Source organism: Schistocerca gregaria, chromosome 1 (assembly GCF_023897955.1).
Source record: "Schistocerca gregaria isolate iqSchGreg1 chromosome 1, iqSchGreg1.2, whole genome shotgun sequence".
Lineage (NCBI taxonomy): Eukaryota > Metazoa > Arthropoda > Insecta > Orthoptera > Acrididae > Schistocerca > Schistocerca gregaria.
In genome coordinates this window covers 1,091,553,133-1,091,819,806 of record NC_064920.1, presented here as the reverse complement: position 1 = coordinate 1,091,819,806, position 266,674 = coordinate 1,091,553,133, and the positions used below count along the sequence as shown (strand labels likewise).

Sequence of the window (266,674 nt, the reverse complement as noted above, 5' to 3'; positions counted from 1 at the left end):
ATATTACGGGGCATGCACTGACACCATATTGACCTAAAAATAAGCTACCACCACACATAAGCCACGCTTCTAAATATTGAGAAAGAAATTTAAAAACAAGATTTTGTGCCACAATAAGCTGCACACGGATTGAGAGGAGAAAAATTACCAAAACTTTTTATGTACTTAAATGAAAGATGTAGGTATGTACTACAAACATTTGTTTTAACATTTGATACAACACATTGGCAACATATTTTGTTTTATTTACTCTCATCAATATCAGTCTGATATTCACTTCATCACTCACTCTCTGACCCTTCTCTTCTGACTGTATGCCATACTCACTGCCACGCAGTGCATTCAATTTGCAGCATTTCTTCAATGCCTTGATAATGGACTTCGATGATATTTAGGACCATGGAATATGAATCTAGTTGCATAAAAGGGTGACTTGTGGCTTCTTATTCCAACCAGCAGACAACCAGTCAATCATCAACTGCATTGTCATCCAGCCCTTTCAGAGGCCGCAAATCACTAAGCCGATAGGAAAGTTTTCTTTCGGCATGATTTTTCTCTTCAGAGTGATTTAACGGGTAACTTTAGCCCTTCAGCTGTAACAGTTAATATCACAGCTATTAAGTTTTTTCATTTCCAGTTCCTCTTAATGAGATACGCTTTGCCCCTTTCATGTCTACTGTTGTACTGCTCAGCATGCAAAAAATATTGGCATTTGGTGAGTACTGTCAAAACTGATGAAAAGAGTATAACTGACACTTTTGTAACTGGATGACGTAATGCAGGGAGCTGACCAGCTTATCCTCAAAATCTGCAGGCATTCTCTGTGCTAGCGTAGTACTCCATCGGACAGCAAAGCCATTTCTCTGCGTAAACTGACAACACCAATCAATACTCGCATGAAATTTTCATTGTGGCACGTTTAAGACTTTTGCGATTTCCCAGGTCTTCAGTTGGATGCTTTCTTGTAAGATAGCCATCCCATCTTAGAGATATGGAATTCAACCTTATCATGTGGTGTCTTCCCACAGCAACTGAAAATCATAAAAGTAATACCACTATACAGAAAAGGTGATCATTAATGTATGGGTAACTATAGGCCTGTGTCTCTACTGTCAGGGTTTTCAAAAATTACTGAAAAAGTGCTCCTTTCACAACTAACTACATTCTTTAACTAGAATAACATCATTTCTGGATGTCAACACAGTTTCCAACCACAGCTGTCAATTGAAACAGCCACTTTCAATGCGATTAACCCTGTCTTAAATCCAGTGGACAACCATACAAAAGTCTCAGGTTTATTCTTGGGCCTAATAAAAGCTTTTGATGTGATTGATCATTCCATGCTCTTGAGAAAGCTTGATGTAAGAGGTGTGCCAAATTAGTGGATTAAATCATATTTGGAATATTGCTCTCAGGTAACCAAAATCTAGTACATGGAAGGAAATGAACTCCAGGTACACCTTTCAGAACCATGTGGACTAAGTCATGGTGTTCCACAGGGCTCTTTCTTTTTTTAGTATACATTAATGATTTCCCATTATGCATTAGGGATTCTGAATCAGCACTGTTTGCAGACAACACCAGTCTATTGACTGAAGCAAATAAAGAAGAAAATGTTACTGCATCTGCAAAAGGTATCACAAAAGAAGTATCTGAATGGTTTACCAAAAACAGGCTTATAGTTGATTCCCAAAAACAGTACTGATAAATTCCCATGCAGATAAAAAAGTAAAAAAAATAAATAAAAATTGTAGCGTAACCAGTAATATGTACAGATACCCAAAACATTAGTGCTCTCACTGAAACTAACTTTTTTGGGATTCATATCCAGGAAAATCTTAAAAGAAGCTCTCACATTACATCCATAAATTCAAAACCAATAGAAATGAGCTATGTAGCTAGAATTCTTTGCAACAATAATAGCACAGAAACAGTATGCTCGTGTACACTCAGTACTGAAGTATGGTATCATTCTCTGGGGAAATGTACACAAGGCCATAACATCTTTCTGGAAACAAAAGGCAATTATAAGAATAATGAAACAAACAAACAACATAAAACCATGCAAACCTTTCTATAAATATCTAAAGGTCTTAGCCCTTCCCTGCATTTATATACTGGAAGTAGTGACGCATGTGAAAAGGAAACCTTTTTCCTCAAAACAAAACTGTCCATGATTGCAGTACCAGGTCAGACAGCAGCATTCACATTAATAATTGTAACATCACATTATCCCAAACATGTGTAAATGATGCAGGAACAAAACTACACAACAGATTACCATGACATATAAAATTTCTCCCTGAACTGCAGAACTTTAAAAGTCTGTGAAACTGTTATTATTCAATCTCTCTTACTATTCAATCTCACACTATTTTATGCAACAAAAAAGGTAATTCTTATCTTTAATTGTAGAAATAAGTTGTCAATATACAGTATTTAATCAAATTTGCAATAATTAACTATATAGATACAATTTTTATAAAAACTAAAATGATGTATGTTTGATGTTTGAAGAACCAATAGCTAAAAAGGCTTTCTGTCCAATATCCCGTGTACAATAAATGTACTGAAAAAGAGATGTATATGGACAAATAAATAAACATCAACTTCAGATTCCTGATACTTACCACATTTCAGTCCCCTGAACAATTTTCTCATTTAACAGCCTTCTTCCAGTTTGCTTCTGAAGCAACCCAATGTCTCACATTGGATTCATCCAGCTTATACTGTCTTCCAGCCTCTCTGTTGTTTGTGATTTTCCAATAAAGCACAACTACAAGGTGTACAATTTTGCTTCCACTGTTTGCCGATAGGTGGCGACAATGGTAAGTAGCGATTGAAAGAAACAGATCACAGATGTCAGGCATTTAGCTTGGACCTCAGTCAACATAACCTCATTCAAACATTAGTCAATTTGTGACTACATTGTAAAGTTGTTCTTGATTGAAAATGTTAGTTTATGAGCCTAATTCTCGTCATTTGCGGGATGTGTTACTGTTTTGTTTCAATATGAAGAAAACAGCAGTTGAGTCTCGTTTAATGCTCTCAAGTACGTATGGTAAGGACGCTATTAGTGAAAGAACATGTCGTGAATGGTTTCAATTCTTCAAGAACAATGGTTTTAGCGTTGTAGTTGTGGAAGAGAGAATGTTTTTGAAGATGCAGTATTGGAGACACAGCTGAGTGAAGACTTGTGTCAAACTCAAGAAGAACTGGCATGATTAGTGTGAGTGACACAGCAAGCCATTTCAAAATGTCTCAAGGCTATGGACATGATTCAGAAGGAAGGAACTTGGATCCCGTGTGAGCAGAGACATTGACAGCATTTCTGTGTTTGTGAACAGTTGCTTCAGAGGCAAAAACAGAAGGGATTCTGCATCGCATTGCAACTGGGGACAAAAACTAGCTTCATTACAATAAGTCTAAATGCAAAAAATCATGGGAATATTCTGGCCATGCTTCCACGTCGACGGCCAAACAGAATATTCACGGCTCCAAGATTATGCTCTGCATTTGGTGGGACCAGCTTGGCATCGTGTACTACAAGGTCTTAAAACCAAGTGAAACAATGACAGGTGCTCATTATCAAATGCAACTAATGTGTCTGAGCAGAGGATTAAAAGACAAATGGATGCAGTACAGTGAGAGGCATGATAAAGTGATTTTGCAGCATGAAAACCCTCAACCCAACATTGCAAAAGAGGTCAAAATGTACTCGGAAACATTAAAATGGGAAGTCCTATCCCACCTGCCATATTTCCAGACTTTGCTCCCTCTGACTATCACCTGTTTAGATCAATGGTGCATGGCCTGGCTGACCAACACTTCCGATCTCATGAAGAAGTCACAAATTGAATCAATTTGTAGATCACTTCCAAAGATGAACAATTTTTCATACACTGCCCGAAAGATGGGAGAAAGTAGTGGCCAGCAATGGAAAATACTTTGAATGATACATGCGTAACCAATTTCTTTCATTAAAGCCTCAAATGTTGGGGAAAAAAGAGTGGAAGCAAAGTTGTACACCATGTATAAGTTTGAAAGTTGCATCATAACAATACCAATTGCCTTGGCTTGATGATGATTTTCACTCTAAATGGTCATTCATATTATCATAAATCAGAATTATTTACCAGGATCCAACTGAAACTGAATTATAGGCTAACAAAAAAATACTGGTAGACGTACACAATGTTAATACCAATAAACCACCAGTAAAGTTTGCATTATTGTGTTATAGAATGCCTTGTTGTCAGGTTCAGCTACAGATGCTAGCTGTATTGTTGTAAATGAGCTTAATTTTTGTATAGCAATAGTTGTAAAAAGAGAAGGTAGAGTGCAGCTTATTCTCCAGGCAATAAGGTACTCTGTTAAACACAAATTCCCCCTGGCATTCTCCAGATCTGATGGATGTGATGGTCGGCGAGAAAAGCTGAGACATCACATCCCGTCACTCAATGGGGAGCAGATGTTTCACAAAGTACACAAGTTGGATAAGCTCTGCAAAAAGAAAGATTGACTTCTCAGTTCATTGAACTTCCTAACAAGATTTTTACATGAACATGTTCCATTGTTGCTATTGTTGTGGTCTTCAGTCCAGGTTTGATGCAGCTCTCCATGCTATTCTATCCTGTGTGATACTCTTCATCTTCGAGTAACTGCTGCAACTTAGTTCCTTCTGAATCTGCTTAGTGTATTCATCTCTTGGTCTCCCTCTACGATTCTTACCACCCACATACATACATTAATCCTTGATCCATAGATCATGAATACTACATTTTGTAATGATGTGGAACATGTCACTTAATTTTTTTTCCAGTTATGACTTAATATCTAAGAATTCATCTATTGAGTAGAAGGAGTTGTCATTCTGAAAGTCTTTTAATTTACTTGTAAATGTTGGATGGCTATCTGTCAGACTTTTAATACTATTTGGCAAATGACCAAAGATTTTGAGGCAGCATAATTCACCCCTTTCTGTGCCAAAGTGAGATTGAATCCAGACTAGTGAATATCATCCTTTCTTCTAGTGTTATAGCTATGCACTTCACTGTTAATTCTGAATTGGGATGGCTTATTAAAGACAAATTCATAAGTGAATATATGTACTGCGAAGGTACTATGAATATCCTGAGTTCCTTAAATAAATGACTGCAAGGTGATCTTCGGTGGGCTCCAACAGTTATTCTGATTACAAGCTTTTGCACAATGACAAATTGCCCCAAAATATGATGCCATATGAAAGCAGTGAATGAAAATAGGCATAGTAGGCTAATTTACTCATATGTTTATCACCAAAATTTGCAATAACCCTAATACCATAAGTAGCTAAACCTATTCGTTTGAGCAGGTCACCGATTTGTTTCTTCCAATTCAGTTTCTCATCAGTGCACACACCCAGACATTTTGAGTATTCTACCTTGACAACAGACTTCCATTCATAGTCTATATTTATCAATGGTGTTAAGCCATTTACTGTACAGAATTATATAAACTGTGTTTTCCCAAAATTTAATGAGAGTCCATTAGCAGAGAACCACTTACTAATTTTCTGAAAGACATTAGTTGCAATTTCTGCAGCTGATTCTTGCTCCTTGAGTGTGATCACTATACTTGTGTCATCAATAAAAAGAACTACCTTCGCATCTTCATGAATACAGAGTGGCAAGTCATTAATATATATCAAGAACAACAAGGGACCCTGTGGGACATCATTCTTGATACCTCCCCAGTTAGAGGACTCTGCTGGTTTTTGTAGACTATCTGTACTGTTAATTTCAACCATCTGCATTCTTCCCTCCAATACTAAATTGGTGATCCCTCGATGTTTCAGAACGTGTTCTACCGACTGATCCCTTCTTCTAGTCAAGTTGTGCACAAATTCATCTTCTCCCCAATTCTATTTAGTACCACCTCATTGGTTGTGTGATCTACTCATCTTATATTCAGCATTATTTTGTAGCACCACATTTCAAATGCTTCTAGTCTGGTCTTGTCTAAACTACTTTCATCCACATTTCACGTCCATACATGGCTACACTCCATATGAATACCTTCAGAAAAGAACTTCCTGACACTTAAATCTATACTTGATGTTAACAAATTTCTCTTCTTAATAAATGCTTTCCTTGCCATTGCGTATTTGTATTTTATATCCTCTCTACTTTGACCATCAACAGTTATTTTGCTTCCCAAATAGCAAAACTCATCTACCACTTTAAGTGTCATTTCCTAATCTAATTCCCTCAGAAACGCCTGATTTAATTTCACTACATTTCATTATTCGCATTTTGCTTTTTTTACATCCTTCTTTAAGACACTGTCCATTCTGTTCAACTGCTCTCTGACAGAATTACGATGTCATCAGCAAACCTCAAAGTTTTTGTTTCTTCTCCATGGATTTTAATTCCTACTCCATACTTTTGTTTCCTTCACTGTTTGCTCAATACACAGATTGAATAACATCAGTGATATGCTACAATCCTGTCTCACTCCCTTCTCAATCATTGGTTTCCTTTCATGCCACTCGACTCTTATAACTGCCATCTGGTTTCTGTACAAATTGTAAATAGCCTATCACTCCCTATATTTACCCCTGCACCTTCAGACTTTGAAAGAGAGTGTTCCAGTCAGCATTGTCAAAAGCTTTCTCTAAGACTACAAATGCTAGAAACATAGGTTTGCCTTTCCGTAATGTGTGTTCTTAGATGAGTTGTAGGATCAGTTTTGCCTCATGTGTTCCAACACTTCCACGGAATACAAACTTATTTTCCCCAAGGTCAGCTTCCAACAGTTTTTCCAATCATCTGTTAACAATTTTGCAACCATGACTTATTAAACTGATAATTCGATAATTTTCACACCTGTCAACACTTGCTTTCTTTGGGATTGAAATTATTATATTCTTCTTGAAGTCTGAGAGTATTTCGCCTGTCTCATACATCTTGCTCACCAGCTTGAAGAGTTTTGTCATGGCTGGCTCTCCCAAGGTTATCAGTAGTTCTAATGGAATGTTGTATACTCCCAGGACCTAGTTTCAACTTAGATCTTTCAGTGCTCTGTCAAATTCTTCAAGCAGTTTCATATCTCTCATTTAATTTTCATCTATGTCCTTTTCCATTTCCATAATGTTGCACTCAAGTTGTGTATATGTTCGCTAAGTCAAACATCATATTAACACGCCAATGGCAAATATAATTATGCACCAAGTTAGCCTGGACCCGGTATGAGAGAGAATTCATGATAGTCGACGGTTGCTAGATGTCACTTCAAAAGAGCTTCTTCATTTCAATCTTTATGTGTATGCTAAATTCTGTGCAGATTCTTTGGAATGGGCTGACGATACATCATGGTCACAAGCAGAATCTATGTGGTTGAAAACATCGGTATGCTAAAAAACAAAATTTGAATGCTTGCACATTGAGCCAAGACAATGTGCAAGGAGTCATCCCTAATTAATAACACTGAGAAGCACCCAGAAATCAGGATGCAGCAAAGAGCCTTGCTAAAGAGCTTAATTGTATGTCTACTCAAAAAATGTTACCTATAGCAGATTTCATCAGCTCCAGGAGCATGTTGCAGCTTCTCTGCTACAGGAAGCAGGAGATGAGGTTTACCATGAAACTTTTAGGGCACTTACCAAGGTGTGAATTCTAAGAACAAACATCTCCAAGACAGAATGAGAAGCACCCAGAAATCTGTGGGAGGTCAAGGAAACTGTAATTCTGACCATCTGACAAGGGCAACATTATTGTCCTAACATCATTTGTGGACTACGATAAGAAGACATTAGATCTTTTGAATGAGGTTGCATACAGGCAGATAGATGTTGATCCTACGAATAAAAATTGAGAGGAAGGCTTGCCAGGTAAGATCATTAAGGGTCTTAAAACACAAGTGTCAGTGGCACTGTGACTATATGGCTACCCTAAGATACACAAGGCAGGAATTCTTACAATATCCATAGCTAGTAATGTTGGCACACTTACATATCAGCTGACAAAACATCTGCAACGAATATTGGATAAGTTCGAAGACCATACCTGCAACTCCACTAATTTTGCATATCATCTCAGTCAACTGCAACTCCAGGATATGGATATTATGGTCAGTTTCGAAGTAATCTCTCTCTTTATGAGATGTCCCTTTCTGAATCCTCCTTGAAACTCATCACAGAAAAGTTCAATGATTGTTTCACAAGAGTTTTTAGGCACATTCTAACATCAACTTATTTCCTATCCAATGGAAAATTTTATGAACAAATCACTGGTGTGGTGATGGGAATTCCATTATCGCCTGTCATGGTGAACCTTTGCATGGAACTTAGAAGCAAATGCACTAAAATCTGCCAAGTTAAAACCCATGTCCTTCTGTTGGTACAGGGACAACACATTTGTAGAGTGGCCATATGGAACAGAAAAGTTTCAAGAGTTACTGGAACATCTAAACTCTGTCGTAATATAAAAACATCTAAACTCTGTCTGTCGTAATATAAAATTCACAATTGAACTTTAAAAAGTGGACCCTCTACCTTTTCACATACATGTTAGATAAGAACAGACTGGATGGATCCGTGAGTCACAATGTACACAGAAAATCTACAAACACTGACCTCTGTCTGCACACCTCAGACCACTGCCATCAGTCAGAAAGAAATTCCATGTTGAAGACTTTGGTCCATGGAGCTAGAACAGTTTCAGGCAATGAGAGAGTCTTGCCAGAGATTTACTATACCTACAGCTGGTACTCTGAAGGAAAGGATATTCAGAGTATCCCAAGGAATGTGCAATGCAATGCAGTTGATATCAAGACCACCTGAAAAAGAAGTTGAAACTGAGATCGAGGAAGAGAAGCCAAAAGACTCATGGAAACATGTCATCCAGTGTAGGTATCTCTCTCTCTTCAGCTAAGATAAAAAGTATTTATAGTAATGTTAAAGATGATCTAGGCCTCCAAAAGCCGGGTGTGTATCGCATTCCATGGGAATTTGGCATATCACATATTGGGCAGACCATCAGAACAGTCGAGGAGAGGTGCAAGGACATCAGCAACACAAGAAAATTGGCTGCTGTCGAGTGTTGCCTCAATAATAATCATAAATAAAATCAGTGTCGTAATGCAAGCACCAAGTTTCTAGGACACCATAACTAAGAAATCTAATGAAATTAAGAAGTCAAAAAACCTAATAAATGGAAATGACAGTCTTAGCTGAAATAACACTTGGCTCGGCACTCAATTTATTAAAATCTCACCGACCATGACATCCATCAGAGTTTGAAAACGCTGAAGGGATCTCTGTTTCATGGAGTATCAGTGCATGCTCTGTAAGACAAAAGAACATCAAAGGGCACAGTGGCCATTGGGAAATGAACTTGGCTTTAAACAAGGGGTGTAACACCAACAATGGTTCACAGCCTGGTTGGAGTGTAGGCAGAAAATACATGTAACAGGGAAACTCAGAGCACCTGAAGAAGATGGATGGGTCAGTCATCAAAACTTTTGAACTAAGAGTGCTGTATAGGTGATGCTGTTGTAGTCCATATTGCTGGGGTATGCAGAAAGAACTAAATTGTCCACTGGTGCTGCATCTGTCTAATGCATCCTTGGCACCCACCAGCGAGTTTGCATCTGTCCTGCCACCTCATACAAACTCCGTTCCACTGTTCCGCACTGTCTCCAACTCATAATGTACGAAGTCACATGTACCACAATAGAATGCCCATCTTTCATTTCCACATGTTGCAACAGAATGCCTAAGCCTTTCCTCAACAGCCTACAGGATCGTGTTGACCCCATCTCTCACCACTTGGCATTCTATTAAGGTGAGATTTCATATTTCCTGTTCTGATGGACATGGAAGGTGTTTCGTGTGACAGAGGTGTTACTCCTTGTTTGATGAGACTCTGTGAAATTATCAGCAATTGGTTTCTGCTTTAAACCTCTGTCTCTGGAGCAATTTGGTGGTGAGTTCCATTACGTCTGCGTCATTTCCCAACAGCGTACAAGAAATTTGCAGTGGCCACTCTAGTCTCTAGAAAACACAGCCAACTATTACACCAAGCAGCCCACTGCTTCACAATTGGGATCTTGAGTCTCCATACCCATGAATTCTTCAATCTGCAGATATTTCTCAGTTGATGTTGAGATACCATTTGCTTCAGCCGTATTAAATCAACAGAGTATGCTTTCTGCACAAGATATTTGACTGAGAAGATCTGAATCACCTTCATCACTTTGGTTGTTTATAGTCAAGACGTATCTAACAGCTTGTAATGCCTCCTCCATAGACCCTCTGAAAGTAGAGGGTGCCAAAGAAAAATAATTTGTAGTATTTATCACTTGGATTTCGAGCACTCATCAGTTGATTGAGAACACAAGCACTGTGATACAATTACACTTGCAATTTTTATTAACACTTTTTGCCACAAAGTTTCATATTTTTATGCCACTATATAGCTGTTTAAGAGCAAAGCAGCTTTCCTATGAAAATCATGCTAGATGAGCTGCAGAGAGAAATTCAGGCATTAAATTGAGAGCAGATCAGGCCACGGCAATGATTGGCTAAAGACCCCGAATAGCAGTCAGGACAGAAGTCTGAACAGAACTGATGCTGGTGCACAGTGTTCAATTTAATGCTTCACACCAACAGCAACAAACTTCACCTTTTGTAAAATGCAAAAGTGATATTTTCTTGTGCAGCGCTAGTGGTGTCAACAATGCCCCTCATGTATCCAAAAAATATGCATCGAGTGCCAATCTTCTGGGTGAATTTGGTTACAATTGCAATTTATTTCCATATTAACAAGCTGCTGTTTAACAAACCCTGCCTACAGTTCATCTGAAATCATTTGCACTGCCATGCAGATCAGATGAAGTTAAGCCACTCATGAATGCTTTCCTGGATTTCCTTCTGTTGTGCAGTTGTCCCATGAGAGCTTTTCTGATAATTGTAAATCTATAGATTCCCTTTAGAAAACTTTCAGCTATTTATAAGAAATCTAGATATATTATTAGCTATCTCTCAGATGAAAAGAAACAGCTGGTAGTGTCTGGAGCTTTCAAAGTAGATTTCTTAAAAGATACAGACAGGAAAAATGATCTAGAATCATTATTTGGGTGTTTCAATGTAATTTCAGTAGTCAGTTTCCAGCATATGCAGTAAACTAGTGGAACACTGATAACATTTTCGCAGACAAGTGCTCAAGGTAAAGCAATTAACGTGCACCCAATTGCTAATGGACTATCTGATCATGATGCACAGTTAATGGTAATAAACAGTATGGCACCTTACAGTCCAGACGCAGGTTCATACAAAACATTGAGGCTTATTAATAACAGCAGAATGTTTTAAGAGTAAGCTAAAAGTGGTGGTATGAGATGAGGTATATGTACGAAGAGATAATGTCAGATTCAATTTATTCCACAGTAAATTTTTGTCAATATTTGAAAGTTGCTCTCCTAAAAAATTATCCAGGAAGTCCATTAAAAACCAAGTAAGCCATGGATAATGAAGGGAATTAAAATCTCAAGTAAGAGGATGAGAGAAATTTATAAAGGCCAAGGTAAGTGAAGAGCAGACTTTACTTGCATACTTTAGTATTTTAAAGAAAGTCATTAAAATGTTTAGAAGTATGCATGTTCATCTGATTTTACTTGCATACTATCCATCAGACTTTACTTCCATACTTTCCATCAGGCATTACTTGCATACTTTGGTATTTTAAGGAAAGTCATTAAAATGTTCAGAAGTATGCATGTCCTGACAGAAATAAATAATGCCTATAATAAGATTAAAACTATATGGGACACTGTCAAATGGAGACAGGGTAGTTAGTCATTGTACAAGATTCCATAACAATGCAATTAAATGACAATTTTGTGACTGATTATTCAAGTTGCAAGTACCTCTAACAATCAATTTCCAAATGTAGAAGCAAATATAGGATTAAATGGTTCAGTTGAAGAGGTAAGAGGATATATTAAAAATATCATTCCACAAAACATTAAGCAAATAGAAGTAGCACAGCATTCCTCTCTGAAATTCACATGATTATGAAAATTCTAAGACACAAAAGCTCATGTCATGTGCATGGTATTTCAAAGAGAATTCTGAAAAGTTGTTTCAACTTAACAAACAATGTCTCACTGGCAAAGGGAAATTTTCCAGACAGGTTACAATGTGCAGTTGTTAAATCACCTCACAAGAAAGGTGACAAGACAGACTTACACTATCATCCAGTTTCCTTACTGATATCTTTCCAAAGACATTTGAAAAAGTAATTTACTCAAGATTAGTCACACACTTAAGTGGAAACAATATACTTAGCAATCATAGTTTGAATTTCAGATGGGTTGCTTGATTTAGAATGCTATTTATATATTCACTCATCAAACAGAAGAAGCCTTAAATAATGAAATATTGCAGGTTTGTATTTTTGTGGCGTTTCCAAGGCAATTGATCAGAAATACTCAGCTTTTGTGGAATTGATGGCTTTACACACAGGTGGTCTGAATTAAACTTGACAAACAAAATGGAAAAGGCTGTGCTGAATAATTTAGACAATGTGGGGAAGCTAGAAAATTTTAGTGACTGGGGTAAAAATCTCAAAAGCAGTCAGGTAGACTCTGATTTTATATCAACTCCTGTTTCCTTATATATGTGAATGACCATTCACTTCACATTCAACAAGCATAATTGATACTTTTTGCAGATGATAGTGTTATAACCAATCCCACAAGAGGAAAAGCAACAGAAGATTTGGTACTGATATTTTCCAAAGAGAAATGGATAGGTTAAAGTTTGTTGTAGTGGGAATTACTGAAGTTCGGTGGCAGGAGGAACAAGACTTCTGGTCATTTGACTACACGGTTATAAATACAAAATCAAATAACGGTAATGCAAGAGTAGGTTTAATAGCGAATAAAAAAATAGGAATGTGGGTAAACTACTACAAACAGCATAATGAATGCATTATTGTGGCCAAGATGGATATGAAGCCCACACCTACCACAGTAGTACAAGTTTATATGCCAACTAGCTCTGCAGAAGACAAAGAGATTGATGAAATGTCGGGTGAGATAAAAGAAATTATTCAGATAGTGAAAGGAGATGAAAATTTAATAGTCATGGGTTAATGGAATTTGATAGCAGGAAAAGGAAGAGAAGGAAACATCGTAGGTGAATAAGGAATAGGGGCAAGGAATGAAAGAGGAAGCAGCCTGGTAGAATTTTGCACAGAGCATAACTTAATCATAGCTAACACTTGATTCAAGAATCATGGAGATACTGGAAGGTTTCAAACAGATTATATAATGGTAAGACAGAGATTTAGAAACCAGGTTTTAAATTGTAAGAAATTTCCAGGGGTAGATGTGGACTCTGACCACAATCTATTAGTTATGAACGGTAGATTAAAACTGAAGAAACTGCAAAATGGTAGGAATTTAAAGAGATGGGACCTGGATAAACTGCCAGAGCCAGAGGTTGTAGAGAGATTCAGGGAGAGTATTAGGGCAAGATTGACAAGAATAAGGGGAAACAAATACAGTAGAAGAAGAATGGGCAGCTTTGAGAGATGAAATAGTAAAGGTGGCAGAGGATCAAGTAGGTAAAAAGATGAGGGCTACTAGAAATCAGAAGAGATATTGAATTTAATTGATCAAAGGAAAAAATCTAATATAAGAATGTAGTAAATAAAGAAGGCAAAAAGGAATACAAACGTCTCAATGAGATTAACGGGAAGTGCAAAATGGCTAAGCAGGGATGGCTAGAGGACAAATGTAAGGATGAGGAGGGGTATATCACTAGGGGCAAGATAGATACTGCCTACAAGAATATTAAAGAGACCTCTGGAGGAAAAAGAACCACGTACATGAATATCAAGAGCTCAGATGGAAACCCAGTTCTAAGCCAAGAAGGGAAAGCAGAAAGGTGGAAGGAGTATGTAGAGTGTCTATACAAGGGCGATGTTCTTGAAGACAATATTATGGAAATGGAAGAGAATTTAGATGAAGATGGAATGGGAGATATGATAGTGCATGAAGAGTTTGACAGAACACTGAAAGATCTAAGTCAAAGTAAGGCCCCGGGAGTAGACAACATTCCATTAGAACTACTGATAACCTTGGGAGAGCCAGCCCTGACAAAACTCTACCATCTGGTGAGCAAGATGTATGAGTCAGGTGATATACCCCCAGACTTCAAGAAGAATATAATAATTCCAATCCCAAAGAAAGCAGGTGTTGACAGATGTGAAAATTACCGAACTATCAGTTTAGTGAGTATTGGCTGCAAAATACTAACATGAATTCTTTACAGATGAATGAAAAAACTATTAGAAGCTGACCTCGGGGAAGATCAGTTTGGAGTCCATAGAAATGTTGGAACACATGAGGCAATACTGACCCTAAGACAGAAAATAGATTAAGGAGAGGCAAACCTAGATATCTAGCATTTGTATACTTAGAGAAAGTTCTTCTCCCCAATTCTATTCAATACCTCCTCATTAGTTATGTGATCTACCCATCTAATCTTCAGCATTCTTCTGTAGCTCAACATTTCAAAAGCTTCTAATCTCTTCTTGTCCAAACTATTTATCATCCAAGTTTCACTTCCATACATGGCTACACTCCATACAAATACTTTCAGAAATGACTTCCTAACACTTAAATCTATACTTGATGTTAACCAATTTCTCTTCTTGAGAAACACTTTCCTTGGCATTGCCATTCTACATTTTATATCCTCTCTACTTTGACCATCATGAGTTATTTTGCTCCCAAAATAGCAAAACTCCTTTACTACTTTAAGTGTCTCATTTCCTAATCTAATTCCCTCAGCATCACCCGACTTAATTCGATCACATTATGCTCATTTTGCTTTTGTTGGTGTTCATATTATATCGTCCATTCAACACACTGTCCATTCCGTTCAGCTGCTCTTCCAGGTCCTTTGTTGTCTCTGACAGAATTACAGTGTCATAAGCGAACCTCAAAGTTTTTATTTCTTCTCATTGATTTTAATTCCTACTCCAAATTTTCCTTTTGTTTCCTTTACTGCTTGCTCAATATACAGATTGAATAACATCGGGGAGAGGCTACAACCCTGTCTCACTCCTTTCCCAACCACTGCTTCCCTTTCATGCCCCTCGACTCTTATTACTGCCATCTGGTTTCTGTAAAAATTGTAAATAGCCTTTCGCTCCCTGTATTTTACCCCTGCCACCTTTATAATTTGAAAAAGAGTATTCCAGTCAACATTGTCAAAAGCTTTCTCTAAGTCTACAAATGCTAGAAACGTAGGTTTGCCTTTTCTTAATCTTTCTTCTAAGATAAGTCGTAAGGTCAGTATTGCCTCACGTGTTCCAACATTTCGACGGAATCCAAACTGATCCTCCCCGAGGTCCACATCTACCAGTTTTTCCATTCGTCTGTAAAGAATTCGCGTTAGTATTTTGCAGCTGTGACTTATTAAACTGATAGTTCGGTAATTTTCACATCTGTCAGCACCTGCCTTCTTTGGGATTGGAATTATTATATTCTTCTTGAAGTCTGAGGGTATTTCGCCTGTCTCATACATCTTGCTCACCAGCTGGTAGAGTTTTGTCATGACTGGCTCTCCCAAGGCCGTCAGTAGTTCTAATGGAATGTTGTCTACTCCGGGGGCCTTGTTTCGACTCAGGTCTTTCAGTGCTCTGTCAAACTCTTCACGCAGTATCGTATCTCCCATTTCGTCTTCATCTACATCCTCTTCCATTTCCATAATATTGTCCTCAAGTACATCACCCTTGTATAAACCCTCTATATACTCCTTCCACCTTTCTGCCTTCCCTTCTTTGCTTAGAACTGGGTTGCCATCTGAGCTCTTGATTTTCATACACGTGGTTCTCTTCTCTCCGAAGGTCTCTTTAATTTTCCTGTAGGCAGTATCTATCTTACCCCTAGTGAGATAAGCTTCTACATCCTTACATTTGTCCTCTAGCCATCCCTGTTTAGCCATTTTGCACTTCCTGTCGATCTCATTTTTGAGACGTTTGTATTCCTTTTTGCCTGCTTCATTTACTGCATTTTTATATTTTCTCCTTTCATCAATTAAATTCAATACTTCTTCTGTTACCCAAGGATTTCTAGCAGCCCTCATCTTTTTACCTACTTTATCCTCTGCTGCCTTCACTACTTCATCCCTCAGAGCTACCCATTCTTCTTCTACTGTATTTCTTTCCCCTATTCCTGTCAATTGTTCCCTTATGCTCTCCCTGAAACTCTGTACAACCTCTGGTTCTTTCAGTTTATCCAGGTCCCATCTCCTTAATTTCCCACATTTTTGCAGTTTCTTCAGTTTTAATCTACAGGTCATAACCAATAGATTGTGGTCCGAGTCCACATCTGCCCCTGGAAATGTCTTACAACTTAAAACCTGGTTCCTAAATCTCTGTCTTACCATTATATAATCTATTTGATACCTTTTAGTATCTCCAGGGTTCTTCCACATATACAACCTTCTTTCATGATTCTTAAACCAAGTGTTAGCTATGATTAAGTTGTGCTCTGTGCAAAATTCTGCTAGGCGGCTTCCTCTTTCATTTCTTAGCCCCAATCCATATTCACCTACTATGTTTCCTTCTCTCCCCTTTCCTACACTCGAATTCCAGTCACCCATTACTATTAAATTATCGTCTCCCTTCACTATCTGAATAATTTCTTTTATTTCATCGTACATTTCTTCAATTTCTTCATCATCTGCAGAGCTAGTTGGCATATAAACTTGTACTACTGTAGTAGGTGTGGGCTTCGTATCTATCTTGGCCACAATAATGCGTTCACTATGCTGTTTGTAGTAGCTTACCCGCATTCCTATTTTCCTATTCATTATTAAACCTACTCCTGCATTACCCCTATTTGATTTTGTGTTTATAATCCTGTAGTCACCTGACCAGAAGTCTTGTTCCTCCTGCCACCGAACTTCACTAATTCCCACTATATCTAACTTTAACCTATCCATTTCCCTTTTTAAATTTTCTAACCTACCTGCCCGATTAAGGGATCTGACATTCCACGCTCCGATCCGTAGAATTCCAGTTTTCTTCCTCCTGATAACGACATCCTCCTGAGTAGTCCCCGCCCGGAGATCCGAATGGGGGACTATTTTACCTCCGGAATATTTTACCCAAGAGGACGCCATCATCATTTAATCGTACGGAAAAACGGCATGCACGTCCTCGGGAATAATTACGGCTGTAGTTTCCCCTTGCTTTCAGCCGTTCGCAGTACCAGCACAGCAAGGCCGTTTTGGTTAATGTTGCAAGGCCAGATCAGTCAATCATCCAGACTGTTGCCCCTGCAACTACTGAAAAGGCTGCTGCCCCTCTTCAGGAACCACACGTTTGTCTGGCCTCTCAACAGATACCCCTCCGTTGTGGTTGCACCTACGGTACGGCCATCTGTATCGCTGAGGCACGCAAGCCTCCCCACCAATGGCAAGGTCCATGGTTCATGTGGGGGGTTCTGGGTGGTACGAGGATTAAATTGGGGCAATCCTCCCGGGTTTTCCTTTGTGAACGAACATTTGAAATTGGAGTTAAGCATTTCAGCTTTTGGTTTGCTACCCTCAATTTCAGTTACTGTCTCATCCGCTAGGGACTGGACACTAACTTTGTTGCCACTAACAACATTTACATATGACCAGTATTTCTTTGGGTTCTGCTAAAGATAACTTGACAATATTCTGTTATGGTAGTCACTGAAGGCATCATGCATTGCTCTCTTGACAGCCAAATGCATTTCATTCAGCAACTCTCTACCTATAGCCCTTCACTTATGCAGTAATCTCTGTTTCTTTAGTAGTTTCTTTATAGTGACTGTATATCATAGAGGTTCCCTCCCATTATGAACTGTTCTACTGGGTACACACCTATCCAGTGTTTGGTCAATTATTCTTTTAAACTTGAGCCAGAGTTCCTGTATATCTTTCTCAGCTGTACCAAAAGTTTCAAGTTCCTCATTGAGATATGACACAAATGATTTTTTTATCTGGTTTACTCAAGTTATATATCTTTCTGCTTGTTTTAATTGTCCTTTGTACTCTGGTGATCATTGTTGCCACAACCACATCATGGTCACTGATAACAGTGTCAGTGTGGACATCCTACAAGAGGTCAGGTATATTTGTTGCCATTAGATCCAATATATTTCCATCTTGAGCGGGGTTCTGAAGTATATGCTCTAGGTAGTTTTCAGAGAAGGTATTTAGTAACGTTTCATAAGATGTCTTATCACATCCACCCCTAACAAAACTGGTATTTACCCAATTGATTGTTGGATGATTAAAATCTTCCTGATTATTACAGTAGTAATGACTGGGGAACTTACGTACAAGTGAGCTGATGTTTTCTCTAAAGATTTCAGTTACATCATGAGATGAGTCTGGTGAGTGACAGAAGGATCCAATTATCATTTTATGCTCACCCTTCATATTGAGTCTTGGCCAGATGATCTCACATGTAGATTCAATTTGTATCTCAGTGAATTTAAGTTCCTTTTCCATTGCAACAAATAGACTACCTCCATGCTGAGTTCATTATGAGTTTTTGATCACCATGTGGCATGAAAACACTGTTCTTCATTTTCAATCATCTTGACGTATGTTTATGGTAATTTACTTTAACAGCACATGAGTAGCACACATAGTCTTTGTTGTTTATTTTTTTTAGATACTTTGCACATAATAAACTGGAATTTATATCACTTTTCATGAACTGAAAATTCATTACAATTCCACTCTGCACCATCTTAATCTCTGAATGTCCTTAACTTTGTCTAGATTATACACATTAGTTTGGAATATTTTTGTGTGAGGTCAACATATTATAGACTAGTGTGTGTTTATCTCTTTTCCTTTGATCTTTTACAATATTTACATAACTACATACTTCTGTCTCTGAATGCAATTCACACGATATTTCCATGGAAAATCAATAGATAGCGTTAAGAGAGGAATGCGAATAAAAGCACATGGGTTTTTATCTTCAGTAAATTTGTGATTAGTTATTTTAACTGTTAAAGACTTTGTTCTTACAAAATCAGTCTGTTGCATCTCAGTAACATTAAATCTTCTTCTTCTTCTTTTACTAATATCTTTAATAATCTGTGCCCACTCATTGGGTGTATAAACATATATTCGCTTCTTCTCTTTCTTCTCTGTTAGCCCAAATTTCCCATCACATGGTAGATAACTATGACCTGAAACTAAGTACTTGTGTTCTTTGACATTTTTTTGTGAACAATTTGTAGCCAGAAGAAAACTAAAGGCATATTTTTGTTTTGTGAAAAAGCTTACAGAATACACAGTTAATTTATCAATATCTTGCAGCAATTCAGAGGAATGTGTAACTAAACACAATATTTCATCAGCACCCCACCCAGCAATATTTTCTGACCATACAAAGAGATTTACATTATCTGTAGTACAATTTTGAACACAAAAATTATAGCCCGAGAGCTGTCTTTTGGAAAAAACGAAAGAAACCTCAATAATCTGTATGTGTCAAATTGGCAGCACTTACTAATCATCGTAGCTTTTACAGAACTATATTCCTTAGAATAAACAATATCAGCTTTTAAATTGTCACATGCTGCCTGTGCCTTTAACTAGTGCAAGTTTAACTCTTGCTCACATGTCCAGGGCCAACAAATTATAGTGTTCCTTCACTCTGATTCTTTTTTACTGTCCTAGAAAGTCTCCCATTGCTAACCCCAAGCAAACATATGAATGCTTTTTTACAAATTCTTTTGTCACAACCCTGAACTAAAGTGCAGTACTCTTGTGTGTTCTGTCTCCTGCTTTCGTTATCATTAGCAGCATACCTTTTCCTAACACCTTTTATTTTGACAAATTCATTAAGGAATGCATTTTGCATACTAAAATCACCAATATCCCAGAACTGCTTGGACACTGCTTCATGTTCTTCACCAAAACATTTGTAATATTTATGTTCACAACTACATGGCACACCTTGTTTACATTCCTTGCCTTTCTGGCCAGTTCTACCTATGTACTCTTCTCCTGCATTCCTTTGCTGCTTTTTATTGTTTCTGCCCATGAATTTACATTCCTTGTTTTTTTCCACAACTTCCTGATTTTTTGTTATTTTAGTAATTTTCAACACATGAATTGTCACACTCATCTCGAATGCCATCCATCTTTGTTGTTACACCTTACTTGGCTCTCACCTTTCCTTGGCTGTTTGAGGCTGGGCCAGTGGGCTCACCCACTTAATGGGAAGATAATTCATCCTAATGGCAACAGATGGAAATGAAATTTCAACTTTCACAATGGGAAGCATTAGATTACTGTCTTTTGTTCTTCTGTTTATTTCTCTCTCCCTCCCCCCCCCCCCCCCCCCCCCATCTCCCTCTCCACCCCCTCTAAAACCTGGAGCCCCAGGAATATCAGGGAACTGATGTTCAATCTGCCATCCTGTCATCATCATCATCATCATCATCTGTGGATGCCCATGTAGGTGATTGCGGTGATTACTGTTGCTCAGCTGTCTACTCAACATCCATGCCAGTCAAATTCATAGTCTGTGGTGAAGTGATAACAGGTAGCAGGCATAAGTTAGCTCCTGGCTGCATCTGTACTGGTGATCTCCTCTCCAAGGTGAGGCAGCTTTCACTCCTCGATTGAAACTGTCTCCTCAAACCCGCAGAGGTCTAGTCTCATGGAGTAGCTTCCAAAACTTAGAATGTTCATTGCTGGTGGAATCTGTGTGGGTTTGCCCACAGTAAGCTCAGCACACAGTCTGAAGTTTTTCCTATAGACAAACTGGGCTGCTGTATGCCCTACACCTTGTTTCAGAGCTGTCCTTGACCCAGCAGGACTAAAGACAAGATGTCTGTCCACTTTTCACATCACACATCAACACCATCTTTAAGGTGCAACACAGTTGTTCCACCATCCCATCACTTGCGAGTTGGCAATTTGTGGCGTAAATGTGTGAGCAACTGCACAGTCAAAGTAATTCCTCAAAAAATGATGCACCAAACTGCCTGCCTCAATCTGTGGTAATCTCTTGTGGAGGTACAAATTGTGAAATCCAGCCATAAAACAGCATCTTTGTCACTGTAACAGTTATAATGTCTGCAATGGGATACACCTCAGGCCATCTTGTAAACAATCTACAACTGTCAGCAAGCGACATTATCTGAATATGGCAATGACCCTGCCAAGTTGTAGGCATAAGTGCTGACACATGCCTACCTACCTTGCTTTGCTGTCAACATTGACATGTTCAATCCCCAAGCACTCCTCCTTTACCCTGGACCAAATCACTTTCTTTGTCGGAACTGCACTGTGGCATGCATTCTGGATGAAAGACTGAATGCCAAAATTGTTTGGGGATGAAGACTCAAAATATATTGTGAGCTTGGTCACACCACAAAGATATGTCCAATCCCAGGACATGCACCGGTGCTAATTCCAGGCTAGACTGCCATTGTTTCCGCAGGAAACAAAGTTCAGGGTCCAGTTTTGGACTTAGCAATATCCTACCACTGTACAGCCTTCATGTTTGCACATCGTCTGGACAGAAAATATGTGACCACATTTCTGCTTCCACTGATGTGACACACACCTGTCATAAGATGTGATGTAAACTCTGCATCAGGGAGACCTGTCAGAGGTTTCTCTTGCAAAGAGTGCAGCTAGAGCATCTGTGAAGTGTTTACAAACATGTGTATAAAAATGGGCCTCTTGAATGAAGTGATGTGTATGAAAACAATGGAGAAAAGAATGTATGCTGGTGCTAAAGAGATAAAAACGCTGTTCTTGGTTATTTGTGGAATATGCATTTCACCTCATTCAAGGGAGAAACTAAACCATGTATTAAACAACGGAAAATCCAGGATGGAATGTAACAATACCAGAGAAGGAAAGTTGCTACTCACCATATAGTGGAGATGCTGGGTCGCCATAGGCACAATAAAAAGATTCACACAATCAAAGCTTTCAGCCATTAAGGCCTTTGTTAGCAGTACACACACACACACACACACACACACACACACACACACACACACACACACACACACATGCAAACGCAACTCTGGGACTGCAGACGTGTCAATGGGGATGTAATGATGATGATAAGAACAACATAACATCCAGTCCCTGAGTGGAGAAAATCTCTGACCCAGCCAGGAATCGAACCCAGGCTGTTAGATATGACATTCTGTCGCACTGCCCACTCAGCTACCAGTGGAGGACAGTTCTTAGGTGATGGATTGCAGATCTTTCTGTTGATGTAAGGTTAGCTTGCATGTTGAAGGAAGTGGGGAATGATGGTGAGGCAAGGTTCAAATTAAGAAATTCTGGAGAGTTAATAGTGGGTTACTTGGTGGCAGTGGGGAATCAAACAACCCAACCACAATAAAGGTCGAAAATTAATTATGATTTGTAGTGTTGCTTATGCTGCTAAATATAGCATTTTCGGGCAACAACAAAGTTATATTATGTGGCAGGTGTCATTAGAGCACAGTTAATAAAGTCATTTCATGAAATAATAGATAAACTAGGCACTCATCTTTTCATGTTTCCCATGCTGGTCTCATTGTGAATTCCTGGCTCAATTCTCGAAAATCTAGGTAGTGATGATTCCAAGCTCGGATGCAAAGAGACCTAGGTGTTATTCTGAGATATTCAAAAGTTTTATAGATGTGTTTCATAAACCATTCTTGAAGATTAAACTCTTGCAAGTTAGCACAATGGTGATGTAAAAAAGTAATCAACACTCGGAATTTAAGTTACACTTATTTTTTGTTACTTTTGTTGCAATATCACGTAACACACAAAGCATCACAATATAAACATACTTGAAAATATCTACCTCACTGACTACAGTTTGTGTCTTTTCAACAAGACAACCAACACTTGATTCTCTCTAATAACCGCTTACACGCCCAAAAATCAGAGTTACAAGTACGTCAAAGACCATAGTGACAAAAGAAAGAATACACATAAGAATAATATCATTGCAATATAAACATATCAATGTATCGAAGTACCTCTACATTAATGACATCAAATCTGAATGTTGTCTCAGAAATATGTTAACTACTTTACAGAAACACAGTAGAATATTGCTGGTATCGAGAGGTTGAGGTGAGGTGCCATAATGGTTACATAAATCAAGTACCATTACAGGGTGGATCACAAAATGGTTCAAATGGCTCTAAACACTATGGGACTTAACATCTGAGATCATCAGTCCCATAGACTTAGAACTACACAAACCTAACTAGCCTAAGGACATCACACACATCTATGCCCGAGGCAGGATTCAAACTTGCGACCGTGGCAGCAGCGTGGTTCAGGACTAAAGTACTTAGAACCATTTGGCCACAGTGGCCAGTGAGTGGATCACAGATGGATAGAGCAGTGAACTGAGTCTACAGAGTTCAACATTGGTCTTTGGTTGAATCTGATTGGTAGTGTTGTGGTGAAAAAGTGTCTCCACTGTAGGGGCCGAGAGAAGGAGAGAAAGTCTTTAACAAATCCTGCATGACTGAATTTGGGAGTGGGGTAAGAGATGAGGCCTTTGCAGGGCTAAGGCTTTTGGAGGAATGGTTCGTGATTCTGTGCCAGGTCTGTTCAGGTTCTGGATTCTGTATGGTGGTTGGAGGGAATTTTGGAAGGTGGGGTAAAGGTAGTAGGTCTGCTATGAGGAGATGTGGAGGAGGTTTAGAGGTTGTAGTAGAGATGATGGACAGTGGTGGTCCAAGACAGGAGTGCCAAATGAGCAGGTTGAGGGTTTTTCGAGGTTGATTTTGTGCATGTTGCTCTAGTTCCTGGAGGGCAAGAGTTTCAATGTGTGTTACAGGATCAAGGAATTTGGGACTTAGGCCCCTCCCAGAACTTCTACCCAGAGTCCATCTCTCTCCTCACCCTTACCACTACTCCCTGCACTCCTATGTTCTACATGCAAACCCAACCACCTAGGACGCCCCGTTGTGGCCAGTTACTATGCCCCACTGAGAGAAACTTTGCTCTCATAGACCAACACATTCAGTCTTTTACCTGGCACCTACTCTCCTATACTCCTGGAAATGGAAAAAAGAACACATTGACACCGGTGTGTCAGACCCACCATACTTGCTCCGGACACTGCGAGAGGGCTGTACAAGCAATGATCACAAGCACGGCACAGCGGACACACCAGGAACCGCGGTGTTGGCCGTCAAATGGCGCTAGCTGCGCAGCATTTGTGCACCGCCGCCGTCAGTGTCAGCCAGTTTGCCATGGCATACGGAGCTCCATCGCAGTCTTTAACACTGGTAGCATGCCGCGACAGCGTGGACGTGAACCGTATGTGTAGTTGACGGACTTTGAGCGAGGGCGTATAGTGAGCATGCGGGAGGCCGGGTGGACGTACCGCCAAATTGCTCAACACGTGGGGCGTGAGGTCTCCACAGTACATCGATGTTGTCGCCAGTGGTCGGCGGAAGGTGCACGTGCCCGTCGACCTGTGACCGGACCGCAGCAATGCACGGATGCACGCCAAGACCGTAGGATCCTACGCAGTGCCGTAGGGGACCGCACCGCCACTTCCCAGCAAATTAGGGACACTGTTGCTCCTGGCGTATCAGCGAGGACCAGTCTCCATGAAGCTGGGCTACGGTCCCACACACCGTTAGGCCGTCTTCCGCTCACGCCCCAACATCGTGCAGCCCGCCTCCAGTGGTGTCGCGACAGCCGTGAATGGAGGGTCAAATGGAGACGTGTCGGCTTCAGCGATGAGAGTCGCTTCTGCCTTGGTGCCAATGATGGTCGTATGCGTGTTTGGCGCCGTGCAGGTGAGCGCCACAATCAGGACTGCATATGACCGAGGCACACAGGGCCAACACCCGGCATCATGGTGTGGGGAGCGATCTCCTACACTGGCCGTACACCTCTGGTGATCGTCGAGGGGACACTGAATAGTGCACGGTACATCCAAACCGTCATCGAACCCATCGTTCTACCATTCCTAGACCGGCAAGGGAACTTGCTGTTCCAACAGCACAATGCACGTCCGCATGTATCCCGTGCCACCCAACGTGCTCTAGAAGGTGTAAGTCAACTACCCTGGCCAGCAAGATCTCCGGATCTGTCCCCCATTGAGCATGTTTGGGACTGGATGAAGCGTCGTCTCACGCTGTCCACACGTCCAGCACGAACGCTGGTCCAACTGAGGCGCCAGGTGGAAATGGCATGGCAAGCCATTCCACAGGACTACATCCAGCATCTCTACGATCGTCTCCATGGGAGAATAGCAGCCTACATTGCTGCGAAAGGTGGATATACACTGTACTAGTGCCGACATTGTGCATGCTGTGTTGCCTGTGTCTATGTGCCTGTGGTTCTGTCAGTGTGATCATGTGATGTATCTGACCCCAGGAATGTGTCAATAAAGTTTCCCCTTCCTGGGACAATGAATTCACAGTGTTCTTATTTCAATTTCCTGGAGTGTATATAAAGGATACCAACCATTTCCTCCACAGACTCTCCACAGTTCCTGTCCATTTACCACAAGGTGCCCTGCTTGTCACTCCATTTACACTAACATCTGTAATGGCCATGGCCTTACCACTATTGAACACTACCTTTCCCAATGCCCGACAGATTCCAAACCAACTACCTCCTACCTAGTTGCCATGACCAACTATACACTCACCCACAATTACTTCTCCTTTGAAGGCATTACCTACAAACAAATCCAGGGTATGGCTATGGCACCCACATGGCTCCATCGTATTCCAACCTATTCAATGGGCTATCTAGAGGAATCCTTCCTAAACACCCAGAGTCCTAAACCCCTCACCTGGTTAAGATTTATTGATTATATCTTTGTAATCTGGATTGAGAGTACGGACACCCTATCCACATTCCTCCAGAACCTCAACAGCTTCTCCCCCATTCACTTCACCTGGTCTTACTCTACCCAACAAGCCAAATTCCTAGGTGTTGACCTCCACCTCAAAGATTGCTACATCAGTACCTATGTATGATAGGTTTCTATCAGCCAACAGCAATATGTCCACTTTGACAGCTGCCACCCTTTCCATATGAAGAAGTCCGTTCCAAACAGCCTAGCCACATGTGGTTGTCACATCTTCAGTAACGAGCTGTTCCTCTTGAAATATACTGAGGGTCTCACTGAAGCCTTCACAGACCATAATTATCCACCCAACCTTGTACAAAAACAAATCTCCCGTGCCTTAACTTTCCAGTTACCCACCACCTGTCTATGTCTCACCATCTGGCCACAGAGGAGCATTCCCCTCATGACTCAGTACCACCCAGGGCTGGAGCAACTGAAGTACAGTCTCCACCAGGGTTCTGACTACCTCTCATAATGCCCTAAAATGAGTTATGTCCTTCCCATCCCTTCCACAATTGTATTCTACCGTCCACCGAATCTACACAGTATCCTCGTCCATACCTACACAACCACTGCTCCCAACCCCTTGCCTCATGGCTCTTGTCCCTGTAACAGACCTAGATGCAAGATCTTGATCCATACATCCTCCTACCTACACCTACGCCTACACCTACTCCCCTACTCCAGGCTGGTCACAAATATCACCTATCCCATCAAAGGCAGGCCTACATGTGAAACCGATCATGGTATTGGCAAACTACCTGTGAAATCAGTCATGAGATCTACAAGCTAAGGTGAAACCACTGTGATGCATTCTATATGGGCATGACAACCAACAAGACGACTTTCTGCATGAATGCGCACTGACAAACTGTGGCAAAGAAACAACTGGACCACCCTGTTGCTGAGCACGCTGCCCAACATGATGTTCTTCATTTCAATGACTGCTCCATGGCCTACATGGCCTATGCCATCTGGATTCTTCCCACCAAAACCAGCCTTTCTTAAATGTGCAGGTGGGAACTCTCCCTGAAATATATCCTACATTCTCGTAACCTTCCTGGCCTCAACCTTCGTCAGTCATTGTCATTACCCATCTAGCTCCTTCCCTGTTCCCATTCCAGCAGTACACAGCACTCTATTCCACCATCCCCGTGTTTTTAATTCTCTCTGTTTCACTACCTCCCCTCTCTTCCCTGACCTCCATATAACCTCCCAACTACATCTAGCTGCCCTGCTCTCCACCTCATTTTGCATGCTCCCACTAGCAGCACTTTACTGTCCTGCACCTCTACCCTGCTATCCCTTCCCCTCCCTGCCCAGTTTCCCTCTTACCCTTAACCTGTTGCCTCTCCCATCATGCACTGCTGTTTTCAGTCTGGCTCTAGCTGCCAGAGACTGTTATCATGTGAGTGAGAGTTGCGTTCGTGCATGCGCAAGTGCACGCACACATGTGCATTTTCAATAAAGGAGTTGTTGGATGAAAGACAGTCTTTTTTTTGTGCCTATCTGCGATTCATCATCTTTGCTAAATGGTCTGCCTCTTTAGCTGGGAGGCAATGTGCTCGCCTCCCATGCAAGCAGGTTCAATTCCTGGATGTGTTGGGGATTTTCTCCAGTCATGGACTGGGTGTTGTATTGTGCTCATCATTCCATCCTCATCACTGGTGCACAAGTTGCCCAATGTGTGGTTGAATAACATAAGACTTGCACTTGGTGGCCAAACTTCCCCGAATAACGGCCTACTGGCCAATGATGCCATATACTGATTTCCCTTTTTTTTCCTCGATATATGGTGAATATCAGCTTTTCTTTTCCTAATACTGATACAAAAATTGTGTACATAACAGCGTGCTCTTTTGTTTTCTTCCTTGCACTCAGTTTTAACAAAAAATCTGTGTATTAGGAAAGAACACTACCTTCAACATATTCACCTTGCATTTGTACACATTTTCGCCATCATAGAATCCAGGCATCAAAATTAGTTTGGAAAAAATTCAGGGTTTTGCTTCCTGACTCATATTTTAAAATTGTTTTAACCTCGTCCACAGCAAAAGTGTATGGGGATGCTGTAACGGACATCAGCCAAATGCAGCATTGAAGGAGAGTGGTAATGGAGAAGGCACACAGCTGGCAGCTGATAACATTTATCACAGATAACAATTGAGGACATGCAGCTGAACTGATTTGGAGAGACAGATACACTGGAGTTCACAATCAGCAGCTTTAAATCATTCTGGGAATGACTTATCGGCTTATGATTAGAATACGACTACACAGTCTGAATAATCCAAAATTTTTCAATGCAATGCACTCTATTCACAGATATAAACTACAAAGAACAATGTCACTAATGCTACTAAAATCACATATCAAGCAGCTGGAGAGGTCTCTCTCATACCCTGTATAGCAATGATCCCAATCGACTGACTCATTCTATTTAGGGGAATCAAAGTTTCATTTGCAGTAACAGTAAAGAAGGCTCAAGATCTGACATTCAAATACACTGAAATTGACTTATGATCAGAGTGTTTTTACCATGGTCAGTTGCATGTGCCTTTTCACTAACTCTTAATCATACCACACCACAAATACCAAACTGTACTCTATACTAGTCGCGACTGAGATGTCGCAGCGAACAGACGTGGAGAGTGCGCTCGCGCGCTTCGCGAACGATGCGGCAACCGCAACCGCGCCGGCCGGCCGCGGTCCGGCAGGGCCTGCCCTGCCGGCCGCCCCGCCATCAGCCGGCGCATCTATGACGACTCAACCCGCGGGACAGGGAAGAAGTAGTACCTCGACCGCGGAGACATACATGGACGCTGATATGGAATACGGTTCGGATTCGAGTGCCGCTACAGCGGAGGACGACAGAGTGGAAAGGAGGGGGTCCGCGCTGTACAGAAGAAGCCGACGAGACCGATCTTTAGAGCGTCACGCAACGCGCCGTGACACAACTACAGAGGGCTTCAAGAAGCCGCCGCCGAAGAAACAAGCCCGCGCGAAAAACCTTACGGTTGTAGCGCGAGAGCTGGACGTGAGCAACCGCTACCAGCCTCTGCAGCGGGAGGGGGCGACCCTAGAAGAAGCTGGCCGTTCCCTCGCCGAGCAGCAGAATCAGAGGGAAGAGCAACAGCATGCTGCCAACGCATCGCACCAGCAACAGGACGACGCTCCGCCATCGCCGGGCCAGAATGCAGGAAGCCGCGCACCGCCGCCTGGTCCACAGCGACGAATCCCGCCGATTGTGCTAGTCTACAAGGAATCATATACGGACTTCAGAAACTGGCTCCATTCCACGTGTACACAGCCATTCACCGTGCGTCAAGCCGGAAACGGCGACACGCTGAAGTTGCAACTGAACTCAATCGATGACTATGTGAAAGTCCACGACGAGCTTGGGAGGAGGGGCGTCCCGATGTACACGTTCCAAGCTGTTCGCCCTCCAACTTTGAAGACGCTCATCAGACGCATTCCGCCGTCGCTGCCGAATGATGAATTAAAAATCGCCCTTGAAGATGCAGGGTTTGCAGCTTCAGTCGTTGACCACCATCGCATGCCGGGCACTAATGAGAAGACGGGACACAGAGTCGTTGTCCTGCCCGACACGCCAGCTCACAGGAAAATATTTGAGCTGACCAGGCTGTATGACTTGGACATCAAAGTTGAGAAGCTCAGGAAGTCAAGGGGGCCGGTTCAATGTTTCCGGTGTCAGGGATTCCGCCACGTTGCCCGCCTCTGCACCATGCCTTGGCTCTGCGTCAAGTGCGGCGGGAACCACGACAGCCGACAATGCACCAGGAGCCGCGAACAACCCGCTACCTGTGGCCTTTGTGGCGGTAACCACCCAGCTAACTACCGCACCTGTGTTAAACACAAAGAAGAGAGCCGACGTCAGCGAGGTCTTCCACCTGCTCCGCCGAGGCCTCCCAGGAACCACAGACGCTGGCAGCAACTGCCACCACCAGCACCCCCGACGCCTGCTGTGACCAAAGCGTGGCCCTCGCTGATAGAGCGGAGGGCAGCTCGACTTCACTCGCAGCAGACTGCTACGGATGCCATGAAGCAGACACAACCACCCTCGACCACGTCGACTGCCCTACCAGGACCAGCAGCACCGCCACCTTCAAGCCAGCCGACTCATCCAGCACCATCAACATCACAGACTGAGCTGAAGGACCTATTTACACTTTTGACGACCATCGCGGCGTCACTGGCAGAGGTCACCAAGACGCTGGCCCAACTACCAGCCACCATCACCGCCACTGTTGAAGTGTCGGTCAGCAGAGCCATCCAGGCACTCAGAGAAGGCAACGTCCACCATGCCTAGACACCTTCCTCTCGACGACCTTCGTATCCTCGAGTACAATGCAGACAATCTCACTCATGACGTCGCAGAACTCCAGCAATTCCTCAGTGATCATAATATCGACATCTGTCTTGTCAATGAGACTTTTCTTAAACCGGGGATCAGAAGCAACGTGGACAATTACTGCTGCTATCGCACGGACCGCCTTACCCATGGGGATGGCACTGCCATCTACATACGTCGCTCCATCAAACATTACGAAGTGCAGGCGCCTACCACAAGGACCATCGAAGCAACAGCGATCGTAGTGGAAACAAGGACTGGACCTGTGACATTTGTTGCGGTGTACCGCAGCCCTCGTCGCCTACTCGACCTCGACGACGCCAGAACGCTATTACGGATGCCGGGAAAGTTCCTTATAGCTGGGGACCTGAATTCCAAGCACGCTGCATGGAACTCGCTACACACGAACATGAGCGGGCGTCTTCTCCTGCAGGCTGTTGAAGAAGCCCAGGCACACGTCTGTGGCCCTGAAGAGCCAACTTGCTACCCGTCCAATGGCGCACCGGACATCTTAGATGTGGCAATTACTAAGGGAATTCCCCAATACATGACTGCGGAAGTGATCCATGGACTGAACTCCGACCATCTGCCGGTATTATTCCAGCTTCAGGTTGCGCCGGAACTTTCTGCAGGACGCCTCAACTTGAAGCACACGAACTGGGACCAATTTCGTGATTCTGTTGCCTTCTCTCTTGACGTCATCCACGACCCAGACGAAATCGACGAGACCTCCGTAGAACGGTTCGCCACTTCCATCACGGACGCCCTGGAACTGGCCACACCACCTCCAAGGCCACCTCATCGTCCACCACCGGATCTGCCACCGCACATATTGGACTCCATACGCACCAGGAATAGACTCTGCCGTGAGTGGCGCCTCACGCGCGACGCAGCACTGAAACAACGCATCAACCAACTTAGACGAGACATACGGGCAGCCATAATTGAACACCGGAACCAGCGATGGGCTGCGAAGCTGCGATCGTTTACGCCCGACCCGATGAACTTTAACTCCATCAGGTTCTTCACAAATAGACGAAGCCGGATACCGCCGTTGACAAATGATGACCGCACTGTGTACAAGTCGGAAGACAAGGCCAATATGCTGGCGGACGTTTTCGAAACGAACTTTCGACCGCTGGACGACGGAGTTGACCCCCAGCGGGTTGCAGACATTGAAAACGAAGTTACTACCATACTTCGTGCAGCCGACGACGACGCCGACAACGATGACGACCTCATCCCTCCAGTAACGCCTGCTGAAATCGACGCTGGCATCCGGGCCTTACCCGCCAGCAAAGCACCTGGCTGCGACGACATCACGGGAAGGACTTTAAAACAACTCCCGTGGACCGCGATTGTGCACTTGGCAACCATCTTTAATTGGATTTTTGCTACGGGCAAGTACCCAGCAGCGTGGAAACATTCTATAGTGGTGGCTGTCCCGAAACCTGGGAAGAACCGACGACTGCCCACCAGTTACAGACCGATAAGCTTGCTACCACACCTCAGTAAGCTCTTCGAAAGGCTCCTGTTGAAGAGGCTCCACACCATCATGGACCGCCTCCAAGTTCTGCCACCGGAGCAGTTTGGCTTCCGATCTGGTCATTCCACGACACAGCAGATTCTTAGGGCAACAGAATATATTACGTCAGCCTTCAACAATGGAGAGTTCTGTGGTGCTGTTCTTCTGGACGTGATGAAGGCGTTCGATAGTGTATGGCATCAGGGCCTCATTTGGAAGCTTAGCGCCTTCAGATTCCCCAGGGCGTACGTCAAGCTCGTTGCCGCCTACCTCCACCAACGCACCTTTGCGGTCAGAGTAGGGGATGCACTTTCCACGGCTAGACCTATCCGTGCAGGGGTCCCACAGGGCTCAGTCCTCGGACCAGTCCTGTACTCCGTCTTTACATCGGACCTTCCGACACCACCAAGAGTCGACAAAGCCATTTACACCGATGACACCATGATATACACGAGGGAGAAATGGCTTGAAGTCCTTGTCCCACGACTGCAGAGTGCCTGCTATGCCCTGGAGGAATGGGCAGGAAAGTGGCGCATCCGGTTCAACCCACAGAAGACGCAAACCATCATCTTCACCAAGAGGAGACCTGGCCCTCGCCGACTTCGACATCTTCGGAACCTCCGACTTTATGGAACCGAACTGCAGTGGATGGACTCTGTTAAATACCTAGGAGTGACCATGGACAAACAACTTACATGGAAGCGCCACATCGACGACGTCCGCGCTAACGTGTCACGAAGGATAGGGGCACTTTTCCCCTTCATCAACGAAGGCTCGGACTTATCGATAGCCAACGGACTGTTGATATTCAGGATGTACATTCGCCCCATCTTTGACTATGCCTGTGAGGTATGGGGCAATGCAGCAAAGACACATCTTCAGCGCCTTCAATCGCTCCAGAATAAGATACTTCGCCGTGTTTTCCACGTTCCCCCGCAGTTTCCTCACCGATACATTCATGAAGCAGCCGAAGAATTGGAGGTACCACAGAGATATAAGCAGATTGCACGACGATTTTATGCCAGGACTGAAACTTCGACCAACCCACTGATACGACACCTTGGAGCACCGCCTCAGCCAAGGGAACGCTATGCATGACCCATTGCCATGCTTGAAAGGTAAAAATGTAAAAAGAAAACAATCCGAAATACGACGGAATCTGCACCCAAGATGGAAACTGATTCATGCCCGCCCACACCCATGACACACAAACAAATAAAGATGTTCAACACAAACCTGCCCCCCTGAGAGATGTAGGAAATGCTTACAAGTAAACCCTGCACCACCAAGCTGAAGCAGATCAGCCAGAAGAAAAGCGGAAGTAGTACTCTATACTAGGACATAAGCTGTATATTTAAAAAAAAAACACCTGTATATAAAACAATATAAACATAGTGTACTGTGATAGTGTGCCATTTTGTTTTCTTCCTTGCAATCGGATTTAATTAAGACAGCCAGCCATTTAAATAATTACACAAATTTTTTGCATGGTTGTATGTTGTCACACTCTTACAAGTATAAAAAAATGTATTATCTACAGTTTTGTAATTGTACTGCCCACAAAAATTTAAAAAACCTTAAAAATAATAACAACCAAAAATGAAAATAAGTGTCTTGTTCATTACATTACAATTTTGTTAATGTTGTTGTTGTTGTCTTCAGTCCTGAGACTGGTTTGATGCAGCTCTCCATGCTACTCTGTCTTGTGCAAGCTTCTTCATCTCCCAGTACCTCCTGCAACCTACATCCTTCTGAATCTGCTTGGTGTATTCGTCTCTTGGTCTCCCTCTATGATTTTTACCCTCCACACTTCCCTCCAATGCTAAATTTGTGATCGCTTGATGCCTCAGGACATGTCCTACCAACCAATCCCTTCTTCTAGTCAAGTTGTGCCACAAACTTCTCTTCTCCCCAATCCTGTTCAATACCTCCTCATTAGTTATGTGATCTATCCACCTTATCTTCAGCATTCTTCTGTAGCACCACATTTCAAAAGCTTCTGTTCTCTTCTTGTCCAAACTAGTTATCGTCCATGTTTCACTTCCATACATGGCTACACTCCATACAAATACTTTCAGAAACGACTTCCTGATACATAAATCTATATTCGATGTTAACAAATTTCTCTTCTTCAGAAACACTTTCCTTGCCATTGCCAGTCTACATTTTATATCCTCTCTACTTTGACCATCATCAGTTATTTTACTTCCTAAATAGCAAAACTCCTTTACTACTTTAAGTGTCTCATTTCCTAATCTAATTCCCTCAGCATCACCCGATTTAATTTGACTACATTCCATTATCCTCGTTTTGCTTTTGTTGATGTTCATCTTATATCCTCCTTTCAAGACACTGTCCATTCCGTTCAACTGCTCTTCCAGGTCCTTTTCTGTCTCTGACAGAATTACAATGTCATTGTCGAACCTCAAAGTTTTTACTTCTTCTCCATGAATTTTAATACCTACTCTGAATTTTTCTTTTGTTTCCTTTACTGCTTGCTCAGTATACAGATTGAATAACATCGGGGAGAGGCTATAACCCTGTCTCACTCCTTTCCCAACCACTGCTTTTCTTTCATGCCCCTCGACTCTTATGAGTGCCATCTGGTTTCTGTAAAAATTGTAAATAGCCTTTCACTCCCTGTATTTTACCCCTGCCACTTTCAGAATTTGAAAGAGATTATTCCAGTCAACATTGTCAAAAGCTTTCTCCAAGTCTACAAATGCTAGAAATGTAGGTTTGCCTTTTCTTAATCTTTCTTCTAAGATAAGTCATAAGGTCAGTATTGCCTCACGTGTTCCAAAATTTCTACGGAATCCAAGCTGATCCTCCCCGAGGTCTGCATCTACCAGTTTTCCCATTCGTTTGTAAAAAATTCGTGTTAGTATTTTGCAGCTGTGACTTATTAAACTGATAGTTCGGTAATTTTGTTAATATTTTATTATAATCTCAAGTTCCATTCCGTCACAGTGGGTGAAGCTGCAAAGATGAGACAAAATTTTCATCCTGGCACAGTTCCCAGAGATACCCAAGATTAGGGTGTGTGTCAAGTTCCCATAGAAATTTAGTAATTGTGAAGCATTGCCAGTTCACTGGAGTATGATAAAGTATTGTCTAATGAAAACTGCATAAATGTTCAGTCAGAGAATGATAAGATTTCAAAGCAGTGCAAAGATTGGCAACTTCCTTTAAATGTTCAGAAATGTAAAATTATGCACTTCACTCAATGGAAAAACTTAGTAATCTATGACTACAATATCTACGATTCAAAATTTGAATCAGTCAACCAAACAAATACCCAAGTGTAGCAATTTGTAGGGATATGAAATGAAAACAATAAATGTGCAGAACCAGCGGTATGTGACTGCATTAATATGATACTAGATCTGTTAGGTACAAAACATCATACTAAAGGCATTTTCCTAATCTTCCAAAGGGTTTTGACACAGTGGATCACAAGATATTGCTGGAAAAACTGAACATATGGTACTGGATCAGAGGACTTGCAAACAAATGGAATGCATTGTTTCTAGCAATTTCATACAGACAGTCAGCACAAAGCACACTAACAAACAACTCAATCATTAACTGAAATCCTATCTAGCAGTAAAACTGTTAAACAAGGTGTGCCACAGTGCTGAGCATTGGGACCTCTATTTCTCAGGCATATTTATGACTTGAGCCTGAATATAGATGCACACAAAACCATAATAACTGCAGATGATATTCCTCAAAGTGGAGAACATATGGGCAGTTCAGAAAGCTGTGAATTTGGCTACTGAACAACTCAGCAACATAAAATTTTATGTCTTATTTACAAAATAATTCTAATATGAAATACTTTTTGTCAGAGATGTTCTGGTGTAAGAAGAGAAATTAAAAATACAAAAAAGCATGCCAACTGAGTCTCAGTTATTGTGATTACCATTTATTCACATGTCATGTGGGTCCTCCTTTGTCTTTCATTATTGTATGATGTTAACATTCCAGTGGTGAGGTTTGTAAAGTTCTGTGAATGAATCAAGCTGAATGAGAATGAGAAATGAACAACTATCTTTTTTATTCAACTACACAGAAAAAACTATGACCTAATGGACAATGATACCAAAAAAGAAAAGATAAGTATAAAAATCTATTATTTTGTAAATTTTCCTTCTCTCCTGGGGTTAATCAGTATTACAATAGCAGTGTGCGCACTAGAGATGCACTTTCACTGACTGAGAATTATGCAGCTTGGGAAATGAACTGTGTAATTTGTGGGAGTCACCACAGTTCATCATGAGTTTGTTGGAGGTTTGAAATGCTTTAATAGTATTGACATTTAAGAGAAGGGAGTTTTTACTGAGAAAAATTTTCTCATTTAGCATAATGTGAAAATTGAGATATGGGGAATCAACAAGTCAGGTATAACATTGTGTGAAAAAGGTGTATAAATATTTAATATCAGGAAAACTACAATAAAAATTTTCTTCTCCTCAAAGAAAATCATCTTCACCTTACACAAACTGGATGGTATATGTAATTGATAGTAATCATTGACTGCATCATTTATATTGTATTGAACACAATAACATTCTGTGTGTGTACCAGAAGTGAATTATTATTACAAAACAATGAATTAAAAATGTTTCAGAATAACAAGACAGTTTTCATTCCACTGCAAAATATCACAAAGTTGTCCACCCCCTCCATAGTTAACACACAGGTGCACTTCACGTCTGAACCCACTCTTCCAGATCCAAAATTTCTGCAGCACAGTATACCCTAGACTGAAGAGCTAGTTCGAGGGCTGTTCTGTTCTCATTGTCACATAATTTTACATCAGCACCTTCATGTATCAAGAATTCCATCATCCTAGGAGTCCAGGAACCCCAGTCTCCCATGGAACTTAACAACATGAGGGAAGTTTTGCCATTTCTGTCCCTTTGATCAATTGGAATGTGGCCCTCATCCAAGAGGTATTTCACAGTCAGTGCACGGCCAGAAAGAGCTGCACAGTGGAGGGCTGTCTGACCATCATTATTCCATTCATCTGGATTCTTTTGCATGCATAAGACGTGCTTCACCATTTTGAAACTGTTCTTTGCTGCAATATGTAACAAGGTTGTCTTGTGTTCAGGATCCCACCAACAGTCTTCAAGATTAGTTCCCAATGAAATCAAATCTTCTAACATCTGCACAAAGAAAAAATATTTTGCATAAATAAAAAAGAAGTTACGGCAATTTAAGAATGTCATGTGCACAAAATTTTCATCAAAATATCCCCTATGACTTTTCTAGTACAGTGACACAGATATTTTGATTGTATCACCACTCAAATTAATGTGTGCATCTAAACTGTGAGAACAAATCAAGATTTACTTTAAAAATAAAATGTGTAGTATATTCACACACACATCAGAGATGACCACAGAACTTTGTAACTATAGTTAGTCTCCTAGACAGAGAGAAAGCTTCCACAAATAAATATAAACACATTCTTCTAGTTATGTAACAATATTATGAAAAGGATACTTGCCACTCACCATATAGTATAGGCACTGAGTCACAGAGAGGCACACCAAAAAGATTGTCACAAAATAAGCTTTCGGCCAACAGTCTTTGTCAAAAATAGATCTCTCTCTCTCTCTCTCTCTCTCTCTCTCACACACACACACACACACACACACACACACACACACACACGACCACACTCTCTGGCACCTGAAGCCAGACTATGAGCAACAACAGCAGCAGTGCATGATTGGAGAGGCAACTGGGTGGTGCTAAGGAGGAGGCTGGGTTGGGGAGGGGGAGGGATAGCAGGGTAGGGGTCTCATATGCTGTCCCTCTTCTTCACACTTATCCACCCTCAGACCTGCAACCCGCAATAAAATATTTTTTTTTTATTTATATCTTTTCTTTAATCCTATTGTGACTTCACACCAATTTTAGCGAGTTTTGCCTTTCACTATCATTGTACTCACTAAGATTTCATCTTGTTACCTCCTATTTCATCCTTTTTGTGATTTTTTTCCCATTTATTTGGGTGTATTTTTGCAAATTTTTTTGGAAGTAATCCTACATTATTTTACGCATTTCTTCAAGGTTTGTTTCCCCCCACCCTCACAGCCTACCAAACAGACTCATCCACAGACCAATGTTGAACCCTTCCTGACTCAGTTCACTCCTCCATCCACCCATGATCCACCCCCATTGCCCCAAATCATGCCCTGTTAACTTTCCAGAATTTCTTAACCTTGAACCTTGCCTCACCATAATTCCCCAAAGACCTCAACACACAAACCAACCTTAAATCTGCAGAAAAAACCAGTCTACCACCTAAGAACTGATTATGATCTTATTATACTACCTGCAAAGGCTTCAACACTGTTGTTTTGAATCACAATGATTACCTAGCAGAAGGACTCCACCAGCTTGTAACTTCCATCTACTTTATTTATTCACTGACAGTCCTTGGTGTCGACGTACTGCATTGTTATACTGGCTGAAAAATGGGTGGTGGAAGTTCAACACCAACTACTGTAAATCATGCAGATGACAGTTGCACAATTGCATTTCACGGTTCTTTACTTTCATTGTTCACAACCCCCACCGCCCCCAATATTACACAATTATATGGCAAGTTCACTGCAGTTAAATGTTGATAAGCCTCATTAATAGGTTGCAGGCAAACATCAACATACTGCTATGATAGTTTGCTGTTGAACATCTATGAGCAGTAAAAACCTAACCACACAGTTCACAGTTCTCGCAGAATAGCAGGTATGTGTGACCCTATTTCTCAAATAAATTGAACGGACATTGTCATTAAGTGTTTTAACACATGACCTATTTAGTTTACACTTATTCTACTGCTAAAATGATGCAGTTTTGTTATCTTAACCAATAAATGAGTTGCCTCTGAAAATCAGCCATGGCCTGAGCGTCTTGAGACCAAAAGTCAGTCCTTTATACATCCTCATAATAATAGGCACTGAAACTATACATTGTTCCATGTTTAAATTACAGAAATAAAAATTAAAACATAACTCATTCAATTAACAGAATACATCTAAAAATTCTTTCTTTTTAACATTTTCTTCTGCAACAAAGATTAGGCTGAATTATTTGTTTAAATAATGAAATTAATGGTTATAGTTACGCTAACAACTTTTGACAAACCTGGTAATTATTTTGGAATTATTTAGGGGCTGGCTGTGCTAATATGTTTTTGAACAGAGCCAAATAAATACTTCAAGAATTCTAGTAGTTCTTCCAAATGTTTATAATTGGTACATAATTTATATTTGTTTATAAGTCAGTAATAAAATCTGCCATGCAACAATTACTGATTTCAACCTATAACTACAGTATTAACTAGGAATGGTCAAAATAAGTTATGCAATTAATTATATACACAAAACTATGCACAAAATTAGACCTGGTGCTATATTCCTTAAGACTGAGGACCAACCTTTCTCTTTTATGGAAATGCGGCTTATACTCATGCATGTTAATGGTAATTAGGCAAAAATTAAAATAAAAATGAATTTAAGGAGGCATATGGAAAAAGAAGAGAGGAAGTAAAGTGATCCCTGCTTGCTTCGTCACAAACTATCAGATAACATGCACCTACGAACCTTGTCCCAGTGACCCCATGCCAGAAATCCAGCAGGATCTCAAGTCTCCTCATATCCTTAGGCCCATCCCAGAAACTCTCCCTGGAGGGCATCTCTCTGCTCATCCCTACCACTCCCCACACTCCTATCTTCTGCATGCTTCCTGAAGTCTATAAACCCAGCCACCCAGGATGCCCCATTGTGGTTGGTTACTGTGCTCCCACCTTCAATCTATCACCCGGAACCTACCCTCTTATATAGAAGATACCAACCATTTCCTCCACCAACTATTGATGCCATGTTCCTTTACACTAACAACCATGGCCTTACTGCTATTGAACATAACCTTTCCCAATGCCCAATGGATTCCAAACCAACAACCTCATTCCTAGTCACCATGACCATCTATATCCTAACCCGCAATTATTTCTCCTTTGAAGGCAATACCTACAATCAAATCTGGAATACGGCTATGGGCACCTGCATGGCGCCATCCTATGCCAACCTATTCGAAGGCCATTTAAAGCAATGCTTCCTAAACAGCCAGAATCATAAACCCTTTACCTAGTTAAGATTCACAGATGATATCTTTGTGATCTAGATTGAGGGTGGGGACACCCTATCCACGTTCCTCCAAAACCTCAACAGCTTCTCCCCCATTTGCTTCACCTGGTCGTACTCTACCCAATAAGCCACCTTCCTAGATGTTGAATTCCACCTCAAAGACGGCTACAGCAGTACCTCTGTCTATATCAAACCTACTAGCCACCAGCAACACCTTCACTTCGACATCTGCCACCCATTCCATACCAAGAAGTCTCTTCCATACAGCCCAGCCACCTGTGGCTGTCGCATCGGTAGTGACAATCGGTTCCTCTCAAAATATATCGAGAGTCTCATTAAGGCCTTTATGGATTGTAGTTACCCTCCCACCTCTACATAAAAACAGATCTCAGGTGCCTTATCTTTCCAGTGACCCACCACCTCCCAAAGTCACGAGGGGCATTACCCTCATGGCTCAATCTCGTCAAAGGCAGGGCTACCTGTTAAACCAGTCACAAGTGTCACAGAGTCCATTACTTACTTACTCACTCCTTGGTGCTACAGCCCATGTAGGGCCTTGGCCTTCTGGACAATCTGCGCCCACTCTTCTCTGATGGCTGCCTTGGCTCTCCATCTTCTAACTCCTGTTCTTGTCAAGTCCCACTCAATGTTGTCTAGCCATCTGGTCCTCAGCCTGCCCCTCATAAGGTGTCCACCCGGTTTTCCTTGGAAAACATTCTTGAATGTGCTGCTCTCCACCATTCTTTCTACATGTCCCAACCAACATAGTCTATTACTCTTTATTTCTGTCATGATACCTACTTTGTTGTACAACTCTCAGATCTCATTATTATTTCTGATTCACCAAAACTCCCTATCATTCACTGGCCCAAAGATTTTCCTAAGTATCTTCCTTTCCCATCCTTGCAACAACTCCTCATCATTTTGCGTCATTGTCAAAGTCTCTGAACCATACATCACTACAGGTCTCACTACTGTACAATACACTGACAGCTTCAGATTCCAACTAAGGTTTTTTGCTTTAAATACATACTAAAATGTATTTCTTCTCTCATATCATTATTCTCAGTTACCAGTGACCCTAGATATTTAGAGCTCTCACAGCATTGAAATTATTTCCTGTTCAAATCAGGCTCCTTTCTCCTTCACTACACATTTTCCTAGATGTTAATAAACATACATATATACATTAATACTTGTTCCATACATCATAAATATGACAGTTCGTAATGATGCATAAGGCATCACTTTAACATAAGTTTTCTTTACACAAAATAATTAATTAACATTCTTTTTCTGTTACTCCTTCATATCTAAAAATTCATCTATTTAGAAGGAGGAGTCATCATTCAGAAAATCTTTTAATTTGATTTTAAATGTTGGCTGGCTGTCAGACTTTTAATGCTATTTAGTAAATGACCAAAGATTTATGTAGCAGCATAATTCACCCCTTTCTGTGCCAAAGTAAGATTCAATCCAGAATAGTGAAGAACATCCCTCGTTATTTTTGAATTGATATGTGTTATTAATAACAAATTTCATAAGTGAATATATGTATTGTGAAGGTACTGTGAATATCTCAAGTTCCTTAAATAAATGTCTGCAAGGTAATCTTGGGTCGGCTCCAGCTATTATTGTGATTACACACTTTTGTGCAATGAATACTTTTTCTCTTAATGATGAATTGCCCCAAAATATGATGCCATATGAAAGCAGTGAATGAACATAGGCATAGTAGGCTAATTTACTGACATGTTTATCACCAAAAACCAATAACCCTAACAGCATAAGTAGTTGAGCATAACCATTTCAGCAGATCATTGATGTGTTCCTTACAATTCAGTTTCTCATCAATGAACTCACACAGAAATTTTGACTTTTCTGCCTTAGCAGCTGACTTCTGTTCATAGTCTATGTTTCCAATGGTGTTATGTCATTTACTGTACAGAATTGTATAAACTGCGCTTTCTCAGTTTTGTGAGAGTCCATTTGCAGAGAACCGCTTAATAATTTTCTGAAAAGCATTATTTACAATTTCCTCAGCTGTTTCTTGTTTATAGATTGTGATTACTATACTTGCATCCTCAGCAAAAAGAACTAGTTTTTCTCCTTCATGATTCTAGAGTGGCAAGTCTTTAATATATATTAAGAACAATAAGGGACCCAAGACTGAACCCTGTGGGACACCATTCTTGATACCTCCCCAGTTAGAGGACTCTGCTGATCTTTGCTGACTATCCGTACTGTTAATTTCAACCTTCTACTTAAGCTTATCTGGAAGAATTTTGTGATTCACACAATCAACAGCCTTTGAGGTTTCACAAAATATCCCAATGGGTGATGTTTGGTTAGTCAGAGCATTTAATATTTGATTAGTGAAAGCATGTACAGCATTTTCTTTTTCTGAAAACCAAACTGACATTTTATTAGTGCTTCATTTTTAGCAAATTATGAAGCCACTCTTGAATACAGGACTTTTTCAAGAATTTTGGATAAAGCTGTCAGAACTGAGATTGGGTGGAAGTTGTTAGCATCAGACCCATCCCCCTTTTTTATGCAATGGTTTAACAATAGTGTATATCAGTCTATCTGGAAAAATGCCCTGTTTCAGTGAGCTACTACATAAGTGGTTGAGAATCCTATTTATTTGTTGGGAACAAGCTTTTAATGCTGTGTTGGAAATGCCATTAATTCCATGTGGGCTTTTACTTTTGTGTTAATTTATTATTTTCCTAATTTCAGTAGGAGAAGTGGGTTGAATTTCAATTTTATCAGATTGCTTAGGTATTGCCTCTTCCATATACTGCCTTGCATTTTCTAATGAATAGCCAGATCCTATTTTTCCTACAACACTTAAAAATGTTTATTAAAATGTTTTATACTTCTGACTTCTTGTTAACAAACTTTTCACCTAGTTTGATAGAAATGCAGTCTTCTTGTGCTTTCAGTTTCCCTGTTTCCCTTCTAACAATATTCGAAATTGTTTTCATTTTATTATCAGAGTGGCTAATCTCAGACATAATGCACATACCTCTAGACTTTTTAATAACATTTCTTAATACAGTGCAGTAGTTTTTAGTATGTTTCAATGCTTCAGGACCATTGCTCCTCCTAGATATAAGATACATTTTCCTTTTCTGCTTTCAAGACATTTGTATCCCTTCAGTAAACCAAGGTTTCTTAAAATTATATTTCTCAGCTTTCTTATGGAAACTATTTTCAAATATACTCACAAAGGTATCATGAAAGAGGTCAAATTTTGAATTAGTGTCAGGTTCCCTGTACACCTCATATGAGTGTAACTTTTGCAAACTTTCTGTAAAATTTTCAGTTGTTAAATCATTAATTGAATGCACTATTTTGAATTACTGTACAGAGCTATGTCATACACTGTAACTAGCTGTGCATCACAATCAGACAGACCATTCTTAACTGGAGAATTTTTTATTTTATTAAATTTATCTTGGTCTATAAAAACATTATCTCTCAGTATGCTGCTTTCCTGTACCACCTGAGTAGGAAAATCAATAACTGACGTCAAATTGGAAGAACCAAGTAATACTTCAAGGTCAAGCTTTTTATTGGACTCTTTAAGAAAATCTACATTGAAATGCCCCATAACAATAATTTTCTTCCCCCTGCCTGACAGACAGCACAACAAAGAATCCAAGTTTTATAAAAACAGTTGAAAATTTTCCAATGGGGACCTATACATGGCTAAAATTTTAAAAGTGCTATTATTTAGTTTCAGCTCACACACGCATGCTTCTATATGTTGCTCTACACAAAAATTTTTAGTTTCTAAATTTTTCACACTATGACAGATTTTAACATATATGCCAACTCCATAGTATGTCTGCTTGTATGTGCTGAAACCTTATATTCACCAACATTCATCATTTCCGTACTTGTGGCTGTATGATGTTCAGACACCCACAGTACATCTGTTCCACCCTCAGATTCTAAATCTTCTAAAGAAGCAAGAAGCTCATTTACTTTAATTTTTAATCCCTTGATATTCTGATGCAATATACTAACATTATTTTTCATTGCACTTTTATGAGAATCTTGTGACACACTGACATTAGTTTTCACTGTACTGTTATGACACTCTTGTGATATTTTAACATCCCTCATGCCTGCCAGTCTGAGCTTCTCATTAAGCTTCATTTCAATCAATGTTGGATGACTGGACAGTGATCTTAGCCTAAAAAAGAAGGACTCCTATGAGTTTCAGTGCCTCCCCTCCCCCCTTAAAGATTTTGCTATCATCCCAGCAAGTTTACCCTCCCCTTTCCTATTGAGATGCAGCCCATGTCTTGTGAAGTTCGAACTACTAATACCATCAACAAGAACCAAACCTTTCCCTGCTAAAGTAGACACCCGAAGCAGCTGATCTAGCACCATATTGACCCTCCTGACAGAGCTGTTCAATTGGGGCTGATAATATTGCATGAAAACAGGAACCAAGTCAAAGTTTGTATGGTTCATTGCAGATGCTACTTTTACCAGGTCACACTCAATATTGTAGCCTTGATCCCTATCAGTACTGTTTCCCACTCCACCCACTACCACAACATGATCCTGTTTTGTAAAACCCTTGCACGATGATCCTACATCCTCTATCACTTGGCAAAGACATGCACTGGGCTTGAAAATACTTGTAACCTTGTACCTGTCACCTAATTTTTCCTGTAAGATCTGGCTCACACCTCTTCCACAGCTACTACCTAACAATAGAACTTTCCTCCTACTTTCTACTTTTTTTTAAACAGTTTGTTTCCTAGTGAGCTGGTTTCCTAGTCTTTGTCTTTAACTGATTGTCAGCCCCATCTCTGCTCCATATCTTTCTAATTTTTCAAGCTTTTCTTCCAGGTCCTGTTTCCTCCTGGATAACAAATCAATATCATCTGCACATTCAAGAGCCTGTGTCACTATATTAAACAGTGTTCCTCCAGAGTTTCCGCTTTGTGTCTTTCACATTACCCTCTCCAACTGTACATTAAGCAGAGTAGTGGAGAGCACATCACCCTGTCACAACTCTTGGTTAATTTCAAATGCCTTTGATAAAGTGCCCTCAGCCTTCACTTCACATGCTGTTCTTCTCAAAGTCATTTGGACCAGTCTTATTACTGTGTTAGATACTCCTGCACATTGCATTGCCTTCCAGAGTTGATACCTGTTAATACAATCATAAGCTTGTTTGAAATCGATGAACAGCTGGTGGACATAAATGTTATACTCATAACATTTTTCAAGGATCTGTCTGATGGTAAATATCTGATCTGTAATTGTTCTATTAGTTCTGAAACCACACTGGTAGTATCCTACACACTCTTCTACTTATATACTGAGTCGCCCTGCCATGATTTTTCCTTATACTCTATTTACTATACAGACCAGGGCTAATCCTCTATAATTTGCACAGTTGGCTTTGACATGTCTCTTATGAATAGGGCATATTATAGCTATATTCCACTGTTCTGGCATATTTTCTTTTGCACCATATTTCCACTATAATCTCAGGCAAAACCCTTATTAGTTTTCCTCCATCATATTTTATCATTTCTGCTGTAATATTGTCTTCTCCCAGAGCTTTATTGTTTTTAAGAGTCTTGATACTAGCTTTAACTTTTTCCAGTGTAGGTTCCTCAACAGTTTCCTAGTACTCTTCTCTTCCCTGTTTACTTCCTGCTCCACCTTATCTACCATGGCAGCATCTACTTCACCTTTCTTTTCCGATTCTGCATTCAGTAGTTTACAAAATACTCTGCCCACCTGTCTAAAAACTGATCTTTCCTTCCAAACAGATTTTCCTCTTTATCTTTACAGAACACTGTTCTGCATTGGAATGATTTCTTTATATCTTTCAGGCTTCTCTCTTTTAATTAATCAATCCACCATTTTTCAAATCCACTCCTTTTCCTCCTACATCCCTTATTTGCATCCTTTCTCTTCTCCTAGTATTCTTCTGCAGTAATTCTTGTTCTCCTCTGCAGGATTCTTTTTCTTGCCTCATTCCTTTCTTCTGTCTTCCTCCTACAATCTTCATCAAAGCAGAACTGGGTTCTCAATTGCTTTTTTCTACCCAATACAGTTTCAGCTGTCTTCTGTATTATAGCTTCGACTGTTTCCCATCTTTCTTCAATATCCTCTCCTTCCCAATCTTTGACCTCATTAAGTCTATTTGTCAAAATAGTTTTATACTGTTGCACTATATTTTCATCATTTCTTAGCTTAGCATCATCAAACCATAGCACAATAATTTTCTTTGTCTGTCTGTAATTGACTATTCTCTATCTGTATTTAATTCTTACCAAATAGTGATCACTGTCTCCATCGGCACCAGTGCATACACCGCTTGATGGCTAGTGATGTATATATGTAGATGTAGATATAGACACTACCAACTTCTAGTGTATCTGAAGCATGTCATCTATCTATGAGTACGTGATCAAACTGGTTTTTGTGATGCCATCTGGGGAGAACCATGTAATTTTTCCTTCTATCCTTCCTTTGGACCCATATGTTTTAATAATAATATTTTGCTCATGGCAATCAATTAGTCTGATGCCATTGTCATTAGAAGCTTCATGCATGCTGTCCTGCCCAGATGCTTTCCTATATGAAATTTCTCTTCTTACTTGTGCATTAGAGTCCGTCATAACCACCTTAACATCATGCTTTCCCACCGTTACTATTTTCTGTTCCATATGCTCATAGAATATCTTTTTCCATCGGTTCTGCATCTTCTGTTGGAGTATATGAACTTATGAAGCAAATATTGAAAAAGTGGGCTTTCATCCATAATACACAGATTCTTTCACTAACAGGCTTAAATTTCAATATGGCACCCTTATGAGCATTATCAACCAGAAAACCTGTGTCTCCATATCCTCTGCCTCGACAACTGTACCACTATATGTATGTCCCAGATGCTGCTAATATTCCATTTCCTTCCCATTTCACCTCTTGTATAGCTGCCATCATCACATTACATTTCTTCATCTCCCTTTTCAGATTCCGTAGTTCTCCAGTCTTGTTAAGTGTTCTTGCATTTCATGTCGCTAAATACCAATTCATATGTCATTTCCATTGCCAAGGCCATTTATTTGTTACATTCGTCTGGCTTCCTTTGTCCTTTGGTTCCATAACTAGCTCTTTTTTCTGGGATAGGTTTATTAGCCCCGTGCCCAACCTCCTCCTTTATCTATGTTTGGGACTGGTACTGGGATTTCCATGGTATCTCCCAGTGGCAGAGTTCACAGAGGCCTTTACAGACTGTAATTATCCTCCCAACCTTGTACAAAAACAAATCTCCCGTGCCTTAACTTTACAGTCACCCACTACCTCACTAAGTCTCACCATCCAGCCAGAGAGGAGCATTCCCCTTTTAACTCAGTACCACCCAGGACTGGAGCAACTGAATTACATTCTCCATCACGGTTTCAACTATCTCTCATTGTGCCCTGAACATGTTCATAAAGAAATTGTGGAGCCTCTTCCCATATCAGAAGGCTACAGCTGTGGCCTCACAGTCATGGATTGATTTTGAAGATGGCCTGAAGCTTTCCCTGTGAAAGACATTACAACTGAGACAGTAGCACAAATGTTCTTCCATGGGTGGAGCATCCAGATTGACATACCGGTATGCATTACAACAGATCAAGGATGCCAATTTGAGCCCTACCTGTTCGAAGTTTTGGCCAGTTTGTTAGACACTAAGTGCATTCATACTACTGCTTATCACCTGGCAGTGAATGGAATAGCAGACTGTCTGCATTGCCAACTGCTGTCAGCCATTCAGTGTCATGCTACACAAAACTGGGTGGAGACATTACCCATCGTGCTCCTTGGTCTCCATACACCATTTACTGGCAACCTGAAGGCTATGCAGAAGCTGAATTAGTGCTATGGACAAATACTGTGCCTACCACCAGGGGAGTTTATGATTAATGTGACAGATGAGGCAGTTGATGTTTCAGAGTTTGTCACCAAATTACAACTGCACATCTGAAAACTTCAGCCAGTGACACATAGAGAGCAAAGTAGATAGACATCAGATGTGTGTCCACCGCTGTAACCACTGCCTTTTACGATGCACAAGATACAATGAAGATGGCCGGCCCCATGACTGCCAAAGATAAAAATAAAGTATCTGATATTAGACATGTCCAACAGGATGCCAGCAAGATGTGACAGCCAACAGGTGCTGTAAAAAAAAATTTTAAAACATTTTAAATAGTGACACCAAGTGAGGTTCCCCCATGAAATGCTAACACCACTGAATTCGGTAATAAAATACCTGGTTTCCAGAAAACAGCGACAATGCACGCTGGACATTATGTCTGACTCAACCCCAGATACTGCTGTACTGGGGGGCAGGGTGGAGGGGGTATGGAGTCATGTAGAGCATTACTTCACAATGACAAGCACAGTGGCAGTGTGGATAAATACTCCATTACATGTACAATTCTATGAATTGTGTTATTCTTTAATTTTTCAACTAGTTTAGTCTTCCACATGTCATCTATTAAGAAATCGGATTTACCTATAGATGCGAATATCAATACAATGTAATATGTGGAAATAAATCATTAGCCCTTAGAAGTTAACCACACTACAATGATCACTGGGTACAGTAGGGATTTGGCTTACTTCTATTTTTTATTGAGAATTTTTTCAATAATGTTGGAAACTCATTATTTGTGGCTGTTGTTTTTTATTGTATTAAGTTCCCGGGCATAGCCTTCTTGGGACAGAAAGGAGATGGTGAGTCATATGTTGGAATACTGCATGTTTGTAGGCAGTTAGATTTTGAGAGAAAGCTAGGATGAAAGTGTCAATCAAGTAGCCTTCCTGGTAACTTTTAAATTTATGGTTGCTACTTTATGTCTAGGAAACTAATGGTGGAATCTCCTAACTCCACGCTTACCTTCACATTAGTGTGCGACTGCTTCATATTTTCCAAAAACTTCTGGAGTTGTCTGGTGGAGCCTTTCTACATACAGTGAACATCACTGACAGATCTGCCCGAGGCAGGATTCGAACCTGCAACTGTAGCGGTCGCGCAGTTCCAGACTGTAGCACCTAGAACCCCTCGGCCACCCCGGCCAGCCAATGAAGTTAATGGGGGAGGAAGGTGAAGACAAGTGGGAAGTGGTAGCAAGGAACAGGAGTCACAGAAAGAGAACAATATCTGACAGGTTCATCATTGGCACAGAGAATAAATTTGTCATGCTACTTCAGTTAACTAAGGGAGAGGTTTCGGTAGATGTAAGTGCAGTTAATATGCAACAGACTTTCACCAGGAAACCAAATGTTCCTAAAAAGAGTAGAAAAGAGGAGGAAAGTTTTTTTAGGTAGTAACCATGGAAGAGGGGTGGGCCAGATCTTGCAGGAAAAACTAGGTGACAGGTACCAGGTCACGAGGCTTTTCAAGTCCAGTGTATACCTTAGCAAAGTGATAGAGGGTATATGATCATTGTGCAAGAGTTTTACAGAGCAGGATCATGATATGATAATGGGTGGAGCATGAAACAGTATGACAGGGATGAGAGCTACAATATTGAGTGTTACTTGGTAAAGATAGCATCTGCTAAGAACCATACAAATGTTGTCTTCCTTACTGCTTTCATGCAGTACAATCAGCTCCAACTTGACAGCTCTGTCAGAAGGGTCAACATGGAGTTAGATCAGCTGCTTCGGGTGGCTATTTTGTTAGACATACCATAGGTTTGGTTCCCGTTCATACTATTAGTATGTGGGACTTCACATGACATGGCCTGCATCTAAATAGGAAACAGAAGGGACAATTGGCTGGGATAACAGCAGAATCTTTAGGGGCACTGAAACTCAAGTGAGTACTTCTTTTTTAGTCTAAGATCAACGAACAATCTGATTGAACGTAAGCTTAAGGAGAAGTTCAGACAGGCAAGTACTAGAGATGTTAAAGTATCACAAGATTCTGATAAAAGTACAGTGAAAAATAACATCAGTTTATTGCATCAGAATATCAGGGGATTAAAAAACAAAGTAGATGAGATTATTGTTTGTTTAGAAAATTTAGAAACTGAGGTTGGAATCGTTGAACTGTGCCTGTCAAAGACATGGAAAAGGTAAATATAGGCGGATATAAGCTTTCAGTACAAGAAAGCAGATACACTATGAAGAGAGGAGTAGTCATATGTTAAAATTTATCATAGTGTGAAAACATTAGAAACTAAAAAAAAATTGTGGAGAGCAACTTATGGAAGCATTTGCCTGTGGGCTTAGACTAAATAATGGTACTTTTATAATTTTATCTGTGTAGAGGTGTTCCCACTGAGAAATTTTCAGCTATTTCTGAAAATTTGGATTCCTGGTTGTGCCGTCTGTCAGACAAATCGAAACAAATTATTGTTTGTGGGTATTTCAATGTAGATATTCTGAAAGAGTCTGATAGAAAGCATGACCTTGAAGTATTACTTGGTTTATTCAATTTGACATCACTTATTCATTTTCCTATTCAGGTAATACAGGGCAGTAGCACACTGAAAGACAAATTTAATCAAATAAAAACTTTTTCTGCTAAGAATGGTCTTTCTGATCATGGTGCAACAGCTAGTTACAGCATATGATGTAGCTCCATGCAGTAATGCAAAACAGTCCTCCAAAATACTGTGTTCAATTAATGCTTTAACAATCACAATTTCTATGGAAAGCTTGCAAAAGTTACACTGGGATGAGGTGCACAGGGAACCTGATGCTAATTTAAATTTTAATCTGTTTCATGGTACCTTTGAGAATATATCTGAAAACAAGTTTCCCTAAGGAAACAGTTATATGTAATTGTAAGAAACCATCTAAAAAGCCATGGCTTACTAAAGCCATAAAAATATCTTGTGAACAGAAAAGGAAAATGTGTCTTATAGCTAGAAGGAGTAATGATCCAGAAACACTCACACATTATAAAAACAACTGATCAGTATTAAGAAAAGTTATCAAAAAGTCCAGAAGTATGGGCATTGTGTCTGAGATTAACACCTCTGATAATAAAATTAAAACAATCTGAAACATTGTTAACAGGGAAGCAGGGCAACCGAGAGCACAGGAAGACCATATTTGTATCAAATTCAATTAAAAGTTTTTTAACAAAAAGTTTGAAGTAGAAAATACTTATAATAATTATTTTTAAGTGTTGCTGAGAAAATACAATTCAGCTATTAATTAGAAAATACAGCACTATATGTGGAAGAGGCAACAGCTATTGGTAAAACTGAATACCTATTGATAAAACTGAAATTCAACCCACCTCTCCTACTGAAATTAGGAAAATAATAAATTCACTCAAAAGTAAAAGCTCACATGGAATTGATGGCATTTCCAACAGCATTCTAAAAGCATATTCCCAACAGAAGAGTAGGATTCCCAGCCACATATGTAATATTGTATTGTATTGTAAATTTATTGGTCCTGTGAATCATACACTGTACAGGGGTACATAATGATATGTTGTTGTTGTGGTCTTCAGTCCTGGAACTGGTTTGATGCAGCTCTCCATGCTACTCTACCCTGTACAAGCTTCATCACCTCCCAGTACCTACTGCAACCTATATCCTTCTGAATCTGCTTAGTGTATTCATCTCTCGGTCTCCCTCTACGATTTTTACCCTCCACGCTGCCCTCCAATACTAAATTGGTGATCCCTTGATGCCTCAGAACATGTCCTACCAACCAATCCCTTCTTCTGGTCAAGTTGTGCCACAAACTTCTATTCTCCCCAATACTATTCAACACTTCCTCATTAGTTATGTGATCTACCCATCTAATCTTCAGCATTCTTCTGTAGCACCACATTTCAAAAGCTTCTATTCTCTTCTTGTCCAAACTAGTTATCATCCATGTTTCACTTCCATACATGGCTACACTCCATACAAATACTTTCAGAAATGACTTCCTGACACTTAAATCTATACTAGATGTTAACAAATTTCTCTTATTCAGAAACGCTTTCCTTGCCATTGCCAGTCTACATTTTAAATCCTCTCTACTTCGACTATCATCAGTTATTTTGCTCCCCAAATAGCAAAACTCCTTTACTACTTTAAGTGTCTGATTTCCTAATCTAATTCCCTTAGCATCACCCGACGTAATTCGACTACATTCCATTATCCTCGTTTTGCTTTTGTTGATGCTCATCTTATATCCTCCTTTCAAGACCCTATCCATTCTGTTCAACTGCTCTTCCAAGTCCTTTACTGTCTCTGACATAATTACAATGTCATCGGCGAACCTTAAAGTTTTTATTTCTTCTCCATGGATTTTAATACCTACTCCAAATTTTTCTTTTGTTTCCTTCACTGCTTGCTCAGTATACAGATTGAATAACATTGGAGAGAGACTACAACCTTGTCTCACTCCCTTCCCAACCACTGCTTCCCTTTCATGTCCCTCGACTCTTATAACTGCCATTTGGTTTCTGTACAAATTGTAAATAGCCTTTCGCTCCCTGTATTTTACCCCCGCCACCTTCAGAATTTGAAAAAGAGTATTCCAGTCAACATTGTCAAAAGCTTTCTCTAAGTCGACAAATGCTAGAAACATAGGTTTGCATTTCCTTAATCTAGCTTCTAAGATAAGTCATAGGGTCAGTATTGCCTCACGTGTTCGAATATTTCTACGGAATCTGAACTGATCTTCCCCGATCGGCTTCTACTAGTTTTTCCATTCGTCTGTAAAGAATTTGCATTAGTATTTTGCAGCTGTTACTTATTAAACTGATAGTTCGGTAATTTTCACATCTGTCAACACCTGCTTTCTTTGGGATTGGAATTATTATATTCTTCTTGAAGTCTGCGGGTATTTAGCCTGTTTCATACATCTTGCTCACCAGATAGTAGAGTTTTGTCAGGACTAGCTCTCCCAAGGCCGTCAGTAGTTCCAATGGAATGTTGTCTACTCCGGGGGCCTTGTTTCGACTCAGGTCTTTCAGTGCTCTGTCAAACTCTTCACGCAGTATCGTTTCTTCCATTTCATCTTTATCTACATCCTCTTCCATTTCCATAATATTGTCCTCAAGTACTTCGCCCTTGTATAGACCCTCTATATATCCTTCCACCTTTCTGCTTTCCCTTCTTTGCTTAGAACTGGGTTTCCATCTGAGCTCTTGATGTTCATACAAGTGGTTCTCTTATCCCCAAAGGTCTCTTTAATTTTCCTGTAGGCAGTATCTATCTTACCCCTAGTGAGATAAGCCTCTACATCCTTACATTTGTCCTCTAGCCATTCCTGCTTAGCTATTTTGCACTTCCTGTCGATCTCATTTTTGAGACGTTTGTATTCCTGTTTGCCTGCTTCATTTACTGCATTTTTATACTTTCTCCTTTCGTCAATTAAATTCAATATTTCTTCTATTACCCAAGGATTTCTACTAGCCCTCGTCTTTTTACCTACTTGATCCTCTGCTGCCTTCACTACTTCATCCCTCAAATCTTCCTATTCTTCTTCTACTGTATGTTGTATGGTTTTCAGTATATAGCAATGTAACATATGGGAATAACATTTCACAAATACACAAATAAATTTTACACGCTCACATTTCATACTTTTGGCCTTGATTATACAGATACACACATATAATACACTGATAAATCTACATGTACACATTTCTTATTTTGGTCTTAGTTGTATAAACTAATTTTTTTCACATATTTACATTGGAGATAAAAATTCATCAACACTATAGTAGCAATTCTGCAGCAAGTAGTCACTCACTGCAGTTTTGAATTTATGCATGCCAGTTATTGCCTTAATTTATTTAGGTAGTTTGTTATACAGTTTTTTTTTGTTTTTTTTTTTTTTTTCCTGCTTGCAAGGGTCCTTTTTGTTTTAGTGTTGCATGCGAAAACTGAATATGTAAATCTTGATTATTCCTTGCGTTGTATGAATGGATATTTTGGTTTTTTGGAGCAATCTTGCTATTTTCATCTACGATTTTCGTTATAAACATTATTGTTTCTAGGATATATAGGCATGGTAATGAAAGAATATGAAGCTTTTTAAACGAGGGTTTGCATGAAGATCAAGGTGCTGAGCCTTCCATGGCTATTATTTTTTTATTTTTATTTTTAATACAACAGCTTTTGCTGGATGGGGGAAGATAACTTCCCTCCTGCATAATTCAGAAAAGCTGGTGTTGGTTGGGCAGGATCCATATAGCACAGGATGTGCAGCAGTCATTGAAATGAAGGATGGTGTGATGGGCAGCATGCTCAGCAACAGGGTGGTCCACTTGTTTCTTGGCCACAGTTTGTCAGTGGCCATTCATGCAGACAGATAGCTTGTTGGTTATCATGCCCACCTAGAATGCAACACAGTGGTTGCAGCTTAGCTTCTAAATTACATGACTTGTTTCACAGGTAGACCTGCCTTTGATTCAATAGGTAGCATTTGTGGCCGGACTGGAGTAGGTGATGGTGGGAGGATGTGTGCGACAGGTCTTGCATCTAGGTCTGTTACAGGGATATGAGTCATGAGGTAAGGTGTTAAAAGCCTAATGTAGTTTATAAAATAACAGTTTATTCTTACACCTGTCTTTAAGAAGCTGTACAGCACCCAAAATTAGCAGTTCACAGTTTGACAGCTCATATGTAAGACCTATGTAAGGTGCAGTCCCGGGTGTTGACAAACACCACCGCTATGCATGTTCCATACATAAAAATATATGCACCAATTTCCACAATACTCAATAACATTAATATTTAATAACTTTCAGGTGATTTCTGTGTATCAGATTAATGAAAATTTTAACTGAACTGGAATTAACAAGAAGGTGTGAAATGTCAGTGCCATCTGACTGAGATATTGTTGGACATTGTGATTCTAATTATAGAATGACTTAATTTAGCTACCACAGTATATTTTCCTCTGACAAATTGCTACAGCACAATGCTAAGTGTGAATGGTAACCTTTTCTTGTATATGTGAATTGTGTTTTTACGTTTGCCACTGAGCTGTTTATAGGTAAATGTGGGTGTTGATCTAGTTCTATGAGCTAAAAGTTTTTCATAGCAAATAAACTAGTCTTAATATCTAATAACTGAAATTTGCATGGGGTTAATGTGTATGTTAGTGCAATTCAAATTATGGTGTTGCATACTTTCTTGAGAAACACACCATCCTACATACAATTAGACTTTCAGCTTCAGCTGACCAGATGTTTGTACTACTGAAGAGAGACTATGAAAGCTATGTCAGTAGCACTACATATGGTGTACTACAGGTGAGGAATTTTCCCACTCTGGCCCAACTAGAACTCATGTGTGAGGATTATTACACCCTAGAAATATTAAAAAGAGATTAAGGACAGAGAACTATTTATTTACAGTGGTGAAGTGACTGTTGAATAGTGAATATATTTTCATTTCGTGCAAAGGCACTAAAACAGGGACACCATCAATGCCTGCAGAGTTGGAAATTTTTAGTCTTATTATTGCTTTTGCTACTTCATGTTGTGAGACAGTGCTGATGTACAATGTGCTTATTTTCACATCACTGGATAGGTATTCTTATTTAGGTTTGATTTTATTGTATTATCAGCAACACCTGTGGTAAAGCTGTTAAATATGTGACTGTTATATTTTTGCATGATGCTCTGTCTTCATCAGATTCTTTTTTATGACACTCCGCACGGCCTTCACTTTATTTACTGAATTCTAAATGAATTCATCATTATGCATCAGTTTTGACACTCTTTTGTACTTTTCTTACCATTTTGGAATACATTTTATAAATATTTGTAACTCAGCAAGCAATTATTCATGTTCCACATTTTATGACATCGTCTCTTCTTCTGGTAAGAAACACTTTTTGTGCTAGAAATACAACTGTTTGTTCTAAAATTGCAGCTTATGGTTACCATTTTCTGTGGGAAAGCAACTTAAAAGAAATGGGTTAATGTGTCAATAAAGGAGTTAATTTTTATGTCATTAATTTATTTAAACTTGTGATGTCTGAATTTTGGTTCAGCTCACACCTTAAACTGTTAGCATTCCCCAGTGTATCCTTTCTCCCACCAATATTTGTCCTACGAGGTATATTAGATCACCTGTGTATAATGTGGAGTGTAAGAGAATAGTAAAGGTAAATGGCAGATGGACTCTGAACACATCTGGATAACTCTCTAAGTAAGAATATAATGTAATATAAATCATCCTTGGACTTCTTGGCACGTCACTTCAGGGTAAAACATTGAGCCTTTGACGATTACCTCCACTGTATTCATCAGGAGCAATTGGCCATCAAAACTGCTGCTGTAGTGCCCTTGCACAGCTCATATATGACTTCTGATTTGTCATTAATTACATAATGTTGTTGCACCGGGTGTCAACATCTGGATGGGTGGCATAACGTAAACATTGCAATGAATATTTCTGGCTCTTCTCTGCATCAAGAGCTCACCTCCATGCACTGTTAAGATTACACCTGTTGTCATGATTGAAGATCTCACATATTCTTATTTCTACAGCCTCTTTAATTACAGAATCCCAGTATGCAGAAGCCTGGGACAAAACTTTTGTTTTGTCACATGGTACTTTTATGTTTGTTTGTGAGGTAGCACTTACCAGCTGCAGACTTCTCCAGTTCTTGATTTTTAATCTGTCACTGATGTTGTTCACAGTAATCAGAAATGCTGCAGAGGGACAGACAGATGTAACTGCTTCCACACTCACAAGGAATATTGTAAATCCCAGGGAGCCTGAGGCTGAGACTGTCCTTAACAGGTTGCAGCATCTCCTTTATCTTCTTAGAAAGTCAGAAAACAGATCTTTTACCTCATCTTTCCATGACTCTCCCTGCTTTGCTGGATGTAGCAACATGTAAAGGAAGGAATACAATAGGTGACTCATCACAGGGATGTTCAACAATTCCATGTTTCCTTGTCTTGGAAAACGATGACTTTATACCACATAAACCATGGCCATTCTTAGGGAAAACATACTTCAAATGATTATTTTCAGAATCCGGGTGGTTCTCATCAGAAATAGTTTTTGCTCTGTATACCAGTGTATTTATAAGTGCTCTTTTTTGGGCTGAAGAGAGAAAACCCTGGGCACTATGTGCAGAATGTGTAGAATGTACTTTTTCATGTCATACTGTATTGTTACCGTTCAAATATTTTTGTACTGGAGACACATCAAATTACTTTAAAAAATAAGGTTATAATAATTAACATATTTAAGCATGCATTTCTGAATTTTTTAGGCATGAACAATTAACAAGAACATATATAACACTTATGGTCATTTTGCAATTTGCAAAATAATTTATACGATATTAACAATTTATTATAGAATAAATAATCTTTATTGTTTCTTTTATTTTCAAATTTCCAAACTGCCCTGCATGATTTCTTCAATTGAATAATAACATTTTTACAATAGTGTATTAAATAACAATCTTCTTAGTTGGTGAAACTCCATTTTGACAGATTTGTGTTATTTAATTTATTGTAATTTTTTAATCTCATGTACAATGGTTTTTCGGGTAAAGTTTTAAATTATGAGAGGGAAGTTTGAAACAGTACTCTATTCACCAAGCAATGACAGCAGAAGTAATCAGTAAGTAAGAAAGTAAGAGAATTGTTTTCAAAAGCGAAAGGTTTCGGTTTATATCCTGGTGTGGCATATATTTTCAGTTGTGTATATGGTACAAAATTTAAATACATGAGCCAGATTCAGTGAAAGTTGTTGATATGAAAATTGCTTTAACAACATTTCATGACTCTCCAGTTTGCTTGTAATTCTCTTTAAATGGTAATTAGAGAAGTCATTTTCTCATTATACCTCTGTGTGATCAAAACTTGTGGCTTGCATGCTTGATGGTGGTAAGTTCCTAAGGGACCAAACTGCTGAGGTCATTGGTCCCTAAGTTTACACACTACTTAATCTAACTTAAACTAACTTACACTAAGGACAACACACAGACCCATGCATGAGGGAGGACTCGAACCTCTGTCAGGGGGAGTTGCACAAACTGTGGCAAGGCACCTCAGACCGCGCGGCTACCCAATGAAAGATGCTTGATGGTATACACTCTAACACAAAAGAAAATTGCACCAAAAAAGAAGTATCCTAATGGAATGGAAATTGGTATGTGTGGTATACTGATACAGACAAACAATTGATTACAGTTTCAGAGAATTATGATGATTTATTCCATAGGAAGGGCTTCACAAATTGAGCAAGTCAATAATGTGTTGGTTCACCTTTAGCACTTATGCAAGCAGTTATTCTGCTTGACACTGACTGACAGAGTTTTCAAATGTTGTCCTGAGCAATATCGTGCCAAATTCTGTCCAGTTGGTTGGTTAGATCACCAAAATCCTGAGGTAGTTGTAAGGCTCTGCGCACAATGTTCCAAATTTTCTCAGTTGGGGAGAGATCTGGTGATGTTGCTGGCCAAAGCAGGCTTTGAGAAGAATGAAGACAAGTAGTAGAAATGCTCGCTGAATGTGGGTGAACATTATCTTGATGAATGTAAGTCCACGATGGCTTGCCATTAGGAGAACAAAATGAGGCAGAGTATCATTGACATACCATTGCACTGTGTGGGTGCTGTGGATGACAACCAAATGTGTCCTGCTATGAAAAGAAATAGCACCCCAAGCCATCTCTCCTGATTGTCAGGCTGTATTGCAGGCAACAATCACGTTGATATCCCACTGATGCCTGGGGTATCTCCAGACATGTCTTCAGCCTGGATTCTCATTGAATGGAGTAGAACTGTCTTCAGTGATGGGCCCCACTTCGAATGGAGCCCAGATGACCAGCCAAGACCTGACTGAAGATACCCCAGACAGCAGTGGGATACCAACCTGACAGTCGCCCACCATACAGCTCAACAGCCGGGAGTGATGGTCTGGGGTGCCTCTTCTTTTCACAGCAGGACACCTTTCATTTTCATCCACAGCACCCTTATAGTACAGTGGCCTGTTGACAATATTCTAGGTCCCATTTTTTTGCCCTTCGTCGCAAGGTATCCTGGGCTTACAGTTCAGCAAGATAATGTCCACCCACACTGGCAAGAACTTCTACTGCTTGGCATTGTGCTTGCCAAACCCTACCTTGGCCAGTAAGACCACCACCTCTCTCCCCAATTGAGAATGATTGGAACATTATGGGGAGGGCCCTCCAATCACCTCAGGATTTTGATGATCTAATGTGCCAATTGGACAGAATTTGACACAATATCCCTCGGGAGGATATCCAACAATTCTATCAGTCAATGCCAAGCCGAATAACTGCCTGAATAAGGGAAAGAGGTAGACCAACACATTATTGACTTGCTCAGTTCATGAGTCTTCCATTCTTGAATTAATCTTCCACTTTTTCTGAAATTGTAATCATTTGTTTGTCCGTACATGTACATTACATTGAGATAATTTGTTCATGGCATGTCATTTTTTTGTTTTAAAGTATATTTTTATGTATGACAGCAACTCTGAGACTGCATGAACACTTACATTGGATTGCCTAATGACACAATATGTATCTGTAAATGATCCTGTAAATATAATGTGGCTCGATAAAAAAATCTACTTACATTGAGGCAGCAGAAAAAAACATAGAAATCATGTGTTTTCTCCTGCCACTGCTTCTTGAGTACATATTTATCTACCCATATTACATTTTCAAACAATGATAATTTTCTAAGTGATTCTGGTTGTACGAGAAGTATGGAACATACCATAGATATGAACATAAGTAACTTTCTCATTAAGATACATAAGTAAAATGGTATGCTGGAGCCCAGTCTACAATACATCACTTTCCCTCACCATTGGACTTAATCTCATATTACTTGCTGAATGAAGTGGAGTCACTCCACATTTATCTGCAACATTTGGGTCAGCACCAGCATTCAGCAACATTTCCAGGACCTGCAAAATAAAATTTTCTAAAATTGAGGGATAATGTGTGAATAATAAACAAATAAAAATAACACAAAAAAATAAAAAATGGCATTACATGATAACACAGTCCTTGTTACTCCTGCCTCACAATCCTTGTTATTCCTGATGCCTTTTCTGCAACATCAATTTCTTATAAGTCATAGTTTTCAATTTCTGTTCCCTCCCCTGTCATGTCTATACCTATTGTTCATTTTCTTTACCTTTTCACCACTTATCATATTTACAGTATAACAGCTTGTGTTATAGAAACCCTGTAATTCATTGTTGGTTCTTTGCTATCTCTCTTATTGTAAATCTCAGAGAGACAGATTCAGTTGCGTTTCACAACCAGTCTCTGAGAATAAGTTGTGGAGGAATTTATAGAATATTTAGAGCTTAGGGTTTCTTCGTTTGCAACATAAACCAGATTGTTATCTTATGTGGAGGTTTGTGGTATCACATGGGATTGCTGCACTGAGCTGTTTGGTCACTTGACCTGTTGGAGTGAAATGAGAATAATGACAGATGTGAATCAATGAAGACAGAGAATACAAAGCTTTACTTCTTCTCTGCCACTTTTTACCAGTATTACAGCAGCATTTAACATGACACACTACCTTATATGGGCATAAAATCACAAACCTCCATGTAAGATAACAACCATATTTATGTTCAGCTTGGAAAATGTTAAGCTCCAAATATTGCAGTTTCTCCAGAACTATTTATCAAATTGAGATAGTAAAAAGCCATGAAATCTGTGTCTTCCACACTTGTAATAACAGCAGCAGAAATGACTATAGCTCCACTTGAAAAAAATTGTTACTGGTACTAAAGTCTGTAGTCAATTTTGCTAAGAGGTAGCTAAGAAGGACATTTTTTTACTATTCATTTGAGTAGAGACAAAATTACAGCACCTTTTATAGGCTACCAGGACTAACACGTGTATCTAAAAACCAGATTAGTTAAAATGCAATTGAATACTGCACTTGATAGAAGTATATTAAGAAAACAAAAAATAAATTATTTTACACTAGGCTGTGAGGGCACCAATGTTGACATTCCACATCTTGCTTGTACCTTTGGCAAGTTTCTATGGCAAGATACATACTGCACAAGCCACTGTATGGTGTGTGGCAGAGGGTACCTTGAACCACTACTACTCATTTGCTTTCTGTTCCACTAGCAAATGGAGAGAGGTGAAAAGAATTGTCTATGTTTCTCTATACGTTCTCTTATCCTGTTTACATGGTCCTTAAACAAAATGTACACTGATAGCAGCAGAACCATTCTGTAGTCAGCTGCAAATGAAAGTTCTCTAAATTTTTTCAGTAATGTTTCACAAAAACAACTTCATCTTCCCTCCAGGCATTCTCACTTGAGTTCATGAGCATTTCTGTAATACTCAAGTCTTGATCAAACCTTCTGGTAAAAAATCTAGAATCATGTCTCCAAATTGCTTTGCTGTCCTCCTTAATTGACCCTGGTGGAGATCCTAAACATTCAGGCAGTACTCAAGAAGAGGTTGCAGCAGTATTCTATGTGCAATCTCCTGGAGACGTGAGCTACACTTTCCTAAAATTCTCCCAATAATACAAAGCTGACCATTTGTCTTCCATCATATCAGTCTTAAGTGCTCGTTCATGTTGCACAGGAGTATTGTCTTCCACTGATGACAATCCATATTTTTCGAGGTTGCACAGGGCCTTTGCTTTAGGCACTGCATCAGGTGCCAGTTGTGTGTAAAAATGTTATGTTGATCAGATGTAATGTGCTTCGCAAGATATTATGCAAATGTTGAAAGATTCTAGCTATTCATTCTGTGGAGAAATTAATTATTCAATGTCAAATTGATGTGTGGTTGTGTAACATCTGTGACTCAGTACACAGAGGATTGCTGCCCCGTAAGACAGTGAGAGTTAGTATGCTCCGTATGCTCATAGTGCTTAAACGTGTTACTTATATGTGCTTACTAATAATTAGTGTAGAAAACTGTGTCACTATTCTGCTATCACACTGCCAGTACCCCATTTCCCACAGTGGCAACCCCAAATTTCCGCTTTGCACCGCGATTTTGCTGTTAAGTCGATAATCTGTCATGCCGGTTACACCATCAAGAATGGTACTGTTACAAATGGTACAGCCTCACCTTTCTTTTTTTTTTGGCAATGTCAAGAACATCTAACAACAAGTTTTTGTGCATTCCACACACATCCCATATGCAAAATATCTAAATATTGGACAAGGCTTCGGCAATCCAACAGTGCCAAACAAAATAGCAACAATGCCTTCACTGTTCACCACATCTTCAGATCAACCTCCCATTGCTGCCAGTGGCAAACAGCACACTATATCCATAATAATTGTCAAATTCACAATAAACATTCCATATTTGACACGAGTGAATCTATTCCTGGCATTTTTGACAAAAGTGCAGCTGAGGGTCACAGTAAAGAACGGCCAGCCGCCTCCATATCAAATATTAATTTACATACTTTTAATTTTTACACAAGATGAAACATGACATGTTCCAATGTTAGTGATTTTGAGCATTATGATACTCGCATTAATGACCTGAACCCTACAGCGCCACAGTGCTGTTACAGTTGAACAACAATGGCCCGTACCATGCCACTCCATCAATCCATTCTGTCTTCCATCTGTCTACAGACTGTGAGATCGAGGTTTACATTACCTTTCAGTACTCGTGCATTCTGATTTTTCAAATCGTGTTCCAACTGTTGTGACTGTGTGCAAGTGCCACGAGGAAGGCTATGATGTTACTCATATCCCAGCTGTGTCAGCCATGCCAGACATCACAATCAATTCACTTCCAATCCAGCACAGTGCTTCTCATTTGCATCACCTGCACCCGGCACCAAAACCAACTATGGATGCTGAGAACATATTTTTCACAATCTTGCCTCAGCAAGTTCAGATATCACTGCCTCCTGCTTCGAGTGATGTCACACTTGGGTCACATGTGCCATGAACGACTGCACAATCACACAAACTCCATGAAAGACGAACAGTGGTGCTGGATACTAAATGGACTACGCCTTCCTTCCTTATAGCACCAGGACCTCATATACACTCTCACATGCATTTTCTGGTATCTCAGACACCTGGCATTGGGAAAGTCATACCTACTGCATTGGACCCAAAACTTCTCACACACGCGGCCATTCTTCAAACAGCCACCTAAGTTCTACACACATCGCTACATGATGCCGATGCCAGCCATACTGTTGTTCTGCATGGATTCTCCCATGATGTGGTTTGCCCTCAGCAAGTAATTGATGTCAGCCAGTGGCATCGTTGGGGACAACAAGAAGCTTGCCACTCTTCTTAACCACCTCAGAGACAATGCGCACTTTATTAGCAACTTACTTTAGTATGTTCCAGCCTTTCATAAATGCGAACCTGCCAACACACTTCTGCTACAACTGAGCAGCAGCTGCATCCCAACATCAATGAGAGTACTTTGGGCAACAGAATGAGATCTTCGTTCTGCTTCCACCTGCGAGTTCTAATTGACTCAATGTTCCCGCCTTAGGGTATGCTATGGACACTTTGGCTCCTAAAACTGCCACGTAACATACAAACAGTGATGCTAGTGCGTGAAAAGGCACCGCTGGAGTTTACACTTGGACTCCCAGACAGAATGCCATATTACAACACCACATTCTAATCAACAACCAAGAGTGTTATGCTGCAATTGATGTCCTGTACACCAGGTCCTGATTTTGCATGATCCCAACTGAGCTGCCTCGAAACTCTCTGCAACTGCAGACCTCCCAACGATGGTCGGACCAACCTGAACCAGACTGTGCACCTCGACTCTTCCATCTCGAGCACCTTTCACAGCTCTGGCGGACAACAGTCACCTACCACAACAGCTGAGGTTGTCACCCTCCCAGCTGCCCCCGTCCGACTCAGTATATAAACAAAAGCTGCACGAGCGAATTGACTCACATGTTTCCATGTCCAACACACAACACTGATACTTATAGTTCCACTCCAGATTTGGGCAGAATGCACATTGCTGCAGATAACTGTGCGCCTACACAAACTAGCTCGATGACTTCATATAAGCATATCAGGCCACTCTGCATTAACAAGATGCCTCTGCACACCACAACAAAACAATTCCAATGCAGTGCTTCAATGGACAGATGGTCCTCTACTATTCACCTATGACAGTTGCCCGAACACGCACTTCCTCACTGATACCGGGTCCAATGGGAGCACTCTACTACCTTCTCTCACACCTGCTACACTGACACTGTCTCCGCTGCAACTGCACACAAGCAATTAAGCTGTAATTGCAGTTGCTGGAACTGCACACATCCCTCTTTAATTTGGCACAGATACACAAATATCTTGGACGTTCCCAGTGTCAGAGACAGTTGAACCAGTTCTGGGAGCCAACTTGCTCTGGCACTACCAGCTACTGCCAGATTTATATCACTTTCTCATACTACAAAGTGACGGACTCCATCACACTGCCACCTCTTGACACACCACTCGACCAGGAGCTACAAAGCAAAGCACTTTTCAAACAGCTATGCTTAAAGGCAACTGAGTACTCACCATTAAATTATGATAATGAGGTCATGTGCCTCACAAATGAGCAGCTATGGAGACAAATTGTGGATGCCACCACATCACTAGATGCAGCACAATGGCATCTCAATTAACTTTGTCATCTTGACACAGATCTCTAGCATGGTGCTGCTATTACAGACACTTCTAGGTTATTGAAGTGCTGCAACCCCTATTCGACTCCAATCCTGAGACAATGCTGTCTGATATTAACAGCGATAGCAAATCATGTCATGCTCCACTTCCTGGAATCATTTCATGCTCCCCCATTAGACCACATACAATCTGTTTCGTGCACGATAGCACAGTCCAGCACATTATAACCACATCAGTCCCCCTGTCTGTCACCCCCCTGTCCCCTAGTTCCAACAAGCTCAAAATAGCTAATTTTGCGGTGGGGAAACTTTTGTGAGCTGGCATATTCAGTCCATGAGGCAGTGCTTGGGCCTCCCCAATTAAACTAATTTCTACTGGGTACCTACACAGTGACTATCGCTACCTCAGTGCCATAGAATCATCAACAGTGGCCCTGTTCTGAACTAGCATGATTTTTAGCATGTCTAGGCTGGGGCAAAAATTTTCTACATCGTCACTTGCAAAACACTGTACCTGCAAATTCCAATTGCAGACAAAGATGTACCAAAAACTGTAATAATCATGCCATTCGGTCTCTTTGAGTTCCTCTACATCTGTACAGACTATAAAACAAGGCACAGACATGGCAAAGATTTATTCATAGCATACTGTTCAATTTGCCTTTTTGTTATGCCTATCTAGATGATGTCATAATCTTTTCACAAAATGAGCAAGATCTGAATGACCACCAGCATATCGTCTTCAATAAGTGGCCTTTCATAAAGTCATATAAATGATGACAAGTGCCAACATTGGAAACCCTCTTGGACACCACGTAACTCATCTGGGGTGCAACCTGCTCCTCAGAAAACTGACCAGATACACCTTCTCCCACCTCCCAACAACCACCAAGAGCTGCTTAGGTTTTTAAGGTTCATAAATTTCTACAGGAACCAATTACCACATGCCGCTGAGACATTGCTACCACTCACCCAAGAATTGCACAGCAAGAATACATCCGGTGAATGTCGCCTCAATTAGAAACTACAAATGCAGGCTGCCTCTGACAAAATAAAAGATTACATGCCACAATGCTCTCTCACCCATCACTCAAGGTACATCTAATTATTGCATTTGATGCTAACAATTACACTATCAGTGCTGATTTACAGCAAGTGGTTGGTGGAATCACTCAAGCTTCTCATGATTTTCTCAAGCAAACTTAACATCACCCAGAAAAATTGGTCCACATTTGAACATGAACTACTAGCCATACATAAAGCAGTTTGTCACTTTCAATATGATGTTGAGGGAAGACCACTTATGATATATAAAGACCTTTTCCCATTGGCAGATGCATTTCGCAATCGTTTGATGGATTCTGCACCCGGGAGATTACATCACCTAGATTTTGTAGCACAGTTCACTGCCTATTTGCAGTATGTTAAACGTGCTGGTATTGAGGCTGACTACCTTCCCCGTATTGCAGTTACCTCTGCCAAGTTGGACTTTAAAAGAGTCGCAGATGCACAGGCGACAGATGCCGATCCCCACAGCTTGTTTAACAAACCGGACACTGTACCCAGCATGACCAAACAAGTTTTGTGTGATGTTTTGTATGGAAGGATCTGACCAGTCATCCCAGAACCATTGTAGGACAATTTTTGACCTTCCCCACAACATTGCACATCCCGACAAGCATGCTACCATATGCCTCATCGTAGAATGGTTTGTCTGTGCTGAGATTATAAATGATTGTACCATGTTGACCAGTACTTGCAATGTAGCAGGCAAAAACTGGCCACCACACACAGCTCCCCTTTGACCATTCCAAAGGGGCCATTCCAGCATGTCCTCACTGACATCGTGGGGTCACTCCCCAAATCACAAGGTTACCTTTACATTTTGTTGATCACAGATCATGTAACATGATGTCTGGAGGCCACGTCTATTTCGGATTTACCAGCAGAGCAAAAACTTTCACCAACAACTGGATTTCCAGATTCAGCTGCCTGGCTTCCTTAATGTCAAATCAGGTTTCACAGTTCGAATCCTGACAGTTCAATAACCTATGGCACATATATGGATGCCACTGGTTCCACACAACTGCTTACCACCCCCAACTCAATGGCCTCATGGAACGGTAGCTTCGGACAGTGAAAGCTGCTATCATGTGCTACTCAGAATCATGGGTGGGGGCCCTTCCATGGGTTCTCTTAGGTTGGTTGGCAACACTGCACCGACGCGGACTCTTCGAGTATTTGCTGCGCTAAATAACTATAAAAAGTGTTGTTATTAAGCTATTTTTAAACATGTACAGGTGTTATAAACATAAGTGTTGTTAAATTGGTGGAAGTGTTAGTGAAGTATAAAATAAGATTAAATGGGGTAAGAAGCGTATTTTTCTTCTCCCACCTGTAGCACGAATCCTAATTTCAAGCACGCGAATCATAAGTAAGCACTGAATTAAACTTATAGGTAAACTTTTCCAGTTGGTATCAATATAAGTGTTGTTACATTAGTGGATGTGTTAGTGAAGAGTTAAAGAAGATTAAATGGGGTAAGAAGTTTATTTTCCTTGTCGCACCTATATCACAGATTTTAGGCTTAATTTCATGCATGTATATTGTAAGTAAACAGTGACTTAAACTTATATGTAATCACCAGTTTTTTTATTCAGTACTCTTTCAATTTATTTATATCTGCCTGAATAGTTTCTAGGGTCCTTTGTTTACATTTTAGTCAGTACTTAAATCAGTTTATACGATTTCTGTTTTTACCATGAATGAGTAGTGTGTGACATGCCGTAGGATTTTTAGTTTGGTGCTGTAGTTTCTTTCATTGGGGCAAATGTAGTGGCATGGGAAATGAGGACATAAATGAGGCTCACCAGTGGTATTGTAGGATCTGCAGTAGAGATAGGAAAATACTGGAACAGGAAGGGAAAATTGCAGCTCTTCAAACTGACCTAGACAAGGCAAGGGAGGATCTGGACAGGTTAAAGAGGGAGAAGGGTGAACAGAGGTGGGAAGTGGCAACAGGTAATAGGGGGAACAGGTAAAGGAGAACATCAGACAGCATCGTCATAAATCTTAAAAATTGATTTGACCTGTTGCCTCAGTCAGAATTGGATGAGCCTCATGTAGCTGAAGCTGTAGAAAGGGCACGACAAGCTTTCAAGGACTTCAAAAAGGTAGGGAAATTTGTAAAGAGAAAGAAAGTTCTGTTGTTAGGTAGTTCCCATGGTAGAGGTGTTGGCCAACTACTGCAGGAAAATCTAGGTCCAGAGTACCAGGTCACAAAACTTTTTCAAGCCTAGTGCAGATCTGGGTCAGGTAACAGAGGATGTAGGTTCTTTATGCAAGGATTTCACAAAGGAGGATGATGTGGTTATAGTGGGTGGCCCGCAAAATAGCATTGACAGAGACTCTGAATATTCCATAGAGAGTGACCTGGTGAAGATAGCATCAGCAACGAAGCATACGAGTGTGGGATTTGTGTCTGTGTTTAGATTCCATGATTGGTCTCATTTGAACTCTTCCATATGGAGGGTGAGCTTGGAGTTGGAGTAGCTGCTTAGGATGAATATAGGGTCCCATATTGGTTTGATTCCTGTGGATGCTATCGATAGGTGGGACTACACTAGGCATGGCCTTCTCCTCAATAGGAAAGGGAAGGGAAAACTGTCTGGGATGATTGCAGAAAACTTAAGGGTGGACACTGTCACAAGTGGTAAAATACCAGTGGTCACAGGTGTCAGAGGGATGCCTTTTTTAGGATAGGGAAGGGGGAAAGAAAACGAGTTTTAAGCGAGATTGGCAGACACACTCAGTTTGAAAAAACAGAAGAACAGGAGTCAGATTTTAGCATATAGCCTCCATTTGAACAGTGTTTAACAGAAAGTAATCAGAAACTGCCAGTTCATCTTCACCAAAGCAGTTATAATCCCATTAGTATGCAGTATCAGTTATCTTTATTACAACAGAACATTCCGGGACTCAGAAATAAAGTTGATGAACTACTCATTTGTATCGATGAAATGAATTCATCTAACCAAATTGACATAATCTGCCTCTCTAAACATCAAGTGACCACTGGTGTAGATATGTTAGACATTTCAGAATTTAAGCTAGCTTCCTACTTCTACAGAGTAGATATGGATGGAGGAGGAGTTGCCACATTTATTACAAATTGCCATAAATTCAAGAACATTGACATTAATAATTTCTGTTTAAAGCAGCATCCAGAAGCATGTGCAACAGAAAGGAGGAGTTGCCACATTTATCGCAAACTGCCATAAATTCAAGAACACTGACATTAATAAATTCTGTTTAAAGCAGATCCTATATAATAGTAACTATTTACTGAGCACCTGCAGGAAATTATAATCTATTCATAAATCATCTAGAAGCTCTTTTGGGTTATTTAACAGGAAGAAACAAAGAAATTTTGATTGCTAGTGACTTTAATACAGATTTTCTAGTGCAATCTTTGAGTAAACATTCACTGCAGTTAGTAATATCTTTCAATCTAACTCACACTGTAAACTTTCCAACTAGGATCATTAAATCCACAAGGACAGCCATTGATAACATTTTTATAGACAAATCAAAGGAACAAAATCATATCATAAAACCTGTTATAAATGGACTATCAGATCATGACATGCAGCTCCTTGTTTTAGATGTAAATTCTAAGCAGATTTTCAAGACTGCTAAATCTGAGTACAGGAGAGTAGTCAATCAACCAAAAATTGAGTGTTTTAGAAAACTGCTCAAAGATATGAACTGGAAAGATGTTTATAATGCTCATGACATGAATGAAAAATATAACATATTCATGAACAATGTCAGTACCATGTTTGAAAACTGTTTTCCTCTAAAAGTTACTCAAATTAAACAGAAGTCTATAATAAAACCATGGATTACACAAGGAATGAAGATTTCCTGTAAGACAAAAAGGAAAATGTATCTGTCAACCAAGAATGGCTCCAATGCTGATGAATTAGCTAAATACAAAGAATACTGTAAAATATTAAAAAAAAGTAATTCAGACATCTAAACAAATGCACTATGAGAAGAAGAGAGCAATGTCAGGGAACAAAATAAAAACAATATGGGATATAATGAAAGAGGAGACTGGTAGAACCAGAAAGGAACAGGAGCAAATAGCACTAAGGATAGATGACACATTAGTAACCGATGGGCATAGTGTGGCAAATCTATTTAACAAGTACTTTATATCCGTTACTAATAGACTGGGACTCTCACGATCAGTAAATAATGAACTTGAATATTTGAAACTAGCCTTTACAAATAGCTTCAGGTACATGAATATGTCACTCACTTCACCAAAAGAAATAACTTCCATAATAAAACCTTTAAAAACAAAGCATTCTAGTGGTTACAATGAAATATCAACAAAGTTAATTAAGGCATGTTCTTGTGAGTTTAGTACAATTCTAAGTTACTTTGTAACCAGTCAATTATAACTGGGACATTTCTTGACTGGCTAAAATATGCAGATGTTAAGCCTCTATTCAAGAAAGGGGATAAAAACTACAGACCAATTTCACTTTTGCCAGCATTCTCAAAAATTTTAGAAAAAGTAATGTACAGGCAGCTGCTCAACCATCTGACCACAAATAACATATTATCAAGAACACATGGATTTCTGAAGGTTTCTGTTATTGATAAGGCTATCTACGCCTACAGTGAAAATGTACTAAATTCATTAAATAACAAGTTACAAGCATCATGTATTTTCTGTGATTTGTCAAAGGCATTCGATTGTGTGAACCACAACATCCATTTACATAAATTAGAATTCTATGGTTCAAGTCATACCTCGCTAACAGGAAACAATGGGTGTCAGTGCGTGGGACTAGTGAATTAAGTCATCAGTCATCATCAGAATGGGAAGAAATTACATGTGGTGTCCCACAAGGATCCATCTTAGGGCCGTTGCTTTTTCTTGTGCACATTAATGATCTCTCATCAGTTACACTGCCAGAAGCAGAGTTTGCAATAAGTATTGCAATAAATATGTCGAGTGTAGTTCTAGAAAGATCTGCTAATGATATTTTCATGGATATTAATAAATGGTTTAAAGCCAAGTCACTGACATTAAACTTCAAAAAGACTCACTATATGCAATTCAGAATCTGTAAGAGGTTTCCACCCAGCATATGCATAAAGTATGAAGAAGAGCAGGTAGAAGAGGTTGACAGTCTTGGATTCCTGGGATTACAACTTGATAATAAATTCAATTGGGAGGAACACACCACATAACTGCAGAAAAGCCTTAACAAATCTGTATTTGCAATTCGAGTGTTAGCAGACATAGGCGACATAAAAATGGAAAAGCTTGCATAGTGTGCCTACTTTCATTCCATAATGTCTCTTCAAGTCAAACAAAAGTTTTCAGACTCCAAAAGCGTGTAACACGTATTATTTGTGGAGTAAATTCACAGATGTCCTGTAGAAACCTTTTCAAAGAACTGTATACTAACTACTGCCTCTCAGTATATTTACTCCTTAATGAAATTTGTCCTAAATAATATATCTCTTTTTCCAACAAACAGCTCAGTTCATACATACAATACCAGGAACGAAAATGATCAGCACAAGGACTTAACAGCACTTACTTTAGTTCAAAAAGGGGTCCACTACTTGGGGAACACTCATCTTCAATAATTTGCCAACAAACATAAAAAAATTAATTACAAATAAAGATCAGTTTAAAAGGAGCCTGAAAGACTTACTAGTGGCCAATGCCTTCTACTCCACTGACGAATTTTTTAATAGAAACAATTGATGTATTGTATATATTCATACTATTAGTATTAATATTTCGGTTTATATAAAAATAAAAATTGACATGTTCCACATCTACAAGGATCTCCTCAGCACGGATCTATGGAACAAAAAACTAATCAAATCTAATCTAATTCACATGGCACATAAAGATAAAATACTATACGGCAAGCCCCACACCCTACTTGCTGAATTCGTAGTAAATGAAACATTCTCCACAGACAAGGCGTTACCAGGCTTACTTGCACGCATGCACACATGTATATAAAACATCCACACCGCCCATCATATGAAACAACGAAGTTTTATTCATAAGGACCTGGTCATGTGTTCTCATCTGATGCTACATACAGATGCAATGAAACCCACCCAACACCCTACAATGACCATTTGCAGGTCCTTATCGAGTACTGAAATGGCTTAAACCAGTGTGGACTTTAGTGGACCTGCCACAACAGACAGTCCATACTTCACCACTTCCTATGCACCTGCTAGTCGATTTTCATGATTTTCTGTCTGAGAACATATCTGAAGTTACATGACACTGATCTCATGATTACCACTACCTACACAGATAGGCAGTCAGGTGGAAGCACTATCACACACAGTTTCATGCACACCACTCCTGTTCCAGTAGAAGTTGACCCTGCGGGGACTCATTTCCAATTTTTCAGCAGACGGTACACTCACTGTCACCGCTATGACTTACACCACCACTGGCCCTGTGACATCTCCTGTGTATGCAACAATACAAGGCAATCCCATCAACATGCCTCTCTCTTCAAACGCCACCATTGATCCAGAAACAATTAAACACACCACCAAGACTACTTACTTATTCCTAACGCCACTAGTGGCAACCTGTTAGTCATACTGCCAACGTCGTGCTTTGGGCATGCCCTTCATCCCCTGGTGCACCTTGTTGACTATGGCATTTCTTCCATTACATCCACCATCACACAGCTGGCTACATCACTTCAGACAGACAATGCCCCACTGCAGCTTGCAGCCTCCCCTCATGTGCTCTGCATTATGGAGGGGGGCAAAGGGATGGTCCACTCTGTGGCGGTGTAACGCCTCTGACTTGGTAAATGGATGTTTGCTGTCCCATGAGGTAATGAGAGTTAGTATCCACTGCATGCTCATAACACTTACATGATATGTATATGTGCTTACTAGTAAATAGTGTGGAAATCGAATCTCTATACTAGGTCAGTATTCTGCTAACACTACCAGCAGCCCATTTCCCACACATGTCTGAAGCATGTCTGAAGCTTTCTGACTTGGGTTCAGTCGTGTGTGTGTGTGTGTGTGTGTGTGTGTGTGTGTGTGTGTGTGTGTGTGTGTTTGGGTTTGGATTTGTGTGTGTGTGTGTGTGTTTTATGAATGAATGGATGTTAATCAATGGGAAACAATAACTGTTACGTGCAAGTACATCAAACCAGCCACTGCAGATATTTCCGTAATCTACATATACTGATATTGCTGTTGTTGTTGTTGTTGTTGTTACCTACATCCTTCTGAATCTGCTTAGTATATTCATCTCTTGGTATCCCTCTATAATTTTTACTCTCCACACTTCCCTCCAGTACTAAACTGGGGATCCCTCGATGCCTCAGAACATGTCCTACCAACCAATTACTTTTTCTAATCAAGTTGTGCCACAAATTCCTCTTTTCCCCAATTCTATTCAGTGCCTTCTCATTAATTATGTGATCTACCCATTCAATCTTCAGCATTCTTTGGCAGCACCATATTTTGAAAGCTTCTGTTCTCTTCTTATCTAAACTGTTTGTCATCCATATTTCACTTACATACATGGTGCCACACCATAAAATACTTTCAGAAAGGACTTCCACACACTTAAATCTATGCTCGATATTAAGAAATTCCTCTTCTCCAGAAATGCTTCCCTTGGCATTGCCAGTCACATTTTATATCCTCTCCACTTTGACCTTCCTTAGTTATTTTTTCGCCCAAATAGCAAAACTCCTTTACTACTTTAAGTGTCCCAATTCCTAATATAATTCCTTCGGCATCACCTGCTTTAATTTGACTACATTCCATTATCCTCATTTTGCTTTTGTTGATGTTCATCTTATAGCCTCCTTTCAAGACACTGTCCATTCTGTCCAACTGTTCTTCCAAGTCCTTTGCTGTCTCCGACAGGATTACAAAGTAATCGGCAAACCTCAAGGTTTTTATTTATTCTCCTTGGATTTTAATTCCTACTCCCAATTTTTCTTTGGTTTCCTTTACTGTTTGTTCAATGTACAGATTGAATAGGCTACAACCCTGGCTCACTCCCTTCTCAACCACTGTTTCCCTTTCACGTTCCTCAACTCTTAGAACTGCCATCTGGTTCATGTACAAATTGTAAATAGCACTTCGTTCCCCGTATTTTACCCCTACCACCTTCAGAATTTGAAAGAGTATATTCCAGTCAATATTGTCAAATACCATAAATGTAGTTTTGCCTTTCCTTAAACTAGCTTCTAAGATAAGTCATAGGGTCAGTAATGCCTCACATGTCCCTACATTTCTTGCCCTGAGGTCTGCTTCTACCAGTTTTTTCCATTCATCTGTAAAGAATTCATGCTTATGTAGGTTCGATGCATGATGGAAAACCACGTTAGGAGGGATGGGAAGGACCTTGGGTAGGATGTCTCTCATATAAGGGCAGGATGAGAGATAATCATAATCGAAGCACTGGCAAAGGACATGGTTCACCAGTTCCAGTCCAGGGTGATGAGGGGGAAGGGGGCGGGGGACAGAGCACTCCTTTTTTAGCTGATTTTTGGTAGTGATGGTTGGAAAATTGAGGCAGGGGAGGTGACAATACAGTGTAGGAAATCTGCTTGTGGACTAAGTTTTGGAGGTATTGCCTGTCTTTGAAGGCCTTCATGAAGCTTTCAGCATACTGGGCAATGGAGTAATGAAATGCAAGTGCTGTTGGTGGTTGCTAGGCTTCATGTGGACAGAGCTGTAGATGGAACCATCAGAGACATTGTGCGACAGGCGTTGTGCATCACAGATAGATTTACTATTGAAATTTTGGGACAGCACTTTTCAGGAGGAGTCAGACAACATATTACTTCCCCCCACACACATCTCGTGTTTTGACTACGAGTAGAAGATTCAAGAAATTACAGCCAATACATAGGCTTACTGATGATCATTCATTCCACTATTCGTGACTGGAACAGGCTTGGTGGGATCAGATAGTGGTAAAATGGAGGTCAAAGTTCAGGAAGGTGGCATGTATGATAGAGGAGGACCAGGTGAAATGGTGGGAGAGAAGGTGTTGAGGTTGTGAAGCAGTGTGGGTAGACTGTTTCAGCCCTGATTCCAAAACATGAAGATATCTTCAATGAACCTCAACCACACTAGGGTTGGGAGCTTTGGGAGGCTGGGAAGTTTTCTTCTAGATGGCCTGTATACAGATTTGCATAGGAAGATGCAATCCTACTACAACAAACAATGTGTCTATGAGACATCTTTATACGTATCATAGGACTGTATTGGTCTGTGATGGTAGACTTACTGAAATGATTCACATATTTAAATGAGAGGTCAAAAAGTGGGTTTCACACAATTATAAATATCTTTTCTTATTAAATAAATAGATAAAAATTGAAAGTAGTGTCAGTACTGTAAATATAGGAAATTATTTAATGTATAATTTAAATTGTTTGCTAATATTTACACTTATAACCTGAAAACAGGGGAAAACCATAGAAAATACTGTTTATAAATAAACTGTGGTAGATAAAAGAAAAGTGATAACAGCACAATATTTATCTTCTTTGTGATCTGATGTATCATATGTGTATAAAACGTTAAAATTAAGGATTTCAGCAATTTTCACGTTCAATAGCTTAACTGACTTCATTGGCAGTAGTGGTTGACTGAGGTTTCCTGGGTGAACAGCTTCAGTCTGGAGGGGAATCTAGGTTCAGACATTGCTGGAGGCGGTCAGGCTGTGTTAGTCTGTGTTAAGACAAAGTTATGTCTGATGAGTAGTAAAATAGCCACTAGTTCACATGTGTGAATTATTCAAAATTCCTACTTTTGGACTTCAATAGTATCAGAAGGAAAGTTGCTACTCACCATATAGTGGAGATGCTGAGTCACAGATAGGCACAACAAAAAGATTTTGACACTTTTGGACATATACATTTGTCAGCATCTGATGAACTTGTTATGTTTCGGGTTGCATATGACACAAGCCACACTTATAAGGTTTCAGTGTGTAGCTATTGTGGAATTTATAGTTCGATATACTGTGGTTCTTTTAACTGTTTTCTAAGATAACTCATGCAATTCATCATGGTTTATTCAACCGCCCCCAAGATCTTACAAAACGCAGTCATGCTCTGAAATTAATTTATTGTGAACTGTGACTTGATTTTTCTATGTTCTTATTCAGAAATAAACTCGAATTTGTGAAAGTTTAAAAAATACATGAGTGCATATGTGATTTTTGCATAGCAAATCATGCCTTCATTTATGTTAAATAGTTTTTTGGAACTTTGGGTGCATTGCGATGAATGTGAATTGGCACCCCATAGATGAAGCATAGTCAAACTTGTAAGTCCAGCCAGGAGTCAATTGAAGAGTTTGTGCTGTGAAAGTGCGAGTAAATATTATCATGGAGTAACATGTGGGGGCTCTGAGCTGATACAGAACTAGTGAACAGTTTAGAACTTCGATTTTTAGCAATCTGATGAGAGAGATTGTATTTTATTTTATCATCCACATCACGTGCACATTCCTATACAACTCATACAGTCACACAGCTCAATGCTTCTGCTATTCAGTGGGTGGTACCCATTAATACAAAAGAACATTCGTGTAATTGTACCTTTCTGCAGATGCCCTCTAAAAAAAACTTTGAGCTATTGACGAGAAATCTAGATGCAATACCCTGTGAGGGGTTCCGGCCCCCATCACGTGCCTCCCCAGGTGGCGGATAGGGAAATGCTCACCAGATATGGTGGGTACAGTCGAAATAAAATACCCAAAAATACCCGGAGTGGACTAAAATGCCTCTGAGCACTATGGGACTCAACTGCTGTGGTCATCAGTCCAGAGAGAGAGAGAGAGAGAGAGAGAGAGAGAGAGAGAGAGAGAGAGAGAGAGACAGAGAGAGAGAGAGAGAGAGAGGACGCTTAAAGGCTAAGGGAGAGAACCCTGACAGAAAACTCCTGCGAGCTTGATTGCAGTCAAGAGAGCAGCCCTCCCATTGAGCTAGGGTGTATGGGCTGATGACCCATGAATCTGAAACCAGCATATCACAGAAACTACTGCAGAGAATAATAACAATCACATGGATTTAAAGATGGCAACCTTGGTAATGAAAAAAGTGACACAAATAGGGTCCTCAGATATGAGAACAATGTGGCAAACAGGTAAACAAACAGAAGTGGTAAGAGAAATGGAATGATACAGATTAGAAATTTTAGGATTACACGAAACAAGAATAACTGGATTTGGAGAAAGAAGGACATATCCTCCTGTATTCTGGAAGAAAGGATGAAACCCATAGTGGAGGAGTGGTGTTAATACTAGACCAGAGAGCAAAGCAGTCTTTGGTAGAGTGGCATCCAATTACAGAGAGAATCATAGTCGCTGACTTTGCAATGAGAGTAAAACCAGTGACCACCGTTACACACCAACAGAAGTGTCTGAGGATGAAGAGAAAGATAAGTATTGTAGCAAACTCCAAGAAACACTGCAAAAGTGTCAAAAAAGAGATATCCTCCTACTGATGGGTGACTTTAATGCAAAAACTAGAAATTACAACCATGGGATATAGCAGGTTATTGGGCAACATGGATTGGGCACCAGAAATGGCAATGGAGAACATCTCATAGACTTGTGTGGCATGGTTAACCTGATCATTGGAGATCCCATATACCCTCATAAACGGTGTCACAAAGTGCCATGGGTTTCACCAGTTGGCAGCACAGAGAACTATACAGACCACTTGGTAATTAGCAGGACTTGGCACAAATCACTCCTAGATGCGAGGAACAAATGAGGCACAGATGTCAGTAGCAACCACTACATTACGCTAGTAACAGCCCATCTAACAATAGCTGTACACAAGAGACATTTTGGGCAGAAGAGGATTAAATATAATTTTGGACAGTTGGACAATACAAAAGTCTGAGAGGAGTTCTCAATCCAACTGAGAAATCATTTTGAGATGCTTATCAGAGGAATTGAAGAGAATGACATTGAGTGTCAAAGGGGTAAGTGAAAATGACCTATGCGACTGCTGAGGGAAGTCTCGGAACAAAGGACCCCAGCACAAAAGATGTGATCTCTGACCATACTTGGGATGCAATACAGCAGAGGAGAAAGACAAAACTCTGCTTAAATTATGCACACACAAGAGAAGTAGAAGAAGAAATCCAACAGAAACTCTGCATATTAAACAGGATGGTGAAGAGGAGTTTCAGAAAAGATAAGAGAACCTTCATCAATAATCTCACAGCTAAGATGGAGGCAGCAGCTAACAGAGGCAATAACAAGACACTATATAAAATCCCAAGGAAACTGCCAAATAAGATATTTGGGGGTGATATGTCAATTGAGGACAACAAGGAAAACTACTCACAAAATGAGAAAGTCAAGTGCAGAGGTGGAAACAACATTTTGAGAACATTCTGAGCTGTGAAAGTACAGATGACAGTGTAACTCAGCTGAATGTGGATGGGGAAGAACTCCCACAAGACATGTCAATTAACTTAGAACCTCCATCAAAGAAGAAATCGCTAAAGCAGTCCAACAAATAAAGAAAGGAAAAGCTGCAGGCCTGGACAACATCAGTCCAGAGTTACTTAAAATAGATCCTTCTACAGCAGCAGAAATTTTACATCCACTCCTGACAGGCATATGGATGAATGAAAAAGTACCATATGATTGAAACAGAGGCAAGCTCGTCAGCTCTCCAAGAAAGGAGACCTATCAGTTTGTGATAATTTGAGAGGCATCGCCCTGCAGTCAATCCCAAACAAGATCCTCCCATGAATAATCCTAAATAGGATAAAAGGATATGTAGTCAAGAAAATAAGAGGGGAAGAAGCAGGATTCAGAAAAGGTCACTCTTGCATTGACCAGATAACACCTTGAGAACAATGGCTGAACATTCTTATGAATACCAGTCACTGCTTTACATGCTGTTTGTAGACATTGAAAAGGCCTTCAACAGTATAATTGGAACAAGAATACAGAGATCACTGAAAACTTTTGGAATTCCCAATAAAATAATTGCACTTGTCAAGTGCTTGTATGAAAACTACAAGGCCAGGTTCAACATCAATGTCTACTTTCAGTTCCATTAGTAGTAAAATCAGGAGTTAAGCAAGGCTACATGCTCTCGCTGGTACTATTTAATATAGTAGTGAATCTTGTAATGGCACAAGCAATGGATAAAGGAAGAGGAATAAAATGGAGCAATGGAACACATCTAGAAGACCTAGAGTTTTCAGATGACCTTTGCCTTCTGTCCCATAGCCTCAACAAAGTGAAAGAGAAACTAGAAGGTCTAAAATCTGTGATGAAGAAAGTTGGTTTGAAAATTAATGCCCAAAAAACATAAGACATGCAGGCAAATGATAACAACACCACACAGAGCTTAAGCTTGGGAGCCAAATAATGAAAAGGGTGGATAAGTTTTGCTACCTTGGAGGCATGATTACACCATATGATGGTGCAACATAGGGCAGTAACAGCTTCATCAACAAAGTCAAAGGCACTTTTACAACTCTCTGATCTATTGAGGGATTGAAGGAAATAAACACTGAGAACCAAATTGTGGATATTTGAAAATAATGTAGAATCGATGCTTCTATATGGATGTGAAACATGGGAAGTGACAAAGCAACTACTAAGCTGCAGACCTTTAACAACATATGTCTGAGGAACATATTGGGGATACAATGACCAAATGTCATTAGTAATAAAACACTCTGGGAAAGACTCAGCCAGAAGCGAATTGAGCTGCAAATAAACAGCAGGAAGTGGAGATGGTTAGGACATACACTTTGGACACCAAATGGACATATTGTGAAGGAAGCACTTTATTGGATCCCACAGGGATGACAGCGAAAAGGCAGGCCAAAAATGACACGGAGATGACCAGTTGAAGCAGAAGGTCAGCACAAGGAATAGGATGGGAAGAAGTGAAAATACTAGCAGAAGACAGAACAAGATGGTGATCCTTCATTGCAGCCCTATGCTCCACATAAGCAGTTAAAGGAATTAATAAATAAATCTAGGGCTACTCGTCAGACAAGAAGAAACAGTATTAGTTTCTGGTGATTTTAGTGTAGATTCCTGAATGATTTTGGCAGGAAATATAAGCTGGAAACATTATTTGGCTGTTACAATCCCATTTCTGGGTAAATTTCAAAATTCAAAAGCAGCAAGAGAGCAGGACCTGATTGTTAACCATTTTATATATAGTGCTCAGGCTGAAACAAATAATGTGCATCAAATTTGTGATGGACTATCTGATGCACAATTAATGGGAATAAACAATACAGAACCTTAGAGCTGTGAGCCTTGTTCATACAACAGTGAGACTTATTAATGCGAACAAGGTACAGTGTTTTAAGAATAAGCTGAAAGAGGTAATACTGCCTCAGGTTTACAGAAAAAGATGCTAATGTGAAATTCAATCTATTCCATAATAAATTTGTCTCAATATTTGAAAGCAGCTTTCCTAAAAAGTTACCCAGGAAGACAATTAAGAAAACTAGTAAACCATGGATAACTAAAGAAATTAAAATTTCATGTACTAGACAAAATGAAATTTACATAGAGGCCAGCATAAGTCAACACCTAACATTACCCGCATTCTACAAAAAATAATTTAATACTCAAAGGAAAGTCATAAAAAATAAAAATAAAAAGGAGTATTGCTCTAACATATTTGTTGTACCACTGAAAAGAAAATGAGTGATTAGTGGCATTGAGAAACAGCTGAAATCGTTAAAACTGAACAAAGTTCCAGGGTCCATGGAAACCTGTCTGATTCTATATCCAATTCAAGACTGAGTTAGCCCCTCTGTTCACTATAATCTATCACAGATCCCTCAAACAAAGAACTGTGCACAGTAGTTGGAAGTAAGCACAGGTCTTACCCGTCTACAGGAAGAGTAGCAGAAGCGATTCACAAAACTACCATCCAATATCCTTGACATCCTTATGTTGTAGAATCTTAGATCATATTGTGAGCTGAAACACAATGAGGTATCTTGAACAGAATGACCTTCTCCATGCCAATCAGCATGGATTTCAAAAATTTAGGTCATGAGAAACCCAACTCTTACTTTTCCCTGTATGAGTTTCCATTGTTTGATTATGATGATTTTCATAAGGGATATATGTATTGTCGTGGTACAGGTTAAAATGACTAACTTCTTGAAAAGGTACCTACATGATGACCGCAGCTCAACACCACATATTATTCGTACTGCTTGCTTATGTGCAATCAGTAGTTTCATTGTAAGTGATGAGTTACATCAAAAAATTACTCCAAAATACACTATTGAATGGAAATAAGTGGAATTATATTAAGAGCAAAAACAGATGTGGTGTTAAGCTGCAGTCATCATGTAGGTACCTTTTCAAGAAGTTAGTCATTTTAACCTGTACCATGATGATACATATATCCCTTATGAAAATCATCATAATCAAACAATGGAAACTCATCCAGGATAGAATATCAGCAATATTATAGAAAGGATGGATTGCTACTCACCATAAAGATCACACACGTTGAATTGTAGACAGTCACAATGAAAAGAGTGTTACACATTTAGCTTTCAGCCAAAGCTTTCTTCACACAAAAAGCACGCACATGTTCACACAAGCAAGCAAACCTCACACACACATGACCGCCATATCCGGCAGCTCGGATTACGCACATGGCAGTCATGTGCACTTGAGGTCTGCTTGCTTGTGTGAACATGTGTGTGTGTTCCCTTTTCTGAAGAAAGCTTTGACTGAAAGCTTAATGTGTAACAGTCTTTTTGTTATGCCTGGCTACAACTAGATGTGTCATCTTTCCTGAAATTTGCTTTAGATAATTCCTCAAAAATTGAGAAGAATAGTGATTCCATACCTACAAAACTAAAGGAAAAAATGACCTTTATTATGCATCATTAAAGCTGTCAGTGATTCGGAAAGGATTTCAATAGGTAGCAACAAAAAGTTTTGTTCAATTGCTTAGTTGCTACCTAAGTCTGACAGGTAGCAAGCATGTTCTGAATCAACCTAAAAATCATTTCTCAAACAATGGAAGCTCGAGACTGGAATAACAACAATATAAGGAATAGGGTAGATTGCTACTCACAGTAAAGTTGACCTGCTGAGTTACAGTCGGGCACAATAAAAAGTCTCTTACACATACAGCTAGTGTAACAGTTATTGGCCAAATCCTTCCTCAGCAAAGGAAACATGCACACATTCACATAAGCAAACACACTTCATGACCATCACTGGCTGCTCTCACTGGAATGCAAGTGTCATGCGAATAACAATCTGGAGTGGGCTGGAAAAGGAAGAGGGACTGCAGGATATGGGTCGGGGGAGAGAAGAGTGCTGTCTGGAAGAGTGTACAGGGACTAGAAACTGCCAGGCACAGCATCAGGAGGTGGAGTGTGAGGGGGATAAAACGGGAAGTGAGGAAGGAAGACAACGGAAAAGAAGAGGGGAGAGAACAGAAAAAGAGAGGTGTGGAAAAGGAGGGGAGCACGGAAGAGGAAAGGACAGACAGGTACATTGGAAGAGGACGGCACACAAAGAGGCTGATGGAGTGTTAGAGGGGAGGAGGTGATAGGATGAGGGACCAGAAACTGTTGGGTGGAGAGTGTGGGGGCAGTAGGTTACCGTAGGTTGAGTCCAACATTATTTCAGGAATGGAGAATTTACTGTAAGAATAACTCCCATCTGTGGAGTTGAGGAAAGCAGGTGGTGGAGGGCAGGATATAAATGGCCTGAGTCATGAAGCAGCTACTGAAATCAAGTACATTATGTTCCACTGCATGTTTTGCCATGGGGTGGTCTACTTTCCTTTTGGCCACAGTTGGTGGTGGCTGTTCATCCTGGCAGACAGCTGTTTAATAGTCACACCAATATAAAGACCTGTGCAATGGTTGCAGCAGAGCTGGTACACAAAATGGCTGCTTTCACAGGTGGCTCGGCCTTTGATGGGGTGAGCCTGTGACAGAATTGGAATAGGATGTGCTGGGTTCATGGATTGGAAAGGTCATCATTTCTCCTGGACAACTACTTCTATTCCAAGTACAAAGTTTTAATTCATAGCTGTAGGCTTCACAGAAGAATGGAAAAACTGGTAGAAGTCGACCTCGGGGAAGATCAGTTTGGATTCCAGAGAAATGTAGAAACAAGCGAGGCGATACTGACCCAACAACTTCTCGTAAGAAGAAAGGATAAGGAAAGGCAAACCTACATTTAGAGCATTTGTAGACTTAGAGAAATCTTTTGACTATGTTGACTGAAATACTGTCTTTCTAATTCTAAAGGTGGCAGGGATAAAATACAGGGAGCTAAAGGCTATTTACAATTTGTACATGGACCAGATGGCAGTTCTAACAGACGAGTGGCAGGACAGGGAAGCATGGGTTAATAAGGGAGTGAGCACCTTATTCAATCTGTATATCGAGCAAGCAGTAAAGGCAACCAAAGAAAAATTTGGAGTAGGAATTAAAGTCCAGGGAAAATAAATAAAAACTTTGAGGTTTGCCGATGACATTGTAATTCTGTCAGAGACAGCAAATGACTTAGAAGAGCAGCTGAACGGAATGGACAGTGTCTTGAAAGGAGGATATATGATGAACATCAAGAAAAGCCAAATGAGGACACTTAAAGTAGTAGATGAGTTTTGCTATTGGATATTTGGGAAGCAATGATGGTTGAAGTAGGGAGGATATAAAATGTAGACTAGGGGGCAATGGCAAGAAAAGTGTTTCTGGACAAGAGAAATTTCTTAACATCGAGTACAGATTTAAGAGCCAGGAAGTCCTTTCTGAAAGTATTTGTGTGGGCTGGAGCCATGTATGGAAGTGAAACATGAATGATAAACAGTTTAGACAAAAAGATAATAGAAGCTTTTGAAATGTGATGCTACAGAAGAATGCTGAAGATTAGATGGGTAGATCTAGTAACAAATGAGGAGGCACTGGGGAGAAAAGAAGTTTGTGGTACAACCAGACTAAAAGAAGGGATCATTTGGTAGGACAAGTTCTAAGGTATCAAGGGATCACCAATTTAGTACTGGAGGGAAGTACAGGTGGTAAAAATCATAGAGGAAGACCAAGAGATGAATATAGTAAGCAGGTTCAGATGGATGTAGGTTTCAGTAGTTATTCAGAGATGAAGAGGCTTGCACAGAATAGAGTAGCATGGAGAGCAGCATCCAAGCAGTCTTTGGACTGAAGACCACCTGAAGACCACAACAACAACAACAGAAACTGTAGGTTGCATCCCTGTGCAATGGTGCTCGACTTGGAGGTAAGCTGAATGGAATCCTGGTGGTGGATGAAATTTTCACTGCCGGCAAGACGAGTAGAGATGGTGGTGTAAAGTTTTGCTTTTTGAGAGGAGTAGGCTATGTGCTGGGTTTCATCCTCTCCCTTCAATTCACCCACATCACCACTAATGCAGCACTACACTGTAGAAACACTCGTCACAGTCATGGACATACAGCAGATACACACTTGAAACTTCATAACATATAGGAGGAAGGTAACAACAAATCACTTCCTAGGAGCTTGACATAAGCAGCAGTGTCCTCCAGATTGACTCATCCCACAGCACTTCAATAAAAAAATTGCTCAAATTATCTACAGAACATGTGAAATCAGTTTTTCTCTCAAATTTTTAAAATGGAACTCTTTTTCTATATTTTTTCAGTTGTAGTCACACACTAGAAATCTTTATATTTGTAGGAAATAGCAATAGTTTCAGCATTGTTGCATATTGTGGTGTTTAAGTCTTCAGCAGGTTAACACAAGCATTCTGGAGAGTAATTAGAACCCCCAACCATCACAACTTCAAAATTAAATTACAATCATGCTTTTATGCACACCATCTTAACAATTTACCTGAGTACAATTGTTTGACAGCATTGTGAGGGATAATACAAGCATATACATCAAAAATCTTCTGATCACACAGAACAATTAATACTGTTTGCAGTCAATAACAATCAATGTATTTATACGAATGACACAAACATGCTGGTATCTGAGAATGTGAAAGATAAATATTAATGGGATTTTTTAAAACAAGATTCAGTAAATTATTCAATATTTTTATATGAAAATTAAAGAACTGTAAATTGAATTGCCAGGTAAAAAAAAAAAAAAGAAAGAAAGAAAGAAAGAAAGAAAGAACCATGTAACCACTAGGTAGTCGTTTATTTTCCATAAGAATAGATAGTATACCTTATAATGCCCACAGGAAGAGTAGCAACTGTTACAGCTGTACACAGCTTGTTGCAGTGGTGTACAGCCATTATCATCTTTGAAATTTACGTCTGCTCCAGCATCCAGTAACAATTTGGTAGCCTGCATTAACATGAAATGTTACAAGTAGACATTAAAAACAAAATATGCTTGTGTGATTGGAATAAATGCAACAGAACAAACAATTCTCTCGCAGAGCACTGTGAAGTTAATAAAAATGGACATATCACATTTCAGTACTAGATAAATTAGGAAAGATATTACATACAAACAAACAATAGCTCAATATTATGAAAGAGTCCTAAATAACAGGTCATATTTATTTCAATATACGAAGTTTTTACATACGAGGGTCGGTCAAAAAGTAATGCCTCCCATTTTTTTTTCTACTTAAAAAAATTAAGTTAAGTGAAAAATTTGAATTTGGCGCCATTCCTCAAACCTTCTTCTGCAATCCACTGCAGTAGTAACTTTCTGTGTCAACAGGTGGCAGCACAGCAGAAGTTTGTAAGATGGCCGACATCGATGTTCGTTTGAGACAATGTTGTGTGATTGAATTCTTGAATGCAGAAGGTGAAACGCCCATACGCATTCATGAAAGACTGAAGAAGGTGTATGGTGTTGTGACAGTGGATGTCAGCACTGTTAGACGATGGGTTCGTCGTTGTAAGGAAGCTGAAGGGCAAACACCGTTGACTGACGAAAAGCGGAGCGGCAGGCCGGTGAGTGCAGTGACTCCACACAACATTCAGCAAGTTGATGACATCATTCGTGGTGACCGTCAGGTGACTGCAGATGAAGTGTGTCGCATTATTTCTCTTAGTAAAGGCAGTGTGATCACGATTATTAAACAATTGGGGTACTCAAAAGTTTGTGCACGGTGGGTTCCAAGAATGTTAACCGATCAGAATAAAGAGGCAAGGAAAACAATAGCCTCCCAACACTTGCAGCGCTTCCGTTTGGAGGGAGATGAGTTTCTGAAAAAAATTGTGACCGGGGACGAAACATGGGTGCATTTTTTTGAACCCGAATCAAAGAGGCAGTCAATGGAGTGGCGTCACACAAGCTCGCCGAGGAAGAAAAAATTCAAAACTGTGCGATCGGCAGGAAAAGTTATGGCAACAGTTTTCTGGGATACAGAGGGTGTGATTCTGGTTGATTTTTTGGAGCAGGGATGCACAATAAATTCTGTTCAATACGTCACAACCCTCAAAAAACTTAAAGCACGTCTTCAGCGAGTTCGCCCAACAAAATCAATGGCAGATGTTCTTCTTTTGCATGACAATGCAAGACCACACACCAGTCGTCACACCTCTGACGAGATTGTCAAAATTGGATGGGAAGTTTTGCCTCATCCCCCATACAGCCCTGACCTGGCACCATCAGACTTCCATCTGTTCGGGCCACTAAAAGAAGCTCATCGTGGGATTCATTTTGAAGATGAGGAGGCCGTCAGAACATCCGTGCGTCAATGGCTTAGGAAGCAGAGCTGTGATTTTTACCGTGCTGGGATACATGCCCTTGTTCAAAGATGGACCAAAACTGTAGAGATGGGCGGAGATTACATTGAAAAATGACAAAATGATCCTCAATGTTGTGGTTTTCAACCTATGTAATTGCATTTAAATTTCCTGACAATCAAACGTAGAAAAAAAAATAGGAGGCATTACTTTTTGACTGACCCTCGTATAACTGTAATTTCAAAACTAAAAGCTTAAACACTGCAAACTAAGAACAGAAACACAAAGTTGCTTTTTATCTGGATTCTGCTTGTGTACTACCGCACATTGTTATCATTAGCTCTTTCAGATGACAACACATTCATCTCATGTATAAATTCTTCTATGCCCAAATTAATAAAATACAGGTGGAAATATAATAAACACTTCTGCACAGAAAATGTAAATATTTTTATTCATATGTTAACAAAAGAAACCTGGGAAAATGTATTTTCAAAAACAACAACCTATGAGTCATACAACACTTTCTCTAGTACTTTCATGTCCATATTTGAGACGTGTTTTCCAAAAAAGCTTACAAAAATCAGTGTCATGCCAAGGAACAACAGACAGTGGATATCACCTGCTACCAGAGTATTAGTCAAACTCTAAAACATCTCAGTCAAATCAAAAAACACAATAAAGATCAACACTTCACAGACTATGTTAAGACATATAAGAACATTTGCAGAAAGGTGATTAAAAAGCTAACACCATGAACAACAACAAAGTAATTTTAGGTTCAGAAAACACATCAAAAGCAATATGGAGTGTAGTAAAAAAAAGAAATAAGCAAAAATATTAAAAGTTAAGAGAACCTTGTTTTCAAAAATGATCATAGCATGTTCCTTAGAAATCTTGTCCTAGCAAATTACATAAATGACTGCTTCATATATACTCCAGTCAGCCTGAATAAAAATTGGCTTAAGAATAGTGGAACCTCTGTTACAAGAGAACAAATTGTCAATTCAATATTTCTAAGCCCTATAAATAAATCTGAAGTTCTACGAATAATAAAAACATTGAAGAATAAAATTTCTTCAGTGACATATGAAGTTCTGGTTCAATCACAATAAAATGTGATAGTGCCATATCAGAATCACTCTCATACATCATAAATATATTATTATCAGAAGGAGTGTTCCCACAAAGATTAAAAATTTCAAAAATAAAACCACTGGAGAAAAAGAGCAACATATATTGTAGACCAACAGCTTTGTTGTCTATATTTTCAAAAGTAATAGAGACAGTCATTAAACATAGAATTACAAATTTCCATGAAAAATTCAATCTCTTGTCTGTAAACGAGCATGGTTTTTGCAAAGGATTGAGTACAGAATCAGATATTTCCTATTTCATTGAAAGTATCATAATGGGACTAGACACACACAACAGTACAACAGGAATAAATTTTGATTTGTGTAAGGCTTTTGATACTGGCCAACACAATATCTTACTGGATAAATTAGAAGCTATTGGTATACAAGGAATTATGAAAAAATGGTTCCAATCTTATCTCCATAATAAAAGACGGGTAGTAGAAATTACCTGAGCCAACTTTAAAAACCAAAGTATTGCTTACAGATCTGATTTTCAGACTGTACCAACAGAAGGACCACAGTTAATTTTAAATATTTCAAAAACTAATTACATCCATTACTGGAAAGCAGAGTCACAAAATGACCTGGACCTCAGAATACAAAATAAAGAAGTTAAGAGAGCAGCTATCACAAAATCTTTAAATGTTCATATAGATGAAAATTTAGATTCAAAAACCCATATTAGTAACATGTACAGTAGATACTATAGCAAAATTGTCTGCTTTGCTTACATTCACACAGCTATTATCTATGGCCTCACTTTCTAGGGTCAAACTATGACAAATCTGAAAACCATCTTCATATTACAAAAACAAGCTGTTAATATAATTACCAAAAGTTCACAGCCAACACCCTCCAAGCAGCTATTTTAACAACTAAATATTCTACCTTTAGATGCCCGACATACAAAAAAGGGTAATTAACATAAAAATGTGCACTCAAAGTTTCAAACGAACCCATATCTGCATTCGTATAATTCAAGAATGGTATCCAGATAGAAGGAGTAAACAAGGCTACTGCACAGAAACAAACAAATGTTCAAGGTACAAAATCGTCTAACAAACTTCCAGCACATATACAAAAATAAAAGACTTGTCTATTTATGGAAGCAGTATTCAAGATTTTAATGACCAGCTACTATTACAGTGTAAATGAATATCTTCAACAACCTAGTAGCAAGTAATTATATTCACGTATAATTTTGATACTAATGCCATACCCAATGCCAATAGCATTTTCAGTCAAATGTTTGCTATGATCTGAATTAGTATTTGAATAGAAGAGTTACAACTATTATGTGTTTTTATTTAAATCTCAATTACGTGTTCCATGAAAAGTTTCATTTATGTAATTAATCAAAGTTGTGTGTACAGTTTTAATGTAAGATTGTGTGGGGCACCAATTTTATGAAAAGGAAAGTTGCCACTCACCATATAGTGGAGATGCTGAGTCACAGATAGGATCAACAAAAAGTCTGTCACAAATAAAGCTTTCCAGCCAGTAAGGCCTTCGAAGAAAACACACACACACACACACACATACACACATGTGTGTGCAAATGCAACTCAACACACAACTGCAGTCTCAGGCAACTGAAACCACACTCAATGCTAAGTGTGTGTGTGTGTGTGTGTGTGTGTGTGTGTGTGTGTGTGTGCGCGCTCGCGCGTGTGTGTGTGAGTGAGTGTACCGCAATGCAAACCCAGAACCTTTCCTCTAGGTGGCCATGCTCTCAGTGAGTAAGCTACCCAGGCATGGTTGATCACCCACCCCGACTGTTTCAGTTTTGCTATTAACTCTCTCCTTCCTTCCAAACTTTGCAGAAGCTCTCCTGTATACTCTTCTAGAGTACCACACCTGGAAGAAAGGAGTAATATCCCAACAGACTGAGACTTATGTTTTTGTGGATGCTGTTAACTGGTTTTCACAAATGGGCTTACTTTAACATTCATGACATGCAGCTCATTCAGTTTTCTATAGTAACAACAAGGCAACTCTGGTTTTCAAAACAATGTAATTGGAAAGACTTGTAAGTGGAAAACATGGTGAATTGAGTTCCTTGACTAGTTTACCTCCCTTAGACTCAATGTTAGCTTGTTATCCATCTGAAACTCAAGAAATTTACACATGTTGTTTCAATTAATTTGTGATTATTAATGTCTATTTGTAGTACCCATAGATAATTTTTACTTCTTTGAAACTGCACAATATAAGTCTTGGAGAGAGTAAGAGTCTTAAAATGTTTGCTGCACATGACCTGTAGAACTGTTTACCTATGGTTGAGTTTGGGACCTTGATTAGTCTGTAACTTAATGAGTCTCAGGGGAAACCATTGGTGGGACCAAACGTAGCAAGCAGTAACATGCGCTTACAGTAGAAGACTGTGATTTAACAAATCTTAGGAGAATCCTGAGACTGAAGTGAAACATAACAGAGAGTTAAGTGGGTTTTGAGTTGAACAGAAAGCTAGAAGTTTGGAAATGGTCTGCTAAGCAGATATGGCCTGTGGAAAATGACAATATTAGCATGAGCGTTTGACTGCTTTTTACAGGCAGGGCGACTGTAGGTGGCTGCAGGACAGCCACAATGGACCATAGGTAGTACACAGCTGGCTAATAACAGATATAATACACACTTTAATAACATGAAACGAGGCTACGAAGACTGGTACAGTAAATGCAAAAGCATCAAATAAATCAATAGAGTGAAATACATTGTATAAAAAATTGTGAACTGCAACCATAAACAGATTTACAATTAAATAATTCATTCCACCTCAAAAGTTTACACTTTCCAAGTGACAAATAATTTTATGATATACAGTAAACCATACGGCCACTAGCAGCATCATCAAGACAAACGATGAATATTACACTGCTGCTATTAGATATTCTATAACATTAAGTTTCTGTGTCTAAGCATTCCAGACCAGATCATTCTCCACAGTTAAGCTGATAAAATGAAGCAGTGTGTAGTTGTAATTATTAGTGAAAATATTTATTAATCTATTATCAATATTGATTATAAAGTGGATCAAGGTGCACAAGAAGCACAAATGTGTTAATGTTAATGAGGTATGCAATTACAAATGATTCGAACTGTTGTCAACAGACATCTCATGACATACTATGTCAATTAGAATTTCTTTTCCATCTTTTCAGTTGTAGACTACCTAGTAAATGAATCATGGTCTATTTGCATAAATCTCGAAGTGTTGTACGACGCATGTAACTTGGTGAGGAGCTGTTCCATCTCTCACTGGCTGAAGTGACATAATAGTGGAAGATATAGGTGGTGCAAGAGGTGCTCTTGGGAGCAGAAAGAATGAAAGGAAGGGAGAACAGTTTGGGAAGTAGAGACTCTTGTTTTCTGCCATCAAAGAGTATGGCAGAGTGATGCGATTTTTATTGATGTAAGAAACACATCAGAACACTTGTCAGATCTTGGTTCTGAACATCTAAGAATTTAGGTGAAGAAAAGTTTGTACTGAGTGCACAATGTGGCTTGATCTTAATGGGGATTCTATCATCTTTCGTATCACATTAGATAGTTCAAGGGCAGTTGAGATATTTTAATAATTAAATTTATTTATGTGTAAACTGCATGTAGGACCACCATTCACTACGAGTTTGGGCCTTACTGAATAAACCACCTGCTCTTAAAAGTATAACTGCAGTGTTGCCTATGTTTATTACAAATGTTTCCCTGTTTCATTAATTTATAATTTGCACAACTTGTCTACTCTCAATTACTCAACTGCAGGATTACATTTTAATAAAATATTTAGCTACTATAGCAACAGGACATAATCCAGACAGTGTCCAGCTCACCCTTGGACATTTATGAGGCAAGCTTTACTCAGAGGCGAGCATTTGCACCTCTGTCTCAGTAAGGCAGGGCAGTAACATCACAAGCCCTCTTATCATCATAAAAATATTAGTTTTTGAACTGTCCTCTAAATTCATTTGAACGTTATTTATGTATGTTAATGACAGAAGAGGACAAAGTGCGGAACTGTATGAGTCATTACATTCTTTCCTCTGATTTGTGTTAAGTTATACACCTGTGTTGCAGTTTGTCAGTGTGGCCCATTTTCAGTTTAAATTAGATTAGACATTGCACAGGGCCATAATGAGAAGATTCTCAATGGTGTGTGAAAACTGTCAGAATATATCATATAATATATATTTAGAAAAGAACTTAAATGCTAATACTCCTTCCACAGGTCATCAGATCATACTAGGGGCTGTGTTACAATGGTAAGATTCTGTCCATTCACGAGGGATGCCACTGATATCATAATGAAGAAGCTCCTGAAGTACTATGTTACAGTCAACTCAATCAAAGGTCTTGCTAAGATCAGAACAATACCAACAATATAGCTCTCTTGTCTCATCTGTCAGAACTTCTTTTGTAAGATGGCCCAACTGCAAGCAGTTAGTAAGTTATGCTGGAAATTTGAATCAGTATTCTACTATGGCCACTTTTTCCAAAGGAATGTTTCAGAAGGTTGGAATGTCTGAAATAGATCTGTAATTAGAAAGGTGTCACTATGATGTACTAGTATCTATCACTGAACTGCCCAATGTGTATTTATCATTGCATGGAAACTAGTGAAGTACATAAAAGTAAAACTTTTAGACAGTCTGCCTATGGAAGTAAAATATCTGACAGACAGCAGCAATGATTTCAAATAAAGATTTTATTTCCTAGACAACTTTTATAGTTTGTTAAATACAAAAAATAAATGATAATATAGTTGACTGGTTAGTAATTAATTCCACAAAAAATTAATGTTATGATGTAGATTGTAGAATGTGTCATTTGACCTGAATATTCATGTCCTCATAAAGAGTCTGCACCACTCTCATGTCTCACAAACTTTTTATTTTGTTTGTCAGAAACTTACTCCATTCTCAGTGAAGTCCAGTAGTGTGTGTCGAATTGTGAAGGGAACAATGCATCTTGTTTACAAAGTTGAGTCCATCAAAATCCCTTGCCGGCCGCGGTGGTCTCACGGTTCTAGGCGCGCAGTCCGGAACCGGGCGACTACTACGGTCGCAGGTTCGAATCTTGCCTCGGGCATGGATGTGTGTGATGTCCTTAGGTTAGTTAGGTTTAAGTAGTTCTAAGTTCTAGGGGAATAATGACCACAGCAGTTGAGTCCCATAGTGCTCAGAGCCATTTGAACCTTTTTTTTTTTTTTCAAAATCCCCTGAAACATGGCAAGGGAACACCTCCAATGAACCCCAGATCAATGGCATCAAGCTCTCTAAGCTGACGAGAGCAGGTTTTGTCTGACACATAATGGTGGTCAAAAAAAGTGTGAAGGTGGGTGAATACCACTGATTGTATCAGGCATGCAGTATCACACAGTCAACCGGGAGGTTAGTCAGTCATGTTGTGTACTCTATACTAATCACATGTTACATCCCTCTCATTGCTACCAAGGGTAATTTGAGGTCTGTGAATTATTGGCATGGGAATTTTCAACATACTGTCCAGCCTGAAAAACAGCAAATTGAGATTTACCAATCTGTTATGTTTTCTGCTCACAAGAATAATTAATTCTTTAGCTTTTTTGTGATGTACATATACATAATACAGGTGCACATGTAATATACTATCACTACAGGAATACTAAGGACCATTATTTATGCAAAATCTCATTTAAACTTACAGCGCATTTGTTTACAGTTATGTTCATGATTACAGTAATGCAATTACTTTTTTCAAAAATCCTTAATAATTAGAAGATATAGTTAATCAGAGTTCCACCAATATCAGGTAATGGATTAACTCTGTGATCTAATCAGCAGCTCAGGAAGTATTGTTACGTTTCACTCAAAAGCCGGAATTTCCAACTTTTTGAGAATGTATTCACAATTATCTAAAAGTAATTAAGTTATGAAACTCCAGGTAGGAATATCAACAATGTAGGAAAGACAAGGTTGATACTTATCATAAAGAAGACATGTCAAGTTGCAGATAGGCACAATTAAAAGACACCTACATAAAGCTTTCGACCACAGCTTTCATCAGTAAAAGAGACACACATGATTCACTCATGCACACCTCATGCACACATGACCACGAACTCCAGCATTCCAGCCCTAGATGCTGGAGTTGGTGGTTGCGTGTGCATGAGGCATTCTTGCTTGTGTGTGAATGATGTGTGTCTCTCTTTTACTGATAATTTGTGTGGCTGAAACCTTTATGTAAGCATCTTTTAATTTTGACTGTGTGCAACTTGACGTGTCTTCTTTATAGTAAGTAGCAATATGTCTTTTCCTACATTGTTAAGTTATGAAATAAGTGATACAAAAAGCTCAGACACGCCAAATTTCAATCACCTATTTTGATTTAATGACTGCAATATTCTGAACTTTTGCTGCAGTATTTTTTTCCAAATCAAACAACATATCCCACTAATTATTTCAGTCAGTAATGAAGATTTTGAATAATTTAGAATCAAAAATATTTATTTCAATGTGGATGCCTAACTTGTAAACACAGGATTCCAAAAATAGCATAACTAATGTTCCATGCACTTTTGTGAATTACTAACCTGAAACATTTTTCATAAACCAGACAACAGTAGAGTCCTAGAATCCATCTTACCTACCCAAATTTCAAAGCGCAGTATAACTTCTGAATTCACATTATGTTGTTAAACCTGTCTTTAATTAATCATCCTCCTAGAAAAAGCAGCCGTTCACAACCAGTCAAACTACAATCAACATCTCTATGCCAGACTGCATTAGCATCAGTGATATGCCATCATACATGTAACATCTAAGTGTCAGGTCATGTTAGGAATAACCCACTAAATTACAGGTTCATATCATTAACATCAATTTGCTGCAGCATTTTGAAACATATATTGTTTTTTAACATTATGAATTACCTCGAAGAGAATGGTCTGTTGACATATAGTCAACATGAGTTTAGGAAACATTGCCCTTGTGAAACATAACTAGCTCTTTAAACACATGAAGCACAGAGTGTTATTGACAATAGATTTCAAATTGATTCCATATTTCTAGATCTCCAAAAGGCTTTTGACACTGTTCGACACAAGTGGCTTGAAGTGAAATTGTGTGCTTATGGAATATCATCTAGTTATGCGACTGGATTCATCTGTCAGAGAGGTCACAGGTCATTGTAACTGATGGAAAGTCACCGAGCAAAACATAAGTGATTTCTGGTGTTCCCCATGGTAGTGTTATAGTTGCTCTGCTGTTCGTCATCTACATAAATGATTTAAGAGCCACTCTGAGCAGCCGTCTTAGGTTGTTTGCAGATGATGCTGTCATTTTTCGTCTAGTAAACTCATAAGATCACAACAAATTGCAAAACAATTCAGAAAAGATATTCGAATGCTGCTTAAATTGGCAACTGACCATAAATAATGAAAAGTGTGAGGTCAGCCACATGATAGCTACCAGGAATCCATTAAACTTTGTTTATGTAATAAATCAGTCAAATCTGAAGGTCACAAATTCAACTAAACACTTAGGAATTACAATTACAAACAATTTAAATTGGGAAGAACACATAGAAAATGTTTTGGGGAAGGTGTTTTGCTGGCAGAACACTTACAAAATGTAACAGATCTATTAAAGAGACTGCCTACACTATGCTTGTCCATCGTCTTCTGGTGTACTGCTGCACAGTCCGGAATCCTTACCAGATAGGATTAACAGAGTACTTCGAGAAAGTTCAATGAAGAGCAGCATGTTTCTTACTATGGCAAAATAGGGGAGAGTGTCACTGACAATCATTTATTTGCTCCTGATGTGCAGGCTGCCATGCAAAGCATGTTGATAAAGCAGGCCGATACTACCCTTGCTTTAGCAGACCGATATGTTCCCACAGAACATGCCTGTCATACAGGGCAGCCTATGCACCAGGATCTAGAAAAAATACGTTTTTGCCCACATTTCTGCTTGCATTGGAGCTAAAAGGTTATAAGCCCCACAGTGCTGATACTCATGAGGCCTGCTGTTTATGTGCCAAATTTGGTTGAAATTGATCCAGGGGTTTGAGAGGAGACTGCGGGGACACATACATACTCTCTGCTTTATATATTATAAAACAGATTCTATAAAGTGACACTTTTTTTGTTTTTTTATTTAGTTTGTATTTTAATGTTGATCAGTGTCTTTCTATGTGGCCTACATCTATTCACTCTGTAAAATGAGTGGTTTATCTAATATAGCATGTTACTAGCAAATATAGAATCCGTACAACTATTTTTCCAAAATATCCTTTGTTTTTCCTTCCACCACGTGTTTGTGTAAGATCATGGCTGCAACATATCATACTATGAGCCCATGTCCAATTTAACTGTAACACCAAATATTACGAGTATTATCATATTTTATGTGACTTTCAGCTTTTTTCAGGAAAGTAATCATACAGGAGACTGATGATAAATGCAGAAATGCAGCCAACACTCACTCTAGACCATTTTGTTCATTCTGTGCCCAGAGATTATTGTTCATGTAATTAAGTAACGTTAGAGAATATGCAAATCATACAGACAAGTGCATGGCATGGATGCTTTCCTATAAAGAGTACTCCATTCCACTAAGAATTCAAATAATCTGTACCCTGTGAAATTCACATATATAGGACTAAATAATTATTACAACAATCTGAATCATTTCCTTCTGGCATTCAGTAATCTGTTTTATATTGCAATTGTGAAGTTTAACTGTTGCCACCATATAGGTAACAGGTGGGTATTAACATGAGCCTGCCAGAAAATGGGTGTAAAAGAACTTGTGAATAATACTATCTGAAGTTCATTTATTAGATTTTGAAGATGGCCACTGGCTTTCAATAGTAAAGTTATTTTTTTAGGTTATAAACCTCAGTCTTTCACTGCCCACTCCCTTTCAACCCAAGCCACACACATATTTGCAGTTATGCAGATGATGCAAAACCCACTGTGCCCGTAGGTGTGTGGCATCTCTGGTGCAGAGTGACTTTTGCTTCTTTGGACCACTTAGTTCTTGTTTTCACTTTCAGCATGTGACTTGTTCTACTGCCATGTTTGTAATGTGTCAGTGATTAATAAATGCATATTCGATACTGTGTGTGTGTGTGTGTTATCTCCAACCAATCCTATGTGATAACCACAGTGGTGACCCCGACAACGTCATCATCTCATCGCAATTTACTTTGTGCTTGTTGTTGCCATTTATGAATTTCGTGTGCCAGCCAACATTGTTTCCGCAACAATGGATCTACCAGCGTCTTTCAGTGCAAGTGTAACGGACCCCGTTAACTATGTTTGTGACCATGAGTGGACAACTATACCTACTTTGAATTTGGTTAAAAGTGAACAATTATTTATGCCTGGCTACGCCAGAGGCCACCTAAACTTACCGAGGGCCACAGGGCCACCACCTAGTGTGGCAACACAACAGCCACAACATGACAGTACACACTGCCTAACGGCTATGTGGATGACCTTCCAGTTAAAGACATTGTGGTTTATCCTTCATGTACACCATTACCTATGGGATGGCTTGACTTGCCGCCAAAGTTCCAGAACTGTGAATCGAACTTTACTATGCACAGGGGTAGCACATTCTAATTTACATAGTGTCATAGCAGCAGAGCCCCCACACACCGTTACGGCGATGCTTGTTGCCTTGACCATGCCAGTTTCCAAGACCACCTTCTCCCCACTTTCATATTGGTGCCAGCCATTCCACCCATGCCGGTTACTGCATCAGCTCCCCCATGGCTTCAACGCAACTGCCTTCCATCCACTGTCGCATCAGCTTTGGCAATTACAACAGCACTGCGTTCTCCATTGGGCTTGCAGACTGGATGCACTGTGCCCACTTTAATATGCCTGCTCTCTCCACACTGTGTGCTGCATGTGGCCACCACCCCACACAGACCTTAAGCAACGTATTCACCACTACCACACTTCTGGCATTGAAGGCGTCTTGCTCTGACTACAACAATCTCCATCTGCCGATGCTGCCTCAACAAGCGTTACCAGCCAGGTTCCCTAAGCTACCTGCATTGCAAAAAGGCAATCCAAAAACTTGGTTCGCCTTAGTGGGCCACCTCCTGGACATCCATGGCATTTCCAAAGATGGAGCCCATTTTGTCTGCCTGATGAGCCATCTCCACACACATATGGACTTCATCAGTGACTTGCTGCTCCCACCGCCCCCTTCAAACAAATATATGATGGCCAAATCAGTGCTTATTGAGCACCTTTCCTGCCCGCCAGCGGAGGTTATCCACCACATTATTTACAAGGACCATCTCGACGACCATACCCCTTCATAGCTTTGGCGGCACCTACATGCATTCATCGACGATCAAGCTTTACCTGATGCTGCACTTTTGACGTTGTGGAGGGTCAAAATGTCTTTGGATCTGCAACTTCATCTATTGTCCCACATTGCCAACCCACCAACACCGCCTGTCACGAACGACCTCTCCACCATACTCAGTTGGCATACCTGCACCTCTGGTTCTGTGCCCTGCTGGCAGAGGCCAGCACACTTGCCTCAGTTGTCAGTCAGAAGCTGCCTACAGGAAGTACTGCCAGCGGGCTCCCGACAGCTGCCGACCTTGCCTGAGCAGCAACCCGATCGGATACTGGGACCAACACAGTCAGCTGCGGCCCTCACCCGCATCTCACCGCCCTACCAACTGGCCCTCCCACTGTGCTGGTTCCCAACTACTTAAAGGGATGCCACCTGCAATTGCCATGCACCTTGCGCCTACCCAAACGAGACCGACGAGTGGCACGTTTAGGCGTCATGTCCCAGCACGTTCCGTCACTGCACCTAACGTCCAACGCTGCACCACTCGCTTCAGCGGCACAACGCCTCTATGACACAGACATGTCAACAGGCATCCGCTTTCTCATTGGCACTGGCACTGACATTATGTAACCCCAGCTAAGCATGTTGCCGACCCACTATCACCTTCAACCCTTACCTTGATCGCCACCATTCATTCTCCTATTGCAGTTCATGGCTCCATCAAGATGTCACTTCACCTATCACCGGTTCACACTTACCCTTGAACCTTCCATGTTGCCGATGTGGATGAACCTGTGATTGGGTTGGATTTTCTACAGCATTATGAACCTTCACCAGACCTGCAGGCCGCTGCACTGCGCCATGCATCTGGCTCTACAGTTCCGTGCTCACACAAGTTCAGGACAACTTTGCTCTCTGCCTCCTCAGATATGCTTTCCACATGTGCATCCCTGGTCAAGCACATTACTACATGGCTCCCTGACCTGTCAGTCGTGTGTTTACAAACTGATGAACTCCACAGCCAGAACAATGGCATATGCACCTGCATCACCTCTACCGCAGCTGAATTGTCACATGCACAGCGTACCATACATCGCTTATCTGCAGATCCACAACAAGGTGGTCTGTCACAACCCTCTACAGCATCTTCTCACTAATCTGCTCCTGTGTTGAGCATTCCACCACTTTCTATTGTTTTCTCACTGAAGCAGACAAATCTACAAGACAAATCTGCATGCTCCGTTCCTACATTATGACTTCCATCGCCAACTTCAGACTACGCCACCCCGGTTCACCAAGGTTAGTAAACCGATGTTGCCTGTGGAGAGCTTCTTGACTCCTATTGCCAACTCTCCTACGCGAGTACCAGCCATCAGTAACGGCACTTGTCAAAGGATTCATCCCCCCAACAGCCCACCTGTTTATTATAAACCCAGGCGACTTAACGCTTCCAAACTTCTGTGCGCAAAGGAGATCATTGTGGATTTGTTAGCTTTGGGTGTCCTCCACCCCTCCGATAGCAAATGGTCTTCACCTATCCATCTTGTTCCCAAAAAGGACGTCACTTTACATATGTGCAGGGACAACAGGTCCCTTAATGCTCATGCCATTATTGATAACTACATATTCTCACATATCCAGGATTTCACGGAATTACTCCATGGTTCAAACTTTTTCTCCACTTTAGATTGTTCCAAGGCATATCATCAGACACTATGCATCCACCAGATATTCCGAAGACGGCCATCATCACACCCTTCAGCCTATTTGAGTACGGTTACATGCCTTATGGATTGAAAAATGCTGCGCAGTCATGGCAGCGGTTCATTGATTCCAATTTGCTCCCTCTACCATTTGCTTATGCTTACTTAGATGATATACTGATCTTTTCCTCCTCCGCTGAGCAACATCAAGTTCACAAATATGCACTCCATTCGGCCCTCACTGCCAATAGTGTGGTGATGAACCATGATAAATCTCAACAATGCTCCACAATAGTTACCTTCCTAGGCCATACTGTCTCTGCCTAAGGCCTCTAACTGACGAGTTCTCATGTCAACACCATACATCTTCCTCTCCCTGAGGATTATGCTCAGCTCTGTCATTTTCTGGGTATGGCAAATTTTTACCGCCATCATATTCGTCAAGCTTACCTCCAGTCAAATGGCTCTCTACTATGCTCTCTCCGTCAAAAACACCATTGTAAAATGGAAGTTGGAGTGGGCAAAACCCATACTTGACGCTTTTGGTAACCCAAAAACTGCCCTCACCAAAACCATCACTCTCACCCACCCTGACCCTGAGGCCCATGTTTCGATCATGACTGATGCCAGTGACTCAGCTGCGGGTACTGTTTTACAACAGCTCACTGCCAACTCCACCCAAACCCTCCGCTTCCTTTCCAAGAAACTGACTCAGACCCAGTACCAGTGGTTGGCTTTAAACCGTGAGCTTCTCACTGTGCACGAGGTGATTAAACATTTCCATAGTGACCTTGAGGGGCAGCCTATCATGATCTACACAGACCAAAAGCCACTCGAGGATGCTATTCATAATCCAGCTAAGGACCTTCCGCCAAGGCATTTCCGCCTTATGGACTATATCTGTCAGCATTCTTCTGATATATGCTATATCTGAGGCATGGAGAACATTGTGGCAGACTACCTTTCCCATATCTGCGTGCTAACTGCACCGCTGAATCTGTAGGAGCTCGCATGACTACGAGGGTAATCCCAAAAGCAAGGTTTCCTATTTTTGATAAGTATAGAAGTCTGTTTGTGGAGCATTTGGTCATACTGTTATGAAGAGTACTTCATGCACTGTGTGTAAACTGGTGCAAGCCATGCTGAGGCACTCAGTCTTGGTTTGGCAGCCATTGAGGTTGGAGCTTCCATTGGATGTTACAGCTACATGCGAAAGGTGTGCAGTTATTCAGTTTTTGAACGCAAAGGGCACTGCGCCAACTGAAATCCATCGCCAATTGATGGAAGTGTATGGTGAGTCATGCATGGATGTCAAAAATGTTCATAAGTGGTGTATAGAGTTTGCAGCTGGTCGGACAGAAATTCACGACAAACAAAGGAGCGGGAGACAGTGTTGAAGGTTGAGCAAAACATGCGTGAAGATCAGCGGATCACCCTGGATGATCTCTGCACATTGGTTCCTGAGGTTTCCCTAAACACCGATCACAGAATTTTTACGGAAACACTGAACTACTGAAAGGTGTGTGCAAGATGGGTGCCACGCAAGGCTGACTGAAGATCATGCGGCAATGAATTGATCCTTCCCGCGCATTTCTTCACCGCCTTGCAGCCAAACAGGACAACTTTCTAGACTCAATCATTATGGGTGATGAAACCTGGGCATACTTTGCACCTGAGACAACGCAACAGTCACACTATCTGAACAGCATGAAGATGAGCTGGTATGACATGAGCATACAAAAACTGCCACAGCATCTACAAACATGCATCCAGAGAAATGGCGATTATGTCAAAAAATAGCTAAATGTTCAAGCTGTAAACTGATGTAAACCATTGTAGAAATAAACAGGTCTATGTACTAATAAAAATATAGGAGACGTCACTTTTGGGATTACACTCATACATGCTGACAATGATGGTATACAGTAAATAATATCAGACAATGAATCATTGCTCTCTATCCAGCCCCGTATACTACCTGGGTCGACGATCCCTGTCCTTTGTGACACCTCTATGGGCACACCCCGCCCCCTCGTCCCTACCGCTCTTTGTCATAAGGTCTTTACTGCCTCGCACGGTTTAGCCCACCCTGGGAAGCAAGCCACGTGACAGCTGGTTATGGAGTGCTATGTCTGGCATGGCGTGAAGCCTGACTGTCACTGTTGGAGCTGTACATGCGTCCTGTGCCAGTGCAGCAAAGTTGGCAGGCATGCTCAACCTCCATTGGGAAAGCTTGACATTCAAAAGGGGCATTACTGACACATCCATATCGACGTCATTGGTCCCCTCCCACCTTCCGAGGGTTACAGATACACCACATACATCTTTTCGATCATTGACAGCGTGACCCACTGGGTCGAGGCAGTCCCATTTATTGACATCACGGCCAAAACCATCGCCGGTTCTTTCATCTCGGCGTGGGTTGCTCGCTTTTGCTGTCCCCCGTCTCTCACTCACTTTGCTGTCCTCTGTCTCTCATGACCATCCAGGGATTCCAGTTTGAGTCTGCCCTCTTTGCATGACTCTGCGAACTTTGCAGCATAACCAAATTTCACACTACAGCTTATCACCCACAGGCAAACAGCCTGGTCAAGCAGTGGCACCTCACACTCAAGGCCAGGCTAATGTGTCATGGTGGCCTATGGTTGGAGGCCCTCCCATGGGTCCTGCAGAGTATTCACCTGGCCAATAAAGAAGATTTGAATGCATTACTCGCTGAGATTCTATATGGTGAACTCCTCCTTTTTCCCGCTGAGTTCGTTCAAGGATTCACCGTCAGCTGCAACCGAGGATCTTCTCACCCTGGTTGAGCAGGTTAATATGAACGTCGCACAGCCTCACACCCCCACTTCCTCACCCCCACACCACTTCACATGTGTTCATCCACAAGGACCTTGCTCCATGCAACTTTGTGATGTTGTGGGATGACACTGTGCAAGAAGCCCTGCAGCTTCCTTATTCAGGCCCTCATCACATGCTACGTCATGGTACAAACACGTTTGTCATCCACCTACATGGACGGCCACAGATTTTTTTCTGTTAATCAACTGAAACTGGCATGGTCATTCATCAATCTGCCTCCCAATGCTACCAACCTGCCTTCGGCTGACTCCACCTATGCAGCCGTTGGAATCATGGGACTCCTGCACCACCAACACTGACGCCCCTACTTCCCGCACCAGCTGCCACCTACAATCATTGCACTGGGACAAGATTATGAATTTGGGTAATGTAGCTTCCCTCTGCCGTACTCTGCACTACCGGGAGGGGGGGGGGGGGGGGGTGTCTCCATGGCATGACTTTTGCTTCTTTGAACTACTTTGTTCTAGTTTTCACTTTTGGAGTGTGACTTGTTATACTGCCATGTTTGTTATCAGTGATTAATAAATGCATATTCAATACTTGGTTTGTGTGCTACTCCAATTGATCCTATGTGGTAACCACAAGTTTGTAGTTGACAAGTTCTTTTATTTCTATCAATGGCCACAAAAACATTTGGTCCTTAGACTACCAGCTTTGATCAGCAATGACCATCATCAAATCTTCGTGCTGATCTGCTTCTTCAGTTTACAGCAACTGGTAGTCTGAGGACCACAAGGTTTTTGGTCGTTGACAGAAATAAAAGAAATGTATTCTATACTTCCTGGATCACTGTTTTAATCCACCATCAGTCATATCTTGTGATTGTCATGATTGGCTTATGACAGAATCAAATGGCTCTGTAAACTGAAGCAGTAAATCAACATCAGGGCCTGAAGATGCTCATTGCCGACCAAAACATAAATCTATATTTGTAAACACTGTTTATCAGACACAGAAGGTCACAGTTTTCCATCTATGTATTTCCCTCCTTTTCCAGTCAAAATTACATTGACTTCAGTATGTATAGAATAGTTGTCTGTTTGATGAACTCCACTTTGTGGTACTCATCATGAATGTTGTATATACAAGTAACTAATCACCTTGTTACAAGCTAGATCATATTGTTTAGTAGATTATCAAAGTAACTGCTCCCGTTTTAGTTCATTACCTGCTAAACACTGAAATAAAAAGGCACAAAAGATTGGGAGAAAGTATTTCTGAAGTTATCACAATTAACATATGTTATTACTAATCAATAGAAGTCTGAGTTTTTGTATTTGTTGATGACTCTTCTCCTTTAAAAAGTTCTTGATAGTTGCCATTATGACCATAAAGCAGATGCTTACCTTTGGACAACAAAGGTTTTCAAATATTGGAGAATGTCCTGACAAGTCTGTTGTTAATGGGCCTGTGTCTGAATTACAGTCTGACGCTGCCCATTCCTGCAAAAAAAAAGTCTATTGTGAATATACATAATAGATTAGAAGAGAACTCATTATACAATAAACAGAATCTAAACTCACCAAACATCTTCTCGTGTGGCCATTTATTGTTGACTTCCTGTGTTTAGGCCTATATCTGCCATTTATATCTGCACCTTGAGCAAGCAACCTATGTACTAGCTGTTGAAAATGGAAGACAAAATATGAGGCAACCACAGAAATCAACCATGAATACATGTATCAAGAAAGATTTATACCAGCATGGGTACTGTGCACCCATGACACATTGTAGATTTTAACATTTACTAGGATATTTTAAGTCAATATTTATTTCTCTGTAGCTGTTGACACTGCATCACTTTATCTGATTTACAGCTTCTTTATGATTTCAGTGTAGCTACTTAAACTTGAAAAAAATTTCTCTGAGAATTCCTGGTACAGGAAACAACATGCCATCATAGGATGTTTTCAGAATCCATGCTAGTTGGCATGGTGAATGTCATTCTGTTTGAGATACCTCATTATGTTTGAGCTCAGAATATGTTCTAAGATTATAAAGCAAATTGATGTCAAGGATATTAAACAGTAGTTTTGTGGGTCATATCTAGTACTCCCCTTGTAGACGGGTGTGACCTGTGCTTTTTTCCAAGAACTGGGCAAAGGTTTTTGTTTAAGGGATCTATGATACATTATAGATAGAACAGGGACTAGCTTGGCCACAAATTCAGTAAGCAATCTGACTAGTATTCCATCAGGCCATACAGCTTTGTTCAGTCTTAATGATTTCAGCAGCTCCTCAACACAGCTGATGCCACTACTGATTTCATTCGTCTTTTCAGTGCTAATTGTAGTCTTCAAAACGGCATCTGTAACAGAGGTATACTCAAAGCAGAGAACTGTCATTGTGTATCTTTTATTGGAAAACCAGAGCATCACAGGTGCTTGCAGAATGTCTACAGAGAACTGGCAGTGAAAAAAAGCACAGTGAGTCATTGGGTGAGGCATCACAACAAGGTTGTGCAAACCTGTCTGATCTCCTGCATGCAGGTCAGCTGCACACAGCTGTGACTCCTGTATTCTTGGAATGTGTAGACACTCTCATTTGAGGTTATTGATGGATCACAATCAAACTCCTTGCTGAACAACTGGACATCCCAGTTGGTAGTGCTGACACACTTGTCTACCAGTTGGAGTACTCAAAGATGTGTGCCCACTGGACTCCTCAAAGGCTAACAGAAGACCATAATGAGCAATGAAGGGCCACCTGTGTGGGGTTGCTTGTGTATTACAGGGCTGGTCATGCCAATTTTTTGTTGAACATCATTACAGGTAATGAAACATAGGTTCATCGTTTCAAACTGATAAAAAACAGCAATCCGTAGATAGGCACCACACCACCCTTCCTCAAGAGAAAAAGTTCAGATCTGCACCCTGAGATGGTAAAGTTAGGGTGATGGTCTTCTGGGACTCTGAACAAGTTATTCTGTTTTATGTTCTTCCTTGTAGTGTAATGATCAACTCTGAAGCATACTGTGGCACCCTCAGGAAACTGAAGAAATGACTTCAGTGTGTTCATCACCACAAAAATGCAAACAAAATTCTCCTCCTCCATGACAACTCAAGGCCCCACACAAGTTTACAACACTCAAGAAGAGCTCACAAAACTTCAATGAACTGTTCTTCCTCATCCACCCTACAGTCTGGATCTTGCACCTCCCAATATACACCTGTTTAGCCCAATGAAGGACGTACTTATTGGGAAGCAATACATGGATGAAGGGGAGACAAGACTTTGGCTCTGACATTGACCAGTAGAGTGGTACCATGCAGGCATACACGCTCCCCAGCAAAGTGGCATAAGGCTGAAAAATATGGTTTTGTAGGTAAGAGAGTGGAGAAAAATATTTTCACTCACATCCTATATAAACCAACCTGCTTTCAGAATAAATGTGTTGCGTTACTTATTGAACGCCCCTTATATATTGCTAGGAAGTAATTTTCTGCCCAAACATGCAGGTGACATCAATTACCAACACAGGTTTATAGATTTAAATGCTGGGACAAATAGCATGTGAGTGAAGTTTAAATGTTCACTTGCTGGTGAAAAAATGGTAACTAGCATACACACAGACAACAGTATTAGTGGCCCAGATGTAACTGACAACATTAGAAATATGGTGAATGATACCAAGGGAGTGATGAAGGAGAACAGGGATTAGTTATTTCAGTTATTAATTATTTAGGAGTAGAGGAGATGACTCACCAAAAGGCAGAAGCACTGTGTCATCGTTAGGACACAAACAAATCATACAGAGCTTTTCTAGGTTTCAGAATGCACATCCTTTCTCAAGCTTGTAGGGAACACATGCACACAAACACACACACACACACACACACACACACACACACACACACACACACATACACAGACTCACTCACATGCACTCATCTGTCTCTCGACGTTGTGTTCAGTCGACTGCCAGCTCTTTCCTGGCTCACGGTGAGAATACTGAGATGGTGTGGGTTGGGGTGGGATGGGGTAGGGTGATGGATGTAGAGAGGTGGAGGGAGGGAGGGAGGGGGTTGGGGAAAGTGTCTGGCAGCTTGTGGGCGTGTGGGGAGTCACCTCTGGGCTAGCTAAGAGTACAGGGAGAGGGGGCAGGTGGCAGACTGTTGGACACATGATTTCACAGTCTAAGGATTAAGATAACAGCACACACATGGCGGATGGATATGTGTGTGTGTGTGTGTGCGAGTGTACACCTGTCCTTTTTTCCCCCTAAGGGAAGTCTTTCCGCTCCCGGGATTGGAATGACTCCTTACCCTCTCCCTTAAAACCCACATCCTTTCGTCTTTCCCTCTCCTTCCTGAAGAAGCAACCATCGGTTGCGAAAGCTAGCATGTTGCACTGGTAGTGAACTAAGCACATTATTGGAGGTTACATTCTTTTTATACTGAAATAAATGGATATATCTTATAATAGCATTTAGTTTCAAATATTTACCATATCTTTCCTTTGCTATACATCCTCTGTATGACCTTGAGTGAAAACTGTGGGAGCTGTCATAAGATAGCAAGAAGTGGGATGAATTATGGGAACTACAGTAAATCATTTCACTACAGTTGAAGGGGGCTGGGGAGGGACATACCAGGGAGAACTTTGGAGAAGTCACCAAAGCACTCTCCTGGAACTGCAAAATATGCAGCAGGAATAGGTCAATAGAGGAGCACAAAAGGAAGATCTGTACTCTTTGGGCACATTTGGATCAAGCTCAGAGAGAGTGTGTGTGAGGATTCAGGAAGGCAGTGGTGAGGAGTGTTGTTGGGAACTGGAAGCTGGTAGGAAGGCCAGCAGGAGGAGGTCATGGTCTGACAGTTTTGCTGTGTCTACCAGCAACAGGTTCCAGCTGCCAGACATGAAGGGAGAGGTGCTTCAAGATGGTGTGCAAGTATGAAATGTGCAGTAGGCTCTGCACATGAGTAGGAAGGATAGGGAAGTAGTAAATCTTAGGCAGAAGTTACTACTCCATATTTGTGTTGTGTCTATTCTGTCAAACATGTCCAACAGAACAGTCACCACATATATATACATTTAAAAAAACCCTGAAGTTACATAGACGATACTGAGACAAGCTATTTAATGTAAGACACATGGGGCTGCAAATGGTGGGAAATACCCCAAAAGCAGATGACAAATTTTGTACGTGTGATGTCACTAGATGACATAGCTTGCCACATTTGCAGCAGTTGGGCTTCTAGATCACACTCTCACTGGTAGGGGGCATTGCTACACATCACTCTTCTATGCTACTCTGTATTTATAAATGTAAACTGATTCATCGTAGTCTTAAATTACCACTACCAAGAACACTATCATATCGCATAGAACACTATCACATCGCATCAGGTAATGCAAGAATGAAAACAGAGTAGCCTAGCAGAGCGATGTGTAGTATTTTCCCATAACAGTGAGGGTAGGATCAACAAGCCTAGATGCTTCATGTATGGGTAGGTACGTTACATAGTGACGTCACAAGTTCGATATTTGTCATCCACTTTTGGGGTATTTCCAAACTTTTAGCCCCCTCTGTCTCGTATTAAATTACTCATCTCAGTATCACCTACATTGCTCTGGGGGGTTTTAGATGTTAATACAAACCACCCTCTGAAGTATATCTGTAGGCATGATTGCCTTCATAATTTCAGTGCAGATGCCCGAATAGAATCTCTGCCTCTAGCAGGAATACAGGTCTAGGTGTGAGCAAGGATGTGAAAGGACTGTGGATGCTACTAGCATTGACAAGTTGAGAATCTGAGTTGGATGGGAAGCATATTCAGATGGCCAAGGCAACTGCTCATGTTCAGCGGGAGATCTGGGTTCGAGTCCCAGTTTGGCACAAATTTTCAACTTTCACTATCGCATTATTTCAGTGCTTCAATGTGGTTGGTGTCGGTCTCTCCTTCGAAGGGTGAGAGCACTGCTGCCAGGTAATAGTCATGGAAGAGGTGTTGGCCCTCAGTTACAGTAGAAGTTAGCGGAGGAGTATCAGATCACCAACATTTTTGAGTGTTGGGCTAGACCAGGTGATTGAGGGTTTAGTACCCTTGTGTAACAATTTCAAAAAAGGTGATCAGGCAGTGACATGGGTGGACCAGGGCACAGTTTGGATGGGTACAAGATATACCACATCAGTGGTGAACTGAATAAGATGCTTCCCTAACTGGTGGCAGCAATGTGAGAATGGTTTAGCTGTTACATCAGCATGACTGGCCTCATTTTGGCAGTGCTTTATGGCAAGTCAGTGAGCAGCTGGAGATGGTGCTGATGACTACTGATCAGAAATACATTACAATGGTGCCAGTGGGGACTATCGGGTGATGGGACTACAACAGGTATGGTCTGCACCTTAACAGGACTGGGATAGGGAGGTTGATGGACTTACTGAGAGTACAGCGGGTGGGTGGGCACCACATATGGTCAAATACTTGTTGTCACAAACATGCTTCCCTCCCTTAAGAGTAACTTTAACAGTTTTTGGGATTTCCTCATCCTGTATGCAGAAGATGGAATGTACCACACGGGTGTGGCCATATTCCATAGAAATTTTCTTGGAATTATCTATTCTTCAACAAAATATGTAGTACATCAAAAATGTTCACCAGCATAGTGGTAAGCTAGAGCAATGGTGTAGAGATACTGAAAAGCAGCCTATTGTGCTACCATCATGTGAATGTGCAAATTCTTACTACAGACCTACCTTAAAGGGCGGAGGATCACATATTTGTATCACCGGTGGCACACATTTTAAAGTTAGATCAGATCTGATCACAATTAGTGCAAACAGACATTTTGAATTTGTGGCTGTTGACCTAACAAAGCTACACATTAATTAATGTTAATACTAATCATGAATGCATATCCTTCAAATTGACTTAATATTATTTTGAGCAAAGAATCGTTCAAATGATCTGTGGAGAATGCAACTAACTAATTACCTTACATGAGATGTAATCATTTGCATATGTGAACATGTAGTATAGTTCATGTCAATGTGATGTTCATTGCAAGCTGCTTTCATGGTGCTGCAGTTTCAGTAAGGCAGATACATACAACAGAGCCATCTCAGATAGATTCCACATGAGCCTATCATCTGTGTTTGAAACATAAGAATTGTCAGAACTGCCAGCCACAAATATCTGCTACAGTTCACAGCCCTCAATACAGCTGGAACTATTGCTGTAAATGTCAACTTGAGAATAGATCACTACTCAACAACAGAAATATAAAAATAGATAATTTGCAGCTGAGATTTCTGATGACATTATTTAGCCAAAGGCTATCAAACACCCCCTCCCTGCCCATCAACCCTCTTCCATATCCAGCCACAAAGTGTTTTTGAGAAGGACTTTGCCTGACACCTCAGATGCTATCTTTCTCTTTTATATAGATGCTTCCTGCTCACTGTGTATTTTTATTATGTGGCTACAGATTGACCCTCATTTTTGTATTTCAACTGTATAACAAATGGAGAAAATCTGATTCAATGATTATTATGAAGCAGTACATTCTGTGTGTACTTGTGAAACATTTGGAAAGCTGTTGAAAATACTCTCTAAACCCCAGATGACATATCATCGAAACTGAAGAGACTTCTTGTCACCTTCAAGAGGGCTGCAGAGAAATATCACAGATTTCATCATGAATAAAGATATAAATTCTGACAATATCAAATGATTATCACTTCAGTATTAATTTTTTAACTGTGTCAGATGCTATTTTGAAAACATAAAAGCTCAAGTTATATATTGTTTTTTTTACAAGTAACTGAAAATAATTAATATATAAAATTATAAACGATACTGAAAACTATGTGGTTATTGCCTTACCTCAGAACAACTTGCGGCCGCATGTAAAATTTGATTAAGCACATCTTTGCTATAATGTGAAAAACTAGCTCCAGCCTCTAACAGCAGCCATGTTTCCTGAAATAAAATGAGAGACTGTAACTAAATAATTTCTTTAATGAGACACATTGAGTTACTGACAGGCACAATTAAAAGACACATACATAAAGCTTTCGGCCACAGCCTTCACCAGCAAAAGAGAAATACATACCATTCATACACACAAGTAACCACACCTCATGTACACATGACTGCCAGCTGCAGTGTCTCAGGCTTCAGCAGCTATCACGTGGGATCCAAGCAGCAATCTGGAGTGTGTGGGGAAGGGGAAGGGGCAGTAGTGTATGAATGGGGAGAGAGACAAATGCTGTCGGGTGGAGTCTGCAGGGACTAGAATGCCAACAAGAACTGCAGCAGGAGGTTGTGAGGCAGGGGGTGGGGAAAAAAGGAGCAATAAAGGAGAGGAGTGGAGAAAGACAGACGGATGAGTTGGCAAGGACAAGAATGGGAAGGAGATGATAGGAAATTGGGGGTGGGGTGGGGACTGTTGGTTGAAGGTTATGGAGACAGTATATTAGTGTAGGTGGAACTCAAGATACATATGGGAGCAGAGGATGTATTCTAAGAATCTATATCTACACCTTTATACATACTTCATAAGCCACCACATGATGCAAGGCAGAGGGTACCCTGTACCATACTAGCCATTTCCTTTCCTGTTCCACTCGATAATAGAGCAGGGGAAATATGACTCTCTACATGTCTCCATATGAGCCATATTTTCTTGTATCTTATCTTCATAGTCCTTATGTGGAACTTGTGTTGGCGGCAACAGAATCATTTGGGAATCAGCGTTAAATGCCAGTTCTCTAAATTTTCTCAATAGTGTTTTTTAAAAGAACATTGGCTTCCCTCCAGGAATTCCCAGCTGAGTTCCTGCAGAATCTTCGTAACACTTTCATGTTTTTCAAACCTAGCAGTAACAAATCTAGCAGCCCCCCTTTGAATTGCTTCGATTTCTTCCTTCAGTCCAACTTGATAAGGATTTGGCAATTTTGGAAAGCTGGCCACACAAAGCTGGTACTATAAAATGCCAAACTTCTAGTCAGGTTTAGGTTCATTGTTGACATCTTCATGATTTATACTCAAGTCCAAAGCAGGCTATCTTCATTCCTTCACAATCTCAACACCTTCTCTCTTATCCACTTCATATGGTCTTCCTCAACCCCACACCCCACCTTCCTAGATGTTGACCTTCTTCTCTCCGACAGCTCCATCTGCACCCCTGTCCACATTAAACCCACCAACCACCAACAGTACATGCATTTTGACAGCTGTCACCACTTTCACACCAAAAAATATCCCCCATACAGCCTGGGCACCTGCAGACAGCTTATCTGTAGTGACAAAAACTCCCTTGCTCAGTATTCCTAGGTCTCACCGAGGCCTTCACAGGCAGCCACTATCCCCCAGACCTAGTCCACAAACAGATCTCCCGTACCATTTCCCCTCACATCCCCAACCCTCCCAACACCCCCAAGAACCATCTACAAAGGAGCATCTCTTCATCAACCAGTTCCACTTTGGAATGGAACAGCTGAACCACATCCTTCGCCAGGGCTTCGATTACGTACCATCGTGCCCTAAAATGAGGGACATCCTGCCAGAGATACTTACCACCCCTCCTAAAGTGATGTACTGTCATCACCCACCCGATCTCCGCAACATCCTATCCACCCCTATGTTGCTCCCGATCCCAAACCCTTGCCACAAGGATCACATTCCTGTGGAAGATCCAGGTGCCAATCCACTCATCCAGCAACTCCTATTGCAGACATGTCACAGATTTATCCTACCCCATCAGGGGCCTGGCCACTTGTGAAAGCAGCCATGTCATTTACCAGCTCTGCTGGAATCATTGCACAGCTTTTTATATTGGTAAGACTATGGTATGAATATGCCCAGCCAGTCATATTTGTTGATGATACTTCAATACTCCTTGAAAAACAAATTGGAGAAATGTCGGATGGTGTTATGCACACTAAACAACCTAGATACATGGTTTCAACAAAATTGCCTTAAATTTAACTTTTCAACAAAATGACCTTAAATTTAACTTTTCACAGACCCTGTTTACTCAATTGAGAACCAAACAATCACAAATCAGCGACATCAGTACTGTACATAAAAACCAAATTACAGACGAAGCTCAGTCTATTAAATTCTTGGGACTAAACGTGGTCAAAAATCTAACCTGGCAAGCACATATAGAAACTTCCTGGCAGATTAAAACTGTGTGCCCACAGTGGATATACTATCTGGTATAACAGACTTAAGCTACAGAAAAGTACTGTACCACAGTTACTTTGAATCCATAATTAGTTATGGTTTAATTTTGGGGGGAAATTCAAGCTACATGTGATGAATTCTGCTAGATCAAAAAGGAATTGCTAGAAAAATGTGTGCTGTCACTCCTAGAACATCTTGGCACCTTATTCAAAAATCTAAAAACATTATCTATCCCTGCATTGTACATATTTGAAATTATCATGGAAATGAGCTAATGGAAGAAAACCATTTCAAACATTTGTACAACAATAAACACAAAGAAAATTTCATGCTTCCACCACATCACTTAAAACTTTACCTACAGACACCCCAGTGCATGGGAACGAAAATTTACAATAAACTCCAGGGTAGAGGTACACTGAGCATAGAGATAGGTTCATTGAAGGGAAAACTATATGATCTCCTGGTGGAAAAATGCTACTACTCAGTTGAGGAATTTATGAATGATGAAACTGTCATTTGATAAGTGTAACTGTTTAATATTATAGTATTGTGTATGATACTGCATACATATATAAAGATATGTACTATTGCATCTTGTGAAAAACAATTTAATAATATTACTATGGCCTTCATTGAAATAGTGTGACTGTTTAATATTATAGCATTGTGTATAATATTGTATACATATATAACGGTAATGTACTATTCATCATAAGAAAACCAATTAAATAACATTACTATGTCCAATAAAAACCTATACTGGTAAGAAGTAGTGTTAAGGAATTATGTAATTATGTATATCATGAGTCTAAAATTGATGTGTCTCCTGTACAGCATGGTCGGATGATCTGTAAATGTATGTTATGAGACAAATAAAATACAAATACAAATACAGATAGAACAACCAGGGATTTTTGGAATCTGATCTGTGGCAGTAAACAAAAGTTCATCAAAACAGTCATCAATTAAGCCAATGCCAGCCATGTCATATGTTACGTGTAGAATTAAGAAAAAATTAATTTAAAAATGTTACTCTTGGAGTATACAAGTCATCTTGCTCTCTCATGCAGTACATAGAAATTAAGATAATGAAACATATGAAGTCCTAACAGTTAGAACCTGTGCTTCGTATGTAAAAATAACACTATCAACATTACAATGTTCCTGCTTGCTATTTATAATACTGTATGCTATTCATATTGACTGTGTTGTAATATGTAATTTTGTGTTGTTTTATCCTATGTAATATGAATTTCTGTATTGACTTATCCCACATCAGTTGTACAAGCTTCTGTATTGATCTGATACACGGGAAAAATAAATAAAAAATAAATAATCTATTTATTTAATCACACCAGTTCCATACACCGGAACCTGCTTTGCCACACATCAACAATGTAACTTTCCTTGCACAACATGAAATTTTTGCTTCATTTAGATCACTTTTTTGCTATACACTTGTTTCAATGCATGATTTTAAAAACATGATATTCTTTAGCTATACTTGTTCCTCTTCCACACTACTGTTATTAATTAACTGGAAAAGTTAGATTTCCTCAAAATTTGCCAGAGTTTTGTGTCATTTCTTCCCTTCTTCAGATACAGGTGATGACAAGATAAGGAAGTGAATTATGCTAATCCAAAAGATACTCCACATATTAAAATGCGTCCCTCACCCGTTGAAGTTCGTCTTCTAATGTTATATCCAAAGCTGTCTTTCCATCTTTGCCACGCATGTCAGGATTTGCACCTCCCTTCAGAAGGAGTTCTAGTATGCAAGGCATATCAGAACTGTACCGAAAAAAGGAGAGTGCGTGTATTATAGCAGGTTGCCCTTTCTTGTCAATGCCATCTCCAAAACTGGGACATCTTTCCCGCAAGCATGTAAAATTATCTGTAGATCCCAATGCTCTGTGGAGTGCTGTTCTGCCAATCACATCAACAGTTGCAGTGTCTGCACCGGCATCAAGAAGGAGCTTGAAGCACTGCAGAAGAAAGAAGAAGAATTAATGCATTTTACAAATACATATTTAAAAATATTCTTAGGGGAAAATAATGTATATTTTTTCAGCTGGTGGAAAAGATAAACTTTCATTGCCTCAAAAATTGCAGCTACCAGTTAGAAAAATCAGCAAAAGCGGAACATTCTCTAGAACTGGTAAATAGGCTGCTGTTTGTAGAATCAGTTCTTGTTCAGTTATACATTTTAACCATTATTTTTTTTATAAATAAAATGTCTAAATAAACACATCCCATGGGCTAAGACTGAGGATGGACATTCATTGTATTTCATCATGCAGTCAGTGTTCTGATACATATTCATTTTGTGGAAAAATCCAGTTTGACTGAAGAGAAGAAATATCTATCTCCATCCATCATAGAGTGAAGCCTTCAATGACTACCAAAGCAGAATACTGTCAAATGATCATTCGCCAAACTCAAACAAATTCTGGCCATATGTAAAGGCTGTTAGTGGCACCATAGTTCAGGAACTGAAATTGAGGATAGCGAAGCAAAAGCTGAAATGTTTAACTATGTTTTCAAATGTTCCTTTACAAAGGCAAACCCAGAAGAAATGCCCCAATTTAAAAGTGAGTAAAATCAGTATTAGTGGTGATGTTGAGAAACAGCTGAAATCAATAAAACTGAACAAAGCTCCAGGGTCTGAAGGAATCCCTCGAACAAGAAACTGTGCCCAGTAGTTGGAAGAAAGCACAGGTAACACCCACCTACAAGAAGAATAGTAGAAGTTATCCACAAAACTACCATTCTGTATCTTGACTTTGATTCATTGTAGGATCTTAGAAGATATTCTGAGCTCAAACATAATGAGGTATCTCAAACAGAGTGACCGAAAACATCAATCATGTGAAACTCAACTCGCACTTTTCTCGCATGACATATTGCGTGTTTTGGATCAAGACAGTTAGGCATACACGGTATTTCTTGATTTCTGAAAAGCATTTGTCTCTGTACCAAACATACGCTTGATCATATTGGGTGTCAAGTGAAATTTCTGACTGGATTTAGGACCTTTTGGTAGGGAGGACACAGCATGTTATCTTGGATGGAGATCTTGATAAGATTTCAAAGCGGTGCAAATATTGGCAACTTATTTTAAATGTTCATAAATGTAAAACTGTGCACATCACAAAATGAAAAAAAATGAAAAAAAAACATAATATTCTAGGACTTTAGTATCAGTGAGTCACAATTGGAATCAGTTAACACATACAAATATCCGTATGTAACGCTTTGTAGGGATATGAAAGTGAATGATCCCATAGGCTTAGTTGTGGTATAGCAGGTTGTGGGCTTAGATTTATTGGTAGTATACTGGGGCAGTGCAATAAATCTACAAGGGAGATTTCTTTTAAATCACTCATGCAATTGGTTGTAGAAAAATTGCTCAAGTGTGTGAGACCTGTACAAAACAGGACTAACAGGGGGTATTGAACATATACCGATAAGGGCAATGCAAATGGTCGCTGGCATGTTTCATCCATGGGTGAAGGTCACAGAGATGCTGAAGACACTGAATTGACAGACTCTTAAAGATAACATGAGCTATCCCAAGAAATTCTAGTAACAAAGTTTGAAGAAGCAGCTTCAAACAATGGTTATATGAATATAATACAACCCCATATGTACTGCTCACATGAAGACAAGATCAGAATAATTACATCATGCTCAAAGGCATTGAAACAATCATTCTTCCCACATTCCATACGTGAATTGAATGGGAAGAAATACTAATAACTGGTACAATGGAATGTATCCCCTTCCATGGACTTCACAGTGGTTCGCAGAGTACAGACATAAATTAGATGCAACCAGAGTCCAGTTGTAAAAAATCCAAGTGTAAGAAGGAATTCAGAGAAAGAGACAAGTATTTTCATATGTGTGTATTCATTGCACAAACTGCTGATCATATTTACAGAAAAATATGACTTCAATAGGAGTTTGGTTCTATTCATTACATCTGCAATTTTTATGCCATGCTATGGGAATGAATTTGAGAGATAAAGTTAGAAGCAATATCTAAACTTAAAACTGCCAATATTAATGGGGAAAAATCAATGGGTTTCATATCCACAAAAGAATAGCTGTGAGTACTTCCCGTGAGAAATTCATTTTCACCAGTTCAAAGAAAGTTCTCTAACTTAGTCTTAGTGTTACAAGGAAAATAACAAAGAAACAGCCATTAAAATATTTAACCACTTCACTTTTAAATTAAAAGGATGGCTAATACTGAAAACTTTCAAACCAATTGGAAACATTTCTACTTGACAAATCCTTGTTCTCCATAGATGAGTTTCTGAGCAGATAATATGTATGTGTTTAGGTTACACTAAACAAGTTTTGTTATAGATTAAAATTAAAAGAAAAAATCCAGTTACGTAAACTGCCATCATGCAGTGATGTGTCTGCAGAAAAAATGTACCTTAAGCCTAGTTTACACAATGACATTGGGCTCCACCACTCGTTGCGTGGAATGAGTTGCACGCAAGTGGTTTCATATTTGACTGTAGACATGGTGACACCATAATACACTTCAGTTTCATCGTTTTGTGGGTCCCTGTGACAAGTCTGAAACGAAACTTTTGGCAGCTGCACATCACATGAGTCGTGATGGAGTTAAAGCTTGTTGTGTAAAATCACTGCATAAGAAAAAAAATAGGAAATGTGTTTCTATTTATGACTGGATGAAGAAAAGAAGTCATCTTGGTTGCTCAGCATCCTTGCTGAAATAATTTATAACGGAAGATCCAAGAAGTTCTTTTAATTATCTTAGAGTGTCACCAGAATTGTTCATGTTTCCTCTAAATAGAGTTAGTTAAGCGATAAGGAATACAGGTATTGTAATACATGAAGTACTGTCACCAGAAATGAAATAAAATGTCACATTGCATGCATTATAATCGTGAACACTTGGAATGCTATAAGATACGGTTTTAGTAGGTGATGGCCCTTTTTCATTAACACAAATAATTATTAACAGTAACAGTAATAATTATTAACATTAGCAACAATAATTATTTGAAGCAGACCTGTACAGTGGCAATACTTCAAAATTCTAACATATGTGAATGGGGAGCACTGCAGCAACATTTTAAATAGATGAATACTGAATAAAGAATGCAGCTTCTTGAATTTGTATAGCCTTCCCTCCTGTTAACAAAATTCCTTAGCAAAGAGTTGGCCAACTCAAACAATGGGATCTTAGTCTTGTAGACGAAAGCATTGCCAAAGCTAGAATTACACTTGCTTGTACTTTTCTTAACTCAGTTGTGTATGTGCTCCTAACTCAATAAATTTTGCCCTGCAGCTCAGATACTGTCAAACCATCTACATTATGATCACACATGATGGTCTACTATCTAAGAACCCACATAATGTCAAAACTCACGCAACTAGTGTTGCCAAAGTTGGAACATGCCAAAAGTGTTTAGTTTCACCAATAAGTTGGGCAAACGCGCAGCGCACATGCATAGTGGCCAGCAGGGCAGTTGCCTGCAACCTAGTGTCATCATGTAAACTAGGCTTTAGTTGTGAACCTAGTGATGATGCTCTACATCATGGCAAGCTGCAGCAAATATGATCTGTGGAACATGCAAATAAACTAAAATTAAATCAAGCTCAGTAAGATAAAAAAGTAGTTTCATTAATTTTGAAACAGTATTTAGTTGAGCCTTGTATGGGGGAAGAAGAATTATCTGCTTGTTATGCTCCTGAATTAATGTTAAAACGGACTAAAATGAGAACGTATAAAAACAAAATTAGGTGTATTTCTATAGTACTCTAATTGAAACTCATAGTTTTCTAATACTGTCTGTTAGGCAACTTTGAGAGACCAATTACTGTGTGAAAATACCCATCTATCTTGAACAAATGACATACATGATTAACAGGCTCTTCAGGAACTGGTGAAGTGTGTCATGCCTTTAAGAAAAGTAGTTTGATCTCTGCTAAACATTGCCATGCACTTTCTAGTTGAAAAGTTCCAGTTCACTCATTTATTCATGCTTGAAAGCCACTGCGAAGGAAAATGACCAGCCAAAGTGGAATGAGTTAAGTTATACTTCAATTTTACAACTACCTGTTCACATTGACAGTTATGGGAATTACTCCTAATATAAAAAGAAACACATTTTTTATGTGACAAAAATGTCACAGGTACAATATTTCCCCACTAGGGCTCCCTGAAATGTTTGACACTGGACTTACCTTAGGCTAATATTCACTGTTGTTTTGGCTGCTGCACACGAAAAAGAATGACACTGGAATCAGCTTTGCAAAACATTATATATTATTGTGAGTGGGGATACGTTTCCATTACTGCTAGTAATGTCCATCAATAGACAATTACATGATTATTGTTACATTATGTTGTGCAAACATGAAATTTTCTACTGGTTTTTACAGGTTCTTTATGGCTCTGAATCAGCTGACGTGCATCTCATTTATGGGAAGGCATGATGCAACAGTTGAGCAGCAAGACTCCTGCACACTAAATAATTTCCAGGGAGGAGGGTATCAAATCATGTCATATTTCAAAGACTTGATGGATGTCTTCATGAAACAAAATCCCTACGACCAGACTGAAGGGAAACTGACATACCTCGCAGTGCGCGAACTGTTCGCTTTGATGAAACTGTGTTACAGCAAACTAAGGACAATCCTAGCAACAGAACACAGCTCATATCCAATAAACTTAAATACATACCTCCAATTTCAGTGTGTAGAGGATATTTATTTATTTATTTAGTGCCTGTGTTATCACATTCATGATATTGGACTTGTGAAAGTACAAAACAGTACTATATACTTACATCATGTACAAAATTTTATCATTCCTATCAATACAGCTTTATAACAAAACATTATTCTGCTTAATTAGATTATAAAATTCTCCCCAATTTTACCCAGTACCTCCTCATTAGTTATGTGATCTACCCATCTAACCTACAGCATTCTTCTGCAGCACCACAGTTTGAAAGCTTCTATTCTCCTCTTATCTAAACTATTTATTGTCCATATATTCATATGGTTGAATTTTATGTGAGTGCGTGTTTTCAACATACTTTTTCTCTTGAACTGTTTGTAGCTATATTTTCTCCTATATTTAAGAAATGATTAACACATTTGCTACCTCTGTTTCATCATCTACAGCCCTCCATTTAGTTCAGTAGTGATCTTACCCTGTTCATTGGCCAGTTGTTCTCTCTTTTGTTTTACTGCATTCCATTTGGCCTTAAGTCAGTCATCAAAATTACTGATTTCTGGCATTATGTGCATATTATCTGATGTTTTAATTAATCTTTCTTAGTAGTTTTGAGTAGTTTTTGCAATGTGCAACTTCTGCAGGATCTCTATTTGTTCCTGCAACAGCTACATTTCCCTTTTCCTTCCACAAGATACTTTAATCCCTCTACATGGAAAGCTGTTTTCAAATAATGATATGAATTTATCATGGAATGGATTATGTTTTATATCAGCATTTGGTTCATTATAAATTTCATCCCAGGCCAATTCTTGTAAAATGCTCTCAAAAACATTTAAGGGATGTGAAACTTCTCCTTCTCCAGTATTAGTTCTATATGAGTAAGAATATAGAGCGTAATCCTTTATAATTTAACTTTTCTAACCAACTGGTTATGTGGTGCTCAGACAGGCACAGAATGTCTATCTTTTCAGACTTCTCTGAAATTTTCCATACAGGAATCTCTTCTACCTAATTACTCTATCCTCTAATATTCTGATTAAATAAACTAACCTTACTTTTCTGTGCATTCTTAACCTTTTTGTGTGACTCTTCTGTTATTTTAACCTCTTTCATAACATAGTGCCTGATTCTACATCTACATCTACACTGAAGAGCCAAAGAAACTGTACACCTGCCTAATATCATGTAGGGCCCCCGCGGGCACGCAGAAGTACTACAACATGACGTGGCATGGACACAACTAATGTCTGAAGTAGTGCTGGAGGGAAGTGACACCATGAATCCTGCAGGGCTGACCATAAATCTGTAGGAGTATGAGGGGTTGGAGAGCTCTTCTGAGCAGCACATTGCAAGGCATCCCAAATATGCTCAATAATGTTCATGTCTGGGGAGTTTGGTGGTCAGCAGAAGTGTTTAAACATCGAAGAGTGTTCCTGGAGACACTCAGTAGCAATTCTGGAAATGTTGGGTGTCACATCGTCCTTCTGGAATTACCCAAGTCTGTCTGAATGCACGCTGGAGTTGAATGGATGCAGGTGATCAGACAGGATACTTACATACTTGTCACCTGTCAGAGTCGTATCTAGACATATCATGGGTTCCATATCACTCCAACTGCACATGCATCACACCATTACAGAGACTCCACCAGCCCAGAAAGTCCCCTGCTGACATGCAGGGTGCATGGATTTATGACGTTGTGTCCATACCCATACACATCCATCAGCTCGATACAATCTGAAATGAGACTTGTCCAGCCAGGCAACATGTCTCCAGTCATCAGTAGTCCAATGTTGGTGTTGATGAGCCCAGGCGAGGCATAAAGCTTTGTGTCATGCAGTCATCAATGGTACATGAGTGGGGCTTCGGCTCTAAAAGCCCATACTGATGATGTTTTGTTGAATGGTTCATACGCTGACACTTGTTGATGGCCCAGCATTGAAATCTGCAGCAATTTGCAGAAGGGTTGCACTTCTGTCATATTGAATGATTCCCTTCAGTTGTCATTGATCCCATTCTTGCAGGATCTTTTTCCAGCCACAGTGATGTTGGAGGTTTAATGTTTTACTGTATTCCTAATAATCACGATTCACTCATGAAACGGTCAAATGGGAAAATCCCCACTTCATCGCTACCGTGGAGATGCTGTGTCCCATTGCTTGTGTGTCAACTATAACACCACATTCAAAATCACTTAAATCTTGATAATCTGCCATTGTAGCAACAGTAACTGAGCTAAGAACTGTGCCAGACACTTGTTGTCTTACATAGGCTTTGCCAACCACAGCACCGTGTTCTGCCTGTTTACATATCTCTATGTTTGAATATACATGCCTATACCAATTTCTTTGGTGCTTCAGTGTACATCTACGTCCACACTCTGCAAACCATGGTGAGGTGCATGGCAGAGGGTACATCCCACTACATGAGTTATTAGGATTTCTTCCCATTCTATTCTGGTATCGAGCATGGGAAGAATGACTGTTTGAATGCCTCTATGTGTGCCATAATTACTCTAATCTTATTCTCACGATACCTATGTGAGTGACACATAGAGGATTGTAGTACATTCCTTGAGTCATCATTCAAAACCACGTCTTGTAACTTCTCTAACAAACATTCTTGGGTTAGTTATCCCCTGTTAGTCCTCTTTTGTAAGGATTAAATACACTTGAGCAACATACTATTACCAGCTGTGCAATTTTTAAGCAATCTCCTTTGTAAAATTATTCCATTTCCCCAGTATTCTATCAATAAAGTGAAGTCTACCACCTGCTTTACCTACAACTGAACCTGTATGATCATTCCATTTCATATCTCAGCAAAGTGACTCTTTGATATTATGGTCAAAGGATACTACAGTTTTTGTTTTGTGAAGTGCAAAATTTTACATTTCTGAACATTTAAAGTGAGTTGCCAATCCTGAGTCTAGGGATCTTGCTTCAAAACTGTTCTTCAGTTACTCATTGGCTATGTGAACCTGCTAATGGTTGTTGTCAAATGTTTTCTTAGTTTCTGCCTAAGATTAATCGCGGCTTTTGAGCTTCTCCCCATTGTTCTAAAATTACTGCAGGGGTACACCATCCATATGAAAGCAGATACTGGTAAGACTTATTGTCATCCCACCTGCTGTATTCAGTGACGCAATCAAATTCCTACAAACATTTCATGAGTGCTGACAAAACACTGCTGGATGTGTGATGTGCATATCACGCATCGACACTTATGTGTCCATTGGTACCAGATAATTTGGACCGAAGTACTGCCTGTGAAGGTAGTATGTTTTACATAGCCTTATTAAGGTCAAGGCAATGTCAATGTCCAAGATGTATAGGTTTTTCACCAGATCGTTTTTGAATTTTGACAGCAGTGTCATCAACAAGAACTATCATTTGAAAGAAATTAGAATTAAATCAATACCATTAGCTGCTGACGAGCATTGATACACATCAACAGGGACAGCTAAAAATGTGTGTCCCAACGGGGACTCGAACCCTGGATCTCCTAATTGCATGGAAGACGCTCTATCCATCTGAGCCACCAAGGACTGCATGGACTTATCACCAGCTCGATCCCTGTGAAACCCACATTCTCAACTTATAGTCCACACTCTACATTCATGGTGCCCCTGCCATTATACTCATTACTTGTGGCAGACAATCCACCGAGTCTCGTAAGAGTTCAGGCAATTCATGTGCATCTGCACTGAAGGAGGTCATCAGCCGATTAGCCTTTAACAATATCTGAAAGAACAGATGCCATCTTCATAACATTTGAAGAGTGACAAGCTGTTCGACTCACTCTTTTCAATTATTTATTGTTAATAGTGTAAATGAAGGAGAGTTGAGTTAGTTTACACTGATTAATGAGATTAAAATTAAAATGATTGTGTGTGCTGCTTCAGTTTCCTCTCTTAAACATTCTTTAAACTAACATGGTGCTGGATGCATCAGTTGCTCTTCTGGATGAGCTTAAGAAGTGACCAGCACTTCAGATACAAGACAGTGATGTGTAGAGAGGCTCAGCAAAATGATATCCAGTGAGTCGAGGGAACGCGGTCATTCGCAGAACTGTGGGCAGGTATAGCTACTCTCAAGTTGTCTTGTAGAAAGTTGTCTCAGTTAGTGCCATGTGAATGCTGGCCTGTTGTGTAGTTTATTGCACATACCTAATTTGAATAGCCAAGCTGAAAGCATTTGTTCTAGATGACATAATTCTGTCAGCTGGATGCAGGCACTCAGACCATGTTAAGAAAACTACATTCGGCAAACAAAAAGCACCCAGCTTTCCAAAAAAAACATGGCAAAACAACTCTGACACATTACAGGTTCAGAAGATGCTGCAGAGTTGGTGGCTAGCTTTGACTTCAGTTTTTTGTCTTTTCCCAGAACCTGTAATGCGAGGCTAGTAGCTGATTGAGAGGAGACTAACTGTTGGAATAAAAGTGATGTCACAGGGAAGTAATACATATCGGGAAGTTCTTTCAGAAAAGAGGTGAGGAAATTATGCTCATTGGTTTTTAGTGTTTTGCCTCCTCTAAATGGGATATTTCTTTACCGGAACAATTACATCATTGTGGTTAAATGTAGCTTTAGAGGGACTGATGGTTGAGTTTTGCATGGTGGGATGAAGAAAATAGTCAGCCCTTTGCTGACTTAGAAAGGACTTCATATCTGAGCCTGGCACTGAGCACATCGGTCTTCTGCAGGCTGTGTTTTCAATTGGGCAAGCCAACTGAGGTCCAATACTTGAGTCCTCAGCACAGCAATCCTAACCTTGAACTTCATGGCTATTGCTTGCATTACTCTGAAGATTATGGTGAGCATAACTACTAGCTCCAGCTAGTTAGGACAATTGAGAGTCTGAAGGTCAGATTCATGATAGGTTTCACTGCTGTGCATTCATCAATGCAATCTCAGATCTACGTATTTCTTCTGCTCTCTTTTCAAACACTCATTGTAAACAAAATATGCAGGTTGAAATATACTTTACAAAACCAGATGCATGATTATTAAGCAATTCTGATCTCTTCGAGTAACTTTGTCAACCGATAGTTCAAGTCTTGTAATTCTCATGGTTAATAATTTGATTGTTTTGATTGCTGTTTTTTCATAAAGTGCAGAGTTCAGCTAAATTTTGTTTTCATTACCACATTTACTGTTTTTCAATGATAATAATGCAAATTCTCCACCTTATGATTCACTTCTAGGCCCACAATATTTCATAGTGTTAATCAATCTGTTGTAACAATAATTTCAGCATCACATCTGTATCACAATTAATTCTGATTCAGTTAAATTCACTCACACACATGCGAGGTTTTGCATGCATCACACTCAATGCACATTTATACCTAAACACAAATGTATATATGGAGCTGAAAAATTTGCCTCCCAGAGAGCACTTCTTATGCAGAAGTAGAATCATCATCATCATCATCATCATCATCATCATCATCATTACCATGAGGGAGTTCATTGCAGCAAGCTAAGTAGAATTATTCTACAGAATTTGCCTCAATCTGTTTCAGTCTTGGTAGATTTCCTCTTCACCACAGCATCCCATGTCTCTTCTTTGCTTCCAAGGTCTTCTTCAAATGGATCTCTTGGCTTTCCAAGTACCGATGGGGAATTCACTTAGGCTGCAACTGCTTCACATGACCAAATCACTTCAGTCTCCCCACACTCAGTCTTTCCTCCATGGCACTTCTATGTGCAGGTCTCTCCTTATGGACTTGTTTCTGAACTTGTCTCTCACAGGCTTTACAGAATTAAGAAATTTTATTTCAGAAGCTTGTAGTTGACTTACATGTCTTTTGGTTATGGTGCAGCTCTCCACACTATATAGTACATGACGGGCAGAAGGAAAGTTTTGAAAGGGGTACATTTAGCTCACAGAGGAATATATATATATTCCAGACAAATCTTCATGCTACACTGAAGAACCGGAATCTTTTGATTTATCTCTTCAGAACATCAAGATTGGCACTCATGTCACTTGCCACCACACTACCAATACATGTGAAATTATTCAGTCTCAGTCCTCTAACCCTCCTAAAATAGCTTACGTGGAGGGGGTGCTCAACTCATTTGCAGTGTCACTATCTTGTTTTCATTCACAGCTAACCAGAACTATTTGAAAGTGGTTTCTGCAGATCCAGTTTTCTCTGTACCCCATATTGGTTTCACCCCAAATGCCGATGTCATGTGCAAATGCAAGAGTTTCTTTTTTACCTTCTTTGCTGTTGTGATGTACTCCACAATTGACCCAAGGGTAGGGATCTGGACACCCCTGTGGGAGGCAGAGGCAGGTGCTGACAGAAATGATACCCCTCCACTCCCCGTCTCAAACACACACACACACACACACACACACACACACCAGGCATCAATGCAGCGACTTTCATCTTCCAGAATGTCTTTCTGTGCTGTCGAGAAGCATGGAATGGGTGCAGACTCAAACACCTTTAAAAACTCTAGACAAAGACATGTTACCAGATGAAGGTGCAGAGGGGACAATTTATACCTGGGATGCCAATGTGAAATGCACAATAAGCTATTTGATAAGGAAAATAATGCTTGCTATTAATGCCTTCCAGCATCTATGCATGTTCTCCTGCAGACAAAGTGTGGGAGAGATCACACTAAAGTGGAAGGAGATGTTAGCAGAGGAGGAGGAAGTGACAAATGCTACATTTCACAGTGTAATTTAATGTCAGCCTCAGGAACATCAACTAAAATTGGAAGTCCAATGCTGATGCCATATCTTAAGTAGATTGTATAGCTCTTGATCTGACTGTTGCACTTCGGCTAGTTGAGCAAAGTCAATCAAATGTGAGAAACAGGAAAGGCTGTTGGCTACCATGTTGTTGATGCCAGAAATGTGTGATGAAGCAAGCTGGGATTTCTTTACTTCCTCTCTTGTTCTGCCATCTGCCTTCTTAAATTAATTTTATTTTCATTTTTGCCTAATTATCATTAACATGCATAAGTATAATCTGCATTTCCATAAAAGAGAAAGGTTGGCCCTCAGTGTTAAGGATTATAGCACCAGGTTTAATTTTGTGCTTATTTTTGTGAATGTAATTAATTTCATAATTTATTTTGACAATTCCTAGTTAATATCTTTTTCTGTAGGGGGTACATTAGCAATTGTTTTGTAGCTTAGATTCTATTGTTGACCTATAAACCAATATAAATTCTGTACTAATTATAAATATTCAAAGAAGAACTACTAGGATTCTTAAAGTATTTATGTGGCTCTATTCGAAAACGTATTAGCAAAGCCAGCCCTTAATTAATTCCAAAATAATTACCAGGTTTGCATAAGTATTGTTTGCATAACTATATCTGATAATTTAATTATTTAAACAAATAATTCAGCCAAACCTTTGTGGTAGAAAAACTGTTAAAAAGAATGAATTTTTCCATGTATTTAGTTAATTGAATGAGTTATTTTTTAATTGTAATTTCTGTAGCCTAAACATAGAACAATGTATAGTTTCAGTGCCTGTTATTGTGAGGATATATAAAGGACTGATTTTTGGTCCTGAGACAGTCAGTCCATGGCTGATTTTCAGACAGGAATTATGTATAATTAGTTGGTTAGTTAGTTGATTGTGTGTTCCACTGATCAATTGCACGGTACAGTAGCCGTTATGATGTGGAACATGTCAAGTGCAAAAGAAATGCACATATGAAACAAGATTTTTTAATATATATATAAAGGCCTTTAAATATGTCTGCTTGTGTCTGTGTATGTATGGATGGATATGTGTGTGTGTGTGTGTGTGTGTGTGCGCGAGTATATACCTATCCTTTTTTTCCCCCTAAGGTAAGTCTTTCCGCTCCCGGGATTGGAATGACTCCTTACCCTCTCCTTTAAAACCCACATCCTTTCATCTTTCCTTTTCCTTCCCTCTTTCCTGACGAAGCAGCCGCAGGTTGCAAAAGCTCGAAATTCTGTGTGTGTGTTTGTGTGTTTTATTTATTGTGCCTATCTACCGGCACTTTCCTGCTTGGTAAGTCTTGGAAAGCGCCGGCAGACAGGCACAATGAACAAAACACACAAACACACACACAGAATTACTAGCTTTCACAACTGATGGTTGCTCCTTCAGGAAAGAGGGAAGGAGAGGGAAAGACGAAAGGATGTTGGTTTTAAGGGGTCATTCCAATCCCGGGAGCGGAAAGACTTCCCTTAGGGGGAAAAAAGGGCAGGTGTACACTCGCACACACACATATATCCATCCGCACATACACAGACACGTATGTGCGGATGGATATGTGTGTGTGTGCGCGAGTGTACACCTGTCCTTTTTTCCCCCTACGGTAAGTCTTTCCAGTCCCGGGATTGGAATGACTCCTTACCCTCTCCCTTAAAACCCACATCCTTTCGACTTTCCCTCTCCTTCCCTCTTTCCTGAAGAAGCAACCGTTGGATGCGAAAGCTAGAAATTTTGTGTGTGTGTTTGTGTGCTATTTTATTGTGCCTGTCTACAGGTGCTTTCCCGCTTGGTAAGTCTTGGAATCTTTGTTTTTAATATATTTTTCCCATGTGGAAGTTTCTTTCTATTATATATAAAAAACAAAGATTCCAAGACCTACCAAGCGGGAAAGTGCCGGTAAACAGTCACAATAAAATAACACACAAACACACACACAAAATTACGAGCTTTCGCAAGCGGCCGTTGCTTCGTCAGGAAAGAGGGAAGGAAAAGGAAAGATGAAAGGATGTGGGTTTTAAGGGAGAGGGTAAGGAGTCATTCCAGTCCCGGGAGCGGAAAGACTTACCTTAGGGGGAAAAAGGATAGGTATATCGCGCGCACACACACACACACACACACACACACACACACACACACACATCCATCCATATATATACAGACACAAGGAGACATATTTAAAGGCAAAGAGTTTGGGCAGAGATAGTTAAAGATTAATAGTTCTATTATTTACCCCATTCCCTTAAATAGCACAAAATGCATATACTATATTTATAGATTTATTTGTTCCTAGTCAATAATTCATCTGTGGTATAGGAGTTGTCAAGGAGATATGATTTCAATTTCTTTTTTGTCTGTCAGACATTTTATTTCATCTGGTAATTTGTCGAAAATTTTTATAGCAGCAAAATTTACTCCTTTCTGTGCCAAAGATAGGTTGAGTAAAGGATAGTGTAAGTCTTTCTTTTTTCTGGTATTATAATCATGAAAGTCACTGTTGTTTTTAAACTGGTCCATGTTATTGAGAACAAATTTCATTTGTGGGTAAATGCACTGTGAGGCTGTTGTAAGAATTTCCAATCTTTTAAAAAGATGCCTACAAGGTGTGCAACTGTGAGCCACACACATTATTCTAACCACTTTCTTTTGAGCACTGAATACTTTTTGTCTAAATGTTGAGTTACCCCAAAATATTCCATGTGACATCAGAGAGTGAAAGTGTGCAAAGTATGTTAGCTTACTAATTTCTATATCCTCAAAATTGGCAATTATTGTGATAGCAAAAGTTGCAGAAGCTAGTCACTTTACAAGATCCAAAATATTAATTTTCCAATTAAGATTCTCATCTATATTTACACCCAAAAACTTAGTATGCTCTAACCTATCTACTGACTTCTGTTGATGTGTTATATTTATTGAAGGAACTGTACTTTTGGCAGCAGAAAATAAGGGATGTATTGTGTTTTTTCAAAGTTTATAGCAAGCCCATTTGCAGAAAACCAATTAATGACTTTTCCAAAGAGATTATTTGTATCATTTTCAATTGGAGTTTCTTTTACTGGATTAATAATGATGCTTGTATCATCAGCAAACAGTGTCAGTTTAACTTCCTATTTCACATAGGAAGAGATGTCATTCACGTATATCAAGAACAGAAGGGGGACCCATGATTGAACCCTGTGGAACACCTAATGTTATTTCACCCCAGTTAGACGAAGTGGCAAACTTATTTAAATCACTTGACCCATATAAGGAAACTTTTTGCTTCCTGTTCTGTAGGTATGCTATTCCATTTATACCATAGAATTGTAATTTCTATAACATAATGTCATGGTTCACACAATCAAATGCTTTGGACAAGTCACAGAAAATTCCTATTGGTGACATTTTACTATTTAAAGACTATTATGTGGACAATGAAATTGTATATTGCTGTCTCAGTGGAATGGCATTTTTGAAATCTGAACTGTGATTTACTAAGTATCCCATTACTGTTGAGATGGCTAACAACTCTTGAGTACCGGTACGTTACTTTCTTGAAGATTTTTGAAAATGCTATAAGAAAAGATACTGGCTGATAATTATTGACATCTGTGGTGTCCCCCTTTTTGTAGAGAGGCCTGACAATGGCATATTTTAAGCTGTCTTGGTTAAATGAACAACAGTGCACTAACTTAACAGTGGAATAAGTGTAACAGAAATAGGCTGTGTGTTCAATTTATTTGAGAAATAGTGTCACACGTACCATATTATTCTGCAAGAAATGTGAACTGTGTGTTTAGGTTTTTACTGCTCATAGTTGTTCAACAGCAAACTATTGTAGCAGAATGTTTACGTTTGCCTGCAACCTATTTATGAGGCTTATCAACATTTACCAGTAGTGAAATGACCATATAATTGTGTAATATTGGGGGGTTGTGAACAGTGAAAGTAATGAAGTGTGAAACACAACTGCGCAACTGTCGGCTACAACATTTACAGTAGTCAGTGTTGAACTTCCACATCCCCATTTTCCAGCCAGTATAACAATGCAGTATGTCAACACCAAGGACAATGAACAAAGAAATATAGCAGGCGAATATCACAAACTGTGCTGAGCTGGGCTATGTATACAAGTTGATTGTACTGCTGAGGCAAACAGCTGATACTCTTTTGGCAGAAAACTTACATAAGTGATAAATGATAAACTCCTTGGCTTTCATTTTTGTTCAGAAGTATTTAATGGCCTCATAATAGTCAGGAGCTCTCTGTCATAATCACACAATTTCCACTGTGCCATTACCCAGTTGTTGTAAAGCTGCACCACTCACCTCGCATCAACCATTAATGCCAAGAGTGTATTCGGCTTGGCTTGCACACGTAATGCAGTGTCCTCATTCCACTGTTTGGCTGCCTCAAACTTGAGTGCCATCTTAAGAATTCTTGAAATTCAGCCTCATATGGCAGGAATTGGCAACATAAATTAAGCGCACTGAGGAAGCAATGCAATCCTTTAATGGTTCTTGGTTGTGTGATTTGCTAGATGATTTCAGCTTTCTCAGGCAAAGGTAGTGAACATGACAATGACACAGGAAGTTAATCTGTGTCTGATCAAAAACACATTTGGTGGTTTTCAAAACCACACTGTACTGTTTTGATGTTCAAACATCGCATTAGAGGCTGCAAGGCTGAAAAAACTAGAATAACATCAAGATATGCAAAGCAGAAGGGGAGACCTTGTAATGTGGAGTCAGTAAACGTTTGCCAAGTTTGTGTGGCGTTCTGGAGGCAAAATATAATGAAATGACTCTTGAATAGAGCAAATGGAGTGATTGTGGCCATCTATGGTATGTCTGCCTTAGCCATTGGGATCTGAGTATAAGCCTTGCACATTCTAGGCACTAAGGGAAGTGGGGATGACCAAATGACCAAGGACTACTCAATGGGTGCATAACACTTTCCCAAAGCATACTGCTGATTTCCGCTTTTTTTATGGCTACGTGCTCTGGGGCCAAACATTTGGGGGTGACAATACACCGGTGGGCCATTGGTAGTTTTTATGTAATACACTGTTTGTGACGTACCTCTTTCAGCATTCCAGGAGTTTGTGTCATTGCTGGGAATTTCCACAGTAAGTCCATGTGCTCACCTCTTGTGGTTTGCAGCCATTTGCACTGACGTGTTTTATCGAAAACCTGAGCTGGTTAAGCTGGTGTTGCGGTAAACAAGCTGCACATTTGCCACATCTGGCAACAGTTGGTAGTATGCTAGAAAATCTGCCTTTATTATGGTTCCAACACATCTGCAATTGTAAAGTCCCATGCTAGGTCACACCACAGCCCGATCTCCAGTTCACCCAATAGTGTACTGTATGCTGGTGAGGTGGAATTATTCATTGCCGTCAGGTAGAAAGTGGTTGGTGGTTGCTTGCTGTGTAACTGCATGTGCAGAAATACACAAAGGTGCAACCCAGTGTCCACCACATGTTTTTGTCCTGACTCGCAGTCGCTTATGAACAGGTGCTGTGATTTAGTTTGGGAATCAGTTAACATGCCTATGTCCAACTGCTGCTGGCATTTGGGTGGGCACAAGGTATAGTGCATTTATATATCTGGTCACCAAATCTTTTGTGGTACCAACAGACAGAGTGTTGGCCTGTCCCAGACATTGAAAAGCTAGTTGACAAGCATCTTCTTGATCTCTTGTAGTAACAGTCTCTTCATCAACAAATCAACTTTGGCAGACAGAACATCACAATAAATGAGTATAAACACAGGTGTCACTGCAGTTACCAGCACTGGCATTATTGCATCAAATATCTTATCAGCCAATTCAGCCACTGCGCCAAGGCCACATCTTTCTGAGATACTATAATATCCTTCACTTGAAGGAGCAGGTGACTTCTCCAAAATGTACACAGAAGACAGGTAAGGCACCTGTGTCAGCCTTCTTCTCAAGTACTGCGACAGTCTCCCATTGCCAATGTCTTCTTGTGTCAAAACTTGCCTGATGCATTCCTCTTGTGATAAAGATGTCCTACAGATCACTGTCATCTTCAGTTCCAAATAAGAATCCATAGTAGACAGGTAAGGGAACATATGACAATTAGCCTGTTACTAGGAACTGCTTATTATCAAAGTTCAGTCTAAGAGTAAGCACAATATTGTTGTGGAACACAGAGCCTCTGGTGGCTATTGCAAAAATATTTTGACAGCGCAACATTAATAAGCACTTGAGCACTTGTGGAACCATGTATGACTGCACCACCCCAGGAGCTGGCTACAGATGCTTTGATTGAAATACCATCATAGGCATTTTTAAGTAACCTAGTAATTTTTATGATCTGTCTAACTGCTGGTTTGACAAAAGTTATAATGTTGATGGAGTATGCATAGCATGTCTAAGTAAATGTAATTGATATGATAGTGATGCTATGTATACATATATACCTACATCCATACTCTGCAAACACCGTGAAGTGCATGGCAGAGGATACATCCCACTGTACAAGTTGTTAGGGTTTTTTTCCCATTCTATTAACATATTGAACATGAGAAGAATGATTGTTTGAATGCCTCTGTGTGTGCAGTTATTATTCTAATCTTATCCTCACGATCCCTATGTGAGCTAAACATAGGCAATTGTAGTATATTCCTACCGTCATCATTTAAAGCCCCTTCTTGAAACTTTGCTAATAGACTTTCTCGGGATAGTTTACTTCTATATTCAAGTGTCTTCCAATTCAGTTCCTTCAGTGTATCTGTGACACTCTCCCATGAGTCAAACAAATCTGTGACCATTTGTGCTGACCTTCTCTGCATTCATTCAATATTCCCTGTTAGTCCTGTTTGGTACAGATCCCACACACTCTTCAGAAATATTCGACAATTGGTCACAAAGTGATTTTATAAGCAATCACTTTTGTAGACTGATTGCACTTCCTCATTAGTCTAACAATAAACTGAAGTCTACCACCTGCATTACCCACAACTAAGTCTATGTGATCATCGCACTTCATATCCCCATAAATTCTTATGTCAAGGCATTTGTATGAGTTGAATAATTTCAACTGTGACTCGTTGATATTATATTCATAGGAAAATACTTTTTTTTTCATTTTGTGAAAAATTCTGTAAATTTAAAGCGAGTTGTCAATCTTTGCACCACTTTGAAATCTTATCAAGATCTGACTGAATATTTATGAAACTTCTTTCAGACAGCACTTGATTACAGATAACTGCATTTTCCACAAATAGCCTGAGGTTACTATTAATAATACCATGAGGTTATCAATATACTACTTGAACAGCAAGGTTCCCAGCACACTTCCCTGGGGTACACCCAAAGTTACTTCTACATCTGGCAATGACTTTCCATCCAAGACAACATGCTGTGTCCTCCCTATGAGTCACAAATTTCACTTGATACCCATTTGACCATACTTTTGACATTAAGGACAGGTGTGGTACTGAGTCAAATGCTTTTTGGAAATCAAGAAATACTGCACCTACTTGACTGCCTTGATCTAAAGCTTTCAATGTATCATGTGAGAAAAGTGCAAGTTGGGTTTCATTTGATTGATGTTTAGGAATCAGTACTGGTTGGCATGGAGAAGACCACTCTGTTTGAGACCTCTCATTATGTTTCAGCTCATAATATGTTTTAAGATTCTTTGTCGAGGATACTGAATAGTAGTTTTGCAGATCACTTCTACTACCCTTCTTGTAGACAGATGTGACCTGTGCTCTTTTCCAATAACTGGGCACAGCTTTTTGTTCAAGAGTCCTATGATACACTGTAGTTAGAGGGGAGAGAGAGAGAGAGAGAGAGAGAGAGAGAGAGAGAGAGAGAGAGAGAGAGAGAGAGAGAGAGAGAGAGAGAGAGAGAGAGAGATGAAATCTGCTAGGAATTTCATTGAGCCCTGGAAATTTATTCAATTTTAGCAATTTTTACTGTTTCTGAACACCACTGATACTAGTACTGAGTTCACCTATCTCTCCAGTGATACAAGTGTGTATAACATCTCACCAGTTAGTGAATAGTTAAAAATGGTTTAAATACCTGTGAATATCTTGCCTTTGGTGTCCCTCGGCGACTGCATATATGAGCTAAAATATGCTTGTTCAATAAATACAGGATACCATAATCGATTTCACTACAATTATGTAGGCCATAACTGAAGTGAAGTAAAGTAAGTATGTAGATTTATTCACTTCAAAACCTGTATCATATGAGCTCATGATAATCCTTCGGTGTAATAAGACTCGTTGTTACTACTGCAGCACATACTACACTGGCAATATTCAATAGTCCAGATGCAGTGATTTGATAGAAATGCATGTCTGAGGTCCATTGCATTGTTCAACACTAATACTCAACAAAGTACGAATATAAAGTCACATATCATTCTGCCTTTTAAAATATTAAATCAAACTGTTTAACACTCCGAAATAATCCATCACTTCACTGTTCTAATACGCTGTTTTAGACAATATCCAACACACCAGTTGCTATATTGTAAATCCAAACCTGAATGATGCACCAAGAACTTATCTCAATTGTACACAGAGATCTGTCCTCTATGGGTCCACCACTCAATGCTCCTAACAATACTCGAGGCCGAGTATTGATACTCTTCCCACAAGGTACTATTGGTTATAATAATGCAAAACATAATTTATAATATGAAATAGTTTAACAATATTATCAAACACTCTATAATATTCCCTACTTTGTAGAACAAGTTTAAGACATTTTCTAAACACATAAAAATCACATCAATATTGAAATGGCAGAAATAAGCATTCTAACAATGCTAAATGGTCAATTACCTGTATTTTGTTAATTAGGCTTGAGATTTAATTCCCACCATTCACAGAACGAAATACATTATTCTTTTATCTAAACATTTTCCATATATTAATTTCGTGAATCTGATTTTGATTGTTTATGGTACAAAGGGTACTGTAACTGCTATTATTTGGTATTATTATTATTCTTCTAAAAGCCTTTTTCCTGTTATCGAAAAGTAATTGAATTTAACTACAGCTGGAGATATAAGAGCATTGATCGAGTATTACATAATGCAGGTGTGGTAACCATAAGACTGGAATTACAGGTTCAATCGGGACAATATTCCTAGGTTTTCCTTTGTAGAGGAACATTTGAAAACAGAGTTAACCATTCCCGTTTTTTGCTTTGCTATCCTCATTTTCAGTTCCGATTTCATTTGTTAGGAACTTGACATGCTTTGGTGCTATTAAAACCCTTCACATAGCACCAGAAGATCTCTGAGTTTTGCAAAAGATCACTTGACAATATTCCACTACGGTAGTCACTGAAGACTTCACACATTGCTATTTTGACAGCCAAATGTGTTTCATTCAGCATTGCTGTATCTACAGTCCTATACTTTGTTTTACACCTATTAAGTGGTAGCCTCTATTCCTTTAGATGTTCCTTTACAATGGCTGTATACCACAGAGGGTCCCTCCCATTATGAAGTATACTACTGAATGCATATTTACCCAGTGCATGGTCAACTATTCTATTAAACTTGTGTTTACAGTTACTGTTCTGAAGAATCCATTGAATTTAGTTTCCAATTTTTTCGGCTTAACACAATCTGCTTAGCATCTCTTGTCACCATGCAATTTAAAAGCATTTACTTTATCAGTTTTATTTGTTTCATGCCTTAAATGCACTAAATTATTTTTGCTTTGTTCTTAGAATATTCAGTTGTTTCTAGCTTGTTTGATGACATGATCCAGAACAGAATGTGTTAAACAGAATACAATACATCCAGGAATTCAAGCACACCATGGGATCAACAATAATCTCACCTGTGATAACCAGACCTTCGGGGTTAGAATAGCTTGATTTTTTCAGCTTTTCTGTAATTAACACTTGTTTATATTGGGCTGAATTTACTAAGAGTGCTACAGCTGGAAAGCTCAAACCTTAAAATTTATAAATAAAATCGATTAAACAGGATTCCTAAAACAACAAGTAATTATATTACCACTTTGAAATGTGACTATAACTTCAATACCACTGTTTCCCTAATATCAGCACTGTTTATCAAAGAATGCAGCAACAATGAAATATTACAAAATCTGATAATACTCTGAGCTCTATCTGAGCTCCATATTTTCGTTTCTTCTCTCTGATAATTTAGCACCCAGTGGCTAAGAAAATTACTTTAAGATAAAGAACTGTTGTCACGCAAAGGAACTTGCCCCCCTTCTTGCAGCAGTGTACCGTAGGTCTCTAGAAGAGCGAAGTGTTCCAAAGGATTGGAAAAGGGCACAGGTCATCCCCGTTTTCAAGAAGGGACGTTGAACAGATGTGCACAACTATAGACCTATATCTGTAACGTCGTTCAGTTGTAGAATTTTGGAACACGTATTATGTTCGAGTATAATGACTTTTCTGGAGACTAGAAATCTACTCTGTAGGAAGCAGCATGGGTTTCAAAAGAGACGGTCCTGTGAAACCCAGCTCGCGCTATTCGTCCACGAGACTCAGAGGGCCATAGACACGGGTTCACAGGTAGATGCTGTGTTTCTTGACTTCCGCAAGGCGTTTGACACAGTTCCCCACAGTCGTTTAATGAACAAAGTAAGAGCATACGGACTATCAGACCAATTGTGTGATTGGATTGAGGAGTTCCTAGATAACAGAACACAGCATGTCATTCTCAATGGAGAGAAGTCTTCCGAAGTAAGAGTGATTTCAGGTGTGCCGCAGGGGAGTGTCATAGGACCGTTGCTATTCACAATATACATAAATGACCTGGTGGATGACATCGGAAGTTCACTGAGGCTTTTTGCAGATGATGCTGTGGTGTATCAAGAGGTTGCAACAATGAAAAATTGTACTGAAATGCAGGAGGATCTGCAGCGAATTGACGCATGGTGCAGGGAATGGCAATTGAATCTCAATGTAGACAAGTGTAATGTGCTGCGAATACATAGAAAGATAGATCCCTTATCATTTAGCTACAAAATATCAGGTCAGCAACTGGAAGCAGTTAATTCCATAAATTATCTGGGAGTACGCATTCGGAGTGATTTAAAATGGAATGATCATATAATGTTGATCGTCAGTAAAGCAGATGCCAGACTGAGATTTATTGGAAGAATCCTAAGGAAATGCAATCCGAAAACAAAGGAAGTAGGTTACAGTACACTTGTTCGCCAACTGCTTGAATACTGCTCAACAGTGTGGGATCTGTACCAGATAGGGTTGATAGAAGAGATAGAGAAGATCCAACGGAGAGCAGCGCGCTTCATTACAGGATCATTTAGTAATCGCGAAAGCGTTACGGAGATGATAGATAAACTCCAGTGGAAGACTCAGCAGGAGAGATGCTCAGCAGCTCGGTACGGGCTTTTGTTTAAGTTTCGAGAACATACCTTCACTGAAGAGTCAAGCAGTATATTGCTCCCTCCTACGTATATCTCGCGAAGAGACCATGAGGATAAAATCAGAGAGATTAGAGCCCACACAGAAGCATATCGACAATCCTTCTTTCCACGAACAATACGAGACTGGAATAGAAGGGAGAACCGATAGAGGTACTCAGGGTACCCTCCGCCACACACCGTCAGGTGGCTTGCGGAGTATGGATGTAGATGTAGATGTAGATTTCTTTCAGTCTTATTACTTCATAATATCTTTTAGAGTAGACATTTTAGTAACATCTGCTATTTTTGAAAATGATACTCAAATAATTATAATAAATTATTTAAACACAGCAAAAGGAAGACACTCTTAATTACGTACGCCATTTGGATAGCTTGAAGATAACATTAGTGGTGTCTGCCCATATCTGTCTTTGCAGTCAATAGGTACCCAACCTCCTTCCAACAGGTACTTCAGTATTTCCCATGACTTAGATGCAGCAGCATGGTGAAGAACAGTTCTGCCATAAATGTCCAGTGAATCCATTGGAATACCTGAATCCTGGTAAAATTTGAATGTCTCCAAGTACCAGGAACGAGCTGCTACATGAAGTGCTGTCTCCCCCAGGACATTTCTGGCATGTACATTAGCACCAGCTGATACCAGGTACTCTATAACCTAAGAGGAAGGAGTATCTTTCAACTTAATACTGAAATTATAAATTTATTTAGCTCTTAAACTAAAATATGCTGTAACAATAACATACATATAATATTCATATTACTAGCTTAAACTAAAATATGCTGTAACAATAACATACATATAATATTCATATTACTAGAATGATAATTAATTACATTTCTCATAATATCAAATTCAAATGAATTATGTGGTACTGTTCCTTTCACGCAAATTTGTGTTGAAAACCAAAAATCACATAAGAAAATACATATACTACTTTGACAACCTTTCACCGCACAGCTGTCTTAGCAGCTGCATATGTTCCTAGTTCGCAATGGCCATCTGCAAATGCAGCGAGTTTCTATCTTTTGTTACTTCCATCCCAAGCTATTGATACTGCCATCTGACAAATTCCTGCATACTACACTCGCTGGCTACCGGTAGACAACAACAGCGTGGTCTGTAGTGAGACTTCCACCAACCTAGCCTCGACCAGTCTCCATACTTGCGGTGTCAACGTTAGTTCCTTCTCTGCACCACATGGTGACATGTACTGTGAAATTTTGAAAGACACATGTGCCACATCATCTCTACTCCTGCTATGCAGCTGGATGTGCAAATGGTGCTTCATGCTGCATCTTCCGCCAAAGACTATTTATTCCACATCTCACACTGGAATATTGTAGTGTTGGTGAAACTCAGGGACAATACTGTTACCTTGATCTGCTTTCACATTTTCTACTGTTCCACACCTCTTTTGGCACCAAACACGACAGCATGAGACTTTGTTCAGAACTTATGAATTTCAAGACTATTATGTGTTTTTATTTGTAGTTGCCTAGTTGGTAATTAGATGTGTTCCTTCACCACATGTGAACATTGTTCTTTGTACTGTGCCTACCATTCCTTGCTCTACTATTTCATAATCAACTTATAAATTAGGTAAGGAAACATTCCTACACTGGTGACCTGGCAACAGACTCCATCGACTTAATTTGCTATTTTGACCTGGTGTTGGCTGCCTCATTCTGTTAGCACTCGTTGTGACTTTTGCGCACATGCACACCCCACCAGCAACTTTCATTTTCTTGCTACAGACACAAGAGTTTCGCAACATGAGCCACTTGTCTTGTATGTTTTGCCATCCATTGTGCAACCTGACAGCAATGGCTTCCCTCTCCACCCCAACAGACACTTCACCACATGTGGCTGCCATTCTGGTGCCACATGGCATCATCACCAAGCTCACCGTGCACCTTGCAGAACTGGAAGGCAGCAACGCCAACCTGCACATGGCAATGTGACCACCGGCAACCCACCCACCAACACCAGACTCCACAATGACACCTGCATCAATCCCTGCTTCTGCTACCTCCACCACTGTCCCTCACTGCTTTGACATGCTGACACCTATTGCCCTATAGAGCCGCCACCATTTTGTCAGGCTATGCCACAGCGCACCTACCACTTTTCACTCTATGGGACATGCACCTGTGGTTTTCCTGGCAGACACCATCTCTACCAGCACTGGTATCACTCAGGACGCCACCAAGTTTGCTACGGGATCAGTCAGCTTGAGTCAGCCTATGTGATGGAGGCCCACATAGTCATTTCGTTACCTCCAAACACCACCCGCAATGAGACACTCCAGCACCATCTCATGACATAACTCACGTCGTCTGAAATGCAGTGCATCTGGCCTCCATTTCCCTTGAGCAGTGTGAGGACTGGAAACCCTCACAAGTCCTGCACCTTCTCTGAAACCTGATGGAGCCATAAATGGTCTCTGACAGCTTCCTACACAACATTTGGCTAGCTCACCTCCTGGCCCCGATACAGACAGCTGTGGCGTCACAAGCTGACCTCTCCTTTAGCAACGCTGCCAGCCTCACCATGTTCACAAGATGCAGGCCTCACTGCCCACAACTGTCATCGTCACGTGATAGAACCACCACCATCCGGCATAGCCAGCTGGCTGTCACTCCACCAGCCACCCCATTTTGAGCCACCCTTGCCACTCGACGTACCATTAATGACATACCAGCTGCTCCTGTCCCACCAGCCCACAGCCAGCGGCCAGTAACTGGGGGTATATGACATCCTCACCCGTCTCAGCACCTACATGACAATGCTGCAAGCTACTGTGGCCTGCATCGATTCCAATCACCACTATCCGTGCTGCTCCAGCCACTGGCGGAACAATGACTACTGCCACCACAGCCCCAGCCAACCTACAAACACTTTTCACAACATAGCCATCCTCTGCTGGTACAATGAGCATTTCAGCTCGGATGCTGTGAACTGCAGGGAGCCTGCTCCTGGCACCCAAATGGCAATGGTCGCTGCAATTATGCACACCCAGCTGTTGCTCAATTTCCCAGCATATGTTCATCCATGACGATTGCTCTGCTATACCAGTCCTGATCAAAAGCTTCTACAAGGTGTTAATTACCTGTGTCAGCTCGTACAAGACCCCGGCATCATCTCAGCTATCGTCCTAAAGGCAGCAAACAACACCACCATCACCACCTATGCCATACATCACCATGACCTTGATCTCGGCCTCCAATGGGACATCCCCTGGACCTTCGCTATCACTGACGTCACTGACCCCATTATCGCTGCAGACTTTATTGGACACTACTGCCTGATCGCTGATGTTGCATGTTGATAGCTCATTGACAGTGACAGGGAGCTCAAGAAAGTGCACCACTCGTTTCGCTGTTCTTTTAGACGTGAAGCAGGCCGCGTGGAGTGGCCACATGGTTTGAGGTGCCATGTCACAAATTGTGCAGCCCCTCCTGCCGGAGGTTTGAGGCCTCCCTCCCTCACGCATCTTGGGGATTCTGCATCTGTTTGAATTTGGCATGTTTGTTTTGTTGTTTCTGCACTACATTTGCTCGCTACCAGTAGAGGTCAATAGCTTGGTTCATAGCGAGATTCCCATTGACCTATCCTTGACCAATTTCCATCTTCTCCTTATGGTGTCAACATCCTGCTCTGCACCAACACTGCTATGGTCAAGCCATGTGGCGATGCATATTGGGGAATTTTGAGAGACACCCGCATCACATTGTCTCTACTCCTGCCATGCAGCTGGGCATGTAAATGGTGTTTCATGCCACATCTTCTGCTAAATTAATTCCGTGCCTCACATCAGAATATTGTTGTGTTGCTCAAAAATGGGGACGAAACTGCCACCTTGCTCTGTGTCCACCTTTTCTACTGCACCACACATCTTTCCAGATGCCAGCAAATGACTTTGTCCAGAAGTTATGAATTTTGAGACTATTTCATGTGTTCTTTGTAGTTGAATAGTGAGTAATTAGATGTGTTCCTCCACCATGTATGAACAACATTTTCTTTGTGCAGCACCTATCATGCCTTGCTCTCCTATTTTGTAATCAAATTACAAGTAAGGTAATGAAACATTCCCGCACTACAATATCCACATCTACATCTATATACATACTCCATATAATACAATTTGGTATATACAAAATTTACTGACCAAACAGCAGCAGCTGGAGAAAAAACATACAAAAGTTAAGGAAATGTGCAAGCTTTTGGAACCAATGGTTACTTCTTTTGGCAGAAGGGTTGAAGGGACAGGAAGATGGATGAAGGAAAGGACTGGTGAGGTTTAGGAAAAGGGGTAACTATGGAAAAGCAATGGTGGCTTGTGAAAAATTCAACACTGTGCTGCAATATTCCAAAAACTTACAAATTTTTCTTTTTTCACTATGTCGTCATGATAGGTGTGACTTAATATCATTGCACTTTCCTTCTAATAATATTGTTTCATTGCAATGTTAGCTTTACCTAGTGCTCTAAGATCAAGTATGTTGTTTACATGTCTATGATTTTCACTATGCGTTTTAATAATGCATTAATATGTCTTAAATATTTCACTTCCCCTGCATGTCATTGTTTCCGAGTAACAAGTATGGAAAGCAAAAAAGTCCATTGTGATCCAAAAGCCTGTGAAAGACAAAAGTCCTGAATTCAAGTCTCAGTCCAGCACAGTGTTTCAGTCAGCCAGGATATTTCATATCAGTGCACGATCCACTGCACACTGAAAAATTCAATCTATAATGTTCCATATCCAGTACATTGGAAAACTAATTATATTAAGTCCAAATTTTCATAGGGTACAGGCAAGGAAATAGGCACAATTTTAATAAAAAAAATTTGCAATTTCATTAATTTTAAAATGGGATTCTAAAATTAGCATTCATGACACTATATTAGAGTTAACTGTCATATTTTAATTTCTCTCTTTGTTATTCAATGTGGACCTATTTTATCAGTCTGCATAGGGACTGAGATTTTAAACAATATCTCATACTGCTATTAACAAACTGGATACATATAGTGACAATACATCATGTAAGAAATGGTTGTAAAGAAACCTCCCATGACTGCAATCAAAAGGCAAAACAGTTTGTGCTTACCAAGCAGCAGAAAAGTCAGGCACACACAGATAAGCATGAAAAAATTCTAGGTTTCTGTCGAAGAAGTTTGATAAGCTAACCCATGTTTTTTATTGGTAATTTGACTATCTGTACCTTCCACATCAGCTTCTTTTATAAGTAAAATATATAATTTTTTTTCTGTTCCTAACACTCTGGGAAGATGCCCTCCTATTTTTCCAGGAAGCTAGATCATGGTGTTTTGCTATAATGTTTTTCAATCTTCTTTATATTGTGAAGAGTAAATGGTTGCCAAAACATGCTTGACCACTTAGCAACAAATAATCCTGACCAAATAAGTAGCACGAGGACAGATAAAGAGATTAGTGACCACAAGGTTGTTGTAGCTGGACTTCCTAAGAGACAATCTCCACTCCTTTCAATCTGACTATGTACGTGCAGGGCACATGTGCTTTAAATTCAAAGAAACAATATCAATGGTAATTGAGAGATATATACCAAATAAATTAATGAGGGATGTTACAGATTCTGCATGGTACACAAAACAGGTCAAAACACTAATCCAGAAGAAATGAAAAAAGTGTGCCAAATTTAAAAGAATGCAAACACCTCATAAATTGATTAAGTTTTACAGAAGCTTGAATTTAGCATGAATTTCAATGCAAGATGCTTTTAATAGTTTCCACAGTGAAACTCTGTCTCGAAATTTGGCAGATGACCCAATCAGGCTCTGGTTGTATATAAAGTACCAATGACAGGATGCAACCAATACCTTCACTGCATGATAACAATGGTGATGTTGTTGATGAGAGTGGCACTCAAACAGAGTTACTAAACATTAAACATGGTTTGTCAAAATTCCATCAGAAACAAAGACAAAGTAAATACTCCAGAATTCAACCAAGAACATCTGCCAACATGATTAGCTTAGAGTATTCTGATACAGTAGCTCCACACTTAGCAATCATATGCAACCGCTCCCTCATAGGAAGTCCTGCACCGAAAGACTGGAAAGTTGCACAAGTGACACCAGTATACAAGAAAGGAAATAGGAGTATTCCAATGAATTCCAGACCCATATCACTAATGTCGATTTGCAGAGGGATTTTGGAACAAACACTGTGCTCAAACATTATAATCGCCTCAAAGAAAATGATTTATTGACAAACAGCCAACACATATACAGCAAATATTGTTATGGTGAAACACTAATAGCTCTTTATTCTCACAAAGTAATCAGTGCTATTGATAGGGGGCACAAAATTTATATCATATTTTTACGTCTCCAGAAGACTTTTGATACTATTCCTCACAAGTGACTTCTAATTAATTTCATGCCTATATATTATCGTCTCAGTTGTGTGTCAGGTTTTAATAATTGATGGAAAGTCATCAAGTAAAATACAAGTAACATTTTGCATTCCCCAAGGTAGTATTACAGGCGCTCTGTTGTTCATGATCTACATAAATGATTTAGGAGACAATCTGACTCCCCTTGGATTACTTGCAGATGATACTGTCATTTACAATCATGTAAAGTCATAAGATGGTCAAAAAATTGCAAAATGATTCAGACAAGATATCTGTATGGTGCAAAAAGTGGCATGAAAAATGAGAAATCATTTGCATGAGCACTAGAAATCATTTGCTAAATTTCAGTTACATGATACATCACACAAGTCTAAAGGCTGTAAACTCAACTAAATACTTAGTGATTACAGTTATGAATAACTTAAATTGGAAAAATCACATAGATATTTTTATGGGGAAAGCAAACTGAAGACTGTGATTTATTGGCAAAACACTTAGAAAATACAACATGTTTACTAAAGAGACTGCTTACACTATTTATGATACCACATCTAAGGATATGAGACCAATCATTGTCTCTTTCTTTCTTCTAAACACATTAAAAAAACTGGTTAATGTGAGCTTTAAGGAAAACAGGTTATGTGGAATTCCTCCACATGTAAACCAGCATGCATATCAACCAGGCAAATCATGTGAAACAGCACTTTACCAATTTGTTGTGAGGGTAGTAAAAACTCTACACTTTCAGGAAATTGCTCTCTGCATCTTCCTAGATATCAAGGTTTTTTTTAGCAATACAACCTTCAAATCCATGGTTAAGGCTGCTGAAGGGCATGGTACTGAGACCACCATACCCAGGTAGATTAAGGCCATGCTGAGTAGAAGAAAGATAAAAGCCACAATGATGAATGAGATGAGTGTCTGCAAGGAGGGATCTTGTCCCCATTGCTGTATAATCTAGAAGTGAAGGAACTCATTAAAGAGTTAAATATTATTGCAAACTATATGCACATGATTTAGTCATAGTAATACTTAGCAAATTTACTGACACAATGTGCAAAACTGGTGCAAAAAACAGGATCTAAGGGTCACTCCTAAGAAAACTGTTGTAGTACCATTTACAAGCAAGCATATTCAGTAAACGTAATGGTGGGATCTCAAGCTTCTCTACGAAACTCTGCCAGTAGAGGGGGTAGTGAAGAGTCTAGTGGTAATCCTGGATGTGAAACTGTCATTGATCTCTCACGTAAAGGACATATATTCCAAGGCAAAGGTATACTTATGAGCACTAGAAGAGGCTGTGATAAAAACTAGAGTCTAAAGCTTAAAAGTGCATACTGGATATACAACACTGTAATAAGACCTATGATAATTTACAGGGCTAAATTATGGTGGAATGAAGTAGAACAGAAGGTGGCTGCTAAGGAGCCTGGCAATGTGCAGATTGGCCTTCTTAGCCATAACAAGGAGAATTAGCAACACACTTACTGATGGGGTGGAGACCACGCTGGACATGCTCCCACTAAACCTTTGGGCTGCAATGGAGGCAGCAGCAGGGCCATGCACATTAAAAACCGGAAATAACTGGACACCTATAAGATATCCAGAATCTCACACCAATATACGAAGAGTGATAAATATAATAATGGTCAGGAAAATATCAGCTGAATCTACAATTACTTCCAGCTTCTTTGATAAATCTTTCAATTTAACAATTGAAGGAATGAAGCAGTGAAAGAATGAACCATTGCACCATTCAGCAGACACAGTCTGGTTTACTGATGGGTCAAAAAGAACACAAGATCATAAGGCTGCAAGGATTGTAGCATCTACATTTATTCAGACAGCTAGCAGCTCTGAACTCTGTATCAGCCCCTTGTGAGACCACGGGAAAGCAACAGGGTAAAACTGCTGTGGGTCCCTGGTCGCTCAAGAATGAACAGCAATGGACAAACTGATAGGCTGGCCCGGAGAGATGTGATGACTCCATTTATTGGACCAGAGCTTACCCAAAACATCACCAATATGATGGTAAAATCAAAACTACATAGCTGTATGAGGAGGAAACATGTAGAATATTGGACTATGATCCAAAAACATAACATGGCAATGTTCTGATGCCAAAGCCATATTTCAAGAGAAGTTCTATAATGCTGATATGAACAGGAGACAGATTAAACTCATGGCAGATCTAATGACTGGCCACAGTACTTTAAGAAACACCTGCACATGATGGGTATAGAGAAAGGAGCCCCTAAGTATAGACTATGTGGTAGAGAAGATAAAACTGAACTCCCTAATCTTCCAATGCAAAGTGTTTGACATCAAAAGACACAGAATATTTGGGTCATTAAGTCCTGAAGAAAACATATCTAATAATGAACTAGTAAAGGGTCTCCTATTACTCTTTAAGGGCACTGGTTGGCTTTACTAGAATCACACAGAGTAAAACACACAATAAACTCAGTTTCAATCCATCCAATATTGTGCTATGACCACTGTTGTTTTTGTCTCCCTGTGCAAAGTAAATTAAAGCAAATCAAGTTCCCCATAAGGTATATGGTGATAAATATTCATACATATGAATTACAAGAAAAAGAATCATGCATGGTAATTCTTATTGTTTACCAGTGGTATATGTATTTACCACTGTCACTTAAAGAGTTAAAGTAATCTTTGAGGAGACATTTCCAAAAGTAGCCACTTCTACAGCAGCAGCTAAGGAAAATAAATGGCTAATTGAATGTATTGAAATGTCATCAAAGACACATAAATTCCTCAAAGAAATTCACTGATAAAATAAGATTTAATGCAGAAAATAAAACCAAAGTTGTGTGAGATGTCATAAAAAAGAAACTTGAAAAAGCAAACATGGATATTATAATGTGCAAATCAAAGAGAGGGATAGGATAATAGAAGATCCTCAGCAACTGACAAATTTTGTAAATGACTATTTGTCTATTACTGTGGAAACATTGCAGCAAAATCTACCTAAAACCCATAATGATGTAAATAAAACAGAAAGAAACCTCCACATGGGAAAAATATATTAAAAACAAAGATTCCAAGACTTACCAAGCGGGAAAGCGCCGGCAGACAGGCACATGAACAAAACACACAAACACACACACAGAATTACGAGCTTTCGCAACTGGCGAAGCAACTGCCAGTTGCGAAAGCTCGTAATTCTGTGTGTGTGTTTGTGTGTTTTGTTCATGTGCCTGTCTGCCGGCGCTTTCCCGCTTGGTAAGTCTTGGAATCTTTGTTTTTAATATATAAAACCCATAATGACTTACACAGCAAGTGCACTGATGATGTTTCCATAAGAGAGGTTGACATCAGTAAGACAATACAGAAATTAACAATATAAGAAGCCAGCAGGTATAGATAATGTTCCAGTCTCTGTTCTGAAGACTGGATATAGATCATACAAACCCAGTAACAAATGTAATAAATGAGTCCTTCAGTTCAGGCACTTTCCCAGAGTACCCAAAGTATGCATAAGTTGTGCCCTTACTAAAGAAAGATAATACAGAAAGTACCAAAAACTAAGGGCCAGTTTCACTATTCTCATCAATAACTACATTTATCTTGAAAGATAGACTAATGAGTTACATGAATAAATACAACCTTTTCCAAAGTAGAAGTACAACACTGGCCATTTCAAAGATTACAAAAGTGCTACTTGAATCTTTTGACAAGGATAGCAGTGTTATAAGCATATTTTTAGACTTGTCCAAGCTTTTGACAATGTTAACTATGAAATCCTGCAAAACAAGGTAGAAGCACTAGGTGTAAGAGGAACAGTGAACAATTGGTTCGAGTCTTACCTGGAAACACTGTTCAAAAGGAAGGGATAGTTCACACATCTGCTGCTGATACATTTTAATAAAACAACTGTCAGTCAAGAAACATATAAATTTATATGTTTTTCAGGGTAGTGCAGTGGGTCCAATTCTGTTCTTAATATACAGAGATTCCCAGAAGGAATGGTTAACATTCAGGGGTATGAAAGACATGATCATTCAAAGCAAAAAGTCTGTTAAAAATGCCGACTGTTAACAAACTGTGACTCTTTAGAGATTCCCAGCAGGAATGGTTAATATTCAGGGGTATGAGAGAAATGATCATTCAAAGCAAAAAGTCTGTTAAATATAGGCTTTAAAATGTGCATCTTACAGGCTATGAGCACCATATTTCAGACGAAAGTAGTATAGGCAAAAACATGAAAAAATTGTCCAGTAGACATGTGCTCTGAAGTGTATACCTTAAGAGCTATGAGCAGTTGTTCAGTAGAACAGATGTGTTCCACAGTAGTGAAGAGGAACAAATGTTCATAGCTCTTGAGAGATGCACTTAAGAACCCGTGTTTACTAGACTGTTTAGCTTTGAATGGTCAGTCCTGTCCAATTCCTGAATACTGCCATTTCCTCCTGGGACACCATGTGTAGTCATTCTCCCCATGTACCACTCATGAATGGATCAGGGAAGGTGAGAAACAACAGTGCTACCAAAAGTATCTTCTGCCACATACTGTAATGTGGCTTGTGGAATATAAATGTAGATGTAGATGTAGATGTGGATGTAGAATCTGGAAGTTTGTGTGAAATACTGTGATAATGAACAAGAAGGCACACTGACAGCATCCACTATGCTCCAATTTACAATGAAAAATAAAACATGAAGTAATTATGCATAATTTAGGACAATTACATTATTTTTATTAACACAACTCACTTTCAGCTTCCCATATTGTGATGTTAAGTTCATGAGAACTGTCTGGCCAAAATTATCAGTGTCATCCAGTGGAAGATGAAATTCCTCCACCAGTAACCTAATAACTTCCATATTTTCACCTGCATCCATTATAATAGAGTAGGTGTCACAATTTTTACATATCTTGTCACCTCCTTTTCTGATCAATTCTCTCAGAGCCTGCATTAAAAATATGAAAAAAAACTAAATTAAACAAATATCAGCATTTCAAATCCAGTATTCAGATTAGTTAATAGTCAATTATTCAGACTTAACAGCCATATAATATTGAAATTTGTAACATTATTACAATTACAAATACAAGCTACTAAAAATATTAAATACTAACCTCAATATCTCCTGAGCGTACTGCTGTTTTCAGATCACACTGGATCTGTTCTTTCCAACCCATTTTTATCTCCTACAATTATATGTGCCTCAATTAAATAAAAAATATTGCAATGTAGTTTACGAAAAATTCAGTTATCAAATCACATAAAATACTTTTGCAGAACAAAATAAATTGTAAATGTATCTCTCTTCAGACAGGAAAATAGATATTTCTGCCTGTAGCTTCACAGGGTGGAAGCACTGATTATGACAGTCCTGCAAGCAGTGAAAATAATATATACACATAAGTCACTTAGCTAATAGGAAAAGATAGTTCTCAGAATCTAAATACTAAACAAGAAGACAATGTTTCAGTATCAATACTAAACCACATCATTACAAATATATGCAAAATAACAATGTCATATCCACAAAAGATCAATGACTCAAGAATCATTATTGTTATACAATAAAGTCTAAAATGTTTTATAAAAAACTGGAAAATGCAAATTAAAAAATACTCTGTTATTAAAAAATTAGTAATACAGAAAGAAGCTGGGAGACTTAAGCTTACTGATAACACAGGTATGTTAATAAGAAGCCTAAGCTGAACCAAGAGGTCATTAAATTTTTGAATACAATAATGATTGATTCACAACACTGTTAACTGCATATCCAGGGTTTTTCATAGCTTTATCAACAATGTACAAAAAGACAGATTGCTACTTACCATAAAGAAGACATATTAAGTAGCAGACAGGTACAGTTAAAAGACATTTACATAAACCTTTCAGCCACATCCATCTTCAGCAAAAGAGAAACACACACCATTCACCCACACAAGCAAGCACAGTTCATGCACAAAAGACTGCCAACTCCAGCATCTAGGGTGATTTTGACCTCAGATGCAGGAGCTGGCACTCACATGTGCATGAATGGTGTGTGTTTCTCTTTAGCTGATGAAGACTGTGAACAAAAGCTTATGTAAGTGTCATTTCACTGCACCTGTCTGCAACTTAACATCTCTTCTTTATGGTAAGTAGCAATCTGCCTTTTCCCACATTGTTGATATTCATACCTGGAGTTTCCATTGTTTATTTTTAACAATGTACAAAAAGACAAATTGCTGCTTATTGTCAAAAAGACTTGTTAAGTTGTAGACAGGCACAATTTAAAAGATACTTACTTAAAGCTTTACCCAATCCCACATCCTAATTCTCAAACACTGCCTAAACAATGTAATCCTCCCAAACGGCCTAACCATAAAGATTCCTTTCTCTGGTTCCCAACCTTCCTTTCACAATGACCTACACCTTTTCAGGTTCTGCCAATCCCTGTCGCTCACAAACCTGGTACTACAAAAACACATCTCCATGACACAGGCAACACAGCACCACCTCTTCTCCCTCCACAAGACACTGCTATTGTGCAATCTCCATATATCATGCCTCCAAAATTCTATCCCTTTCTCTCCAGTACACATCCACCCTCATAGTAGCTAAATCCTGCCTATCTGAACTTTTCAACTTGCCACATCCCCCAAAACTATCCTACCAACTCTCTACCAAATCCAGAGGCAAAACATTCTTGTAAGACTGTTGTTGACCTTTCCAGGCAAACCTTCAGCTCCACGGAAGTTTCAGACCTATCCAAAGGTGTCATCTTTAGTCCTATACAAAAATTTAAAAATCCTGGACTTGACAAAGACCTACTGTCCTGCAGATCCCTGCAATGATAGCACTTCTTTGTCACCAATTCCTCCAACCAAAACCACCCTAATTCTAATGTTGAACCCTGCCTCTTCTATTTCATACCACCATCCAACACTTCTCCTCGCACCTAACCACACACTGCTCATCTTCCAGGAATTCCTTACCTCCGACTTAGACTCGCCCTCTTTCCCCAGGTCCCTTCCTCCAAACACCAACACTTTAGTAGAAGAAAGAAAAGCCATACACTGCCTCAAAACATATCTTGACCTAATCATCCTACCTGCAGACAAAGGTCCCGCCTATTCCAGAGTAGTTACAAGGCCTGGCACAAAGATGAAGAACACAAGAGCAGAGAAGGCTTTGAGATGACATCAGCCAATAATATGCTGACTAAGACCACACCATGACTGGAGAGGCCTCTACAAGAAGAGATTATAAACACCGCTCCTGCCAGCCTTGTGGGGCAGTAGAAGACCGGCACTAGCAGAGCAGATCCAGATTAGAAGAGCCGTCATTCTAACTTTTATACTGAGACTTGTGTCTTGTATCAATTGCTTACATTGACATCTTATATAGTGAAGGACACTGACTGTTTGCATGTCACCAATCACTTGCAACACATTCTTGTAAACCAAAGTTAAGTATTGTAAATCTACATTATTGCAATAAAAATCATTAATGTGATTTGCTTGAATTGTTGTATAGCTATCCATGAAAGCGCCATCCTTTAAGCACCCTATAACAGATGAGTGGGCAGGGCCCCACACTGGCAACAAGTTATACGATGAACCCAGTGCCTGGTGCCCACGGAATTTTTTGTACTTTGCTGGCACCTTAATTCTCTCTTGTCTTTACTTTGCAGGGGCATTTATTTGCTGTAACAGCTTCTTGTTGTTTTTGCTAATCAGTGTTTTCAGTTGGGCATTGCAGAAATTTTCTTTGTTTTTGTCCTCATTTTGCTTGCTTGCCCTGTCCGTTTGTTGCATTTATTGCTTCCAAAATGCCCATCCTGCCTGTCACGCCCCCTGCTCAGGTGCCACAGATGTAAGCATTAGATGCCGTACAGCTATCACAGATGTTTCAGTTCCAGACACAGCACATATCCGCACAACTCAACATGGTGCAGCAGCTACTAGCCAACACTGCATGCCCGACGGCACAAGCAGCACCCACTACAACTGCTATACCAACTTTTCGACATTTTCATGAACAAGAAGAGGAATGGCTCGAGTGGTGGTCCCAGTTTGAAGCGCACCTCCTCACTCACAAGATGCTAAGCACCGCAAAACTTCCAGGTCTATTAACCACAGTAGGAAGTGCAGTGTTCCGATTAACTCAGTAGTTGTTTTCGAATGCCACCCTGAGTGAACTGTCTTGTGAACAACTGGTAAACTATGATAAGGAAATGCAAATTCAAATGTGCTTGCAGTGCTTTATATTCAGATTTTATGTGGCATGATGCAATTGTGTACAGTGTACCTGATGTCAAACTCAGAGAACAGATTTTGAAACAGTTCGATCCATCATTTCAGCAGGTACTACAATTCAGGTGCTCTGTCGGCTCATAAATTTGAGCAGCCAGCTATTTGTCAGGTTGAGACCCTTGCTTGTTATTGGCCCATTCAGAGGCAGCTTGTGCTAACCACGCTGAGTAAACGATGCTCCACGCCACAGAAGCAGTTTGTTAAACAGGCAGCTACACAGGCAAACAGAATTAAGTCTTGCCCTCGGTGCTATTCACGGCACAAACGCCAAGGCTACCCCTCCCAACAGGCTCAGTGTTACGCTTGTGGTGGGAAAGAACATGTAAAATCCATATGTTTGCAAAGGAACAAACATAAGAATTTGGCCCACTCACAAAATCTAATCACAAGGCCCATGTCATTAATGCAGTGTATTCGAAGTATGCAATTGACAGCTTATGCACAAGACATTTCCATTCTTGGAAAATGTACATTGCCTGCCATGTATTGCTCACATATGCAAACAGTGACTTTTATAGTGCTACAATCATGTGAGTGTGAGAACACATTTGGTCTTGACTCTTTTGATTTATTTGGCTTTAACATTCAGGACAATGTGTTGTCAGTGTCTGCATTCCATGCAAAAGACAGTGTAGCTAGCTAGCTAAAAGAATCCCTGGAAGTCTTTTCTGAAGGTTTAGGCAAAGCTAATGATTTTTTTTGCCAGTATTACTTCAGGCAGCCCAAATTTGATCTTTTCATTTCTCTTTGAAACTCTATGAGTTTCCTTACAGTCAACTCAGTGTTCATGTATCATAGCCATAAGTTATTACTGATAGCATACAATGGTCAAAAAACTGATTTTTGCAGCTCAGCCGAGAGTAAACAAACCAGTTTCAGCATCTGTAGGAAAAAATAGAATGATACCTGCCATAAAGATGACACATTAAGTTTTACATCTACATCTACATCCATAATCTGCAAGCCACCTGATGGTGTGTGGCAGGCAGGCACAATTAAAAAGGCACTCACACATAAGATTTCAGCACAGACTTCATCAGAAAAAGAAAAAGACACAGCTCCAATCCCTGCTTAAGGCCTTAGGCCCTTCCAAGAAACTCTCACCTGACTCCATTTCACCTCCTCACCCCTCTGACACCCTGCACACCCCCCTTCTATACGACACTCTGCACACCCACCTTCTACATGCTCCCCAAAACCCACAAACCTAACAGTCCTGGATGTCCCATTGTGGCTGGCTACTGGGCCCCCACTAAAAGAATTTCTGCCCTCTTTGACCAACACCTCCAACCAATTGGCCATAATCTAGCCTCCCACATCAAAGATACCAACCACTTTCTTCACTGACTCCCACCATACCCACCCCTTATTCTCCTGAATTCCTATTGGTCGCTGTTGATGTCACCTCCCTATGCACCAACATCCCTCATGGTCTTACCACTATTAAACACTACCTTTCCCAGTGTCCTTCAAGCTCCACACCCACTACCTCATTACTCATAAACCTTACTAACTCTAACCTAACCCACAATTACTTTTTCTTTGAAGGGAAGGTATATAAACAAATCACAGACCAGCCACAGGCATACACATGGTATCCTCCTATACCAACTGTTTAAGGGCCATCTAGAGAAGATCTTCCAAGCCTCCCAAAATGCCAAACCGCTAGTGTGGTTCAGGTTCACTGATGATATCTTCATGATCTTATCTAGGGTCATAACATAATTCATTCCTTCACAACATCAACACCTTCTCTCCCATCCGCTTCACCTGGTCCTCCTCAACTCAACCTGTCAGCTTTCTGTATGCTCATCTCCTCCTCTCTGTATCTCTGCCCACATTAAACCAACCAACCACCAACAGTACCTGTATTTCACTGCTGTCATCCCTTTCACATCAAAAAATCCCTCCCTTACACCTGGCCACCTGGGGATGGCATATCTGCAGTGATAAGAACTCCCTTGCCCAGCATGCTGAGAGTTCCACCATGGCCTTCACAGACAGACACTATCATCCAGATCTAATCTGCAAATGGTTCTTCTGTGCCACTTCCACTCACATCCCCAATCTTCCCATCATCCCCAAGAGCCAGCCACAAAGAAGTGTCCTCTTCGTCACCCAGTACCTCCGCAGGCTGGAACAACTCAACCACATCCTTCGCCAGGACTTTGATTATTTATCATCTACATCTCTACATCTACATCCATACTCCGCAAGCCACCTGACGGTGTGTGGCGGAGGGTACCCTGAGTACCTCTATCAGTTCTCCCATCATCATCATGTCCTGAAATGAGGGAATCTTACCGGAGATACTTCCCACCCCTCCAAAAGTGGTGTTTCATCACCTGCACAATATCCTAGTCCATCTCTAAGCCACTTCTAATCCCTCTTCATCACCCAGTACCTCCCCAAGCTGGAACAACTAAACCACATCCTTCACCAAGGCTTTGATTATTTATCATAATGTCCTGAAATGAGGGAATCTTACCGGAGATACTTCCCACCCCTCCAAAAGTGGTGTTTCATCACCTGCACAATATCCTAGTCCATCTCCCACCCATTCTCATCTTCCACTCTGTTTATCTGCCGCCCTCTGCCAACATACCCATCCACCTTTCCGCACTCCTTTCTCTCTCTCTCTCTCTCTCTCTCTCTCTCTCTCTCTCTCTCTCTCTCTCTCTCTCTCTCTCTCTCTCTCTCTCTCTGTGCCCCCCTCCCCCCCCCCCTACCCACCTCCCTGCCCAACAGCCTCCTGATGCTGCACCTGTTGGCATTCTAGTTCCTGTGCATTCCACCAGACAGCTCTCCTCTCTCCCCCCATCGACACACTGCTATCTCTTCCCCGTCCCTGCCCCCTCCAGACAGCTGTTTCCATCCCAAATGATAATTGCACTCTGGCCCAAGCTGGCAGAGTTGGCAGTCATGTGTGTGTGTGTGTGTGTGTGTGTGTGTGTGTGTGTGTGTGGTGGGCATGCTTCTGTGAATGAATGGTGTGTGTTTCTCTTTTTCTAGAGAAGGCCATGGCCGAAAGCTTATGTGTAAGTATCTTTTAATTGTGCCTGTCTGCAACTTAACATTTCATCTTTATGGTAAGTAGCCATCTATCTTTTTTCTTCATTGTTGACATTCCTACCTGGAGTTTGCATTGTTTAATTTTGACATCCGTCTCTCTTCTGAGCTCAAACATAATGAGGCATCTCAAATAGAAAGTCTACCTCCAAAACAACCAGCAGGAATCCTGAAAATATCAATCATAAAAGTCAGACTCAGTCCTTTCTCACTAGTTGCAGACTAAGGCTATCACATACATGCAGTATTTCTTGACTTCCAAAAAAGAATCTGACTGACAATCAAACCAATGTTTATTATGAAAGTAAAATCATGAGGGTTATTAAAGAAAATCTCTGACTAGATCGAGGATTTCTTCATAAAGAGGATGCAGCATAATATCTTGGATATGGCTACATAAAAGTATCTTTAGGTGTGCTCCAGGGATGTGTCTTGGGACCCTTGCTGTTTATCATGCATATTAATGACTTGACAGGCAGTACTGGCAGTTACTTCTAATATTTTGCAGACTATGCTGTTATCTGTAATGAGGCACTATCCATAACAACTGCACAAATATTCATTCAGATTCTGGCAAGAATTCAAATTTGTGCAAAAACTGACATCTTGCTTCAAGTATTCAGAAATGTAAAAAGGTGTACGTCACAGAAACGAAAATCATAGAACACAGTAATTATAATATCAATGAGTCAAAATTGGAATCAGTAAATTCACACAAATACCACGGTGTTAACTATCAGTGGGGATATGAAATAAGATTATCACATGTACATTTACTGCAAACAATGCGAAGTGCATAGCAGAGGTACATGTACCACATGTTAGCATGTGGTACATCCTAATCTCATATGGAGCACAGGAGGAATGACTGTTTAAATGCCTTGTGCATGTTTTAATGGGTCTAATCTCATCTTTGTGGTCTCCTTAAGGAGGTGGTACATAGTACAGATCAGAAATGAGCTCAAATATACTCACTTCAAACTCAGCAGGCCCTATGATGTAATCTACGAATTCACCATTTCTGTAAGCTATGAACATAGTCACGTTCTAAGATACTAAGTCATCATAATGATTGGGATGACTTGTTGCATTACTATAAAATTCCAAGATACATGAGAGCTACATCAGTTTGTGGATGCAATGCACTTGTTCATAACTTCTGGATTTTCAGAATCTGACAAAAGTGCCTCATTAGTTCTGACTTAAAATTGCTGCCATGACCTTTTATAAGAGCCTCTGGTGTTCCAATAATCAATTGTTGGCCATGGCTTGTGCCACTGTTTCAACTTGCTGGATGGAGATGGCAATCATTGAAACTTAATGTGAGACTCAACTTTCTTGCACCAAATTAGCGAACACCTGTAATAAATAGCTATGTCATGACATTTGGAGCACAACATTATGCAGAAGTGATTAAATAAATTGTGGACTGTGATAAATCTGTGAAAGAAGAGATTTAAATTATTTAAGATGTGATGTGTGAGAAATTTGGTTCTTGTTGTTCTAAAGAAAATTTCCAGAAGTTTCTTCCTAAAATTAAGCCAGATGCTTGATACTAGAAGAACTCCTTTAGCCATAAATTCCCTTTCTCTGTTAGTATTACCAAAGTTAGTGTCCAGTTCCTAGCGAATTAGACAGGAACTGAAATTGAGGGTAGCAAAGCAAAAGCTGAAATACTTAACTCCATTTTCAAATGTTCCTTTACAAAGGAAAACCCAGGAGAATTGCCCCAATTTAATCTTCATACCACTGAAACGTTGAATGACGTAAGTATTAGTGTCAGTGGTGTTGAGAAATACCTGAAATCGTCAAACTCGAATAAGGCTACAGGTCCCGATGGAATCCCTATCAGATTCCATGGTGAATTTGCGGCTGAGTTAGTCCTTCTTCTAACGTTGGGTGTAATGTATTTTAGATCCCTTGAACAAAAAAACCATGCCCAGTTCTTTAAAAACAAAACACACACACACACACACACACAAACAAACAAACAAACAAACACACAGATCACACCCATCTACAAGAAGGGTAGCAGAAGTGATCCACAAAACTACCATCCAATATCCTTGACTTTGATTTGTTGTAGAATCTTAGAACATATACTGAGCTCAAACAAATGAGGTATCTTGACAGAATGACCTCCTCACCACCAGCCAGCATGGATTTCGAAAATATTGATCTTGTGAAACTTAACTCATGCTCTTCTCACATGAAATACTGAAAGCTTTGGATCAAGGCAACCAAGTAGAAGCAGTCCTTCAGGATTTTTGAAAAGCATTTGACTCAGTACTGCACCTACACTTATTACCGAAGTATGATCATATGGGGTATCAAGTGAAATTTTTGATTGTACTGAAAACTTTTTGCTACGGAGGAAACAGCATGTTACAGTATATTGGATGGAGAGCCATTAACAGATGTAGAAATAATTTTGGGTGTGGCCCAGGGAAGTGTGTTGGGACCCTTGCTGTTCATGTTGTATGTAGTAGTGACCTCACAGACTACTTGCTCTAAATGCTCAGAGATGTAAAATTTTGCACTTCACAAAATTAAAAAATTTAGCACCCTATGACTATAACCCCCCCCCATGAACCATGGACCTTGCCATTGGTGGGGAGGCTTGTGCGCCTCAGCGATACAGGTAGCCGTACCGTAGGTGCAACCACAACGGAGGGGTTTCTGTTGAGAGGCCAGACAAACGTGTGGTTCCTGAAGAGGGGCAGCAGCCTTTTCAGTAGTTGCAGGGGCAACAGTCTGGATGATTGACTGATCTGGCCTTGTAACACTAACCAAAATGGCCTTACTGTGCTGGTACTGCGAACGGCTGAAAGCAAGGGGAAACTACTGCCGTAATCTTTCCTGAGGGCATGCAGCTTTACTGTATGATTAAATTATGATGGCGTCCTCTTGGGTATAATATTCCGGAGGTAAAATAGTCCCCCATTCGGATCTCCGGGCGGGGACTACTCAAGAGGATGTCGTTATCAGGAGAAAGAAAACTGGCGTTCTACGGATCGGAGCGTGGAATGTCAGATCCCTTAATCGGGCAGGTAGGTTAGAAAATTTAAAAAGGGAAATGGATAGTTTAATGTTAGATATAGTGGGAATTAGTGAAGTTTGGTGGCAGGAGGAACAAGACTTCTGGTCAATTGACTACAGGGTTATAAACACAAAATCAAATAGGGGTAATGCAGAAGTAGCTTTAATAATGAATAGGAAAATAGGAATGCGGTAAGCTACTACAAACAGCATAGTGAACGCATTATTGTGGTAAAGATAGATACGAAGCCCACACCTACTACAGTAGTACAAGTTTATATGCCAACTAGTTCTGCAAATAACGAAGAAATTGAAGAAATGTATGATCAAATAAAAGAAATTATTCAGATAGTGAAGGGAGATGAAAATTTAATAGTCATGGGTGACTGGAATTCGGTAGTAGGGAAAGGGAGAGAAGGAAACGTAGTAGGTGAATATGGACTGGGGCAAAGAAATGAAAGAGGAAGCCACCTGGTAGAATTTTGCACAGAGCACAACTTAATCATAGCTAACACTTGGTTCAAGAATCATAAAAGAAGGCTGTATACAAGGAAGAACTCTGGAGATACTAAAAGGTATCAGATAGATTATATAATGGTAAGACAGAGATTTTAAATTGTAAGACATTTCCAGGGGCAGATGTGGACTCTGACCACAATCTATTGGTTATGACCTGTAGATTAAAACTGAAGAAACAGCAAAAAGGTGGGAATTTAAGGAGATGGGACCTGGATAAACTGAAAGAACCAGAGGTTGTACAGAGTTTCAGGGAGAGCATAAGGGAGCAATTGACAGGAATGGGGGAAAGAAATACAGTAGAAGAAGAATGGGTAACTTTGAGGAATGAAGTAGTGAAGGCAGCAGACGATCAAGTAGGTAAAAAGACGAGGGCTAATAGAAATCCTTGGGTGACAGAAGAAATATTGAATTTAATTGATGAAAGGAGAAAATATAAAAATGCAGTAAATGAAGCACGCAAAAAGGAATACAGACGTCTCAAAAATGAGATCGACAGGAAGTGCAAAATGGCTAAGCAGGGATGGCTAGAGGACAAATGTAAGGATGTAGAGGCTTATCTCACTAGGGGTAAGATAGATACTGCCTACAGGAAAATTAAAGAGACCTTTGGAGTTAGGAGAACCACTTGTATGAACATCAAGAGCTCGGATGGAAACCCAGTTCTAAGCAAAGAAGGGAAAGCAGAAAGGTGGAAGGAGTATATAGAGGGTCTATACAAGGGTGATGTACTTAAGAACAATATTATGGAAATGGAAGAGGTTGTAGATGAAGATGAAATGGGAGATATGATACTGCGTGAAGAGTTTGACAGAGCACTGAAAGACCTGAGTCGAAACAAGGCCCCAGGAGTAGCCAACATTCCATTAGAACTACTGACAGCCTTGGGAGAGCCAACCCTGACAAAACTCTACCATCTGGTGAGCAAGATGTATGAGACAGGCGAAATACCCTCAGACTTCAAGAAGAATATAATAATTCCAATCGCAAAGAGAGCAGGTGTTGACAGATGTGAAAATTAACCGAACTATCAGTTTAATAAGTCACAGCTGCAAAATACTAACGCGAATTCTTTACAGACGAATGGAAAAATTGATAGAAGCCGACCTCGGGGAAGATCAGTTTGGATTCCGTAGGAGTACTGGAACACGTGACGCAATACTGACTCTACGATTTATCTTAGAAAATAGGTTAAGGAAAGGCAAATCTACGCTTCTAGCACTTGTAGACTTAGAGAAAGCTTTTGACGATGTTGACTGGAATACTCTCTTTCAAATTCTGAAGGTGTCAGGGGTAAAATACAGGGAGAGAAGGTATACTTACAATTTGTACAGAAACCAGATGGATGTTATAAGAGTCGAGGGGCATGGAAAGGAAACAGTGGTTGGGAAAGGAGTGAGACAGGGATACAGCCTCTCCCCAATGTTATTCAATCTGTATATTGAGCAAGCAATAAAGGAAACAAACGAAAAATTTGGAGTTGGTATTAAAATCCAGGGAGAAGAAATAAAAAAATTTGAGGTTCGCCGATGACATTGTAACTCTGTCAGAGACAGCAAAGGAATTGGAAGAGCAGCTGAACGGAATGGACAGTGTCTTGAAATGAGGATATAAGATGAACATCAACAAAACCAAAACGAGGATAATGGAATGGAGTTGAATTAAGTCGGGTGATGCTGAGGAAATTAGATTAGGAAATGAGACACTTAAAGTAGTAAAGGAGTTTTGCTATTTGGGGAGCAAAATAACTGATGATGGTCGAAGTAGAGATGATATAAAATGTAGGCTGGCAATGGTACGGAAAGAGTTTCTGAAGAAGAGAAATTTGTTAACATGCAGTATAGATTTAAAAGTCAGGAAGTCGTTTCTGAAGGTATTTGTCTGGATTGTAGCCATATATGGAAGTGAAACTTGGACGATAAATAGTTTAGAGAAGAACAGAATAGAAGCTTTCGAAATGTGGTGCTACAGAAGAATGCTGAAGATTATATGGGTAGATTAGATAACTAATGAGGAGGTATTGAATAGAATTGGGGAGAAGAGGAGTTTGTGGCACAACTTGACTATGAGAAGGGATCGGTTGGTAGGACATGTTCTGAGATATTGAGGGATCACCAATTTAGTATTGGAGGGCAGCGTGGAGGGTAAAAATCGTAGAGGCAGAGCAAGAGATGAATACACTAAGCAGATTCAGAAGGACGTAGGTTGCAGTAGGTACTGGGAGATGAAGAAGCTTGCACAGGATAGAGTAGCATGGAGAGCTGCATCAAACCAGTCTCAGGACTGAAAACCACAACAACAACATGACTATAACATCAATGGGTCACTGTTGGAATTGGCCAACTCATACAAATAACTGAGTGTAGCATTTTGTAAGGATATGTAATGGAATGATCACGTAGGTTCATTTGTTTGTAAAGCAGGTGATAGACTTTGGTTTATTGGTAGAATACTGGGGAAGTGCAATCAGTCTGCAAAGGAAATTGTTTACAAATCACTTGTGTGAGGAGTACAAGAATATTGTTCAAGTTTGAGGGACCCATATCAGATAGGACTAACAAGGGATATTGAACATGTACAGACGAGGGCAGAATGAATGGTCACAGGTTTGTTTAATCTGTGGAAGAGTGTCATAGTGATACTAAAGAAAACGAAGTGGCAGATTATTGAAGGTAGATGGAAACAACCCTGAGAAAGTCTATTAACGAAGTTTCAAGATCCAACTTCAAATGATAACTCTATGGATATACTAAAACCCCCTACATATTGCTCACATAGTGATCATGAGGATAAGATTAGAATAATTACTGCATGCACAGTGACATTTAAACCATCATTTTCCCACACTCCATATGTCAATGGAATAGGAAGAAACCCTAAGAAGTGGTACAATGGGATGTACCCTCTGCCATGCACCTCACAGTGGTTTGCAGAGCATACATGTAGATGCAGATGTAGGTCTTCCACTGTCAGAGTTCCCTCTGGGTTTTTGTACCTATTGTATATTACCCTTTTTTCCCCATGGCCGACACCTACTTTTCTAAGAATTTTGACCATCTTGGGCTATTTTAACTTGTCACTTGCATTGTCTAAGATGATAAATCTTAAGAATGTGTCTAGATATTTCTTAAATTTTGCTTCTATTATCTAGCAAGCCATACCATTTTTATTTAGATGGATGCAGAAAATCCCACAACTTTGGCTATAAAATTAGAGAAGATTTATTTTTTAAATTGGTGATTGATTAAACTTGTTTGATCTGCTTACATTGTATGAAAATACCTGCATTTATAGGTTTTTAGCTACAGTCTTCAAACTCATAATATGTTTCTGAATAAACCATTTTCAATAACAATATTGCAGTGCTTTGTTGTTCAGAAGTACGATGAAGTATTCCTTCGGATGTGGCTGCATGTATATCCATTATGTATATTCCCATACAAGGGAGACATTTTAATTGAAAATCATTTGCGCAATGTTGGTGAATATATATGATATTGAAGCGGCTGTTGTTCAGAAGTATGACACAGTGTTTGTATCAGCAATCATCGGCTGTATAATGGCACAAAGATACTGAAAATTTGTGCCAGACCGGGACTCATATCCAGATTTCCACCCTTATCACGAGCAGTCGGCTTGCTATTAGGGTATCTGAGCATGCTGCCTAGACCAAAACTTCAGAAGAATTTATTATTGTGCTATATATCAAGAATAGTAAACTGTTTTCATACACTATGCGATCAAAAGTATCCGGACATCTGGCTGAAAATGATTTAAAAGTCATCGCCCTTCATCAGTAATGCTGGAATCCAGTATGATGTTGGCTCACCCTTAGCCCTGATGACAGCTTCGACTCTCACAGGCATACATTCAATCAGCTGCTACAATGTTTCTTGGAGAATGGCAGCCCATTCTTCACGGAGTGCTGCACAGAGGAGAAGTATCAATGTTGATCAGTGAGACCTGGTACGATGTCGGCATTCCAAATCATCCCAAAGGTGTTCTATAGGATTCAGGTCAAGACTCTGTGTAGGCCAGTCAATTACAGGGATGTTATTGTTGTGTAACCATTCCACCACAGGCCATGCATTATGAACAGGTGCTTGATTGCCTTCCCTGAAGTGTTCTTCAACAGTGGGAAGCAAGAAGGTGCTTAAAACATCAATGTAGGCCTGTGTTGTGATAATGTCATGCAAAACAGCAAGGGGTGCACACTCCCTCCATGGAAAACATGACCACACCATAACACCACCACCTCCGAATTTTACTGTTGGCACTACACATGCTGGCAGATGATGTACACTGGGGATTCACCATACCACACCCTTCCATCGGATCGCCACATTGTGAACCATGATTCATTACTCCAAACAACATTTTTCCAATGTTACCTTCGGGAGGACGACGGTTCAATCCCGTCTCCAGCCATCCTGATTTAGGTTTTCCATGATTTCCCTAAATTGTTTCAGGCGAATGCCAGGATGGTTCCTTTAAAAGGGCGCGGCGATTTCCTTCCCATTCCTTCCCTGACCCGAGCTTGCGCTCCGTCTCTAATGACCTCGTTATCGACGGGACATTAAACACTAACCACCACCACCACCACCAATGTTACCATCCATTGTTTATGCTCCATACACCAAGCAAAGCATCATTTGGCATTTACCCATGTGATGTGTGGCTATGACCAGCCGCTCAACCATGAAATCCAAGTTTTCTCAACTCCTGCCTAACTGTCATAGTACTTGCAGTGGATCCTGATGCAGTTTGGAATTCCTGTGTGGTGGTCTGGATAGATGCCTGCCTATACACATTACAACCCTCTTCAAGTGTCAGCTTTTTGTCCCTACACATTTCCCCTTCACTATCACATTGGTAACAGTGGACCTACAGATGTTTAGGAGTGTGGAAATCTCATGTACAGATGCATGACACAAGTGATATCCAATCACCTGACTATGTCTGAAGTCCATGAGTTCCACGGAGTGCCCCATTCTGCTCTCTCACAATGTCTAATGAGTACCAAAGTTGCTGATGTTGAGCACCTGGCAGTAGCTGGCAGCACAATGCACCTAATATGAAAAACATATGATTTTGGGGATGTCCACATACTTTTGATCACATAGAGTACATATTCAATGAATCATTCAATGTAGGATAAAGTATTATTATTATTATTATTATTATTATTATTATTAGATGCTGTCAACCGTGTGTCAACAATCTGCACTCATACATCCACTATGTATATTCCCATATATATGAGACATTTTAATTGAAAATTGCTTGCCCAGTATTGGCAGATAAATATGTTATTGCAATGCCTGTATTGTACAGAAGCACGATCCAATGTTCCTTTGGGCATGCATGCTCAGATAGCCTAATGGTAAGGTGACCACTCACAATAAGCGGGAAATCCAAGTTTGAGTCCCACAACTGCAAAAATTTTCATTGTCATCATTCCATTATACAGTGGATGGTTGTCAATATATGTCATGTATTTTCAGCTACTGTGGGATCCTTGGAAATAGTGCATTACCAAACTGTTTCGATGAATTTTTAACCAAATTTCCAATAACTTCATATACATAGCTGTATAAAAGTAACTTTAATATTAGAACCTTCTAATGTCTGTATAGTTACATCTCTGAACCAATTTTAAATCTTCTATCTCAATATTATGTAAATGCAATACATGAATACAAAGGCTAAATTCACCTTTGCTCATCATTACACACATTTTGCTGTTGACAAACGTTTGTATGAGCACTGAGTTTTGTTGTTGTATATGGCACATTTCCTTTGCAATTTATGTTTTGGTTCAAATGGCTCTGAGCACTATGCGACTTAACTTCTGTGGTCATCAGTCCCCTAGAACTTAGAACCAATTAGACATAACTAACCAAAGGACATCACACACATCCATGCCCGAGGCAGGATTTGAACGTGCGACAGTAGCGGTCGCTCGGCTCCAGACTGTAGCACCTAGAACCGCACGGCCACTCCGGCCGGCTATTTATGTTTTATTTTCATTTTTTTTTCCCTCGTTCATGTTTTATTGTTGCAGTATTATTCTGCAGTAGCGGGATACTGTAATATCCTTTGTTAGAGTATTGATTCTTACCAAACAAAATTACAAAAATTTAACTGGAAACTAAACGAAAAATTACCAGAATTCTAAAAAATTCTCGGGTTTTTCCCGGTTTTCTCCCGGATGAAAGATTTCCCGGGTTTTACCCGGATCTTCTGGTCATTCCGGGTCATATACACCCTGACTAGAGTTATGTCTCACGTAGTGGGATGCCTGAGAAATAATAGGTTCCAAACCAACACAAGAAAGATACAACAGGATATTTTATTTTTTATTTCTTTATTTTTATTTAATTTTATTTGGGCTTCTGTAGACAATAAATACTGTATGTATGTTGTCCAAATGTGCATTTAAATTTACGGGAAATCATTCCATGGAAATTGAACATACAAATATGTAAACAAAAAAATACGGACAGAAATATGTAAGGTCATACAATACGTAGTAACACAAAATATACATACACAGCAACATTGAATAATACAGAATAATAAAACACATAATAAATCAACATTATATATGTGTATCCTTGTGGTATTATAACTGCATAGTCTGCTTTCCATGGGGCTTTACTTTTGTCCTCGCTAGATAGCAAGTCCTTATCTACACTAAATTAATTGAGTAGAGATTTTTCATCACACAACAGGTGTCTGTTACATATGCAAATACAATAAAAGGTTTAGAGGTGAAAGATAGTATATTCAGTTTTGCCTTAATACAACCATTTCCAGAAAATGTTTATTGGCCTAAATATCATTTACAAAGTAGAAACATTGTTCAAGTAGAAACTTTTTAAATTCTGCTTTAAATTTGTTTTCATCTTCTAACTTTCTGACGCTGACTGGCAGTCTGTTGAAAAGTTTTGTACCAGAGTGGCTTACATTCCTTTGAGTGTTTATCCTTTTTGTTCATTGAGTATAGAGTGCTGTGCTGTTTCGGCAAATAACTATTGTAGGTATGGAAGTCAGCATTTGTTCAAAAATCTGCTAGGTGGGCCCTGTCAGATAAAACACATTTGTGTAAACATAATGAATGTATTTTTAGTATTTTAAGCATTTAGAATGTCGGTTTGCCATGAGCCTGTAGGTGACTGCCCACTTCTGTACAAAAAACTTGTTTTAGGTGGCAAGTGCTGGAACCCCAAAATATTCCATATGTTACAAGAGACTGAAAATAGCTGAAATATGCCATCCTGGCATCATCTGTGGTACAAACATTTGTAATAATTCTAAGAGTAAAACAAGCTGAATTCAATTTTTGCAAAAGTTTCATTACACAGTTATTAAAATTTAAGTTTTCATCAACATTTGTCCCCAGCAGTTATGTAGATGTCACCCTGTTTATGGCTTTCTCACCCAACAGCATATCAAGATTTACATTTCAGTTTATTTTCCCAAAGTGCATATAATTTGTTTTATTTGTATTTATTTGTATATCAAACTGTTTGCATTAAATCAAGAGTGGGCATTCTTTAACATATGATCAGTAGTTGTTTGAAGCAGCTGCTTTGGTGCACTTACACTAGTATCATGTGCAGTGTGGCATTTGCTGCACCATCTGATGTGGATTTATATAGACAAGAAACAATATGGGACTTACAATATTACCTTGAGGTACTCCTATTTCCAGTTTTTCCCATCTTATAGTAAATTTATTTTGTGGTTGGAGCAAACTAATGTCAATCCTACAATCTGTGTTCTGTTCCATTCTGCATGTATGAGTCAAACCACTTTTTTCCTGTCCCTTGAATACCTAGCACATCCAATTTTTCTAGAAGACTTCCATGATTGACAGTATCAAATGCTTTGGAGAGATCTAAATTTACTCCCACTATGCTACTGCTTCTCCTAGATCTTTATTACTTGTTCGGTGTAGCACATTACTGCTGTTTCTGTATTTTTACCTTCCTGGAAGCCATGCTGATGACTATTTAGCAATTTATTGTTGTTTAGGTATTTGTTGATTTTGCATTTCATCAATTTTTTAACATTTTAGAAAATGGTGAAGGAGTGATATTGGCTGATAGTTTTCTACCTTAAGCTTAGCAAAACAAAAATTAAGTCTTACAAAACTTAATACCAAACACTTATAAACTTCTATCAAGCATTTTCCTGGTAAACAACAAAGTTAAATAAGATGAACGGACGTAAAGATCAGTCCAACAAAGTTTCCCATTGGAAGGAAGGAGAGTATACTCGACAGCAGCTGGCCGAAGATACTTCTCAGAGGTCAAGCTGGAGAGGTCCAAAGTCCCAGGTGGTGGCTTCAACTGGGCTCCAATTGAGGAGCTAGTATTAGCCAGCACACGAGTTGGTCCAGAACTTTGGTGGAGAACTGCCGACGAGTGGAGCGGTACCACTATAAACAGCACGTGCACAAACGTATACTTCTTGGATCTATTTCTTCGCATGTGAGTTGGCAGATGGAAGTAGATCCGCAGCAAGGAGGACATCTGGTTGTGCTTGTCCTGTCATCTATTGGCTGTGATATGACACTTACCAGCAGCCAAGGGCCTGGAAGGCATTGCCTTGGAGGTATGCATTGATGTTATGCTTCTCTGTCTATCACGAGTACTGTTGGTATATGACAAAGTTATGGGACTTTACATAAAAAGAGTTAATAATCAACCAGCTCTTTCCTGGCTTTGTAATTATTTAGTCACAAAAAGGATCATAAATAAGGAAATGTTAAGCGCTTTTCAGGCAGCACCATGTAGAATAGTGGCAGCCTGTGTTACAGGAAATGACAGCGACTGATGCATTAAAAGTGTTCTTCCAGACTATCCAAATGTGACTGTCTTTCATGGAGGACCAAAAAATGTCGCATGTCGCAACACAGGCAAAAAGTAGTGAAAGAAAAAACATGATATACTAATGAACTGAAAAAATGAAAATGGGTTGTACTGATGATACACAATCACTTCAAAGCAGCAACACTTTCCAGCACAAAGTAAATGTTCTACAACAACTTTTCACAGACAAAGAGACTTTCCAAAAAGGGTGTAGAAGAAGCCAAAACAAAAGCAATGATAGATTCATTGATGTAGCTCAGAAACCATGCAAGGCTCCCTGGAATCAGATAAATGAACACAGGAAGAAACCTACCTCTCCCTTAAGTTTGTGTAGTCCAAATCACTTTAGCAATTATTTTATTTACACTGTGGAAATGATTGCAATTACAATACCAGACATAAATATGGACCCTACAGCTGCTGCAAGAAATGACAAAAGGAGCACCATGACGAACTGGAGGAAATTACAAACAAACGAAACAATAAAGACTGTAAAATCTTATTAGCCTTCTGATAGTCAGGATATAGACAGGATGCCCACTAATGTTCTCAAGGAAATTGTCTGTGAAACTGATGAACCATTAACTACGGTAGTTAATAAGCATTTCTCTGCTGGTGTATTTCCAGACTTTCTGAAAATTGCACAGGCAGTGCTAATTTATAAGAAGGATGATCCAGACTTGGTAGCAAGCTTCAAACCAGTCTCAGTAATTCCAGTCTTCACCAAGGTCATAGAGACTGCATTGTAAGAGCAAATCTTTACTTACTTTGAAATTAATTAACTCTGTACAGTGCACTGCATGATGTATGGAAAGAATCTTTAGCACAGCCACTTTCCAATCATAATAAGGTGTTTGCACTTCTGACAAGATCAGTCAATATGGAGTTGGAGGCACTGTTCTAGAAATACTCTTCAAAATTGAAGGTAGATTGTATCAGTCCACAGAGATCTATTATGTGAAGAGAAGTTGGCATTCAATGTGCCATGGCAAATGGTAATGGTTCCCAACCCATTCCTAGTTTTTGTAAATGATTTAAGTTCTCATGGACAGTTCTCCCAATTTGGAGATGACACAATTTTGTACTTGAAAGGCCTCAATGCCAGCCAGGCTTAAGAAGAAGCAGATGCTTTCTTCAATTTGGTTATGAACAAAATGAAAATTAATGACAAAAAAATGTAAAAAATGATGTGTAACCTCAGTGACAATGGATACCTACACTGTGTCAGGGCTGCAACACTTTTGGATTTCATTGTAGACAGCAAACTCAGTTCACGAGAACACACAGCATATTTCTTGACAAACTGTTTCAACTCATATACCTCAAGAGAAAACTGAAACATATAACTGAGCAGTAGGTGCTAACTGTATATAATTCATATAATTCACTGTTTCACAGCAATATCAGCTACACCTTATTACTAAGGGGTTACTCTATAGGTCGCAAGAAAGTACTATTACTCAAAAAAAAAAAAAAAAAAAAAAAAAAAAAGAAAGAGAGAGAGAGAGAGAGAGAGAGAGGGAGGACTATCAAACAGTGAACTGGAAAACTGCAAATCCAGCTTAACACATATAGGAGTGACGCCAATTTTCAGTCAGTATATCTTCAAATGTCCCATGTATGTGAAGGAAAATCGTTAAGCATTTAGCAACAGTAGTTATAAACATAGTAATAATAAAAGCAATAAAGAAAACACAGACATGCCAGGCTGTCAACTTTCCACGACAAGGGACACTTTTCCACCAGTGGCAGTTTAAATCTTCAGTAATCTAAATACTGAAATGCAGTCTTTGGAATTGGCCAAAATTTCAAGGATAGATGTCACACAAGCTACATCAAAAGCCACTGTATGGTTTGAATGAAGACTTTAACAGGGAAGCAGCAAATTAGACTGTCTAGACAATGCACTACTATATGAAATTTCTGTTTAATGAATGTGTACTTGTTAAAAGATTCTCACACTATATGTCAAATGTTGATTTGTTACTGTTGTGGGATTTCGGATGGGTTATAGCCCAAGGAAACACACTCATTTCTGTAAGACTCGGTATATTTCATTACAGACATCCACATTACAGCAAGTCACACAGCCAACTGCACTGGCAACATGGAATGGGCAGTTAGGTTACAGAGTCAAAGAAGTAGCAACCCCCCCCCTCCCTCCCTTACAGTGTAGATCATGATATGAGTGCACTGGAAGGGGGCTGTATCCAGTGGTCAAGGCGATGAGGGAGACGGCAGTGATGTCATGGGGATTTCCATCTCCGGAGGTTGTAGAGGCAGGGACCACGCTGGGAGGTCGACGTGGAACTACTGTAAGTAGTACAGGAATCATTCGGACACAAACCATGTTGCTGGCTTAATTCCAGGGTGTGACAGAGAATGTAGTGTGTCAAACCACTGAATGGCAGAAGGGGGTGGGGACGGGGGGTCGGAGGGTGCCGGTGGAGGAGTCGCATCAGACTTCCTGTCGGACGCTGGTGAATTTTTGTTTTGGTGAAAGACAGTGAAGTGGAGGACCTAGTGAGAAGTTGCTATGTATCCTCATCCTGGTTCTGTAGGGATGCGAGGTCGGAAAGGTCAACGACCATTGAGATGGTGCTAATGTGAGAAAGGAAATTTGCAACTATGTTGTCGGCGCCTTTGATATGGGGGACGTCAGTAGATATATCACAGATGAAATTGAAATGTTGAAAGTGATGTGGTGTGTGTGTGTGAGGGGGGGGGGGGGGGTTAAGATAATAAGTCAGGACGTGTAAAGGTCGGCCCTCAATGTCGGGGCGAAGTGTTTTAGTGCCTTATAAACTGCTAAAAGTTCATGGTCGAAGGCTGAGTATTTTGGATGGGTACATGAAAGTTTCTTCGAAAAGAACTGAAGTGGCATGACCACGTCATTGTGGCATTGTTGTAGAACTGTACCTACCACAGAGTCACTGGAATCCGTGGTGATGAAGAGATTGGATGAGCAAGGGTGACGGCTCGTGCGGGAAGGCCTGGAAGGATGCATGCATTGGTGCCACTCACGGGACAGGGCACTTCCCTGAAGTTTGCTTGCCGGAGAGGGCATTAGTGAGGGTGACCTGGGTGTCGGATGCTGCAGGCAAATGACAACGGTAGTAGTTTATCATTCCCAGGAACCGGCAGAGCTCTTTGTATGTGGTAGGGAGTGGCATGGATAAGACTGATTGCAACTTCGATTCAGGGGGGTATACCGGCAGCCGAGACTGTGTACCCAAAGAATCGGGGTCACTGTTGTATCCGTAATTGGAGAAACAACAAATAACGATTGGCATGAGTTCCGAATTCTATTTATTGCCAACAGTTCCACAAAACTAACACGACTTGGTGCTTGATTAAGAGCAGTGACTGGGCTGCAGAGTCCAAGTCCGGTACGGTAAACAGCCGTAGCACAGTGTAGCGTCGTTCCTGGGTGCAATGTCGACGTAGCAAGTAGGTAGCCCAACACAAGACTGCCAGGCGTGGGGCGTATGCAGCTATATAGGGCGAGTGGTGGAGGAATATGCCCACCATAACCAAGTCTGCTTGTCGTGTCCTGTTATGACTGGCGGCGCGGCCTCACGTAACTATCTCTCGGGAGGTCGCCACCCCAGGGTTGCCATAACAGTGCGAAGGCACTCAGTGTATGAGGCCCGTGCCTGCGCTGTACAGCTGTGCAGAGCTGCGCATAAGCGGGGCATGCCAGCTGTTGGCTGTGTGACATAAAGACTGCGGCCAAACAGCTGCAGGCGCCACGGTGTGGGCATTGACTATGCCACAGTCACCACTGTGGGATTTCTGTTGGGTTATAGCCCAAGGAAACACACTCATTTCTGTAAGACTCGGTATACACTCCTGGAAATTGAAATAAGAACACCGTGAATTCATTGTCCCAGGAAGGGGAAACTTTATTGACACATTCCTGGGGTCAGATACATCTCATGATCACACTGACAGAACCACAGGCACATAGACACAGGCAACAGAGCATGCACAATGTCGGCACTAGTACAGTGTATATCCACCTTTCGCAGCAATGCAGGCTGCTATTCTCCCATGGAGACGATCGTAAAGATGCTGGATGTAGTCCTGTGGAACGGCTTGCCATGCCATTTCCACCTGGCGCCTCAGTTGGACCAGCGTTCGTGCTGGACGTGCAGACCGCGTGAGACGACGCTTCATCCAGTCCCAAACATGCTCAATGGGGGACAGATCCGGGGATCTTGCTGGCCAGGGTAGTTGACTTACACCTTCTAGAGCACGTTGGGTGGCACGAGATACATGCGGACGTGCATTGTCCTGTTGGAACAGCAAGTTCCCTTGCGGTCTAGGAATGGTAGAACGATGGGTTCAATGACAGTTTGGATGTACCGTGCACTATTCAGTGTCCCCTCGACGATCACCAGATTGTGTACGGCCAGTGTAGGAGATCGCTCCCCACACCGTGATGCCGGGTGTTGGCCCTGTGTGCCTCGGTCGTATGCAGTCCTGATTGTGGCGCTCACCTGCACGGCGCCAAACACGCATACGACCATCATTGGCACCAAGGCAGAAGCAACTCTCATCGCTGAAGACGACACGTTTCCATTCGTCCCTCCATTCACGCTTGTCGCGACACCACAGGAGGCGGGCTGCACGATGTTGGAGCGTGAGCGGAAGACGGCTTAACGGTGTGCGGGACCGTAGCCCAGCTTCATGGAGACAGTTGCGAATGGTCCTCGCCGATACCCCAGGAGCAACAGTGTCCCTAATTTGCTGGGAAGTGGCGGTCGGTCCCCTACGGCACTGCGTAGGATCCTACGGTCTTGGCGTGCATCCGTGCATCGCTGCGGTTCGGTCCCAGGTCGACGGGCACGTGCACCTTCCGCCGACCACTGGCGACAACATCGATGTACTGTGGAGACCTCACGCCCCACGTGTTGAGCAATTCGGCGGTACATCCACCCGGCCTCCCGCATGCCCACTATACGCCCTCGCTCAAAGTCCGCCAACTGCACATACGGTTCACGTCCACGCTGTCGCGGCATGCTACCAGTGTTAAAGACTGCGATGGAGCTCCGTATGCCACGGCAAACTGGCGGACACTGACGGCGGCGGTGCACAAATGCTGCGCAGCTAGTGCCATTCGACGGCCAACACCGCGATTCCTGGTGTGTCCGCTGTGCCGTGTGTGTAATCATTGCTTGTACAGCCCTCTCGCAGTGTCCGGAGCAAGTATAGTGGGTCTGACACACCGGTGTCAATGTGTCCTTTTTTCCATTTCCAGGAGTGTATTTCATTACAGCCGTCGACATTACAACAAGTCATACAGCCAACTGCACTGGCAAGATGGCGTGGGCAGATAGGTTACACAGTCTAAGAAGTTACAATGGCAGACAAATGTCATTCTTACTTTTCAACACCACATTGTATTATCATTTTTGTGTAATCTTAACACTGTTAAACTGACACAGTATGACTGACGAATGATGTAGCTATGGTTTTAAAAAAGTAATACCCAGCATCCTTCCTTGTCTCTGCCTCTCATGGACAGTGTCTCTAGGCCTACCATTGACACGCCTGTCACATTCAAGTGAGCGAGTTATGATAGATCCTGCACCTCCTGCACAGGAAAATATCCACTGGAGAGGATAGTACTTGAGATATGTTAAGTATTTACAGTACATGGCTCTCAACATTCCATCTCATACACCCAAAAAGCTTCCAATCAGTTCACAGTAATCAGAGCAATTTACAGCTGCCTGTAAACAGCAACTATATTTGTATTTGTACTTCTTTATTCATACAGTAAATCATGATTCAGTTCATATTTTGTACAAACAATACAGGATTAAGTCATGGATTCCCATACCACATACAAGTTTATTCATACTGTGATTTAGAAATCTCAAATTTCAACATTCAACAACATTGAAAACAACATTCAACACATGTTGAATAGTGTTAACACATTTATAAAAACAACATAATCACTAAAATAATAGTGTGGTTAATAATACCGCTATGTGGTCAATTACAATATATTTTCTTGGTGTTTCAATAGCTCAGAAACAGAATGCAAGCAGTGGTCAAGCAGGTACTCTTTCAGTTTCTCTTCAAACTCATGCAAATTTTGTATCTCTTTCAGATAGGATGGCATGTGGTTGTACAACACGATGCAAGTACTTACTGCATTGTCATGCAGGTAATGATTTTGACTAGTATCACAAAAGTGAAAATCACAATTATGCTTTACGATATTTTCTTCTCCTAAAATATTTTTATGAATATTGGTATTTCATAGATATATAAGCAAGGAAGGGGCAGAAAATTAAGACTATTAAATGTTGGACTAGAGTGGTCACAGCATTTAGCATGTTTTATTATTCTAATATTCTTTTTTCGTTGCCTAAATTTTCTTTTGCTACTTATGAAGTTCTCCCAAAAGATAATTCCATACATCAATAGTGAATAGATACTACCATGGTACTACTTTTTATGCATGGCTTGCATTTTGTGTCCGGAGCTCATGGCCGTGCAGTAGTGTTCTCGTTTCCCGCGCCCGGGTTCCTGGGTTCGATTCCCGGTGGGGTCAGGGATTTTCTCTGCCTTGTGATGACTGGGCGTTGTGTGATGTCCTTAGATTAGTTAGGTTTAAGTATTTCTAAGTTCTAGGGGACTGATGACCATAGATGTTAAGTCCCATAGTGCTCAGAGCCATTTCAACCTGTTTTTTTTTTTTCTTTTTTTTTTTTGTATTTTGTGAGAGGATTCTTACAGCATATGTAAATATGTAAGTGTATTTAACTTTTTATTTACATTATTCAGGCATCTCTCTTATTGCAGGATATCCTGGGAATGTATATTCAAAAATATTTTAATCAGTCTTTCCTTCTTATCCCATCCAGTAAGTCTCCCCTGATCTAGGCTTCTGGGTGACTTTTCTGAACTCTACCCCCTTTCCTAAAGCTCTCCAGTACTTTTCCTTCATCACTCTTCCTTCCCCTTCAACCTGTGTGGCAGAAAAATGAGCCACTGGCTCCAAGCTCGCATATGTAAAACATTGTTATAGGTGTGTTCTCCTGGTACCACTTGGTGAATAGATTTTTTATATATCCCATTACATTACATTGTCAAAAATTGATTATTTTCATTGCTTTAAAAAATTTGTCACATTCAGAGATGAGACAGTTTTTCCATCAACCTTAAAAATCGTTGTTGCCGAGTGGTGAAGTGTGTCACTGTTTTTTCAGAATTTATAGTAAGCTTATTTGTTCTGAATCTTCATGTTAAATTTTGTACCCACATCTACATCTATATTTATACTCTGCAAATCACCATGATGTGCACGGCAGAGGTTATGTCCTGTTGCACGAATTATTAGGGTTTAATCCTGTTCCATTCACATATGGAACAAGGGAAGAATGATTATTTGAATGCCTCTGTGGATGCTGTAATTACTCTAAACTTATCCTCATGATCCCCATGTGGGGGTTGTAGTCTGTACCTACAGTAACTTAAAACTGCTTCTTAAAACCTTTTTTTAATAGGCTTTCTCGGCATAGTTTTGACTATCTTCAGGAGTCTTCCTGTTCAATACCTTCAGTATCTGTGTGACACTCTCCCATGGATTAAACAAACTTGGGACCATTTGTGCTGTCCTTCCCTGTATACATTCAATATCCCATGTTAGTCTATCTGGTGTGCTTCCCACACACTTGAGCAATATTCTACAAACAATTGCATGAGCCGGTGTGACCTGTGCCTTTTTCCTCTTTTTGGGCACTGTTTTTCGATCAAGGGATCTAATATAAATTACAGTTAAAAGATGGACTAACTCAGTTGCAAAGTGTATTACATCTGCAGCTGTTTTTTGTAGGCTGTCTTCAGAACATGATTTAATTAGAATATTTGTGTCATCTGTAGAAAGTATTGTTGTTCCTTTAATTAATTTTTCTGGTAAATCATTAACACAAAGAATGAAAAGAATGGGCCCACAGACTGATCCTTGAGACACTCCATATCAGATTTCTTAGGCATTACTATAAAAATTAGAAATTTTGTACATTATTATATCATTGTATTTTATTTGAGTGATCTGTTGAAGACCATGCTGGTAATAGTGGCTCCATCTGTTTGGTAGGTCTCGTATTCCATAATTACTTAGCTTCTGCAACAGGATGTCATGATCAGTTACACCGAAAGCTTTACAAAGACCAAGGAATATGTCAGAAACATGTAGCATATTATCTACTGCAGTTAGAATTTCACCTAGAAAGGTAAAAACAGCTAACACTGTTGATCTACCAATTCTGAATCCATGTTGTGAATCAATTATTATCATTTCTTTATATGTGAAGGCTGTTAGTCTTCCATAAACTATTTTTCAAGAATTTCACCAAAGCTTGACAGCACTGATACAGGTCTATAGCTTGCAGCCTCATATTAGTCTCCATTCTTGTACAGTGGTGCTACATTTGCCGTTTTCAGATTTGTCGAGAATATACCACTCATGAACTATGAGTTGAAAATATTGGTTATATTTCATCAGCATCTGTGGAATATTTATTGGGTACCCTTTCTTAATCATAAGAATTTCTCAGGTATTATAGGAAACATGAATGTAGTTCTTGTATAAATACACTCCTGGAAATTGAAATAAGAACACCGTGAATTCATTGTCCCAGGAAGGGGAAACTTTATTGACACATTTCTGGGGTCAGATACATCACATGATCACACTGACAGAACCACAGGCACATAGACACAGGCAACAGAGCATGCACAATGTCGGCACTAGTACAGTGTATATCCACCTTTCGCAGCAATGCAGGTTGCTATTCTCCCATGGAGACGATCGTAGAGATGCTGGATGTAGTTCTGTGGAACGGCTTGCCATGCCATTTCCACCTGGCGCCTCAGTTGGACCAGCGTTCGTGCTGGACGTGCAGACCGCGTGAGACGACGATTCATCCAGTCCCAAACACGCTCAATGGGGGACAGATCCGGAGATCTTGCTGGCCAGGGTAGTTGACTTACACCTTCTAGAGCACGTTGGGTGGCACGGGATACATGCGGACGTGCATTGTCCTGTTGGAACAGCAAGTTCCCTTGCCGGTCTAGGAATGGTATAACGATGGGTTCGATGACGGTTTGGATGTACCGTGCACTATTCAGTGTCCCCTCGACGATCACCAGAGGTGTACGGCCAGTGTAGGAGATCGCTCCCCACACCATGATGCCGGGTGTTGGCCCTGTGTGCCTCGGTCGTATGCAGTCCTGATTGTGGCGCTCACCTGCACGGCGCCAAACACGCATACGACCATCATTGGCACCAAGGCAGAAGCGACTCTCATCGCTGAAGACGACACGTCTCCATTCGTCCCTCCATTCACGCCTGTCGCGACACCACTGGAGGCGGGCTGCACGATGTTGGGGCGTGAGCGGAAGACGGCCTAACGGTGTGCGGGACCGTAGCCCAGCTTCATGGAGACGGTTGCGAATGGTCCTCGCCGATACCCCAGGAGCAACAGTGTCCCTAATTTGCTGGGAAGTGGCGGTGCGGTCCCCTACGGCACTGCGTAGGATCCTACGGTCTTGGCGTGCATCCGTGCGTCGCTGCGGTCCGGTCCCAGGTCGACGGGCACGTGCACCTTCCGCCGACCACTGGCGACAACATCGATGTACTGTGGAGACCTCACGCCCCACGTGTTGAGCAATTCGGCGGTACGTCCACCCGGCCTCCCGCATGCCCACTATACGCCCTCGCTCAAAGTCCGTCAACTGCACATACGGTTCACGTCCACGCTGTCGCGGCATGCTACCAGTGTTAAAGACTGCGATGGAGCTCCGTACGCCACGGCAAACTGGCGGACACTGACGGCGGCGGTGCACAAATGCTGCGCAGCTAGCGCCATTCGACGGCCAACACCGCGGTTCCTGGTGTGTCCGCTGTGCCGTGCGTGAGATCATTGCTTGTACAGCCCTCTCGCAGTGTCCGGAGCAAGTATGGTGGGTCTGACACACCGGTGTCAATGTGTTCTTTTTTCCATTTCCAGGAGTGTATTTGAATTGGAATGTAGTGTATTGCAGTCTGGTTGTGAGTTGTAATGTTCAGTAAGCAGGTGTTATTCTTTTTTTGAAAAGTAATTGTAAAGTTTATAAGCCATTACTGTGGAGTCAGTTATTTTATTGTTATTTTCAAGAGGTTCTGTGTTGCTATGGTCTAATGATGTAGTACTGTACCTTTTTCTTTTTTGTTCATATTAATGGTTGCTTTAGTCTTGTTTCTGGAGTTTTCTATTTGTCTGTCATTTTCCATCTTCTTTGCTGTTAATGTAGTTTGTCAAAGTATTTGTTTATATTGTTTAAAATAGTTAAATAAATGCAGGATGTGTGATTTTCATTGAGTATTCGTATAGGCCAATTTCCTTTTATTCTGGCATGATATTTTTATTCCTGTTGTGATAAATTTATGTTGATTATGCACAGAAAGTTTGTTTAGGTAAAGTTATTTCCAAAAAATGTTTATGTGGCCATAAATTTACCAAACTTGTCATCTGTGTCGTTTGGACTGTAAACATCATCCCAGTTTGCTCTTCTCAAGAGAGAACAAAAGTAATCTACATTTTAATCATTGAACTTTCTGACATTAGCTCTAGTTTGTAAGGGTCTTTTGGCTGCTCGAACAGCCACTGTTAGTATTTGGGCATGGTGATCACTAAAACCAGTGTTTACAGTTTAATTTATAGGGTTTGGAGAAATCAACATTTAAGTCTCCACATATAAAAATATTTTTCTTCAGTGTGTTGAAATTCTCTAACAACTCTCCCATTTTACAGATGGTTATACACAGCCCGTTCCTAGGAACAGCATTCAAATTGGTGCTGCATGCTGACTGCTACGATTTTTATCTTAACGCTTAACACTTACCTATAAACCACCCTCACCGACATGTTTCTCACTTCAAGATATGTTACGTTACTAAGAGACCCTTATGATCTCTAGCTACAAACACCCAACAAATTGTTTTGTGTAAATAAAGGGAGCAAAATCTGGAATAAAATTTGCTAGTTTTCCTGCTATAACTTTGTTTCCCTGAATTATGTTGACGTTATGCTCACATTCAAACTTAAGTAACAATGCAAAACGAGAAAGAAAAAAACAGTGATAATCTATGGTAAGAGAATAGTCGACAAAATTTACTGATGTTGAAGGGGGTAACTAAATGGAACATGACATGACACTTAAAATACAAGGTCTGATCAAAAAAATTCACGAGCTTTATTCACAAAATTTTTCAACGCCTACCTTTACTTACAGTGCATGGTCGCCATCGAAATACTCCCTTCCACAACTGATACACCGCTCTCAACGCCGTTTCGACTTCCGGAAGCAGTCTTGGTACGCCTCCTGTTGGATAGCGCGACGCGCCGTCTGTGAATTTTATTTTACCCGTCTATCATTGCAAATCTTCGTCCTTTCTAATGGGTTTCCAACTTTAGTAATTAAAAAAAGTTCTCACGGGCCAGGTCTGCAGAGCATGGAGGCCGAGGCAGCACAATGATTTCGTTTTTTGTGCAATAGTCTCGCACCAACTGAGATGAATGGGCAGAAGCGTTATCGTGATGCAAAAGCCATGAATTGTCTCGCCACATTTCAGGCGTTCTCTTCTCACATTTTCTCGCTGGCGTCGCAACAGGTCTTGGTAGTACCATATTGCAAAACGTCCCTGTGGCACGAATTCATGATGAACTAATCCTTCAAGGCCAAAGAGAACAATCAGCATGGCTTTGACATTTGACATGAACTGACGAGCTTTTTTTGGTCTTCGAGAAGACTGAATCTTGGTCTCAACATCATTACCGTAGACCCAGGTCTCGTCACCAGTTCTCTTAACGAACATCTCGTCCTCATTTGTGCGATCCAAAAACTCTTCACAGATTGCGAGGCGATGGTCTTTCTGGACTAGACTCATGAGCCGCGGGGCGAACTTGACGGCAATACGACGCATTCCAAGATGCTATGTCAGAATTTCATGACATGAGCCAACTGAAATGTTACAATCTTCTGCAGTCTCACGGACAGTCAGTCTTCGACTCGCACGCACAATTTAGTTTACGTTCCTGACATGAGTGTCGAGTGTAGGCATCGAATGACGTACTGAACAAGGGTCATCTTTAACTTCCATCCGGCCATTTTTAACCTGTGTAAACAACTCGTAATACCGGTTATGGCTTAAGCAGCCATCACAGCACGCCTACTGCACCATTTGGTGTGTCTCTAAAGAGGTTTTCTTGAGTTTCGCGCAAAATGTAATGCAGACTCGTTGCTGCTCCAACTCTGCCATCTCGTAATTCGCAAACTGTGCGACACAACATCCTACTCAATACAGCACTAAACAGTACCTAACAGACATGCAATAATGGAATTACACATTAAATACTGGTTTATACAGGGATGCCAACAGCATTCAGCCCTGGGTCTACGATATTTCCGAACCGGGTCAAAAACTTTACAGTGTCCCCACCCCCTCCCATTCGAGCGTTTGAGATAGGACGTCGAATTATTTAAAAAAAATCAATTCTTCAAAAACATGTTCATTTTGCAGCACACATCTTTCTGAAGAGTTTGATATATAAAACATAATATGTTCGTGGAAATGTAAGAGTGTTATTCGGTCTTAGTGTGCCAAAATGCAGTGCCACGCCTCTTCACACAGTCTTCTAACGCACATCACTTTATTTCGCTCTGTGGAATTCAAACGTGTTATTTTGTAATGGAAGCCATCAAATCAACATTCACGACATTAAAATGTTCTGTGGTGCCTCTCCTGCTCCCAGTCGGCCAGTTTGACATCATATCACCCTTTAAATGGCTCTAAGCACTATGGGACTTAACATCTGAGGTCATCAGTCCCCTAGACTTAGAACTACTTAAACCTAACTAATCTATGGACATCACACACGTCCATGCCCAAGGCAGGATTCGAACCTGCGGCGGTAGCAGCAGCGTGGTTTCGGGCTGAAGCACCTAGAACCGCTCGGCCACAAGGCCAGCATCCCCCTTTAAATACCTCACAGTTAATACTCGGTGGGGTTATTTGTGAGCGGGAGAATAAGAACTCTCCAGAAAAGTTGCACTCTTTATTGCTTATTAGCAACTAAATTTCTCTTTTGTGTGACATGAAGTTAAATATAGGAAACATAAAATCAGGAAGGACAAGAGACAAGCAAGATGGCACACGTTTCCTCATAAGTCCTAGCATTTTTTTTCTCTTTAATCTTGCAACAGTTTTACGTGGCGTGCCTTTCTTTCTGCGAAAGAATCTATTACCGCATCAAAGTCCGTCAAATTTCATATGCTACATGAAAAATCAAAATGTCGCTCTGATCCCGGCGAAGGTTCGAGTCCTCCCTCGGGCATGGATGTGTGTGTTTGTCCGTATGATGATTTAGGTTAAGTAGTGTGTAAGCTTAGGTACTGATGACCTTAGCAGTTGAATCCCATAAGATTTTTTTAAAAAATATCGCTTTCTAATGCTGAAAAAGCTGTTAACAGGAATAGTACTCCAAGACTGGTGTGGTGTCTTGATTTGGTAACGTCTATTTTGTCACTGACTGCTAGAAAAACGAAACAGGCCTTTCTAATATTGCAGCAAATGTAACACACGCCAAATAAGCGAGACTGCTTACGTACAAACGATCATGTTTAAGTACTTCATTTACATAAATACCACATCAGAACATAATTCACGAAGTACCAATATCAAATGCCTGTTAGGGCTGCTACAAGCGAAAAGTTTCATGTTTGGAAATAGTTTCACATTTCATTCATACATTTCAGTTTCTCAAGCATGAGATCGTACTACTGTACGAAATCTTTATACAAATTTAGAATCGTCTTATTCTACCACATAATTTAGTTATGTCCCCATTGCTTGTTCTAACAAACAATATTGTCATCACTAATTCTGTAACTATTCCTGCCACTGTCGTAACTTCTTCTCCGGTTAACTTCACTAACTCTGCCAGAATCACAGGTTCTGTTATCCAGCGTTTATTCTCCGGTCAGGCGTTATTACTTGCTATAGCATCGCGTTTTACGCGCTATTCCGAGAATGGAGCTTCAAGCGACTGCTAGTCAGGGAGTGTGTAACTGGTGGTGTAGCAATCTGCAAACATTTTCTGTCAAAATTTCTGGTGCACCGTGAAGATAATATGCAATATTTCTCACCTGTTATTACTGTTAGTCGTTTATTTCCATCCTGGTAGTCTGAATCTGTGGATTTCGCTAATAAATATAACAACGCTGATCTTTCGCACACCCAACCAACCACATAAACAAACAACGATTGGCATTCACCCGTTTTGGTTTATTCGGCTCAGCTTCTATAACCCCGTTCCCTTTTGTCTGCGGGGAAAGTTTACTTTTTATTATTATTTTTTTATTTCTAAGTCGATTGGGATTCCCCTAGTCAATCAAGTATTCGTGCGGCTCGCAGCTCTAAGCCGTATTTTATAGTAATATGCCTCTTGCAACTAATAACCGAATTCAAAAACATAAGGTACCGTTAACAGCTTCTTACGGATCTATCCCGTTCATTAAAAAAACAGCAGTACTTACACATACAGTAATTGTTTAATATGTGCTTAAATTTATCCCACGTTGGCGAATTCGGCTGAGAGCTAAGTAAAGTTGCCCACTTACATGTAGCACAAACCACATTGATCCCGACTAGTTTTTGATAGTGACTCAGAATGGTCGAATTGCTAATAAGCACCATCCTTTCTGCACTCTTCCTATGCATATGTCAAGTGACTAGTACATTGTAAGACTATGCAGGACAGGTGAACTTTATTTTCACAGGGATAATGTGGACTCGAGTCAATTAGACATGCACACTGTATTCTTTCATTTGGTTTATTGAAAACAAATCAGCATCACTTTATGCTATTTTCTGTACTCTTTAACCACAGCGACGCTGCAATAAGTCCGATAATGTCTTACACGGGCACAACACTACCGTCGCGAAAGACTTCTTTCTCAAAGTGACAGTATCCCATCATGCCCCGCGGCCAAACGTGCAGTTTGAACGTCCTAACACAAACCGTTCGGAAGTTATCACGAATTTATTTCATATAAATCAGTAATTGTCAAATTGTAAGTCTGTCGTTGTGGGGTGAGGGGATGTGATAGAGGGAATGTTTCCTTGTTTATAGTTCAGCGCTGACAATCTCGTCCCATTCAGCTGCTGCAGTACACATTTCGACACGGAAGTAACGTGGATTCCTGAATGCGCATTGTAGATTAGATTTACTTTCATTCCAATTATCCGTAGTGAGGAGGTCCTCCAGGATGTAGAACATGTCATAAAAACAAAAATACATGACAAATATTTACAACTCAAACAAATAAGCTAATGTACCATTCCACAGGTCCCAAGTGGCAAGGTCGTCATTTTTAATGAACGCTATATGAAAGAATCATTTTACAAATACTAATGCATTGAATTTAAAATAAAAAAGTTTTTTATTTATTTATTTATGAGGTAATAAACGTGTAATACAACTACTAAATACTTATTTACAATGAACACATTACTGCACTGAAATGGTGCAGGAGTTAGTTCCTCTGAGAAATTCATCAATGGAGTAGAAGGAGTTGGCCACTAATAAATCCTTTAGGCTTCTCTTCAATTGAATTTTATTGGCTGTTAAGCTTTTTATGGCCGCTGGCAAGTTATTGAAAATGTGTGTTCCTGAATAATGCACACCTTCTCGTACAAGACTAAGTGACTTTAAATCCTTGTGAAGATTATTCTTATTTCTAGTATTGGTTCCACGAATTGAGCTGTTGGTTTGTAAAAGTGATATATTTTTAATGGCAAATTTCATTAAGGAATAAATATATTGGGAAGCAGTAGTTAGTATCCCTAGTTCCCTAAACAGGTTGCTGCAAAATGTTCTCGAGTTCACACCACATATAACTCTTACTGCACGTTTTTGTGCTCGGAAAACTTTAGCTTGGCTTGATGAATTGCCCCACAAAATAATCCCATATGACATTACGGAATGAAAGTAAGCATAGTATGCCAGCTTTTTCACTTTTATATCCCCTATGTCAGACACAATTCGCATTGCAAATAGAGATTTGTTAAGACGCTTCAGCAGTTCTGTGGTGTGCTCCTCCCAGTTGAATTTATTATCAACCGACCGTCTTCAACTCAGGTACTTATTTGAAGTTAAGACTATGAAATTAGCTTAAGACTGTTGTAATATAACGCGCTGAGTAGAAGAAAAAAACAATCAAAGTTTTAGTAAACATTTGTAATCGTGTCTCATATTGCAGGATGCATTTCAATATATGTAAATTTATTGTTGTGAATCAATACAACACTTCGTCAGGCAGTTATTGTGTCAACACTTTGGGGTCGCTGAGGGTCACAGGATTCCAAATCAGACAACAGTCGACATGAATTGTTTTAATGATAAGAACTTTGAGAGGCCGGCTGCTAACTTATCACGCCCTTAACTCAGCTACAATACTGGAGGCTCATAACGTACTAATTTACACTGAAGAGCCCAAAAACCGAGCGGTCTAGGCGCTGCAGTCATGGGCTGTGCGGCTGGTCCCGGCGGAGGTTCGAGTCCTCCCTCGGGTATGGGTGTGTCCACACACACACACACACACACACACACACACACACACACAAGCGCGCGCGCGCGCGAGCCCCCCCCCCCCCCCCCCCCCAAAAAAAAAAAAAAAAAAAAACTGGTACACCTGTCTAATATAGTGTCCGGCGAGCACGCCGAAATGCTGCAACGTGGCATGACTCGACTTATGTCTGAAGTAGCGCTGGAGGGCTGTCTATAAACCCGTAAGAGCACGAGGGGTTGGAGATCTCTTCTGAACAGCACGTTGCAAGGTATCCCAGATATACTCAATAATATTCATATATGGGGAGTCTGGAGGCCAGTGGAAGTGTTTAAACTCAGAAGAGTGTTCCTGGAGCCACTCTGTAGCAATTCTGGACGTATGGGGTGTCGCACTGTCCTGCTGAAATTGTTCAAGTCCGTCGGAATGCACAATGGATACGGATGGATGCTGGTGCTGAGACAGAATGCTTACGTGCGTGTCACCTGTCAGAGTCGTATCTAGACGTATCAGGAGCCCCATATCGCTCCAACTGCACACGCCAGGCACAGGGCCTCCACCAGCTTGAACAGTCCCCTGGGGACAAGCAGCGTCCATGGATTCATGAGGTTGTCTCCATACCCGTACAAGGCCATCCACTCGATATGATTTGAAACGAGACTCGTCCAGCCAGGCAACAGACCAATGTCAGTGTTGATGTGCCCAGGCGAGGCGTAAAGCTTTGTGTCATGCAGTCATCAAGGGTTCATGAGTGGGCCTTCGGTTCCTACAGCCATATCGATGATGTTTCTTTAAATGGTTCGCACACTGACACTCGTTTACGGCCCACCATTGAAATCTGCAGCAATTTGCGGAAGGGTTGCACTTCTTTCACATTGAACGATTCTCTTCAGTCGTCGTTGGTCCAGTTATTGCAGGATCTTTGTCCGGCTGCAACGATGTCAGAGATTTGATACTGTACAGGATTCCTGGTATTCACGGTATACTCGTGAAATGATCCCACGGGAAAATCCCCATTTCATTGCTACCTCGGAGATGCTGTGTCCCAGCGCTCGTACGCCGACTATAACACCACCTTCAAACTCATTTAAATCTTGATAACCTGCCATTGTAGCAGCAGTAACCAATCTAACAACTGCGCCAGACACTTGTCTTATATTGGCGTTGTCGACAGCAGCGCCGTAATCCGCCTGTTTACATGTCTCTGTATTTGAATACGCATTCCTACACCAGTTTCTTTGGCGCTTCAGTGTATGTAGGTTACCGACTAACAATAAGATCATTGCATATGCGAAGCCAAGTGCCGCCCTGCAGGGTCAGTATTGGCGCTTCGGCAAAAAAAGTCTGACCACTGATCTCGATAATAGTGTTCGAAGGTAGAACTGAAAGTTTGTGTTTATAAAATGAAATGTAAGAGGAAATGTAGGGCAAAGTGCCTGCAATTGAAATTTCAATTTAAGATGGGACAGGCGGCACCAACATTGAATTGTCTTTGGGTAGCCTACACCGTATTCATAAATACGATTTAAACAAAACAAAAAAATGGCTCTGAGCACTATGGGACTTAACTTCTAAGGTCATCAGTTCCCTTGAACTTCGAACTACTTAAACCTAACTAACCTAAGGACATCACACCCATCCATGCCCGAGGCAGGATTCGAACCTGCGATCGTAGAGGTCGCGCGGTTCCAGACTGTAGCGCCTAGAACCGCTCGGCCAATCTGGCCGGCTACGATTTAAACAGGTAAATTACTTGCTTAGATGATTTTCTGAATAAGTATAGTAATTATAATTAGTTATTTTTACTTAGAAATTGCAGTTTGCAACGGCCTGCAGCCAATTTAAAAATGCAACATTCGTGGATGTAAGTGAAGTTGGAAAAAGATTCTACACAACTCACGGCCTCGGTCTCAACAGACGGAGGGAAGGAAATTCACTACTCGCAAGATTTTAGAAACGGTAAGTAAAAAATTGCATCTGAAGCACGATATCTCCGAAGCTATACCACTCCTCAACGACAAATGTGTTGTGTATCATTCTATAGACAAAAGGGTGTGATAACAGAAATGACATCTCTCAGGACTGAAACCATTTAGCACTACGCCAGATGAGCAGAAAACTATACAATGGAAGTACCCACCAGTTCTGAGCAAGGTAAGGAAATCTGCAGAAATGATGGGTTGCAATAAGCCAACAACGGAGCAGCAGCAACGAGGCGGCAATGTGGATGTGTATCCAAGGAGAAGAAAGCATTCGGAAGTCAATGAGACAAAAGAAAACTCCAGGCACCTTCACAGATGATTTCTTTAGGACAAGATCCCTCCAAACGAAACTCAGGTATGTGATGTAATAAAAATGCCCTTATCAAATAGGGATGTTAATTTAAAATCCAATAGGCAAATAAATTGCAGTTACAAGTATCTCTCCATATACCATCATCGGAATGTTCAGTCAATCACAAACAAGGTTTTAGATATTGAGGTTTTGCTATAAACATACAACTACCTTTTGACGGTGTTCTATGTTTGTCAGAACACTTTTTAAAAGCAGATCAGATTTCTTCATTTCCTGTACCAGGCTACACACGTGCAAACTACTTCTGTAGAAGAAATAACAAAAATGGAGGTACTGGTGTTTTAACTAAAAGTGGGCTGAAATTTAAAACTACTGACAGTTTTCAGTATCTCAATGCAGAAAGAGATTTTGAAGCAACAGTTGTAGAAATCTGTGGTGCAAATATAGTTGTCATGTGTATCTATCACTCTCCAAACGGGAAATTTGAGGCATTTATCAATCAACATGAAACATTACTACATAGGTTACATGTAGGCAAGAAATCAATAGTACTGTGTGAGGGATTCAACACTGACTTTCTTGCAACAAGAAGGCGAAAGATCTGTAGCTCAGCCTAACAGATACTTTCAATTTAAAACAAACAATTACAACCCCAACAACTTAACAGCCGAATTAAGTTAATAATTGGCTCCTTCTACCGACCCCCAGACTCCGATGATACAGTTGCGGAACAGTTCAGAGAAAGTTTGAGTCTCGTAACAAATAAATACCCCACTCATACGGTAATAGTTTGTGGGGACTTCAACCTACCCTCGGTATGTTGGCAAAAATACTTGTTCAAAACCGGTGGTAGGCAGAAAACGTCTTCCGAGATTGTCCTAAATGCTTTCTCCGAAAATTATTTCGAGCAGTTAGTCCACGAACCCACGCGAATTATAAATGGTTGCGAAAACACACTTGACCTCTTAGCCACTAACAATCCAGAGCTCATAGAGAGCATCATGACCGATACAGGGATTAGTGATCACAAGGTCGTTGTAGCTAGGCTCAATACCATTTCTTCCAAATCCATCAGAAACAAACGCAAAATAATTTTATTTAAAAAAGCGGATAAAGTGTCACTAGAAGCCTTCCTAAAAGACAATTTCCATTCCTTCCGAACTGACTATGCGAATGTAGACGAGATGTGGCTCAAATTCAAAGATATAGTAGCAACAGCAATTGAAAGATTCATACCTCATAAATTGGTAAGAGATGGAACGGATCCCCCGTGGTACACAAAAAAGGTCCGAACGCTGTTGCAGAGGCAACGGAAAAAGCATGCGAAGTTCAGAAGAACGCGAAATCCCGAAGATGGGATAAAATTTACCGACGCGCGAAATTTGGCACGTACTTCGATGCGAGATGCCTTTAACAGGTTCCACAATGAAACATTGTCAAGAAATTTGGTAGAAAATTCGAAGAAATTCTGGTCGTATGTAAAGTACACAAGCGGCAAGACGCAGTCAATACCTTCGCTGCGCAGTGCCGATGGTACTGTTATCGACGACTGTGCCGCTAAAGCGGAGTTATTGAACGCAGTTTTCCGAAATTCCTTCACCAGGGAAGACGAATGGAATATTCCAGAATTTGAAACACGAACATCTGCTAGCATGAGTTTCTTAGAAGTAGATACCTTAGGGGTTGCGAAGCAACTCAAATCGCTTGATACGGGCAAGTCTTCAGGTCCAGATTGTATACCGATTAGGTTCCTTTCAGATTACGCTGATACTATAGCTCCCTACTCAGCACTCATATACAACCGCTCGCTCACCGATAGATCTGTACCTACAGATTGGAAAATTGCGCAGGTCGCACCAGTGTTCAAGAAGGGTAGTAGGAGTAATCCATTTAACTACAGACCTATATCATTGACGTCGGTTTGCAGTAGGGTTTTGGAGCATATACTGTATTCAAACATTATGAATCACCTCGAAGGGAACGATCTATTGACACGTAATCAGCATGGCTTCAGAAAACATCGCTCTTGTGCAACGCAGCTAGCTCTTTATTCGCACGATGTAATGGCCGCTATCAACAGGGGATCTCAAGTTGATTCCGTATTTCTATATTTCCGGAAAGCTTTTGACACCGTTCCTCACAAGCGACTTCTAATCAAGCTGCGGAGCTATGGGGTATCGTCTCAGTTGTGCGACTGGATTCGTGATTTCCTGTCGGGAAGGTCGCAGTTCGTAGCAATAGACGGCAAATCATCGAGTAAAACTGAAGTGATATCAGGTGTTCCCCAGGGAAGCGTCCTGGGACCTCTACTGTTCCTGATCTATATAAATGACCTGGGTGACAATCTGAGCAGTTCTCTTAGACTGTTCGCAGATGATGCTGTAATTTACCGTCTGGTAAGGTCATCCGAAGACCACTCTCAGTTGCAAAGAGATTTAGAAAATATTGCTGTATGGTGTGTCAGGTGGCAGTTGACGCTAAATAACGAAAAGTGGGAAATGATCCACATGAGTTCCAAAAGAAATCCGTTGGAATTCGATTACTCGATAAATAGTACAATTCTCAAGGCTGTCAATTCAACTAAGTACCTGGGTGTTAAAATTACGAACAACTTCAGTTGGAAGGACCACATAGATAATATTGTCGGGAAGGCGAGCCAAAGGTTGCGTTTCATTGGCAGGACACTTAGAAGATGCAACAAGTCCACTAAAGAGACAGCTTACACTACACTCGTTCGTCCTCTGTTAGAATATTGCTGCGCGGTGTGGGATCCTTACCAGGTGGGATTGACGGAGGACATCGAAAGGGTGCAAAAAAGGGCAGCTCGTTTTGTATTATCACGTTATAGGGGAGAGAGTGTGGCAGATATGATACACGAGTTGGGATGGAAGTCATTACAGCATAGACGTTTTTCGTCGCGGCGAGGCCTTTTTACGAAATTTCAGTCACCAACTTTCTCTTTCGAATGCGAAAATATTTTGTTGAGCCCAACCTACATAGGTAGGAATGATCATCAAAATGAAATAAGAGAAATCAGAGCTCGAACAGAAAGGTTTAGGTGTTCGTTTTTCCCGCTCGCTGTTCGGGAGTGGAATAGTAGAGAGATAGTATGATTGTGGTTCGATGAACCCTCTGCCAAGCACTTAAATGTGAATTGCAGAGTAGTCATGTAGATGTAGATGTAGATGTAGAATTACAAAAACTTCTACGACTGCAGCAGACCAAATATTTGTTAACACACTCTGTACAACGAAATGTGTAAATATAAATTTTAGTGACCATGAAGTCGAAGTGGTAACCCTCTCAGGCTGTTTACTATCTATCCAAATAAAAGCAAAGCAATCTAGAAAGCAATGAAGCACGAAGTAAATAGTAAAATATCAACCCGAACTGTGACAACAAGAGAACTACTGACCCGCAGGATATTGCAAATCTGTTCAGGGAATGCTATGAAGAAAGTACAAAAATCTAACAATGAATAATAAGAGAGATAGCCCAATCAACCAACAGTACAAAGGAAATTCTTGCCTCCATTCTATCTGTTTCTATGAAACATCCCCAAATGACTTCCGTTACATAGAAAGAACCTTCAGAAAAATGTTCTCAGCAACTGATGGTATTCCAGACTTCGTCATAAAGGAATGTATTATAAACATTGCAATTCCCCTTGTAGACGTAATCAACTCATCCTTCTCGGAGGAACATTTCCTGACTGTCTCAAAATTTTCAAAGTGATCCCTATTCATAAAAAAAATTGCAAAGCAAAAGTGGAAAACTATAGACCAATCAATTTATTATCAGTTTTTTGTCAAACTCACCGAAAGAATCATGTATAATAGGTGAATGGAATTTTTGGATAAGAACAAAATCCTCACTGATGCCCAACATGGTTTTCGGAAAAATAAATCTATGACTAGTGCTATATTATAACTTCTTGCAAAATGCTCTAGAAGCACAGAGTAATAAACAAAATGCTGCTGATATTTTCTCAGATCTAAGCAAAGCTTTTGACATCTTGGACCACAGAATCCTGTTGGAAAAATTTCAGAAGTATGGCATTAGAGGCACCACATTAAAATGGTTCTCTACTACTTCACAGGGCAGGAGCAGAAAGTAGTAATAACACATGAACTAAATGATAGCACTAGACCCTATTTTACAGATACAGGAATAATCAAAAGTGAAATCCCTCAATGATCCATTCTTGGGGCTATCCTTTCCCTTCCATATCATACATGATATAGATGTAAGCACAGAATAGCGAATACTTACCTGGTTTGCAGATGACACTAGCATCCTTCTTACGTGGAAAACACTAATACAGGTATGAGGAAACATAAATAAAGCTACAGACCAGCTAACTGACTGCTATGGAGGAAATAAACTAGTAATAAACACACCCAAAACAACTGATCTTAATCACTGTTTTTAATCACTGTTTAAAAGGGAAATCCTGCAACACCTCTGCGACAATAAACGCCAGTGGAACTACATCCTCACTGGAAAAGAAACTTTTAGTCTTAGAGCTTCATGATTTTAAATGGCAGACACACACAACAAAAATATAAAACAACACTAAAGAAAGTATGCTACAGACTAGGTTTACTTGCATACACTGTTTGAATTGCATACTTTGCACAGTTCCACAGTATAGAATTATAGTCTGGGCTTGCACAACTTCTTGACCCAAAAAAGAGTTATAAGAGCAATGCACCATGCACAACAGACTGACTCCTGCAGGATCCTCTTTCAGAAGTCTTCAATACTCCTCTCCCCAGTCTTTTTATTCTAGACACTTGTAAATATGTACGTAATAATTTCTTAAGAGATACAGAAAAACTTTAATGTACGTTAACATAATACCAGGCAAAAAGGCCCATCTCCTGTCAGTAAGTCCAATAGCCTTTGAAACTTCCACTACAAATTGCGTAATACAAATGTATAATGGTCTGCTAGATAAAATAAAAGTTATCTCTTCATTTTCACTGTTTCATAAATCCATAAGGGCATTCTTATTAGATCACTGCTTCTATTCAGTGGCAGAATTTTTAAACCATATGAAGTATAACAGACCGGAAGCTGTGTGTGTGTGTGTGTGTGTGTGTGTGTGTGTGTGTGTGTGTGTTCGGCAGCAAATCGCAGCTCTTTTCGCTCGGAGCCACATTTGCTTTTGTAATAACCTTGAGCACGCTTCTTTGTATGGGAATTTCACGCTGGATCTGTAATGGGCGTCTGATCTGGATTACAACGATAATTTGACAGAAATTCCACTAGTTTATGACGAGTGTGCTTGAAACAGTTTAAAGCTAGGGGCACTGTTAATATTTGTACTTCTTTTGAATATATCTTACACTCGCTCCTCAAAAGAAAAGCGACCCATAAAAAACCTTACAGTAAAGTTATTTCATATAAACTAGTAAACTACTCTAATGTGAATCGCTGCCTGAATGCAGAAAATTCGAAACACCTAACTGATGCGCTTACTTATGATTGATTAAAGTGAGATAAGAACACCACTACTCGTAATAAACACAGTTTTATTCGCACTATTACGCTATTAGAATGCCAGCCATTTCCTGGTATTATCTATGCTCATTCTCGATAATGGTTTGCGAACGACAGACCGAGTTTGAAGTAGTGCTGGTATTTCATTTGTGTAACTGAAGTTTGATTACATTTCTTAGTTTTAACCATCAGAGACTTAGCGTTTCATTTTGGTCGCTAAAATGTATTCCGATATCTTACTTTGGCAGTCAGTCGACCAAAACAAATAAGCCCTGATTACACACGTTTTACAATTGTCAGTTGTGTAGCTACATTGCGGGTAAATTGCGGCGTACTCACCAGATGTCGTTGCCTGCGAAGCACGCCTGCAACTGACGATCACAAGGCGCGTCCGTTGACTTGCAGCAGTTGCTTTTGTGTGGCCTCATGTGGCGCAATTCCCGTAACAAGCGGTTTGCAAATCTACCTACGTTCCTGAGCTGAGGACGCAGCCCCGGTGTATTAAATAATAAGTGCATATATTGTGCAAATCTAATCGGATTAGAACGCAGGTCCTGGTATATGTGATAGTAGCCCTAAACAAAAAATTTTTGTTCGATGACATGGCTATGAAAAGAACAGACGCTACAGCTTAGGGATGCACTGTCTGCGAAACCTATACAGTTAAAAAAATCAACACCACATGAAAAAGTCTGACGTGTGAAATGAACGAATGAATGCAAAATTAGGAAGTTGTGTCATACAATCACAATATTACTTTCTGGCTAATTTATTTTAAATAATGCAACAATATCCAGGACCACATATAGTTTTGCGTACTTGCGTGAGAATATTTACTTCCACATCTGAAAAGAACAGACCTTGTTCATATACACAACTGTGCGAAATAATTCGAAATTTATTCGCTGATTGCGAATTTTTTGACATCGGCTGTATTAGGTATAGATATACTATATGTTAGTGAAACAATATGAAAATTTGTGTTGGACCGGGACACGATCCGAATTTTCCGCTTATTGCGTCCGGCATAAATTTTCCTTCTACGTCACTAACATGCAGTATATCTATCCCTTTCCGGACGGGAAGGCGTGCCGGTCGCGCGCACGAATTCGCCTGGAGGATTAGTGTCGAGGTCCGGTGTCCCGGTTACGGTCAGTCTGTGGATGGTATTTAAGGCGGTTTTCCATCTGTCTCGGCGAATGCCGGCTGCTTCCCCTTATTCTGCCTCAGTTACACTATCGGCGACTGCTGCGCAAACACTTTCTCCACCTACGCGTACACCATAATTACTTAATTCGTCTACCACGCCAACATTGGGGCTACACTCCTCTGGAGTTAGACGTTCCCAGGGAGGGGGGGGGGGGGGGGGGGCGTCCACTGGGAGCAGAACCGCACAATAACCTTGGGTTCGGCGTGGGGCGGCGGTGGGGTGAGTGGACTGCTGTAGCCCGTTATGGGGTTGTGAGCTACTGAGGGCTTCGGCTGGGACGAAGCCTCTCCGTCGTTTCTAGTTACCGAGTTCCATACAATACAACGCAATATCTATCCCTAATACAGCCGACGTCAAAAAATTCGCAGTCATATTATAAAATTTTTAGCTTGAGTATTTCCTCAGTTTGAAGCCTCTGATTTCCTGAAGCTGTGTGCCAGTGTAGCCTCTGTCTTTACTAATACGTAACATGTGCATTCAGTTACATTTCTGTACTCCTCCCAATTTAAAGAATAGCTGCTTTCCCCCCTGTCCCCCTCCGAACTATCTTTGTACACAATATTTCTCTTACGTCTCAGAAATTCCTTTTGCCCCACCTTCACAGCAAGTGAAACCAATTAGATTTCAAATCTTTCAAAGACCTCACATTCCCTAACAAGTAACATACCACGCCTGTTCCATAAACCACATTGTGTTTAAGCCACCTGTTCAACGTCGAGAATTACTTTTCAGCTGTCTCAGCATTCCTTTCTCTGTCTCCTACCTTAAAAGTCTATCTAACCATCAATAGGATATTTGACTGTTTTCTAGAAATTGTTTTAAATGATTGTGTCATTTTATGCTCCTAACGTGTTTTTTCCCTTGAATTTCAATATTCTTTCATAAAAACGGAAATAAAATTCAAATAATTTGAAAGCCGCTAGAACGCTCGATTGGGGTCATGTGATACCTATGATGTCACTGTCACTGGCTAGCTCATGTAAGTAGGCTGTTTACGTTTTCTTATTGGTAACGCCACGTATCGCTCTGTATGAAAAATCACTGGCTGTGCTGTGTGCAGTCTGTGGCTGGTTTGCATTGTTGTCTGCCATTGTAGTGTTGGGCAGCGGCAGCTGGATTCCAACAGCGCGCAGCGTTGCGCAGTTGGAGGTGAGCCGCCAGCAGTGGTGGACGTGAGGAGAGAGATGACGGAGTTTTGAAATTTGTAAGAATTGGTGTCACGAACTGCTATATATATTATGACTAGTGAGGTAAATACATTGTTTGTTCTGTATTAAAATCTTTCATTTGCTAACTATGCCTATCAGTAGTTAGTGCCTTCAGTAGTTTGAATCTTTTATTTAGCTGGCAGTAGTGGCGCTTGCTGTATTGCAGTAGCTTGAGTAACGAAGATTTTTGTGAGGTAAGTGATTTGTGAAGCGTATAGGTTAATGTTAGTCAGGGCCATTCTTTCGTAGGGATTTTTGGAAGTCAGATTGCGTTGAGCTAAAAATATTGTGTGTCAGCTTAATCACAGTCGTGTATAAATTGTTCTACGGGGACGTTTCACTCATTGCTTCTAATGTCATAACGCTAATTGACAATAATGTCTTGTTTTAGGTGGTTGGTTGATTTGTGGGAGGGGACCAAATCCCACCGGATTAGGGAAGGATGGGGAGGAAAGTCGGCCGTACCCTTTCAAAGGAACCATCCCGGCATTTGCCTCGCGCAATTTACGGAAATCACAGAAAACCTAAATCAGGATGGCCGGACACGGGTTTGAACCATCGTCCTCCCGAATGCGAGCCCAGTGTGCTAACCACTGCGCCACCTCGCTCGGTCTCTTGTTTTGGTATTTACTTGTCGGAAAAGGGGTTACAAATGGTGTATAGTACCGTACTCTACAAATACATCTATACAAAACTCTTAAAAGTTTTTGAATGAGAAGATGCGCAAAATGTTGTTGCACTGTACCGGCAAATTGCCACCACGTCGACGCATGTGTTCACTAAATTGAAAATGTGTTGCTCTTGGAAGCTGACATTAATTTACTTCCGAGATATGCTATCTCACTGTTAAAAAGGAATGGTAGCGTCATTCAATAAAATTAAACTCTGTGTGGCAATTCTTCTACCCAAGTTCACCGTAGCAATTAGGTAACTCAGCTGTTAGATTGCTAGACCGTCGAATTTTAGAAGATGACGTCCACAGATCAATGGCTCGAATCCAGCCAGAAAGAATATTTTTAACTTCTTTGTAAAACGACTCGATAGTCCTCTCATGTGTAAACCAAATCACAATTACAAAACTTAGCCACACCGATCGGAAATAGAGTATGTTTGTGTTTCCTCGCTTTTTACATGCGCCAATATTTGCAGTCGCTGTTCACACACGACACGTTCAAAATGACATTTTCTAGTTAATGGGACCACACACTTTTTACTTTACTAGAAACAATGTTTTTTATCTCCGTACTGCCCAGCTAGGATCCTTATATTTTAAACCCTTTGAAGTTTCATCATCTTACGTATACATGAAGCAAGTCTGCTTGAGGCACTGGAGTTAGTTTACACTCACAAACATCACAGATCTTACGTTTGAATTAGCGTCATGTTATACAAGTTTTATATATGTCCGTAGAGAAAACCTCATCGTCAAACACCTTGTACTATGGGCGTGTGGTGATACCTTCACTACCAGTAATCCATTCAAAAGAAAGTTAATTGTTTCTTTGCAAACTAAACGAATTTATCCTCTGTTGTCCATTTCTCGGACTAAGATTAATGTGAAGCTATATGTAACACATCCCACTATCGAAACAACTGCAACAATCCGTTTTTGCTCCCGTTGTTTTCGTGTTTCGTGCAAAACTTTTATGAAAAATGTTTGATCCTCCCAGGATTCGAACATGTGACCTTATTATCCGCAGTCAGATGAGTTATTTCTCTCTCTCTCTCTCTCTCTCTCTCTCTCTCGTCCGCGAGCGCGCGTTTTTTTTCCGTTGCGCCGCTGAGCGCCTCTTGATATTTGTATCTCTGCTGAGTGTCCTCTATACAGGAAATCAGCACTAAGATTTGCCAAGAATAATTTTATTGTACTTTGGGTCATAGCTCGTGACTGATGCCCGAGAATCTAGTTATAATATAATGACCCATTTGCAAAAGTTCTACAGTTCCTTAGTTTTGAGCGAGTCCAATGATCTTGCGGGGAGCAAGGAAAAAAAAAGTCTGTCGTTGCACATATCGCCGCTCTAAATGGGAAGGAGTGTAAGCGCGCCAACTTTCGGAAGGTTTCCACTATCAGCGTTCACAAAATTCCTTTCTATTGTTACTTAAAATTGTACTTGTAACTTCGGCTAACACTCCTAGAATGCACGTATAGTTTCGTCTTAATCCTAGTCCACCAGAGCATCAACGAATAACAGAGCGCCTTCGATCACGTGACCAAATCTTGATATTTAATTATTTTTAGCTTTAATTACATAAAAACAAAAAATATTTAAGAGAATATTGACAGTAAATACTATTTCAGTATTATAACCTATCAGAATAACAACAGTCCGAACCATATTTTTAACACAGGAAAATAGCCTATTATGGTCCAACAGCCCATACTTTCACACCCAGTGAAACCTTGTTACAACCTTTCGTACCATCCACATTTTTTCCCTGTATCCTATACTATTCATAGAACCTGTTACCAGTAATTTGGGAAACAGTTGCTACTGATCACCTGAAGAACTTTCCTGTTTTATGTAGTATCTCAACTGAACATCTGTTTTTCATGCCCTCGATTAATCTGTTAGCATAGTTAATTAGCAGTATGCAACTATAGCGCAGGCTTCAACCAACAGCAACAGTAATTCAAGCACTAATGTAAGTAAATACGTCTTGTTGTTGTTGTTGTTGTGTTCTTCAGTCCTGAGACTGGTTTGATGCAGCTCTCCATGCTACTCTATCCTGTGCAAGCTGCTTCATCTCCCAATACGCACTGCAGCCTACAGCCTTCTGAATCTGCTTAGTTTATTCATCTCTTGGCCCCCCTCTATGATTTTTACCCTCCACGCTGCCCTCCAATACTAAACTGGTGATCCCTTGATGCCTCAGAACATGTCCTACCAACCAACCCCTTCTTCTAGTCAAGTTGTGCCACAAACTCCTCTTCTCCCCAATTCTGTTCAACACCTCCTCCTTAGTTATGTGATCTACCCATCTAACCTTCAGCATTCTTCTGTAGCACCACATTTCGAAAGCTTCTATTCTCTTCTTTTCCTAACTATTTATTGCCCATGTTTCACTTCCATACATGGCTACACTTAAGTCCAAACTTGATGTTAACAAATTTCTCTTCTTCAGAAACGATTTCCTTGCCTTTGCCAGTCTACAATTTATATCCTCTCTACTTCGACTATCATCAGTTATTTCGCTCCCCAAATAGCAAAACTCCTTTACTATTTTAAGTGACTCATTTCCTAATCTAATTCCCTCAGCATCACCCGAGTTAACTCGACTACATTCCATTATCATCGTTTTTCTTTTGTTGATGTTCATCTTATATCCTCCTTTCAAGACACTATCCATTGCGTTCAACTGCCCTTCCAAGTCCTTTGCTGTCTCTGACGGAATTACAATGTCATCGGCGAACCTCAAAGTTTTTATTTCTTCTCCATAGATTTTAATACCTACTCCGAATTTTTCTTTTGTTTCCTTTACTGCTTGCTCAATATACAGATTGAATAACATCGGGGATAGGCTACAACCTGTCTCACTCCCTTCCCAACCATTGCATCCCTTTCATGTCCCTCGACTCTTATAACTGCCATCTGGTTTCTGTAGAAATTGTAAATAGCCTTCCGCTCCCTGTATTTTGCCCCTGCCACCTTCAGAATTTGAAAGAGAGCATTCCAGTGAACATTGTCAAAAGGAAAACAAATTGTTGCCACGCCCAGTCACATCAGTATCAGAGGAGGTGGAACCCGGTATTTGTAAGCCGAAAAATTAAATGTTTTGTGACACTGGTGAGGTACCAAACGAAATGGTCAAAAACAGTACATAAATATTGAATTCAGTGTCTCGAATGTCATTTATAGGTCTCTTGTCAAGGATGTTATCAGTAAGACAAAATTCAGGCATAACAAATAATTACATAAGTCTGCTTAATAATTTTTTCTATTTTTGAAATTTGCTGAAAGAATACAATGAGAGGAAGACTTAGCATACAACTGAGATACTGAGCAGTGGATAGGCACATAAACGACTGTAAACTTGTACCTATCCTTGTGGCAAAGCCACTAGAGTAACAAAAATGTTCACGTATCCATATTCATGGCTAGTTTCCTACTGGTGCAGCTTAAAGCTCCGTTTTTCCTGGGTGCGGAAATTTATCGCAGCGTGCTGCGGAATACGCTTGCGTCATCCACTGCCGAGGAGACCATCAGTAGAAGCAGAATGTCAACAGCAAGGAACAGGATGTGAAGTGAAAATACTAGCAGAAGACAGAATAAGATGGCGATCCTATGTTGCAGCCCTATGCTCCACCAGGCCGCGGGACGCTGCGCGAGAAGTTGTCCTAGGAGAGAGCTGATACGCGCCGGAACGTAAAAAATGCAAGTGGCTTTTATTATAAATTGACAACTGTAAATAACAGAGTGATACGAGGGCTACCTTCTGACACTTTTCTTTAATTCAAAGAAAATTTCGTGCTATTGAAATAGATAAATGTTTAAGCTTGTACCGAGCGAGGAGGCGCAGTGGTTAGCACACTGGACTCGCATTCGGGAGGACGACGGTTCAATCCCGCGTCCGGCAATCCTGATTTAGGTTTTCCGTGATTTTCCTAAATCGCTCCAGGCAAATGCCGGGGTGGTTCCTATCCGATGAGACCGCTGACCTCGCTGTTAGGTCTCTTCCCTCAAAACAATCCAAATCTTTAAGTTTGCAAGAAAAGCTGATTTTTCGTGCTGCTCAGTATTTATCACGCCATTTCTTCTAAATTGTATGTTTTGCAGCAACATAATTTTATAGTCGCTTTCAGTAGTGTATGTCAATAACGTGTGAAAATAGCGTCAGTAACAGTGAAGTAATAAATTAAAATGTCACGTACGACGCTGAATTTTTACCAAACCAACATCCTAAATTTAGTAAACGGGAAACTTTTTCTCTTTACACTTCACTTGGGGGAGGGGGGGGGGGGGTGGAGTTCAAAGAGACAAAAACTTTCCGAAAGGTTTGAATTCATTTTTACGGTTTGTTGTAGGTCGGTGGGTGCTCGAGTTTCCCCTAGATGAGAGCCGTGTTGTGTGGTTCATTAGCGCGACGCGAATTCCAGTGCTCTGCGAGGAACATTTTGCAAGGCAAAACATGCAGCGCAGTGATCGATTTGTTTGTAACGTCGCAGCTATTTACACGGCTGCAGAATTTTGCTGTAAGTTTTATTCCATTACTTGAAGCTGTATTGGAGGCTGGCAGTGAAGAAGCCTCCAGACCCGGGCGTTGTGTAGTCGGTTGCTGGCGTCATAATGCCATCTGTCGCGGTGTGCGGACCGTGAGAACTGCTCTGGGTGGAGCGTACTAAGATCACTTATTCATCTCACCTAAGAAACTAAATAACTATAATAAATATGACTTGTTTGTTTTCATATTTGGTATAGGAACTTCTATAATTTAGAAGAACAGTGTGTATAATGTTCATGCGGATAACTTTAATAGTTTTGAAAATATAAAAAAAACTTATTAAAAAGCACTTAACCGACACTTAGTAAAGTAAATTCAGATAGGACCATGATAGTTTAAGTTTCTTTGTTATTTGAAAACAATAACACCACTCTCAGTGAGCACAAGTTATTTTTAAGGAATTTTTATTCTAAACTTGTAATAATATTGCTTTCGTAATTGTAATAATAGTTTAAAAAGGGATATTTATATATGGTGTTAGGGTGGGAGTAGATGAGAGTGAATGTGAGTGTGTATGTGGGGACAGACGTCAAATTTCAATTTTATAATGAATTACACCATCCGTAACTAGCAAGTGTTACGTAACCAGATTGTCCTGAAAACTGTGACTCCCCCTAAGTGGTGGATGACGTATGTCTAGGAGCGTTTGCTTCTGTAATAAGGCAGTCAGAAAGATAGTAAGAGGATACTTAGTTCTAAAGTGTATTTCAAACACAGTTTTCTTTTAATTTTCGTTTGGTTTGATTTTGTGGAGCAAAAAGTGAATTTTTGCAATATGAAATGACGTAGATGCTGACTGGAATAAAGCGGTTTGCGCGCGAATATTGATCATAAAAGGTTAATGTGATTGGCTAATCCTTGTGATCAACCAATGAGAGAAAAGTCTTTCCCGTGTAATTGAATGAGTTGTATGCTCTGTGAGCGACGGCATTCAGTCAGTCGTGGAGTCGCTGTCGGACAAGATCATGTTAAATGTGCCCGAAAAAATTATCTGTAAGATGAAGAAAGGACGGTTAAATCGCGCTCGGTTTATATCGCCGTGCTAGCAGATGCAATTACGGACATTTCGGTGAAGTTTTGAGTGGTTGTGGAATGTTGGTTGCAGAATAAACCGCGTGTGAAATTATCGGATTTTGTGAATATTCTGCGTGGTGTGTTCCGTATGCATTTACAGAACATTTGGGCGAGCAACTTCTACGAAGAATCCACTGAAAAGCACCGAATGTGAACTCGTTTTGTGACAGAGTATTGCCTGTGTGAATCACGTAATATTTCGGGTTGGACTTAGCACATTTCTGGCTGTCTTACTTGGGATATAAGCTGCACGAACTAATAGCAGATATTTTACCAACGTAAATGTGGGCTTGGTGACACCAAAAATGAAAAGGAGCGTAATAAAACATCAGTATCTACAAACGAGCATTTTCAATGTAGGGAGGAAGCACCCACTTTGCCCGTTATTAATAGAGATTTACGGGTTTATCTTGTTACTCGAGTTACGCAGACTTAGTAATCGAGAGTATGGACGGTGGTTTCCTTCAACGCTGCTTTTCTCATCGGCTGCATAGTACCTACGAATGCAGAGCAACGGACGCTATACTGAGGTAGGTGGATATCAATAATGAAATCGCAACGCAGCGCTCAACCCCGCCCCGCCGCATGTTAACCTGTTCATTTTGGCACTTCAAAAGTACATGGAAATTAGGGAAGATTGTGTATCATTGGGAAGAGTACTCAGGAAGTGCAAAGCAGTTACATAATGGTCGTTACACCGTGAAGAACAAGGGGCGTATAACGTGTTAAATTTGTTCCCCGGAGAGTAGGAATGCGAGTTCCCGCTGCTACATAACACAGATATATAAGAAATTGAAGAACTGCCCAAGGACAATATGGTAGGTGGCGGCGGTTCCGACAAAGGTGAGGGATTCACCGTGATGAGCGGATTCACTGATTACTTCAAAGGCGCGAAATGTAATCACAATAACAACATCCCTCTCATTATAACTGTGTTTAAAGGCTTACAAGGAGACCCTCGATACTGTGAATCATGGATTTTGATGTGATGTTTAAAGCTTTCCCGACGTACTGATTGTTCCATTAAAACACGGGAGAACTGCCGGATATCAGTAACTTCCTGCCACGATATTTCGGCGCAGAGTCTTCTGGCCATCTTCAGGCGAGTGCCACTCTAGTAGTACTGGCGAAGAGAGAGAGAGCTGGTCTGATGGGTATTTAACCCCTGTGCACGAAGGACCGGATCTGTCTTGATCCCTGCCTTCTGTCTGATTATGTTGGGTAACAAAATGATGGGATGATAGGGTCTTGAGTGTGTGTAGATGTTTGTTGTTTAAGTGAGTGTTATGATGTTTTTATTTTATTTTATTTTTGTTTTGTATACTGTTTATCATGCTATGTTGTAGTTTCTGGTGTTTGTCGTGATGGGAAATCTCGTTCTTGGGTCGGGTGGATTTTGTCCCAGATTTCTGATGAGTGGGTGGTTCGAATCCGTGGTTTTGGTGGAAAAACTTTATGGATTTTCGTTGGATGATTTCCGGGATTTTGAGTATGTTATGATTTGTGTATATGTCTCGGTTTGTCTGGTACCGGCTAGCATCAGCAGCAATTCTGAAGTATTTGTTCTGCACCCTTTGTACTTTTGTTATGTTGGTGTCTGCGGCCATTGACCAGATTGCAGAGCCGTAAGTGATGGCTGGTTCTATGATGGTTTTGGAGATTTTCTTTTTGGCGCGCATATTTATTCTGTTTCCTTTGATGATGGGGTACAGTCTGAATATTGCTCCCGCAGCCTTGTTACAAATGTGTGTAACATGGTCTCTAAATGTCAACCTCTTGTCTAGCTTGATGCCTAGATACTTTATTGTGTCTGACCATGGAAGATTGTTATTTCTGAAGCGTATATGTAGGTTAGGAGGTATTCTTTTGAATGTGAATAGTATTGCTTGGGTTTTCTCCGCGTTTATTGTTATTTTCCATTGGTTAGCCCATTTCTGGATGGATTGTAGGTGTTGCTCTATTTTTGTGACTATATATTGCAGGTTTGAACTGCTGCGGTAGACTGCAGTGTCGTCTGCAAATAGTGACAAGTGTCCTCCCAGCTGTTTGGGGATATCATTTGTGTATATTGAGTAGAGGATGGGCCCCAGCACTGAGCCTTGCGGGACTCCAGCCTCTATGGATCTAGTGTTACTTGCCGCTCCTGGTACATGGACATAGAATGCTCTGTTGCGGAGAAAAGAAGCAATAATGTGGATGATGTGGTTGGGGCAGTTGTACTGGTGGAGCTTGTAAATAAGGCCTTGATGCCATACCTTATCGAATGCTTTTTCAATGTCAATCAGGACTGCTCCAGTACTGTGTTTAATGTTTCTGACCTGACATATGTGCTCGACGAGTCTGGTCACCTGGTGGATGGTGCTGTGTTCTTCGCGGAATCCGAATTGTTCTGGGATGATTATGTTGTTATCCTTTAGGAATTTCTTCAGTTCCGTTTGAATGAGCTTTTCGAGGACCTTTCCTAGGAAGTCTAACAAGGAAATTGGCCTATAGTTTTGCGGAAATAATAAGTCCTTATTTGGCTTTGGTAATGTGATGATTCGGGCCTGTTTCCAAGTTTTGGGAAAGTAGTTTAGTCTTAAGCAAGCATTATATATTGATGTTAGATAATTGATAGTTGCTGGAGGTAGATGATGTAGTAGTTGCGGTTTGATGGAATCTGGGCCTGATGCCTTCTTAGGATGTATGTTTCTGATGTGATATGATATGGTTTCTGCGTTTATTGGATTGAAAGATGTTCTGATCGGGGCACTTAGGATGCGGTTTACCCTTCTGAGTACCATTTCCTGGTGGTCATCACTTTACTGGCGAAGACGCGCTGAGCCCCGCTATTTATAGCCTTCTGAGGCGACACTGCGCATGCGCTGCTCAGCGTGCGCGTTCATAACGGCTCCGCGCGCTGCGCCTCGCGCCCTCCACGGTGAAAGCCCGGCGTATCGGTGTCAGGTCGATTTCCATCTTTATGCAGATAACTACGTCGACTACGAAGTTTCTCTACAACAGGATTCCAAGCAGAGTTCAGCTGATAAACGCTATTTCGTTTGAGGAGAGTCTTGTTGTCAGACAATCTTATTTCCACAGATTCATTGATAATCGAGCTCCAAAAGTTTGATGTATGGGCCAAAATTTTTGTGTCGTTGTAATTCATGGAATGGTCTGTGGAAATACAATGTTCGCCGATTGCGGACTTGGTGGGTTGGAGAAGGCGAGTATGCCGTTGGTGTTCCACAATGCGTTCCTGCACAGTTCATGTTGTTTGCCCTATATACGATTTGCAGCATTCACACGGAATTTTGTAAACACCTGGTTTACGCAGGCCCAGATCGTCCCTAACGGATCCCACCAGTGATGAAATTTTGGAAGGAGGGCGAAAGATGACTCTCACTTGATACTTTCTCAATATTCTGCCTATCTGCGAAGAAATATTCCCAATAAATGGTACATAAACAGTCGACCTGAAAACCTCTTCCTCTTCCTTGTTCCGTCGTTTGTAGGTCTTCATCACTCTGTTCACTTGCCTAGGTGAAAAGCCATTCTTCAAAAATACTTTTTGCAGGTCTTCCAGTTCCACTTGAAGACTGTCGGCGTCAAGGATAGCATGTGCACGGTGGATCAAGGTTTTGAGAACGCCCATTGTTTGTGCTGGATGGTGGCAACTAGTAGCTTGTAGATACAGGTCTGTATGAGTGGACTTTCTGTACACCGAGTGACCAAGTGTGCCATCACACTTCCGTCGCACCAAGACGTCTAAAAATGGCAAACAACCATCTCTCTCTATCTCCATGGTAAACTTTATGTTTTCATGTATGGAGTTCATGTGACGTAAAAATTCTTGGAGACGGTCCAGACCATGAGACCACACTATAAAAGTGTCGTCAACGTACCGCCAAAATACTGTCGGTTTAAAAGTGGCAGAATCGAGTGCTCTCTCCTCAAAATCCTCAATAAAAAGATTGGCTACCAGGGGAGACAAAGGACTCCCCATGCCGACACCATCAGATTGTTCGTAAAATTCGTTGTTAAATATAAAATATGTAGAGGAGAGAGTGTGCTCAAACAACGCTGTAATGTCTGCACCAAACCAAAGGTAGGCAAGTGTGCACATCACATAAAGAATTCAGTTGATTTTATCAGTCACTACAACTGCAGTCAGTCTTGATGTCGTTTCACTGTTCACAAAGGTGCCTATGGTGGACTCACTACACTTTCTGTTATAGAGAAACTTCGTAGTCGACGTAGTTATCTGCATAAAGATGGAAATCGACCTGACACCGATACGCCAGGCTTTCACAGTGGAGGGCGCGAGGCGCAGCGCGCGGAGCCGTTATGAATAGCGGAGCTCAGCGCTTCTTCGCCAGTACTACTACAGTGGCACTAGCCTGAAGATGGCCAGAAGACTCTGCGCCGAAATATCGTGGCAGGAAGTTACTGATATCCGGCAGTTCTCCCGTGTTTTTATGGAACAATGGATTTTGATGCGCTTCAAATACACTCCTGGAAATGGAAAAAAGAACACATTGACACCGGTGTGTCAGACCCACCATACTTGCTCCGGACACTGCGAGAGGGCTGTACAAGCAATGATCACACGCACGGCACAGCGGACACACCAGGAACCGCGGTGTTGGCCGTCGAATGGCGCTAGCTGCGCAGCATTTGTGCACCGCCGCCGTCAGTGTCCGCCAGTTTGCCGTGGCATACGGAGCTCCATCGCAGTCTTTAACACTGGTAGCATGCCGCGACAGCGTGGACGTGAACCGAATGCGCAATTGACGGACTTTGAGCGAGGGCGTATAGTGGGCATGCGGGAGGCCGGGTGGACGTACCGCCGAATTGCTCAACACGGGGGGCGTGATGTCTCCACAGTACATCGATGTTGTCGCCAGTGGTCGGCGGAAGGTGCACGTGCCCGTCGACCTGGGACCGGACCGCAGGGACGCACGGATGCACGCCAAGACCGTAGGATCCTACGCAGTGCCGTAGGGGACCGCACCGCCACTTCCCAGCAAATTAGGGACACTGTTGCTCCTGGGGTATCGGCGAGGACCATTCGCAACCGTCTCCATGAAGCTGGGCTACGGTCCCGCACACCGTTAGGCCGTCTTCCGCTCACGCCCCAACATCGTGCAGCCCGCCTCCAGTGGTGTCGCGACAGGCGTGAATGGAGGGACGAATGGAGACGTGTCGTCTTCAGCGATGAGAGTCGCTTCTGCCTTGGTGCCAATGATGGTCGTATGCGTGTTTGGCGCCGTGCAGGTGAGCGCCACAATCAGGACTGCATACGACCGAGGCACACAGGGCCACACCCGGCATCATGGTGTGGGGAGCGATCTCCTACACTGGCCGTACACCTCTGGTGATCGTCGAGGGGACACTGAATAGTGCACGGTACATCCAAACCGTCATCGAACCCATCGTTCTACCATTCCTAGACTGGCAAGGGAACCTGCTGTTCCAACAGGACAATGCACGTCCGCATGTATCCCGTGCCACCCAACGTGCTCTAGAAGGTGTAAGTCAACTACCCTGGCCAGCAAGATCCCCGGATCTGTCCCCCATTGAGCATGTTTGGGACTGGATGAAGCGTCGTCTCACGCGGTCTGCACGTCCAGCACGAACGCTGGTCCAAAAGAGGCGCCAGGTGGAAATTGCATGGCAAGCCGTTCCACAGGACTACATCCAGCATCTCTACGATCGTCTCCATGGGAGAATAGCAGCCTGCATTGCTGCGAAAGGTGGATATACACTGTACTAGTGCTGACAATGTGCAAGCTCTGTTGCCTGTGTCTATGTGCCTGTGGTTCTGTCAGTGTGATCATGAGATGTATCTGACCCCAGGAATGTGTCAATAAAGTTTCCCCTTCCTGGGACAATGAATTCACGGTGTTCTTATTTCAATTTCCATGAGTGTATGTTGTAGGGGCACTTACCCTGAGTACGTGGCTATCTGGTTTTCTAGCGACGGGTTTTGGTTTTTCAGAAAATCGATTTTGAAGTTCATTGCGTGCTTTGAATTCCGTTACATTACATTTACTTCTAGCAAGTCATCGTTGCGCAGTGTTACAAGCTTCACGGCTGCCGTGTGGAGGTACCGTGTTCGAATCGTGTTGGTGTAGCTTTTCGTCCGAATTTTTCAATTTTATTTCAAAACATATCAACAAATATTGCAATGTTTGCGAAATTATGAAGATATATTCAGTTATTAACTTTTTCTGTCATACAATATTACAAAATCGTATTTTTCACCGTCCACATTGCTCGATGTGCCAGAACAATATTGTGGGTGATACTTATCATAGAAACAACCGAAGCACAAATTTTCACAGCACCACGCGCATGTTATGAAAGCAATCGTCTTGCAGAAGCACGTTTTCTTCATGAGCGATACCGGGAAACACAATTCTTTTGCACTCAAAAAGATTTCTCTTTCATCCGCTAATTTCGATGCAAACCATCCGTATCAAATCAGGCTGAGTGGATGTAAGATTAGCGAATGTAGCTTTATCGAATCTTCCCTAGAAGCAATCTCCCTATTGTCTTTCATCAGGTCGGGAGCACTCTTGAATAATTTTCGTGAAGATTTTCACCTGTCGGTAAAAATAAACATCACAGGGCTGGCAGTAAGAAATGCACTTTGGTGAGACCACTTTTAGGATGCAGATGCTCGCTTTCCTTTCATCAGTTAATATATGATCGTATAAAGTTGTATCGGTTTGCCCTCCGCTTACGGAAGAATTATAGAACGTAAAAATTCTTCGTACACCAGTTTCGTGAACTTCCCGGATTTCGTGCAGAACGCTACTACATTTCAGTATTTCCCAGTTAATTCATCTACTCGTTTTTGAACGTTAGGACCAAATTTCCCGGACGGTGCTTGCATACATAAAAAAACAACACATGAGGCTGTTATGGTATACTGGGCCGTATAAGAATCTTTCTTCGGACGAAAACGGTTTTCGTTCCTTTTTCAGAAAGTGATCTGTTATACGTTGCCTGACACTGGCAGCCAGTTTGATCAGTGTTGATTACGAAGTCAAGGTCGAAATTCTCCATGAGTATTCTCGTTTGTATGCGGAATTGTTCGCCAGCTGCTAAAACTTCGTCTATCGTCGCAAATCCCTTAGAGCTGACGAACTTTGTAATTTTGAAGAATAAAAAAAATAAAAAAACAGGAACAGGATTCAAATACAATATTTCCAGGGCGGTAGCTGTGAACCTTAACCGCTGCGCTAAGCTGACTTGCCCGGAATATATGCCGTGTTTCGGGTATGCAAATCACGCAACGAGCTTCGAAATCAAGTTTTCAAAACTCAAGTCCCGTCGCTAAAAAACCTTATAGCCAGTGCCTCTACAACATATTTGAAGCGCATCAAAATCTATGATTTACAGTATGGATGGTCCCCTTGTCAGTACAAACATATTTACAAATTTATTACGTTGGACATAAGAAAAACCATTTATTCTTACTTTCATTCATTTTTCTTGGGATTTCTGCCCAAATTAACTAATCTTTAATTTTGTTTTTCAGCGCGGCGTCAGCCATGTACCACAACATGTGCTACTCATCCTCCACGGCAGAGAAACGGTCAGCTGACATTTCTGATGAATGTTTCAATAACTAGCGTTGCCCATGCGCACGAAACACAAAGTTCGTTTAAGCAGCTGCCAGCCAGCTTCACGCCCATGCACAGAGCTGGAATCACGTATAAGCTGCGCTTCTTCCCGCTTCTGTCTAGTTGCAGTGTGGCTGTTTGGTGTATAATAGGCTGCGGCAGCCGAAATTTTGAGCAGCCAGCCAATCGTGACGAACTGGCCGAGCGGGATGGGTGTGGAAGACACGATAATTGTCCACCATTTGTCTCAGAAGAAACGCAGAGTCAAACAGAGATATAGGATTCATCCTCTACTGCTGAATCGAGACACAAAGGGATCATTTAAAAATTACTTCAAGGATCTCCGAAAGTATCCAGATCGTTTTTTATAACTATATCAGTTTAATAAGTCAACGTACCAACGCGAATTCTTTACAGACGAATGGAAAAACTAGTAGAAGCCGACCTCGGGGAAGATCAGTTTGGATTCCATAGAAATATTCGAACACGTTAGGCAATACTGACCCTACGACTTATCTTAGAAGATCGATTAAGGAAAGGCAAACCTACGTTCCCAGCATTTGTAGACTTAGATAAAGCTTTTGACAATGTTGACTGGAATACTCCCTTTCAAATTCTGAAGGCGGCAGGGGTAAAATACAGGAAGCGAAAGGCTATTTTCAATTTGTACAGCAACCAGATGGCAGTTATAAGAGTCGAGGGAAATGAAAGGGAAGCATTAGTTGGGAAGGGAGTGAGACAGGGTTGTAACCTCTCCCCGGTGTTATTCAATCTGTATATTGAGCAAGCAGTGAAAGAAAGAAAAGAAAAATCTGAAGTAGGACTAAAATCCATAGAGAAGAAATAAAAACTTTGAGGTTCGCCGATGACATTGTAATTCTGTCAGAGACAGTAAATGACTTGGAAGAGCAGTCGAACGCAATAGACAGTGTCTTGAAAGGAGGATATAAGATGAACATCAACAAAAGCAAAACGAGGGTAATGGAATGTAGTCGAAATAAGTCGGGTGATCCTGAGGGAATTAGATTAGGAAATGAGACATTTAAAGCAGTAAAGAAGTTTTGCTATTTGGGGAGCAAAATAACTGATGATGGTCGAAGTACAGCGGATATAAAATGTAGACTGGCAATGGCAAGGAAAGAGTTTCTGAAAAAGAGGAATTTGTTAACATCGAGTATTGATTTAAGTGACAGGAAGTCGTTTCTGAAAGTATTTGTATGGAGTGTACCCATGTATGGAAGTGAAACATGGATGATAAATAGTTTGGACAAGAAGAGAATAGAAGCTTTCGAAATGCGATGCTACAGAAGAATGCTGAAGATTAGATGGGTAGACCACATAACTAATGAGGAGGTATTGAATAGGATTGGGGAGAAGAGAATTTTGTGGCACAACTTGACTAGAAGAAGGGGTTGGTTGGTAGGACATGTTCTGAGGCATCAAGGGATCACCAGTTTAGTATTGGAGGGCAGCGTGGAGGGTAAAAATCGTAGAGGGAGACGAAGAGATGAATACGCTAAGCAGATTCAGAAGTATGTCGGTTGCAGTAGTTACTTGGAGATGAAGAAACTTATAAAACTGTAATTGCTCGAAATACACGTAAGGACTTTTACGCAAAGCTGATGATCCACTGTTGGCACCCGATCTGCATTTTAATTCCCTGCTGAAACGTGTCCTAATATTCTTCCACTTCTGCTGTAGAGATTTGCCTGCAAAAAAAGTCTCCGTTAGCGGCGCCGATGGGATGATACTAGGGATGTTAATATGAATAATCTATTATAACAATGTAATAAAATTCCTAGCAGAAGTACGTGGGTGTCATTTTTTCATAAGAATATATATTTCGTTTCAGATATCTGCTACAGTATGTACTACGGCTGCACTGAGTCACAATTTTCGGTTCGGATGTACTACTGTCCGAGAAGCCATACATGAAACTTACTTGGCGATTTGGGATGAAATGAGGAAAGATGGATTGAAATAACAAATGGATTTAATAGATATGCAAAGTTTCCCAGTTGCATCGGTGCCATCGACGGGAAACATATCAGAGTAATAAAACCCCATCATTCAGGTTCACTTTACTAGAATTACAAAAATTATTTTTCGATCGTTTTATTTGCTTTATGTGATGCAAATTATAAATTCACTTACATTGATGTTGGAGCATATGGAAAATATCATCTATTTTTAAGAAATCAGTTCTGTACGAAAAACTCTGAATTAAAAATTTACAAATACCAGAGAAAAGCTCAATATCAAACAATGGAATACCGATGTCGTACGTCATCGTCGGAGATGACGCGTTTGGTATGTCTGAAAATTTAATGCGTACTTATGAAGGAAGGTGTTTAACAGCCAAAAGATAATCTTTAACTACGGACTGTCTCGGGCTAGGCAATTTATAGAATGCACGTTTAGCATCCTGGCAAATAAATGGAGAATTTTTCATCGCCCTGTGGACGTCCGGGAAGAATTTGCAATTGCCATTATAAAAGCATGCTGCTTTTTACATAATTATGTGCGTAAAGATATAGCTACAAATCTTCACGTCACGGCCACTGTACTCCTCACAAGATACGTACCAGATTGCTCTTCGTCTTTCTTGAATAAATTTCTCGGTGTCAAAAGCCATCGCGACTTTTGGCTCGAGGTGCAGACAAGGCGTGGCTGTTCGGGCAAGTGCGCGGAGGTTGAGGCAGCCACACACACACTTTGCGGGCCCCGCAGCTCGCCATTGGCTGCGCGCAGCCGCCTGGCCGCCTGGCCGCCGTGCAGTCGCCCGTGTTGTGTTGGCTGCCGTGATCACAAAATCCTGGCTGCCTAATGCGCGGCCTGCAGTCAACTGTCATTGTTTTATTGGCTGCCGCAGCCTGGCTGCCTAGTGCGTTACCGGCCTACGCAGTGAGAGCAAGAAGCTACTACTTCCGCTTTGCTTCAGGCTGATCTGCGGCAGCTGGGTTGTGTAGGGTTTTCTCAGGAGCATTTCCTACTTCTCTCTGGGTGGTGGGGTTGTATGTAAAATATTAATTTGCTTGTGTGTCTTGGGGGTGGGCGGGCACGAATTACCTCCTGTCTTTGGTGCAGATTCCGTCTTATTTCGGATTATTTACATTACCATTCCAGCATGGCAACGGGTCGCGCATAGCGTTCCCTTGGCTGATGCGGCGCTCCAAGGTTTCGTATCAGGGTATTGGCGGAAGTTCCAGTCCTGGTATAGAATCTTCGTGCTATCTGTTGATGTCGTTGTGGCACTTCCAGTTCATCTGCAGCTTCATGGATGTACCGGTGCGGGAACTGCGGGGGAACGTGGAGAACACGACGAAGTACCTTATTTTGTAGCGATTGAAGGCGCTGAAGATGTGTCTTTGCCTTGTTGTCCCATACCTCGCAGGCGTAGTCAAAAATGGGGCGAATGTACATTCTGAATATCAGTAGACCGTTTGATATCGAGAGGTCCGAACCTTCGTTTATGAAGGGGTAATGTGCCCCTATTCTTTGAGACACTTTGGCGCTGATGTCGTCGACTTAAAGCTTCCGTGTAAGCTGCTTGTCCATAGTCACTCCGAGGTATTTAACGGAGTCCTTCCGCTGCAGTTAGGTTCCATAGAGCCGAAGGTTCCGAAGATAACGAAACCGGCGAGGACCAGGTCGCCTCTTGGTGAAGATGATAGTTTGCGTTTTCTGCGGATTAAACCGGATACGCCACTTCACCGCCCAGTCATCTACGACATAGCAGTCACTCTGCAGGCGTGGGACAAGTACTTCGAGCCATTTTTCCCTGTTGTAAAGCATTGTGTCATCAGCGTAAATGACTTTTTCTACGCGTGATGGTGAAGGGAGGTCCGAGGTGAAGACGGAGTAAAGGACCGGCCCAAGCACCGAACCCTGTGGAACTCCTGCACGGATAGGTCGTGCCGTGGAAAGCGCATCACCGACTCTGACTGCGAAGGTGCGTGAGGTAGGCAGCAACAAGTTTGACGTATGCCCTGGAGAATCCTAATGCGTGGAGCTTCCAAACGAGGCCCTGGTGCCACACGCTATCAAATGCCTTCGTCACGTTGAGAAGAATAGCACCACAGAACTCTCCATTGTTGAAGGCCGTTGTGATGTATTCTGTCACCCGAAGAATTTGCTGTGTTGTGGAGTGTCCTGATCGAAAGCCAAATTGCTCCGGAGGCAGAATTCGGCGGTGGTCCAGGATGGTGTGGAGCCGCTTCAGCAGGAGCCTTTCAAAGAGTTTGCTTATGTGTGACAGCAATCTGATTGGTCTGTAGCCGGTGGGTTGTTGCCTGTTCTTCCCAGGTTTCGAGATAGCCACCACGATGGAGTGCTCCCATTCCTCTGGGTACGTTGCCGTGGTAAAAATCCAATTGAAGATAGCCGCCAATCGTACTATGGCGGCCCACTGGGGTTGCCGTAACGTCCTTCCCGTGATGTCATCATAGCCGGGTGCTTTGTTGGTGGGCAATGCCCGGATGCCGTTTTCAACTTCAGCAGGTGTTACGGGAGGGATGGGGTCGTCATCTGCGCCATCTTCTTCGCGGAGGACGTTTGCAACTTCGCCTTCGATTTCTGCAACCCGCTGTGGGGTCTACTCCGCCATCCAGCGGTCGGAAATTCGCTCCAAAAACGTCCGCCAGCATGTTTGTTTTATCTTCCGATCTATATGCTGTGCGGTTGTCCATCGTCAAAGGCGGGATCCGGCTTCTTATGTTGGTAAAGAACCTGATCGAGTTGAAGTTCATTGGCTCGGGCGTAAACGATCGAAGCTTCGCAGCCCACTGTTGATTGCGATATCAGAATGTACCCGGAAAAATATTTCCGGCGCTGCCAGATTCGCGCATGCGCTTAGCTGCCTGAGTTAGAGTGAGGGTATTCTTCACGTGATTCGTGTTTTGTTTATAGCGCGTTTCTCAACCATTTCGAAGCTATTGCAGGTCCCGCGTTCGGGTATTTCACGTTCACATTTCATTATCAATAATAAGGTAAGCAAAGCAGATCTTTAGCCGCCACTATACGTGTGAATATAACCAGAAGCGTTTAAGTCCTGCAAAGACTAAACACGCGTGTCTACGTCATCGTAGCTGCGCGTGCACTCTAAAGTATGTTTCTTAGCACTTGGAAGTAGCAGTCTGGCAGCTACTTAAACGAACCTAAACACTGCACCTACCGCTTGGTATAATCCGTTCATCATAAGAATAAACCTGATGTAAACATTGCACTATGTATTCTTCCGCGGTTGCTGGAACCTCATTGGATTTCCGTTTCACGTGGCACTGCAGCCAAGCTGTCTCGAGTACTGTCAAGTACGATAACAAGGGTACGTTATGTGCTGTTCGTTACGCGTACATCGACTTAGCTATAATACGGGCCAACAGCTTTAGCGGCGCATTTAACTTGGACAGCACTCGCCTGTCAGCTGGTACAGCTAGCCTGTAGTGACGTGGTCAGCTGCAGCTCACACGTAAAAAGAGATGAGCAATACAGGTTCAAATGCCATTTAGTTTTTAAACAGAATGAAATAATACACTGCAAATCTCCCACAATACGCTCCTTAGACGACTAGACGAAAGCCTCAATACGTTATCGTTTTTAGCTAACGTACTATTGTAATTAAAAACAAGAATACTGAAAATTCCTGACTTAACCACAGTGTAATTTTTATGCATAAGCTACGTGTAACATAAGAGAATATTGAAGAATTTCACCGCACTGTTGACTATTAAAGCCACTGAAGGTATTAATTAGAGTCAGTCGTCTGGTAATCTCTCAGCTCCACTTATTCGAATTAGAGGAATACATTTCAGTTGTGGAAGTGTCACCTGCTACTTGATAACGAGCCTATCAACAACAGAATCCAGGAAGCCAAACAGGTGCAACATTTTGTCTTGTTCTTTTATGACGATCCGTTCTATATCCTGCCAACGTTCGGCACTGACGTGTGAAAAAGCTGGGTGTGTTAGTTCCAGTACGTCTGGCAGCTTAACAGTCTTGTTACTTCTCGGGCCAAATCCCGTAGCTTGGCTCCAGATCAATTCTGTAGGATTATTATTGGAATGGTAAAGTAGAAAAAGTAAAAATGCAGCATTTGTATGATGTGCTCGATGCTGTGAAAATGATAGTTTTTCATTTTTCTACGATACTTATCTATCTCTGTGGTATAAAACGATGGACATAGTCCAGTTAAAGAGGATTTGGTTTTGCGTTTTTTCCTTAAAAATTAAATTGTTTTGTTTTCTTAATTTAAACAACTTTTATGAACAGTCTTTCATAAAACATCGATAATCAAGAATTTGAATTTGAATGGAAACAGGAATTTCGCGTCTAATGCGTAATTAGGAACAAGAAGGGGTACATTGTTCATAAAAAATGATGACACGTTTTACAATTACTAGATGTAGGTATTTCAAATTGAACGAGAAAAAAATGATACTGTGGTGAATTGCAAGCACGAACAATTGCATTTGCTTCACATTACATTACGCTACCGCCTACGCAACACGTTCAACTGTATTATACATTCATGACTGGGAAAACTTAAAAGCCGATTATCTCCGTAAATTTATGAAAAACACTAAGACCAGTCTATTTCTCGGCACTTTTTAACCGTGTTCCATGAGCGTTTTTCGCTACGGAACAGAAGGCAGCCTCAGTCATTTTCATACTGCGCATTAACAGCTCGACAATCAGAGCACAACGCCGCGGAGGCTGTGACTGTACACAATTTTTGAAATATAAACTACGTAGCTAAAGCGTGATTACGAAAAACGTTTATGGCTGTTAGTACACTTGAATATCTTAAAGTTTCATTTAACGTAACTTAGTAATAAGATATCTAATACATAAGTAGGACCTACTTCATAGAGCGGAACAACACCAATGTACGTGTGCAACGGCTTCTAACCAAACATCGCGTTTGTATTTGTTTCCATCAGGTTTATTCTTATGATGAACGGATTATATTGCTCGCTGCCGCTCGTTCGACTACCCCGACTCCAACAACCAAGCAAATCGCTGCGTCACGCAGGACAGACGTCTCCCGAAGCACGCAAGCGTTTCTCGTTGGTAGAGCCCGCAGCGACACTGCGTTGTCCGCAGGCTAAGAAAACGCCCTGGCGTGTTCGCATTCAGCGAGAGGACAGCGCCGTCACGCACGCGTTTTACGCAGCATATTGCGGGAACTTACCGCAAACTAGGAAAACTTAGCTGAACTCCCATACTTTGATTTACTGAAAGCTTTCAACACAGTGACCCACGAAATATTAATAAAGAACCTGCAATTCAATCGGTTTACACAATAAGCTATTGAGTCGGCTAAATGTTATGTAACGGGCATACAGAATAAAACATTGCATTTAATGGTACACGTACGGTCGGTGACAGAATTCGCGAGACCCCTTGGCTATTCGTCATGCTCAACTGCAAAGCTTTGCTGTCTGGTACATAGGTGCATACGTGCTAGGAGACACAATGCTACCAACATACAGTCACATGTGTAACTAGTAAATCTTACACGAAACGAAAGCTGAGAGGGAAACAGTTATCTATGGCGATTACAGCCAGAAAAACAACTAATGCATTTTTTTCTGCAGTGAACATCGCAAGTGGATTTTCAGACTGCTTTGAACGTTATGAAGCTTCCTGGCAGATTAAAACTGTGTGTAGGTCCCAGACTCGAACTCGGGACCTTTGCCTTTCGCGGGGAAGTGCTCTACCAACTGAGCTACCCAAGCACGACTCATGCCCCGTCCTCACAGCTTTACATCTGCCAGCATGTCGTCTCCTACCTACCAAACTTTACAGAAGCTCTCCTGCGAACCCTGCAGAACTAGCACTCCTCAAGGAAAGGATATCGCAGAGACACAGTAGCACCTCCTGAGGGCGCTGTCGTTCGTTCCGTGACGTAATCCAAGATGGCATCCATGACGTCAGCTGATGACACAAGTACCGTTATCCAAGATGGCGGCAAACAGTCTGTTCACCATGAGGTGTAGACCTAGTACACAGTACCAGCGCCAGAGAGCACTGTCGTCCGTTTTGTGACATAATCCAAGATGGCGGGAAAAGAACTCTGCCTGTGCTGGACATCAATCTTTATTTTGCAGGCACCCTCTCCACCACAAGATCTAGAGTCCAACTGACCTAGTACACAGTAATGCACACCAGAGGGTACTGTCATCCTGTGATGGTGGTCTGGAGGAGGGAAATGGCAAGAAAATCCCTCAGCCTGCACTGGGCTGCTGGGAAGAGTAAGGAAGAAGTGTACTCTATTTATTTTGGAACATTTTATTAAGGGATGGAGTACATTTATCACACTGATGCAAAATACTCACCCTGACGTGCTTGGGGTCACAAAACACAGTCTGCAGACCTGTAAACTACTTCTTAATAACGCTCTCCAGACACGCAAACAACTCCTAACTTACTGAAATCATTTCAGCACAGACATGCTGCCTCCTCCATAATAATGCAGTTTACTGATGTGCAGACACGTAATCAACTCGTAAACTGTCCAAATAACACATAGCACAGCCGTGCTGTGTGCTATGTCAGGCGTGTGTTCTGTATCACTGTGATAAATATACTCCATCCCTAAATAAATTGTTCCAAAATAAATAAAGTACACTCCCTCCTCTCTCCAGCAGCCCAGTGCAGCTGAGTCCTTTTCCCACCAATGCCTAGAAAGAGGTGGCGGTCATGTGACTTAGGTTAATGGAGGTGAGCTGAGTTTCCCACAATTTTCTTAGTTTGGTATAGAAACCCCAAGTGACCTTTCTTTGCAGCCAAATTTCCAACTTGGCGCCAGTTCCTAGGACGAGGTGGCAGGCGGGTGACTTAGGTTAGTGGAGGTTGTCCAAGTGTCCTATCTTTCTCGCCATTTTCTTAGCTTACTAGAGATATGCGAATTGACCTTTCTTTACCACCAAATTTCAAATTTAGTGCCAGTTCCTAGGAGGAGGTGGCGGTCGGGTGACCTAGGTTAGTGGAGGTAGCCCAAGTGATTTATCTTCCACGATTTTCTTAGATTAGAAGAGATAACCTTGGTGTTATGCATTATCCTGTTGGAATTTGTGCTTCCTGTCAATTTTCTGCGAGAGGGGAGGGTGCGTGACACATTCCCACCAAAAGCCGCTATCTTGAATAATGGTACTTGTGTCATCAGCTGATGTCATGGCCGTAATCTTGGATAAAGTCATGTGCTGTTGCCAAGTCTACACATCGCCATCTTGGATGACGTCATCACCGCCATCTTGGATGCATCTGGCAACTATGGAATGTGGGGTGGCGCTGGCCTAACCCCACTACTGACATTCAGTGTCCACTCACCGCCAGTTTTGTGACGCGATTCATGACACGTGGAATGAGTTACTTGAATGTCCAAGTTATGTAGCTAGAGTTATGCCCAACAGGCTTCGAGACGTTGTGGAAGCATAAGGCAGTCATACGTGATACTGCGGAGCATTAGCAGAGGTGCTATTTTTTGTTAGCCAATCAGATTTAGAAAATGTCTCTAAACTATTTCTTGTGGAGAAGTATAATGTCAAGTCGTTTTAAGGAAAAGCTGCAAGTTTAAACTGGAAGGACCAAATTAATTTTCAATAGGATATGAAATATTTAATTTATCAAGAGAGGAAATGCTTATTCTCTATACCCACCCAATCGCTAAAAATACATGGATATGTAAAAAGAGCAAAAAAATTCAACAATAATTTAAAAAATAGCGGAGAAGCTCGCCGATGAAAGCGTTTGGAGAGCGAAGGTCAGGCAAGAAGGAGAGGTAAGGAATCCGGAAAAAAAGAAAGAAAAATACCCTATAGACTTCGAGCTGCTATGAAAGCAGATTCTGAGCAGCATTAACAGAAGAGTATTCTTTCTTTCTTTATGAGGCTTGTGTTTGTGATGGCCAAACAGTACTACGAGTAACAAGTTTTGCAAAAGAAACTGATATGTTTTTTAGTTTATTTCATTTACAGCGTTTCAAGTGTGCTTTGACAAGCTAATCTAAAATTTTGTTATTACGTGTCATTTCAAAGAAGAGGACAATGTTAAGTTTCGTGATATAAGATTTAAATGAAAGTTTTTAACGTAGGGAATGCATTATTTAACAGTTTACATTTTGAACAAATCTGTAATTATAATACAGATGAAGAAGAAAGTCGAAAAAGACGTTGTGAAAAGAACAGACTGGCCTGTAAAGTGTGATGAAGGTCAGATAAAAAAAAGACAGTTGGTAAGAACTATTATTGATGGTGAGAAGCTGTAGTCGATATGCCACTTTTTCAAAAAAAAAAAAAAATGGTTCAAATGGCTCTGAGCACTATGGGACTTAACATCTGTGGTCATCAGTCCCCTAGAACTTAGAACTACTTAAACCTAACTAACCTACGGACATCAAACACATCCATGACCGAGGCAGGATTCGAACCTGCGACCGTAGCAGTCGCGCGGTTTCGGACTGAGCGCCTTAACCGCGAGACCACCGCGGCCGGCCCACTTTTTCCCATTCTGTGATTTTCTGCAAATTTTTATCATCCCCTGGACTGGAACTGATACCCTGTTGTATGCGAAGAATGTAATAACCAATGTAATTTACGTAACAGCACAGAATTTTAATGCACAATATACAGATCAGGAAACTACGGATAGTTTCTTACATTTTTCTCACTGATGACATTGAGAGGAATAACGTAACTGTGAGAACCTAACAGTGAATACAGGTCCCCAGTGGACCGAAAAGTTTTCTGTGATTTCGACTAATTCCTTTCATTGAGTCCTTCATGCGTAGGTTTTCTGCGTCAGCCAATGTTTTCGGGCTTGTCAGGTTAAGCATTTTCCGAAAACTATAACTAGAATAGTACGTTACTGAAATTGTGCATATGCCAACCGCTGCTTTAGCAGATCTGCTAGAAAGAAAGAAGAGCTGAACATCTACACAACAGCAAATTTAGGAAATTTCTTGACCGATTGATTTGAAATTTTGACACAACGTTGCTGTGGAACACAACTGTGGTCTTAGAAAGTTTTTTTTTTTTTTTCAAGTGTTTGCGAATACCTTTAGCAGCGAAGAAGTAATAAAACAGAACGTCATTCCCGACACAACAGTATTTTACCCACCTCAATGTCTATCATGTCATATCTCGATGATACATAATTTGTTCATCGCAGTATCAAACGAAACGGGAAAAAATTTGGAAGCACTGCACAAGCTTGTTAGTATGCATTGTCTACGACAGACCTGGCGGAGAAAAACGCATGAGAGTGCAAACTGTTCGTTTACCAACATCTGCTTCTTTTTCTGTTTAAGGAATGATACACTCATTTTTTTTCTTGTGAATCTACGATTTATTACTACATCGCACCACCTTAGCTTTTCACCCGCAGTATCTCCATATTTCAGTGATATTCCTGAAATTCTTGTTATACAGGGTGTTACAGTAGTGGTGGTCAATATTGAGGAATATGACAGGAATGATACTCGAAAAAAAGAGTCAAGTAAACATGGGCTCTAAAAGTTATGAGCACTTGTTCATTAGAAGAGTTATGTTTCAAAGTAGCGAAGATGATACATGACCGGACGTAATACCGTTCATCTGAGGAAAAGGCTGCGATGGTGTACTCAAGAACGAACCTTGGTGCACGAATGGCAAAACGTCATTTTTTCGGATGAATCCAGGTTCTGTCTACAGCATCATGATGGTCGCATCCGTGTTTGGCGACATCGCGGTGAACGCACATTGGAAGTGTGTATTCGTCATCGCCACACTGGTGTATCACCCGGCGTGATAGTATGGGGTGCCTTTGGTTACACGTCTCGGTCACCTCTTGTTCGGATTGACGGCACTTTGAACAGTGGACGTTACATTTCAGACGCGTTACGACCTGTGGCTCTAACCTTCATTCGATCCCTACGAAACCCTACATTTCAGTAGGATAATGCACGACCGCATGCTGTAGGTCCTGTACGGGCCTTTCTGGATACAGAAAATGTTCGACTGCTGCCCTGGTCAGTACACTCTCCAGATCTCTCACAAACTGAAAACGTCTGGTCAATGGTGACCGAGCAACTGGCTCGTCACAATACGTCAGTCACTACTCTTGATGAACTGTGGTATCGTGTTGAAGCTGCATGGGCAGCTGTACCTGTACACGCCATCCAAGCTCAGTTTGTCTCCATGCCCAGACGTATGAAGGCCGTTATTACGGCCAGAGGTGGTTGTTCTGGGTACTGATTTCTCAGGATCTATGGACCCAAATTGCGTGAAAATCGAATCACATGTCAGCCCTGGTATAATATATTTGTTCTATGAATACCCATTTATCATCTGCATTTCTTCTTGGTGTAGCAATTTTAATGGCAAGTAGTGTCGTTTTCCTCCCAATTTTAATTTTGTTAACAAAAGCTTTCTGCGCAAATCGAATAATATTAATGAGCAGTTCATTTTTATTTTTGAGTGGTGTACTCTGCTGTTGGTCTGCAGCCTTCCCTTCGACTACTTCAGTATGCAAGGACGTCAGGACAGCCTTACGTCAGGTCCTCTTGTTTTCTTGGTCTTTCATCTTGGAGCCATGACTGTCCAGTTTGAAGTGCACCGTCGCTCCAAGTGAGTGGGCAGGCCCTTGAATTGACTTCACAACATCGCGTGCCGTCATGTGACTCAGCTGTTGCCACCATCTGCAGCCGCGAGCCGTGGAACAGGTTCAGGCAGCGCAGCTCTGCAGGCGACTGCCTTGAAGCACGCTGAGGATAGCTTCAGGACGTTGCTATAGTTCAATTCTTTTATCTAGGCGGCTCGCTCATGCCCTCCCAGACGCGGGATATCTACATGTATATAGTGTAATGTCTCTTATTAGATCCATAAGCAAATAATGATAGTGAAACTTAGGTACTTCATATCTTGGAACCTTTTTACCAGGAGCACAAAGGGGCCATACCTGTGAAAATTTGCGCCTTTTCGACTTTTTATAACAGATCGTAGAGATACACTATGTGATCAAAAGTATCCGGACACCTGGCTGAAAATGACTTGCAAGTTCGTGGTGCCCTCAATTGGTAATGCTGGAATTCAGTATGGTGTTGGCCCACCCTTAGCCTTGATGACAGCTTCCACTCTCGCAGGCACACGTTCAGTCAGGTGCTGGAAGGTTTCTTGGGAAATGGTAGCCCATTCTTCACGGAGTGCTGCACTGAGGAGAGGTATCGATGTCGGTAGGTGAGGCCTGGCACGAAGACGGCGTTCCAAAACATCCCAAAGGTGTTAATTTTACTGTTGACACTACACACGCTGGCAGATGACGTTCACTGGGTATTCGTCATACCAACATCCTGTCCTCGGATCGCCACATTGTGTACCGTGATTCGTCACTCCACACAACGTTTTTCCACTGTTCAGTCGTCCAATGTTTACGTTCCTTACACGAAGCCAGGCGTCGTTTGGCATTTACCGGCGTGATGTGTGGCTTATGAGCAGCCGCTTGACCATGAAATCCAAGTTTCCTCACCTCCCGCCTAACTGTCATAGTACTTGCAGTGGTACTTATGCAGTTTGGAGTTCCTGTGTGATGGTTTGGATAGATGTCTGCCTATTACACATTACGACCCTATTCAAAACTTGTCGGCGGTCTATGTCAGTGAACACAAGACGTCGACCTGTACGCTTTTCTGATGTACATGTCCCTTTACGTTTCCACTTCACTATCGCATTGGAAACAGAGGACCTATGGGTGATTAGGAGTGTGGAAATCTCGTGTACAGGTGTATGACACGAGTGACACCCAATCACCTGACTACGTTCGAAGTCCATGAGTTCCACGGAGCGCTCCATTCTGCTCTCACACGATGTCTAATGACTACTAAGGTCGCTGGTATGGGGTACCCGGCAGTAGGTGGCCGCACAATGCACCTAATGTTAAAAACGTATGTTTTGAGGGTGTCAGGATACTTTTGATTGCACAGTGTACGTCAGCGTAACAGGCAGGAAATACATAAACTCGTTCTACTTTTATTTTTAATATTCATTATTTCTTTATTTAATGCCCCGCACGATGAATAGTCTACCCCTTCTTACGATATGAAAACATTGTGGAAGCAAAAGATATAATCCCATTGGCTAATGGCTGACCAGTTATTGAACTGTGCGTTTTCTCGACAGAATAATAAACAAAACAAAAAAGTATACAGATATGTGTAACTGACAACTATTATGTACTGACGAAGAGCGCTGAAACGGCGAAAAACAAAACACTACTCGTTGACTCCGCATTTTTCGGATGGGCAATACTTCCGCTGCCCATATGTGCCATGCCGAAGTAAGCATATGACAGGACTGACTGCCTTCCCCGCTCCCCGCCTCTCTCCTCCCTCTGTGCTCGCGCAGCGCGAGAAGCTGTGAGACGACCACAATGCAGCGAGTGCAGCTTTCCAGTCGCGTCGCGTCGCATTTTGCGCGGTCCCATTTGACCCTGTGAAGTTACAAAAAAGTGCACTGCGCCACACGCGCTACACGGGTCTCAGTTTGCGTCTAGCCTACAGCGGCCACTTTAGGGGCCATGTTCGGGTTCGCACCGTATGATGACCCGCGGTGGGAAGACGTCTGAGACCGAGTATTAAGGCTAGGTGCGTACATGCGATTTTTCTGTCGACGCGACTGAACAACCGCTATCGTGGAAGCACACTGTGGTGCGCACACAGGGAAATCGGAACTGCCGCGCGTGGTATCCGCGCAGTCTGGGGCGCCTTGTTACGGTCTGCTCGGCTCCCCCCGTCGGAGGTTGGAGTCCTCCCTCGGGCATCGCTGTGTGTGTCGTCCTTAGCGTAACTTAGTTTAAGTTAGATTAAGTAGTGTGTAAGCTTAGGGGCCTATGACCTGAGCAGTTTGGTCCTATAAGATCTTACCACAAATTTGCAAATCAGAACTACTCTCGGTACCGCCATCGATTTCATCGAAACAGCTTGTTTGGTGGCGCTTTTACCAGGAAGAAGAGCGTGAGAACGGCGCAAATATCGTTGCTGGTGCTCCCAAACATAAGTCAAACACTGGTGAGAGTCAGTTTTACAAATCACGCGAAGAGTTACAAAATCACATAAATAAATTCTTTTAGTACTACTGACAAAGTATGAATAGTTTTCAGTGCTTCAAGTGATAGGACCGAAAATGACAAAACAAGACACTCCCGACGGGTGACCAGAGCGTCCTCAGTGAACCGAAGTCACACTCAGAACTGTTCTACAAATTCGGGCTTATTTCCCCTCGGTACAAACGCGTTACAGTTTGTGGTCTGGACCTGCTTCCCTGCTTGCTTTTTTCTACACCCATCTCCAGACTCTGGGATTTCAAAAACAATTATATTTTCGCATGGTATGCACACAGCAGTATCCTACCGATCGCTCGCGCAACATAATTCCCAAGATATAGACTGGAAATTATTTCTCTAGAAACCCGAAACTTTAGCTAGGTGGGGTGTGCTGTAAACCACTGACTAACTAGAAACTTGTCACGTCTGCGAAGACATTTACACGGAAACTCGAAAAAAATAGAGAAAACTGATACTTCCACTCACGAATACTAATGTCGGTAATGTAGTAGATTCCAAATCATTCCTATAATTTACAAGGTCAACTAAGCTGTTTCTCATGTCTAGAGAACTGGCATACGTGTCTTCCACATGCTAGATGCACACACCACAATCAAACTCCTCTCAACTAAATAAACGCACGAAATGTACAGAAGCACTCAACCAAACAATTTACATTGGAGGAAATAACGATCCAGCGCAAATGCACCTCCATATTCAATCTTCTCAAATTTTCACACAATCACGAAAGCTATCCAACACATAGTATTAGTTCGCTATTCGGTCATCTAGAGGACAACATGGTTAATTCATTCATACACTCCAACAGGCCTCTCCAGTCTGACAGCTCCTGCCATGAATGGGAAATGTGAATCACCCCCTCACAGGTCACCGGCGCTGTAGGCCCAGCATACACAGGTAGAATTTTTATCCTAAGAAATCTGTCACATATACATTTTATCCCCGTACTTACAACTGAATTTTACGATCGCGGTCTCAGTTGAACAACATTCGACAAAGTGCTCAGTATTGAAAATACACCCTGTGGCTCTGAAAATAGAAATATTAGTACCATTCTAATGACTTGACATACTCTTCCCTTTGCGATCACAGTATCTGACGTCAGATCCATACCTTCCTTATGAATGGACATAGTCATTCCCTTTCGCACATCTTGGAACACAAACACATATTTTATAAGCCTGATACTCAAGGCAGATCTATCTCGTACCCCCTACTGCTAAGTATAATACTTCATAAATAACTGGCCGCTGGCGATACAAAATAATACTGAAAGAAAACCAGCGATGGGTGGACATGTCTCATAATATTTTCTTAGAAAGAGAGGTTTTATCATCTCACAAAACGTCAGATGTAACAAAAAAAAAAAACCGATCCCAACAACTAATGCATGTTACCATCACAAGCGGTCTTGATTCCACGGGTGCACACAAGCATCCACGTTAAAAGCTATACTGGCTTTATAAATCGAGGTATGGCATTACCTCCGAATGAATTGGTTTTCCAGACAAATACCGTCACACTGAATATAGACGGTGATCGCAGGAGTGTACAGTATCAGACCAGAAGGTCGCTGACGGTGCAAACCTCGTAATAAAATGAACACATTTTGAAGCCATTCGGCTTAAGAGGATGGTATGAAACCGGTATATGCAACTCCTTCATGCTGTCGCCGCTAGATATTTCTCCAGTATTTGTAACGCATTCTGTCTCAATGGAATGTGAGAGAGGCGGTGATATATCAACTGGGCTATAGGCAATGGTTGATTGAGAAGGACCACAAACAGTAGCAGATGGTGTGATGATTGAGGTCGTAAGAAATGTACACTTGCTTTCCTGATCTCTAGTGAATCATATTTCTTGCACTCTCATATCTCGAAACGAGTCACCTTTCTCGAACCTATCTGCTACAGTAAAATTCCCGCCTCGTTTTAGGTAGCCCCTCAGACTCTGCGCTACCATCCCAGCAGCTTTCCACACATGATCGTCCCAAAGTAAGTCAGAACTGAGTAGGGGTCAGAGGAAGTTATATCTACCACCTTCTGCAATCCATGTAGAAAAAGGCGAAGCTAAATTACCATGACAGAACTGCGTTTTGACCATTTGACGGAAACGAAGCCTGCTCCTGCAACATGAGGTAGTATAAAAGACAGTACGGGAACTGGGGAAGGACATGGATTTTGCTACTGCATTTTGGTGCTTCTCCAAACTACAGTACTGGCCATTAAAATTGCTACACCAAGAAGAAATGCAGATGATAAAGGGGTATTCATTGGACAAATATATTATTCTAGAACTGACATGTGATTACATTTTCTCGCAGTTTGGGTGCATAGATCCTGAGAAATCAGTACCCAGAACAACCACCTCTGGCCGTAATAACGGCCTTGATATGCCTGGGCATTGAGTCAAACAGAGCTTGGATGGCGTGTACAGGTACAGCTGCCCATGCAGCTTCAACATGATACCACAGTTCATCAAGAGTAGTGACTGGCGTATTGTGACGAGCCAGTTGCTCGGCCACCACTGACAAGAAGTTTTCAATTGGTGAGATATCTGGAGAATGTTCTGGCTAGGGCAGCAGTCGAACATTTTCTGTATCCAGAAAGGCCCGTACAGGACTTGCAACATGTGGTCGTGCATTATCCTGCTGAAATGTAGGGTTTTGCAGGGATCGAATGAAGGGTAGAGCCACGGGTCGTAACACATCTTAAATATAACGTCCACTGTCCAAAGTGCCATCAATGTGAACAAGAGGTGACCGAGACGCGTAACCAATGGCACCCTATGCCATCACGCCGGGTGATGCACCAGGATGGCGATGACGAATACACACTTCCAATGTGTGTACATCGCGATGTCGTCAAACACGGATGCGACCATCATGATGCTGTATACAGAACCTGGATTCATCCGAAAAAATGACGTTTTGCCATTCGTGCACCCAGGTTCGTCGCTGAGTACACCATCGCAGGTGCTCCTGTCTGTGATGCGCGTCAAGGGTAACCGCAGACATGGTCTCCGAGCTGATAGTCCATGCTGCTGCAAACGTCGTCGAACTGTTCGTGCAGATGGTTGTTGTCTTGCAAACGTCCCCATCTGTTGTCTCAGGGATCCAGACATGGCTGTACGATCCGTTAGAGCCATGCGGGTAAGATGCCTGTCATTTCGACTGCTAGTTATACGAGGCTTTTGGGATCCAGCACGGCATTCCGTATTACCCTCCTGAACCCACCGATTCAATATTCTGCCAACAGTCATTGGATCTCTACCAACGCGAGCAGCAATGACGCGATACGATAAACCGCAATTGCGATAGGCTACAATCCGACCTTTATCAAAGTCGGAAACGCGATGGTACGCATTTCTCCTCCTTACACGAAGCATCACAACAACGTTTCACCAGGCAACGCCGGTCAACTGCTGTTCGTGTATGATAAATCTGTTGGAAACTTTCCTCATGTCAGCACGTTGTAGGTGTCGCCACCGGCGCCAACCTTGCTCTGAAAAGCTAATCATTTGCATATCACAGCATCTTCTTCCTGTCGGTTAAATTTCGCGTCTGTAGCACGTCATCTTCGTGGCGTAGCAATTTTAATGGCCAGTAGTGCTCATACAAGTACTACAGATCTAAGTCATATCTTTGTTATTCTGTACCATTCATCAGAGAAGAATTACGAACTATAAAAGCGCAACTAACTTCATCCGATAGATAAATAGATAAGATTATTACCGCATCTCCCTCCTCGGAAAACAAATACCGCATGTGTGCAGGCATCGAGTACATGTGACGACCCTATTAAATATACAGGTATTGCTGAACTGCACAGACCAGTTTAAAGTTCCATCACATGTACTTTAGGAGGAGGATCATATCCTGTGGACTATACTGTAGCTCGTAAGAGACGCCCCCTCTGGCCCTGTCCCATTGTTTGAAACATTATTTTTTTCTGCTCTAACATGCTTTGTACACTGCCAAACATTTTGTTTTTTGCCTCGACTTCGAGGTCTGTGTCAGGTTTCAAACTGTCATTAAGATGTTCTGATCCACTGCCTCTCACAGACAACAAGGACATCACCCCATAGTGCAGTTATCCAAGACGTCGAACTGTGATACCATTGATGTCATTCAAGATGGCTGCTATGACGTCAGCTGATGGTGCGAATACTGTTACCCAAGGTGGCCACACTACCTGCCAAGCCCCTCTAGATCAATTGGGATATCTCTATTGCTGTTACCATAACACACCACTCAGACTGGATGATTTTAAATAAAAGTAATTTACAACATAAGGGAATTGGAAGAGTCCTTCGGCGTTGGTGTGGGTTTACAAAAATGGTTCAAATGGCTCTGAGCACTATGGGACTTAACTTCTAAGGTCGTCAGTCCCCTAGAACTTAGAACTACTTAAACCTGCCGGCCGGATTGGCCGAGCGGTTCTAGGCGCTACAGTCTGGAGCTGCGCGACCACTACGGTCGCAGGTTCGAGTCTTGCCTCGGGCATGGATGTGTGTGACGTCCTTAAGTTAGTTAGGTTTAAGTAGTTCCAAGTTCTAGGGGAAGTATAGTCCCATAGTGCTCGGAGCCATACTTAAACCTAACCAACCTAAGGACACCACACACATCCATGTCCGAGGCAGGATGCGAACTTGCGACTGTAGTGGTCGCGCGGTTCCAGACTGTAGCGCCTAGAACTGCTATACACCCCGGCCGGCCGTGGTTTTACAAACTACATTTAAGCTCATCTGTCACATTGACTGAATGGATGGTGGCTCTACGTTCCATTTTGACTGATTCATCATATTGCAGTCATGTATGTGAGCACTTTCGGTGCTCTCCACCCCTGAAGGTATTGTCCCCATCCCCCCACTTGAACTACATCTCCAGCTCCAACCAGCGATGTCAGTCAATCATTACGTGGTAACCAACAGTGTGTCTGTCGATGGATGAGATGGAAAAGACACCATTGATGTACTCTAATAATAAGCATCACAGTTGATAGTGCGAACAATTTTAGCAATTTAACAGTAATTTAAGCACCAACCAGTGATGTAACAGCATGTTTCCCAATTTCAGTATCATAGCTTAACCACCCCTCCTCCTCTCTGCAAGTATCATTGCGAATGAGGATAGATGACTGTGCAGCACGTCCATTCATTGTTAAATCTTGAACACATACGCCATCAAGGTATATCAGAATTTTCTATCACCTTGAGCATAGTGCTTAATCTACGATCTATCTCTCTGCGTATGTGAGTCGCAGAGCATTCTCGTTGTCTTAGAGTAAAATTAGAGAGTGAAAGACCCTCCTCACACTGCCATTGACCAACCCGCCCTGCAGCACCGTCACCGAATTAATCTGCAACCGACCAGAAGTAGACTGCTTCATTCCACGTCTCGTGAACGGATGGAGCTTGACAAGTCTTCACCCATCCAAGTTCACAAGATTTCCCGAGATGCACCCATGACGAGGAGGTTATCACTCCTTATTGATGTACAGTAACAGATTTTAAGTGTCGTGATGTAATAGGAGACGGTTAAGAAGGACAAGAAATGGATGATTTTTATGCATGAGCTCCAGACGGATGGAGTTCAAAGCATTTTTACGTAAATCAACCAAGCTATCAATTTTAAAGTATTATTCCGTAGGTTAGGATCAGTACCTGGAAGGTATTGGTAAGAGACAACGTAAACACACGCACTCCTAATGCTACACCGTTCTGCACTTAATACGGGTATAATGTTAGATCGCTTGCGTTTCCGACCTATCTGTCATATGGAATGTAACGCTGTCAATATTCCGCTGTAAAAAATATATTTCAAGCGCATGAGATACATCCTTCTTCCCGTTTTCTCTACGATAAACTATGTTGTCGAACCGTAAAACGAAATAACCACTTCCGTAAAACATTTGCTCTGCATGATACGAGCACAATATAGCTTTCCGGAGATGTATAGTGTCCACTGTTCACACCTGATCATGGTTAAGAAATTATACTATACCTGCATCAGGTATCGTTAGTAACGGGCGATACCTCTTAAAAGGAAACAGATAAACGCATAACAGCAGCACCCAACATGTGAAAATTACAAGTCATTTCGCCACTAACTTTGTAAACACCACATCTGTCAGGCAAACGTATACACGAGGATTGCAGCACCTCACAAACACCTATCGCTAACTTAGTTATGAAGCTGAAGTCTTGATTTCACCCCCAAGATGCGACTGGAGTACATCATATAAATCAAAGTTTGTTTAGAGGAATGCGACACGTTTCACCACACATGAGATGGAAGTCCTCTGATGAAATGAAATGTCGTGTGACGAGGGCCTCCCGTCGGGTAGACCGTTCGCCTGGTGCAAGTCTTTCGATTTGACGCCACTTCGGCGACTTGCGCGTCGATGGGGATGAAATGATGATGATTAGGACAACACAACACCCAGTCCCTGAGCGGAGAAAACCTCCGACCCAGCCGGGAGTCGAACCCGGGCCCTTTGGATTGACAGTCTGTCGCGCGGACCACTCAGCTACCGGGGACGGATAGGTTTACCGTTAACAATCGCAAGTAGACAGTGCTTTAAATCACATACAGAACACGTGACTGTAAACGAGTCGAATGCTGGCTATGTCACGTGACTGATGCATCCTGACAGAACAGTGGAAAGATTGACATACTGCAACTTCTCCCTCTCTAGAATGCATCATCAGTCTACCGTTAAATCGTACCTCATTACAGCTCCGTCTCAATCAATCACCCCGACCACTCTCTGTTATCCTTTACCGCAGGTGCAAGTAAGTTTAGAGGCGGAGGGTTCTCTGCCTTCCAGAAAAGCATCAAATACATTAGTCAACTCGCGTGTATCATTTGTACCTCAATAGACATACAGCATAACGCTGCCTCGACAGAGAAAAAATCGACCGCTTCCCTGATTCCCTTCTCTTCCATGTCGACGTTTTCCCGGATTCCTCTTGCTGCCGCACACTCGTCTCAATGTACAAATTGTTCGGCGCAGACCGTAAGATACGCAAGTACTTTCTCACTTTCCTCGCATTTCGGTGTATTTTGGGTCAATTTATACCAATTCCCCATCATTTTTCGTATTTCTGTCGATCTTTTTAATCTCAGATCTTTCGATGCAATCATGACATAACCTCTCGTTCTGTGTTCTATTGCCTGTAAATGTACCACAGCTGCCAACACCTATCCCAAATGCATAGTATAGCACTGTTCTCGACTGTACCCAGTCACCTCCACATTTGGAGGGTGTTTGCTCTCTTTTCTGTATGTCTGTTTATACACTTGCGTCGCGGATGGCTCCCAGGACCCGTAGTATACCTGAGTTAGCGTTCGAGTGTGGATCCGCCGTGGGTTATATCCGGAGCAATGTCGGGATGCGCATCAAAAAGATTCAAACAGCTCTAAGCACTATGGGACTTAAAGTCTGAGGTCGTCAGTCCCCTAGACTTAGAACTACTTAACCCTAATTAACCTAAGGACATCACACACATCCATGTACGAGGCAGGATTCGAACCTGCGACCTAGTAGCAGCGCGGTTCCGGACTGAAGCGCCTAGAGCTGCTCGGCCACAGCGGCCGGCCATTATTATTATTATTATTATTATTATTATTATTATTATTATGGTTATCAGGAATATTATTACGTTCGGTGCATGGGAACTTTTGCTGAGTATATCAATTAGTTGAAATTTAAAAAAAATATTTATAGTCATAGTTTCTGATCCCCGCTGAGTAAATAGCAAGCAAGAACATTTTCTTCCACTGAAAAGAATGAGTAATGTGGACTTGTAGACTGGAAATTATGATCAGTATGTTCTCCATCACCCGCAGCTCGTGGTCGTGCGGTAGCATTCTCGCTTCCCGCGCCCAGTTTCCCGGGTTCGATTCCCAGCGGGGTCAGGGACTTTCTCTGCCTCGTGATGACTGGGTGTTGTGTGATGTCCTTAGGTTCATCTACATCTACATCTACATTCATACTCCGCAATCAACCCAACGGTGTGTGGCGGAGGGCACTTTACGTGCCACTGTCATTACCTCGTTTTTCTGTTCCAGTCGCGTATGGTTCGCGGGAAGAACGACTGTCTGAAAGCCTCCGTGCGCGCTCGAATCTCTCTAATTTTACATTCGTGATCTCCAAGGGAGGTATAAGTAGGGGGAAGCAGTATATTGGATATCTCATCCATAAACGCACCCTCTCGAAACCTGGCGAGCAAGCTACACCGCGATGCAGAGCGCCTCTCTTGCAGAGTCTTCCACTTGAGTTTGCTAAACATCTCCGTAACGCTATCACGATTACCATTAACCCTGTGACGAAACGCGCCGCTCTTCTTTGGATCTTCTCTATCTCCTCCGTCAACCCGATCTGGTACGGATCCCACACTGATGAGCAATACTCAAGTATAGGTCGAACGAGTGCTTTGTAAGTTACCTCACTTGTTGATGGACTACATTTTCTAAGGACTCTCCCAATGAATCTCAACCTGGTACCCGCCTTACCAACAATTAATTTTATATGATCATTCCATTTCAAATCGTTCCGCACGCATACTCCCAGATATTTTACAGAAATAACTGCTACCAGTGTTTGTTCCGCTATCATATAACCATACAATAAAGGATCCTTCTTTCTATGTATTCGCAATACATTACATTTGTCTATGTTAAGGGTCAGTTGCCATTCCCTACACCAAGTGCCTATCCGCTGCAGATCTTCGTGCATTTCGCTACAATTTTCTAATGCTGCAACTTCTCTGTATACTACAGCATCATTCGCGAAAAGCCGCATGGAACTTGCGACACTATCTACTAGGTCATTTATATATATTGTGAAAAGCAATGGTCCGATAACACTCCCCTGTGGCACGCCAGAGGCTACTTTAACGTCTGTAGACGTCTCTCCATTGATAACAACATGCTGTGTTCTGTTTGCTAAAAACTCTTCAATCCAGCCACACAACTGGTCTGATATTCCGTAGGCTCTTACTTAGTTTATCAGGCGACAGTGCGGAACTGTATCGAACGCCTTCCGGAAGTCTAGGAAAATAGCATCTATCTGGGAGCCTGTATCTAATAATTTCTGGGTCTCATGAACAAATAAAGCGAGTTGGGTCTCACACGATCGCTGTTTCCGGAATCCATGTTGATTCCTACAGAGTAAATTCTCGGTTTTCAAAACCGACATGATACTCGAGCAAAAAACATGTTCTAAAATTCTACAACAGGTTAGTTAGGTTTAAGTAGTTCTAAGTTCTAGGGGACTGATGACCATAGATGATGTGTCCCATAGTGCTCAGAGCCATTTGAACCATTTTTTTCTCCATCGCTTTCTATCTGACCGCAAAAATAGTTTACAGGCTCCTGTAAATGGCGTAGATTATTTACTCACCATGCCACGTATGGTGCACTGGCTGGGAAACTGAACTGTGAAAGTGTTCGCTACAAAACAGGGAACTCGGTGGGTTGTAACAGGATACCAATGTGAAATATGCCGAAACCAGTGTGAAAGCGTCTTACAGTGGTGGTGGTGTGTTGGGGCTTAGGGGCGCTCAACATCGAGGGCACCAGCGCCCTGACACACATTAAAAGGGACGAACGTGGACAGACCTAAGAAAACTAAAGCACACACTCAAAGAAAGCAGAAAAAGAAGGAAAATGTTACGTAAGAAAGTAAAACCTAAGGAAAGGGGAAACATAGCAACAAGAATGTCACAGGAAATTGTTATTGGCAGCTCACTTACATAAAATATGGGCTAGCTTGTCACACAGTGAGCAAATTAAAATCCTCTCCCTAAAATCTTTGTAAAAACATTTGACATGTCACAGAACTTTAAAACTTTAGCCACATTCGTTCGAGTGTTGCCTAAAAGAGATGGCAGGTCCGCTGGCAAGTCAGCTGCGGCCCGCTGGTCAGAAAATAAAACGCAATCCAATAAAACGTGGCGCACAGTGACCTGGACGCCGCAAGCACCACACATTGGAGGGTCCTCTCGCCGGAGTAGGTAGCCATGCGTCATAGGGCTGTGGCCTATTCGAAGCCGAGTGAGGAGAACCTCGTCCCGTCGATGGGGCTGAAAGGAAGTACACCACACACGCGTTGTGGGCTTGACTATACGGAGCTTATTGTCAGTCACTTCCAGCCACTCATCCTCCCACCGACGCATAACCCGTGAGCTCAACAGGCAGGTGAGTGCGTGCAAGGGGATAGCACACTGAGATACTTGTGGGGCGAGACACGCCTCCTTGGCTGCGAGATCTGCCCTTTCATTCCCAGCAATGCCGACATGCCCCGGAACCCAGCAGAAAGCTACAACCTTCCCCAGTCGCTGTAGTCGGAGGAGGGCATCCTGGATGGTCTGGACAGTTTTGTCTGCCGGATACAAACGTTGCCAATAAGTGAAGGGCACTGAGTGAATCGGAAAAGACAAGAAATTTAGGAGAGGAAGAATGTCTCATGTGCTCCAGTGCCCGCAAGATCGCAGACAATTCTGCATCAATGACAGCGAAAGTCTGAGGCAGGCGGACCTTGAAGACACGATCTGGATAAACAACTGAGCAACCAACAGAATCCCCTTGTTTCGACCCATCCGTAAAAACAGCTACATAGTCGTGGTGCTCAGATAAAATGGCAGAAAATGCTGCATTAAAAACGGTGGAAGGAGTGCAATCTCTCTTGTACTGCAATAAATCTAAAATCACTCCGGGCCTCTTCAGTAACCAGGGTGGCAGGCGGTTAAAACCCTGGATTTGGGGTTGTACAGACTCCACACCGAGGGACTCTAGTACACGTTGCACACGGATCCCAAACGGCAACGTAGCCCGGGGACGGCGGGAAAAAAGGCGGTCCAGAGGTGGATGGGCAACAAGATGGTGAGCAGGCGAGCTGGGAGCTGCAAGAAACTTACAAGCCAGGCGCACCAGCAGGAGCTGCCACCGGATGGTAAGTGGCGGTTCCCCAGCCTCAGCACAGAGGCTGGGTATGGGACTGTCGAATCCCAGCATGGTGAACAGCGTCAAGGATCTGCAAATAAGAAGGCCTCGCTGGCCCATATACTGTGCACCCATAGTCCAACCGTGAACGCACGAAAGCTCGGTAAAACTGAAGGAGACGCGCCCTGTCCGCTCCCCAAGACCTGTGGCTGAGGCACTTGAGGATGCTGAGTGCCTTCAGGGTTCTGGCTTTCAAGTCACGTAGGTGTGGCAGCCTTGACAACCTGGAGTCAAAAATTAGGCCGAGAAACCGCACTGTGTCTCTAAAATGTAGGACAGTATCACCCATATGCAAGGCAGGCAAAGTAAAAAGACGACGAGAACGATTAAAATGAACACAAACACACTTATCGGGAGAGAACCGAAAACCCGTCTTTGCAGCCCACTCCTCTAACCGCCGCACTGTTAGCTGCAACTGACGGCTCACGGTTGCAACACTGGAGGAGGAACAGAAAACAGCAAAGTCGTCAACAAATAAGGAGCACTGTACTGGACTCCTCACTGTATACGTTATACTGTTGATGGCTATGGCAAAGAGGGTAATGCTTAAAACGCTGCCCTCGGGGACACCGTTCTCTTGCTCAAAGCGATCAGACAGTGTGTTACCAACGCGGGTCCGAAAAAACCGCTGAGACAGGAAAGACCGAATGAAAATCGGGAGGCAGCCACGAAAGCCCCATTGATGCAGTTGTACAAGAATACAGTATCTCCAAGTAGTATCATATGTCTTACTGATATCAAAGAAGATACCAATACAGTGATGCTGACGGAGAAAATCCTGCTGAATAGCCGTCTCTAGGAGGGTCAGGTGGACCGAAATTTTCGGAATCCACACCGAAAGCGGCTAAGGAGCTGTCTGGTCTCTAACAGCCAGACCAGACGCCGGTTAACCATCCGTTCCAGGGTCTTTCCGACACAGCTTGTCAAGGAGATACTACGATAACTACTGGGACATGTGCGGTCCTTTCCTGGTTTGAGGAGAGGGATGAGTATTGCCTCTCGCCACGAGGTGGGGAACACTCCTGTCTGCATATGAGATTAAAACAGTCGAGGAGGATTTCCTTTGACGCCGCTGGCAGATGTCGAAGCATGGAGTACCGGATGCGGTCGTAACCTGTTGCAGTGTCAGAAGTCTCACTAAGAGCCGATTCAAGTTCCCACATGGAGAAAGGGGAGTTGTACGCCTCAGAACTGTTCGACCAAAAGTCCAAGTTCGTTCTTTCGACAGCCGCACGGTAGCGACGAAACGCTGGATCCTGATTTGCAGTGGCAGTACTTTGTGCAAAATGCTCTGCCAGCGTCTGAGCAATGGCTCTGGGTGTCGTTTGGAGGCATCCCTGGTTCAGGACAGCAGCTATCGGTAAACGGCAATGTTTACCGGAAATCCTCCGGATGGCTTCCCATACTTTTGTGGAACAAGTGGAACGGTTGATGGAGTCCAGGAACGCCTGCCATGACCTTTTCTTGCCCTCTTTAATGACACGGCGTGCCCTGGCTCTCGCGATTCGAAAGGCGGTAAGACTGACCGCTGTTGGACGGCATTTAAATCGGCGAAGAGCCGCACGCCTGTCCCGAATGGCTGAACGGCACTCTTCAGTCCACCAAGGCACAAGGCGCCGCTTAAGAGTGCCAGAAGACTGTGGTATGGACAGGTCAGCAGCATGATGGATCACAAGCGTGATGTGATCCACCCGTTCTTGGATGCTATGGTGGCGGTCAAAGACAGCCAACTGAGTGAACAGTGGCCAGTTAGCCCTGCCAATTATCCACGATGGTGGCCGCTGCTCCAGCAATACATCCAGGAGATGAATGCGTATAGGGAAGTGATCGCTGGAATGAAGGTCGTCAATGACCTCCCAGTGAACAGAGTCGGTGAGGGTTGGAGAGCAGAAAGATAGGTCAATGGCTGAGAATGACCCTGTAGCAGGAGAGAAATGAATCGGAGTACCTGAGTTGAGGATGCACAACATTGGAGATGTTGGGAGGCTCTCCAAACTTCGACCTCGAGCGCAAAGAGAAGTGGCATTATGGGCATTGAAGTCTCCCAGGAGGAGAAATGGGCGGGGGAGTTGGTCGATAAGATCTGTGAGAACGTCTAAGGTCATTGCATCCAGAGGGGGTAAATAAAGGGAGCAAACGGTAAGCCTCCGAGGTGAATGAATTTCAACTGCAACTGCTTGCAGGTCAGTATCCAGGGGGAGAGCAGAGGAGTGGTGGTCATTATTGACAAACACAGCGACTCCGCCTTTGGCCCTTTCTCCAGTCAGGTCATCTTTACGATATAACGTATAGCCCCTTAGTGCAGGAGCATCAGATGGTTTGAAATGCGTTTCCTGTAAACACAAGCACAGAGGGCGTTGCCGTGCTAGGAGGTGCAGTTCCTCCACATGTGCCCGGAATCCATTCATGTTCCACTGTGTAATGGGAGCCCTCTATCAGGGTGGGAGTACCTTCATTCTCACTTTCTGTCGGGGAGGAGAGCCCACAACAGACGGAGGCTCAGTTTTGGGGCGAGATGAGTACCCCAGTCTGACATCAACCTCCATCGCCTCTGAAGAGGAGTCGAGAGAGACGTCAGAGAGAATGACATCCACATCAGCAGGCTGTAGAATGTCTGCCTCCTTTAGCGGACGAGTCTTCACCTTTGTCTTTGGCTTCGATTTTCTGGCCTGAGGCGGCATTGGTGCCAAAACCTCAGAAGCAGTAGGGGGTGTAGCAGCGCTGGGCAAAGCGTCTTACAATATGCTTGTGAGTGTGGGAACTAAATTGTAAATGTTAGCAACAGTAACCCTGAATATGGCGGAAGGAGATAAGAAGACGACACTACATCGCAGCTACCGCTGATGTTAGAAGCAGACAGTGCAATTACCTGCAAGCTACTACACACGCCACCTGTGCCCCCGCCTCTTCCTCCCACCCCCTCTACCCCTCTTTAGTTATTGCAGTAGGAGACACCCATTGCTATTTTCACGGCTACAGCTGTTGCTGATGATGCCTGCATTACGTCACAACATGTCGCATGAAGTTCGCTGGTACACTGCGCCGGCATCACTAGTTGAGGTCAGGCAATTAATTTAAGGCAAGAATATTTAAAGTATTTGTTAACTGCTTGTAACAGACTATGAAAAATGGAATCTAATTAATGATAAAGGATGATGTGGAAGTTAGGATGGAACCAGTTTCTAAAGATGAATGCTCAGAATTCGAAACGGAAATTAACAAGGATGGTTGTGTCAAAATAGCAAATCCAAAATCTGAAGGTGATCTGTCAAATGTAGAATCGGAGGTAAAGTTCCATGTTATTGCTAAGTTTGAATCAGTTTCTGATGACGATGTATTGAAATTGAAATTAAAATAGGAAAAGTAGATTTAATAGAGTTGTCATGTAACGAAAATGAATTCAATGTTTCTGAAATTCAGTCAACTCAGGGAATGCTAGAATCTCCTATAAAGACAGTTAAAATGCCAAGTGGCAAGCTAGAGGCACCAAATTGGATGCAATAACTGTTTTCTAAACACTGAATTTAGTAGTAAAGTACTAAAGGATATGAATGAAGAACTAAGGGACAGTAGTAAAGAACTAAAGGATGAAGTGACACCAAAACGGAATATCTTAAATTATTAAATTAATTTTAACCACCATGATCTGTAGATCAAAGTAGGGCAACAGCTAACTAAATTGCATAGTACTTTCAAAACCGAAATCGGTGAAGTTTACAATGATTTCAAAGATGCAGATAATCTTGTGCACGGGAGGTTGTCAGAATGAATAGACAGTGAATCCAAACTTTGCTCTACTCGATTTGAATAATGTAAATGTTTGTCAAAAGAGTATTAAGAAAGTAAAATGTGAAAGTGTGAAATTATGTGAGGATGATGAAGTAGAAGAACTAAATACTAGTATTACTGACATAGAAAATAGATTATAGCTCTACTGTACAGCAAGTTTCTTCAGTTGGCGCCACTTTCATCGGATGTCGTCAGATTTTACAGTTTCATCCAGACAAACAAATTCACCCGTTAGAGTTCTGGAATTATTTTGAGGATGCTTTCCCAAATGCATGCTCAGAACTTTTATAAGAAGTCATTTGTCAAGAGATGCTTTGCGATGTTCAGCTGATGTAATGATTAAATGCAAAACTCTTTCTAAATGCAAAACTGTGTTTCTTAATGACTACTGATCACAAATCAAACAAGACGATGTTTTAAGATAATTCTGGAGTAGTAAAAAAGTTTAATCCAGATCTTGAGTCAATTAAAGGGTTTTTAGAAAGAACTAAGAGATAGTAGTACAGAACTAAAGGATGAAGTGACCTCAAAACAGAATAGCTTAAATTATAAAATTAAAAATTATAAAATATCACGGCTGTCACATCTGACAGCAAATATGAAACCGGGAATCATGATCATTGGACTAGATGGTAAGCTACCTTGGTATTGGCAGAAAAGAGTCATTTCCGCATCTAGAGATAACGTGGATAGATTTACTGAATATCTGGAGTGAGTAGAATGAATAACTACAGTTGAGGATCTGGAGCATAATAATAATGGGTCTTCTGACAGTCATATAAACAAACGAAATAATGACAGTGTGAACATGAATGTTAGAAGTATAGAGGTTCAGAATACACGACCGTGGTCAAGGCCGTGGTAGGCGAAGAGGAGGTAGACAGCCACTGCACTTTCGCAGTAATTATTGTGATGAAGATAGAAATGTAAATAATGTGTCTTTGAGACAAGATGGAAAGCAGAATGCTGTCCGATCTGATTCTAAATCGAATGAACAAGACAGGCTGTGTGTAGGGAAAGGAAACTAAGTCCCGTCTAGGGGAAACTGGCACTCACCAGGTGGAAAGAGTAACAAGCCAGCAACAAAAACACAGACCAAAGTCAGTCAAGTCACGCAGACCAATAACAGGATTGATGAAATAGGAACAGACAGTACCAGTGATGCACTAAACCAATCTCATTATATAGTCGGCAGCATTTTGGACACATTACAAAATGGAGTCCTGCAGTAAAAAGAAAACCCTACAGAGAATAGGGAGGAACAAATTAACTGGTTTGAATCAGATGAGGACGAAGATGAAGTAAAGGCTTATATATTCGACAATAATTGCAATCTGGAGGCTAAAGTTTCAGAAGAGGGAGTAGAGTCAGTTTTGCAAGGTTTTCAAGAGAAAGAGTTGTTAGATGAAGGAGGTAGCAATAATAATGATGTCGGGGAACCTATTGGCTGTATTGACTTGCCACAAACTGTAAAAGTAGACGACTGTATTATAGATAGCAATGTAGTGCGGGAATGCAGTTGCTCTGAAGTAGAGAGTAGATTAGCTAATGTTGATTGGTACTGGTCTTTCAACGTCATATCAAGCAAAGATATACTTTGAACAGAACCACTTGGTATTAACTTTACCAGATTTTCGAGTGATTACAAAGCATTTCATTGGAAATTATGTGGGCAGTAACAATGAAGCATGGGAATTGCCTATTAGAGTAATAAGGAATAAGGGATACTTGCAGGAAGATACTGAATTCGTGAATATTATGCAAGATGCTAATGCTGTAAAGAAATATGTCCTAGAAGAAACAGGGGCTGAGGAAGAGTCAATAGATCAAATTTCTCATGAAAGAGACTTGGACAGCAAAAGAGCATGACACAAAATCTTCCCCCACTAGTTTTAGCATTTGCGAGCAAGTGTTAATCGAAACTATAGAATAATTTAAGAAAATTTCAGCGTAAACAAAGAAGTTTATGAACGTTTATCAAGCTCCATTCAGGATAAAGGTAAGCTTCATGCAGAGGCATACCAATTGGAATACCCGAAAAGTGAGAGACAAGTAGGTCTACGAAACGTCGTAGATCAGAAGCGTTTCAAAACTGTGCTAAAAGGTGTCCGTTAAACTTCGGTTACACGATAAATCAGTCAAATCTAATGGCCGTAAATTCAACTAAGTACCTAGGAACTACAGTTACGAGCAATTTAAATTGGAATGAACACATAGAAAATGTTTTGAGGAAGACGAACCAAATTCTGCGTTTTATTGGCAGAACACTTAGAAGACACAACAGATCTATTAAAGAGACTGCCTACACCATGCTTGTCCGTCCTCGTTTCCAGTACTGCTGCGCGGTGTGGGATTCTTACCAGATAGGATTAACAGAGAGTTCAAAGAAGAGCAGCAAGTTCTGTATTATCGAGAAATAGGGGAGTGTGTCACTGACATGATACGGGATTTGGGGTGAACGTCATTAGCACAAAGGCGTTTTCCGTTGGAGCAGAATCATCTCACGAAATTTCAATCACCAACTTTTGCCTGCGAATGCGAAAATATTTTTCTGCCCTACATAGGGAGAAACGATCGTCATAATAATGCAAGGGAAATGAGAGTTCGCACGGAAAGATGTAGGTGTTAGTTTCTTCCGCGCGCTTTTCGAGGTTGGAATAATAGAGAACTATTGTGAAGGTCGGTCGGTGAACTCTCTGCCAGGCACTTAAGTGTGATTTGTAAAGCATCCAAGTAGATATAGGTGTAGACTTTTCACATCGTTTCAGCCGCAGCGGAAGTTCTGTAGTGCGACACATCAAAATCTGCAGTTTAGACTTTTTCGTAGAGATACCAGTACGGCGTATCCATGAGTCCCGTCACAAATCAAGCACTTCCTAAAACTCTCCCAATAATCCAAAGTCGTCCTTTCGCCTTCCCTACCACTGTCCTTACGTGCCCGTTCCATTTCATATCGCTTTGTAAAGTTACACTTAGACGTTCCTTCGGAGTGACTTTGTCAGTTAGGACGCAACTAATAGTGTATTTAAACATTTCAGGATTGCTTCTCCTACTCAACTTACATTTTTCTCAATAGGGTTTCGCGAAAGAATGTCCTCCTCTCTCCAGAGATTCCCATTTGGATTCACAAAGCATCGCCGTAACACTCGCGTGTTGATCGAACTTTCCGGTAACAGCCATAGCAGCACACCTCTGAATTGCTTCAGTGTCTTCGTTTAAGATGACCTCGTGGGGATCGCTAACACTCGAACAGTACACGAGAATGGGTCGCACTTGTGTCCTAAAAAATGCTTTCCAAAAATTTTCCCAATAAACTAGAGTCTATCATTCGCCTCCCCTACTATCGACCTTTGGTGCTGGTTCCATTTCACATCGCTTTGCAACGTTACGTCTAGATATTTAATAAATATGGCAGGATTATTTTCCCTACTCATCTGAATTACCTTACGTTTTTCTACATTTATAGCTTCCTGCCATTCATCACACCAAATTGAAATTCTGCATCATCGTATATCCTCTTAAAGTGATACAACGAAAATATTTTCTCGAATACTATCCAAGAGAGGCAAACAGTCACAGGTTGCTACTCACTCAGTCATTTATGTGTATGTTACAGTGAAATACCGAAAGTTGGAGAATGTCGACCTCCACCGGTGTATGTCAACATTCACATAGTCGCTTAGTGTATGTCCGAAATATTTGCTAAATACCCTTATTTATGACTTACACCGGTAAATGTTGACATTCACCGTGCACTAATGGTGAATGTTGAACATGATGGAGATTTATGTTTTCTTCTCCGCAATTCAGTCGCTATAAAACGTAACAAGGGGACGTAACTTTTTCGCCTCTTCTTCTGAAATGAATGAGCAAGAATTTAAAATACACAGTACATTCTACACGAGAAAAGAAAAAAAATAGTTATAAAAATTTACTTACTTATGTGATTCAAATCCTATTTATTGCAACAACTTAAACAATTATGACACTTGGAATTGCCCAAGAGTCCCTTGCTTTTACAATTGATTTATTTGTGGAACACTTCCTTTTGCAATGACAGCGTGTATAGCCTTGTGCCCCGATTCTCGAACTAGCAGCAGCTGCTTCTCTCAGCGACATTCCTTGAAAAGAAATCTCATCTATGGAAAGTAACTTTTCTTTACAAATTACGAACTGATTACGTGTGTAAAGCTGCTTGAGGGTACCATTTTTATTTGCCAGTTTATAGAAGTTGGAGTCTCCTATTCCAACAACAACCGCTAACACATTTCGGTTATCTGTACGACCACGGTCGACATCAGGCACTTGTATTCATACATTATCACCAATTTGAGCAGGAGGAAATTGCTTTTGTGAGGTTCATAACATCTTTGTTGCTTGCAATAGAAGATTTTCTTTCGCAGCCGCTCTTTTTATACAAATCAACTCGTGATTTTCAGACAGAATTTGATGTGAAGACGTTGTAGGTTGTAGGTCCTCTTCAATATTTTTCTTTGGAATATGGTTTTCGGTATGACCACCGCTCAATTTTTTTAATAACCGCTAACAGTTTCTTCAAGCTGTTCTTCGGTTTCAGAAGTATTGGCAATTTCTTCGAGTTGTTCTTCAGTTTCAATATTTGCGATTTGTTCGTCAGGCAAAAATGACGATGTATACGTCTTTTTGCTTCAACGCCAAACATGGCTTCATAAGGACTTTGGCGTATTCCTTCGTGGTATGTAGTGTTATTGGCAAACTGAACAAAGGAGAAACCATCTGACCATTTATTTGTATCGTTATCGTTCATCCATGCAATTAGCATAGTCTGTATATCCTGATTGGCCCTTTTAACTGAGCCTTGTGTTTGACTATGACGAGGCTTTCCATGAATTATTTTAACGTCTTTCCACATAGCGTATATTTCGGATATGGCTTGATTACTAAATTCGCTACCATTATCTGATTGCAATATTGCTGGTGCACCAAATGCTAAAAATATTGAAAGAACGTGATGCGCTACTTCTTCAGCTCTTTTAGTTTTCAAAGGAGGTAGCTGGACAAACTTAGTTAAATGATCTTGATACACCATTATGAACTTATATTTGCTACCTCTGTTTGACTGCAGATCTATCAGATCAACTTGGCATCTTGAGTTTAATTCAGAACTAACCATTGGCTTCACAACAATACCTTTCTTAGGTGCACTATGTTTCATTTGACACTGTCCGCTTAAATTTAAATACCGATACAACATTACAACTTCAAATGTAATATTTTTGTATTTAACTTGCAGCTCTTTAAGCATACGTGTTCTTCCTCCGTGGCCTATTCTGATGTGAGTTTCATATAGTATATTGTACAATTCTTCATTGGTAACATAATACTGTACGTTCGTTTCCCCTGGTTTTAATGGTACAATTAACTCCTCTTCATCATTAATTTTTAAAACATCAAAACGTTTTAATCGTCTGTAATCCAAAGAAGTGATGCATTTAATTTTAGCAGAGACCAATTGAGAAAGTATTTTAGAATATTTTTCTTGAGACAAATAAAAACAGTTGTCTTCTCGTTTACCCGCAATTAATGCATTTAACTTTTCATGAAAAAGATCACGATTTACTGCAGTATCCATTTAGTAAAAATTAGGGTATCGTGAAAAAAATAAGAAAATGTTCCTCGTGTTATCAGAGCTTGCATAAGACTGACAAAGCTGATTGAATCCGAGCAGAACAAAGGATTTGGCGGGAGAGAGCCTGTCGCTTGTTTTTTTTACTCTTCTGGTTTGGACCTCCACCAGAGCATATCCGTGATTGTCGACACACACCGGAGAGAGTCCGAATGTACAACAATGTAATGAAATATTCGATCTTTCACTGACGTATTTGGTATCTGCTGACATTCACCGACGAAAGTCGACATTCTCCAATTTCGGTCATTCACGGTAAAATATTCAGGAAACAACAGCTGCCCTATAATGATTCCCTGGGACACTCTGATGACCGCTCGCTATCCAGGTCTACTTACTGGGATCTATTACTTAAGGAGTCTTCGAGCCACGTACACGTATTCCGCATGCTCGGACTCTCGTTAACTGTCTGCAGTGGCACGCTGTAGCCCTTCATCCATGGTTCGCAGGATTTCTCTGGAGGAAAGTGCAAGCTGGATTTCGCTCTCTGTATATGTGGTGTTCAGAAATTCCCGTTACAAACTTCTAGGACTTGCAGAGGGAAGTGAGTACATTATATTTGTAACAGGAATCTGTGGCAGGAAACGTGGCGTTTTGTTCCACGACGATTTCAATTCAGATGTGTTCCGCGTCCACGTCTGCGGAGGGAAGAAGAAAGGTCTCAGAGTTGCTTGTCCTAGTGTGCGATAGCGTAGACAGGATGGTCATCTGATGTATGCGAAGTTTAATTTGGGAGACTCATATAGAGGAAGGGGAAGATCTGCTAGCATGAGTTCTGGCCGCTGTACTAGAAATTGAAGACACCAGGTGGAATGGAGTGAGTGCACCAGAACACGCTTCGTAGGTGCAATATTTGAAATAACGATGGTTGTCGCCACATCAAGCTGTTGTTGTAATGCATCAGTACCGTTCTACACGCACGGTATGCTGGGTTCTTTTTTGTTTTGGAGTAATGTAAACACGTAATGTTCAAGTGTTAACGCAAGTGAGTGTTATGTTTCCTTCCGAATGTTACCTAATAATTCTCATGAGTCACGCCTAATTCAATCCCTCAAGTAGAGTGGAGAGACGTCTACAAACGTTAAAGTAACCTCTGGCGTGCCACAGGGGAGTGTTATGGGACCGCTGCTTTTCACAATAAATATAAATGACGTAGTAGATAGTGTCGGAAGTCCCATGCGGCTTTTCGCGGATGATGCTGTAGTATACATAGAAGTTGCAGCATTAACAAATTGCAGGGAAATGCAGGAGATCTGCAGCGGATAGGCACTTGGTGCAGGGAGTGGTAACTGACCCTTAACATAGATAAATGTAATGTATTGCGAATACATAGAAAGAGGGATCCTTTATTGTATGATTATATGATAGCGGAACAAACACTGGTAGCAATTACTTCTGTAAAATATCTGGGAATCTGCGTGCGGAACGATCTGAAGTGGAATGATCATATAAAATTACTTGTTGGTAAGGCGGGTGCCAGATTGAGATTCATTGGGAGGGTCCTTAGAAAATGTAGTCCATCAACAAAGGAGGTGGCTTACAAAACACTCGTTCGACCTATACTTCAGTATTGCTCATCAGTGTGGGATCCGTACCAGGTCGGGTTGACAGAGGAGACAGAGAAGATCCTAAGACGAGCGGCGCGTTTCGTCACAGGGTTATTTGGTAAGCGCGATAGCTTTACGGAGATGTTTAACAAACTCAAGTGGCAGACTCTACAAGAGAGGCGCTCTGCATCGCGTTGTAACTTGCTGTCCAGGTTTCGAGAGGGAGCATTTCTGGATGAGGTATCGAACATATTGCTTCTCCCTACTTATACCTATACTTATGTAAAATTAGAAAGATTCGAGCGCGCACGGAGGCTTTCCGGCAGTCGATCTTCCCGCGAACCATACGCGACTGGAACAGGAAAGAAAGGTAATGACAGTACACGTAAAGTGCCCTCCGCCACACCGTTGGGTGGCTTGCGGAGTATAAATGTAGATGTAGAAGTGGATGAGTTGAACATCTGAATTGAAACCGACGTTTCCGGATATGGGTTCCTGTTCAAAATATGTACTCATTCCCCTCTACGAGTCCTAAAAGTTTGTAATGAGAATTTCCGAACACCCTGCATATGATCGCAAAATTTTTAATGATTTCAGGAATCACCTAAAACTCAAATGAATTGTTTCTTCTCTGAGTCGCAGATAGGTACAACAAAAAGGCTGCCACACAAGTAAACTTAAGTCTTCATCGGAATTAGACAACACACACACACACACACACACACACACACACACACACACACACACACGACCACAGTCTCTGCTGCCGACGCCAATCGGCAGCCAGAGAATGTATTCGTGTGTGTGAGAGTTGCGTTTGTGTGTGTTTGTGTTGTCTAATTCCGATGAAGACCTTCTTGGCCGAAAGCTTACTTGTTTAACAGTCTTTTTCTTGTGCCTATCTGCGACTCGGCATCTCCGCTATATGGTGAGGGCTATCCTTGTCATAATATCGTCAGTTTCTTCTCTGAATATTTAGGAGTAGAATAAGATTTAGAAATCTGCCTCTGCTACAGAGGAATTTCTGTGCAGTACTTATTTTAAAAGAAGAAACAACCCATTTCCATGATCAATCCTATTTTTAAAGGTCTTATCACGGAAAATCACCTAAAGCTTGTGAGAGAGTAAATGCGTTGGAGAAGGGGGCGGGGGTGGGGGGTGATACGTCGCTCGACCGAAAAAATGTTTATTTAGTTCGCACTGCTCGGCACATGCCTCAAACGATTTCGAAATACAGTACCTCGAAAATGAATGGCGCAATGTAAGTAGTAAAGTCAAATATAGTACCTGTTACAAACCGTCGAAAAAAAAAGAAAGCCGCAATGAGTAGACCTACTATCGTGAAATTTTCAAGTTGTACTTAAGTCGTCAATTTAACTCCTTGTACTTATTAGGAACTTACTGAAGATCTATCTGACTATAGCAAATAAACATTTCGAAGAGGCTACGAAGACTTAAGAAAATAACTTTGATTCGTAGTTTATATAGTTGTTACTTAAACATTTCTTATATTATCAAAACTCCGTTTTTATTGACGAAACTGGACGAATTCGAAATAAGAATGTCACTCTTCAAAGTGTCGCCGATGTCAGATCAGACACGATGCTGCGGTAAGGTGCACCTACTTTTCTTACATGATAACATAATTTACCATCGGAGAAGCTTTTTGTCACTTTTCGTAATACATAAGTAAATAAGTATGAAGTTATAAAGTTCTCATTTTTAAAGAAACAAAAGGCAGCATTTTACCCGAAATAGCAATGAATGAACCAATTGAAGTATGAGCTGCTGTATTAATTCGCCTGCAAGAATGATCTGCAGTTTATCCAATAGCAGAGAGTGTTTGAAATCAGCAAACGCATAGACCAATCAGAAACTCCGTTGCATGCTGCACCACGGAGACTATATATCTGAAATCGTAGGTTGGAGACGTAACTATAAACTCGGCACGGGACGACTTCACACGTTTCAGACGAGGCAGAAGTTTGTGGTTTCAACTTTTTACTCTGCTGAATTGTATCGAGCGACAGCATAATGGTAAGTTACTTCCTGATATTGATGTCACTAAAGCACTAAAAAGTAGACCATGGAATTGTGGGACTGGAATTTGTTAACGTTAGCTCCGGAATGTTCGTACGTTAATATTACGATGTTGAAGATTGTTAACTAGTAAGGACATGAATGATCAGATAATTTTTTACGACTAGCTATGAGAATAGCTTTCGGATTAAATGAAGCGCTAAAAGCTAAATTTGGAATTACAAATTTGGTCAGGGTATGGTGCTGGCTGACCGCCATTTTGACATGTTTCCGACACGATTCCAAGAATTGAAATGTACCGTTCAATTTTTGCTGCAAAATGAAGTGAAATTTTCCTTTATGATCTGTGCTAAATCTAAATTGATTACTGCCATCCAACGTGCACTTTCTAGATTTCAATGCTAAATTGCTCTAACGGTATCCCGGATTTTCGTAGCATTCTGTTGTTTCGACGCAAGCTAGGTTACGATACGGTGCCTGAGAGTGCGATACCGATTTGTAAAAAATCTACCGCAGGGTAGGTCTTGCGGGATGTTTACTATATTTCCTTGCTAAATTCACTCTGGTTAGTAAAGTTAAACGTTTTGGTTTCGATCTCCATTTACTTAACTAGAGATTTTTTACTTAACAATGACTCCTGTTGTATAGTGTGACGAATAGCTCGCGGAAATACGATTTTGCAGGACAATATCCGCAGGTAACTTTAGTGTTTTAAAACAAGCTACAAAGTCTTTAATCTCAATATTTGACTTCATAGTCATTTAATATTTTACAGCGTGAATGTATCTCAATCCACGTGGGCCAAGCAGGAACCCAGATTGGTAACGCATGTTGGGAATTGTACTGTCTTGAGCATGGTATCCAGCCCGATGGACAGATGCCGTCAGACAAGACTATTGGAGGCGGCGATGACAGTTTTAATACATTTTTCAGCGAGACTGGCGCAGGGAAACATGTGCCACGCGCAGTATTTGTGGACTTGGAACCGACTGTTGTTGGTAAGTGACACATACTGGTACGTTGTTACCAATCCGTCGTGTAAGCATTTCCACTATTTCAGTGAATAACTGAAGTTCTTATCTGATGCGGGACATTTTTTCCTTTGCAGATGAGGTGCGTACAGGCACCTACAGGCAGCTGTTCCACCCAGAGCAGTTGATTACAGGCAAGGAAGATGCTGCAAACAACTATGCCCGTGGTCATTACACAATTGGAAAGGAAATAGTGGACCTCGTACTGGACCGTATTCGCAAGCTTGCTGACCAATGTACTGGGCTTCAAGGATTCTTGATCTTCCACTGCTTCGGCGGTGGCACTGGTTCAGGCTTTACTTCACTCTTGATGGAACGTCTGTCTGTGGATTATGGCAAAAAGAGCAAACTGGAATTTGCAATTTACCCGGCTCCCCAGGTAAGAACGCTTTGTCAAAAGTGAATCTTGTCATTACGAGATTTCGCGAAATATGTAGTTTTCTGTAACTAAATCATAATTATGTTCTTCAGGTATCAACAGCCGTTGTAGAGCCGTACAACTCCATCCTAACGACTCACACCACCTTGGAACATTCAGACTGTGCTTTCATGAGCGATAATGAAGCTATCTACGACATTTGCCGCCGTAACTTAGACATTGAACGCCCAACGTACACCAATCTGAACAGGCTAATTGCCCAAATTGTATCCTCAATCACGGCATCCCTTCGCTTTGATGGAGCTCTCAATGTGGATCTGACAGAATTCCAGACCAACTTGGTACCCTATCCTCGTATCCATTTCCCACTTGTTACCTATGCCCCCGTCATCTCAGCAGAGAAAGCTTACCATGAACAGCTGTCTGTGGCAGAAATAACAAACGCCTGTTTTGAACCGGCCAACCAGATGGTGAAATGTGATCCTAGACACGGAAAGTACATGGCATGCTGTATGCTGTACAGAGGAGATGTAGTGCCGAAGGATGTAAACGCTGCCATTGCAACTATTAAGACAAAGCGAACCATTCAGTTTGTGGATTGGTGCCCAACTGGTTTCAAGGTTAGTGTAGTTGTTCCATCACGTTTGAAGATTTAGGTATTGGTCTGCTACTGTAAGGAATGTATTAGACACTGATGAAGTTTACTAACCAGTGTTTTACTTGTTACAGGTGGGGATAAACTATCAACCTCCTACCGTGGTACCTGGCGGTGATCTTGCAAAGGTACAGCGTGCTGTTTGCATGTTGTCAAATACAACTGCAATTGCAGAGGCCTGGGCTCGCCTTGACCACAAGTTTGATTTGATGTATGCCAAGAGAGCTTTTGTTCACTGGTACGTCGGTGAAGGTATGGAGGAAGGAGAGTTCTCAGAAGCTCGTGAAGATCTGGCTGCCCTTGAAAAGGACTACGAAGAAGTTGGTATGGACTCTATCGAAGGAGAAGGAGAAGGAGCAGAAGAATACTAAGCTCCGCAGAATGAAAAATGCCATTTTTCATATTATGTTTGTGAAGTCATTAAAGTTGTAAGTGATGTTTTTATTTTTTTTTAAATTGGAAAAAAGGTTGCCCATTCCACTTTTTATGTAATAAAATTTGGTTTGTCTTAAGTTGTGTGATACTCATTTAAGAAACTCTGAATGAGTAAGAGGCATTTTAATCAACAAATTGACTAGATAATCATCATTAAGGAGTGCCATAAAATGTGCTTTAACAGTGTACTTATAGTAAAACATTACTTTTTTGGCTGTGGGTACTCAGCCAAAATAAAGTTGCACTGCAACGTCAGTTCATAGAGTTTGATTACAAGTAACTAGTACTGTGAGTGACTTACTTTGCAAAAATTCACTACCTACAGTTTAAAACATTCATCTCTTTTGGTGCTGTAAATGCGACAAGCTAATTTTATTATCTTTGCACTAGTAAATAAACTTTTTCTGAACTTACGGATATGTAAAGATCTGTTTGGATTGAATGAAGTAACTTATGCTCCAAGCATTGGAGGAGTAATTCAGTTTTGAATTACATGAAATAAAAGACAAACTCTTAAACATGGCTGCGAAACAGTAACTATGTAAATTTGAAGGGGCTGAAAAAATCAGCAAACCTGTTGCAAAGCAAAGGTTTATTAGTCCTTTACCTAGGTTTTGATATTTCAGAAAAATATCTTCTTCAGGAGTGGGCCTCGGCCTCGTTACATCACATGATGGTACATTAGATTAGCTGAAGCTGAGCGGCTCTGGTCGTGCATACAATTGACAAAAACAAGAATATCCCAAGCTATGGCTTTAGATGGCAGCCAGATATTTTATCCTGTGACCTCTGTTACAATTTCATGTTGACGTGAGGGCATTTACTCGTGAGCATTCGCTCTAAAGTACGGTAAGTATAATCTGGCTGCTATCTAAAGCCATATTTTGTGGTAATTCTTGTTTTTGTCAGTCATATATATGAGAAGAGCCGCTCGGCTTCAGGTAATGTAATGTACCATCTTGTGATGTAAGAAGGTCCACTCCTTCTAAAGAAGATATTTCTAGAAATATCGGAACCTAGGTCAATGGCTAATAAATCTTTATTTTGCAACTGGTTGGCTGATTTTTTCAACCCCTACAAAATAAAAGACAGCAATGTTCTAGAATGCTGCTATAACTGTTAAGTGCTATTAAATTAGCAATAGGCCTATTTCGGGATTATCGCATCAGGCTGTCTGCAGCCAAAGACACATTGTTAAAAAGTTGTAATATTGTAACTAATCATAATTTAGTTTTCTAATAACACGAAAGTAAAACTTGATATTGTTGGTTAGTTTGATAATGGAACATGTGGGTTGGATGAGTTAACCCCTATCTTTAGTTAAGATCTTACTTTTGACGGGGTGCCTTGGGAAATCAGTTGTGTGGTGCAATCTAAAATCAGGTCAGAACCAAGATCTTAAAATGATGTGTTGATATTTTAACATATGGTATTAGAAACTCAGAAGTTACCTTAAATGTAACATGAGAAACATACTGAGTTTTTAAACCCTCACAATATTTACATTAATGCAAGTTTCAGTGTTTTAAGATGATTTACAGTATAATTACGTACTTAACATTTCAGAAAGGCGACTCAAAAAATATGAGAACTCTTCGGATATTGACATTCACATTTCTTAGATTTGTACGATTTTGAAAACGTAGTAGCTAGGTGTTAGCCTTTGAAAGCTGGTGTCAACTAAAATCAGTAGTCTTTTAAGAACTGCTCATGCCTTTCGTTTCCCATGAATTTTCTCTGGAAAGGTGTAATTGCATTGTTAGCTCTGCAACAGGCAGAAGACGTGCTTTGTTGGTGCTGTGCATTTTAGCCGAGATAAACTTACGCTGAAGAGTTCTTCTTCGGCACGCTAGTGTAGGAGTGTGCACAGAAACAGGTAAGTAAAAAATCCGTTACATACGCACGTTTATTTGTATATAAAATTCGACTTCGGAATTTTCCTTTGTTTGAGACTCTTGGTGCAAGATTCGAGGGTCTGTTTGAAGTTCTAGATTCGAACGTTTTGCTGTTCACATCGCTTCTGCATAATCTTTTATTGATTGTTCAGTACCCGTTTGTATCGTGATATATTGTGAAATTTCGGACATTCCCATGTGCCGCGATAAACTCGTACTGTTATCGTCAATTATAGGCTTAAATTTAATTGCGCTCCTTTAAAATTTTTGAGAACAACAGGCCTATCCTAGTCCAAAAAATTGTTTACTAATTTCATTGTGCAATTACATGGGAAATAGGTTATTTATGAGAATTTTCGGACGCTTACAAAATTATATTTTCAAAAGTTACAGGTACTAGTGTTTTGTATATGTAGGTGGCCTACCATATTTCGTAGCAGATAAGCGTATTGAGGTTCACAGTTATGCCGAAGAACACCACCATTGAATTTCATTGTACGTCAACGCAAAAAAGTGGGTTTTTGGGAATTTCGAAACATACCATTGTCCTTTGAATAATCTACGAGCAGTTGTAAATCGGCGTTTGTGATTTAGTTACTGTAGCAGCTATTCTAAATAACATATTGTGTAAGATCAAGTTTTCCCGTAATAGAGAAGTAGCTCTATATATTATCTGTGTTTATAGTAAATTAACTCTCTTTTCGAGTTTGCTGACAACTGAAATTAAATTAAAAACGTCTTAGAAGTTAGTAGTTTTCACCACAGGAGTTCGTGTTTCTGTAATAATAATAATAAAAAACAAGTTTTGTGTATTTGCTTCAATTCCTGTAGTTTATTTAGCAACTTTTAACTCAACAGAACAAAAGATAATCAGCAAACTTAATTTAAAATCATTTGTTTACTGCCTTGTAATACATAATAGTAGTAGTATGGTATTCTGCCCTAAGGCAGCTCTTGTCATGGATTAAGCCTCTTCCACTTTTGTCTGTCCATAGCCAGTCTTTTCATTTCTGAATATTTGTCTCCTTTGATATTGTCAGGCATTTGATATCTTCTTTTTCCTCTTCCCCTTTTTCCCTCCACCATTCCTTCTATTCCTTCCTTCAATAAACAGTCTCTCCACAAACAATGTCCAATCCAGTTCCATAACTTTCTCTTTCTGATGACTTTCAGCATGTTTCTTTCGTCTCCAACTCTTCTTAATACTAGTTTATTCCTTACTCGGTCTTCCCAGTTCACTTTTTCCATTCTTCTCCATATACACATCTCTAGTGCTTCCAATCTTCTTTCATCTTCCATCCTCATTGTCCAGGTCTCCACACCATACAGTGCAACGCTCCAGATGTAACATTTGGCAAGTCTTTTCACAGACCTTTGTTTAGTGGTCTGCGTAGTAATTTGTTTCCTCTCTAATCCTTCTTTTGCCATTGCAATTATTTTCCTAATTTCTGTTGAGCAATACATATCATCCATCATTACACTTCTCAGGTAATTGAAGTTATTCACTTGCTCTATTTCCTGTCCCCCTATTTTACTATGGCATTTTCTCTCCTTTCCTCCAGTTACCATGCTTTTCGTTTTCTTCTTGTTAGTTTTGTGACTAGATCATCAAACATTTGTTCCATCTCTCTTGCACTCTCTGCTATCAAAACTATGTCGTCAGCAAGTCTTATACACTTTACTCTCCAGCCCCCTATACAAACTCCTCTCCTACCATCAAAACTTTCATTAATAATTTCCTCCAGATAGATATTGAACAGTATTACTGATAAACAACAATCTTGTCTTACACCTCTTCCCAGTTCAATTTCTTCACTCATCGCACCTCCTATTCTTACTGTAGCTCTCTGGTTCAAATGTAAATTTCGAATTAGCTGTCTATCTTTCCAGTCAACTCCATGTTTCCTTAGGATTCCCATCAGTTTCCACCCATCTGACACAGTCAAAAGCCTTCTCAAGATCAATGAACACAACACACACCAACCAAAATAAGAGCCTCTCTGTGAGTACTGTTCTTGAACACAGGATGCATTGGTTGACATTTGTAAGAGCTGGAAATTGCCCGACTACTGTGGAACGATTGGCAGCTGCTGCGTTTCAGTGTGTTGGAAGAGCTTCCAAGAATTTATCTGTGATACCAGTACCGGAGATACCACAAGTGCTATGCTGTCATATGCATATTGTCTCCTCTGCAGGATCTGTCATCACTCATACACTTGACTGTGATTTGTGTGTCCTGTACAGGGAGGATGGTGACCAGGGATGACTCACGGTGATGTACCGATCCCCGTAACCAACAAGTTTAAGGTGCTGTCTTTTTTAAGGTGCTGACTTTCACTGAAACTGAAAGTGAGCCAGTGGGATTCATTCACATTTTTTGCCTGGTGTCAAGAGGAGGCAAACACGAAATGGTGGGGGTCTATTAATCATCGAAAATTAGAATATGCGGCGAATGATTTTACTCCTTAGGGAAATGGCAACAAGGGGCAGGAAAGGGCAAAATGACACTCAGTGTGTATGACCGGAGGCCACATCCAACATGTTGAAGACGCTATTCCAGCAGCCATTGAGGGAACAGGGTGCAACCAACTGCTGATTGTGGTGCACGTTGGAAGAAATAATGCCATCATCTGGGCTCAGAGGTCATACTTGGGTCATTCCAATGACTGGTGGAGAAGGTTGAGAATAACAGCCGTGCACATGGAGTTTCAATGTAGCTCACAATTTTCAGCATTGTCCTCAGAGCTGACTGTGGCTGTTTGGTTCTTAGTTGAGTGGAAGGAATGAACCAGAGGCTTCGAAGGTTTTGTGGCAGGATAGCTGTGACTTCCTGGACTTGCGTCATTGGGTTGAGAACTGTAGGATCCCCCTAAATGGGTCAGGTGTGCACTGCACATCAGAGACTGCTACTCGGATAGAAGACTGTGCGTGGGGTGCACACAAGGGTTTCATAGATTAGACAATTCTCCATCCAGTCCAGATAAAGGCCACTGTAGGAAACCCGGAAGTATCAGAGTATGAGTGAAAGAAGTGCCTCCCACAGGTGAAAGTATTAAAATCCCAATGATAAACTGCTGAAGCATTTGGAAAAAAGTGGCAGAATTTGAAGCGCTCTTGAAAAGCAGTGAAGCTCACATAATACTAAGTACAAAAATATGGTTGAAACATGATCTTCATGGCAGTGAGAGTTTTGAGGAAACTTTAGGTGTGTATTGAAATGATCTAGGCCAGTGGGAAATGGAGGTAGTGTATTTGCCACAGTAGACAAGAAACTCATATCTCCCAAGATAGAAATTGAAGCTGCATATGAGATTGTTTGGGCAAGACTCAATATCAAGGGTGGGCACAAAATGGTAATTGGGTCCTTCTATCATCCACCAGACTCATCTCGTTGTTGTTGTTGTGGTCTTCAGTCCTGAGACTGGTTTGATGCAGCTCTCCACGCTACTCTATCCTGTGCAAGCTTCTTCATCTCCCAGTACCTACTGCACCCCACATCCTTCTGAATCTGTTTAGTGTATTCATCTCTTGGTCTCCCTCTACGATTTTTACCCTCCACGCTGCCCTCCAATACTAAATTGGTGATCCCTCGATGTCTCAGAATATGTCCTACCAACCGATCCCTTCTTCTAGTCAAGTTGTGCCACAAGCTCCTCTTCTCCCCAATTCTATTCAATACCTCCTCATTAGTTATGTGATCTACCCATCTAATCTTCAGCATTCTTCTGTAGCACCATATTTCGAAAGCTTCTATTCTCTTCTTGTCCAAACTATTTATCGTTCATGTTTCACTTCCATACATGGCTACACTCCATACAAATACTTTCAGAAACGACTTCCTGACACTTAAATCTATACTTGATGTTAACAAATTTCTCTTCCAGGTTGTTCCTTCTGGTGTTACAATATCTCTTTCTGAAGGAAACTTGGTCATTTCATTGTCCACAATGCCTACAACCATGAGTTGACCTAGCCTTTTTGGCAGTTGTTCCTGGAAACAGTAGTGATTAGTATTACAACATGTACTGGTATTCAGTATATTGTGGAATATTAGATCAAAAACACATCTTTGTAAATGTAATGTAAGATGTGTAAGAACTCAATAAAGCAATGACATATAAACATAAGTGCTGCAATTGAAGTCTGTGTCTATGCAACATGAACATAAAAAATAATTATATGAAAACAAACACATAAACGTGTATAGGCCTACCTTCCTCATCAGCATTCAGTAGAATATCCTGAGGAGTAACATTATCTTTTGATGAAAAATCGGGAAGTACAGGTGGTGGTAATTCTTCCTCAGATGAAGACTCCAGTGGCTCGCCTTCAGCTTCACAATCTCATTTAGTGCGTTTATAATGACCTGTTTCTAGACGTTTGACCATAATAACTTTGTACATTGCAAGCACTACTTCCACAGTTACAATGCACTACTATAACCATATTTCATGAAACAAAGCATGGCTGCACAGTACATACCTACGTGGTCAGACGTGTTTCAGCTTGTTCTCCCTCTGCTCCCCTGCTGGAAAACTGCAACGTCATCAGGCAGCGAGATAAAAGGGAGTTTTGCAATTTTTGACCAAACACACACCAACAGTAGGCATGAAGCTACATGAAAAATGTGATTGTTATAGCGGCTGCAGCAGAGGAATCAGAACTGTCCTGTCTGCAGCTCTAGATGAATTTTCATATAATTGCTAATTACCTTATTTCATAAAAAGTCACAAAAATTCAGCACTCCAGGCAATAATGCGAAAGAGTGACATATGAAAATATTGAGAAGTGGGTCGCAAGTGACCCAGCTGTGGATCTAGTGTTAAGCTTCATTCTTACTTTGTAAAAAAGGTTTTTCTAAGGTGATCCTTTTTTTTTTCTTTTTTTCCAGATATGAGGCTGGCTCTAGTCTAGTTATTGTATTTTAATTCATACATAAATGTACATGACCTAGGCAATTAAAAGTTTTTTGAAAAAGAGGTTTTTTGTATTTTAAGAAACTTCATAAGATTGGTTTCACCTTCCCTGAAACTGGCAGGCATTATTATGATTGATTTGCTTTGTATTACCTTGACAAACCGTATATAGTTGTGAGATGAGCTGATGCTTGGATGAATAAAGGTACATAAAATAAATAAATAAGTAAAATAAAATAAAGTAAGAACACATACAGTCATATAAAATAATCCTAGTGTACTTGTCAAATCAACATAGGGTTTACTCCTCACCATCTCAGATTTTCTTGAAATTTGGCACAGTTTTACTGCTGATATAGAATGGGCCCAATAACAGGGAACAGCAGTTTTTAGAATTTCAGTCGAAGCTTTCCTAAGTGAGCTGAAGACCTCGGATCAGTATCATTTTACAGCATTTTTCACGATCTTTTCTGTGGTATACAATAATATACAGGTTAATATAACAAAATATCATTAAAAATAAAATTTAAAGTTTTAATTTAATTTTTTTCAAAAACTGCACATTATAAAATTTTCGCGTTTATTCCATTAGTAGCTAGTATTGTTGTAAATCACAGGCAAAAATGTAAATCTGGCATGATAATTTGTTGATTAGTAAAAAAATGTAGACTGAAGCTCTGTTTCCAATCATTTGAACTATGTACTCATGTTAATTCTTACACCAATACTCACTATTACAGAGTGAGTGCAGCCCTTCCTGAGTGGACGTATTCTGAAATGGGTGTGTGTAATAAGTTAAATACTTGTACATTGGTGTGAAAGATTACTTATTGCTTAGGCCAAATATTTAGTGCTTCAGTAAAACAAGATGTTATTGGAAACTATAAAGTGACTCAAAATCAATCATGAAAATTTAAAAGTTACTGACTAATTTTTAACAAGTGATTTTCCATTTTAACATTATGTGTGTTTGAAAGTGCCCCCCCCCCCCTCCCCCCCCAAAGATGGAAACTAACATATTGTCCCTCAAGACTGAAACAGACACATTGAGAATATAGTGTTACAATCTATTATACATGACAAATCAATTTGTCAGATACAGCAGGAAGCAGAGAAATGTCACTCCATGGATGATTGAATTATAGCCACAATTCATTTACGATCCACCTAAATGGGTCAAGTGTGCACTATACATCAGAGGCTGCTACTCAGGTAGCTGACTGAGGGTGAGGTGCACACAAGAGTTTTTCAGATTAGGTGGCTCTCCATCCAGTCCAGACAACAATAGTTGTATGAAACCCAGAAGTATCAGTGTGAATTCAAAAGAAGTGCCTCCCTCAGGCGAGAGTATTAAAATCCCAATAGTACACTGCCTAAGTATTAGCAACAAAGCGGCAGAATTTGAAGCACTCATGAAAAGCAGTAAATCTCACCTAACATTAGACACAGAAAGCTGGTTTTTTGGGATAATTTAAGTGTATATCGAAAGGGTAGGCAAATGAGTGGTGTATTTGTTTCAGTAGATGAAAAACTCAAATTCACTGAGGTAGAAAGAAAAGCTGCATACGAGATGGTTTGGGTAAGACTCAGAATTAGCGGTGGGTGTAAAATGGTAATTGGGTGTTTCTATTGCCCACCAGACTCTTCTCCTGATGTAATTGAAAACTTGAGAGACCCTCAGTTCACTAGCATCTAAATTCCCCAGTCGTACTGTAATGATCATTGGAGACTTAAATCATCCAACAATTAATTGGGGAAATTACAGTTTTATTTGTTGTGGGCGTGATAAGACATCCTGTGAAATATTACTAAATGCCTTCTCTCAAAACTACCTAGAACAGATAGTTAGGAATCCCAGTCATGATTGAAATATGTTAGATCTAATGGCAACAAATAGAACTGACCTGTTTGAGGATGTCCACATCAAAACTGGTATCAGTGACCATGATGCGGTTGTGGAAACAATGATTACCAAAGTACAAAGGACAATGTAAGAGAAACTGGAAGATATATATGTTCTGTAAACTAGATAAAAAAATCAGTAGTGTCATTTTGCAAAGAGGAACTTGAGCCTTTCAGCACAGGGCAGGAGCATGTTGAGGAACTCTGGCTCAAGTTTAGAAAAATAGTAGATCATTCACTGGATAGGTATGTCCCCAGTAGAATGATTCATAATGGGAGGGAACGTTCATGGTATATAATCACTGTAAAGAAACAGATATTACTGCATAATAGATGTCAAACAAAGTGTAGGGCTATAGATAGAGGTGCTGAATGAAATGCATCAAGAGAGCAATGTGTGATGCCTTCAATGTTTACTGTAGCAGAATATTGTCAAGTAATCTTTCACAGAACCCAAAGAAGTTCTGGTCATATGTAAAGGCTGTTAGTGGCAAAAAAGTAAGTGTCCAGTCCCCAGTGAATGAGGCAGCAACTGAAATTTAGGGTAGCAAAGCAGAAACTGATATGCTTAATTTTGTTTTCAGATGTTCCTTTACAGGGGGGGGGGGGGATGACAAAAAGGCCTCGATTTTAGCAAGTCATAGCCTTGTCAAACTAGCAAATTAGTTCATTCAAGACCAGGATAACAATGAGTGAGAAGTGGTGTGCTCTGAAGTTGTTTTGTGGAGGGATCAGCAGTACCAGGACTGGATGTGATGGTCTAGGAAATTTGCTTTTGAACTGGGCTGATTGCAGCATAGGCTGAGATGAAAATTGTGGTGTATTGCTGTAAAGAGTCTGCATCCAAACAAATATGTTTGCCTTAAATACCAAGGCTACATGGGAGGGAAAGTTTGACATGGAAAGGATGGCAACTGTCATATTGTAAGTACTGTTGTTTACTGTAGGATTAATATGGACAGAAGTGTGAGGCTGCCTTTGGAAGGATGAACATTAAGGAAACTGACATGGGATTCAGAATACAACTGTGTGAAATTTTTATTTGGAGAATGTATTTAGAGATTCCAGGAATTTTAACAGGCAGCCTCACCATGAGTCCATAAGACACAGATATCATTAATGTATCTAAACCAAACCAGTGGCTGAAGGCTTATGGGCCACAGGAAAGCCCCCTCCCAGTGACCCGTGAAAAGGTTGGCACCGGAAGGAGCCAGCCTAGTTCCCATGGGGATACCTATGATCTGTTTGTAAGTCTGCCCCTCAAAGGAGAGTAAGTGAAAAGTTGATTAAGGTGAGCAGGAAGGCTGTCTTAGGTTTGGAATCAGGTTGGCACTGGCTGAGAAAATGTTCAGCAACAGATAGACCATGTACATGAGGGTTTTGTTCAAATAACTTATGGGTTTGCTGCCGGGTGACGCTAGTGCACCAGATCAACTACAATATTAAACACACACACACACACACACACACACACACACACACACACACACACACATGCAGCAGTATTATGTGGATTATGTTTATAACTGCGTATTCACATTTTTACTATCTTTAGAATATGTTTAAGCAGTATCACATAAATTAACACCATATAATGAACACTTCAGAATATTTCTGTTATAAAGTTTACTAACTTTTTATCTGGGCCCATCAATGAAATTAAGCATGATCTGCCAATGAATATTAATAACGTTGTAATAACTTATGTGAGTACACAGTCAAATAATTGAAAATAGTGTCTCAGTCTTCGGACACCGATATTTCGACAGGAGCACACCCTGCCATTCTCAAGACACAAATGCAAGGAGGAAAGCATGTGCCAGCAAAGGTATTAAAATTGCTTGCACATGTTTTCCTCTTATTGGAATGGTTTTGGTAAGATTGAGCAAGAAGGTTCTTGAGATGATATTAGAATAAGAGAAATAAATTTACTTCATAATCCAGTCTTTTTGTTCCTTCTAAATTTTCTCTATGAGATTATGAAACATTTTGTATAACACAGTTTATATGCAGAGTCAAATGCAGTCAGTCAGCAGTTTCTGAAATATGAGAGAACATTGAAAGATATTGAGTTTCTGAAGATGGATTTTTTGCTCCCTCAAAAAAATTTTCCAAGTATAGCACTGGACCTAATCATCTCAAGTTTATATTTTGGCCTGTGATTTACAATGATACTAGCTACCATAGGAAAAGGCATGAAAAATGCTGTAAAGTGGTATTGATCCAAAGTCTGTAACTCAATTAGGAAAGCTTTCACAGCAATTATGAAAACTGCTGTTCCCTATTTTTGGGCCCATTTATGATAACTTCACAGCTCTGTAATTCAGAAATAAGGTGGACATGTCAGTAAAATTTCATATTTTTCAGTCTATACCAACAGTAAACCTGTGCCAAATTTAAGGAAACTGTGGGGTAGGTTTTTTTGTCTTTTTTCTTTTTCTTTTTTTTTTTCTTCCAGAGTTGATTTGACATGGAATGACCCTATAAAGTATATGGTTATACATAATTATTCCAGTATAAAGTGAGAAGGCATCTGAATCCACAAAATAATTAAAAATAATTAGAGTATGATAGAGGTCCTATTACTTATTTGCGTAAATTTGAAGGGCAAGTTCCCATCTCCTCAATATATCCTCTCTTCTCGTTATCCACCAGGCCTCAATCTCCGCTAATTTCAAGTTGCTGCCACTCATACCTCACCTGTCATTCAACATCATCTTTGCCTCTGCACTTCCGCCTTGACTGACATCTCTGCCCAAACTCTTTGCCTTTAAATATGTCTGATTGTGTGTGTGTGTGTGTGTGTGTGTGTGTGTGTGCGCGTGTGCATGCGAGCGCGCTTGCGAGTATATACCTATCCTTTTTTCCCCCTAAGGTCAGTCATTCCGCTCCCAGGACTGGAATGACTCCTTACCCTCTCCCTTAAAACCCACATCCTTTCATCTTTCCTTTGCTTCCCTCTTTCCTGACGAAGCAACCGCCGGTTGCGAAAGCTCGTAATTTTGTGTGTGTGTTTGTGTGTTATTTTATTGTGCCTGTCTACCGGCGCTTTCCCGCTTGGTAAGTCTTGGAATCTTTGTTTTTAATATATTTTTCCCATGTGGAAGTTTCTTTCTATTATATATATTTTTTCACTCCGGGTCATCTGTCTATTGACTGGTGCGGCCTGCCTTGAATTCCTGTCCTGTGCCAACCTCTTCATCACAGAATAGCACTTGCAACCTATGTCCTAAATTATTTGCTGGCTGTATTTCAATCTCTGTCTTCCTGTACAGTTTTTGCCTTCTACAGCTCTATCTATTACCATGAAAGTCATTCCCACATGTCTTAATGGATGTCCTATCATCCTGTCCCTTCTCCTTATCAGTTTGTCTCTCCGATTCTGCGCAGAATCTCCTCATTCCTTACCTTATCAGTCCATCTAATTTTCAACATTTGTCTGTAGCACCACATCTCAAATGCTTCGATTCTCTTCCAGTTTACCCACAGTCCATGTTTGGCCTATGTTTGATACCAGTAGACTTCGTCTTGGTCAAGAACGTCCATTTTGCCCGTGCTAATCTGCTTTTGATGTCCTCCTTGCTCCATCTGTCATTGGTTATTTTACTGCCTAGGAGAATATCTTAACTTCATCTACTTTGTGACCATCAGTCCTGGTGTTAAGTTTCTCGCTGATCTCATTTCTACTACTTCTCATTACCTTCGACTTTCTCCGATTTACTCTCAAACCATACTGTGTACTCATTAGACTGTTCATTCCGTTCAGCAGATCATTTAATTCTTCTTCACTTTCACTCAGGATAGCAATGTCGTCAGTGAATTGTATCATTGATATTCTTTCACCTTGAATTTTAATTGCACTCCTGAAGCTTGCTTCTTCAGTGAACAGATTGAACGGTAGGGGCAAAAGACTACATCCCTGTCCTACACCCTTGTTAATCAGAGCACTTCGTTCTTTGCCGTCCACTCTTATTATTCCCTCTTGGCTCTTGTACATATTGTATATTATCTGGCTCTCCCTATAGCTTATCCCTATTTTTCTCAGAATTTCAAATATCTTGCACCATTTTACATTGTTAAGCCCTTTTACCAGGTCGTCAAATCGGATGAACGTGTCTTGATTTTTCTTTAGCCTTGCTTCCATTATCAACCACAATGTACAATTGCCTCTCTTGTGCCTTTTACCTTTTCTAAAGCCAAACTGATTGTCACATAGCACATCCTCAATTTTCTCTTCTATTCTTGTGCATATTATTCTTGTCAGATACTTGGATGCATGAGCTGTTAAGCTGATTGTGCGATACACACTTGTCAGCTCTTGAAGTCCTTGGAATTGTGTAGGTGATATTTTTCCGAAAGTCAGATGGTATGTCACCAGACGCATACATTCTACATACCAAAACAGTCATTTTGGTGCCACTTCCCCCATAGATTTTAGAACTTCTGATGGAATGTTATCTACCCCTTCTGTCTTATTTGATCTAAGTCCTCCAAAGCTCTCTTAAATTCTGATTCTAATACTGGATCCTCTGTCTCTTGTAAATTGACTCCTGTTTCTTCTTCTTCTGTCACATCAGACAAATATTCTCCCTCATAGAGACTTTCAATATATTCTTTCCATCTATCTGCTCTCTCCTCGCAGTTAACAGTGTAATTCCTGTTGGACTTGTAAAGTTACCACTATTGCTTTTAATGCCACCAAAGGTTGTTTCGACTTTGCTGTATGATGATTCTGTCCTCCCGACAACCATTTCTTTTTCAGTTTCTTCACATTTTTCATGCATAGCTTTCCTGCACTTCCTATTTATTTCATTCCTCAACAACTTGTATTTCTGGGTTTCCCAGAACATTTTTATACTTCCTCCTTTCATCGGTCAACTGAAGTATTTCTTCTGTTATCCAGTTACCTTCTTTGTACCTATGTTTTTCTTTCCAACTTCTGATTGCCCTTTTTAGAGATGTCCATTCCTCTTCAATTGTACTGCCTACTGAGCTATTCCTTATTGCTGTATCTGTAGCCTTAGAGAACTTCAAGTGTATCTCATCATTCCCTAGTACTTCAGTATCCTGCTTCTTTGCATATTGATTCTTCCTGACTAATGTCTTAAACTTCAGCCTACACTTCATCACTACTATATTTCGATGTGAGTATATTTGCTCCTGGCTATGCCTTCAATCCAGTATCTGATTTCGGTATCTCTGTCTGGCCATGAGATAATCTAACTGAAATTTTCCCATATCACCCAGACTTTTCCAAGTACACCTCCTCCTCTTGTGATTCTTGAACAGAGCATTGGCTATTTCTAGCTGAAATTTATTACAGAACTCAATTAGTCTTTCTCCTCTCTCATTCCTTGTCCCAAGGACTTATTTTGCTGTAACCTTTCCTTCTACTCCCTCCCCTACAACTGCATTCTAGTCCTCCATGACTATTACATTTTCATATCCCTTTATGTACGGTATTGCATTTTCAATATCCTCGTAAACTTTCTCCACCTCTTCATCTTCAGATTGTGACGTTGGCACGTATAACTGAACTATTGTTGCTGGTGTTGGTATGCTGTTGATTCTGATAAGAACAACCATATTACTGAACTGTTCACAGTAACAGATTCTCTGGCCTAACTGCCTATTCATAACGAATCCTACTCCCTTTATACCATTTTCTGCTGCTGTTGATATTACTCTATACTCATCTGACCAGACATCCTTGTCTTCTTTCCATTTCACTTCAATGACCCCTGCTATATCTAGATTGAGCCTTCATATTTCCCTTTTCAGATTTTCTAGTTTCCCTACCATGTTCAAGCTTCTGACGTTCCATGTGGCAACTTGTAGAACGTTATCCTCTTGTTGATTATTCAGTATTTTTCTCATTATCACCTCCCCTTTGGCAGTCACCTCCCGGAGATCCAAATTGTGGACTATTCCAGAATCTGTTTCGAATGCAGAGATGATCGTGACATTTTTTCAATTACAGGCCACATGTCCTATGAATAACCATTACATGTCTTTAGTGCAGTGGTTTCCATTGCCTTCTGCATCCTCATGCATTGCTGATTCTTCCACCTTTAGGGGCAGTTTCCCACCCCTAGGACAAGAGAATGCTCTGAACTTCTGTCCCTCCACCCTCTTTGACAAGGCCGTTGGCAGAATGGGGTGAGTCCTGATGCCAGAAGTCTTTGGCCACCAGTGCTGATTATTAATCAAAATTTAAGCAGTGGCAGGTTTGACAAGGACATTTTGATTACTAATCAAAGTCGCTACCCCCCCCCCCCCCCCCCCCCCCAATTTCATCTCATTTTGTTTGTAATTGTTCAGGGTGGACGTCCCATGACACCTGTTGAAGTTTATAGTTGATCCATTCACTCAGTTTTTTTTATTACAGAGGACAGCTAACCCTCTGACTGAACACACTTCACTATAGAATGACAGCTGTAAACACAATGAATAAACAATGAGTTGAAAATAATTGATCAGTAAGCACAGAATTTAAATAGCATAAAATAATTATAAGCAACTTTTTATTAATTTAGCACTTTAAAAAAATTTGTATGTATTTTATTAAATGTACTAGCAAATTAAACAATGACAAAATGAGCCAGCGCAGAAACTTCTGTAAATAATCAGAAACAAGCTGTAGCACTATGACTGCTACCTTTTTTTCACATTTTAAGGTGAAATCCATGACACAGAACTACTGTATCAGACATTAGTGGCACCACAGCACTTACAAAAAAAATCAGCTAATCCTGAAACTCAAGTAGAATTGCTCATATCACAGAAGTCATTAAGTTGAAAGTTGCACTCTGCTAAAGCAACAGAAGAAATTCTTCTACAAAATGGATGGAGTTGTCAAGGAAAAACTTTTTCAGTTTGTTTTCAAGTTTTACTGTGCTGCCTGTCAGACATTTTATATCACTGGGTAAGGGTTCAAAAATTTTAGTTTCAACATTGTGCACCCCTTTTTGTTCTAAAGACGACCTTAATGTTGAGTAATGAATGTCATTTTTTGTTCTGTTATTGTAATTATATACACCATTGTTTGTTTTCAACTGCAGTGGATTATTTACAACAAACTTCACGAGACAAAAAATATGCTGTGAAGCAGTAATGAGAATGCCCAACTCCTTAAGCCCATTGTCTACTAGAGCACCACATATTATTCTTACAGCAAATTTTTGATCAATAAACATGCTTTTCTCTTAAAGACCCTAGAAAATTATTCCATATTACATTGGAAATGAAGTCCCAGGCTTCTTGACAGAGAATAGGGGAACGGTGCAGAAGACCCGCAACACTGTACTAGGAAAGGTCCTAATGGAGGTGGTTTGCCGTTGCCTTCGTCTGACTGTCATGGGGATTAATTATGATGTTGATGATGATGATGATGATGAAGACGACACAACAATACCCAGTCATCTCGGGGCAGGTGAAAATCCCTGAACCCGCTGGGAATCGAACCCGAGACCCCGTGCTCAGGAAACGAGAATGCTACCACCCGTATGACATTACTGAATGAAAATATGCAGTGTGTCAACTTACTGTGATTTGTCTGATTCTAAGTGCAAATGTGGCTGAACTAAGTTGTCTTTTAAGAGCTCCAAAACGTGCTTTTTGTAGTTCAAATTTTCATCGGTGTTGAAGTTTCCACCCTATTTGTTTTTTCCACACCATATGTTATTCGAATCATTGGTCTAGTACACCTAGCTGTACAGAACTAGAATATGTGGTGTCTTCTTAGGTTACCTGGCAACAGCCTTGCTGCAGTGGATACACCAGTTCCTATCATGTCACTGGAGTTAAGTGCTGTGGGCGGGGCCGGCAGTGGGATGGGTGACCGTCTGGGCTGCCATGTGCTGTTACTGGTTTTCATGGTGCACTCTGCCTCATGATGCCAATTGAGGAGCTACTCGAGCGTATAGTAGCGGCTCCGGTCACAGAAAACCATCATAACGAGCGGGAGAGTGGTGTGCTGACCACACGCCCCTCGTAT

At 40.8% G+C, this 266,674-nt stretch overlaps 3 protein-coding genes across 3 annotated transcripts; 1 reads left to right on the top strand and 2 right to left on the bottom strand.

The window, feature by feature from the left end:
- Positions 1 to 36,525: 36,525 nt before the first annotated feature.
- On the bottom strand, positions 36,526 to 59,736 carry LOC126290759 (ankycorbin-like). The gene is made up of 3 exons (XM_049984910.1): positions 59,707 to 59,736; positions 46,623 to 46,730; positions 36,526 to 36,987 (listed from the first exon to the last, which is right to left on the bottom strand). Exons 1-3 carry the CDS (start codon positions 59,734 to 59,736, stop codon positions 36,526 to 36,528), a joined length of 600 nt encoding a protein of 199 aa, XP_049840867.1.
- A 37-nt stretch (positions 59,737 to 59,773) lies between these two features.
- On the bottom strand, positions 59,774 to 192,365 carry LOC126290593 (serine/threonine-protein phosphatase 6 regulatory ankyrin repeat subunit B-like). The gene is made up of 11 exons (XM_049984909.1): positions 192,332 to 192,365; positions 155,191 to 155,295; positions 148,881 to 148,968; positions 148,514 to 148,711; positions 137,733 to 138,029; positions 114,192 to 114,500; positions 110,206 to 110,301; positions 103,900 to 103,998; positions 103,723 to 103,818; positions 84,888 to 85,010; positions 59,774 to 59,899 (listed from the first exon to the last, which is right to left on the bottom strand). The coding sequence occupies exons 3-11, from the start codon at positions 148,941 to 148,943 to the stop codon at positions 59,774 to 59,776; spliced, it is 1,407 nt and encodes a 468-aa protein (XP_049840866.1). The 5' UTR covers positions 148,944 to 148,968; positions 155,191 to 155,295; positions 192,332 to 192,365.
- A 54,971-nt stretch (positions 192,366 to 247,336) lies between these two features.
- LOC126282094 (tubulin alpha-1 chain-like) lies at positions 247,337 to 250,376 on the top strand. Its single transcript, XM_049981556.1, has 5 exons — positions 247,337 to 247,462; positions 248,241 to 248,463; positions 248,574 to 248,875; positions 248,968 to 249,495; positions 249,605 to 250,376. The coding sequence occupies exons 1-5, from the start codon at positions 247,460 to 247,462 to the stop codon at positions 249,899 to 249,901; spliced, it is 1,353 nt and encodes a 450-aa protein (XP_049837513.1). The 5' UTR covers positions 247,337 to 247,459; the 3' UTR covers positions 249,902 to 250,376.
- Positions 250,377 to 266,674: the final 16,298 nt, after the last annotated feature.

Bases quoted from the DNA above. Each gene is read 5' to 3' on its own strand.
- LOC126282094 (XM_049981556.1), top strand. The intron at 248,464-248,573 runs GTAAGTGACACA...TTTCCTTTGCAG, and splicing joins CTTGGAACCGACTGTTGTTG to ATGAGGTGCGTACAGGCACC. The intron at 248,876-248,967 runs GTAAGAACGCTT...TATGTTCTTCAG, and splicing joins CAATTTACCCGGCTCCCCAG to GTATCAACAGCCGTTGTAGA.
- LOC126290593 (XM_049984909.1), bottom strand. From the start codon at position 148,943: ATGGGTTGGAAAGAACAGATCCAGTGTGATCTGAAAACAGCAGTACGC. The intron at 103,999-110,205 runs GTAAGGCAATAA...CATTTTCAACAG, and splicing joins CGGCCGCAAGTTGTTCTGAG to CTAGTACATAGGTTGCTTGC. The intron at 59,900-84,887 runs GTATACTATCTA...TTTATTTTGCAG, and splicing joins CTTCCTGTGGGCATTATAAG to GTCCTGGAAATGTTGCTGAA.
- LOC126290759 (XM_049984910.1), bottom strand. From the start codon at position 59,736: ATGAGAAAGTTACTTATGTTCATATCTATG. The intron at 46,731-59,706 runs GTATGTTCCATA...ATACTCCAACAG, and splicing joins TACTTATGTTCATATCTATG to AAGATGCAGAACCGATGGAA. The intron at 36,988-46,622 runs GTAAGAAGAGAA...TTCTTTGTGCAG, and splicing joins TGACGGACTCTAATGCACAA to ATGTTAGAAGATTTGATTTC.